The 284,854-nt window shown below is 46.4% G+C and overlaps 9 protein-coding genes and 1 long non-coding RNA gene across 32 annotated transcripts; 4 read left to right on the top strand and 6 right to left on the bottom strand.

Annotated features, from left to right (window-relative positions):
- Positions 1 to 8,361: 8,361 nt before the first annotated feature.
- LOC125148021 (neuropeptide Y receptor type 4-2) lies at positions 8,362 to 11,921 on the bottom strand. The gene has a single exon (XM_047825647.1). It carries the CDS (start codon positions 11,919 to 11,921, stop codon positions 10,794 to 10,796), a length of 1,128 nt encoding a protein of 375 aa, XP_047681603.1. The 3' UTR covers positions 8,362 to 10,793.
- Positions 11,922 to 49,217: 37,296 nt separating this feature from the next.
- Positions 49,218 to 65,063, bottom strand: GPRIN2 (G protein regulated inducer of neurite outgrowth 2). Of its 4 annotated transcripts, XR_007145518.1 has the most exons (3): positions 64,394 to 64,568; positions 56,086 to 58,812; positions 49,218 to 55,982 (listed from the first exon to the last, which is right to left on the bottom strand). XR_007145518.1 is itself a non-coding variant. In XM_047826418.1 (2 exons), the coding sequence occupies exon 2, from the start codon at positions 58,805 to 58,807 to the stop codon at positions 57,434 to 57,436; it is 1,374 nt and encodes a 457-aa protein (XP_047682374.1). In that variant the 5' UTR covers positions 58,808 to 58,812; positions 65,019 to 65,063; the 3' UTR covers positions 49,218 to 57,433. The 4 variants fall into 4 exon arrangements, 3 of the variants coding, with proteins under 3 accessions (XP_047682374.1, XP_047682373.1, XP_047682372.1); XM_047826418.1 differs by lacking the exon at positions 64,394 to 64,568 and adding an exon at positions 65,019 to 65,063 and having other exon boundaries at positions 49,218 to 58,812; XM_047826417.1 differs by having other exon boundaries at positions 49,218 to 58,812; positions 64,378 to 64,568.
- Positions 65,064 to 85,535: 20,472 nt separating this feature from the next.
- Positions 85,536 to 95,543, top strand: LOC125148216 (synaptotagmin-15-like). Of its 11 annotated transcripts, XR_007145453.1 has the most exons (10): positions 85,536 to 85,674; positions 86,588 to 86,783; positions 87,278 to 87,420; positions 88,621 to 88,907; positions 90,436 to 90,606; positions 91,238 to 91,358; positions 92,310 to 92,489; positions 92,884 to 93,228; positions 94,023 to 94,098; positions 94,240 to 94,422. XR_007145453.1 is itself a non-coding variant. In XM_047826049.1 (8 exons), exons 1-8 carry the CDS (start codon positions 85,668 to 85,670, stop codon positions 93,024 to 93,026), a joined length of 1,248 nt encoding a protein of 415 aa, XP_047682005.1. In that variant the 5' UTR covers positions 85,536 to 85,667; the 3' UTR covers positions 93,027 to 94,422. The 11 variants fall into 11 exon arrangements, 6 of the variants coding, with proteins under 6 accessions (XP_047682005.1, XP_047682010.1, XP_047682009.1 ...); XR_007145454.1 differs by lacking the exons at positions 94,023 to 94,098; positions 94,240 to 94,422 and adding an exon at positions 94,475 to 95,543; XR_007145455.1 differs by lacking the exon at positions 94,023 to 94,098.
- A 13,169-nt stretch (positions 95,544 to 108,712) lies between these two features.
- SHLD2 (shieldin complex subunit 2) lies at positions 108,713 to 191,658 on the bottom strand. 7 transcript variants are annotated; one of them, XM_047824392.1, is made up of 10 exons: positions 191,589 to 191,643; positions 177,362 to 177,497; positions 142,148 to 143,683; positions 137,981 to 138,088; positions 131,710 to 131,904; positions 131,413 to 131,547; positions 125,151 to 125,357; positions 119,006 to 119,234; positions 110,869 to 110,984; positions 108,713 to 109,058 (listed from the first exon to the last, which is right to left on the bottom strand). In XM_047824392.1, the coding sequence occupies exons 2-10, from the start codon at positions 177,396 to 177,398 to the stop codon at positions 108,859 to 108,861; spliced, it is 2,763 nt and encodes a 920-aa protein (XP_047680348.1). In that variant the 5' UTR covers positions 177,399 to 177,497; positions 191,589 to 191,643; the 3' UTR covers positions 108,713 to 108,858. The 7 variants fall into 7 exon arrangements, with proteins under 7 accessions (XP_047680348.1, XP_047680350.1, XP_047680349.1 ...); XM_047824394.1 differs by lacking the exon at positions 177,362 to 177,497 and adding an exon at positions 144,015 to 144,244 and having other exon boundaries at positions 191,589 to 191,617; XM_047824393.1 differs by lacking the exons at positions 177,362 to 177,497; positions 191,589 to 191,643 and adding exons at positions 144,015 to 144,244; positions 165,244 to 165,282.
- On the top strand, positions 109,299 to 110,465 carry LOC125147440 (uncharacterized). The gene is made up of 4 exons (XR_007145191.1): positions 109,299 to 109,374; positions 109,562 to 109,708; positions 110,034 to 110,300; positions 110,378 to 110,465. It is a non-coding gene; the product is annotated as an uncharacterized LOC125147440 (long non-coding RNA).
- Positions 191,659 to 191,701: 43 nt separating the features above from the next.
- Positions 191,702 to 229,793, top strand: GLUD1 (glutamate dehydrogenase 1). Of its 2 annotated transcripts, XM_047824402.1 has the most exons (14): positions 191,703 to 192,032; positions 192,096 to 192,461; positions 208,490 to 208,570; positions 209,082 to 209,137; positions 209,944 to 210,007; positions 214,724 to 214,818; positions 219,129 to 219,308; positions 220,040 to 220,177; positions 220,383 to 220,520; positions 220,952 to 221,032; positions 222,375 to 222,498; positions 223,283 to 223,374; positions 227,421 to 227,483; positions 228,371 to 229,793. In XM_047824402.1, the coding sequence occupies exons 1-14, from the start codon at positions 191,999 to 192,001 to the stop codon at positions 228,488 to 228,490; spliced, it is 1,632 nt and encodes a 543-aa protein (XP_047680358.1). In that variant the 5' UTR covers positions 191,703 to 191,998; the 3' UTR covers positions 228,491 to 229,793. The 2 variants fall into 2 exon arrangements, with proteins under 2 accessions (XP_047680357.1, XP_047680358.1); XM_047824401.1 differs by having other exon boundaries at positions 191,702 to 192,461.
- A 9,495-nt stretch (positions 229,794 to 239,288) lies between these two features.
- On the bottom strand, positions 239,289 to 244,310 carry FAM25A (family with sequence similarity 25 member A). Its single transcript, XM_047824404.1, has 3 exons — positions 242,134 to 244,310; positions 240,416 to 240,478; positions 239,289 to 239,478 (listed from the first exon to the last, which is right to left on the bottom strand). The coding sequence occupies exons 1-3, from the start codon at positions 242,204 to 242,206 to the stop codon at positions 239,345 to 239,347; spliced, it is 270 nt and encodes an 89-aa protein (XP_047680360.1). The 5' UTR covers positions 242,207 to 244,310; the 3' UTR covers positions 239,289 to 239,344.
- A 6,914-nt stretch (positions 244,311 to 251,224) lies between these two features.
- Positions 251,225 to 253,555, bottom strand: ADIRF (adipogenesis regulatory factor). Its single transcript, XM_047824405.1, has 3 exons — positions 253,399 to 253,555; positions 251,620 to 251,682; positions 251,225 to 251,417 (listed from the first exon to the last, which is right to left on the bottom strand). The coding sequence occupies exons 1-3, from the start codon at positions 253,457 to 253,459 to the stop codon at positions 251,314 to 251,316; spliced, it is 228 nt and encodes a 75-aa protein (XP_047680361.1). The 5' UTR covers positions 253,460 to 253,555; the 3' UTR covers positions 251,225 to 251,313.
- Positions 253,556 to 257,219: 3,664 nt separating this feature from the next.
- On the bottom strand, positions 257,220 to 262,039 carry SNCG (synuclein gamma). Its single transcript, XM_047824403.1, has 5 exons — positions 261,543 to 262,039; positions 260,691 to 260,732; positions 260,254 to 260,381; positions 257,759 to 257,830; positions 257,220 to 257,516 (listed from the first exon to the last, which is right to left on the bottom strand). The coding sequence occupies exons 1-5, from the start codon at positions 261,661 to 261,663 to the stop codon at positions 257,496 to 257,498; spliced, it is 384 nt and encodes a 127-aa protein (XP_047680359.1). The 5' UTR covers positions 261,664 to 262,039; the 3' UTR covers positions 257,220 to 257,495.
- Positions 262,040 to 262,193: 154 nt separating this feature from the next.
- Positions 262,194 to 279,774, top strand: MMRN2 (multimerin 2). 3 transcript variants are annotated; one of them, XM_047824400.1, is made up of 9 exons: positions 262,863 to 263,001; positions 265,200 to 265,494; positions 267,242 to 267,353; positions 272,068 to 272,196; positions 272,289 to 272,395; positions 272,495 to 272,575; positions 273,330 to 273,482; positions 273,648 to 275,384; positions 278,549 to 279,774. In XM_047824400.1, coding segments are annotated over exons 4-9 (2,466 nt in total). In that variant the 5' UTR covers positions 262,863 to 263,001; positions 265,200 to 265,494; positions 267,242 to 267,353; positions 272,068 to 272,194; the 3' UTR covers positions 278,935 to 279,774. The 3 variants fall into 3 exon arrangements, with proteins under 3 accessions (XP_047680354.1, XP_047680356.1, XP_047680355.1); XM_047824398.1 differs by lacking the exons at positions 265,200 to 265,494; positions 267,242 to 267,353 and adding an exon at positions 262,194 to 262,654 and having other exon boundaries at positions 262,759 to 263,001; XM_047824399.1 differs by lacking the exon at positions 267,242 to 267,353.
- The last annotated feature ends 5,080 nt before the right edge of the window (positions 279,775 to 284,854 follow it).

Here is a 284,854-nt window from a genome sequence, read left to right as displayed (position 1 = left end):
AAATTAACTAACCGAGCCATGGAATCGAGCTCTGGCCTGCAGATGCCAGGCCAAATAAATAAATAAATAAGGACAGTCCTCATGAAAATGAGACCACGAATTTAGTACGATTCGGGCAACTCCCACCATGTACTGGGAATTCTATTCATTGGTCCTGATGCTGGCCCTGGTGAGGGCTCCTGCTTCATTCCACGAAGATGTCAGAGGGCTACAGATGGAGAAATAATGGACTCTTCTAAAAGAGCACAGAATCTCGAAAATATTCTAGTCCAAACCCCTCATTTAACTCATATGGAAACTGAGACTCAGTGTTAGCAATTTCCAGAACTTTCTCAGTGAGTTGGTGACACAGAATCCACAATGAGAAGATGGCTATCATGATGTGAGAAGGCTTCTATGACATCCAGTCACCCCTTCTGGACAGTAAATCATACCCTGTGCGGTTCGGAACCAGACACAGAGCCCTCATATCTTCTAAGCGGGAGGGCAGGCGTGGGGGGTGTGATGTGGGAGGGGATCTGGGAAGTGGGGAGAAGGGCCGAAGAGGAGGTTGGGGATCACAGAAGTACACGCCCCCATCCTCAAGAGGCCCTACACAGCCGCATCCCCCTCCCCCGTGCCTGCGTTCATCAGGGACTCCGCGCTTGTGAGAGTGGCCTCCCTTTAGCAGGCTGAACCAAAAGGCTATGTAAATGGCCCCAGGGCCCAAACTCCTTATACAAACAAGGGAAAATTACCTGGCGGCCCACACACTGCCTGCCGAGCAGGGTTCAGTCGGGGGAAACCCACAGAGATAAGCTCAGGAACAAATGTGTTGACCCTTTCCAGGGCAGTGCATAGGGATCCAGCTGGCCAATGTCAGATTCCAAGAAAGGGACCCCAGACCTTGTGCTTTCATGATTAGGGAAGCACCAGCCCCTCTTCTGGTGGGATCAGGGCTTGGGATCTGATCGTAGCATGGTATGGCAGAACTCTGGTCATCTGCCCTGTTCTTCCAGCTCAGCATGCATGGTTGGGGAGCAGCGGCCCCACTTCGGCATGGGGGAGGGTGGGGTTCCAGCTTAGGACACAGCAGCGTTTCACCAAGTTTGGCCTTTTTCAGGGTGCAGCTGGAGCCAGCCTCCTTAGAGCTTTGTGTGAGGCCAGCCCCAAAGGAAAAGCTAAACCAGAAAGGAGCTGAGTACATTAGTTATCACTCCCGGCTCTTCTCTTCACTGCAGTCAAAGGCAGCTTTCCCAACCTTCAACCTAATCATGGTACCCCCAGCTAAGACACCTAAGTGTCCTCTCCTCACCAGCCTGATAGCGTCAAACCGCTCGGCCTGGGATGCAAGCTTTCAGCACCGGATCTCACCTCTCCATCCAACCTGGCCCCCAGGGCCCCCATCCCTAAATGCGATGGATCTGCTACCTCCTGCTGTTGCTCCCTCCAATGTTAGCCTTTTCCCACCTTGCCCACACTGTGAACTTAAAGGCACATCCTCCCAAATGCCCTCGAGGAGAATGACGGGCTCATCCCCTGTGCCCTGACTCTATGAATGCATTTATCATTGCACATGGTACTTGTTTTCCTACCTGCCTGTCTGAAAGTGTCTCAATCGTGCCATCTGCAGAGAAGATGCCAATGAAGAGGGATGAAATGCACCGGCTGCATATGCTTCTCCCCAGACTTCAGGCTCCAGGCCTCTCTGCTCTGCCCACAGCCCTAGACCCCAGATTTCATAGATGGTGAAACACCCACCGTCTTATATAAACTATGCTATATTTAACTGCTTTAAAGTTGTGTGCTGGGGGGGAGAGGTGGTGCAGGCCATTACCTCTGAATTTTTAAACGTACTGATAAGAGACCTCAATGTTCCTTCCGCCAGGGTGTGACTGACGTCTTGCCACCAACTGGCAGTACAGTCTGACAGTACCCAGGAACCTGGGGAAAAGACCAATGCTCACACCTGCCCAGGTAAGGTACAAGTCTCCCACATGTCCCAGCTCTGTGTGTTGAAGAAGCTAAAAGAAAAAGTAGGAAAAGGGGTCTCTATTTGGCAAATCTTTTGTAGCCCTGCCCTGCACCTTGAAGTCATAAAGGGGCTGCAAGCGACATTTACAAGGTGGCAACAGGCTGCTGGCTGTTGCAAAGCACACTATCTGGGGAAGGAGATAGGCTATCACAGGGTTTTCGCCCGTGAGTTGGGTTTCTTTGTTCTGAATGTGTGCCCTACTTTCAGTATGGTTTCCTTGGCAGTCAAGAGAAAGACTAATCAAATGCCTACACAGCTTTATGAATGAAAGGAAACATATTTTAAGGGAGCTTTGTGCTGACACACAATTGCACTGATAAATTTTTCAAAGTCTGACGGGAACCAATTTCAAATAAATGGTGACATTTAAACAACTAGAAACCTCAAGGGCCATGATTACATAGCCACATTCATAAGAACCCCCCTGCTCTGTGGGTCATTGGCAAGTTCACCCTGCTGATGCCTTCTCAGCTGCCCAGGGTAGGAAGCACTTGGTTGCTGCTCAGCAAAGAGAGCGTCCTAATATGCTCTGCAAACCCCTTCCAGTGTCTTCTCAGGACCCAGGAGCTCCAGTCTGGTCCATGTCTGTATTTGCAGCAGTCTTGTAAAAATGTATCAGAACCTTGAAGAGTTACTCTGGGAGGAAGCCTCACCACCAGACAAGGCCAAACCAAGAACTTTGTCACCAAAGGATATCTGTCCCAAGTCAGCATGACCCAGTTGAAGAGAGACAACAGCTGTGCTCATTCCTCGACCACCAGACCATCCCTCAACACGCTGTAGAAGTCAAAGATTTCTTCTATGAGAAACTTCCAGATCTTCTCAGCATTTTTTCAGGCATTATTGCATCCCTGCAAAGCACTAAGTAACAGCAACAATGCCCAACTACCAGCCAAGAAACTTGACCTTGAAGCTGTCCTTGATTCCCTAAAGGGAGGCCATAGAAAAACTTAACCTGGTAAGGACAACTTGCCTGATATCATCTCTGGGCTCAGCTCTGGGAAATAGCTCCTGCATCTGACTTACTCTGTCCTGTCCACCAGGGCCTCCTTGCTGGGCACTCCCTTACTCCATGTCCCAGGACCCCAACCAGATTCAGTTCCAGGTAATAGAATTCCTTTGGCCCATGCCCAGCTTCCAATCAGCCCCACTCCCCAATCTCATACCTATCTGCATGGCTTGGTCAGGCCTTGACCCAAGCTTTCCTTAGAGCTCCAGACTCTAGTATCTGACCATCCATCTGCCTGTCCAAGTGTGCCTCAAACAATATATCCAAAAATAAACTACCCACCTACCCCCCCCCCAAATTCTGCTAAATGCGCCAACTTACACCTACTTGCCCACGTGTGGAACCTGGGAATCTTCCTTCTCTCCGCCACACCCAAGTCATCCTGTCCATTCAACACCTAAATATCTTTCCACTCCATCTCTCATCTCTAAGCCCACTTCTGCTTGTGTGTTTTGCCTGCCTGGCATCACTTTCTTTAGGAGACTACTTCTAGCCCTTGCTATAGTAATCCTATCACATCCATGTGATTCGAGTGAGCCTGGCCCCACTACCCTGATCCAGCTGTAGTCAAGGGACCCAGGTCTGGCTAAAGAGAGTGTGCAGAAACTTGGCCATAGCCATCTGTTCAGGACTGAGCCATTGGAATCCTCCCCAGACTTCTGACTGGGCACGGGGGAAGCTATGCTCCTTCTCTCTGGGCTCATGAGTACCAAGGGTAGGAGCTATGGAGACTCTTATTGTCACATGTAGAGAGTGTGGGGCCATGAAGAGACCAGTAGAATTAAGGGATCAGAAAAAGCAGTGGAGACAAAGGGGCAAGGAAAGGAGAGCCCTGATATAATTGTTTGAACCCTGAATGCAGCCTAAAACCAAAGAACTTCCTTTGGTAGAACTACCCCATTACATGGGTCTATAAATCCCTATTTCAGCATAACCAGTTTGAGTTGGGGTCTGTCTCCAGCAACTGAACACGAGGCTGACACAACAGTTCATGTGGATGGATCTCTCTGCCTTCAATCTTACCCTCCTGTATTAGCCTGCTAGGTTGCCATAGCAATATATCACAAACTGGTGGCTGAAAAAACAGAAATGTATTGTCTCAATGTTCTGGAGGCTGGGAGTCCAAAATCAAGGTGTCAGTTGGTTCCTTTGAAGGTTGTGAGGAATAATGTGTCCATGCCTCTCTCCTGGCCTCTGATGGTTTGCTGGCAATCTCTGACCTCCCTTGGCTTGTAGAAGCATCACCCTGACGTCTGCCTTCATCCTCACGTGGTATTCTTCCTGTGTGTGTGTCTCTGTATCCAAATTTCCTCCTTTTATAAGGACACCAGTCATATTGGATTAGGGGTCCACCCTACTCCAGCATGGCTTCATCTTAACTAATGTCTGCAATACCCCCACTTCCAAATAAGGTCACATTCTGAGGTGCTGGGGTCTAAAACTTCAACACGTGAATTGGGGAGCGGGGGATACAACTCAACTGATAACACCAGCCATCCCACCTCTAGCTCTGCCCTGCATCAGAACCGCTTATGTGGTTCCTCTCATCTTCACCTGCTGCTTGGTCCAGTGGCCACTACATCATCCAGTTCTGCAAGGCTCTGACCGACTTCCTGCAGGTGTGACCTGATGCCACCTCACCTTATACCCTCGAAGCACATCTTCCCACCTCTCCCTGGAGCTGTTCTGTTCACATGGGAGTGTTTTCAGTGTCTACGAATGCACAGCTTCATGGGGCAAACCTCTGACAAGTGAAACAACAGGGATCAGTGGTTAAAATTCTTACTTTTCTCTTTCCAGACAGATTGTCCTGAGAGTTACACAATACATCGAGTGTTTAGTTGCCTTTGAAAAATAGCCAATTCAATAACACATCTTCAAATTGGCTTTCTCTCCTTTCCTGTCTCATTCCCTGTGTCCCTCACTTTGTTCCCTGGGATTACATTCTCAAATAAAGGAAAAGCCCATAAGCCTCTGCCTCAGCTTCTGCTTTAGCAGAACCCAGACCAATTCAGCCTCACTGATCTAACTATAACCTGACCATGCCATTCCTCTGCTTAAAGCCCTTCATGATCTCTCCATTACCCATAAAGTTCAAACTCTCTAGCTTAAAGCTGGAAGGCAGCTCAGAGGTCATATGGTCAACCTTCTTCCCTACTGTAACAGTCCAAGTCATGGACTTTGGAATCCATAAGATCAGGTTTCAAATCTGGCTCTTTTTGAAAACTTGGATGAAGTTTTTTACCCCTATACCCATTTCTTCATCTACCCAATCTCAGGGTTGAGCAGAAACAATGCCTGTAGAGTGTCTAGCACAGCTTTGGAACACTAAATGTACAGCAACCAGTGTCATTACAGGTGAAGAGTCAGAAACCAAGATGCAGAGGGGGGTCTATCAGAGTCACATAGTCAGCTAGCACATTTGGGACCAAAATCCTACAAAATCAAATGCCTGCATTCCACCATTAAGAGGTAGAATATGTAATATATAATATATATAATAATATATAACATATAATATATAATTTTATTGTAATATATAATTAATATATATATGTAATATATAATATGTGATCATATGTAATATATAATATCCCTGCCATCATGGGGTTTACATCCTAAAGGGAAAGTGAGGTATTCAACAATGAAGCAATAAATGTGTGTAAGCATATCACAGGGTGCTAAGTCCTGTGGCATAAAGTAGGAATACAGAGTGAGGAGGTTGTATTTTCTTAGCGTGGTGGAGGAAGTAATCTTCTGATAAAGGTTCACTTAAAGTGAAGGAAGCAAGGGAGTGAAAAATGTTGATATCAGAGGGCAGCAGCAAGAGTAGGAAGTACAAGGGACTGAGGTAGGAGCAATTTTAGAGTATTCAAGAGACAGCAAGGAGGTTAGCATTGCTGAAGGGGGTGGGAGAGGGGAGGAGCCATAACAAGTGAGGTCAGAGACAAGCAGATGGCCAGTTTAGGCAGGCCATGGACTGTGAATTTGGCTCTGAGCGTGAGAGAAAGCCAGGGAAGGGTTTTGACTTCGGCTTGAAAGCATCACTCTGCCTAAGCGAGAGCAGACAGAAGGCCACCACAGTCCCCCTGGTAGAGATGGTGATGGCTTGGACCAGGTGGCAGAGCCAGCAGAGGTGAGAAGTGGTCATTCTGAATACATTTTGAAGGCACAGCTTACAGAACTCACTGGTGGATTGGATGTGGGCTGTGAACGGAAGGTTGATCTCAGGACGGTGACCCAAGCAAATGAAATGAGAGAGTTGCCATTTAATGAAGGGTGGGAGGGAAACTGAGGGAGAAGAGGCAAGACAGCAAATCAGAAGTCTGCTTTTGAACATGCCAAGTTTGATCTAGTAAACACAAAGCAGTGGCTGGATATACAAATCCAAGAGCAGAGAGAAGTCCAGACTGGAGATTCACATTTGGGAGCATTAGACATGTAAACATTCACTGGTGTTGAAAGCCAGGAGACTGAGTGAGCCCACCTAAGGAATCAGAAGTGGGCCTCCATGTCTCCTTGGGGACACACCAATACTCTGAGGGCAGGAAGACAGAGTCCAGGAAGGAGCCTGAGAAGGAGTGCCCAGCGAGGCAAGGCAGAACCGTGAGTGAGGTGTCCTTAAAAAGCCACACACAGAAAGAGATTCAAGGAGAAGAGATTGATCAATTGCCAAATGCTGCTAATTGGTCACAAAAGACAAAACTGAGAATTGACCCTGGGATCTGGCAACATGGGGGTCACTAGTGACCCTGGCAAGAGCTATTTGGATGGACAGGTGAGTACAAAAGAGCATGGAAGGAGAAGAAGCAGAGACTTCAAGATTAGACAAGCCTTTGGAGGAGTTCTATGTAAAGGAGAGCCCAGAAAATGACGGATGCTGGAGTCACGTTCAGGAGGTGAGTGGGGACAGGATCTAGTGAACAATGGAGGTCTGCTCATTAATGGTAACCCCCCAACAGTGGCCGGGATACAGTAAAACAAGCACTAGTCACAGAGCACAGATCATTTCAGACTCTTTGGAAACCAGTTTAGCAGTACACATCATAAGCCTTGAAAAACGTCCATGCCCTTTGACCCACTAATTCCACTTCTGGAAATCCCCCCTAAGAAAATAATTCCAAATACAGAAAAGGTTCTCTGCATAGAAGTTCATCACAGAATTATAACCAATAGGTCTAGAAACATCTAAATATGCCACAACAGATAACGATTAAGGATGCAGGATGGACCTTGTCATTGGACTACAAACTCCATAAGAATAGGGAAAATGTCTATTCTTGCTGGTGTATCTCCAGCATCTACCATGTGTCTGACATATCTGTTGAATGAATGAATAAAACTTCTTAAACCCAACAGAATCCATGGAGGAAGGGAAGAGGGGAAAAATAGTTACAGAGAGGGAGGGAGGCAAACCATAAGAGACTCTTAAATACAGAGAACAAACTGAGGCTTATTGGGAGGAAAGGGGGAGGGGAAAATGGGTGATGGGCAGAGGAGGGCACTCGTTGGGATGAGCACTGGATGTTGTATGTAAGCCAGTTTGACAATAAATTATATTAAAAAAAACTTCTTACAATGTTAAGCAAAAAAGATTGTAAAAAATATCTTTATAGATAAATATGCATATACTTACAGTATGATCTCTACCATGTTTTTCAAAAAAACCTAACACTCTATATAAAAACTAAAGAAATGATTCCCCAAAATGAAAACATTGAGTATTTTGGGTGGTGGCATGTGATCTCCTTTTCATTTTGTTGCATATTTTGCATATTTTTGAGAATTTATATAATTCACTTTTTATAATGGGAAAAAACAAGCCAATGTCATTTCTGGAAAAAGGAAATGTTAGAGTGAGGGAGGATCTACATTCCCACCACCAGGGTTCAGTAATCCTTTGTGCCCTCTAAGGGTCCCCTGGTGGTATTCATGAGTATGAGTCTCCAATTCCAGCCCTGATGCTCCTCTGAAGAAGGGTCCCCCCACTACAATCAGGGACATGCCGATTAGCAGGGACAGAGAAAGGCCCTTCCAGGAGCTAAAGAGAGATATAGCTCGGAGGTACCAGCTTTCACTGGCACATTTTCTAAATCCTTAATCAGCTGTCAAAAATGATATATAGCAACATAAAGAATGGTTGACAATATAGCTTGAAGGGAAACAGAGCAGAATACAGAGGGGCACATTCACTGAGAATTTAACTACACAAACTGTTCATTTTGCAAATATTTATTTAAGGAATGAGCAAGTCTCACAAGAAATATGTCCACATGCAGTCAGAGAAGAGACAAACAACCACAGTGGAATAACCCACCTTTTCAGCCATACCATCTTAAAGCCTTATTTCCAGAACAAGGATTCCTAGAACTCTAGTCGAGATCCCAGAGTGGGTGCCCACAGGTGCTCAGCGAGCAGCTCCAGGCTCCAGGCACTCTGTTTCCTAGAGCAGAGCTTCTCCAACTTGAACATGTACACCATTAACTTAAAGGTTCTGATCAAATGCAGATTCTGATTCAATAGCTCTCAGGTGGGAATAGGGATTCCACATATCTAATGAGTTCTAAATGCTGCTAAGGCTGCTGGTCTTCTGAGCATACTTTGAGCAGCAAGGTCCCAGGGTACACTGGGGAACCAGACAACTCCAAGGGTCATTAGGAACTGGGAGCAGGAGACAGCCATCCAGGTAAGTTGTGTCAACCCAAGCAAGGTGAAGACAGCATAGAAGATGCTCAACAAAGCTTTCACCCACTACCCCAATTCCTAATGCCAAGCACCTCTGCCAGATGCCCAACCCAGTTCCCCTGTCCTCAGTCATGTGGGCACCCTAAAGCATCCTTGTCCCCAAGCATCTTGGCACCACTGATACGAGTGATGAGGTGTAAACCCCAGGCAATTGCATGGGCTCTGGAGGTGTCTGAGGCCCCCACATTCTTTGGGAAGCTTGCTCAATGACATCTTGCTGGGATGGGCCCCAAGGTCTGGGCTTTGCTGGCAGGTGGTTACCGGGAGCAGCCAGCAGCAGATGGCACCAGAGGACAAGCACAAGCTGCACCCAATACAGTGGCTCAAAATCTATTCCAAAAGCCAGGGTAAAAGTCAATAAAGAAACAGAATGAGAGATATGACCAAAACCTGGGAAGAAATAAACAGCTCCAGGAAGGGGGCTGGTGGCTCACAGATTACTTGTGTTGGGTGTCGGCTGCACAAGTTCTCGGTCAGGGGCCAGGTCAGAGAGACAGTCAGACGTGATTGTTCAATCTTCTGTTGCCTGGCCCTCTGCCACATATCCTGTGAACAGCGGTCCTAGCAGCCTCCCAGTGAGATACTTGAGGGCTCTGGGCACCTGAATACCCTGCCCCTGGAGGCCATGGTGGGTCTAGCCACTGCCCACTCTGCCAGAGGGTAGGTGAAACTGAGCAGGCAGAGCCAGACCTGGGTCTCCCATTGAAAGTGGCCCAGAGGCAAGCTTGACCTGTCTGGTCCACACAGAGATAAAGCCTTGGATCTGGCTCAGCAGCCAGAAGACTGGGGCAAGACCTCCATGGGTGAGATATTCACATCCATTGTAGCCATTTCTCCATTTTCCCTGGTGGGCTGGAGGAAGGAGGACTCCTACTCCTTTCAGCCAGTGTCCTGTTAAGCCAAATTCACGAACCCCCTGCCCCTGCCCCTACTGAAGGCCTGGGGAGGCTTTAGAACAACAATGCACATCACCTAGAGCAAGTCAGCTTAGTGGTCAGAGTGTGGAACAGAGGCCGGAGTCACAACCTTGAGTGCTGTCAGCCTTGGCAGTGGGTCAACATGGGGTAAGGTCACAGAGTCCCTGGCCTGCTGCCTTGTCTGGCAAGAGAGGTCCTAAAGGCCAGGAAAGGCAGGTAAGAGCATGGCTGCAGCAACCTGGCTCTTCCCATGCTGGACCGTGGCACAGGGCGCCCGTGCTCAGCTGGGCCCTCAGCAGGGGCATGTTTACACCATCAGCCTACCATGGCAAACCTTGCTGGAGCCCTCTCCCTGCACCAGGTCCTGTCCTAGGCATAGAGGACAAGCTCTATGGTGATGCAGATGTCCCCCTCAAGGTGTTTATCAAGGGGAGATACTTGCAGCCTCATTTCCACATGAGGTGCAGAGGCAGTGAAAGAGGAATATGGAGCAGGATATGAATCATGGGATTCCTGCTGCTCAGGACTGACTTTCCTCCTGCATTGGAGCATGAGGACCCAAGGTAAGCATGATCCATTCTCTGCACCTGGATGTGCTAACTTGCCTTCATAGACTTCTTTACCACTTACAAAGCCTGTCCACCAACATCACCTCTCCAAGAGGTGAGGGCCTGACCAAGGTCCAGAGCTTTGACCCCCGTGCTCCCTCCCTGACTCCACAGTGACCTCACAGTCTCACTGGAGGAGGTGAAACCCTTGGGCTCCCAGGCTGAGCATCTGTTTCTGAATTGCCAGAATGAACTCTGCCTGCAACGAGCAGACCATCTCTGGCTCTGGCACCTGCTCAGGCTACAAGACATACTGTGACCCGCAGAATCCATGCTCAGAATTCTCCCAGGAACAAATGGCTGAACCAACTGAATGTCAGTCTTCACAATGCAAATGGTTGCAAAAATGGGTTCTTTCCAGCCTCTCTGGACTCCAGAAAGCCCGTAAGGATGGTGTCCACCAGAATGCCAATAATGATGCCAGTAATGATGCAGTTGGCCCACTTGGCTAAGTAAAGGAACTTGACAATGACCATGGCAGGGAGAAGGCCTACACCTGGCTAAATGGGGTTGGACCTGCCACTGAGCCTCAGAGACCCTTTGGAGACTTCCGTGTGCACTGTGGATAGGGGCAGATGCTCATACTCTTCCACGGGGGCACTCTGCTGACATGTCAGCACCAAGGCCTTGATCTCCTTCTTGAAGTTGGTGTTGAGAAAGCCATAAATGAAAGGGTTGACACAGGTAGAGGCCATGGCAAGCAGATGGCACACCAAGAAGATAAAGTTGCCATAACAGATGGGGATGGCCTCATGGTACCAGTCCTCCAGACTGTTGAACACATGCAGCGGCAGCCAGAGCATGGCGAAGGCAACCACCATCGCCAAGAGGATGCCATTGATCCTCTTCATCTGCCAAGCCCGCGAGCTGTAGGTGCCCTTGCGGAACACCCGCTTCCTCTTCCGCAGGTGCCGGTAGATGCGGACGTAGCAGACCAGGATGAAGGCCAGGGGCATGCAGTACTGGAAGAGCAGCAGGGAGGTGGTGTAGATGATGCGGTGGTGGTACAGCGGCCAGGACTCTGTACAGACCACCTTATCTAACAGAAACTCCACAGCCTTGGAGTGGTTCTTGTGAAAGACATTCTCTAGGACACTGTTGACCAGGAAGGGCAGGGAGAGGAGGCAGGCGATGAGCCAGATGACCACAATCCCCAGATAGGCCTGGGAGATGCTGGGCTTCCAGCCTGTTGGGTTGATGATGAGCTGATGCCTCTCCAGGGCCACAAGGACAAGCGAAAGGATGGAGACTGTCACCGACATACACTGGATGAATGCTGACATCTTGCAAAGGGCCTCCCCAAAGACCCAGTAGTCCATAATAGTGTATATGGCTGTGAGTGGTTGGCAGATGAGGCACATGAGAAAGTCAGAGAAAGCCAGGTTGGCAATGAGCAGGTTGGTCACATTGGTCTTCTCTTTCTGCCTGATGGTCACACATATCAAGCAGAGGTTTCCCAGGACCCCCACAATAGTCTCGATGCTGTAAGAGACAACAATAAAGACCATCGGGTCCAGAGAATCCTGGCAGTGGTCAGAGAAGTTGTATGGAATGCTCCTTGACCTGCTCCTGTTTTGACCCTGTGGGGATCCTGGGAGCAGCAAGGCCAGGAAATGAGAGATGTTCATGGTGCAGGTGAAAAGATTACAGAAGATTCAGTGACAGTGCCTACAAAGCAAACAGACAAATAGTACTCAGTGATCATGCCTCCTGTGTGGACCCCAGGGAGAAGTGGGGGTCAGGTAGAGAGGGTCATGGCTTCTTCCATCCCAAGGCTGCTGGGACCTCGAGGACCTGAGACTCAGAGATGTAAGCAACTTGCCCACAGTCACACAGCTAATCAGTAACAGGGCTCAGATACGAACCCGGGTCTGATGCCAGAAGTTGTTATACAAATTCCTTCTGACCTCAGGCTTCCAAGTCTGCTTTAATGGTAGAGAAACTAGATTTTCATAAGCAGAGTTCAAAGACAGAACTGCTTAAGGAGTATGGGTAGAAATCCTCTTGTCACATCTTATCCAAATAGAAACGCAGTAAATGCCACTTGGCACTCAGGTCCTTCTACAGCACCCCACGCCCTTGAGAATAGAACTAAACCTCAGGGCTTGAAACACAGTACACCCTCCAGGTCTCAGCCCCTACCTGCCCTGTCAGCCCTGTTTCTCAGGTGACACATGACAGAGTTGATGACTGCTAGGTACAAAAATACTGGGTCATCGGCCCACTGGCTCTCCCCCTACGCCCATCATGCTACACATGGGTAGGGCCAAGGTTATGGTTGCCTACTGACCTGCCTATGCTTAAGTCACCCAAAACAGTTTGCAGTTTCCAAACTCAGCAGTCTGGTCCACATCTCTGTGGCCTGGCACAGCCCATCTCCTTTCCCCTGGTGTCTCCTCAACACAAGGGACCCTCTGCCAAGACCACATTGGGATTTCGACTCCAGAATCTCCAGGTGGTAATGCCAGTGACAGATATGCTGACAGAGAAAGCCACCAGATCATTCCACACACCACCGTGATACACCTTCTCCATGGGATCTCTGGCTGTCACTAAACTCTCAGGCAGTCCCCAGCCCTCAGAAAGCATCAGACCCATTCCAGGGGCATGTCAAAAGTGCAGACTCCAGAGCCCTTCACCAGGACAGGCAGTTAAGTGAGTCTAAGATAGTGCCCAGGGGTCCATATATTTCAACATACGGCCCATGTGATTCTTGTGCATTTCGTCCTTGAGTCCCATTCTGATAAATACTATTCAGAGAGGAAGACCCTATTTCAGATATTCTTTAAGTCCTACATAACGGTCATGTCCATTTGTGAACACATACATGTTCTTCATCATCAAGTGCTAATTTAAAGGCAGTTTTTATAGAGTATGGCCAAAATTAACCAGAGAGCAGTAAACTCTATTTGTCAGCTCTCACGAACATCACTCACCATGCATTTAATTTGGCTTATAAAGATGAGGTACATTTGGCCATTTATAAGACCAAGTCGTGAATTCAACTAACAGTTTACAGTCTGGTTATTTTGACTACTGAATCTCAGAGGCAGGAGTATTATTCTGACACCACAGTCTTCTGGCAGAACAGAACCTGACAAAATGAAACCTAGCAAGGCCAAATGCAAGGCCCAGTATTCAACTCCAAAAGCAGCCAAAGCTGCATAGAAATGTGGTGGATACACTGTGCTCAGAAGCAGCAAATGTGACGCAAACCCGAGGCTCTGGATAACCACCAGCCAGGGATGAGTCAACGGTGGGAGGCAATACCAGCGGCTCCAAACTGGCCAAAAGCAGCACGATCACAGCAGAGTTCATGGAAACTCCAGAAAACTGTCACTCAACTCATTCACTCAATAAACATGTGCCAAGCCCCATGCTAGAAACAAAGGCCAAGATGACATACAGCCACAGGAACTGACCACCAGGAATACAGGTGAACCTCAAGGCCATATTGCCATGGCCCAAACCAGTAGGAATGGGATGCCTGTGAGTGGGGAGATCAGAGAAGAAGCAGGAAGATGAGAGAGAAAGTTACATTGATCCACGGCCTCAAAGTTGAAGAAGAGTCAACCACCCAATGGGCAAGATAGAGGAGGGAATTCAAGGTGCAGGGAACAGCATGGGCAAAGATGGGGGGGTGGGGCACGGGCAGGAAAGAGCAGAGCCTCCTCAGAGAACAGCGAGCAGTTCAGAACAACTGGATCCCCGAGTTGGTGGAAGGCAATGGTAAGCAATGAGGCCGGAGAGGTGGGGCAGAGCAGGAATGCTGGGAGAGGCATGCAATCTGGCCAGCAAGGCCGAATCCGTTCCAGAAAGATCACTTGGATGTAGAGAATAGACTGAGTATGAGGGCCAGGGCAGGAGGAAAGGGAGGGCCGAAGAAGATGGCACTGGGGGTCTGCCAAGCTTGCAGACCCCTTCTTAGAGAACCAGTGAAGAGCTAACACAAGGGATGGTCACAGTGGTCCAGGACACCCCATACCAGCCCCTGCTGACTAGACCACATGGATGTCTGAACCCAAACCAGCCCTTTCCCAGCAGCTTGTGGGACCGGCGAAGGAGGAAAGTGCTGGCACTAGGAGAAGAGCAAGGCAAGAAAGTGTCATGGGGAGCCAGGGGGCCGGGAGACCCAGAAAGGAGCAAAATTGCCAGCAGGCCCTTGCATGTTTCTGCAGAGGCTGGGAGGGGCCCGCCGGGAGGACTCCATGAACCTCCACCCCAGAAGGGCCCCCTGCATGCAAGGACTGAGGATTTCCAGAAGCCACTCCAGGGGCAAGGTAGCAGTAATTCAAATCCAACAGCCGGGTCAGCAGGAAGGCCAGATTCCTTCTATAGAACCTGCTGAGAGGTGGGGACCCCCCGGAACAGAGGATCCCTCGGGACAGGTGCTCCTGAGCAGAATCAAGGAAGGAGACTGGACTTGGATGCCACCAGGGCCTGGTGCAAAGGGGTCAAGATCCAGCCACAGCTCCACCAACTGGGACTTCAGGGTTCAGGGTTAAGAATGGTCAGAGTGAAACCATTGGTTGCGGGCAGTGGGTCACCTGGCTGCTGGGAGCGGGATTCACCCAAAAGCAGGCCGTAGGCCTGTCTCTTGGGTTGTCTGAGTGCCCCTGGGGTCAAGAACAGTGTCCTTTGTTGCACAGATAGAGCCACCACAGGCATCTAGGAAAACAACAGAGAAACCTATCAGGAATCTAGGGGGGCCAGCAGGCCGCGGGTTTGTCCTGGGTTCAAATTCCTTGCCCTGCCACCTATCTGTAGAGTGGCCTTGGGAGAGTCGCTGAACCTTTCTGAGCCTCAGTTTCCACAGTTGTATGAGGCAGGGTGTGATACCTATAGGACAGCCTGGTTCCCCAAAGTCAGGGGGTGAAATAGGGAAGAGGGAGGTCTGAAAGGTAGGACCCTGGAGCTCCCCTTCCCTTAGACTCTTTCAGTTCAGTCCCCATCTTGTCCCTTGGACAAAGAACATAATTCGATGGACCAGGTCCTGGTCAGGAGCTCTCTCTGCCACCTCCTGGGAAGCTGAGCTGCCCATTTTACAACAAGACCAGCCTGGCATGAGCAGTGCTCATCGAACATTTCTTCCCACACATCCCACCAACCCCACCGGAGGGGACCCTGCTTCCTTCCACCAGAAGAACTGGCCACAGCGATCCTACCAACCCAGGCACAGGCCCCTGAGTGCACCTGGCTCCAGCTCTGACCCAAAGCCTCTTTAGAAAGTCCTGCGGGAGGGCACAGCGCTGGGACGAATCCCCTACTCCAATCCTCTGCCCAGTGCCCGGCCTCAAAAGGGCACGAGCCCTGCTTCAGCGCCCTCCTACTCTGAACCCTGCCCCACAGCCGAGTAGCCAACTCTATCCAGGGCTGGAAAGGGCCACACTCCCACCACGTGCATTTCAAAGCGGAAGACCACCCAGTCCACAGGCCAGTGACTAGCCTGAGAGACACTCACTACAGGCCTCATGCAGGTGAGTCAGTGCCTCACCTGCACTGACCTGTCTGTAGATGAGGGCCCCAGGATGCTGAGGGACAAGTTTGGTCCCTGGACATCCTGGGAGATGCCCAAACAGCCCGAGAGGCTGCACCTGGGGAGGGGCAGGATCTGAGCCTAGTGCAGCCAGGGGAGCAGGAAGAGGACTTGGAAGGGCAGGCAGGAGAGGGCGTGTGGGAGCCCAGTCTTGGAGGAGAGACCCCAAGGAGGGAGGGGGCTCGCCTCACTCTGGAGAGCACACGCTTTCCTGGAGACAGAGGGCAGAAGGACATCAGCTTTCACTGAGCTTCAGGTGACTGATACTCCACTGAGCATTGATCCACACCACAGCCCTGGGAGGAAGGCATTCCTAGACTGAACCATGTGAAATTGCCAGTATCCAACCATTGTTGACCTGCAAACATGGCAGACAAATATCCCTGACAAAGCCTGACGGAGCCCAGGGCCCCAGGGAGCGCCCAGGGGTGCTGGTAGGCAGTTCAGCCAAATAAGAAGGTACCCCAGGGACCTCCGTTGGTCACGCTGAGAGCTTTGGACTTTGGTTCTAGCATCCTGGCTCAGAACGCCCACCTCCCCAGCAGCTCCAAAGACCACCCAGCCTCTTCAGGCTCTTGTCCTCCCCAAGCTGACCTGGGTTTGGAATCTCTAATGCAATGACACTCTTAGAGTTGCCGCCTTACTGATACAATTTGGAGCCTCAGAGACCTCACTGTGGCAGAGCATGAGAGCAACAGCTCCCCATGGAGGAGACATGACTGGGCAGGTACCGGTCCCTTCCAAGTGACCAGATGTCCAATGCTGTCCCTTGCAGCCTCCAGCAGTGCAATGACCCCCTCAGGTGATCACATCCACTCCCCGGGGTTGCTGAGCAGCGAGCAGCGGCCACAGGGACCACTTCAGACCATTCTGGGAGACTGGGGCCCCCCACATGGGACCTCATACAAAGATTGTCCCTCACTTCCCATATGCACCACAAAGATGCCCAGTGAAGACCAGATCTTATGTCCTTCAGGTACTCCGCAGGGGATGGCCAGTCTGGGAGGAAGGAGGGGATTATTGTGCAATGGCAGTAAAATGATGCCTTCAGATGTATTTCCCAGGCAGCTGGCTAGTCAAGGGGGATGGGGGAACACCTGAACCCCTGAGGGAGGTCTCCCCTGCAGCCTGCGTCTCCCCCACTCAGAGAAAAATTAAGAACTAATATAAATCCTATCAATCTCCCAAGGAAGTGAGAATGGAAAGGACATCTATTTTGTTTCCTGAAATTTCAGCCAATAGCTCCTGGTCTCCGAATGCCCCAGGCGCCCAGACACTTGCCATGCACCCCTTACCCCTCTCCTCGCAGCCCACAAGATGAGGCAGAGAGCCACCAATGTTTCAGGGGAGGACCCGGAGGCTACAGGAGCCCAAGGCCACACGAGGAGCTGGGGCTGCCCCCCTGCCCACCCCGCCCTCCACCCGTGACCGTGGTAGCGTGTCTCTGAGCCCTGGGCTCCTTGAAGCACCACACCCCCCACCGACGCCCCCTTCCCAGGCTCCCAGATGCAGCAGCGCGCAGGGCTTCCCGGAGGACCCCTCGCACTGGGCCCCGCGCGCCCCCGCCCCTGCACCCGCGGGGCCCGTCTCGGGGCTGAGCCCGCCTACCCGCTCCGGCGGCCCTGGCGCTCTCTGCCTGCGGAGCGGAGCCTCTCTGCCGCTCTGCCGCTGGCCCGCTGGGCTCCCTCCTCCGCCACCCCGCGCTCCCGCGCCCGCCCAGTCTGCCGCCAGTGACCGCCCACGGGGACGCTCCCGCCGCCCTGAGACCCAGGCGCCCGCTGCGGGAGCCGCGCCTTGGGCCCCACCGCCCTCCCTGCACGCGGGTCTCCCCCACGCCCACCCCGGCTCCGCTCCGCACGGCACAGACTGGAACTGCGCTGCTCTCTCCCTGCCTGGGCCTCAGTTTCCTCATGTATGAAATGGGCCTAAGAAGACCTGCTTTTCATAAACTCGTTCACGAATATTAATTGCAGGCTTCCTATGAGCCTGACTCTCCTGGTGGGCACACAGAACTGAAGAAGACGGGGTGCCTGTCCTGGGTCATCCTGGAGCTCCCAGTCCTGAGAGGGAAGACAAACAAGGGACAAGTCAATGAGTTAGTGTGGAGTGACATGCTGTGGGGAAATAGGTCAGCTCAAGATGGGTGGCCCGGGCAGAGGGCACAGCAAGAGCAAAGGCCCTGAGGCTGCAGGCATTTGGCCCCTGGAGACCACAGGAGGCAGTGTGGCTGGAGAATGTTAGCAAGGAGGCTTCCAGAGAGGCACAGGTGATCAGTCGGGAGGGACTTCTAGGTCCTGAAAGAGCCTCCAAGGTTGTTGCAACGAGAATGAACAGAGAAAGTGCTTTTCTGTCAGAACCCAGGTGACACAAGACTTGGCCAAAATGGAACAGGATTTGTTATAAGGGTTGTTCCTGTTTTAAATACACTAACTTACACTTTTCTTTCCCAAGGAGGCCACATGGTAAAATTAAGTATGTGCTTGGAGAATCTCCTGAGAGTTAGCAGATCTGCTTCAAGATTTTGGACATGGACCACTCTCCTATAACATGACACACGCCTCCCAGCCACTCTTCCCAAGTAACCCCAGAGGTACTATTCATCTGTGGATATGGCCCTGGAGTTGTGGGCAGTGGCCCTTTCTGGAATGGCAGCTGCCACTTAAGGCACATGTGGACTCTGCAAACACTACCTTATTTGATCGTCACAATAGCTTCAAGAGGTGGGCATTTGTATCCCTGCTTTACTGATGAAGCCAAGTGAGACTCAAAGATTGAGCACCTCCCCCCCCCCCCCAGTCACTCAGCCAAGCAACAGACCCAGACCCACGCCTCTGCTCGCAAGGACCCTGCAATGACCCTTCTGCTATGATCCATTCCTGCAGCCCTCTGTGCTCTGCGGCAGAGGCAGATGACGCTTGTGCCCCCATCCCCCATCACTAAGTCACCAGTGTCTCCAAAGGAAGGCAGGTATGCATTTAATGGGACCTGATCATAATAGTGGCTTCCTGGAGTCTAAAGCAAAGAATATTGTCTATGCAGAAACTACCCAACTGGCAGGAAGCCCTAGAGACACCTGTTCTCTGTAGAGGCAAGAATTCAGATGCTGTCACCGCCTTCTCGTGGAGCAGCTGTGTAGGCCTTGCTGGTGAGCCCTTTCAGGCAGGCTGCCACACGGCCGCATTTGAGAACCACTGCCCCATGGGTCAGACAAGGGCCGAGGAGCTGAGACAGCAGGCCAGGCAGTGGCTCCTCTGAGAGGGGGAGGGAGTGCCTCAGAGCAGAATTCCTAGTTAGACGGACACTAAGGGAGCTGGCAGTCAGACCCTGCACCTCTGCTGGAGAAGGAAACAGCACCCTCTGGCGGCAGAGCTGGGCACCCAGCAGAGCGGGAGCATCTGAAGCTCCCCTCCGAGAAAGCGGAGGCCTCAAGCAAGAAGCTGGCCGCTGTACCTCCCCTCTCGTGGGAGCCTGGGGCCAGGACCCCAGACTGGGAGGTCTGGCCGGCCGGGCAGGCTACATTCTGCAGTTTCTGAGGAAGGGGATCGGTAAAGTTCTCCCTGTGCCACAAAAGTGGCTGGCTTTTGGTCTGACCTCCTAGACGTGGAGTCTTCTTAACAGCCTGGTGATGGACCTCACTTCCTGCTCCCTGAGGCATGTTCCACGTGAATCACCCTGGAGATGAGCGCAAGCACTAATCCATCAGGCGTGAATGGCCCTCAACAGCTTGCAGATTGACCCCTTGGTCCACTGCAAGCTCTCCTTGGTCTGATGAGAAAACTGAGGGTCAGGAAGGCGGGGGAAGGATCCCCACTACTTCCTTGCTGGCAATGCGCTGAGACTTGAAATCAGGTCCATTTCACTGTTACTGTCACCACCTTAAGATCCAGTGTGGCAGGTGGTCAAAAGCTGGGCGCAGGAGCCAACTCTCCAAGCCTCAAATTCTCTTCTGTAAAATGGAGCTAATAAAATCCACCTCTAGGGCTGTTGCTAGCGCAAATGCAAACGAGATGAGATGTGACCGGCTCCTAGCACAGGAAACATGCCCTAGAGATCTGTGGCTGCCGTTATTCCGCCCCGGGCTTCTGTGCGCTCGTCCACCTCCCTGAGCGCCGCCCTCACCCCTCTCCAACCCAGCAGTCTCCAGACCCACACTCCCACCAGAATTAATCCGACATGGTGCTGACAGGCCCCATGCACATCCATGGGCAGCTTTTCACGCCAGTCTGTTTCTCCTTAAACCCTTCTAGGGTGTCTCCCCCAGACTCCTTCTCCACTCACTCTTCATTTTTAGAGAATATCATGCATTTGACATATCCGGGCTTGTGTCGATGTTACTTCCACAGCCGGGACACACTGGGCTCACTTTTCACCTGGAAAACTCCCACTCGTTCTTGGAGACTGAGCCCATACGGCCAGGCCTCTGTGAAATGTTCCTGCCCCACCACGTGCTCATTCTTTTTTTTTTTTTTTAATTTTTTAAATGTCCTTTTTATTTATTTTGAAAGACAAAGAGAAAGCACGCAAGCAGGGGAAGGGCAGAGGGAGAGGGAGACAGAGAATCTGATAGTGCGGAGCCTGATGTGGGGCTCGAACTCGCGAACCGTGACATCATGACCCGAGCTGAAATCAAGATTCGGAGAGCCTTAACCGACTGAGCCACCCAGGCGTCCCCACCGCGTGCTCATTCTAATGGCAAGCTGACACAGAGAGCTCCTGGGCAGCTGTCCTGCTTTGCTCCTGGAAGAGCTATAGCAAAAGAAAGCCACATCAGCTATCCAGGAAAATCTGCTTGTTTTCTCATTCTTGTGACAGAAAACCAAAGAATCCCATACATTTAGGAAATCAATAGCACAGAGGAGACAGGTCAAGATAAATAAACAAAATAACTGACCCCAAATAAAACTGAAGTAACTAGGGGACCAGAAAAGAACTTTAAGAGATCAAACACTTTCATTAATCCTTAGAGAGATTAAAAAAGTTGCTGTAGGGGCGCCTGGGTGGCTCAGTCGGTTAAGCGTCTGACTTCGGCTCAGGTCATGATCCCACCGTTGGTGGGTTCGAGTCCCGCATCGGGCTCTGTGCTGACAGCTCAGAGCCTGGAGCCTGCTTTCCATTCTGTGTCTCTCTCTCTGTCCCTTCTCCACTCAAGCTCTCTGTCACTCTCTCAAAAGAAATAAATAAACATGGAAAAATTAAAAAAAAAAAGTTGCTGGAGTTGTAAAACAGGAGCAGATTGCCAGGAAACAAAAGCGATCTAAAAAGCAAGAAAGAACCGTTAGAAATGAACTATATGATGGCTGAAGTTAAAAAAAAAACAAAAACATTTGATTGGAAGAGATGGTTGGGACAAGGTAGGGAAATGTCCCATAATATGGAGCCAAAACCACAAAAAGATGGAAAACCTAAGAGCAAAAACAAGAGACGTAGATGATTAATGCAGACCATCTATTATCCAATTAATAAAATTTCCAGAAGGGAGAACCAAGAAAATGAAAGCACATCAGTGATAGACTCAGTGGGAAGCCGAATTCACTCCCAGATAGTCAAATGAAGAGACATTATTCGAAAAGCAACTTCTAGAGGTGTGGACAGGGGTAAGGGGAAATACAAGAAGTGGTGAGGCACTCAAAGGTTAGCAAAGGCAGTTACCACCCTCCAGCTAAAAGAATGAGGGGAAGAAAATCGTGTCATCAGAGCCAGGGGACTGTGGAAGAAAGGCCACCCAATGAGCTGCTGTAGTCTGGAAGCATGCCACTGTCACCAGAGACTCAGAATTGACACAAAAGGAAGTAGGGCAGAAGTATACCAACTTGTCTCGGTCCACTTCTGGTCTCCTGTGGGTTCCTGTCATTGATCAAAGCCACCTGGAATCCAGCCTCTCTGGACACAAAGAAGGCCAAAACAATGGTGGAGAATGGACCTGGGTGGAGTGTAAACAGAGAGTACCCAGCACAGGGAATTCTCAGTAATAAAAGAAACTTTCCCAGAGATGCAAATTGAAAAGATTTCCTGGGTGCTGCTCAAAAAAAAATTGGGAGGGGGGGCGGGGGGGGCCCCGGGTGGCTCAGTCTGTTGGGTGTCCGACTGCAGCTCAGGACATGATCTCACGGTCTGTGGGTTCCAGCCCCACGGGCACTGTGCTGACAGCTCAGAGCCTGGAGCCTGCTTCAGATTCTCTCTTTCTCTCTCTGCCCCTCCCCTGCTCACCCTCTGTCTCCCTCTCTCTCTCAAAAATAAATAAATAAGCAATAAAAAAAATTTTTTTTAGTAATTTTGAAGCACATGTGTTGTTCTTCTTCCATTCCCTTCCCTTCCAAACACCCATATCCATATCCAAAATTAGTTCCAAATGCCTGAGTGTGGTCCAAAAGCCATTAGGTAGGGCTGAGCAAGATGGTGTCCCATGAGGGAAGGTGAGGCCAGGGTTATAGAGACTGGTGGCCAAGAACAGGGAGTTGGAGCCCAAGCAGAGTGCGAAGATGCCCCCCACCCCCCCAACCAAGGGACATACCAGTGGGTGTTGGAACCTGGCAGGGGAGGAGTATATCTGCAGAGGGCAGGACAGCAGCCCCAACAGCCCAGCACTGTGGGAGCCAAGCCCATGGAGGGGCCTGGCATAGGGTGTCAGGACAGGACAAAGAGAGTGTCCACGTGGGGAGGCAGGGAACTGGCAGCCCAACACAGGGCATCAGAGCTCAAATACAAGGTGAGAGAAGAGGACAGCCGAGGTGGAGTGCCAGAGCCCAAGTAGAGTGAAGTGCTGGTGGGAGGGAGTTCTGCTACAGGAGCCTGGCTCCACATAGGGGGTCAACCAAGTAAAGGAAGTGTATCAAAGATAATGGAGCCGGGTTTCTCACCGATGGAGAAGGTAGTTACAAACACAGAAGGGGAAAAATAGAATGAGCCCTGTGGCTTGAAATTAGAATTGAAGGTAGCATATCATCTCACGGCTTTCAACATACAGGTGGTCCCCAACTTATAATGGTTCATCTTAAACGAATTTTCAACCTTACGGTGGTGTGGAAGCCACACACATTCAGTAGAAACAGTACTTCAGATTCTGAATTTTGATCTTTTCCCGGGCTAACAATATGTGGTACCGTACTCTCTTGTGATGCTGAGTGGTGGGCAGCTCCCGGTCCGTGACACAATCACAAAACTGAACAACTGATACCCATACAGCCATTCTGTTTTCACTTTCCGCACAGTATCCAATGAATTACATGATAGTCCCTTTATTATATCCCTTTATTATAAAATAGGCTTTGTGTCAGATGGTTTTGCCTAACTGTAGACAAATGTTAAGGGTTGTGAGCGTGTAAGCGTCGATGTTTGATTTAGGTGTTAGTTAAATGTATTTTCAATTTACGTTATTTTTTTAACATTTACTTATTTTTGAGAGAGAGAAAGAGTGCGAGTGGGGAAGGGACAGAGAGAGAAGGAGACCCAGAATCTGAAGCAGGCTCCAGGCTCTGAGCTGTCTGACAGCCCACTAACTGCAAAATCATGACCTGAGTCGAAGTCGGACACTTAACCATCTGAGCCACCCAGGTGCCCCAATTTATGTTATTTTTAAATTACAGTGGGTTTATCAGGACATAGAACCATTGTAAGTCAAGGAAGATCTGTATATATAAACATGAATGTAGTTGTGAGATACACACACACACACACACACACACACACACACACTCTCTCTCATCTCCTTGCTCTGTCCACTGACAGAGCCTTGGAGTGGTGACACCAATAACAATGAGCACTCCTAGCACCCATGCATGGCTTCCAATGTCATTCTCCATTAAAAGAATCCAAAGGACAGGGAACGTACAAGAGGAGCCCGAGAGATCCTTGGAGGCTAGAAAGTAACAGAGTGCTCTAAGAATGATGGGGCATGTTAAAAGGACCCAGAATCCAGCCGGAAGGGACCTTCACTGGCCAAATGTGGGACACTGTGAGGAGTAAAATAAATAACAATTGTGATAGATAATAGCCCATGGAATAAAATAAGAACCAGTGAGTCCACTCCAATATAAATAATTAAATGAATAAAGTGAAAGTTTGATGAATGACAGGATATTTGCACGGCTTCAGTGTCCCTCAGCATAAAATGATCATTAATTGCAAAGAGAAAATTAGTTGCTTTTCAGTGGAGAAGCCCAGAAGACACCACCCTAATCAAAGCGATCAAAACAACCACCTCACTAATGCTACAAATTGAAATCATGTGCCCACGATAGGACACAAAAAGAGCACATCATTGCCTATGATACTCCTGCCAACGGTGCATAAAAATGACCCCAATCCTGAGGAAACATCAGACTAGCACAAAGCCAGGGATGGGCTACCAGTAACTGGCCTCGTAGTCTGGAACATGTCTCGACCATGAAACTCAAGGAAAAACTGTTCCAGACTAAAGGAGGCCAGATTCAGGAGACCTAAATCTGAACACTTTGGGACCACTGATAGATAAAGCCTAGGGATGAGAGGGTAGTTATATGTCAATGCTAATCTCCTGAATCACAAGGGTTGTGTTTTGGTAAGTAGGAGAATGTCCTTCTCTGTAAGAAATATACAGGGGACGTCCAGTTGGTTAAGCATCCCACGTTAGCTCAGGTCATGATCTTAGTCTGTGAGTTCGAGCCCCGCGTCGGGCTCTGTGCTGACAGCTCAGAGCCTGGAGCCTGCTTCGGATTCTGCATCTCCCTCTCTCTCTCTGCCCCTCCCCAGCTCACACTCTGTTTCTTTCTCTCTCAAAAATAAAAAACATTTTAAAAAATTTTAAAGAAATATACAATTAAACCAATCTTTGTGGGAGACGCATCTTGTCACAGCTTACTTTCACATGGTTCAGAATTTTTTTTTAATGTTCTTTATCCTCACTTGTAACTTTTCTCTAGGTTTTAGATTGTTTAAATCAGAAAGTTTTAAAATAATAAAAGAATCTTGCACCTTCATGGAATAAGACAAAAATAAAAGTTGAAAGTAGTAACCTCTAGAAATAATGGGGGGGGGAGTGTTAACATCAGTTATCTAAGCAATAGGAATATAGCCCATTTGTTTGTTGCCGTCTCTCTTTTAAAGAAGAATAATTATAGGTATTGAAGAAAAGAATAAATCAAAGAAATGAAATAGCATTCCACAGCACAGAGGGTAAAGAAGCTTGGTAACAACCATCCCAGCCTCAGTTTCATCATCTGTAAAACGCAGCCAAGGCTGGTTTCCAGCTCATGACAAGCTGGCAAGGATGCAAAGGTTTAAGGGATGGGGATACATTCAAAGCCACTTGAAAGGGAGATATAAACGTGGGACCTCAAGGTCAGGCAGCCCCTAAGGCCTGGTTTTCCACAAAGTGCTTCAGGTAGCAGGCAGGGCTGCTAAAGAAAGCACATCTGCTGTGGGAGGTGGCTCCCTAGACCCTGCAGGATCACTCCTTCTTTGTTTGCCTTTGCTCCCTACTGAGGCCATAAAGAGGCTAGGCTGTAAAATAACCTATACTGGCCGCAGGAAAGAAAGATAAGGGATGTCAGCTGGCAGCCAACGCCTTCCCTGTGACCCACCCCAGGCAGCTGGCCTTTCCCTGGCTCTCTCCAGGTTAGGCTGGATGTCCGCTGCCTTTTCCCTGCCTCTCCTTAGCAATGCTTCGCTCCTTCTCTACTCCATCTCCAAGAAAGGCAATGCGAGACATGCCCACCAGCCAGAGAGAAAGGAGGAAAAGGGCACAGTTGCCCCCTGTCGCTAAAGCTCCATTTCCCCAATACAATCCATGATCTTGAAGATGACCAGCTCAGAACAGCATTTTTTCCTCCTTAGCAGAGATTAAGAAAAAGACAAGGGAAAGGGACATCATTCCCCTAGAGGCTTGTAGTCCTTGCCTTTTGCTACCCCAATGGACTTACTAGCCCACAGTGCATCGACTGCCCCTCTGTGGAAGACAGGGGAGAAATATCAAAGCAGTCCATCCTACACTGTTTACATCAGCCCCCCAATCCCCATCCCTGCCTTCTGGGACCTTCTGGGATTCATTCAAACAGTCCACAGTTATTTAACAAGTATTTTTAAGTAGTTCTACATGTGCTGTATGCTGGACATACAGTTAGCTCCCCAAGACATGTTACAAAAGGGATTTTGAGGGGCGCCTGGGTGGCTCAGTCGGTTGAGCGTCCGACTTCAGCTCAGGTCACGATCTCGCGGTCCGTGAGTTCGAGCCCCGCGTCGGGCTCTGGGCTAATGGCTCGGAGCCCGGAGCCTGCTTCCGATTCTGTGTTTCCCTCTCTCTCTGCCCCTCCCCCGTTCATGCTCTGTCTCTCTCTGTCTCAAAAATAAATAAACGTAAAAAAAAATTTTTTTTAAAAAGGGGGATTTTGATCCAGAAACTCCCAAAATGGATACAGATGGGATTTTTAGTATAATATCCACCAGATTATCATATGTCTTGAATGAAGAATCCACTCTCTTATCTGAAATTGTGCTCAGCTGTGCTGTCCTAACATGTTTACTTGATACAATGATGTATGGGTCAGCTATTGCTGAGTAACAAATAACCACAAAACTCTCAGTGGCATACAAACTACTACAGGTCACCTGGGGTTTAGCTGACCTAAGCTGGGCTTGATGGGGAAGCTCTGCTTTGAGCTGCAGGTCTGACAGGACTTGGATCCTCACTGAGGTTAAGTCTCCTCCATCTGTGTTCATTCTGGGCCTTCAAGAGATGGGCAAGTTCAAAAGCTTCACTCATGGAGACCACAGAAGGGCAAGGGGATAAGCCCAACTATGCAAGTTCATCTCCAGCCCTATTTGAGTCACATTTGCTAACATCCTTTGGCCAAAGCAAGCTGCATGGCTGAGCACAAAGTCAGGGGACAAGGAACTGTATTCCACCCACTCTAAAGCCAAAACAAGTCACAGAGCTGCCGCCAACATTAACAGAACCAGGAACTCTTCTCATGACATGTGGGGGGAAAGAGTAAAATATATGAACAATAATTTATATCCCATCCAAACGAGAAGAGAACCATAATGCCAAAGATAAAATTCTTAACTGGGTTATATGTATAGAAATTCTCAGAAGCACATTTTTAATTGAAACTTATTTGAGGGGCACCTGGGTGGCTCAGTCAGTTAAGCATCTGACTCTTGATTTCAGCTCAGGTCATGATCTCATGGTTTGTGAGTTCGAGCCCTACAAGGGGCTCTGTACCGACAGCGTGGAACCTGCTTTGGGATTCTTTCTCTCTCCCTCTCTGTCTGCCCCTCACCTGCTCACTCTTGCTCTCTCTCTCAAAATAAACAAATAAACTTTTTTTTTAAAAAAAAGAAACTTTCATTTGAGATAATTATAGAGTCACATGCAGTTCTAAGATACAACACAGAGATCCCTATGCCCTTTATTTCCATCCATCATGGTGAAACCACAGTGTAATACCACAACCAGAATATCGCCATTGAAGCAGTCAAGGTACAGAATATTTCCACCACCACAAAGATCCCTCTGTTGACCTTTGATAGCCACACCCACTTGTTTCCACCCTCTGCTCCCACCACCTCCTTAACCTCCGACAAGCACTATAGTTCTCCATGTCTATAATTGTGTCATTTCATGAATGCTATATAAATGGAATCATGCAACAGATAAGCTTTTAGGATTGGCTTTTTCATTCAGCATAATTCTCTGGAGATTCACCCAAGTTGTTGCACGTAGCCATAGTTTGTTTCTTTTTATTGCTGAGAAGTATTCCATAGTAAGGATGTACCATGTAACTAACCGTTGACTTGTTGAAGGACATGTGGGTTGGTACCGATAGTTTGGGTCTACTACAAATAAAGCCACTATAAACATTTGTGTTGCATTTTGGGGTGAAAATGTTTTTATTTCTGGGGTGAATGTACAGGAGTACAGTCCTGGTCCAAATAGTAGTTGCGAGTCTAGCTTGCTTGTTTGTTTGTTTGTTTATTTGTTAAGAAACTGCCAACCTGTTTTCCAGAGTGGCTGCACCATTGTATGTTCCCACCAGCAATGCATGAGTAATCCAGTTTTTCCACATCCTTGCCAACATCTAACATTGACACTACTTTAAAAATTTTTTTCTTTAATGTTTATTTATTTTTGAGAGTGAGAGACAAAATGTGAGAGGGAGAGGGGCAGAGAGAGAGGGGGAGACACAGAATCTGAAGCAGGCTCCAGGCTCTGAACTGTCAGCACAGAGCTCAACGTCGGGCTCGAACTCACGGACTGTGAGATCATGACCTGAGCCAAAGTTGGACGCTCAACTGACTGACCCACCCAGGAGCCCCAACACTACTTTTTTTTATTTTGCATTTGTTTTTAACTCAAGTTTATATTAAATATGTATAGCCAGGAGAACTAGCAGAAAAAACTATTGCAACTCCCAGCAATAACACCGTAGGAAAACAAAACGTTGAGTGCTAACCTGGAAGGAAGGAAAGAAAGTGAGTCAATTACGTCCGGAGTGATTAACATTAGGTACAATTTTTGAATAACCACTGTCTCCTCTGGTGGTCATGTGTTACAAAATTGACTAAAATGTTTCAAAAGCTTGAAGTGCATACCATTTGTAAGTTAAGAAATTACACTTTTGATGAGTAAAGACATGCTCAGTAGAAAAACAAGTAGATAACAAGGGACAACTTTATAACGAAGATAATTGTTATATCTTTATATTGAACATCAGGAAACGCAGCAGGGAGGATCCATGACTTGTGATAAAGTTAGAGCAGAATAAAATTTCATTTGACTTGAGACCTTGCCATCAATCAGATTTGTCAGCAAATTGATTCTATGCTTTAGTTCACCGAGTCATAAATATACTACATCCTTCCATTTTCATAGTAGCACAGAGAAGGCAACTTACAATATATTGAAGTGATCTGCTTCATAGTTTCCCTTTAATTAAATATGACTCCTCTCTTAAAAAGAGACTTGTGTTTCTGATCTCATATTTTTTCCTTTTTGAAAAAAGGGGGATTACTACTTCCTTTTTTTTTTTTTTTTTTAGTTTTACTTATTTATTTTGAGAGAGCAGGCAGAGAAACAGAGAGAGAGGAGAGAGACAATCCAAAGCAGGTTCTGTGCTGACAGCACAGATACAGCCCCGGTGGGGCTCAATCTCACAAACCCCGAGATCATAACCTAAGCCGAAATCAAGAGTCAGACGCTTAACCGACTGAGCCATCCTGGAGCCTCCTATTATAGCCATTTTTAACATGTTTTTATTTTCCTCATCACTTCCCCCCAATGTTGAGGTTATTTAGAATCTTTGTTCCAGATTATTATAATCATAAGCAATATAATCAATATGTTATACTGACAGTATCATCAATGATTTGGAATTATTGAGTTTTACTGGTAGCTTTATTCATATATTTCTTGTAATACATTATCTTTTTCTTGGGTTCATACCTCATTTTGCTGAAGTATATCTTGCAGCAATTCTTTCAAATAAATTCACAGATAATAAGATCAGTGGTAAACAGAACTTTCTCCCTTCAGATATCCTTACTTCACCCTTGCACTTGACTTACCAGACTGGCTGGGTATAGAGAGCCTTATAAATTCGAAGCAGTTTTCCCCAGAATTTCAAATATACTGCTCCAAAACTTTTGTATTCAGTTTTGCCAAGTGAGAAAATTGACGTTAGTTTAATCCTCATTTCTTAAGTTTATTTATTAATTCCTTCCCCTTCTTGGGATGTTCTCTCTATCCTTTGTGTTTTGAAATTTCACAACAAAGATTTAAGTCAGCATTTCTTTCTCTTTTTCTTTCCTTTCATCCTGCTTGACCCTTAATGGGTCCTTAAATTTAGTCTTGCCTTTCTTCACGTCTTGGATATTTTCTTTCATTTTCTACTTGATTATTTCTCCCTTCCCCCCTCCCCAGGGGGACCAGCAGCAAGGAGCAGACCCTTAGCCCAGAAGGGGCCCAGCCCCTCCTCTTGCGTCCATTGGACAGAATTTAGTCACGTGGCCACATCTACCCGCTGTGAGTACTGGGAAACCGTCCAACCTGAGCTCTGGAAAAGGGGAGGCTGGAATGCGGTAGACCTCCAATGGTCTCTCTGTGATGTTTGCCCTGGGTTCTGGAAATACTCCCTGTCTTGTTCTTCCAGCTAACTAACTCCCTCTTCAGTACTGTAGCTAGGAGTCCCTCCCTTTCATTTTTTAAATGTACTTTGACAATCATATTTTTCATTGCCCAAACCTCATTACTTACTTTCAAAATAAAATTGCTCGCTCTCATTTAATGGGTTAGATAAACCCATCCCTCTTAAAATTTTTTTTCTTTTAAATCTCCTGCTTGCTCATTTAACTCGATTTCCTTGGTGTCTCTATTCAATTGTCATTTTTTCCCCACAAATATTTGGAGGGTGTTGTTTGACAGCCCATCTTAGACTAGAAGCCTGCAGTGAGCATTATCAGCTCTGTTGCCTGAAGGGAATGAAGGCGTCCTCCAGGGCTGGGGGCTTATAGAGAGTGTTGTTGGACTGGATGTGCCAACAGTTAGCCTTCTGGGGGGGGTGCTCCCCACTCCTCCTGGGTGCTGCCCTCATGCTCCCACCCTAGTATCCACTGCCTGCGGGTTAGGGAGGGAGGTCAGAGCCAACAGTCCCAACTCTGGTTCCCAGGCAGCCTGGCTGCTGCTGCTCTAGGGCCCGCTGTTCCCTCCATGAGTGTCCTCCAGCTGGAAGCCGCCCGACAGCCGCTCCTGCCTCTCAGCTGTCCCCCACGACACACAGTGGGTGGTGATTTCTGCTACTCACCAAATCCCACGTTTCACAATTCAGGCAGCCCTCGTCCGTTCTGGGCCGTCAAAGGTAACATGACATAATTACATCTGGGGACATAGGTGACGAGTCCAGGATGCCCCCGATTCAATCTCATCCCCACCCCATCATAATGTTTAGACCAGCATTCCCACCGCCAGCCAGAGACCTTGGTAAATATTCGGTGCCATTTTGGTAAGAGGTCAGACAGAGGCAATGAAAACAGCTCCTTGGTATCAGCTTCACCAGGGTGCCAGTCAATGCACGACAATTGCCAGGAGCCCACCCACCCTCTGTGAGCCTAAAGCTCCAGTGGAAGAAATGTCTTATCGGGAGGAAAACGGTGACACTTTGCCTTTCTTCTGGAGATCACTGTCTCCACTCTTAAAGAGAGTATCTGAAAGGCTCCATTCATGTTAAACAATTTAGAAAAAACAATAGCTCAGAGAAGGTAACTCACTTGCTCAGAGTCATGTAGCTGCAATGAGACAGAACCCAGACTCAAACCTCAGCCTCTTCTGGTTCCTGAGGTAGTGCTCTCTCCACTCGCTCTGTCCTCTACGTTCAACATCCCATAACAAGACCACAGTGGACCACAGTGCTGGTCACACTCAGGCATCGTCCATCTGTGGTATCTCCTCCAGGGGTGCAGGCCGAGAACACATAACGACGGCCTCCATCTTGGGTCTGTAAGGTGCCAAGCGCTTCATACTGTATCTCTCACTTAATCTTCACATCATCCCGGGAGTTGATGTTATTACCCCCATTTTACAGGTGAGGAAACAGACTCAGTGAACAGAAGTGATGTGTCCAAGTGCGGTCAGTAAGCGACAGCCTGGAGCTATGGCACTCGGGACCCCCCCCCCCCCCGGTCGACAACGCCAATAGTGTGCAACCCCCTGCTGCCTGGACCTCTGCAAACAGCAGAAGCACCCTCCCCTCTCCAAGGTCACTGCTGTTGCTCTCTCTTCTCACCTGGCAGGGATAATGCTTTGGAAACAGCCAGCATCTCCGCATCTGGCTGTGAGGAGGAAGAGGAGAAGGATGCCGGGAGGGACCCTCAGGGTGATACAAAGAGGAAAGACGGGAGCCCTTCACTCCCACCTACAAGCGTTGATCTCCATGCCCCTGGGGTGCTCCCTTTTCCTTCTCCCTCCCGCCCTTGGCAAGGCACCCTGGCGCTCCTGTCCAGCACTGTGCCCGGCACTGAGGACTCAGAGGGGAGAGGGGGCTCCTAGACGACTCATCCTCTCAAGGCAGAGGCCTAGTAATGGACGGTTCACTCTAGAAGGTTTTAAGTGCCCCAGGAGAGGGGCACGAGGCCCTCTGGGAACAGGGCCAAGGCTGCTCACAGCCTGGAGAGGCGAGAGGCAGCCTCTGGGAGGAAGACACATTTGTGCAGGGCAGTTAACTCAAGTAGATGCAGGGGGACAACTGCTCAAAAGAGGGACAGCTAACGAGCAGTTAACGTATCTGTCAAATGAGCCTCCATGATGTTCAAACCTGCAGACAAAAGGGATTCCTCCTGTTCTGCAGCTCTGTCAGCACGGACAGGTAAGAACTTCCTTCTGTCCTACACAAACCCTGGGAATACACCACGTCTGCCACGTTCTGTCACCGCAGCGGAGGGCGGCCCGGCCCCCTGGCCCCTGGCTTCAGTCGCTCCTCCCTCCCACTCTTGCTGCCTCTTTCCTCTCCCAAGCCCCAGCCCGCCTCACCGCCTCACCGCACAAAGCCTTCTTTCCTGCATTCCTCTCATTTCCCCTATTAAGTAGCATTTTCTCTGCAAGTAAACTACACTACAGAGGAGCCAGGGGAAGACCAGTCTGACTCTCAGAATGTGTGTGTATAGAAACACTGAAATCCAGCCCCTCGCTCAGAAACCACAGCTTTGGGAGGGTCCCAAAGAGACTGCTCCAATCAATAGATGGTGATGTGCTTTAATCGCCACCTAGGACTTTCCACCCCACATGATTTCTCCGCTGTGGCCATGAGCTCCTTGTGGGTGAGGCCTGCTCTGAGTCATTTCCAGGTGGCCAGGCACACAATAAATGTTTGCTGAATGAGTAGTTCACAAATAGGTCAATTGATTATTTTATGAATAAATGTTTTGGAAATAGAAGCTGTCATCAGCTTCCTCATGTTCCACTTTTTTATTTATTTCTTTTAATGTTTATTTATTTTTGAGAGAGAGAGACAGATCAAGAGCAGAGGAGGGGCAGGGAGAGGGGGAGACACAGAATCCAAAGCAGGCTCCAGGCTCTGACCTGTCAGCACAGAGCCCGACGCGGGGCTTGAACTCACGAACAGGGAGATCATGACCTGAGCCGAAGTCGGACACTTAACCGACTGAGGCACCCAGGCGCCCTGTCACATGGAAATTCAAATGCAGGGACTTTACTGATAAGTGACAGGTAAAGTGGACATTCCGAGGCCAGTGGTCACTATAACCATGGCTCTTCTGTGGAGCTGAGTGGCCGGATTCTTGGCAAAGCTGGCTCTGGAGTGTAAGAGCCTAGGGGCTTCCCTGGACAGAGCCAGGCTCCCAAGGGCCAGCCCTGTGGACCCCAGTGCATTTACACCTCATGCTTTGCCTGCTTGCTCTGTGCCTTTGGACCTGTGCCCAGTGCCCCAGGCTTCCTTCCCTGTCCCACCCCACCCAACACAAAGCCTCTCGTTTTTGAACTAGGCCCCACATGTTCTACTTTTAAACGACCTGCCCTTTAGTGTATCTGGTATATGGGCTTGACTCTGCCTGATTCAGACTTTCGCTCACAGCTGTGGGAAGGGATGGGGGTGTTGAGTTCTACTTGGCCCAGCCCATCCAGACTGAAGACCTGCACGTCTGTATAGCTGTATTTGTCCATTATTCCAGTGCTTTATTTCTTTTCCCCTGGTTTTATTAAAATAATGGAAAACTCTGGGGGCACCTGGGTGGCTCAGTTGGTTGAGTATCTGACTCTTGATTTTGGCTCAGGTCATAATCCAAGGGTCATGGGATCGAGCCTCATGTCAACACGGAGCCTGCTTAGGATTCTCTCTCTCTCTCTCTCTCTCTCTCCCTCGGCCCCTCTACCCCACTCACAGTCTCTCTCTCTCTCTCTCTCTCTCTCTCTCTCTCTCTCTCTCAAATAAAAAGATTTTAATAAAATATTAAAAATAAATAAATAATAAAGTAAAATAGTGGAAAACTCTAAATTAAAGTGCTCAGGACTCAGGAAGGATGCATTCAACTGAGATGAGAGTATAGGTCTTCAGGCATGCCAGAGCAGAAGTCCACAGGCCACACATGAAGGAAAAGAGTAAAATTAAACTGTACGTATGAAATGCTAGCAATGCAGCCGGGAGTCCTGTATGCAGATGTGGAGGAAGAAGCAGGGACTGTACCATCGTTCATCTCGTCCTTACCGCCCTGAAAGGGTCCCCCTCACCCCCACACACATTGGTCTGTTCTAGGCCTCCATGCATTCCACTCCCTGCCCACTCCATGTTTGAAGATTGCTCATGCCTAGGGAACACATTACACGTGGCTGGCTGTGGAGTACTGTATACATTCTTCAGTTACTCGGTAAACTCTTTGTTTCTGAGGAGCAAAGGTCATTGGCAGCCCAACCTCTGTCTGGACAAGCAGAAGGGCAGAGGCCGGAAGAGCCCAGGAAAATGGCTGTAGCGCGGAGTCCTGGCTCTGCCCCCAGGAGCTCGGGGATCTCGGGTGATATGTTCCAATTCTCCAAACCTCGGTTTTTTCCAGCCTACAAAATGATTACACAAATAACATCCTCTGTGGCTATTATAGGGATTAGATGAGATAACAAATGTGAAGCACTTTGGAACCCATAAAGTGTTGTATCAATATTAGTTGATCCTGCTGCTATTAGGGCTATCTTTCTATTAATAAACCATCGCCAATAACATATTTATGGAGAATGAGCTTGCACCTCCATTGGGCCAGCCGTTCTCCAGGTATGGAAGCCAGAATGATCTCATGGGGAAGCTGGCCCTCAAACATCCCTGGGCGCTGAGCATGGTCTGAGCAGGCCTCTCCCAGAGGGCACACAGCTCTCTCACGCTGCCCCCAGGCACGATGACCCCAAGAGCGGCCCTCAGAATCGGCAGCAGGCCTGGCCAGCTCAACCAGAGAGGGTCATGAGCTTGCCCATGGCCATTTCCCAGACTCCACTCTAGTGATTCTCATGTCTTGCACCCTGGCCATGCACTAAAACATGTGCACCAGTTTCTCCCAGCACCGACTTACTCACCGGTTATTAAATTATTAATTGCCACATGTTTACTGAGCACCTTTTCGACACCATGCACCACACCACCTGAGTACCTGCTGCATGTAAAACCCAGACAGGGGCGCCTGGGTGGCTCAGTCAGTTAAGCGTCCGACTTCGGCTCAGGTCACCATCTTGTGGTTTGTGAGTTCGAGCCCTACATGGGGCTCTGTACTGACAGCTGGGAGCCTGGGGCCTGCTTCAGATTCTGTGTCCTCCTCTCTCTCTCCCCCTCCCCCACTCATGCTGTTTTTCTCCCTCTCTCTCTCTCTCTCTCTCTCAAAAATAAATAAAACATTAACAACAAAAAGTAAAAATAAAATCCAGACAGACATGGAACCAGATCACCTCTTGAACAATCATGACCTGTGCCCTGGTCTCTACAAATGAGGAGGAGAAGGTGACCTGAAGTTGGGAGGGTGGGGGGACTAACCTGGTCTTGGCGGGGTCTCTCTCTCAATTTCCTTATGTTTATCCTGTTCAGCATCCTGTGCATGCTTTTACTCTGAAGTCATGTCTTTCTTAAATTATAGAAGATTCTCAGTCATTCCCTCTTCTACTCCTCTGTCACTTCCGCCCTACCTGCCTCTTAAATTCTTTCCCATCTTTTCATCTCCTTGTACCTGTGAGTGGTTTTCACTAATTCTATCTTTGACTCTTTCATCTATTGATTTGATTAGCATGGCTTTTATACCCAGATTTCTAATCAGTTCTTTCCCAAAGCCAATCTGTTCTGGATTCATAGCTTTCTGGCTTCCTTTTATCAGTTCCTGTTATTTTTGTAAACACTCTCTCCTCTTTGAAGGTCTCAAAATGCTTTTTTTGTTGTTGTTGTTATTTTCCCCTATTTCCATTCCCCTGCAGTGAATTCATCTCCTCATTGTTGATTTTATTTCTCACTCTTCTTATGATTAGTTTTCCTGTGTGCTTTGGAATTTTAGTTGGCAATAGAAGTTCTGTTTTCTTTACTGTTCTCACTACATTCACCTCCCGTGCCCACACACATCTTCTCAGATCTTCTCATTGCTCCCATCTGGCCTTCCAGAGTATTCATCCCCAAACCAACTTTTGCAATGGCAAGTTGGAGCTTCCAAAATGCCAATATTGGAGGACAAGGCTGATCCAGTCATTGGCCCAGGGCCTGGCCCAAGAGCTGTCTTCCCAGCTCCTCCTCTGGACCACTTGCCCTCTTACGGATGCAGGCTTTTCAAGCCTTAACCCCAAGTAGCAGTTCTAGTTTGTTCCAGACTCCCTGCACAGGTGGCTCCCAGTTCCTGACATCCCCACCACAAACAAGCTGCCTTTAGTTCCTGGTCCTGCCCATGTCAGAGCCCAGAGCCAGTAAATCCATGGTCTCACTGCTCATGCTGTGGAACCCCAGAGGACAGAACTGTCCAAGGGAGTCAAAAGGGGCAGAGGAGAGAAGACAGGTTAGTGTAAAGGTCCCTACTCTGAGCCATGATCAAAGCAGTTGTGACCTGTGGAATGGACCTATTAGAAGCCTATCAAGTGGGGGCGCCTGGGTGGCGCAGTCGGTTAAGCGTCCGACTTCAGCCAGGTCACGATCTCGCGGTCCCGGAGTTCGAGCCACGCGTCAGGCTCTGGGCTGATGGCTCAGAGCCTGGAGCCTGCTTCCGATTCTGTGTCTCCCTCTCTCTCTGCCCCTCCCCCGTTCATGCTCTGTCTCTCTCTGTCCCAAAAATAAATAAACGTTGAAGAAGCCTATCAAGTGAAAAGACGTGAAAACCAGAAGCGCCTCTCCATCTTTGGATGGGGAAACAGCATGAGCTGTTTGACACTCCAGAGTTGGAAGTGGGAGGGTTCATACAGGCTCCTTAGCCAGTCATCTGCCCTGAGGCAGGAAGACAAGAAAAAAACTATACTTTGTGAAAGCACCAGAAACCGACTGGTGACACTATGAGGCCAAACCACAGAACTGCACCCAGGAGGCTGCCCTGCTGCCAACCTGAGACCTCCCATCATCACCTGCCACATCATCTTGGGCAGGTCCCTTGTCCCAGGTATGTCATGACATCTGGGCTAGTCACCCAGGTCATTAAAATCTTTAACATGCATGTGTCATTGACCAGTTGACATTTGGATGAACACTTTTTCTGTAATACATGTGGGCCATCCCCCATTTGGGACAGATCTAAAGGATACACAGGAGCTCTTTGGGTTTGGGATGGTGCATTTCAGGAAGACAGAACACCAGGATTTGGAGTACTGGACAAATGATGGGATCAGAGAGGAGCAGTGCAGGGTAATGGGGCTGACACCAAAAAAGCAGACAAGATTCAGAATTCTAAGATTTATCCTGCATTGTTGAGAAGATTTGGAGCCTTTTTAGCAGAGAAGTAACCAGACAATATTTACATCTTAGAAATAAAACTGCAAGGTGCGTGGGTGAGCTGTCAGAGGTGGGCGGTGAGAGGCAGGGCAGTTGCTACAGTCTAGATGAAAGTTGATGAGAACCCCCCATTCTGGGGAGTTGGGGAGAGAAGGAAGAAAAGGAGGGAAGGGGAAGGAGAAGTAGGAAGAAGAGGAGGAGGAAGAGAAGGGAGGAGAGGAGAGACTTAGTAGGAAGTGTCTGATCCTACACCAACCCAAGCAGGAGACATCGTGTCTGCTTTCCCTTCCTAACCACGCCCTATTTCTCCCCATCATCTGTCTCTTGGCTCCTAGCCCAGCCCTCATCAGGAAGTGGCCTGTCACATGCCTCCCCCCAGAATCTGAATCTGGGTCACAGAGTCAGGGCTGGAAGGGGTTGGCTTTCTTCCAGCCACTCCTTCTAGCATCTTCACCTGCTGACAAGACTGCTCATGAATGAGGCCATTCCCCACATTGCCTTCCATAGTGCCTTGGTTCAGACCCGGGGCCCAGTTGGCCCATCTCCCTGCTGAGTCTGTGAGCTAAATTCCTTCCTAAATTCATCAACATTTCCATGGCTTGAACTCAAAGTGGTCTAACAGACCCCATCCTTTATGTATATTATCCCCCTTAACTGTCACATCTTCACAAAGGGGGAACTGAAGCTGGAGAGAGGAAGTCGCTTGCCCAAGGACACCGCTGTCAGAGGGATGTCTGGGATTGTGAATTGCTGCATTACTCCTCCCTCTTCCTGATGCAGATGCTGAGGACAGCAAGGGTGGGGGGCGGTGGGGGGGGCTTCAAGTGATGATGTGTTACTCCTGCTGCAGCCTAAGGTCAGGTTCCCCTCCAGGTCCTGATGTTGATTCAAAACCTGGGACAACTAGAGAGGCCCTAGTCAGCGTCCTCTCCATCATGCCCTTCCAGTCCTGTGCCCCTCCCCTCCCCCAGCCCAGCCAGCAGTCACTGAGGCCACGTATCTCCATCCCTCCGCTTTGCTTGAGTCCCCTGTCTAGGCTGCCCTCCCCACGTATCTGCCTGGAGGACTCCTGGAGACACAACTTCTGTTTTCAGACTCCAGAGTGGGGAGGTAGATGCTACACGTGTGGCCTCCATCTGAATTGGGATCCTGGTTCAGCCTCCATCCAGGGAATGCGGTCATGGTCACGTGACTTCACCTCTCTGAACCTCAACTGTTTCATCTGTAAAAGGAGAACAGCAAAAGCTCTCCTAAAGTGGTTTTAAGCTGCTGCAAAGCGCTCTGCATTTGCTAAGAACTACTGGCATCTGCAAAGTCCTGAGTCAGGGTTAACAGCTTTGGTGAGCATTCATTGTTTGCGCACCCTCCCCCCATCCACCTGTGACTTCTTCGGAAATAGCAACCACGTTTGACTGACACTTGCGAGGCACACCCCAGATCTGCTCATTAAACAAATCAAGAAAGGCACGAATACATGATCAGAACTCTCTTTGCCAAACACATCACCAATGGAAGCACTGACAGCTATGCCCTTGGGAAAACTGATAGCAATATGGTGAGTTTCATCAGGCATAGGAACAAGTAGGCGTTGCTTCCTTCTGTGCTTTGGTGGGTGAAGAAAAAACCAAGGCAGAGCAGGACAGTGAGGACCGCTCCAGTCCACAGGCTCCCCGTCAGGAGCCCTTCCTTCTCTCCTGACTAGAACTTTGGGAGCGTGCACTCTGAGAAGGTTCCAGGCTTCTCCTCCTCCCCAGCTGCTCCAGAGTGACCAGGCTCTGGGCTGACCCTCCCCCAGCTCCCACCTGTGGAGTTGTAACTGGCTCCCAACCAAGGTTGACTCTGAGGCGGGAGCATTGCCCAGGCTGGACCCTGACAGTCTCTGCCCTTGACCAAACTCTAGTCAGTCTCCCCTAAGCCCTCAGGGCCTGGACCTTGGCATGTGTCCTTCTGGCCTGCATTGCCCAGTTTCAGCCAAGAGCCTTGCCAAGTCAGCTCAGTGAGAATCCCCAACCCTTGATATCTGATCACCCTCAATATCTGATCAAATTCTTGCTGCCCCATGTTGCTATCTGCTCACCCTGGCTTGCCTTCAGCAGAATCCTGTCAGGTAGGTTTAGTGGAACCCCCATCCTCACCCCTAAGGCTTCCCCTCCATAACTTTCCATCCACTGACCCCCACCCTGCTCCTTGGCAGTAAATTCACTTGTCCATGCTGTATTTGCAAGTGAGCTCACTTCTATTTACTAAGTTCTCTTATCCCCAATTGCAATAGTTCATGAATCAAATCTATCTTTTTAACTGCTGTCCAGCTCTGGTTTTCTCTAACAGCCCCCACAAGCCCTGCCCAGGAGGACCTTCTGACAAAAGCACAACTCCCTCCTGGTGTGGGACACCCAGCTTATGGCCAGGGCAACTACGTTCCACTGAGGACCCAGGTGAAGGCAGCCCTACCCTGCGTACCAGGCACCCTGGTTCTTGCAGAAGGGGCTGGCCTCTCCATCAGGACAACTGAGCCATGTTCCCTACTTATCCAGTCACAAGTGCCCAGAGCAACACCCTCTTAGTGGCCCGCCTCCCACTCTGGCCCCATCTCCCAGCATCCATCCCTCCCCCAGGTGCCCAACAGCCCACATGTGTCTCCTTTTCACCCACCAGCCCACACCACCAACATGCTGCACCCTCACTGGCCCCCAAGACTTTGCATTTTCTAGGCTGTTACTCTGAAACTCTCCTCAGCCTGTCCCTTCAGTCTGCAAGCCTCCGTCTCCTCCTAAAAGCTCCCTTTCATCAGCAGGATCGGGACCTGCTTTCTATGGGTCACAGCCTCCCTGGCATTGTCAGAGCAGACACACATTTCAGTGTTCATCAGGTGAGACTTGTCACCTTGTCTTCCTCTCTGGAAGTCACCCATGGATTCAAACACCAGCAGCCTCCCTTTACCCCTGAGTGCCACAACTGTAGCCAGAGCACCGTGGAAAAGCCATAAAATATGTTTACACAGAGATTCCCTCTCTGCAATCTCAATAATCCTGTACATCCCCAGCCGGTGGGAGGTTGCCACAGCCCACAGGAGTCTGGACCTTCCTCTTAATCTTGGGGCTGTGACCATCACACCTGCTTCACCTAGGCATCCCACCTGAACAGGCCACCTGGATATCTCACCTAGACATCCCACCTGGGCTTGGCAGTCTTTTATGGAAAATGTTAGCCATTGCTGTCATTTGCAGGTGTCATTTGCATTGCATTGAAATGAGACCCCCTCTCATGCCTTCCATTTCTCTCTTCCCTCATCTAAATGATTAACCTCACAAACCAAGTGCCAGCAGGCCCAACCCCAAGCTGGCAAGGTGCCCCCTTCTGTGTCCTCCCAAACCCTGTTCACACTACATATATCACTCCTGCGTGTGATCAGTCACGTGCACAGCTGCCCACAGCTGTGAGACCATGCCTGACTCACCCCCAACGTCTTCAGCACCATCCCAGGGCCCAGCCACCAGAGGCACCGACAAACAGCTTTAAATAAGTAAAAGAATAACTTGAATGAACTTTTGCATAGTGCATCCATGCTCCCGGGCCTGACAACATAAAAACTCAGGGCCTGTCCCTGTGGAAAAATATCCATCTCCAGAGCTGAAAGTTGTGGGAGTTTCCTGTTGCTGCTGTAATAAAACTGTCACAGACTTAATGGCTTAAAACAGCACAAGTCCATTATCTTACAGTTCTTGAGGTCAGAATCTAAGATGGGTCAGCAGGGCTGCACCTCCATGAGGGGTTTGGGGGCACCCCAAGTTTCCTTGCCTTTCTCGTATCCCCTGGCTCCTGGCCCCTGGACCCATCTTCAACCCAGCAGTGCAGCATCTTCAAATCTCTGTTTCTCCCCCCTCTGTTTCTATCCTGGCATCTTCTCGCTCTGACCCTGACTCTCCTGCCTCCCTCTTATAAAGACCCTGGTGATCACATTGGACCCATCGGGATCATCCAGGATAATCTCCCCATTGTAAGATCTTTCACTGAACCACATCTGCAAAGTCCCTTTGCCAGGCATGGGAGGGGACCCTTCACGGAGTCCGGGGATTAGGAGATGAACACCTTCAGGGAGCCATTACTCAGCCCACCAGAAGTTCTGAGTCAGGAAGCCCTAAAGATGGCAAAGGAAGGTTGGCATGCTATCTTCTTGTGCTAGGAATGTCTTTGCATGGGGTTCCCTGCACCAGACTCTCCCCTCTGCCCCTACTCACCCACACGCTCCTAGGAGGGAATGGGGGAAAAAGCCCCAAGGGACTTCTACTTGGCAGGTGTGTTCATACGTGTTGCCCTCAAAACCACTGTCTGAAGAACCTGCCAGGAGCTCCCCTGACACCCCACCTGGCCCAACCTCAGCTGGCTTGCCTGAAACCAGCCCCCATGCACCCCAATAGGCCACCCATCAGCACCTGGCCTCCTCAGTGAACATCATACCCAAGAGTAGAAGAGGTACCAAAATGCCAAGCAAGCATGGGTGCCCTCATTAAGGACCTGCCCCACCCAACCCCACATAGGATGCCTGCCTCAACACCACAGTCCTAGGTTGTGCTTTCCAGCAGTCAGCATGGACTCCATTTTGCCCCCCACCCCAGACCCCATCTTCTGGGTGTTCTGGGCCTGAGAGCATCCATCATGGCCTGAAAGCCCCACCCGCAAGGGGTGTTCTGGCCTGAACCTGCTTTCCTGGCTTCTGGGAGCCCAAAACCAAGCCTGGCCACACCCTAGGAATAGCAGAGTCTGGAGCCCACAGAGACAGCACTTTGCTGAAGCCCGATAACTTGGCTTTGAACCCAGCTCTAACTGGCATGTCACCTTGGGCAATTTGCTGAAGCTTTGAGAGGTTCAGTGTCCCTTTATCTAAAGTAGAAATAGTACGAGCTGCTGCTTTCTGGGCACTTATCATGTTTCAGGACAGCAGTCTCATTATTGCTAATCAGCCACACTGCCTTCTTCTTGAGCTCGGGTCCTGGGTTTTGGAGGATCCCTGAGCATAGGGAGCCCAGCCATGTAGGAAGAGCTGAAGAGAGAGACAAGAAGGGGGAAGGAAAGGAGGGATGGGGGCCACTGGGGTCTCTGACACAGAAACTTGATGGAGATTGGAGAGAAAGGATTTCACGTGGGCGGCAGAAGAGGGAGAAGAAATGGGCGAGTGGCAGGTGGTGAGGCAATTTCCATGGAGGGTGCGGCATAACCCACTCGGGCCCCTACAGCATCTTCAGCGAAGCCAAGATTTCTCACCAGTACTTTGGAGAGAGGAGCTCCTTCTGGAGACTGTGAGGAGGGGAAGAAGCTGATGCAGAGCCAGGCAGAAACTGCCCAGGGAGACATGGGGACCATGCTGCACTGGCTCCTTAATGTATCCTCAGCCCCTAGGAGGTACATGCATTCAGACCTATTTTACAGAATGGCAACTGAGGCTCACAGAGGCCCAGTGACTCATCCAGTTTTGCACAGCAGTTGCAGAAGTGGGGGAGGCAGGCAGGATCCAAGCCCAGGTCGATCGGGCTCCAAAGCCTATGTCCCCAGCCCTGCACGGTGCTGCCTGGCTGGACTGTTAGAAAAAATGTTTGTACAAACACATCTAGCAGGGCAGGTACAAAGCTTGGGACCCAGGGATCCCTGCACCCAGCTCTGCCATTGCCTTGGGCCCCCACCTACAGGTGTAAGGTCCCACCAGAATATATCCAGCCCTCAGGAGGCACCTCGGAGCCCCAAACCAGCAGACACAGGACACCGGGGCCAGGTTGGGGACAACGGATCCTACAGTAGCCAGGGGGCTGTTTCAGAGGGTCGCCACACACCTGGACCACATCCTGGGCTAGACCCTGGGGATGGAAGTGAATGCTTTGTGGGGAGAGACAGTCAGAAAGCAGACAGTGACAAGAGGGCAAGAACCCGACTGAACTACAGGAGGGTAGGAAGCCCTTCCACCCAAGGTCACAGAAGAAACTCCACGGCAGCCCCTCCACCATTCCCTGAGAGAGGCAGCGGGAGCCCCTCAGGCAACATACTGACACATGCTTGAGCCCCTCATTCCCCCCAGCCTTTGGGGAACTGGGGACTGGCCTCAAGAAGCCTTCATGTCAGCGGTGAGATGACCCGTCCCGGAGAGGAAGTCAGAGGCGCCAGCAGACTGAGAGAGAACCCTGGACTCTCAGTCTGGTAAGCCAGGGTTTACCAGTGCCAGGATCTCCAGGGAGATGGCTGAGCTCGACACGGCGTGGGCTCACAACCACTCGAATCACAGACCCTTGTGAACAGTCCCTGCCACCTCCATGTGCCAAGCATCAGGACCTACTCCTGCCTTCTGACCCCAGCACTCCCTCAGGCCTGGGCGTGGGACCCCAGATTTCAGCTGTGGGTGGGCTGGGCTCTTGCTGCCTGAGACCCCGCCTGGGCAGCCTCTTGGCTGCTGGCAGTGGTTCCACTGAAGCCCACAGGGGTCCCTTTGTCATGTCGACAGAAACACTACCCGCCAACCTCTATCTTACCAGCAGAATCCTCCCCACCCACAGTCAGCTTTAACTGGGCCCCAGGACTCCATCCGAGGCTGGAGTCACTGATCCACTTTCCTACCGAGACCCTAGCTCCCCGGGGGGCCAGCCCCTTCCTCGATGGTACCTGCCACCCCCATACCAAGGGCTGATCTTCCTGGCGGCCTGGTGTGGGCCCCAGCACCTCCACCTCAGGCTTGCTCCTTCTCCACCCCACTGCCAGAATGATCCTCCAAAGCCCAAACCTGACTGAGGTCCTCCTTTTCTTCATAGTCTTTGGTGACTCCCCATGTCCATGGAATGAAGCCCGGCATTCAAGACACCCCTGATCTGGCCCCTATCTACCTCCAAAGCTTCAGCCTCCAGAGATTCCTTATTCCACCTCCCGCACCCTGGCCCCACTAGACATCTCCCCGCTCCCTGGAATCCCCCGCATCGTCCGCACCTTTGCACATGCGATTCCTCAGCCTGGAATGTGTATTCTCCCCTCCTGACACACACCCCCAATCACCACCCATTCATTTTCTCTATGACCAACTCCCATTTATCTTTCAATGTCCTAGTCAAATGTCACCTCCTCTGAAACTTTCCCCAATAGCCTTAGAAATTTAGTGATTTTTTCCCCCGCTCTGGGTTCCCACAGTACCCTGCTGGATTTACTGCTGTTTCAATGCTTTAGAGTACTGTTTCATTTTGTTTTCATTTCATCTCCTTCCTTACAAGACCTAAGACCTTCCCTGTCATATTACCAAAATATAGAGCATACTTGCTGAATGGATAAGTGGAGAGCTGGGACAGATGGGACAGGATGGATGGTGGGGGGTGGGTGGGGGGATGGGAGGACAGTCAATGATGGATGGTGGGTGGAGATATAGATGAATGGATAGATGGATAATGGTAGTTAGATGGGGATGGGTTGTTAAGTGATGAAGGTGTATAAATGAATATCTGGATTGTGGTGAATGATGAAAAATGGATAGGTAGGAAGATGTATAGATGAATGATTAATGGATGAATTGCGAATAAATTAACATGTGGAGAGATAATGGATGGATGGATGGATGGATGGATGGATGGATTATTGATGGATGGGAAGGTGGTGAATGATGGGTAATGGATATGCAAGTGGATGGATGAGAATATCCATGGATAAACTGAGTGGTTGGGAGAGAAAACAGCAATAACAAAGAGGGAGGAGACAACAGAGAAACTTTTGCTGGAGCCAGAGAATCCATCTATCGTTGCCAAGATCCCCAGGCTAAACGGAATGAAACTCAGCACTAAGGCTTGGTGTTAGACCAAACCCCACCTCGCAGCCAATAGTTCAGAAACTGACTGTAAGCATGCCGAGTACTCCCCAACACCTGTGAACAAAGTCAGAGAAGCTGCGCAAGACCTGTAGGTTGGAATGGTTTGTTTTGTTTTGTTTGGGATTACAAATCAGCTGGTAAGTGAATCCCAGCAGACAAGATTACATTGCCCATAACCCGACTAGGTCTGAAAGTGGGAGGTAGGGTGGGGGTGGAAATGACAAAAAGGTCGGACCACAAATGCCCTGAGAAGAATGAGATTCCAAGTCCGGTGGCCCAGGGGGATAGATGGTCCCTGGCGGCACCCCGTGGGATGGGGAGTAGCAGGCCTTGCCCAGGAGCAGTTCTGCAGGCCAGAGATGGCCGTGCAGGATGGCATGCCATAGCCCATGGGCTCAGAGAAGCTGCAGAGGGACAGAGGTGGCACTGAGGCTCTGCGTGGGCCACTACTCCTTGCACTTGGGAACTGGGGGTGGGACCATACCCCACGTGGAGTCTGCAATGCGATGACACAAGGCTCCGGGGAAGGCCCTGGGCTGGGATGGAGAGTGGAGGCAGGACATAACTGGGAGAGATATAGACTATGGACAGAAGCCAACTGTCAGGAGAAGAAACTGGTTGTGGTGGGTGGTCACCCCGGTCCTCGGTCCCCTCACTGTCACCCACCACTTTCCTCCCTCTGTGCCCCCTGGCCTCTGGGTGTCTCTCTCTGACTTCCCATCAGGTACAAGCTGAACTGTGTCCCCCAAATTCATTTGCTGAAGTCCTAGCCCCCAGTACCTCAGAATGCACCCTTCTATGGAGACAGGATCTTTACAGAGAAAATCAGGTTAAAGTGAGGTCATTAGGGTGGCTTCTAATCCAATTTGACTGGTGTCCTTACAAACGGGAAATCTGGGCTCGGAGACAGACATGCACAGAGGGAAGACGATGTGAGGACACAGGAAAAAGCCACCTACGAGCCAAGGAGAGAGGCCTGGAATAGATCCTTCCCTCCTGGTCCCCGGAACGAACCAGCCCAGCTGACACTTTGATCTTTAACCTCTCACCTCCAAAACTGTGAGATAGTAAGCGTCTGTTGTTTAAATCACTCAGTGTGTGGGGCTCAGTTACAGGAGCCCTAGCAGGGGGTGCACCATCTCTCCGCGTCTGTCTCTTTGTTCTCTGTTCCTCGTTCTGTCTCTCCCTCATTGTCCTCCTTTAGGGTGGCTAACAATTTCAGGTTCCCAAGCCTATAGGGCTCTCCAGGCCATGGGTCTTGGAGGCGAAAACCAGGAAAACCGGGACAAATTAACCATCCTTTCTCCTCCTCACTGTCTCTGTTTCTCCCTCTTTTTCCCTTTCTCTCTCTTCCTTCTCTCCAGTTCTCTTTCTCTCCCTGTCTCTCTGTGAGATCTGCCTTGTTCTATTAATGCCTCTCATAAACATTTGTTCTACACACAGTATCCAGGCCTGTGTGTGGTGTCTGGGATTATCAGTCAGGTGGGTGCACCTGGAAGGCAGCAAGCTGGCCAGGGCAGACGTCTTTATGCCCCGGTGACCGTAGCGCTGCTCCAAGTGGGCAGGGCCCCCAGTATGCCTGGACGGCCAACCCAAATCCCTGCCCAGGACAGGCCTCCTTCACGCCGCAACTCGTAAAATGCTCTCCAATGCTGGTATTAGCAAACACTGTCCCCAGCTGAAGGTGACAAGATGTGCCTGGTATCTTAAGCTGCTGCCACTGTTTGCAAGGCATGAGCCTGACATACCAAAAAGTGTTTATTGAATGAATGGATGAATGGGTCCAAGAGCTCACTGGATTAATTAAGAATGTGGGAATCTGGGTACTTTTTTCTCAATTTAGCTGTAAACCTAAAATTGCTCTCAACAATAAAGTCAATTAGAAGGCAAACAAAAATACTTGTAATACACGTAAAAGGAACATGTTACTGATATACAAAGAGCTCTAATAAATCAATAAGGAAAAAAGAATCCAATGAAAATGGAAAACAGATATGAATAGGCAAATCATAAGCAGACTCAAATTGTCGGTAAATATATGACATAATAATAATAATAATAATAATAATAATAATACCAAACATTTACTTAGCCCTTGTTTTGAGCTAGGAACTCTGCTAGCAATTTATATGTATGACACCATTAAATCCCGAAAACCAACTAATAAGGCTAGTACCATTACTGTCCCCGTTTTACAGATGAGGAAACTGAGGTTCAGAGAGGTACAGCAATTTGCCCAACATCACACAGCTTGAGAACACCGGAGAGGAATTCTCACCCAAGCAGCCTGGCTAAACACAACCTCACTCACAGTAAAGGAAGTGCAAATCAAAATAACCATTAAGATATTAGTTTTCCATTTATCAAATTAGCCAAAATATTAAAGTGTGGTAACATTCAAATTTGGCACAGGTATGAGAAAATAAGGATTTCCACGTGTTATTTGTACAATCTTTTTGGAGGACAGTTTGCCAATATCCATAGACATTTTGTATATACAATCTGATAAAAACTTCATCCAAAGATATTCTCACATATGGACACAAAACTATATATACAAGGAAACTTACTTTTCCATGGTTGTTATAAACACAAAAAATATGAGAAATGACATAAAGACCAGCAGAGGAGAACTGGAACAATATCAGTAATAATTCTTGTATTCCATGCAATACAATACACCCAAGAGACGAAAGAGGTAGACTCTATTATATAGCAATATTACTAGTAAGATGTATTAATATTCTTTCATTTTCTAAATGTCTTATTTCTTTATTTTGAGAGAGAGACAGAGAGTGTGAACCAAGGAGGGACAGAGAGAGAAAGACGCAGAAGCCGAAGCAGGCTCCAGGCTCTGAGCCATCAGCACGGAGCCCGATGCAGGGCTCAAGCCCACGAACCGTGAGATCATGATCTGAGCCAAAGTTGGATGCTCAACCGACCGAGCCCAGGCACCTCGCAAGATGCACTAATTTTTAAAATGAGTGCAGAATAGTATCAGAGTTGATCTCATTTGTATAAAATATTTAGAAGTCTGAGCTTGTGACTACAGAGGAAATCTGGAAGATTCACTGAAATTACAGCGGGAACTACAAAGAGGGGCGAGAGGCAGATCTTCACTGTGCCCTTTACACTATTTGAAATTCTTATCATGAACATATACTGTTTCAAAGCAAAAAGCCAAGGTCTGCATTGTTTGAAATTCTTATCATAAATATGTATTTCTTTCATTTTTAAAGAGTCAAATGAAAAGCCAGGCCTAGAGTCACACAGACTGGAGTTTGAATTCCAGCACTGTCAGTTGCTGGCATAAAACAGAGCAAGTTACTGGTCTTCTCCAAACCTCGGTTGTCGTTGTGAAGTGAAGTAATCGTGAGCAGTGAAAAGATAATGTATGCAAAACATAGTCAGTGCTTCTGCCATTTGTTTAGTGTCAAACTGTGACAGCCTTCACTCATCTGTGAGCTATGAAAAGCTGACATTTTCAATCAGTTGACTATGTGCACCAATAACCTTTTGTGGCAGATTTTTGGTTTCTTCCTTCCCATCATAATGCGATATCTGGAGGTGCAGCAACCATTTTGTGACCATGAGGACAGCCCTCATTAATACTGTAAAGATGACAGAGCAGAATTAAGAGAAGAACCTGAATCCTTGATGTCTTCATTGAGCCACGGAGACTACTCTAAAAGTGACTCAGTCAACTCTGAAATGAAGTTAAGAATTAAGTGGGAAATTGTGGCGCCTGCGTGGGTCAGTCAGTTAAGCGTCCAATTCTTGATTTTGGCTCAGGTCATGATCTCATGTTTGTGGGTTCGAGCCCCAAATCAGGCTCTGTGCTGACAGTGTGGAGCCTGCTTGAGATTCTCTCTCTCTTTCTCTCTCTCTCTCACTGCCCCTCCCCTCCCTCCAAATAAATAAATAAACTTAAAAAAATTAAGTGGGAAATTAAACATCTTAATTGTTCAGATACCTTTGGTTCATAATTCAGTTACTTGCAGCCAAAAATGTCCTAAGGGAGATACCACCTTGGAGAGGTTGTGTGGGCATGGAATGAGATAGGAACACCTGCCTGGCACAGCCACTTCCCTTCTCTCCCTCCCACCCTCGTGCCACCAAAGAAGAGAAGCACCCCCCCCCCCTCAACTCCCTCTTTTAGTCCCAGGCACACCTCTCAGCCACACTTCACATGTCAGGTTCTCTCTCCAACCTCTCTCTTGGCTCGCATGACCTCTAACATGTTCAGCTGGCCTTGGGGACCACAGGGAGTCAGTGAAGACAAGGAATAACAGGAATAAAGGCTCTCAGAACAGCCCCCACCACAACAAACTTTAGACCCCAGTCCCTCTCTGACAGTTAACTCCAGCTCAGAAACCCCCTTCTCAGCCCGCTGCCTCCCATCCTCCCTCCGCCAACAAAGTCAGTGACTCATGAGGGAAGACACAATCCTGGCTGTCTACACCTGCTTTCCCCAAGGCTCAGGAAGAGGACCCCCTTGGGGTGGGACCACCCCGCGTTTAAAGGCTCCAGGTAAATTTTAAGACAAAGGCAAGTCAAAGAAGGGTTATAAAAACACACCCAAGTTCACGGTGGAATGACAAAGGGTCCCACATCCAGCCCCTTGGGGAGTATAACTCACAATTGGAATCCAAAGCTTTGTAAAATGAGGCTGTATTCCCCTCAGGGCTTCGGGTGCCTCCCCACCTCCGCCTGGACTCCACTCCCTTCACCTTCTTCATCGCTATCCTCCCGTCGGAAATCTTCAGCCCCCGTAGTCCTGGAGCATCTGGAGGAGGAGAAGAGCCCGGAGCAGGGCGCAGGCACGGGGTGAGATGGCTGGAGGTAGCTTGAGGCTGCTGGGGAGGGGACAAAGTCATTGGTTCCCAGCCTGTGCCCCCAGGTGTCTCTGAAGGAGCGGCTCTGAGGCCACTAGGGGGCGACCGAGCTCCTCCCGCAGGCGGCACCTCAGGCTTTCCTTCCCCGCACTGGAGTCCTGGGGAGGGGGGGAGGGGGGGGGAGGGGGGGAGGGGGGGAGGGTGGGGCTGGGTACCCAGGGGACCTAAAGCTCTAGGAGAGGAGGGTGCCAGGCAGGGACAAGGCACAAAATGTAAGGGGATGGCAAAAGGCTCGGTAATCAAGATAAATAATGTTTTAGTGAATACTTTAAAATCAGAATAAATGCAAAAAAATGACAAAATATCAAAAAGCCAAATAAAGGCAGGATCCCACTTTGCACCTTCAGCAAGACTCAGGCAATGTTCCTGGTGCCTCCAGTAGTGCCCAGTTGCGTGTCCAAGCTCTCCTGGGCCCAGAGCCCTGCTGGTTCCTGCCCGCTCCCTCCCCAGCCCAGGTGTGTGACCTGGTAGGAGTCTGAACCACACCCTGAGTTGCACCAGGGCAGAAGGGAGTTTAGGGGTTGGAAACTTCTCAGGAAACCCCTTCCCCTCTCCCTGAACTGCCTCAACTCTGAAGGGAAAGAAAATCAGACCGTATAGTCTTCCTCAAGGGACACAGGCTGGGCTTACAAAGGCCACAAAGCCTGAATACAAAATGGCACCCTTGGCCAACACCTCCCCGGACCTTGACTGCTAACAATGAGAAGTGGACAGAGGGAGGGAAAAGCAGAAGGTTACAGGTAAGGGGCCGAGTGGACATGGGTGAGGTACTCCAGTCCTCCCCGGCAGGGCTCCAGCACCCCAAATTTAGTTCCACGATAAGTCACAGAAAATACGAGACCCAACAGAGGCTACCTACTTGGGCTTGCTCAGGCTTTCTCAGTGGGCATTTTCTCAGGTGCCTACTTGGTGTCAAAGACAGAAGTCTCGTCCCCCTGTCCCCAGCCCTGGCTCCTAGACACAAACCAGTCCCACACAGGAGAGAGGCACAGAGATGGGACAGCACGCTGTGTCCCCAATGAGGCCCAGGACATGCCCCAATCTCCCAATCTAATTACAAGCCAAGCAAGAAGAGTCTGAAAGCACAAAAGAGGAGATGGCCTGCCTAAAACTAGCAGATGGAGACCACACATCCGGTGTGCCCCTCAGGTGACCTAACCAGCCAGGCGCCAATAAGGGCCACCAAAACTGAAGATTGATGGGATACCAAAGTTCCTCCACTTACCCAGCAGGACAACTGATTTCCCTTTTGGAGGCAAAAAGGATGGAAACTTGACAATTTGATCCCAGGTTAGTCCAAGGAGGCCTCCTTCTCTAGGGAGATGCTCAGAAGCTCTTTGGCACGCTTAGATGTTTTGGTTTTTACCGAGACAGAGAACAGACAGGTGGATAGGAAGAGCCCAGACTTGTGAAAAGCAGGAATGCTGAAAACCAGACCCAGCCATGGCTGGGGTAGAAGTGGCCACGAGAAGAGCAAGCAGCTGCTTGCAGCAGGAGGATTAGGGCAAGGCAGACCCTTGGCAGCAGGGGCAAGGACTGCGGGACAGTGCAGAGACACAAGGCTTCTGGAGGGCACAGAGGACCAGATACAGAAGAGGAGAAGGGAAAGACTGAGATTAAAGAGAAACAGGGGTTGGGGAGAAAAACACCAAGAGCAGAGCCTTCCCACTGGGCCCTGTCTGGACATCCGGGGAAGCACTGCACTCCCATGACCACATTCTTGGGTGCCCGGTGTCTCTTCTCAGGAGTGTTTCAGAAATGGAAAGCTCCAGGCCAGGACAGACTAGGTGAAGCGTACATGGCTAAGAGCCACATACCTTAAAATGGGACACACTCACCAGCCCTGAGCCCCTCAGACGTGGACTGCCATGTTCACTCAATTCCCACATTCCGTCCTATAAAGTGGGGCCATAAAACATGAATTCTAGGACACCCATTTGGGAGCACGTTTCAGGGTACAGACCTGCCTCCTTGCTGAGCTACCCCATGCTTGGAGAGGGAGAAATGACGAATGAGTCATGGAGGGTCACCACAGAAGGGAGCAAAGGCAATGTTTACCCAACTCTTGGAGCAAGAGTCAGACCCTACCTGTCCACCTCCAGTCCTAAAGGCCAATGCAACTCTGATTTGGTTTGGTTTTCTTTAACCAACATCGACTTTCCTGAGATATTTTTCATGGCTTATTGTCTTTACGTAACCACAGCAACAGAACTAGCCCCATGTCTATCCATTAGAGAGACCTCCACCCAGCTTCAGAAAGACTCTTATCAAAAAAGGGTGAGCAGCCCCACGGAAAGGCCCATTGAAGAAGGTGCTAGATAGAGGCCAGCTGTGATGAGTGTCATGCTCCTCACAGCCACCCCCCAGGAACCTCGAGGTGAGCCCTGATGTGCCCGGGGCGGGGTGGGGGGGGAGGATGAAAACGAGGTGTACCAGCACACAGTGGGGTGGCTTCCAATCTCCAAAAAGGTTACAAGGGAGATTCTGTGACTCTTAGCTTACTGCAGATCTCAAACTTCTAGAACAGCTTGTTAAACAGAAGTAAAATGTTAGAAAGGGAAGCAGCAATCACCAGAACCAGAACCGGCTATGTGGACAGCGAGGACTCCAGTCAAGCCCCTATCCCCCTTCCTTGTTTGGATGGGAGGGTCCCTGGGCCGGGACTTGGGTCAGAAGAGTGCTACTGATGTTGAAGACCCAGATTTGCACAAATTCACCTTAAACGGACTTGCCCATGATGACTGTTGATTCAAAGGGACCTGGGGACCAGTGCTGACCTATAAGATGACTCAGTGACAGGCCGTGGGCTCTGTGTGGCCCTGCTCTGCCTGACAAGTTGGTTGGAAACTGATAAAGGACTAGTCATAGCTTCAGATGACCAAACTAGGCCAGGCCAGAACAACAACCAAGAAGGAATTTAGCATCGGCAAACGTAAAGCTCTGCAGTTGAGTGACCAAGGTCATTCAGCATGAACACAAAGGAGACAACTGTTTCCGAGCTGCTCACGGAGAGAAGTTCTGGGCACTCTGCAGGCTGTGGACTCCATACACGTCTACTGGGTGAGAGGGCTGCTCAGGGCACGAGTGCAACCGTTGATGAGTGTGCCCCCCAGACCCCACAGATGCCCTTGGTTTCTGTGCACACCTCCCCTGGGATAAGGGGCCTACAACGCCATGCAGAGAGCTTCCCCAGGGCTCCTGGAGCCTCATAGCCTGCCTGCCACAGCCAGGATGCCTGGAACTACCCACACACATGCACAGACCCCTGGCCCCCATGGCAGGCATGCCCCAGGTCTCCCCTACGGGACCAAGGCCAGGACTTTACCTGAAATCACACCCTTCTTGACTTGCACTCCCCACTCCCTTTTCCTTAGTCAATCCAGAATCCTCATCCTAGCATGAGCTTCTGGGAGCCCAGCCCCAGACTAGCCTCCTCAGCATGGCTCCAGGAATCACAATTTCAGAAAGCCAAGGCCAGAGTACATGTGACCTAAGCAGGGTATGAAGCACAGGGTAAAGGACCTTGAAGGAGGCTCTAAATGAGGAATGGCCAAGATGGGATGTGGACCTTGATCAGAGCCAAGTTGGCCAGGCAAGAGCTAGCCCCTGACTGTAGCCATGGAGGTAGGCCAAAGGAACACTGGCACACATGGTGAATGCCAGCTCGGTGCCAAGCGCTTCACGTGGGTTATTCCATGTAATCCTCAGAGCAAGCCAAAGAAGGAGGCACAATTATCATATCATCGTGAGGAAGTCGAGGATCAGTGAGGTCAGTAACTTGCCCAACATGGCTACAGGTGAGATCCGGGATTCAAACTCAAATTTTAGACCACTAACCTGTAGTGCCCACCCTCCCCCACAATGCCCAAAGTGCCAGGATCTGCACTGGGAAGGCCCTTTGCACCTGTCAAATAAGAATCCAACACTTCTGGGGACAGAGACCCAATCCAGCTGACACAGGAGGTGATGTCACAGTGGGACAGGCCCATTCTCTGCTTTTCCAGCCCCACCCCGCATACACATCATGACCTCAGGCGGGTAGTAGCCTATACTCTGGGAGCAACGCCTTCTCCCTTAGGGTGGACTAGTGATTCCCTGTGAAGGTATCAGCAGCCTGGGGCTTGACAAAAGATGCCTGCTCTGTGACCTGGCCATGCCCAGAGGTGATAAGCTCCCAGAAGCCGGGCTTCAGCTGTTGGGGGCCCGGAAGGCTGCCAGAAAGGAGAGAACAGTGGACAGAAGGGAGGAGTCCCTGGAGAAGAAAGAGGGGGGCTGCTGCCTGGACACGGAAGCTCAGAATCTAGGGCGGATGTTCTGAAGGACAAAATCTGTCAGAAAAAAACAAGACCAGCCAGGACCATGGACCCTTCCCTAGCAAAGCTCTGACCTCCAATACTTTATTCCAAATTCAAAACAAAACAAATGTACAAATAATGAAATCCATCACCTGCCAGAGCAGGGCCTGAAGGGGACCCAGAAAGTCTGGTCAGAAATCTGGAATCTGAAGGGAGATCTGTAAACTAAGCTGGTGGCCATGTCTTGAGACCCTAAACCACTGCTGGTCAGGCCCAGCCAGGGAGGGGCCACAGCAACAGGATGGGGGCCAGGTGGACCCACTGGCCGAGGCTGTGCAGTCTGGCTAGTGGGGCCACGGCCAGGGCAGCAAGCTTAACCAGGAAGTTATGATGGGGTTCCCAGCCATGCACAGCCCAAGGCTGGACACAGGCCAGACTGGATTCCAGAACCACCTTGCAAACATTTATCTTGGTCACGATGAGTTGGGTGGAAGGACTGGCTAGGCCTTCCCACTTGGGGCCCAGCCCAGCCTGCCATCCTGGCCCACCAGGTACAGCCAGGAAGGGGTACTGATTGGCACACAGCAGCCAAACAGAGAATGAACTCAAGGGAATTTGCATGTGACAGAGAAAGTCTCTAAGAGTTTCAGCCAAATATCCTGGCATGTGGCCCTTCACCTGCCTCTCCTTGTCCCAGGTAGTGGCCTCACCTCCTTTTGTTCAAACTGGAAACCAGCCTCCTAAAACTCTTCCTCCTTTCTGAAGCCACTGCAGGCCCTGTGTGCACCTGTGTGTGCACATGTGTGTGCATGTATGTGCATGAAAGCCCAACCCCCAGCTCCCTTTCCATCTCCCCGACAGGCCCCTCCTTGGCTCACACACCTATATCCCCCTGGGCCCCAGCCTCCCACCTCTCCCACACTAATCTCTCCAATGGCAGCCAAAGGGATGTTTCCAAAATGAAATCTGGCCCCATCACCCTTTCCGCAGCTCCCCGAAGTCTGCTTCCTTAGTCACACAGGGATCCTCACCACGGGGACCCCTTGCCAGCCTCCCAACCCAACGTGCATTGCAGTGACTCACCACGGCGCAGGCAGGACAGGGGCCTCCATGCCTCTGACCAGGCTGTCCTGTCTGCCTGGTACGCCCCTTCCCACTGCCACCTGTCTACTCTCACTGTGTCAAGACCCCGCTCAGTTGTGGCCTTGTGTGCTGGTGCCCTCCCCACTCTGTTTCATTACCTGTCACCTCATGGCCCCACAGCTGGGGCTCCCAGAGCCCTGGTGCAGCACCAGGCACGTGGGCAGCCTGGTACGCACGTGTCATCACCCAGAGTGTGATGGGCCTGCCTCGCAGAACACCCAGAGGCACAGACACGCTGCACAGTAGCCAGAGCCTACGCGTGCGTGAAAACTTACTTGTGCACATTTTCACTGCTCACCACGCCAAACCCCTCTGCCCCAGCCCCACCCTCAGAAGCAGTTCTGATGTGCTGTCATTTTTTTTTTAAGCAGAGTGGGAAGGGTGCGTTTGGGGGTAAGAAAGCCCCACCTCAGGGCCATGGGAGGCATTCAGACCTCATGCATGCCTTCCTCACCTTGTTCCTTTGGCCCGTTAGAATGCCAGCCCTGCTTTCCAACTCAACCTGCTTTTGGAGGAGTCATTTCCACCACAGTGAGTACAGGGTCCTTGAGGTAGGGAAAGCTAAGCCAGCTGCCAGGTCCCAGGTTCCTAAGTGCAGGAGGCCCAGGAACAGGGTCAGGTCACGGGCAGGGCTGCACATGGGCCCTTACTCCACCCTCCCAAGCCAGGGGACCCTGAGCAGCACACTGACCTGGCTCCCTCTTCAGGGCAGGCTGGCGGATTGTCCCAGGAGCTTAGGATCTTCAGCGCTAAGCCCCAGGATGAGAACACAGGCCCGCTCCCAAACTCCACAGGTCTTGGGAGGTCCTTGGGCAATGAAGCCAGGCTGTGCCAAGCCTGTGCCCTGGGTTCCTCACCGCATGACCCCAGCCCCCCGTTCCTGTCCCACGTCAGCTCACATGGGCAGGGCTGGGAGGACAGGCTCACAGGCCTCCCAGCTCCCCACGGCCTCACAGCTCTGGCCATTTCCCACCAGGTGAAAAACCCCACCCCAGGATCCTTCCCTCCTCCTATCCATTTCTGCCTTCTCTCCTCCAAGAACCACACTGGCTAGGAATAAGTCCTTAAGCCAAAGGAATGAGGTGATAATGGTGTCGTTTCAGGCACTGCAACGTATTTGTGGACAAGTGGCCACCTTTTCTCCCCTTCCTGAGGCCAGCCCCTGACCCGATGACCAACAAGGAGGGCTGGCTCTTAGCAGCAGCCCCGGGCCCTTCTGGGATGCCCGGTGCCCTGGTACGGATGTAGACCCCGCCTCCCCAACCCTGTCAGCTCAGTGAGGGTGCAGACAGCCCATCTCATTCCCCAAGGATTCCACAGAACCTAGCACAGGATACAGACTCAATAAATCCTTCTGGTTCATGACTACACTGCACTGACCACCAGTGTGCTGTGGGAAAGCAGCCCAGGCTTCAGCCAGCCCTGGCTCTGAATCTCGGCCCATCACCTCCAGCAGTCCAACGGGCATGTCAGCCACGGCCTTGCCAAATGCCTGTGGTTTCACCCATAAATCGGGGCAAAGAGGCAAAGACTCAACAAGGGAAGGTGACAAGCACAGTGTGTGGCACATAGGAGGTCTTAAACAGTGTCGGTGGCCATCCCCGAAGACCCAGCCAGTCCCTGTGTCACATGGGGCCCCAACTTTCATGTCAGGAATTGGTTGTATCTGAGCCCTGCTTTAAACTACAGCCACCAAGAGTCCCAGGGGAAATCATGGCAGAGTTCTGAGGAGACACTAAACAGAACGTCGAGAATTTTTACAGAAAAATCAGGATCTCCCTTACACACAGTGCTGAAAGTCTGTCCCAAAGTTCAGAGCCTGGATGTGCAGGGATGTGGCTCTCAGGAATGAAGCCCTTAAAAACCAGCCCAGCTGCAAGGAGCAGGAAGTCCCCAGGCTGCAGTCCTGTGCCCTGCAGTCAGCCAACAGCAGAGACACATCCACGGCTGCCAGGAGGTCCAAGGAGCCCGGGGCTCCCACTGTCCCTGGCCTGGGGCTGAGTCCATGGGCCCAGGATAGCTCTGAGGGCCACAGCTCCTCACTCGGGAGCTGCACTGGAGCAGCCGCAGCAGCTGGGGCGCCTCAAGGACTGCATGACAGCACGCAGAGGCCCCCTCCGGCCCTCCGCAGACAGGCTGTCCTCGCTGGTGGGTGCCCGCTGCAGCTGCTCAAACTGCATCTCCAGATGCTTCTGGATGGCCACGCCAAGTACCTCAGGGTCCACTGCAGCTCCATACACCTCCCAGGTCATGCCCTCGGCATCCCATCGCACATCCCGCACAGGGGATGGTGTCTCCTCCAGGCCAGACCCCAGAGTTACCTCCGGGAATGTGTGCAGGGCCACGGGGGCATCCAAGGGTGGGCTGGTGGCCACAGCCTTGCAAACCGCCATGGGGGCTGCCTGTACACCAGCATCCTGGGCTGACAGAGAGGATGCCAACACAGGGGCCAAGTCACTGGCTGAGGTCATGGTCCATACATCCTTGGTCCTGGTACCAGGCTCCGTGACCAACCCGGTGGGACCCCAAGGGTGGGCACAGCAGTGGGAATGCCCAGGGAGCCCCCCAGGCAACCTGCACTGGAACCTCACCCCATGCTGAGCCTGAAGCCCAGACTCACTTACCGATGCCACTAGTTTGGGAAAGGCCAGGATCCCCGGGGCTGGCAGGGCATGACAGCAGCCACCGGTCCCCACCTCTCTCATATTGCAGAGGAGAGTTGCTGGGGACAAGGCATGGCAGGAGGTCGTGGCTGGCTGCCCGGTGGCTTTGGGCCCAGCCTGGGGGCTGCTGCTGTGGGTGGTTGTCCCTCCCAGGTCTAGTGGCGCCACCCACACCTGACTGTCTCCCAGTGTCCAGGCTGAGTTCGAAGTCCCTTCCTCTGGAGCCAGGTCCCTCTCTAGGCCTGCAGGGGCCCGGCCTCCCTGGCCAGAAGTACTACTGGGCTGCAGCTGAGCCCTGTGGACCGGTGAGCTGCCAAGGGCCGAGCAGCTGAGGCTGGCTTTATGGGCACCACTGTGGCCCCGGGTCTGGGTGCTGCGCACCAGGTCCGAGTGGCTCCTCTGCATGGCAGCGGCACCGGGGGCCCTCAGGCGACCCAGGTCACCACCACCCACGGTAGACACATTGCCCACAGTGCTGCTCCGCCAGTGGCCCACAGCACGGGGCCGGGGCCGGGGGCTGGAGGCCTGCGTCTGCTCCGTGCTCTCAGCGTGGTCCTCCTCTTCCTCCGGGACCTGCGGACTGGCGCTGGCCTCGCCTGGCTGGGCCTGCCATACAGTGCTGCTGGCGCTCTTGCGGAGCTCTGGTCTCTGCCCCTGGCCTTCCAACAGGCTGGAAGAGCTCCGGGACAGGGGCTGCGGGCAGGGACACCGGGGTGGCCGGGCACCCTGGTCAGGGCGGCTGGTGCTCATGATGCCTGCAGGAGAGAGAGGGAGGGAAGGGAGTTGAATGGACTCTGCTCTGGGCTCACATGGTACAAGGCACACAGCAGGGCACAGCTTCAGCACTAGCCTGGATGATGGCTCGGAGCCAGGAGCCAAACAGTGACAGGACACCAGACACTCCAAATCAAGATCATCACACATCATACACAATATGACACTGCAAATATCTAATAACCAGTACCAAGTGATTAGAACCAGCCCTAGGGTAGGGTCCTGTATTATGCGGAGGGAGGAGAATCCAGGGGAGAGGCCAAGGCTGCCAGGACACTGGGGGCGGGCGCTTTGGGACAATAACTCTTAGTCAACCAGCACAGGAGTATCGCAGTATTTTAATAACCAGTAAAGCTTGACTGGCAAATACTAGCTGGGTTCCTCCCAGAACTGTCCGTATCCATCTTGCTTTGGACTGGGGCCTCCCGGTACAGAGTTGTCGTTCAAAAGAGGTTTGTGAGATAAATGAACAATGAATAGAGGGCACACAGAGGACACGCCCTGGGTTCTCCCCTGGCCCCCTCCCCGCCCTCTCAGGCGGGGTGCCCTGGTTGGGCGATCATGTCTCTGGGACTCAGTCTTGGCAGCTGTGAAGGGGAAGGGGTTTTCTGACTCCCTTGTCTGGCTCCAGGGTAGGGAGAGACCCCACGCACCAGCCCTTTACACACAGAACACTTGGCAAATGCTCACTCATTCCACAGCCATCTTCAGAGCACACAATGCACGCCTGGCCCTGGAGTTAGGGGACATGGAACTAAGATCCTGTGCCTCCAAGAATGTGGTCTAATATCACCAATCGGAAACGCCCTCCATCAAATTTAAATGCCCTCTTGCCAAGTGTGCTTGCACCCACCTTGCCTCCCTCCTTCCCGGCCTTTCATGTCTCTTCCCAGCCACACAGACCCCTCTGGACCTGCTCACTGACTCTGGCCCTTCAACATCAGCACCTCCTCCCAGAGAAGTTCTCCCAGGCTGGGCCGGCTCCATCTCCGGTTGAGCACTGTCTCGCCTGGATGCAATAACCTGGCCACCCCACCAATCCGAAGCTGTCAAAGCAGGCCTGCGCCCTGTCCCCCTCTATCTGTCCAGCACCTAGCACTGCCCTGACACACAGCTGGCCCTCAGAGAATGTCTGCCACGTGCCTGGCCGAGAGAACAAGAGAATACAAGAGTAAACCCACAGAGGAAAGTGCTGAGCACCAAAAACGGGGTCTGAGAAAGGGCATTTCCAGGAGAGCTCACTTTGTGTGACGGATCAGGAAAGGCCTCCTGGAGGTCGGGCCTGGAGAGAGAGAAGGAGAGGTGCCAGGAGGGGAGGAACAGGATGAGCAGAAGGCAGGAGGCACATGAGGGGAGCAGGGGGCTGAAGGCCGGGCAGGGCCCAAGGGGGAGGAAGTGGGGTCAGGGCATGTGGGCCAGCCTGGCCCTGGCTGAAGCTGTGAATGAGGAATATCTCCCAGAGACTCCCTGCCAGGCAGGGCCAACTGCAGAAACAGGGTGGGGGAAGAAGCAACAGCCGCAGTTTGGGCAATCCCGGTCCTGCCCTCCCACCCCCGGGGCTGAGAAGAACCGCCAGGAAACAAGCCACCTTGACCAGAGGAGCAAGGCCACCTGAAAGGGAATTCGGAAAGGGCTCTCGGAAACTCTGATTTCTGTATAATGACAAACTTCTTCTGCCCCAGCACTCAGGAGACAGCTGCTGGCTATTCAAGCCAACAGTGAGGATGCTTCTGGAGCTGCAGTCCCCTGAGAGCTCGAGGCCTGCTGTGGAGTCCAGTTCAGCACAGCTTCTAGGCCGATGGAAAGATCTGCACTGTCCGATTAGATCAGCACTGGCCACATGTGGCTACTGAGCACCTGACAGACGGCAAGTGTGACTGAGAAACTGGCTTTCTAATTTTACTTAAATTGAAGCAATTTAAATGGAAATGGCCACATGTGCCTAATGACTACCATACTGGACCGTGCAGCTCTAGACACTAGACACAGCTCCTGCCTGGACAGGAGTGTCCCATCCCTGCTGCTCCTTGGGGCTGAAGCCAGACTGGTCCCTGGAACAGCCAAGAAAAGGATGAGTAGCCAAGAGAGGACTAGAACCCAGTCCCTATTCTCAAGGAGCTCTAAGATGGATGTATAAAGGGCAACAAAGCCATTAACCATCACAGTGATGATAATAACAGCTCCCAGTACCTACTCACCTTGTACCAGGCATGTGCCACATCCTTTGACACACTGTCTCATTTAAGTGTCAGAGCAGGCTCATGAGATACATCAACCCCATTCTACAGATGAAGAGGCCAAAGCTTAGAGAGGTTTACTGACTTGCCCATAGGCACAGTGAGTGCTAAGTCAGGAAGCAAACCCAGGAGTGCCTGAGGTTCTCTGTGCCCACTCTGAGCACTGTGCAGACCTGCACTGTGGCCATCTTTTTACTTGTCTGTTGCCCTGACTCAGCTGAAGCCCCAGCACCCAACACAGCATCTGGCACTTGCAGTGGCTTCCATGACATGCCAGTGGGACTGGCTGAGTCCCGACTCAGTCCATGACTGAATGAGTGGGAACAAAGCCTGGACCCCCACCCACCTGGAGTCAGGAGAGCAGGGGATATATCTGCTAGCTGGGAAAGCTGTGGTCACCAGCAGCTCCAGGCAGGCAACAAGCACCCAGCTACAGGTCCAAGAACACCAAGAAAGCCCTATCTGGACAGCCTACACAGCCGCTGGCTGAACCCCACCTACCCCAAACCCTCCTAGGGAGCAGGGCCATAAAGAGCCAGGCCAGGCCCTGCCCCCTGCCCTGAGGAAACAGGTGGGATGAGGCTGGGGGTGCCCTCAGACCCCCCCCCCCAGGGGCTAGTGAGAAGCCACCAGTGACAAGGGTCCCACTGTCCCTGCCTCACCAGATGGCTGTCCAGTGACCAGGACTAGCCATGACCCAGAGAGAGCAGTGATCACAGAGACCCCAGTCGGGTGGGTATCTGTGGCTTCCCCTCCTCACCTCACCTCCACAAGTGGCAGGTGACAAATCTGAGGCCCAGAGCAGCTCAGAAATTTCAGAGAGCCCACAGCTGAACCCCAACAGGATATTTCTCCTACCATCTGGCCTTCCCAGCTCTGAAGAAGGGAAGTACTCTGAGGAACGCCACTCAAGTCATCCCAGGGAAAGGAGGTTTCCCACACCCCCTATCACTAAGAACAGGGGCCTCCAGGGAGTGAGGGGAGCTGACCAAATGACCTTGGGAGTTGTGGGTAAGCAGGAGGGACAGGGGTCTGCTTCTAACGCTGACTCTTCCCCTTCCTGTGAAAGCACCTGCAGGTGCACACCTCCCTCCCTGAGCCTCAGTTCTCCAGTCTACAGAACGGAAGTAAGTCTCCACTGCAAGGTTGCTGTGAATCCTAATATGATGGAACAGCAATTGCTAATAATAACCTTCTCTTTCCTCCTCCCATCAGGAGTGGCCTGTGCTCAAGGTATCACAGAGACTAGTACTGGTGGACAGAAAGGCCTTTTTAGGAAGCCACTGAGACACCCAACAGGTTAGCCCAGTCTTGCTTCCCAACCCTTCCCGTCTTCGTCTCATCCTAGAACCCAGTCACCACCCGTGTCCCCAGGTCTCCATCACCATACGAAGCTTCCCAAGCCTTACTTTGGGAGGATACACATGCACATGCTTACACATGCATGCACGCAGACACACACATGTGGAAACACACAAGTGTGGAGTCTGCCTTCCAACTGGCTTGAGTGGCATGCCTACCTGCCTTACAAATCATCTAAAAGGCTCTGGGTTCACCCCAAAGAGACCCTAGGAAGATGTTTTAGCACCAGATAAATGACAGGTACGTGGAGGTAGCCAAGACCCCTGGTGTTCTTTGACACCTTATTGTTCTCTCTCCTGCCCCATTTGATGCCAAAGTTGCAATGTGGCCGTGCCTTGTGGCCAATACAGGACTCTCCTGGTGCCTCAGTTCTGCTGGTCAGTAAATGGAAGAACAGCCAGTTTCACATGCAGCAATCAACCAATGTTATTTTGAGTAAAACCTCCCAGTTCTGCAGAAACTTTCAAACTGGCCCAACCAAAGAAACTGTTAGGTTGACTTGGTCAGAGATTCTAGCTCCCACCATATCACCCAGGCCTTTTGGGGTGTGCCCAGGGGGACCACCAAAGCCACTGCAAACAGGCCTTGTCTCAGACCGCACTGTGGCATCCATATACATCTCTTGTTAAGCGACAGGCATTTGGATGATGACTTCTGCTTCCAGCAAAACCAAAACCGGAAAAGCAAATCCAGGTGGTCAGGAGGGGAAAGGGCTCCAATGTTAAAATATGGACTTTAACCCTCAGGGACCAGGTAGGGCACCACACAAAATCCTCATTGGATAGTGGGGGCATGGCAACCTCCAGCAGGTGGTCTGGTCCATCCCAGCGGCAAAAGGGGGCCTGACGGGACCACTCAAGGCCAAAGTTGGGCAATGCAGCAAGAAGCATTCCTGAGCTACCAAGTAGGACTGTTTGAAGGGGACAAAATCTGCTCACCACAGAGAAGACGAAGGGGCCTTAAGTACAAAATGCCCAGGTCACAAGTTGTGCCAGTAAAGGGTTCTGGGATAACTGTGAGGCAAAGGCCCAAAGGACCCCGCTCTGCTCACTAGAGAGAGGCCAAGGCCCCCACCATCCCCAGAGCTTTCTCCCCTGAGGAGGATTTGCCCACACTTCCCAAGTGGTGTCTGGGGTGGAGAAGGTAAACCTCCAGGCCCAGGTGCCCCAAAACAAAGGCAGCCCGGGGAAGCTAGTGTCTCCCTACCTGCATGCTCCCAGGCACCGGTGCACCCATGCACCAGCATGGGCCGGAGCCCCACCCGTGGCCACATCAGAGGCCGACGCACAGGCCCGTTTACTGTGGGAGCCGGCAGGAAACAGCATCTCCACGGCTGCACGCCAACCGTGCAGGCCGCCTCTGGCTGTGGGGCCAAAGGCCTGAACACACCACACCATACACTCTCTCCCAGGACAGGGTTCCCTTCCCCGCCCCTCCACACCAAGCCCACCCGACTCGGGGAGAAGGTCCTCAACACAATCCCCCAAACTCGGCTACAGATCTTCCCAGGAGCTAAGGCAATGACTGAGGGAAGATGAGGCTGTGGGGCAATGGGGTAGGGATGGAGGGCAGAAGGAAGGAGAGAGAAGGGAGGTCTGGGGCTGGGGGCAGCAGGGAAGGGTGGAGAGGGGTGGGGGTGGAAAAGGGAGGAGGAATGGGAGGGGACGGCGACAGCAGCGGGGGTGGAGGCAGAAGACGACGGGGTCCTAGGCAGAGGGCTGGAAATGGGAGGATGGGCAGATGAGACGTGGAAGAGGGGATGGGATAGGCAATGAGAGGAGCGATGAGAGGAGGGACGCGGCCATGGGGGGCGCTGAGCACTAGGCGGGGCCTGGGATGCGGAGGGTCTGAGCGCACAACAAGGTGAGGAGTGGGGTTCTGGGGCGCAGGAAAGGAAGGCGCCGCCCATCCCACCACCCTCCCCTACCCCCCACCGCAGGCACGCACACAGCCGGCCTCTCACCCACTCGCCCGCCCGGAGCCGCGCAGGCCGGCGGAAGCGCTGCTCCTGCGGCCGCCACAGGTGCCCGGCGCAGCGGCCCAAGATGGAGCCGGAGCCGGACCCGGCCCGGGCCGAAGACGCCACCCGCCGCCGCCCGCCTGGCCCGCGGAACCAGCTTCGGGGTGGCGCCCGGGGGCGGCTAGGGGACCCGGGAGGAGGGGCGGAGGGGGGGGCGGTGGCCCTGCTCACCTGGGCCCGCCCCCGCGCTTCAACGCCCGCGTAGGCGTCCCGGCCCCGCCCCCTGCCCGCGGCCACGCCCCCGGACACGATCCACCCCGCCCCCACGGCCCCTCCGCTCCCCGCACTGCCCCTAGCCCACTACGCCGAAGCCCCACCCCTCTGTCCACGAGCCCCTGGTCCTCCCTCCCGTGCTCAGGACATGTCCCCACAGTCCCGTCTCTGCGGCCCCGCCCCCACCACGATCCCTTGTTTTACCGGGCTGCCCAACAAACCCCCAAGATACCCATCTTCCCGACCTGCCCCCACCCCCCGAGTCTTACAGGCTTGGCTCCCCACAGCCCTCCAGCCCCCGACCGAGCCCCCAAGTACACTTCCTCATTGCCTCGCCCCCTCGATCTCTGTTTACCTTCACCACACCCCTCACCGAAGTCCACGGGTCCTCCGTCGACCCCCTTCCTCACGGCCCCGCCCCGTGTCCTTCGTCATCCTGGCCCCGCCCTTCACAAGTTTCCGGCCTCCGACCCCACCTTCGAAGCCCCATTGCTCCAGGGCCACCCACCCTCGGATACCAAGCCGGGTCCCCCATCGTCCCGCCGCTATGCACCCCGTTCTCCAAGACTGAACTCCACAGTCCCATCTTCCCAGATCCACATTCGCGGACTCCAAGACTGACCCCGGTCTTTTGAGCTCCGCCTGCACGGCTCCTCCACGCAGCCAGCCTTGTCCCCAGAGCCCACTGCCCAGCTCCCAGAAGCCCAGCCTGGTAGACTCCATTTCCAGAATTGCGTCCCTGGCCCCGTCCCCAAAGCCTGTATTTTCCCACCCTTTTCTCCCCGCCCGTGTCCCCATCCCCACCTTTGCCCCCCAACCCAACCTCACTCCAGGCATTCAGTCGCCAGCCCGGCCGCCATGGACCCCAACAGCTGGCATGTGCAATGACCATGAGTGAGAAGGTGAGTCAACCCCACCCAAGCCCACACCCCATCTTGCCGCTTCCTCTAGCTGGCAGTATGCCCTCCCACCGTCCCTCCCTCCCTCCCTCCCAGCCTCTCTGCCCCGCTCCAGAAAGCATCCAGGCCCTGGGAACACCTGGTTTTGCCTCCGTTCCCTCTATGTCCCCCAGTATCTGGACGAGCTTGGGGTTCACAGACTCACAACAGGTAGCCCCCCACACAGGCCTGACCATGACACCTTCCGCTCTTGAGTGGTTCCTGCCACCCACCCCCAGAGCCACACAGTAAGAAGAGTGTGACCTGTCTCAGGGCCCCAGTCTCTGAGAATTGGGTCCCAATGTTGTATCCAACTCCAGGAACCCCTGATTTGCTTGCCCAACCTCTTGCTGAGGGGGTCTGCATCCCTTTGGTCCATTGCCCCCAGAAGCCAATGCCTCTCTGCTCCCCCTCCAGTTTGGGAAGACCCCGGACCCCAGCCTCACCTTTCCAGCCTCTCCCAGCCCTGCTCTGAGGCCAGAGCATCAGGAGAGGGTCAGCAGAAAGCCCCTCAGCCTCTGGATTGAGGTGGAGAGTGGAAAGCCGAGGCAGGAAGGTGCACCATTCACTATCCTTCCCCCAGTCCCTAGCCTGGCACCTAGTCCAGAACAGGGGTCTGCAGCTCTATGCAACAGGTGTGGCTGGTACCTCACACCCAGCCACCCCCGGTACCTCACACCCCCATACCCCGGGTATATTCCCTGCATGCGGGACCCCTCCCAGCCTCAGTATCCCTGTCTGTAGTTCTGAACTGCCCCTCATCAGATTATCTCATGGACCAAAGGAGACAACGATACCACCCTGTCACACACAGCCTTTGGGCCCACAGGTCATACCCTCACACTTTTCCACCGGGCTTTTAACGCAAGCATCCTTGCCTCCCCAGGCTCCTCCTCTCTGACCTGGAATCCTGCTGCTTAGGGCCTGGCTGGAAGCCTTGGCCCTACCTCCTCTGCTCCTCTCACCACGGTCAGTTACAGCTTCCAGTCAGGGCTCACTCACTGGTGGAGTCGGTGACATTCTGCTCAGGAAGACTCAGACTGCCCTAAGCACCCCTTTCCAGTGGGGTCTTAGAGCATTGACCCAGAGTCTCGCACAGAGCTATGGAGGGGGCAGTAAGCACTGAGGGGTAACAGGAATGTCCAAGTGGAGGCCCCAGGCCCTGTCCTCCCACCACACACAGATGGGCAGAGGGATCTTGCCCAAAGGAGGCAAATGGGAGATTTGTTTGGTGAGGTCACCAACCCGCTCCTGCTCCCGCCTAGCAATTAGGGCACCTCCTTTCATATCTCAGGAATCTTACTCATATTCCCCATTTAGGGAAATAAGCTGAGCCCCAAGAAGGGATGAGCTGCCTGGGGTTACACTGAGAATTGGTGCCAGTCCCTGGGACTTCCTGCTCCCTGGTTATATGAGAGCCATCTGAGAACCTCAAGATGGATGTTTCAGGGAGGTGGCTCGGAATTGGGTGTCCATCTGCAGATGCAACCTGGCTGGACCTGCCACCAGGGTCTCTGAGAATCACCCTGGCCTTGGCATCTTGGCCAGCTGGTCCTCTTCTCCCAATTGTGGCTTGGCCAAGAAGCTTCTCTGGCTGTGGTGGCTGCCCAGGGAGAGTCAGCCATGAATTGCAATCCTAACCGCCCCCACATATTCACTTGCTCTGCGATCCCACACCCAGGCAAAACTGTTCACCTTTCTGGGCATCGGTTTCCTCATCTGCATAGTGACAGTAATTGTACCTCCTCCCAGGGTTGTGGGAGAGACAGGGTTTGTGAAAGTATTCTGCAGAATGCTCTTGCTGTCGTCAATATTTATCAAGCTCCTCCTGTGTCAGGTTCAGGAGATAAAAAGCCAGGACTGCATGGTGTGGGACAGGAGTGGGGTTTGTTGACTGCTTTAGTAGAGAGGGGAGGCTCTGGTTTAGGACCCCATGGGCCAAGTGCCATTTCCTGAGATTTGGAATCTGGCAGAAAAGAAGCAAGTATGGCGTACTCAGGAGTTCTGTGGGGGTATGAGCGACAACAGGTGGAGAGGCGAGTTGCACATGAGGAACTGGAGTCTCCCAGAAGGTCTGGGCATCATGGGCACAGGAGTCCCTGAAGTCACAGGAGTGGGTAAGGTCTTCAGGAAGAGTGTAGCAAGAGCACCTAGGACCCAGCTATGAGTAACCAGGTAGCAAAGAACTGGGAAGCAGCAGCCAGAAAGGAAAGAGGGAAACTGGGACACTGCTGTGACATGGGGCACTTAGAGCAAGCAGCTTCAGCAAGGTGCTGGAGGCAGAACCCAAGGAGTGCACTGAGGGAGGAGTCAGAGGGGAAAACTCTTTTCAGCAGAGCCATAAAAGGGAGAAGAAAAGAAAGGTATTACCTGGGAAGGGATATGGGGTCATGAGAGAGATTTGGGGGACTTGGTTATGGGTTTTTTTTTTCTGGTTTGCTTTTTAATACGCTGCATCATGGAATAGGATTCCTTGATTCCAAGCAACACGGAACAACTCAGGCTAAGTTGGACACAAAGGGAAGGTGTTGGGAGACTGCAGGGAGCTCAGAATGGAATCTAATGTGGAGAGCTAGCCTTGGTCCTTTAGGATGGGAGCCAAGTGACTCCAGACCTCAAGAACAGGAGCCACGCCACAGTCTTTCCCTGTCATCGCCACAGAAGGAAGGATTCTGGTTGTTTGTCCTTTGCCTCTCAGCTCAAGATTCAAAGTCTCAGGGAAGCAGGAGCTCTTTTGGGCGAGCCATGGCCATATGCCTTCTGTCCTTGGACGATAGAGGAATACCTGTCTGAGTGTATCTCTAGGAGTACCTACAGCCTACCAGGATATTTTCCCCCAGACAGTGCAATGGAGTCCAGGTCACCAGACAGACCCACTGCACGTTGTAACAAACTGAGCACGCTTGACAGTGGAGGGGGGCAGGGTGGTGATGGTAAAGGAGCCATAAAGAGGGAGCAGATGAAGAGGTGGAAAAAGTGGGAGCCGCTGCTGGTATAAGGTCTCTATGTAACCGGAAAGCAAGCAGAAATGACAGGGGTAGTACCTAGGTAGGTTACTAGGCTTGGTTTCCATCTTCTCTGTGAAAGAACAGGCAAGCTCTTGTTCTGAGACAGAAAGGGGAAGATGGAAAGATCGGAAGGGGTGAGAAGAGCAGAGGAGGTATGAAATAGTGATTGCAGAGGGGGGACGAGCCTCTGTGGGCCAAAGAAATGCAGTAGAAGATTGCCAGGCAGTATTGGGGCCCAAGCAAGATTTGTGACCAGCACTAATATCCCCCAGAAAGAATCATCAAAGAAAAACAAATTCTAATCAGGACTCACAGTTGTAAGGGTGAAAAAGGGAGTCGAAGACCACAGCGTTTTGGAAGCTGGTGGCCAGAAGGATACAGCTGAGCCGGGTGGCCCTTCTGCCATCAGTGGTGGAGACGTTGGCTTACCAAGAGTCAGCTGAGTTCGTATCCAAGTTACTTACTCCAACTGTACATGCTGTCATTATGCAATTACATAAATAATTAAATCTAATTCAATTAAATAGCACATGAATGGATGGACTATGCATAGAAGAAGAAAGTTCTGTTCCTATGAAAACTAGGTTAAACGCTTTGGAAAGTGAGTCACAAAAATTGCTGTCAGTCGAGTGTGGGAAGGGCAACTTGAAACAGAACAGGAGGAAAACCATAACAATCTAGAAAATTCTTGAATCGGATTGCTTCCCAGGTGTCTTGAAGTTGACTGACTTGCCTATGAACCAATCATTTATTAGACCTGAATGCTGGATAAGAGGGCTAATACTGTACAGTGTAGGCAAATAAGAGAAATATTTTAATACAGCTTCAGGCAATTGCTGAAGTTAAACACTCAAATGATGTGGGCAAGGCCCTCCATCACCTGCTCCTTCCCCCTGATTCCCTCTGGATTAGATTCATTCCTTTTTAAAAAATTTTTTTAAGTTTATTTATTTATTTAGAGAGAGAGAAAGACAGCACGAGCGAGGTAGGAGCAGAGAGAGAGAATCCCAAGCAGGCTCTGTACTGTCAGCACAGAGCCCAACGCAAGGTTCAAAACCACGAACTGCGAGATTTTGACCCGAGCTGAAATCCATCGGACACTCACCCAACTGAGCCACCCAGGCACCCCACTCTGGGTTAGATTCATTCCTACATAGACTCTCTCCTCTTGTGAAACAAGAAAGCCAGCAGCCCCAAATCTACGTCCTCACATCTCTGGATCCACAAACCGAATCTTCCTGACCCTGCCTGACAATCCCAGGCCAGAGGGAAAGAGCTCTTTGATTGGCCAGCCTGTGTCATGCACTCTTCCCAGGACAGTGGGGGCACTGTCCTACAACTGGCAGCCCCTCAAGGGTCACAGAGAGTGGTGGGCCGGCAAGATGCTGTTGCCAGACTACAGGGAAAGTGACACTGAGCTGTCCCAAAGCGCAGATGACCATGGGCAGCAGGGTCTCTGGGAGTCTCAGAAAAGGAGCCACTGGGAGCCCAAATGTGTCAGTGTGTCTTCAATGCCTAAGGAAGGGAGAGCGTTGACTAAATTCAACAGTGTCTGTTTTTCAAACAAGAAAATCCCTAGAGTATGAGAGACCCCTTAAGATCCGTGAGTGAAAAGACTGTGTCTTTTTGTGTGACAAAGGACACTGACTTCCCAGGACCTGTCATATAATAGATGCTGAAAGAAAGGGAGGGAGGGAAGAAGGGGGGGAGAGGAATGGACGGAGGGAGGAACTAGTTTACCAAGATATACCTATTACCTATTACCTATTAATTACCACCTCAGTTTCATCCACAAACATTTTACTGAGTCCCTAGTAAGTGCCAGTCCTACATGATGAGCTGGGAAGGCAGGCTGTATCAGAGGTGCCTTGACCTCAGAGACTGTGTGATGGGGCATTCAGGGACAGCCCTGATAGACACACAGACAATTAGATCAGAGTGGTAAAAGGAGACAGATGGGGCTGGGGCACACAGAGAAGAGGCCCTGTGGTAGACATCTGTTACTTTTTAGCTCCTCACAGTCCGCAACCCCACTTCATTTAAGGGATCACCCACTACAGAGACTGCCAGTTGTCCCCCAGTACTTATTCTCCCCTTCTGTAGGCATAGAACTGCTCTAGCCGGGAACATGCCCGCCCAGAGTGGACAGCACATTCGTCAGACACCGTGCAGCAAGGCATGCTGTGTGACTGACTGGGCTCTGTCCAGTGAGATGTTAGCAGAAGTGATGCATGAAGTTTCAGGGATGTGCCCCTCAGGAAGAATGTGCTTCATTCTTTCTCTCTCCCCTGGTTGGCATGAAGTCAATATTGCTAGGCAATATTAGGTCCCATGCAAGATTTGTGACCAGAAGTAATATCCCCCAGAAAGAACCATCAAGGAAAACCAAGTTTTAATTCTGACTTACAGTTGCAAGAGAGAAAAAAAGAGAGTCAAAGGCCACAGTATTCTGGATGCTGGTGGCAAGAGGATACAGTCTAGGTGGCCAGGACTTCTGTTCTCAGGAGTCAAGTCAACTGGGGTTAGGCCAGTTTGGACCATTCAGATGAGGGCAAGGCCCCAGAGACATCACTACAACAGGATAGAAGGGCCTAAATCTCAACACTATACAGTTGTCTATCAGCCCGGGACCATTTATGACCGAGCTTTGCATGAAAGAGAAATTAGCCTGCAGTCTATTTTAAGCTGCCGTTTGGAGTGAGGCTCTCCTACCAAAGGAAAGCCTATATACTAATTCAGACAGAATTTTGTGCCTGGAAGAGAGGTACACGAGGTAACAAAACTTCAAATGTGTTCACAACACATAGATGTTGTAGGCTGGAAAGCTGGAAACCCTTGCTGTAACATGCTGAAACAGCTGATAAACTGATTCCCCGCGTACCCTGGAAAGTCGTCTGTAGCTGTAAGAACACAGTGGAATATTTTACGGTACTTGTGTCTGCTGCCTGCATCTTGCCACTCTCAGCAAAGCCCTACGTGAGCCAGAAGAAGTTGACCAGAGCTAGCCAGCATGCTGGCAGAGATGGGAGGGAATGCAGGGGGGCTAGGAGGAGCTCTCTTTCTATGACCATAACTTAAGTCTCAAAGTTTTCTGCAGTTGGAAACTTCAACTGCTTCTATACCCCAAACTGAAGCAGGTATAGAAGATGTTTTTGAAGAAGTAGCATTAGCAGGAGACAAGACTATGGACACTAGTCTTTGTCAAGCACTTTGAGTTAAGAGTTCTCAGCCTGACAATGACAGCCAGCTCCACGGCAAAGACCAGACCAAGGATGTTGCCTTCCAATCTAAGCTGAACGTCTTTGCTGACGCAAGTTCAGAGGGAGGTGGTCAGGTGTCTGCTAAATGAAAGACCAGAGCTTTTAGGCTTAAATCTTAAATGTGTGCCCATGAGAACAGCGGGGAGCAAACAGGCAGAAAGCCAACTAAGATTTTGAGGGATGTATATTACCAAAGAAAGCATGAGCCTGGCCAGTACAAAGCCTTCATTGTTGACTCCATAAAACAACCAACCTCCACAGGGTAATGTATGGAACTGTTGAATTACTATATTGTACACCGAAATATAACACTGTATGTTAACTAAGTGGAATTAAAATAAAAACTATTAAAAAAAACACCCAGCCACCAACCTCTTGCCACCAAACCCATACCAGGAGGAAGTGGGCTGCATAACTGAATAGCCCCAAGAGGTGTACATCTTCAATGCCAGCTTTGGATTTGGCCACAGACGGCAGTAGACAAAGAGGGGACCACCAGGGCCCAGAGGGACAGTCATAGAGAAAGGGCTGTCATTCAAGGAATTTGCTCTACTCCCTGCCTAATTTCTGCCCAGCAGGCAACGAGTGGCTTCAGTGGGTTCCCATTTTTCCTTCATCTGGACGGGGGTTCCTACTGTGTTACCCTATTCTTACCTGTTGTATATTGGGTATGATGGGACAGTTTGTATATGAGTTTACAGGACACTGCACTATGATGAACCATACCCATACCTGGCACTGTATAGTCCATGCCCAGATGCTAGTCTAAGAGTTGTGTGCCTGCCCTGGATGCACTCGGGAGAGGGCATTCCAAACTTTGAAGAATGGGGGACACTGATATTTGGATGGCTAAAGGAATAGATTGCTATATAGACTGCTAACTGCCCCTAGTAGTCATGATCCCCTCATTTGTTTAAAGAATCCCTGCCTTTTACCTGGCAACAGGAAATCCAGGGGGAAAAGCTATATTTGGCCAAGTAACTGACCAGTAGACCTGAAGTGGGGAGAGGTGATGTCTTTAACCAGAAGTGGGGGAGGGGAGTGCCCTCCTCTTTTCTCTTTTCTGTTTTCACTGGCTGGGTGGTAGAGATCGTGTAATATCTCAAACCACACAAATACACCATACTTGTGAGTACTGAATAAACAAGATAGGAAGAAATCTGGGCTCCCAGGCTGCTTACCTGCAGACAGGTGAGAGAGAAAGAAACTTCTGTCTTGCTTAAGCCAACCTTATGTGCAGTGTCTCTTCCAGCAGCTCAACCTATATTCTAAAAATTACTCACCCTCTCCTTTACGCCCATGTGCTTTGGGTGCGTCTCAGAAGAGGAGCATATGACTAGGCCCAAGCCAATCACTGTATCACATTACTCTGGCTCCAGAGATCGTTCAGGATAAGCATGTGTCCCACTTAGAGCCAATGATGTGCCATAAAGAATTTCTCTGGGAGTCCGAAGAAACTCACTCTTTTCCCTAAGGAGATGTGGGGACTGAAGCCACCACCTGACAAGGTAAAGATGTGAAGAAAAGCAATGTCCCAGGTGTATCATCTGAGCTTTGAATGCACTTTAGGCTAAGACTGGTCTCATTCCCTGACTTCTCAACTAAGGAAGCCAATAATTATCCTTTTTATTTAAACTAGTTTGGGTTAAATCTCCATCCTTTTCTACCAAAAGTAGCCTCAGTGATAGTCTTCAGGCAAGCCTTGGAGTATTATGGAGGCAACATGGAAGGCAGCTACCTGAGTTCAGTCTTATAAGGGAAGTCAGAGACCACTTGAAGTTTGCTTGGGAAAACACGGATCTGTTATAAGAATACATCTGAACTTTAATTGGGAAGTCTTTAGGAACTAGCAAGACAGATCCAGAAATATCCATTGTTGCATTGCTTTCTTCCTGGAGCCTGGGAGCACCATCTTCCTCCTGACTTTCCTCTGCTCCGTGCTCTCTGCCAACTAGTGCCCTCTACTGATGCAGAATTTCTGTTGCTTGAATACCTTGAATCACCAAGGCCCCAGCTCCTCCTGGTGGCATCTCTTAATGCATCCTTCTCACTCATCCTGCTAGCTGCCTCACTCCTGCCATTTCCCCCAACTCCCAGTTCAAACAAGAGAAAGCTGATAGACATAGGTCATCTTTCATGCCAAAGGAACACACAAGTCCTGGCCAGCTGATGGATTCAGCACCTAGGTCAGGGGCCTCCTCCCACCCAAAGGTCACATGGTCTAAAACACATCCACCTATTGGTTGTCCTCCCTGCTAGGGCTATGGGCATGGCAGGTACCACTACTGATGTGTCTTGCATATCTACACAGAAATATTGTATTAGCCAGTACTCTTTTGACTTTGAGAAGCAGGAAGCCAACTCAAATTGGCTGAACCACCCAAAGAACATTGCTTGGGCTCTTGTAAGTCAAAAGTCCAAGGCAGTGAGTTTGGCTGGATCTAGGTGTAAGGGATGTCATCAGAACCTGGCACCTCACCATCTCTTTTAGCCAGACTTCCCATACATATTTGGCTCTCAACAGCTCCTGGATTATATTCTCACACCTATAAGTCTATGGAAAAGAATTTAAAGAGTTGAGAACGATGCCAAGTTATTGTATTGCTATTATTGTTGTTATCCCTCCTTACAGTTCCCCCAAAATTCTAGGTTTGAGTTACAGTAAACTAATGTGAGTAACCACCCAGCTCTTAACCCATCATTGTAGCCTAAGAAATGTGAGGCTCTCTGACTGACCAGTTCCAGATCAAGTTGAACTCTGGAGTTAAGAAGTCAGCCCACCCTATCACATAGTCTGAGATTAGGTTGAATCGAGCACGAACTCGTAAAGCTTCCATTAGAGAGTGATACATGTCACTTCTGCTCATATTTCATTGGCCAAAGTTAATCACACATCCATGTCTAAGCCCAAGGGGGACTTCGTACCACCTGCATGAAAAGAAGAAAGTCAGATACACACTGCACTAATGATAACCACTACCCAGTTTCTCTCTCTTCCTCCTTCCTAAAAGAGTCACAGTTTTGTCCAGGGTGACAGTGTCCCCAGCTAACTGTACCTTTCCAGACTCCCTTGTAACTAGAGATAGCCATGTGACCTCGTTCTGACCAATGAGATGTAAAAGGGAACCACTGGGAAAGAAAGATGCCATGATGCCTCTGAGATGCGGCGGCCATGCTGTGAACATAAGGACGGAAGCCACATGATAAGGAAGGTGAAGGAAGGGGATGGGGGAGCCTGGAATCTTGATGAAATCTCTGAGCAGCTGCCTTGTCCCGGGCTGCTAGTCTGTGGGCTGCTTGTTACATAAGAACAATAAACCCATATCTCTTTGATCCACTGATAGCAAGGTTGCATGGGATCTGCATTCCTTACTCTTTACCCTTTCTGTGTTTGAAATTTCTCAACATTTCAGTTTTGTTCAGTTAAAGACTGTGTGTTCAGTCTTGAACATTCAGATGGTTCACGGTGCAGTGGAAAGAACATGGGCTTTGGATCAGTCAGTGAAGGCTTCAATTCTAGGGCCAGCCAATTTCCAGTTATGTGTCCTTGAATGGATAACTAAGGACATATAACTAGGCTCTTTGAGCCTTACTTTCCTCATCTGTAAAACGGGAATAAAAATCCTGTGACAAAGGCATTTCCCTTACTTACCTCCCACTGTAAGACTGAAAAGATCAGATGCCCACTTTCTTGACCCCCTTGAAACCAGCTTGGCTATGTGTGGGTCTAGCCAATGATGTATAAGAGTCAACGTGCCGGGAGCTTTCTTATGAAAGGAGAGAAGTGAGTGAGGAAAGCAGCACTATTCCCACCCAATGTTCCTTTCCTTCTTTTCTGCCTTTGAACTTGGTGCTAGAGGACACCAAGTTTGGTACTGTGGTAACTATCTTGCAACTTTAAGGTGTACATGTTGAGATGGCAGAGCAGAAAGACACAAGGAGCCTGGGTCTTGGATGATAACCTTCAGCTGCCCAACCAAATCTGAAGCCATCTAACTACAAATTTCTCGTTAATACTACATTTCACCAGTCCTAAGACTCACATTCTCTTTTACATTTAACACCTCTGAAATCAAGTCACATCTTACAGCTGGTTTGATAGTAAGGTATTGCTTCATAGTTTCTTTTTTTAATGTTTATTTTTGAGAGAGAGAGAGAGAGAGAGAGAGAGAGAGAGAGAGAACAGGGGAGGGGCAGAGAGAGAGGGAGACACAGAATCCGAAGCAGGCTCCAGGCTCTGAGCTGTCAGCACAGAGCCCGATGCGGGACTCAAATCCACGAACCGTGAGATCATGATTTGAGCTGACGTCAGAAGCTTAACTAACTGAGCCACCCATGCGCCCCAAGAATTGCTTCATAGTTTGACATCATTTTTTTCTAATGCAAGGAAAGTGATACAATAGTGGTACATTTTACAATCAAAAGCATCTTAGAGTTAAGTATGATAATAAATCTCCTTATTGTTTAAGTCACATTAGGTCAGGTTTTATGTAAGCTGTAGCCAAAAGAATTCTTAACTGAGAAAAAAATGTCTACTATAGAGGGTGGTTGTGAAGAATGAATAAATAAAATAATCTAAGTAAAGTACTTGATGTAGATTATTTTAAAGGGATGGTATTTTTGTCAGGGGCTCAATATCTAGTTATATAAATTATTTTTTCTACCATGTCCAACTGTAAACACACACATACACACCTCTAAGAGAGGTATATATCCAAAAAATAAGTCCAAGGTAAGCACTGAGTTACAAATCTGGGTAACAGAGAACTCAAAGCAAGTGGCACTCTTGTATCATTTGAGACTTTTGATTATGAATGATAGATATCTACTCAAACCTGCTTAAGTACAAATGTGAATTTGTTGACTCACCTAGGGGAAAAGTCTGGTCATGCTCTGGCTTCAGACACAGCCTGATTCATCTGTTACTAAGACCCAATAATTCCCTGCTTCCCTGGGCACCAACTGCCCTTAGCTGATGCTGATTCTGTTCTTAGTTAGGCATTTTTTTTTTGGGTTAATAAAATTTTATTGACACAAACCACACCTATTCATTTACATATCGACTATGGTTGTCTTGCACTAGAATAATAAGAGTGGCAACTAAGATAACTTGTGGCTCTCAAAGCTTAAAATATACATTATCTGACTCCTTACATGTAAAAGCTTGCCAACCACTGTAATAAGTCATGGTATTCTGTTCGGTTGTGCTCAGATCTATGAAAGACTTGCCTGCCATATTGGTACAGAAATTTAAGACAGCATCCCTTAGTACCACAACTAATTTTCTGAGGCTATTATAATTTGCAGTGGTAACTGCTTTTATATTTATTTGTTAGTCCTATCTGCCTTGGCTCACAGAAAGTACGTAATAAATATTACATTGATCTCAAGAAAATCTTATTAGGCTTACTTCTATCTACAGAATTAAGTTCAAAATTATTTCTGTGTCATACAAAGCTTTCCATGATTTGGGCCCAGACTTGAGTATCACCTACAGCTACTTTCATTCATATGGAGTCAGGCTCTTTTCTCATGCAAGGTTCCCTGGTGCAAGGCCCATGCAAGGCCCTCTGGGAGGCCTCTGGCCCAGCATTGTCAGGAAAACTGCCCCTGGTCAGTCCCTGTGTCTGTGTCTCCCTGGACCCATTACTACAGCAGGAGAAGGAGCTTCAGAGGAATCAAGGCAGAGGGATGAGTCAACCACACCTGAGCCATTGGCACTGACAGGAGAAAGGTGCTCTCCCAGAACACACTGGGGTACCATTCTACCAGAAGGACAAAGGATGCTGTGCTACAACAACCCCAGATGTCCTCCCCAAGCCCTCTTCTCTCTCTCCCCTAAGCCCACTACCACCACCCAGGCCTCAGCACTTTATCACTCCCTCGACAATGAAAGCTGATCCAGAGAAGACCAAAGTCAGCCAGTAAGGAGAAGTGGCAAGCCCATCCACCCCAGGGCCCCAACTTCAAGAACTGTGGAAGAGGAGATAGAGTATAGCCCTCCAGAAGTGAGCCCTGCTAAGCTCATCACTCTGGTTTCACTCTAGTAAACAAAAAGAGTGTGTTTCAGTCAACTTTTGCCACTTACAGAATCTCTATGGCAATCATCCATGAGCGTTTGTATCTCCCGCCCATGTCTGTGGGGTTGGCTGGGGTCAGCTGGTGTAGGGTGGGCCCACTGATTCCAGGCTCCCACTTGGGTTTGGATCCGCCCCACAGATCTTTCCCTGGCCTGCAGCCAGCGGCTACCTGGGGCATGCTCTCCTTACCACAGTGCCAGAAGCTCAAGAGGACAAGGCATTTCCAGCCTTGCATCATCTCTGCTAACATTCTATCGGTCCAAGCTCGTCCCATGGCTAAGCTCAAAGTCAAGTGGTAGGGAAGTATGCTTCCCCACCATGTTGCAGGGATGGGGAAGTGCAACACTAGTAACCAGGAAGAGAGGGCCTGCGACCAACAATTTACTTTTTTTTAAGTTTATTTATTTTGAGAAAGAGAGATCGGGGGAGGGGCAGAGAGAGAGAGAGGGAGAGACAGAATCCCAAGCAGGCTCCAAGCTGTCAGCGCGGAGCCCCACATAGGGCTCAATCTCATGAACCGTGCGATCAGGACCTGAGCCAAAATCAGGAGTCGGACGCTTAACTGACTGAGCCACCCAGGGACCCTGGGACCAAAAATTTAATCTGCCACACAAGGTCTCCAAGGAACAGCCTTCCCCACAGGCTCAGCACTTTTAATTGATTTCTTTGTCATAGCGAAAGCTCAACTGCAAGCACTGAAGCCAAATAAAATGGCCTTGACCATGATCACATGATCTCTCTGCGAGAAGGGAGGAGGGGAGGGGGAGGATATAGGAGAGCCCTAAACTCCACACGGAGGTCACACCTGGAATGGAGCAACGTCCAACAGAGGTTACCCCTCCCCCACTCATTCTGTCCCTCAACAGTCTGGACCCAGTCCTCAGAAGGCCCAGCCCGGATAGTCATCATACCTGACAACTTGAGTTAGAGTTAAGTCTTCCTCCCTCCCACAGCAAAGGCCAGCTTCAGACAAGCCCCTGGTCTCTGACACAGCAGCATGGTCAGCACCTTCTCTCCTCCCGCACCTTGCCTACATGGACTCCTGAGGTCAGAGCACGTGGAGAGAGGAAAGGGAAGAAATATGGAAAGTTCTTTCTCGATGGTCCCATAAGATGGCTTTATGCTTTCTGGATCTCAAAAAGGCTTACTGCCATCATGGGCACTTTCAAAAGTCTCTTACAGACCATCCCCTGCCACTGCCACTCCCCACCCCGCCGTCCCCACCCCCAGCTCCAGCTGTAGTCCCTGATCCCAGTATATGAATCCGAAGCCACCTGCTCCCTCTTCAGCCCCTAGAAAGCTCACCTCCTCCTCCCCTCTGCTGTGGTCCCATCAGCTCCGGGCAGGCATTGGGGCAGGGTCTGAGACAATGGCACAGTGGCTCTTTCGATCACATGGCTCACCTCTAGTCATGGGAATGTGCCATACATGGGGAATGTACCTGGATCAGGCTGATGGCAATTCCCCAGGCCCACACTCCCACCATGAGTGGCTGATCTGACCCCTAAGGTCAACAAGTCTTTGACCCGCCCCCCCCCCCCCCCAATCAGAGGGAGGGCACCTGCCTCCCAATACAGCAGCAACACACCTGTCACTCTGCCTGCACCACCTCAAGCCAAAAGCCACAAATGCCTGTGTGCATCAGCCGCCGGTCAGGCTCTTTTCTTTCAGACAGACTCCCTGGCAAGACTCAAGGCCCTCGGGAAGAGCCTCTGGCCCAACACTGTAGGAACACTGATGTTGCCACTCATTGGCCCTGGTCAGTCCCTGTGCCTGTGTCTCCCTGAACCCATCACTGCAGTGGGAGAGGAAGCTTCAGAGGAATCCCAAATTTCTGGGGACGCAAACCAAGCTCTCAGAGTGGTCCTGTTCAGGTACACGTTCTCTGGGCTTGCAGGGGATATGTCTACCCAGCCCGTCCCCCGTACTGGGGGTCCCCTTCTCAGCTCCAACCTTTGCCAAAGTCCTGTCTCTCCCCTCCACTCGCTCAGCTTGTCTTTCCCCCAGTGGGACAGCTGGGTGGCTGGTTCTCAGCCACCTTCGAAAACCTGCATCTCTATCACCCCTCTTTGGAGTTGATAGCAAGCTTCTTCGTATCTTCACCAAAACATCAACTTAACACCTTGACACATCAAAATAAAAAAATTGTTTAAAGTATTTCCCAACAGCCCCCTGAAAGATGTCCTCACGTGTCTCATTGGCTAGAACACTGCCACGGGGCCACCCGTAGCTGCAACGATAGCTAATCGAGTCAGAACCCAGCAAAGGGGGCCGAGAGCACTGTGAATATGGCCCAGACCATTCAGATTCTTCCCCGGGCCCCACTGTGTTGCTGCCCTGACAGAGTGTGGGTTCTGGTGTTAGCAACAAAGCTGGAGGAGGTGGGGGTGGGCACCGGGGGCTGAGGAATAAATTCACTGCTGTTGGCCACAACAGCCCTGACTGATTAGACCCCGCCCCCGAGAGGCCAACAATCCTTGGGACAGCGGCAAGGCCAGAGGTGACAATTCAGAAATGACAAGCCTTGCCTCCATCCCTGCCTTCTGCATCGTCTGAGGGGTAATGCTGGTGGTCAGGAGACAGAGCAGCTGGTGTCAAGGCTGGCCAGTCACTTCCTAGCTCTGTGGCCTCAGGCAACTCATCACCCCCGAGTCTCACTTTCCACCTGACTGAGATGGGAATGAGCCTCACAGACCTTGCCCACCCATTCGTGGCCTGCCTCCGTTAACGATTAATTACGACTCTTAATTGCAAGTGGCAGAAATCACCTCATACGGGCTTAAGAAAAAAAAATTTTTTTTAATTTAATTTATTGAACCATCTGGGGAGAGATGGCCGCCAGGGTTCCAGGACCCGGGGTCAGACAGCATCATGAAACCTCCCACCCTACTCTGTGTTCCTGTGTTGGCTCTGGTCTCACACACCCTCCTCCACACAAGTGCTCCCAACCACCCCGGACTTAGCTCCTCCAGCTCCACGGGGCCTGCGAAGACGGAAGTGTCCACAAATGCCGATTCCACAAAAATTCCAGAGTGAAACATCTCATTGCACCAGGGAATGAAGCACACTGGGTGGCCTGGCCTGGGTCATGTGCAAGGCCCCGGAACAAGGGTGAGCCGGTGATGTGGGCAAAGGGAAGAGACCGTCTTCCCTCAGCTACCATGTGAGCAAAGAGGGGAGAGGGTATTTCTTGAGAAGAAAAGGCAGGCTGTTGTTGCCAGTAGAGAGAAAAGCTGCCAAGCAGGGGCAGCAAGGAGGGAGAACCGTGCAGGGCAGCAGAGAAAACTCCCAGGAGGCAGGAGTGAGCCAGGGGTTCTGGGCCCCATTCTAGGACTCCGAGTGGTTGTCCACAGGATGGGACATATTTGAAACAAGCATGGTGGAGTGGGGGACAAGGCGGGAGCTTATGACCCGATATGGAAAGTTATTTCCTCCAATCTCCTCAAAAATAGGAAAGTAAGGCCAATGTAGTGGAAACAGAGAAAATCTATGATGCTGGTGTGGGGAGAACACTTCCACACCTCACAGAGAGAGATCTGGGCTGACCAGGGTGGAATTTACATAACTGTGAGAAACACAGTCTTCCACATGCTTCTCGGAGTGGCCTTTATCCTGCTCTGGTCTCTCTCTCTGTTCCTAGGTGACAAGAGATGACACTTCCTCAGACGGGCCAATTCTTAAGGTTAATTGAAAGTGGCCTTTCTCTTGAATCATCCATTGCACTGAATTATTAATCACCTGCAGGCATTTGCAGGCCTTTAAACACTTGGACTTCCTGCAACCCTCCTTGGGAATGCTTTCACCAATTGAAATATGGCTTCCTTTTGGCCACGGCAAAGAGAAACCTTGTCTGCCACTGTTTCCAGATTTCCCAGCTCCCAGAGACCTAGGGAGGAGAAAGATCTGAAAACAGGAAGCAGGGCCACGGCTGCAGCTAGATCTGGAAGCCATTGTTATGTGAGCAGGCTCCAGGCCAGCAGGGCTCAGAGCCCCTGTGGGCCAGTGGAGAGAGGGGATACTGGCCATGGTGCCTGTGGCTTTTGGCCTAAGTTCACAGTCATCTCCACAGGAAGTAGTTTCCTGGGGCCTTGCTTGGGCCCCTCAGCTGGCCAGTGGGGGGAAAGGAATGAGGGGGTCCAGGAGCTGAGTCTAGCCTACCACTTACTGGGTAGTCCACGGAACCACTTTGATGTGGTTTCCTCATCTGAAGCAGTGGCCCCAGCTCTGCAGGGCTGACACAATGGAGGCCTCAACGGGTCATGTACGCTGAGCCTGCATTGTGATGCCCAAAACATAAGAAGCAGCAAAAAGGTGAGCTTCTCCCTGACACTTGCTCTCATCTTCCTGTGGAGGAACAAAGACTCAAAATTCGGAGGGCTGGGTGCACACATAAGGTGCTTGCAGGCCAAGCTAGCAACGTGAGTGCAGGACCCAGCAGCTGGTTTCCAGGGCAAGGGAAAGAGATCCTGGTGGGCCCTGAAGTGTGGGCCCAGGGTGTGTGCGATGCACGGATAACACTGGCAGAAACCAGAAGGCAGCTCATCCTGAGGGTGCAAGCCTTTCATCCACCATTCAGCAGTTTGGCCCTGGAGGCAGATATTGGGATGCTGAGCTGAATAAGGCATGGCTCCCTGCCTTCATGAGGTCCTGGTCTGCTGGGGAGAGTGGGATGGGGTAATCATCACAGGCTCTGAGCACTGCAGAGGGATGGCAGTGGGGAGGCATCCAGGTGGGTGAGACCAGGGAGGGGAGCCTGGAAGACATAAGCTGAGGAGAGGGTTTAGGGATGAGTCTGAAGAGCAGAGAGGAAGCTGGTGCAGTGCTCCAGGTCAGAGATGCCGGAGACCTAGAGAAGGTTTTGGTGTTGATGGAGACGGACTGAGGAAGAAGAGCTGGCAGGAGTGAGCCAAGGCTTGGAGGTAGGTGGTGAGGGAAGGAAACAGATAGGAAGCCAGGAGGCCTTGGAAAAGCACAGCATGGGGCTGGGGGGAGGATGGGCAGCTCCGGACCTGGCCAGAGTGGCCACAATGCATTCGCTTTTCCAGAAGTACCCACTCACACAGGTTGGGGCCAATCATGGAGGTGGTTGCGTGTGGATGGGTGCCATGCCCTGTCAGGGGTAACCAGGCCAGGCAAAGCAGCTAAGAAGAGGCTCGTGGCAACTGGAAAGTTACCACGCAAGGGGGTATGTGGGCTTTGCTAGCTGCCTGGTCCTAGCCTTCGGGCCCACTGAGAGCTTTAAGCAGCAGGGGAGAAAGAATGTAAACCATCCCTTCCCAGAGGGCTCCATGGACACTCTGGCTCCAATGATGTCCATGTCCTCATTCTTGAAAGCTGGGAATGGGTTATCTTCCATGGCAAAGGGGGCTTTGCAGAGGCAATTAAGGTAAAGATCTTGAGATGGGATAATTATCCTGGATTATCAGGGTGGACCCCACAAAATCACAAAGGTCCTTATAAGATGGAGGCAGGGGGGTGCCTGGGTGGCTCAGTCGGTTAAGCATCCAACTTCAGCTCAGGTCATGGTCTCGTGGTCCGTGGGTTCAAGCCCTGCGATGGGCTCTGGGCTGATGGCTCAGAGCCTGGAGCCTGCTTCAGATTCTGTGTCTCCCTCTCTCTCTGACCCTCCCCCATTCATGCTCTGTCTCTCTCTGTCTCAAAAATAAATACACGTTAAAAAAAAAAAAAGATGGAGGCAGGAAAGTTGATGTGAACATGACTTGGATTCAGAGAGGTTAGAAAATGCTGCTGCTGGCTTTGAAGATAAAGGAAGCAGCCACATATAGTCAGCCTCTAGAAGCTGGGAAAGGATGCGAAGTGGATTTGCCTCCAGCCTCCAGAAGGAATACAGCCCTGCAGACCCATTTCAGCCTTCTGACTTCAGACTGTAAGAGACTACATTTGTGTTTTTATTTTAGCCACTACATTTGTGGTCATCTGTTACAGCAGCAACAGGAAACTAACAGACATTCAACTCAGAGGTGAGGGCAAAGATGAGGAGGTTTTGAGGCAGACCCAGACTCCATTTCCTGAGATATCATCAGCCCAGCAGAAGCAAAGGTCAGAGTCCCAGGTCTCCAGACACTCCAGCCAAAATGGTATGCAGGAGGGGGCAGGCTGGTGGAGGAGAATGCCCTGCCTCCACCAGGTTCCAGCAGACTCCCAGCAGGCTTCCGGGGTGGAGTGGAGAGGCATGCCCTACTGGACACAGATGCAGGGACCCACCTTCTCACCAGACCCCGGAAAGAAAAGAGCCACTCTTCCCCCTGCCCCTGCGAGATGAGGGGGACCCAGGCTCACCTCACCATCCCGCCTCGCCTGGGGTCAAGCAGTGCTTGGGCAGGGTGGAACTGCACACTGACAGCCTGGTGGGCTGTCCCTCTTGTCTAGTCAGCCTCCTCCCTACCGGGATGGGCACAGATGCCAGGCTGGAGCAGGGCCCAGAGAAGGTCTTTGGTCAAAACCTTCAAGGCTGTAAAACAAGACCGACCCTCCCCCCCCCCCCCCACCTCACCAACACACACATATTCATCTCGGTCCCCATCTCCAGACGCCCCCTCAAGGTCTCAGATGCTCCCACCAGAGCACCCCACAGGGACACTCCATGGGACGCCAAGAGGGTGCGCGTCCTCCAATGGGACGCACGCCGGGTGGAAGCTGGCAGAGGACCGGAGCCTCCGGTCAAGGCTCTGGCTGCCTTCACTAGTCCCGACTGGCACTGCCCCCGCGGTCTGATAATAAGCATTTCAGTAAGAGGGGCTGCGGGTGTCCAGGGGATCCAGGCGACGCCACCCTGAGTCAGATAATCACCATAGCGGTGGCTGGCACGCGCTGTGCACCACCCACTCCCCCTCCCCCTCCCCCCCGCTCCGCGCACCGTGGGGCCAAGTCACCTCCGTTCTAAGCCGTGTCCATTACATACTTTAACCCCAGAGGGATTACTATTACTAACCCAATTGAGGACAGGGAGCCCAGAGCGCTGAAGGAAATTGTCCCCAGTGTCACAACTGGCTAGTGGGGAGCCGGGGTAGGAACCCAGGTGGTCCCGCTGCAGAACCCGGTCTGTCCAACGCCTCATTACTTTGTGTGCTGCCAGGGCGGACCCGTGAATTTCAGCCCCGCACCCCTCGCCCCCCGCGGTCAGGCAGGCGGCACGGGGGCCCGGGACCGCGCGCGGAGAGTCCAACCTGGAAGCCCGGCAGGCCTCGGGACAGGAGTGGGCGCAGGCCCGGGGTCGGGGGGGAGGGGGGAGGGATATGGGGGGAGCCGGGGAGGGGGCGGGGGGCGCAGCCACAGCCTGCAGAGGATCGCGGAAGATGGAGTGGCACTCCTAGACCCGCGTGTCGCGTGTCCAGGGGGCCGGGCGTGAAGGGCCAGGTGCCGAGCCCTCCCTCAGACGCGGCGGCCAAAGCGTTGGCGCTGCCCTCCCGGAGCGGGGCGCCCTCGCACCCCACCCCGCCCCAGCCGCGCAGCCCAGAGTCCTGCACTTCCTGGCGCTCACCGGCGGCTCCCCCTTCGCCGGCGACCCGGGCCTGGCCGGGGCGGAGCTGCGGCCTCCGGGGGCGGGCTCCCTTCCCCCGCCGACTGCCGCCAGGACCCGACGAGGGACCGCCCCCGCGCCCGCCGACGGCACCGCCGCGCTTTAAAAGCCTGTCCCGCGGCGCGTGGAGGCGCGGAGACCAGTGCGCCCCAGCCCCGGCAGCCCGCCGAGCAGTGTCATGGCGGGTAAGTGCCCCTTCCCCACCCGCGCCCCCAGGGCGGCGTCGGGGGCCCTCGGCCCCCAATTCCCCCCGCCCCCCCTGCCCCGCTGGGGCGCCGCCCGCACCTGCCTGTGGCTCCTAGCACGGGAAGAGGTGGAGAGGGAGGCCTGCTCCTAGAGGACCTTTGGGGGTCAGGAAGGTGGGGGGGAGTGTCTCCTCACCACTCCCCTCGTCCAGACCCCAGAGCCCCGGAAGCCCCGTGTCCTCACGTGACCCGAAGGAGGCCCCTTCTTTGTCAGAGGAAGGCAGCAGGCGCCTGGGAGCGAGCGTCCCAGAGAGGGCGCTGAAACGGGAGTGGATCCTGCCAGTTCCCCGCAATTGTACGGGTGCAGGCAGCAAAGGGTACTTGTGTCTCCGTTTCTCACGCCCACTGCCCTTTTCTTCATCCACACTCCCGTCGTCTCCAGCCGACTCCCCTAAGAGGGTTCATCTTGATAGAGGGTTGAACAAGGGATTGGGTTGTAGAGACAGTTACAGAATTCAAACGTGAGTTCGGCCTCTCAGCAGGTTCCAGGACCCCAAAGGATAGGGCTGGGAATGCAAACCAGGACATCACCCCTTCCTGGGCTTTCCTTATGTACATGATGCCCACACTCGGGTTTGCTCTCAAGCCTGAATAGGAGTCCAGGGAAGATAAAGGTTCTGGTAAGCGCAGATTTAATTTCTACTCAGAAGCACAAGAAAATGGTTCATTTCAACCTGAATCTCAAGTCCAGGGCCAGCTGCTTTCCAAAGGAACAGGAAGCCTGCTTCTGTGTCGCTCCTGGGGTCCAACTCAGGGCATGTGGTTGCTGCCCAAATCCTGCCCCCAGCAGGTCCGTGGTGTGAAGGGGATGGCTTTCTCCAGGCATCACAGTCCTAGTGGTCTTTGCCCCCAGAGCAGGTGGCCCTGGTAATCGGGGGCCTCGCTGGGGGGCTGCTACTGCTACTGCTATTGATCTGGGTGAGCTGCTGTCTGTGGAAGAGGCTTTGTGCCATGTTCACCTATGAGGAGTTGCCAGGGACCACAGCTGCGTCCAGCACACAAGGGGACAAGCTCTGCCCGCCATATGCCGCCAGGACCCGGACAAGCAGGTAAGGCAGGGTGTGGGGCCAAGCAAGCCCCTGGCCTTGCTTAGGGCCCTCCCTGTGGCATTGCCCTTGGAGTAGGGTGGGAAAGGAAAGGTCTGTTTATGGGGTGCCTCCTGTATGCTCATCATGCTGGGAGCGATCATGAAGAAACCCCAGAATTGTCACCACAAGCTATGAGGCAGGCATTATGAAGCTCGTTTTCCAGAATGAGCTTATTTCCTATAGGCTCAGAGGACATAGTAACGGGTCCAGGGAACACAACCAGTAAATGGCTGAGGCAGTGCTGGCCCCACTGGCTGCAGACAGGCAGAGGTATTGGCTGCGGGTGGGGGTGGGGGGCAGGCAGGGGCAGGTGTGGGCCCAGAATATGGTGCTCTTGCCTCCTCCTGGCTCCTGCTGGCTTTTCCTCCCCCAGCCTCTGACACTCAACCCCTATGGGCTGTGGGAGCCACACCTTCCACCTGCCACCAACATGTCATCTTCCCGCCTCGGGACAGGCCACCAGGTGTGCCATTCGTGGTGCCCCCTTCCTTCCAAGACCGAGACTGGGTACCCCTGAACAGTGGAGAGTGGGCTCAGGTCCCACGGGACCCCTACCCAGCCCCGGAGCTCCTGCCCCACACCTCCAGCAGCAACCTTGGTGAGTGCTCCCGCCAGAGCCTGCCTGGGGTCAGGGTCTGCTCTGGCCGGGGTGGAACCATTTGGTTTCATGGGCCTGACCCTGGAAAACAGCCTGGACCAGCAGCCCTCCAGTGATGCCCCCAATTACCAGGTCCACTTGTTCTGGGGGCAGAGACCACCAGGACCGTGGTACCTGGGGAAAGCCCACACCACTGGCCTCCTGGGGGCAGAATTTAGGCAGCAGCCTCACCCCCTGGGTTGGACCCCAGGAGTGAAACAGAAACAGGGGTGCTGCTGGCTGGGCTCTGCTGAGTCTCAGCAGTAAAGCCATTTCCCTTGGGATCCTAGTGCTCTGGGCAGAATCTTCTGGTTTCCCTTGGGAAGAGTGGCCCAGTGACCATTCTTTCCAGGTACTTGGGTTTATGAAATGCCTGCTGCCCCCTAGCCTGTACCAGATATGGCCTCATGTGCCATTGTGGAGTAAGACATCACCCTGCCTGTTTGGGGGGAGAGATCCTCACCCCATTTTGCACATTCATAAACAGAGGTTCGGAAGGCTAACAGTGCCTTGCCCAAGGTCACAGAGGCTGTAGGCAACAGAGGGATTGGAACCCTGGTATGCGGGTGCAGAACATTTGATGGGTTCTTTCCTAGACTGATTGGTTGGCTGATCCAGAGTTCAGAAAAGTGGGAGCTGGGTGCTCAGCTTTCTGCCCATACCTTTGCTCCGAACACCTTCCAAGATACCTTCCCAGAAACCACTCAGTTATCAGCGAGGCCCTTCTAATTTCAACAGGAATAGAAGAGGCAAAGTTTTATCACTGAGACATCCTCTGAACACCATGGACAGGGGCCAGGTCAGGTCCTGGGCACTATGAACCCCCTGCCCAACAAGCAGGCCCCGACCTAAGGGGCAGGGATTAAATGAACACTGTTCACTCTGCTGGGAGCCACAGAGGGAAGCAGGCCTGGATATGCCCTGCCTTAGTGCTGGCAGGCTGCCTGAGGAGCTGTACTAGAGAGAGAGGTTGTGTTCAGTCTAGAGAAGGGCAGGGGGTGGATGTGGTCTGGAGAGGACAGTGAACTGCCTACTGGAGGCTCAGCCAAGAAGAGACGAGCAGGGGGCAGGGGTGGTGAAGCCCAGAGCTCGCTGTCCCCCATGGCCCTGCCTTCCTCTGGCCTGGCAGACCACCCCGCCCCTGTGTCATTGGAAATACAGGCATGGTGGGGACCATCAACCCAGAGCTATACAAGTTCCTAGAGGACACGAGTGAGACGGACTTCCCTGAGGGTTGCCTGGGGCGGCTGTGGTTCTCCTTGGAATACCAGCAGGAAGCCGAGCGGCTGTTGGTGGGCTTGATCAAGGCGCGGAGGCTGCAAGGCCCCTCAGAGACCTGCAGCCCCCTGGTGAAGCTTCATCTGCTGCCCGACGAGCGGCGCTTCCTCCAGTCCAAGACCAAACGCAAGACCTCCAACCCGCAGTTTGATGAGCACTTCATCTTCCAGGTAAGGCCTCTGGTGCAGACAGGGTCTGGCCTCCTGGGAAGGAGCAGACGTCGTGCAGGTGAGCTCCAGCCTTCTGTGCTAGCCAGGGCCCTGCAGCCCCCCAAGACCCCTGATGCCACCAGCTCTGCTTTCCCCTGCCTGCCCTGTCCTGACCGCTGATGATGGGGGTAGGGCAGAGACTAGGGAGGTGAGGGGGTAGAGGGCTGGGCTCCTTCTGGCCAGGCTGCCTGGATGAGAGAACAAGAAAACATTCTTGGAGCACCTACTGAATGCCTCGCTCTGGCCCATGGGGCTCTGGAGAAGTGCTCCAAGGCTTTGGAGCACTGTGAGGTTTCTGGCAAGGTTATCTAAAGAAGGCAGAGGGCAAGCCCCCCATGCCCCTTCGGGTGGGGGCAGGAACTTGCCTATCCCATCAGAGACCGGTGCAGGACCCTAGAGCCATCCTGCAGCAGGTGGTGCGTTTGCTGGCTTGTGGGCGGGCTGGCTCAGGGTCTGGAGGTGCAGAGGCTGTCTGGGCACTGAGCCAAGCTCACAGGTACCTGGGAGCCTGAGCAGGTGACTGGGGGCCCCTTATGGGAAACCAGCCATCAAGAGCTGCCTTGAAGCCTTGGGCAAACATTTTCAAGAGCGGACAGCAGGCTGGCTGGCAAGGTAAGGACAGTCCGGGCAGCATCCAGAAGAGGGTGATTGCTGAGCCAGAGCCCTGATTCTTGCCTTCTTCTGGGCCGAGAGCTGTAGCTGAGAAGAGGGGTGGCATGGGGCCCATCTCCCAGCCTCCTGCTGGGGACCAAGACTGTGGGAACTCACAGGTGACCTCGGGGCATGCCTTCTCGGGGCATGAAGCCTTGTGACATGAAGGCATGTAGCCTTGCTGACCAGCCTGGCCACACGTCACGCTCACAAACTGATTTTTGTTTAACCATCACTCTCCTGCCCCGTCCCAACTTGATTCTGCCTCTTTGTGCTTTAATGGGGGAGGGGAAGGAGAAGAGGAAGAGAAGCAAATCAGTATTAATTGACCATCTGCCAAACATCAGACCCCATGATTGCGTGGGGAACTCAGAGAGTAAGAACCACTATCCCCATTACAGATGAGGACACAGCCTCAGGGAGAGGGGTGCCCAACTCAGATGGCAGAGACGGGCAGGTTCCCTGGGCTCCGGTGTGAGACCTCCTATACATTTATGTGCAGACAAATCACTTGGAGGTCCTGTTAAATGGTAGATTCCCTTCATGGGCCTGAGGTGGGGCCCAGGTCCTATATTTCTAGCAAAGTCCAGGCAAGTGGTAAATGCTGCTGGTCCTTGAAACATACCCTGCAAGGCAAGGCTGTGGCACACACTCCCACTTCCCAGGGGTACTGGGCTCGCTGCTGGAAAGGGCCCCCTGAGGATGCCTGGGTTTGGGGTATGCAGGTCCCTGGTTGAGTCACCTGTCACCAAAAGCTCCTGGGTCCAGAACAGCACGCCATCCTATCCCATCCCCTGTCTCCACACCTGACCCCAGCGCAGACCCTCATCTCCCCCAGGTGTCCAGCAAGAGCATCACTCAGAGGGTACTCAGGTTCTCCGTGTACCACGTGGACAGACAGAGGAAGCACCAGCTCGTGGGCCAGGTGTTCTTCCCCCTGAAAAACGAGACCCTGGCAGGTGACTGCCCGCGCCTCATCTGGAGAGACCTGGAGGCTGAGAGCCTGGAGGTAAAGGTCAAGGTCACCAGGCATATACCACTGTGTGTCAGACTACCGTGGGCAGGTGTGACCCAGCACCTGTCGGCCAGCGACAGCCCTCAGCCTACTGCCCACTGCCCCTACCGGTGTGACTCAGGGTTCTGGGCCTGGGCCGCAAGTGCATGGGACAAGGGGGCAGAGTGGAGCCTCTCCTGGGCAGGGAAGGGCTGCCTGAGGTTCTCTTGCCCTGGAGATCAGAGACTTGTAAAAAGTCCACACTTAAATTCCCACCCAGATCAGACAGCTGTGAAAGGTGACACCCCAAATGGTCCAACCGAGGAAAATATTTACCCTCTATCTTCCTGACCCCCGAGAGGATGGTGGCAGCTTGGAATAGGTTTTGGAATCCTCTAGACCTGGGTCTGTGTCCGAAGCTCTGCCCCTCACTACCGTGTGATCTTCAGCAAGTCCCTTCAGCTGGCCAGACCTCAGTTTCCCCATCCAAGCCCAAATGAGGGTGGGCTTAAAGGAGAAAAGTGCCACACAGTACCAGTGCCTGACTGCCGGGACCAAGGAGGAAGGCACTGCCGGGAAGGCACCGTGGCTCCTCCGGCACCTGCTAACTGACCCGGGTGCCTTCCTCTCGGTCTCGGCCTCCCAGCCTCCCTCTGAGTTTGGAGACCTGCAGTTCTGCCTCGGCTACAACGACTGCCTGCGCCGCCTGACTGTGGTCGTGCTGCGAGCCAAGGGCCTCCAGCTCCAGGAGGACACGAGTTTTGTCAGTAAGTTCTCCTCCCCCGGGCAGGTTCTGTCCTGTGAACTTGGGGCCGGGAGCTGGAGTCTGCCCCTTGCCCCTGGCCATGCAATTCCTGCCTGTGTCTGAGCCGCCACGGGAGTGCTCACCACCCTCTGTGGACAACTGTGATGTGGGAAACCACTTCCTTAGATTGAACCCACCTTAGATTGATCCCGCCTCTACCTCTGCCCTTCTGTGAAGGACTCCAGTTCCTCCAGGGCCAGACCCCGCGTCCCCTTGTCCCCATGGAGGGTTCCCCTGCACACAAGGCATGGCACCCGACTGGAAGAAGAGGCATCCCAGGCCGACAGGCAGCATGGGGTGCTGCTTCCTCTAGCCCCCCAGAACCCAGCAGCTGGAGGAGCGAAGGCCCTGCTCTGGCTCAGCATAATGTCCTGCCCTTATGTGTTCCCCCCGCCCCCCCCCCCCCAGCAAGGTGGTGGCTGTCTGCCATTTGTGTGTCTCCGCATCTGGGTCACCGTAAGCAAGTTGTCATTCAACCTTCCACTGTGGATCCAAAACCCATATGAGCCCCACTCCAAAAATTCAGCCCTCTGAAGCAGAAGGTGTTTAAGGGGCCCCAGGGAGCCTGAGCAGTCAGCAGGCAGAGAGGGCCCCCCTCCACCAAAGGGAGGGATGGGCGTGTGGTGCCAGGCCCTGGTAAACAAGGGCCAGCCGAGCCGTGGGCACATTCAGGAGGCACAGAGGAAGGAAGAGGAAGGGAGCCCAGCATTTCCTCTGGCGTGAGGCCATACGCTAATCAACCCTGGCTAATCAACCCTGTTTCCTCTCGTAACGCCCTCTGGCTATAGTGGCTGTGAGCAACGGGGGTCCTGGCGCCCAGGGTGGGCCGCGCCCTCCCAGCCAGACCTCCCACAGGCCAGAGGCTGGACCCCGCCCGCTCCTCCCGGCCCACAAGGTCTGCACTGCCCCGCAGGTGTGTGTGTCAAAGTGTCTCTGATGAACCACAACAAGTTTGTCAAGTGCAAGAAGACTTCGGCTGTCCTGGGCTCCGCCAACCCCGTGTACAGCGAGACTTTCAGCTTCAAGGCCGACCCCGCTGAGCTGGACACTGCCAGCCTCAGCCTGACCGTGCTGCAGGGCGCCGAAGGAGAGAGTAAGGCTGCCCCCACCCCCCACCCCGGCCGGGCTGTTGGGGACACGGGCAAAGGAGGAGCGTTCAGGCAGCGTGAAGGTGATGGAAGAGGGCTTCTTTCCGGAGGGACCCCTTTCTCCCTCAGCTCTTTGGCGTGAGGCTGGCTTAAGATGTCTCATGAGGAGGGTGAGAGGCAGAGTAGGTGACCCCCTAGGGCTGGCTCTCCACCTGGGCTCCCTTTTCCATCTCCGACTCCAGTTCTTTGGGGGCTGTCAGCTCCTGCTTAGAGAGGGAGGGGGCTTGCTCCACCCTTCCAAAGGAGGAGTAAGTGAGAGAGAGAGAAGGCACGGGGATGTTGCTGAAGTGATGTGGTTTCTGTGGTCCAGAGAGTGAAGACGTTTTCCCTCCCCTGCAGAGAGCCACGCGCTGGGCCGGGTGGTGGTGGGCCCCTACATGTATGCCCGGGGCAAGCAGCTGGAGCACTGGAACGAGATGCTCAGCAAGCCCAAGGAGCTGGTGAAGCGCTGGCATGCCCTCTGTCGCACCACTGAGCCCTGACCCGGCTCGCGCCCTCGGGTCTGCGGGGGAGCCTGCTCTCCTCTCCCCTGTGGCAGCTGCAGGCCTGGATGCTCCAGCCAGCATCTTGCTGGGCCAGGCCGGCCGGAGCCAGGGCACTGTGAGTGCCACCACGCAGGAGAGAAGGGACGAGGGAGCCCCAGCCAGCTTGGCAGCGTGGCTGGCTGCCACCCACCAGCCTCAGGTACCCTCACGACTCACTCCATCCTCCTCTCCCCGTGGGGCTGCCTGGGCTCCGAATCCCAGGCACCACAGTCCCGATTTGGACCGGAATCTCAGGCATTCAGAAGAAATACTCTATTCAGCGATAGCAGAGCTGTGTGTGCTCACTGGAAACTTAGGCTCCACCATCCCAGAAAGCTGATGGCATGTTGATGCTAAACCTATATGGGCTCTGATTTCCCTGCCTCCCGTTTAGCAGAGAACACAGACTGCGCCGGGGGAATAATGGGGTGCAGGGGGCACCCAAAGCACTGATTTCAGTTGGTCCACTATAAATAGCACAGTCTGAGAGTTGGGTTGGGCAGTTCAGTGTGGAACAGCCCCAGGATTCCTGGGCAGCACGGTGTGCCCACAGCTCAGGAGAGAAAGCTCTCAGGGATCAAGACTCGCTGGCTTTAGGACCTGGGAAATAACATTGGGAACAGCCCACCCAGGTACCAAGTGGTGGACGTGTTCTCGGCATCCTGTCCCTGTGCCAGGGAGGAGGCCTTCACCTGTGTTAGGTCCCTCCCAGAGCTGGGTCAGATCCTGGCCCACATCATGCCACATCTTGCCCATAATCCAAGCCTCACGCCCCTGGTCTTACAGGTGTTCTAGTGGCTTCTGTGGTCTCCCTGGTTGACAGCATTCAGCTCCTTGGGGCTCTCACTTTAGGCAGGAAATGGTGAAAGCATGCGGTGAAAAGCGTAGCCCGCAGGGCTGAGAGCTTTTCCCATAAACCTAAGTGATTTCATTATGGGGACTGTGTTGTGGCAGGTGTCTGTGTGAAGTTCATTAAAATGGAAGTCCCCACAAACCACAGTCATCCGATCCCCGTGAAGTTGTACTCAAGGTAATGAGCAGCCATCGCGTCTGTCTCTGTTAACAGGCAACCTGCATTTTCACCCAAATGCTGTTGAACTTGCGGGGTCAACACACCGTATTGTGAAAATGGAACAAACTTTAAACTCGTGTTGTCTCTTTTCTTATGCAGTGAAGCAACTTCAGCAAAAGAAAGTAGCCATCATTATTCTCCGTTTGTGCCTCTTTAACTTCGCTTCTGATCTGATCTCTGTCAATGCACAAAGACTCACTTTACCTGGCAGTGGTCCAAACAGAATATCTTGTTTACTTTTTCTCATTTATTGTACACAACAATAAATTCCAACAAAGCCCACACTCCTGTAATTTCTTTGTTTTTAGTTTTTTTGTTTTATTTTATTTTTGAGACAGTACAAGCGGGGGAGGCACAGAGAGAGGGGGACAAAGGATCCGAAGTGAGCTCTACACTGACTGCAGGACTGCAGCGAGCCGGATGTGGGGCTGGAACTCAGGAACTGCGAGATCATGGCCTGAGCCGAAGTTAGATGCTCAACTGACTGAGCCACCCAGGCGCCCCTCCAGTAATTTCTAATAACATCATAGCACACACGTGATAGGGGTTCTCTATATGTTTGAATAGCAGGCTACTAAACTGGGACTATTTCCATTTCACCTGGGGTCCTGAGACAAGAGGTGCCAGCCACCCTACTTTCAAGGCCTTTCCAGGGCCACTTGGAAAAGTTGTTAAGTATCCCCTTTGCAGGACAGAGTGAACTGGTGCAACTGACTCACAACTGAACATTCTCAATGGCAAGAGATTGGCAGGCTCTCTGGTCTGATGGGGAAGAAGAAGGGATTGCTGTATTGGGCTGGAATGTCTACAGACATGGTCAGGGCAAAAAACACACAAGTGCTTCCACTGGACGAGCGAGAGGTGACCTGAGTTGTCTCAATCCTGTCCTCCAGGTGATCCCTGCAGAATGAAGAAGGACTTTGCATTTCCACAAAGCATTGTAGAATCAGCTTGTCAGTTTGCACACCAAAGAAATGCTAGAGTTTGACTGATTTCCATGGAGTATACAGACCAGTTTGGGGCCATTTTTTATCCCTACAATACTGAATCTTCAATCCATTAACATGGTATATCCCTCCGTTTCTTTTGGTCTTTTGCAAGTTTTCTTAAAACCATTTTGTGGTTTTCGGGAAAGTATTTTTGCGCATCTTTCACTAGATTCTTAGATGTTTTATATTTATGTTTGCTGGTATGTAGAGATTCTATTAACTTTATTATGTGGACTGTTTCTATTGAGTGGTCTCACTAAAATAACTTAAATTGTAATACTTGGTAGATTCTTTGTATTTTCTTTGCATATAGCTATGACCTCTGCAAACGGCAAACGACAGTTGTGTTTCTTCCTTCACAATCGTTATGGCTTCTTTATCTCGTCAAACTGCAGTGATTGGGCAACTGGGCAAGAAAAAGAAACAAAACCAACCAGATTGTAAAGGAAGAAGTAAAACTATATTTGCAGATGACATGGTCTTGTCTATAGGGAATGCTAAGGAATTGTCAAAAACTGTTAGAGCTAATAAACGAGCTCGGCAAGGTTACAGGGTACAAGATGAAAACCCAAATTGCACTGGCTGGGACCTCCAGAGAGTGCTGGCTGCCAGCAGGGAGAGCATGCAGGTAGCCTTCTTAGTCTTAGGGGGGAAGCTTTCAATATTCACTACTACGTGGAATATTTGCTATTGGACCTTTAACCTACTCATGATTATGTATTCTCAATTTGTTAAGTTTTTTCTATGGGGCACCTGAGTGGCTCAGTCGGTTAAGCATCTGACTCTTGATCTTGGCTCAGGTCATGATCTCATGGTTCATGGGATTGAGCCCTTGTCAGGCTCTGTGCACTGAGCTTGGAGCCTGCTTAGGATTCCCTCTCTCCCTCTGCTCCTCCCCCATGATCTCTCTCTCAAAATAAATAAAAATGGTTTTAAGTTTTTTTTATCATAGCGTTGTTTTATCAAATACTTTCTCTGCGTCTTTTCAGTTAATCATATTTTTCTCCTTTTTTTAAATGTGATGAATTGTACTGATTTCTGAATGTCAAACCAGGGGCACCTCGGTGGCTCAGCTGGTTAAGCAACCAACTTCAGCTCAGGTCACAATCTCGTGGTCCATGAGTTTGAGCCCCAAGTCAGGCTCTGTAATGATAGCTCAGAGCCTGGAGCCTGCTTCCGATTCTGTGTCTCCCTCTCTTTCTCTCTCTCTGCCCCTCCCCTCCTTGCACTGTGTCTTTCTCTCTCTCAAAAATAAACATTAAAAAAAATTGAATTTCAAACCAAACTTACATTCTTGTAATAGAAGCCAGTGGTGTTTGTGTTCCTCTGTCTGTCTGTATGTCTGTGTGGACACACACACACACACACACACACACACACACACGGTAGTACTTGGACTTATTTCTTTAAAATCTAGATTTATTTGCTATTATGTTTTTAATTACTTTTTAATATCCTTACATACCAACATCATTTTTTAAATTATTTTTTTAGGACTTTACATTTTTAGAGCAGTTTTAGGTTCACAGCAAAATTGAGGGGAAAATACAGAGATTTTTTTCATACACATCCATAGCCTCCTCCCATTATCACCATCCCTCACTAGAGTGGTACCTTTGTTACAACTGATGAACCTATATTGATACATCATAATCACCTAAGAAACACAGTTCACATCACGGTTTACTCTTGATGATGCACATTCTATGGGTATGGACAATGTCTGGTGACATGTTATTACATTTTTAAGTGTTCTTGCAGTTATGTTCATAAGAGATTTTTCTGTAATTTTTTTTATTGCAATGTCCTCGCGCTTGAAACAAAACTGTATTCTGTGTGAGCAGGTGTCTTGTGTTATTCTTAGGTCAAGTTTATGAATCAGATTGGTCAAATCATCTATTTTTACTGATTTGGGGGGAGGAAGGTATATTTTCTATTCATTATGGAGAGAGGTTAAAGTCTCCCACTGTGATTGTGGATTTGTTTGTTTCTTCTTTTAGTTTTATCAATTTTTGTTTTGTATATTTTGAGGCTGTGTTATTAGGCTCATATTCATTTTCAGTTGTTTTTTCTGGTGGATTAGGCCATGTATTATTGTGAAACAGCTCTAACACTCCATTTTTCCCCATATTTTTCAAGTTTCTTATGTTCTCATAATTATCTCTTGAATATAATCAAGTCTATCAACCTCTGTCTTTTGTGTATTTAGCTCATTTACATGTAATTACTGCTATTTATTCCCATTTGTCCTGTTTTGTTTTCTCTCCTTTGTTGCCTTCTTTTGTATTAATTCATATTGTAACTGCATTTTTTTTAATCTTAAAGTTTATTTACATATTTTGATGGGGGGAGGGCCAGAGTGAGAGGGAGAGAGAGAGAGAGAGAGAGAGAGAGAGAGAGAGAATCCAAAGCAGGCTCCTCACTGTCAGCACAGAGCCCAATGAGGGGCTCAATCTCATGAACCATGAGATCATGACCTGAGCCAAAATCAAGAGTTGGACACTTAACCCACTGAGCCACCCAGGTGCTCCTGCATTAATTCATTTTTTAATCCTGCCACTTCCCATCTGTATGTCGCTACTTACACAGTTCATTATTCCTTTAGTGGTTCCCCTAGAGATTACAACTTATATCTATTGTATATTATAGTCTAAGACAAATCTTACCTTTTAATCACTTCCCAGACAATGTTCTGATCTTAGGAAACTCAATCTCTATTTCCCCCTGTTTTTTAATGGTATTGATATGATTCATTTTAATTCCACATATATTTTACACCTAGCAAGACATTACTATTATTACTATGTTCAGTCAATATTCATTTATATTGACCCACATAGTTGTTCTTCCTTTTGCTTTTTATTCTTTCCTACATTTCTGGGATTCTACCCGAGATCATTTTCCTCCTACTTAAAGATTTCTTTTTAGTATTTCTTTTTGTGCAGATCTGCTCACAGCAAATTTTCTTAGTTTTGAGTAGAAATGTCTATTTCAAATTCATTTTTAAAGGATTTTTTTGTGGAAGTAGAATTCTAGGCTGACATTGTCTTTCTGTCAGCAGTTTAAAAATGGTATGCATTGTCTTCTTGCTTCCATCGTTTCTGTTGACAAGTGAGTTATCAGTGCTATTGTTTCTCCTCTGAAACTAATGTATCTCCCTCTCCTCCCCACCCTTGGCTGTTTTTAATATTTTCTGTTGCTGGTTTTCAGCAGCTTGAGTCTGGTGTGCCTACAAGCAATTTTCTTTTTATTTACCCACCTTGGGAGTAATAAAGCTTCATCAGTTTTGGAAAATTCTCATCCCATATTTCTTCAAATATGATTTCTGCCCCATTCTTCCCCTCCTCTTCTTCTGAGACTCCAATTACACACATATTAGATCTTTCTGTCAGTTCCCACAGGACTCCTATGCACTCTGCTGTATTTTCCATTCTCTTTATGTCTCTGCTTCAGCTTAGAGTTTTTATACTGCCCTCCTACATTTCAATAAATTTTGTTCCACTAAGTCTAATTGTAGTTAACCTATATGCTGAGTACTTAATTTCGATTACTGCACTTTTTTAGTTCTAAATTTCCATTTGATACTTTGTAATAATTCCAGTTCTTTGATGAAAGTCTGTATTTTGTCAGTCACACCAATATCTGTGTCATTAGTGGGCCAGTTTTATTGTGTATGTTTTCTCCCTTTATTCCTGTTACTTGGTATGCCTGGCAATATACTGTCAAATACTGACCATTATGAGAAATTATAGTAGCCCCAGGAGACATTATTCCTCCAGAGAGGGTTTACTATATCCTCTGGCCACCAGAATGTGGAGAGGTCACCTTAATCCAGTCCTGTAATGAACTCACTGGAGTCTGGGTTACAGTTTTTGTAAGGCTCTATCACCACCTTTGGTTTTCCCACATTTCTAGAGGGTAGTCTTCCAAGGGTACTATTTGGATCACTAAAGGAGACTCTGTTGTGTTCAGTGGGCCCCTCTTCCTTGGTGGGTCCTGAACTCTAGTTTTTATCTCCTTAGTATCATGCTATTTTCAGGGAAGGAAGGAAGGAAGGAAGGAAGGAAGGAAGGAAGAAGGGAGGAAGGGAGGGAGGGAGGGAGGGAGGGAGGAAGTAAGGCAGGGGAAAGAAAAGAAAGAAAGAGAGAGAACAAAAAGAAAGAGAAGAAAAGAGAAAAGAAAAGAAAAGAGAAAAAAGAAAAGAAAAAAAGAACAACAGGAAAGGAAAGGGGAAGGGGAAGGGGAAAGGGAAGGGAAAGGAAAGAAAAAGGAAAGGACCTGACGTCTTTCATAGGCTTTCTGCATAAATTAATTCACAGTTTCATAATTCAGCAAATGCCTCAAAGTGGAAAACCGTTAAGTGTCAGAATTACTTTTCTACCTCCTTTCTATTCAACATCTTGGCCCCTTCTGTCCTAGCTGCATTGGCGACCCCAATCTCCAATTTCTTGTCTCTCCAGCTCCAGACACTCAGCTGCCTTTTCTGTCTCATAGCCACAGCTCTCTGGCCAAATGCTCAGCCTCTTAACAGGAATCAGCACGTTTCCTGAAGGAAAAAGTGGATCACAGAATGTCAGCTCACCTCCTTGTGTTTTCCTTCTTATGAGATCATGGCCTGTCAAATGCTTGTCAACTGAGCAGCTCCCCGGTAACTAAAAAGAGGTTTTCTGTATTTTATTCAGCTTTTCTAGGGGTTCTTGCCATGAACATCGTTCTGTCTCAAGCAGAAAAGTAATTTTTTTCCTCAGAATTCCCAGAAAATGAATGTTCTTCAAAGACTGATTTTATACAGGGAATTTCATTACACAATTCATGGGAAGGCTGGTGTAGCTAAAAGGAGAGAAGCTGCTTGTATCAGTTAGCTGTTTTTGCAGTAATGGTGCATAACAAACAATCACAACATCTCAATGGTTTGTACAGGGAACTTGATTACACAGTTCCTGGGATGGCTGGTGAAGCCAAAAGGAGAAACGCCACTCATGTCCTCTGTTTCTGCAGTAATGGCGCATAACAAACAATCATGACATCTCAGTGTCGCACTAGAATGAGCATTTACTTCTCATCCATCTATGGACAGCTGAGTGTGAGCCAATCTAGATTAGGCAACTCACTTTCAAACAATAGGTCTGCCTGGCTCCAGGTCCTCACCCAGGCCTGCTCTGTGTTTGTTCATTCTGAGCACAAGTCCAAGGGGCAGCAGCTACCCAGGAGAGGGTTCTTTTCCTGGAGAAGGCAGAAGGGCAAACACATCTCTACCTTCTGCTTGTGTTGTTACTTAATATCTTGTTGGCTGAGGCATGTTCAAAAGTTCAAAATCAAAGGGCAGGGAGGCAAACTATGCCTTTTTATGAGAGGAACTGTAAGCAACATAGCCTTGGACATAGCTGCCAAGAGGGGTCAAGAATTGGGGTGATAATTCAATGCACTTTGCTGATATGTTCTAGCAGTGGGGAACTCCAGGGGCCTGTGCTTGGCTGCACAGGTGCTCTCGGTGAAGGCAAGAACCTCAGATCCTCTATTTCGGCCGCTGTTGCCCACTCACTATCCTGTAGTGATGAGTGACGAGAATTTGCACAGCCATCTGCCAGTTACATTTTTTCTGATTTTTCACTGTAGCATTTTTTGCCCAAATTATTGCAGGAGCTTGGAGCATCTTGCTGGCCTAAGTTTCAGAGTCAAAGGAAGAAAAGGATGATTTTTACCCTCTTTCTGTTTTCTCTCTCTTTTTTTTTAACATTTATTTTTGAGACAGAGAGAGACAGAGCATGAACGGGGGAGGGTCAGAGACAGAGAGGGAGACACAGAATCTGAAGCAGGCTCCAGGCTCTGAGCTGTCAGCACAGAGCCTGACGCAGGGCTTGAACTCACGAACCGCAAGATCATGACCTGAGCCGAAGTCAGACGCTTAACTGACTGAGCCACCCAGGTGCCCGTTTCTTGTCTCACCCAATTATCTCACGTTTGGCAAATTCAACCTGGAACACTGTTCATAAGAGTGTCTGGGAAGTATAATTTCCAGACAATGTAATGAAGACCTTTAAAGGGGTTGGGGGTGGTACTGTGTGCCATCCCATACTCTGGGGCAAACCTGGGTCAAGGGGACCTTAGGTGAGGGATCCATAGGGCAAGGAGGCTCTTGAAGTCCCCACGTGAGTACTGCAGCTCATAACCGTACCAGTCACAGAGAACCTCTCTTGCCCCTTCAGTGGCCTCCTGGCCGTGCCCCTTCCCTGCCCCTGCTAGGACAGCCAGGAGCCTCTGTTAGTAGGTTGGGGAAGGTGTGAAAGCACAAGATGGAGAAAAGGAAAACAGTGCTACCTGCCCATTTCCTGTGGCAGCCTCCTGCAGGCAGGAGCCAGGGTGAGGGGAGGAGGGAAGGGGAAGCTCAAACTTTAAATGAAGTTGGGAATTCAGACTACATGAGATTGGACATTTTAAGCGCTGAACACAGCCTGTTTGGTTTTTTTTAAGTAGAAGTTACAGGAAAAATTTATTGTTATCTAAGAGTGATCAAAAAAGTCATGGGCCTCACCCCAGATTTTTGTCCAAAGGGCAGGGAGAAGCTACCTGCTGAGCAGGTTCGAATGGGTCACTGGGGAAAAAACAAAAAAAGGATGAAGTGGTTTGCAGATTACATCCCATAGTTTCAACATAATGGATATAAATAAATAAATAAATAAATAAATAAACTTTAAAAACAAGGATAAATGCAAGCATCCGGGAGGGGTTGCCATTTCTCAGGGCCCTATAGCCAGGAAGTGGTGAAGCTGATATTTCTATCAGATTCCAGTTGTCTGAAATGGTGTCACTGTTACACACTGCCAGAGAGACCCCAAAAAAGACCCAGGCAACACAAAGTGCCATCAAGTCCCACCGCCTGGGACGTGTTAAAGGACCTTTGTGTGCCTACTAGATAAGCCGTTTCTGTTTGTGCACCTTTAGCTGCTAGTGAGGCTGTGCATTTCTCCACCTTTCCTTTTTCTCCCTTTCCTCTTCCTCCCCTCCCCCCCCCCTTCTCTCCTCTCTCTCTTCCTCTCTTCTCTCTCCTTCCTTCCTCCTTTCTTCCCTCTCCCCCCTCCTTCCCTTCCATTTGTGTAAATTATGTGCTCATCTCCACTAATGTAAACTATAATCCTGCAAGTGACCAGATTTGATTCTTGTCTTCCCTTTGTTTCGATAACATGCTCTTACCAGTTTGCTGATTAACTAACCTGATGAGACAAATTTCCAGAAGGTGGAGAGAGGGCTGAAGCTCTGGTTTCGAGGTCAGGAGGGTCATGGGAACATGATTGACAGGCCAGACATGGATGGGTTCAATGTGGCCTAAGGACCGCGAGCTCGGGCCGTGTGGCAGGCGCAGAGCGCCATCCAGGGTCCTCACACCCTTATCGTGACTGATGTACAGCTACTAGAACTAGCAAGAAAAGCGCTTGCCTCCCGCAGTGTGCCTCTCGCGCCCTCTACTGTTCAGCGGCGTACTCACTGCAGAGCATGTATTAAGTAAGGATGGATGTGGAGTGGTTAGGAAATTGGTAACTGGTAAACCAGCCTCCCCCAGAATCTTCCCTTGTGCCCCCGCCCAAACACACCTCTCCCGCCCCACCAAAATAACCACTAACTTAGTTTTTGTGGAAATCACTTCTTTGCTTTTACTACCTGACCACGCAGCCTTAAATGCTACAGGTTTTTTTGTTTTGTTTTGTTTTGTTACAAAATTTATGTAAGGAATTGGAAAGGACGCATTCTTTTGTATTTGGCTTCTTTCGCTCCACATTATGTTTTGAAATCATTATGTATTTGGCGGGGGGGGCATAAAATCAGAAGTCGAGTTGCCGGATCATAGGGTTTGCGTATCTTCCAATTTGATAGATAAAGCCAGACTGTTCTCCAAAGTCAATTCACATTCTCACCAACAGTGTGAGTTTCCATCGCTCCCACATCCTTGCCAACACTTGGTATCCTTGGTATTGTCAGTCTTTTTATTTTAGTCATTCCTTTTAGTATGTAGAGGTACCTCATTGTGGATTTAATTTGTACTCTGCTGATGGCGAAGGAGGCTGGACATGTTTTATATGTTACTTTGTCATTTCGAGTCTCCTCCTTTATGAAGTGCTGACTCATGGATCTTACCTGCTTTTCTACTGGGTTGTTTGTGGTTTTCTTATTGATTTGTAGGAATTCATTTTGATTAGATGTATTGCAAATTTTTTCTCCCATTCTGGTTTTTTTTTTTAATTACTAATATATTTGTGGTTGATTTCCTCCCATTTTATGGCTTTCTTTTGATAAACAGAAGTTTTTAATTTTAATGTAGTGAAATTAAACAATTTTTTTTGAGAGAGAGAGAGAGAGAGAGAGCAGGGGAGGGGCAGACGGGGAGAGAGAGAGAGAGAGAGAGAGAGAGACAGAGAGACAGAGAATCTCAAGCAGGCCCCAAGTCCAGTGCAGAGCCTGATGCAGAGCTCGATTTCACAGTCATGACATCATGACCTGAGCCAAAACTGAGAGGCAGTTGCTTAACTGACTGAGCGACCCAGGCCCCCCTTGAAGCCATCTTTTATATTGATGGTTTTTGGTCCTCTTTTTAAGAAGTCTTTCTGTAGGAGTGCTGACAATTCTGACTCCACCTCGGCCCTCCATCCTGTCCACACAATGACCCCTCTCAGGCTACGTATTCAGCCCTTTGGAGGTTAAAGTATGCCCCGACCAGAATGTGGGAAGACTTGTTCTGGTCTTCCCTGAAGTTGTTTAGAAAACTAACAGAGATAACAGAGTTTCTAACCACCTCCTCCCACCCCACCCCGGCCCCTGCCTCATTCTAGCACAGATGGTGGTATGAGGTCTGTTAAGTGTTAGACCCTTTGTCCTCACCACAGTGCTCTCTGCACATCCTCTCACTCTAGAAAATTCGTGGACTAAGGTCTGGACCTTGGGGAGAATCGCTGTGCGGCTCTGATCATCACCCGCCCAATTCCCGCATCAGTAAGTTACCCTGAATAAAACTGTGTAAACTGTATGGAGCTGCCTGTTTCATTTTCTGGTCTCAAAGCGCCTTCTCAGTTTAGATGATACTTTACTGCCCCTCCTCCACCTTCTAACCCTTTTCCTACCTTGAGAACATGAAGATATTCTTCTATACTATTTTCAAGAAGCTTTTATTATTTTTCCTTTCCCATTTCGATATAGAATGTACCTGAAATAGATGTTTGCATAAGTTATAATTTGGGGTTCCATTTCTTTTTTTTTTTTTTCCATAAGGATACCAAATTATCCCAGCACCATTTATCACAAAGACTATCCTTTTCCCCACTAGTCTGCAGTAGCACCTAGGGAATAAATCAAGCATCCATGTTATGTTTGGGTGTGTTCCTGGGCTCCTCCTGCTACATTAATGAATCTTTACCTTTATATTAATACCATCATGTCTTAATTACTCATTTTCAGTGCAGAGCCTGACGCGGGGCTCTATCCCACAAAATGTGAGGTCATGACCTGAGCCAAAACCAAGAGTCAGATGCTTAACCGACTGAGCCACCCAGACGCCCCTATGGTACCGTTTCCTAAGGTGATTTTTCACTTAATACACTGTACACACCAAAACCCTGGGTCTTTTTCATTGTTTTGCTTACTTTATTTTTGTTTGTTTTAGCTTTAAATTTTTTTCCTGCCTATTCTTTTCTTAACAGCTTTATAGAGATATAATTCACAAACCATACAATTCACCCATGTAAAGTGTACAATTCAATGGTTTTTAGAATGTTTACATTCCTTTTTATTCTTCTCAACTAATTTATAAATCAATTTATCAACTTCTATATGCCATCCCTCAGGGACTTTGGTTAATACTGAATCAACTCTGCATATCAGATCTTTTCAAACAGCAGGAATATGGTATAATGTTTCATGGATTCTTATCTCCCTTTTATTTTCTTCATGGTTTTTAAATCATTTCCTTTGAATAAATAAACGTTTCTGGCTTTATCTGTAAGCATGATTATTTTTACTATATTTAGAACTATATATTATTGTTATGTAGTAGTATATTACTACATTTAAATTTTTTAAGTTCATGTTACATTTAATTAGTTTATGTTATATGTAATTAATATATTACCAATATATTTTTGGTTGGTTTCCTAAGGTTATTTTTCTGTGTATTCATTCCAGCCATTTAAAATAGTGACATTTTAATTTGTTCAAGACTTTCTGTTTTCCAAATATGACATGTGATTTTATGCACAGCACCATTTTCGTGGTGAACACATCTCATATTTACAGATGCAGGTTAAATATTTTCCCTCTGAAGCCTTCTTGGATCTACCATTGCAGCAACACGTCTGTATCTGCCTAGAACTCTCCTTCCATTAAGGAAAGGCTTCTTTCATCCTATGTGGTTCTAGCTCTTTCAAATCCAGTGTCCCACCCACCCCTGGTTACCGGGGGAGATTCAGAGTCCTTCCATGAAATTTGCTATGTGGATACTCACAAAAAGAAAGTCTCTCATTCTGTATTTTTTTTTAACATTTATTTATTTTTGAGAGACAGAGCGAGACATAGCATGAGTGGGGGAGGGGCAGAGGGGAGGTGGGAACACAGAATCCAAAGCAGGCTCCGGGCTCTGAGCTGTCAGCACAGAACCTGATATGGGACTCCAACTCGCAGATCAGGAGATCATGACGTGAGCAGAAGTCAGAAGCTTAACCGACTGAGACATCCAGGCACTCCTCTCATTATGTAAAGAAGAAAGTTTGGGGCTTCCTACAGCCATCTTTTCTCCATGTGGATAGGTAGGAAAGACAGAAGGGGTGCCTGGGTGGCTCAGTCAGTTAAGTGGCCAGCTCTTGATTTCGGCTCAGGTCATGATCTCAGTTTGTGAGTTTGACCCCACATCAGGCTCTGAGCTGACAGTGTGGAGCCTGTTTGGGATTCTCTCTCTGCCCTCCTCGTCTCCCTCTCTCTCTCAAAATACATAAATAAACTTCAAAGTAAAAAAAGATAGGAAGGAAGAGACAAAGAAGGGGAAGATGATAGGAGGGAAAGGACAGGAAAGGGAAAAGGAAATATGGGATGGGAGAGCAGGAGAGAACAGGGCAAGGAAAGAAACAATGGGAAAAACTGAAGGGAAGGAAAAGAAAGAATTAGTGGGTTGGGGTAACCAGATCACAAAATTTAAGCCAACGGATGCAACTGTGCTTGAAGCCAGTTATGTGAGCCAGTAAATCTTCCCCTTGTTTTTGCTCAAGCTAGTGTGAGTTGGGTTTTTATCATTTGCAACCAAGAGTCCAAATAAACCCATCCTTCTATGACTTCTTTTGCCTTTTCCACACTGATATACTTTTGTTTAAATATTTCTTTTTTTTAATTTTTTTTTAATTTTTATTTTTGAGAGAGAGACAGAGCATGAGCAGGGGAGGGGCAGAGAGAGAGGGAGACACAGAATCCAAACCAGGCTCCAGGCTCCGAGCTGTCAACACAGAGCCCGACACAGGGCTCGAACTCATGGACCACAAGATCATGACCTGAGCTGAAGTTGATCGCTTAACCGACAGAGCCACCCAGGCGCCCCTTGTTTAAATATTTCTTCACCAGCTTGCCTACAAACTCACTAAAAGCAGACCTTCTTATTTGTCTTTAAATTCCCAGTGCCGTGACCACAGTGAATTCTCAGTAAAAGTCTGCAGGGTGAATCACGTGTCCAATTTTGTTACACCTCTTGAAGATCAGAAACCCCACGCCTTAAAATACACCCCAAGATATAAAAGGAGATTTAGCACAGATGTCACTAGTGTGGAGAAAGGTGAGTGCTTCTCACAGCTGTTGGAGAAGCTGTCGGTTAATACCAAGTACGAATGGTTCTCGAAGACGGGAGAACTGTCCCTCTCAGCTGGACTGTCCGAAGATGAAAAATTAGATTTGCCTAAAATGTCTACAGTGGGGTTGCCAGATACAGATGCTAGACTGGCTGACATTCTTAGGCTACCCAAGTGAATGTTGTAAACATTTATGGAGTAGGTTAAATACAACTACTTGTACATCTCAGGTAAGGAATATACCTGGGAGCTGTGGCTCCCCTGATCCCAATTAAATAGATGATAATTTCCTCAGGACATAAGGAAGTCATTTTCAGCTTAAATAAGGGTTCATGGAAATATGTGTTAACCCATGAACTATGTACCCAACTCTGTGAAGGCAGATTAGTGTGACCTGCTGTTCTTGGTGTCACTTGAAATGGCTTAAAGACTTCTTCCCAACAAGGTGTGAAGAGCCATCTACTCCAGGGAGCTATGCTTTGGTTGATAAAAGGATTAGGCCGATTCTTGAGGACAAAGTGGGGAAGGGCAAGTTTAAGAGAATAGTGCTCTCGGTGGGCTTACACTGGGCGCATTTTATATCGGAACTCTGGATTTGCTTCTACTGTGGTTATCACTGAAAGAGCATGGCTTAGAAGACATCAGCTCTGGGCTTGAGACTCATCCCCCATCACATGAATTATCCGGGAGAGCCAACTGTTTTGTTGTTTGAATTCCACTATCTCCAGGTACACACGGGGACAACTCTTTTTGTACCCACCTTACTGGGTGATGGATAAAACCTTAGCAATCATTTCATTTAATCCCTTTACTTCCCCAGGAATTAACTCACCAAGTAAAGTACCTGTTCCTCCCCTACCCCCCTCCCCCTTTTTTTTTGGTCAAGGCTCCCTCCGAGGATTTGTTGAAAACTACTGACCTCCTCCACAGAAAGATGTGCTTCTGTATGTGTGCACTCTCTCACACACATTTCTGCATTTTATTTCTGGGAGGATCACAAAAGCCCTGAGGTTCATTTTTAGAAAAGCCAAATTAAAAAAAAAAAAAATCTAACAAACCCTGAATTAGAGAAAACAATTTCAATGAACCAAAAGAATTTTTAAAAGTACATGTACGGAAAAACAAACTGGTTCATTTAATTATGAATTTAGTTCATAATTCATTAGAGCAGTATTATCGCTCTACTAACCCTCAGCGTACTGCAAACGTCCGGGTCGAGCACCATCTCATCAGTGACGACCACTTGACACGAGCTCCTTCTACAACCGTGAGAGCACAAACGGGTGTTTGTTACTATGTCAGTTCAGTAAGGTGATCGGATCCTAGAGATGAACTAGCAACGTGGCTCTCTTCCGCCGTTTATAAAACGAGTTGAAGCAGGATCTTGTTGCCTTCATTTTCAAATACTTCTTAGACATGCTTGTCTTGAACTTGTCTAAACACAGGCTTAGGCAAACTAACCCATTATCATGTGTGGTTATAACCAAGGAAATCATTTCACATCGACAGTTTATTCAAGCAGGACTAAGGGAAAGCACGGAGAGTCTGTAAGCATGGCAGAAAAGCAACTCCCGAGGAAATGGCTTTCATCTGTGTCCTGTGGCCTTAGTATAGCTCTCGAATGGTGCAGGGACCCGTAGAGCGAACCTTTAATTCCCAGGACACTGCTGCATGTTGCCCTTACTACTAGAGCCTTCCTCTAGAAGCAGGAAAGGAAATGGCCAAAAACCAAACAGAAAACCTCGCAGAATTCTCTTTGAAAAAAACTCTCAATTTATATATTGAACACAATTCTCTTTATTAAAAAAAAAATTTTTTTTTTTCAAAACCCAAGGAAAAGCCCTTGCCAGACAGTCATTTCAAGACACAAATCATTCCAGCGGTCCTCCTTGAAGTACCTGCGATTTCCTCACGTGGCCTCAGAGAAGGGCACTGGGCGCGGGCTTTATGCCGTCCGGATAGACATCCAGGAGGGAGAACTCTTGCTGCAAGGGGAAGCTGTTTTCATCCAGCACAAAAAGGCTCTGCAGCTTCACCGCACAAGGCGCCCCTCCGCCTGCCAGCAGCGCGTGGAACAGGTCCGCGGCGACCATGCCGTACGTGACCTCTGACGAAGGGGCTGCGGAACGAGGAAACGCGCACAGCCTCAGCGTCCCTTCCGGGCGACGGAAACGCACAGGGCTAAGGGTTCACTGTTCCCCTTGGTTTCTCAAGCCCCAAACCCACTTTCCAGTTAGTTCTCTTTCTACCCCTTCTCCTTCTAGACACGGGCGCTGAGGATACTCTAGAATTGATGACCCACAGTTCACGGACAGGCTGTTCAGACTGACGGCAGTTCCTACTCGGCACAGCTAAGGGCTTCTTAAAACAACAGTGGAAAGAGCGGACATTAACATCTTCTTAAGTCAAGTCTGAGACAAAAAGAGTGTGTCCGGGTCAGAAAAGAACTCTTATTTATCCAGTCTACAGCCCTTATCATATGTATAAATTTATATAACAGAACCCTGAAGCAGCTATGCAATGAGCATCAAATCTTCATAACACAAAAATACTGAAATTATAGATATAGCTATGTCACTCTATGCTTGCACTTGTCCTATAGGCTTCCTTTTATTTTTTTAGGACACCAAATCCAGTTATTGAGCGGGGTGCCTCCATACTAGACTGACCAGGCACACATCAAGCTACACTCGCTCCCTGACCAACACCACCAGCCTTTCTTGGATCGGGTCTACAGACTCCTGGGCAGCCAATCACAAACTTTTGGAAGTGAGAGAATTCTCTTAACGATATTTTTCTTTCTTTCTTTCTTTCTTTCTTTCTTTCTTTCTTTCTTTCTTTTTTGTTTTTTGTTTGTTTGTTTGTTTTGTATTTTCACTTGGATAAGCTTAAAAGAAGTCAAGATTAGGGATCATTTGAATGGTCTGATGACCACTTTAGAACTGGTACCCACATGTTCCCTTAGGGTTACAATTTAATTAATGCCAGGAAGGACAACTTTGACTCTGTGGGCAAAACAGACATATATTTGATCTGAGGATGATGGGGCTTCTGTGAGAAACGAAGACTAACTGGTATTGTGCCTAAAATGAAGGGACAAGACTGAAAATACAACAAACAACCTTGAGAGAAGGCCTGAAAGAGCCAAAAGAATGCAAGTTAATAAAGACAGTGAATAAAAAAAGAACACAGAGCCTTCCAGTTAGGATGTGAAAAGCTGGAAAGAACATGGCTCCAACCTTAACAATTATTAGGAAAACTGAAGAAACTACAAAATCACAATTTATTGAGCCGCTAAGAAGGCAGAGGCAGTGAGACAGCCACACCCACTGAAGTGAGCGGGGACAGAACAGGAGTACAGGTGAGCCACAATTTTAATGACTTGCTAAAAGCCAAGTGTAGGCCAGTGCACAGGCGAGGGGAGTCTGTACCCTCAAGTGTGCTTCTCGTCCCTACCAGGTGCTCACAAGCCTGGACTGAGGGCAGGACAGAGAGAAAGCTTCCAACCTGGTGAGGCCAGGAGAAGGGGAGAAGTGGCCACAAGGAAAACACAAACCACCCCCCACCCAGGACCCCTCCACCCTCCTTTAAGGAACGAGAACCTTAAAGTGCTCCAGCAGGGACTGGCAAATCCTACTGCTCCAGTGCTGAAGATGGGAGAGGGGCGGGGAAGGTGAAAGAAAAATCCCCCCATTCCTGGGGGAGGAGCAGGAAACCGCCCAGGATCAAGACCATCAGGGGTGCCCTACTGCGGGGAGAGGGGCAGGTCTTATCTTCCAACTGACGTCCCCTTTGTTTCCTTTTTACGTGGATAGAAAAAAGACCTTAATTTACAGCATAGTGTTCTTTCTGCTCCAGTATACTGTGGACACCCCTGAAATGAATGGTCTCACCAACAGCAGCCCCTGGACGGCGTGTTGATACCTTACCAACAACTCTGCTGAGCCAGTCAGGAGAAATGTTGAGTAGCATCTTCTCAATCAGCTCTGATCCTACATGGACGCACACCTTATGTACTCCATCAGTGATGGTCATTAAAGCTGGCCTACAAAAGAGCAAATAACACACGACCCTCAACAAGGTTTTCAAATTAAAGAAATGCTTAAATACAAGGTCATTTCAAAGAGCACTGGGTTTTTATTCAGAGTCCATTTTAATTACTAAAATGACTCTAGGATGCTCTGAGACATCCTAGGAATAAGAGAAGGGCTTTTTTTTTTTAAGTTTCAAACAATAAATGGATAAATTTGATTTATTCCAGATTCATTTTAAGATTTCAGATACTAATATAAGAAAACATATTTTTACACCGTTGTGTAAATTATTTTTAGAAATAAAGATAATCACACATTTCAAAAATCACAATTTCAAGTCATTTTTCCCAACTGGGCTCTTTCCTGTCAGAACCAAACTATTAACCAAACTGTTCTGCATGTCACTAAACAGGGAACAAGATAAATCATTTCCAGTATGTCCTACAGCAGAATACTATGTGGGTGTTAAAAAGAATGAGGAAGGGTTATAAGTGCTATTAGGGAAGGAATGCCAGTCCTTAGATGGACTATAAGGAACCAACGACATGAATAAAACAAAGTGAATATTATTCTATCTATGCATTTTTTTATTTATTTGAGAGAGAGAACATGCAGGTAGGAGCAGGGGAGGAGTCGTGGTGGGGGGAGGGAGGGAGGGAGAGAGAGGGAGAGAGAGAGAGAGAGAGAGAGAGAGAGAGAGAGAGAGAGAGAAAATCCCAAGCAGGATCCACGCTCAGCCTGGAGCCCAATGGAGGACTTGATCTCATGACCCTGAGATCATGACCTGAGCTGAAATCAAGAGTTGGATGCTCAGCCAACTGAGCCACCCAGATGCCCTATCTATGTATTTTTATTTTTATTTTTTTAATTTTTTTTTAATGTTTATTTATTTTTGAGACAGAGAGAGACAGAGCATGAACAGGGGAGGGGCAGAGAGAGAGGGAGACACAGAATCTGAAATGGGCTCCAGCCTCTGAGCTGTCAGCACAGAGCCCGACGCGGGGCTCGAACTCACAGACCGTGAGATCATGACCTGAGCCAAAGTCGGACGCTTAACCGACTGAGCCACCCAGGCGCCCCTGTGTTTTTAAAGAAAGGACCCAAACCCATAAAATACCTAGGAATAAACCTAACCAAAGAGGTGAAAAATCTATACGCTGAAAACTATAGAAATCTTGTAAAATTGAAAAAGACAAAAAAAAATGGAAATACATTCCATGCTCATGGATTGGAAGAACAAATATTGTTAAAATGTCAATACTACCCAAAACAATCTACATATTCAATACAATCCCTATCAAAATAATATCAGCATTCTTCACAGAGCTAGAACAAACAATCCTAAAATGTGTATGGAACCAGAAAAGACCCTGAATAGCCAAAGCAATCCTGAAAAAGAAAACCAAAGCTGGAGGCATCACAATCCTGAACTTCAAGATGTATTACAAAGCTTCAAGATGTATTACCAAGACAGCATGGTACTGGCATAAAAACAGACACTTAGATCAATGGAACAGAATAGAGAACCCAGAAATGGACCCACAAACATATGGCCAACTAGTCTTTGACAAAGCAGGGAAGAATATCCAATGGAATACAGTCTCTTCAGCAAAAGGTGTTGGGAAAACTGGACGGCGACATGCAAAAAATGAACCTGGACCACTTTCTTACACCATACACAAAAATAAACTCAAAATGGATGAAAGATCTAAACCTAACACAGGAAGCCATCAAAATCCTAGAGTTTTGAGAAAGCAGGCAAAAACCTCTTTGACCTCAGGTGTAGTAACTTCTTACTAAACACGTCTCCGGAAGCGAGGGAAACAAAAGCAAAACTGAATTCTGGAACCTTGTCAAGATAAAAAGCTTCTGCACAGCAAAGGAAACAATCAGCAAAACTAAAAGGCAACCGACGGAATGGGAGAAGATATTTGCAAATGACATATCAGATAAAGGGCTAGTATCCAAAATCTATACAGAACTTATCAAACTCAACACCCCAAAACCAAATAATCCAGTGAAGAAATGGACAAAAGGCATGAATAGACACTTTTCCAAAGCAGACATCCAGATGGCTCACAGACCCGTGAAAAACTGCTCAATATCACTCATCATCACAGAAATGAAAATTAAAACCACCATGAGATACCACCTCACACCAGTCAGAATGGCTAAAATTAACAACTCGGTCAACAACAGACATTGGCAAGGATGCAGAGAAAGAGGATATCTTTTGCACTGCTGGTGGGAATGCAAGCTTGTGCAGTCACTCTGGAAAACACTATGGAGGTTCCTCAAAAAGTTACAATTAGAACTACCCTATGACTCAGCAATTGAACTACTAGGTATTTATCTAAGGGATACAGGGATGCTGTTTTGAAGGGGCACATGCACCCCAATGTTTATAGCAGCACTATCGACAATAGCCAAAGTATACAAAGAGCCCAAATTTCCATCGATGGACGAATGGATAAAGAAGATGTGGTATCTGTGTACAATGGAATATTATTCAGTGACCAAAAAGAATGAAATCTTGCCATTTGCAACAGCGTGGATGGAACTAGAGGGTATTGTGCTAAGCGAAATTAGTCAGAGAAAAGCAAATATTATATGACTTCACTTATATGTGGAATGTAAGTTACAAAACAGATGAACATAAGGGAAGGGAAGCAAAAATAATATAAAAACAAGGAGGGGGGGAAACATAAGAGACTTAAATACAGAGAACAAACTGAGGGTTGCTGGAGTGGTTGTGGGGAGGGGATGGGCTAAATGGGTAAGGGGCATTAAAGGGGAACACCTGTTGGGATGAGCACTGGGTGTTATACATAGGGGATGAATCACTGGAATCTACTCCTGAAATCATTATTGCACTATCTGCTAACTAACCTAGATAGAAATTAAAAAAAAAAAAGTGCTCATGTCCTTTAATAGAACGTTTCCTACAAGTATCCATAGGAAAATGGCAAAGGCCATGAGGACACAGAAAAAAAAAGCTTTGCAGGAAAGCAAAAGCAATAGCTCTTAAACCACCAACAATAAAAGTTCAACCTTATTTCTCACTTGTAATGAGAGAAATACACTTAAAGGGCCACTGAGGTTCCATTTGCAACTACTAGATGGTTGAAGAGCATGATTCTTGTTGGCAAGGTTGTGGGGCGATGGGTACTCTCATACATTGTGCAGGAAGTATGGAATTGATCCGGTGTCGATGGAAGGCACTCTACCAGTATCTGCCAGCCCAGAAATTATCCTGCAGCCATATAATCACTCATAGGAGGGGCATTTGTCTCAGGACGTGCACTGCAATACTGTTAGCAGTTGCGTTACATTTGGACACATCATTGTCTACCCACAAGGCACCAATTAAATATATGCCGATCTATTCAGGTATGGAATATGAGGCAGCCAACTAAAAGTGTGAGGAAGCTCCCTAACTGCTGACATGCACTGATTTCCAAAGTGAAAATGATGAGATGGGGAGAGAGTGCTGTGTGTCGCAGGGGAGTGAAATCTGGGCAGGGACGCGCACAGCCTGTGTCTGGACAGAGGCCCAGGACACAGTGGGTGGGGGGAGGGAGGGAGGGGATATTGTCACAGTAAGGCTTTTGTGTCTTTTAAACATTTCTATGTTGGTATTAGGAATGTCTTACAAATTAAATTTTACATATTAAAAACAATTTTTAAAAATTAAAAAAAAAGAAAGGGATATACATGTGCTGGTGTTAGCATAATAAATTACTAGACGAATATACAAAAAACTTTGACAAGCATGGAATCAGCACTGGTGGTGGACGGGGTGGGTGGGGAGGAACTTTCTGCTTTGTATCTTCCTCTACTGTTCGCATTTTTACCATGGCTATATTACCTTTTTTAAAAATAAACTGTGGGGCGCCTGGGTGGCGCAGTTGGTTAAGCGTCCGACTTCAGCCAGGTCACGATCTCGCGGTCCGTGAGTTCGAGCCCCGCGTCGGCTCTGGGCTGATGGCTCAGAGCCTGGAGCCTGTTTCCGATTCTGTGTCTCCCTCTCTCTCTGCCCCTCCCCCGTTCATGCTCTGTCTCTCTCTGTCCCAAAAATAAATAAACATTGAAAAAAAAAATTTTTTTTTAAATAAATTGTAGGGGCACCTGGGTGGCTCAGTCGGTTAAGCGTCCGACTTTAGCTCAGGTCACGATCTCGCGGTCCGTGAGTTCAAGCCCCGTGTTGGGCTCTGGGCTGATGGCTCAGAGCCTGGAGCCTGCTTCCGATTCTGTGTCTCCCTCTCTCTCTGCCCCTCCCCCGTTCATACTCTGTCTCTCTCTGTCTCAAAAATAAATAAACGTTAAAAATAAATTGTAAAAAATAAATTGAGAACAGGTTTTAGAAACAGACTCATTAATATAGAGGAATTTAACATAACAGCTAAACCACACTCCTGATTTTCCCCCTTTACCCGCGTGATGATTCTAGGTCTTTCCTCTTTTTCACTCTACTCTTTCCCCCATGCTGTCTTTCCTCCTTCATTCTTTATTTCAGCAAATACACACTCAATATCTACTATGTGCCAAGTACCATGCTAAGCACTGGGTGCTTGCTAGGAAACAAGACAAATCTGGTTCCCTCACATGAGGAGTGTAAGAGTTTAGAGGGGCGAAAAGACAGTAAGCATTTTGACTGTGATGCCAAGATGATTCAACAGGGAGAGAACAGTCTCTGCAACAAATCATGCCGGGACAACCGGATATCCACATGTGAAAAAATGAAGTTGGACCCCTTCCTTATAATCCTTACAACTCAAAATACACTATGGACCTATATGTAAGAGTCAAAACCATAAAATTCTTACAAGTATAGGAGTAAATCTCCATGATCTCAGCTTAAGAATGATAGCTTTCTTAGCTACGATACCATTTAAAAGCACAAGCAACAAAAAGAAAAACACATAATTAAAAAATGTTGGCAAGGATGTGCAGAACTTCATATACTCTTGGTGAGAATGTAAAACTGGGCAACACCTTTGGAAAACAGTTTGGAAGTTCCTCAAAAAGTTAAACATAGAGTTACCATACAACCCAACAATTCTAAAACGTACATTCACATGAAAATGTGTACACAAATGTTCACAGCAGTACTATTTATAGCAGCCAAAAGGTGGGGAGCAGTCCAAACGTTGAGTTGGGGGGGGGGTGCCTGCTAATGGAAATGGGGCTACTGGGGGCAGGGATGATGAAAATGTCATAAAATTGACCATGGTGACAGCTGCATAACTCCGTGAATATACTAAAACCATGGATTGTATATCTTGGATGGGTTCATTCGATGCTACGTGAGTTCTACCCAATAAAGACGATTTTTAGAAAAGACAGAACACAACTAGACAAGTACAAATTGCAATGTGCACATGCCTGGTGCTGTAGCAGAAAATCGAGGGATTAGGAAGGCCTCCTGATGAAGTACCATTTGAACAGAGACGTGAGGGAGCCAGGCTGGTGGAATCAGGCAGAGGGAAGAACACGCAAGAAAGCCCACGGAGAAGAAGAACGAGTGTCCAAGAACTGCCCGAAGGCTGGGGTGGCTGGAACACAGCAAGCAGGGGGATGCGTGGCAGCAGACAAGGTTGCAGGCACGACACGGGCACAACAGTGTAAGGGGAAACTCCTGGAAGGTGTTTAAGTGAGGCAGCGATCACCCAGTCAGCTGCATAGAGAATGGGCTGGAGTGGGCAAAGGCAGAAGGAGACCAACTGAGAGACGATGCTGCTCTGACAGTTTGAGCAAGACACAGCAGCGGCTTGGACCAGGCCCACGTGCTGCTGGACCAGGACGCACTGACTTCCCTTTCTGGTTTCACAATCACTGAGGTTTCAGCAAGGCCAGGTGAAAAGGATGCCACGTGCTCTGCAATGTGTGGGATCCCCTCTACAATTGGAAAGTGTCCTGCCTGAAATGTCAATAGTGCCCCTGAGTCTGAGGAACAGGACTAAGATGCCAGCAGTGGAGACGGAAAAAAGCAAGTGAATTTGTGATACAGTTTTGGATGAAAATTTGTAGGACTTGCCAGTAGATCAGACATGAGAGGTAAGGAAAAAGAAATGATTTAAAGGTTATGTGCAGGTTTCTAGGTTACGGGGGTAGACGGTGATGCCATTCACTGGGAAGTATAAAAATGGGAAGAATCCAGTTTGATACAGATGGGAAAAAATAAGAGAGTCAATCTCAGGCATTTTTAATGTGGGATACCTGACAAATATTCAAGTAGGGAATTCAGCATCTCAATACTTGAGCTTGGAGAAGAACACCAGGGTAAAGATGCAAATGAAAGTCACCAGCACATAGAAAATCCTTTGAAGGCAAGTATGAGACTCAAACCATGGTATCTAATGTTTCCACTGGAAAAGCAGCTCCAAGTTGCAAGTAACCAACATAAAATGTGATTGATCCACTCACAGTATGGGACTGTCCTGCCATAGGAATGTTCATTAAGTATTTCATAAAAGACTTTTAAGTACAAGAAGTATGCTTGTATCAATCGATATAACCTCCACAGCACTAAATATCAGGTGAACATACGTAGACACCTAATAACTGCCTAATTTATGGAGTCTTTGAAAAATAATCAGAGCTTTTTCTTCTTCAGTTTGCTGACTGAGTTATGTAAAGTCCTAAGTGATGACTTATGCGATGTTTTCTGAATCACGTATGTGATAATTTGAAAGAACCTGTCATTTAATATCTCAAAGTTTTCTTTTAATCTGGATCCTAAACCTAAGAACAATATAAAGACTTTTAAATAAATTTTTTAAAAAACCCAACTCTTACTTTGTCTATCAAAATTCGAGTAACAAAAAGAATTAGCACTACCTCTTCAACGCAGTATTGTTTAGGATTAGACCTTATGTACCTCATCCTAGATTATACCATAATCGGGCGATATTGATCTGTGAGGTCCTTCTCTTGAACAGTTATTCTTTAGACTGAATATTCAAAGTCTCTCTTCTCTTTAAGGGATATTTATTGGTTAATGTTTTTGTCCAATAAACAATATATTGATTAGGAACATTAAGAATGGCATAAAATAACACATATACTCTGTAAGGAGCCTTAACTGTTGCTAAGAAATCAATTTTAATTAATTATGTTTCTTATATACCATGCATCTTAATTTAATTTTCTTTCCCATACAAGCAACCTTCAGAGTAAGAGCAAAATGTACTTACTTATTTATAAGGTTTATAGATTAAGCTTCTGAAAATGTTCTTAATGTATACCATGATAACATGCTGAATACATGTGCATTTAGTTTTTAGATACTGCAGTAGTTAGAAATAGAAAAGAGCATAAGACACTGATGGCTATTCTGTAAAGCCATATAATTTACAAGATAAAAAGAAAAAGATTATCCATGACTCTGAACATTTATTATTTGAAAAATGTGTTTTCCACTGAGCTGGTTTGCAATTTTACCAAAGAACATTTGCAATCCTTAATTTCTAATATAAAGTTGGAAAAACTAAGGCACAGAAAAGTTAAATATCTTATTAGCTTGCATAACTCAGAGGTTAGATCATAGAATACTTTTAACTTTTAAATTCCAATTATATGTTAAGGTAGGGAAATCAGTTTCTCATGAGCCATTTAGATCTTGGTTAAAAATATAAACCAAGTAAAAATTTTCTTCAATATAGCTGCTTGAAGACAATAAAAATCTCCCAATTACTGCTTTTAAAAATCCCTGTTATGAGTACTGGATGATTTTTGCTTTCATAAATAACCATTTGTCATTCAAGGGAAAAAAATGTATTCTCTTGGATTTAGCTCTAGTTAGTTCTCATAGGGTGATGCGCGCTGAGGAGGGCACCTGTTGGGATGAGCACTGGGTGTTGTATGGAAACCAATTTGACGATAAATTTCATATATAAAAAAAAAGAAACTTAAAAAAAAACCCAAAAAACCAAAAAAAGAAAGTGAGAATTGATATATACGATTTGTTGGTCATTTCCGGTCCTCTAATAATAAATATCTTCCGTCCCACTGGCTTGCCTGGCTGCCTCACCTGTAGTACAGCTTCTTCATCGTAAAGGGCAAGCAGCTGTAGCACTGTTTATAGATCTTATTCCCATCAGTTTCCAGTTCCGATCCGCACTTTGCACAGCCAGTATATACGATGTCAGGAAGGGAAGAGAGGATGCTCCTCAGGGAGCTGTGGTCACTCAGAGTTATCTTCTGAGCTGCTGTAACAGGTATCACTAGCTCTAAAATCTGGGCTTTGATTAGAATCACTCCTACAAGAGACCAACAAAAAGACGTATTTATAAATGATAGGACCAAAATTATAACTGCAGTTTACAAACATGGTTAATGATATGGTTGATTCAGTTGCTTTTACAGTGAAGGATATCCCTGAGGACTCGCTTTTGGTCTTCTCTTTTGTTCACTCTTTCCCTGGACAATCTCACCCACTTGCAACTTCAGTGTTTACTCTGGGAAGTGAGGGGTGAGCTGCCGGTAACTAAAAGTAAAGATTTATTTGGAGAGTTTGGTTGCAGAGGTGAGTGTTTTCTTCCTCTCTGTTCTCTAGCATCATGCAAAATAAGGTCTATCCTTCTTTCGGGGAAATTCCTTCAAACACTTGAAACCAGCTAATATACCCTCTTTCCCTGTCTTGTCTTTCTTCTGATCATTGCTAAAAGCCAAGTGGCAGGTCAGCTATTCTTTCAGTCTCTGCTTTATCCAAAATAATACACCACTAGCTTATCCTCTGTTTAAACTTTGTTTTTGTTTTTCAATTTCCTGCCCATCACCATCCATTCTCTGGGCATAGGTTACACAGCACATGAGCACCAAGAGTCTGCATTTACGAAATGTGTGACTCGCCAGGACATTGAGCATGTTCCTTGACTGCTCACTGGCTCATGCATTCACCTGTTAGACAAATACTGAGTATCTAGTATCTATCAGGCATTCCCTTTTCCTAATTCACTTTTGCCTTATTATATACTAGTGAGGTCTGTGAGTTCATCTGAGTTCATCTTCTCCCCTCCTCTCCAGATTCAGTTTAAAGCCTTTATTTAAGCCTTTGGATTTGTTCTTCTTCATCCTTTTAGCAGGGAGTATACTCCAGGTCAGGAACTCATCCTTCTGGCTACCTATGCTCTTTTTGGGTTATCTTCTTTAAGACTCCCACTAATGGTGACTTTCCTATTCCTAAGTCCTTCTGTTTGCTTTAGTCTTTTGGCACCCAAAGACTTTTACAATCATGTCCTGTATCCCTACATGAATTGCAAGAATACGTAGTGGTCAGCATACTTAATAAACTACAGCAGACTCTACATCACACCTTTCCACAGACATGTTGAATCACTAAAACATTGATGAAAGAATTCAATAATTTTAGAAGAACACTAACATCACTCCTAACATTTTATAAATTTACACACCTCTATAAAAGAATTAAAAGTTCATTATTAATGTAGTTTCTGTTTCAAGGGGGTTTATAGCCTGCTGGGTACTGACATTCTGCTGATGGAAGGACCAGATGCTGAGTAAGCATCTTCATTTCTTTATAAGGAGCCAGGCACAGCCTCACCCCATCCAGCTTCTGTGAAGTTTTGTTAAGAGAACAGAGTTTCTTAGGAAATTGTCCCATGTTAAGCTCCCTTTCTCCCTCCTTTTATTTAACTGAAACATGTCAGGAAAAAACTGCTTGTACTTCTATATACTCTATCCATTTCTGTCTTAAAAACACATAAACAATGAGAGAAACAATGAATTTAGCCCTCATAAGTGAACACAAAGAGAAGGAAAAATGGCTAAAAGGACCACTCTGAACACAGCCTAACCAGGGACTGACTGTACAGCACAAAGTCTCTGCATGGTTTAACAACAGGGAGTCCATCTCCAGAGTTTGCAAGAACATGCCCAATCCTCAGCCTCAGCCCCCAAACCAAATCTTCAGAGCTGTGAGCACCTATTTTGTTAGTGTTTATGATAGTCATTTTTATTTTAAAATCTATTTCTATGTCTTCAATTCCAGCAGGGAGCTGCTCTGTGTAAGCAGTAGATAATAGAGCTGACCTCTCCATGACACCAAGTTAAATGTAGACCCTATTCTACCTGTGGCATACTTTCTTGCAGCAACCAGCTCCATAAGCCTATAGTGCTCTTGGAGGGCAGAGGAGGGGTGCATAAATATGAAGCAGTATAAAAATTTGCATATTCTATCATCTGTGTTCATCTTCTAGAAATGTTAATTTTTTAAGGTTTTACTTTTAAGTAATCTCTACACCCAACACGGTGCTCGAACTCATGACCCCAAGATCAAGGGTTGCATGCTCTACTGACTGAGGCAGCCAGGCGCCCCCAGGAATATTAATTTAAATTAACTGTTAGTATTGGGGTGCCTGGGTGGCTCAGTCAGTTACGCATCCGACTTCAGCTCAGGTCATGATCTCTTGGTTCATGAGTTTGAGCCCTGCATTGGGCTCTGTGCTGACAGCTCAGAGCCTGGGAGCTGCTTTGAACTCTGTGTCTCCCTCTCTCTCTGCCCCTCGGCTGCTCACACTGTGTCTCTCTCAAAAATAAACATTAAAAATTAAAAAAAAATTAACTGTTAGTATTAATAAATGTTGCAATGTAGAACTAGGTATATGGAGTTCTTCTCTAAGAATAAGTCTCTGTATTCCATTAAAAGTTGGGTTTTTTGAGAGGTGTTACTGTTTTTGTTTTCCACTTGCATTCTCCTTAGACTTAATAATGGTCATATCTTGGAGAACATATATGCATACATATGTGAATTAACACTACACAAGTCAGAAAATTTTAATCTGGCATTTGGCCAACGTAGAAAAAGGGACTGGATTTATGCTCCCATCTTATGATATAATAAAAAATAAATATCTAATCTTTGTCCCTAGTTCCTGGCACAGAGCTCTAAAAAATGCTTGGATCTCCAAGTGATAAGAGTGACTTCCGTATGCTAATAAGATGATGACGGGAGGCTGGGGGCCCATGGGCAGCTTCAGGTCTTGGTGGGGAAGGGGGCTGATGACCAGAAAGACCAAGGCATGGTTAGAGAGTTGGAACTTTCAGCTCCACCCCCCAAAACTCTGGGGAGTGGAAAGAGGTTGGAGACTGAATTAATCACAAACAGCCAGTGGTTTAATCAATCATGCCTACACAAGGAAACCTTGATAAAAACCTTTAAACAAAAGGGTTCAAGGAGCTTCTGGGTTAATGAACATGTTGAGGTACTGGGAGAACCTGAAAAGGGTGGAGGCTCTGTGCCCCTTCATCCATACCTTGCCCTGTGCATCTCTTCCATTTGGCTGTTCCTGAGTTGTATCCTTTATACCAAACCACTAAACGCAAATAAAGAGTGTTCCGGGGGCACCCGGGTGGCTCAGTTGATTAAGCGGCTGACTCTTGAGTTAGGCTCAGGTCATGATCTCACAGTTCAGTTTGTGAGATGGAGCCCTTGTGTCAGGCTCTGCATTGACAGCACCAGCGCAAAGCCTGCTTGGTCTTCTCTCTCTCCCTCTCTCTCTCTGCCCCTCCTCTGCTCACACGCGTCCTGTCTCTCTCTCAAAATAATAATGTTTTGTTTAATGGATACATTGGAGTTCATCAAGATTCAAAACTTAGGGCCTTCAAAAGACCTGGTTAAAAGAACAAGTGAGGGGCGCCTGGGTGGCGCAGTCGGTTAAGCGTCCGACTTCAGCCAGGTCACGATCTTGCGGTCCGTGAGTTCGAGCCCCGCGTCGGGCTCTGGGCTGATGGCTCAGAGCCTGGAGCCTGTTTCCAATTCTGTGTCTCCCTCTCTCTCTGCCCCTCCCCCGTTCATGCTCTGTCTCTCTCTGTCCCAAAAATAAATAAATGTTGAAAAAAAAATTAAAAAAAAAAAAAAGAACAAGTGAGAAGACAAGTGATAGACTAGGAGAACATCTTTGCAAAGCATATATCTAATAAATAATTTTTATTCAGAATATAAAGAACTCTCAAAATTCAATAATAAGAAAATAATCAGCCCTTGTTTTTTAAATGGGCACAAGATTTCAGTTGACACTTCATCAAAGAAGACATATGGATGGCAATGAAGTACATGAAAAGATGCTCAATATCATTAGCCAATAGGGAAATGCAAATTAAAACCACAACCACCTATCATTACCTAAATTAAAAAGAATGCTCATACCAAGTGTTGACGTGGATGTGGGAAAAACAGAACTCCCACATACTGCTTGGTGGAAATGTAAAATGCTACAACTACTTTGGAAAACAGTTTGATGGTTTCTTAAAAAATTAAACACACATCTACCATACAATACAGCTATTTATTCAACTCCTAGGTACCTACCCACCAAAAAAGAAAGGACTATGTCCATCTAACACTTTATACATGAATGTTTATAGAAGCTTTACTTATAATAGCCAAGAACTGGAAACAACCCAGATGTCCATCAGCAGATGAACAGACAAATCGCAGTGCATTCATACAACAGAATAAAAAGGAATGAATTAGTGATATGCACAAAAGCAGAGATACATCTCAAAAGAATTTGCTTAAAGATGCCAAACAAAACAGTGTACATAATATATGATTCCATGTATAAAAAATCATAGAAAAGTCAAACTAATCTCTGGTGATAGAAAGCAGATTGATTGCCTAGAAGGATCAGGGGGCAGGCATGCGTGGAAGGGAGAGATTACAAAGGGGCAGACTGGTGATGGTTTAACGACTGTGGTGATGGTTTCATGGGTTTCGTGTCAAAACTCACCAGTGTGAATGTGTATACTTCAAATAAGGGCAGTTTACTGTATGAAAATTATGCCCTAAAAACTCAGTTAAAAACCTTTTTAAATCTGACACTCTGAGCCGTATTTGAAAAGCACTCTGATAGATCCTCTGCTCTGCCTATGATACAACTTACACGTTTCTGTGGATGTACCAAAAGGGGGTATAGCGTGCCAGCAAAAAGTCCCAGAAATAAACTTAAAAATCTTAGCATGTGATCTCTTAGGAGCTTCAACCCATTTCATTTTGGAACAGATTCTTTTTTATTAGAATTGCAAAAATAATCTTATTTCACTTAAACCACACCTAGCATTTAATAAAATCTAAAACTATCTATAAGAATTCAGAAAATTACTCATGCAAACGGGAGAATAAAATTAAAACTTACTATCAAGATCCAAAGTTCCTGAGATATTCTTAAAAACTTAACCTACAAAAGCACCAAAAATGGTAATCTTATATAAATTCTGAGAAAAAAAATTTGACCAAATATTTTCTTCTTCATTAGAAAATTTAAATTATGTAACAATAAACCTACAGATACATTCCATTTTTTTCAACCCTCATTTCCCCTCCAAAAACAATTGCTACAATAACCACTAGAAAACATTCTATTAGTTTCCAAGATTGATGATCACTGACATTTACTGATTATTGGCATTTAGCAACCTTAAATATAGCCTTGAATGCCGTCTAATTTGTTATACTTTTAACTAGGAGTTAGCATACTTTTAGCATCATCTCTGTACTTAGGAAGCCAATGCAATTTATGAGAAGTATTTTCCACTTGTATCACTTTATCTAGTTATTTTCACTATTTGACTCTCTTTATTCTGAAGTGTATAACATATTGAACCTAAAGCACATTCCTTTTACTACTGCACTCTAATTACTTTAATGGTATTAACTTCATGGAAAGCGTGTACATGAATAAAATCCATTTCCAAGCCATTCTTTCATGTAGTGTTTCTGAGGATTAATTTTATACCCATATATGCACACACACATACAAATACGTGAGTTCAGAAAGTACATTATATTTTACTAAGCAGTAAGCAAATTGCGTGGATTCTATATCAATGCTAAATTTTAACAACCATGTACAGGTAGCAGCTTAGAAACTTGATAAAATGCTTATCTCAACAGTCACTCTGGTTAGGGTCATTTTTCTATTTCCGGTTTATTAAATGATGAACGGCTTGTATAAATATGCAAAAAATATTTTTAAGTAATTCTCTAATAATTACAACTTAACCTCAAAGGATTGGTAGACAGAAAGCTCAGAAGATGCAAATATCTGGTTCGGCTATTTATGATGATCTGTATTTCACTTTTATGTTCAATTGTACATTTTTCCCCACAAATGGCAGCTTAAACTAGCAGTGTCTTACATATATAGAGATCTTACCTGAACGCTTATCCTCTAAGTGTGTTGCCAAATCTGACATCTTCACAAAGGAGGGCATGCTTTTTTGGAATTTTGCTTTAAATTTAACCGCCCTTATATCATCATCAAACAGGCACTCACAGGATGACCAAAATGTTGTATGCAATTCTAAGCTTTCTAGGATGTAATTGCGCTGAACAAAAAGATATTTAAATTCCCAAATATAATCTTAAACAAACAAACAAACAAAAACAAAAAGTCACCAAAAAAGAAATAATCTAGGCTCAGAATCAAATTAAATAGATCAATCTGATTAAATCAGTTAAATGCAACATTTATCGCACTAAGGAATTTGGGTGTAAAGAGACAAAATGTGAACGCTGTTTTAAGGCAATAGGATAACGATGCTGGAGATAATTTTAATAAAAATGTTTTCTAAAGATTTCCTGGTCTCTTAAACAGTCATAATTTATCATAACCAACTGCTTTTCAGAGTAGCTATTTCCTGTTTTGGTATCTACAGGCAAAGATTTTTAAAAATAGTAAGGCATAGAAATGGACACATGTCTGCCATAAGTAATACCTCTCATTGATTTTCCAGCACCTTTGTTTTCTTATTTAGCTAATTTTTCCAGGACCAAAAAAAAGCATTGAGAGACAATTGCATGTATTTTTAGCTCCGTCAGTAATAATTTGAATCCTTAAAACCACAGTAGCACAGAGCTCCTTTTCAAATAATCACATTCTATATTAATAAATTCAACTTTATAATAAAACAAAAAGATTTCTTAGCACTAAGTTTTCTAATAATAACAGCTATTTTTATAAAACAGTATTTTTAGTTTCCTTCAGGCAATAAATCTAATTCACACCCCTCCCCAACACTGCCTCCTTAGTTTTTTTCCTTAGTTTTGTTTGGAAAAATGGACAGTCTTAAAAACGGTAAATCTGTACAGACAGAGCATCGTTAGGAAGAGCTAAATCATATATATTCCAAGTTATTGCTTAAAAACAATAGCTATTTTTAAAATGGTTTGCTTGTCTTATTATAAAATACATGCTTAGAAATGAGAGAAGCTAAATAAGCAAATAAATAACACCTGTAACCTCAACATCCCCAAATCAACACAGTTAACACTTTTGTGGACATCCAGTTGTTTTCAATGTGATTTTTACTTAATATGTTAAATATATTTTGTATGTCCTTAAGTATTATTCTATATTAATTTTTTTAATGTTTATTTACTTTTGAGAGAGAGAGAGACAGAGAGACAGAGAGAGAGCAAGCAGGGGAGGGACAGAGACAGAAGGAGACACAGAATCCAAAGCAGGCTCCAGGATCCGAGTTGTCAGCACAGAGCCCAATGCAGGGCTCGAACCCATGAACCACGAGATCATGACCTAAGCCGAAGTCGGATGACCAACTGACTGAGCCACCCAGGCGTCCCATTATTTTATATTATTTTAAAATACTACATAATATGTCAATACTTTGGCACAGATATTCCAAAATCTTAAAAATTATTATAGCAATTCCCTATTTAAAGCATGTTGGTTGTTTTTTCAATTCTTTACTATTATAACAATACTGTGATAAATATATTTTTAGCTACATCTCTATAGCCATGAGAAATTCCTAGAAGTATAATCATTAGGTGAAAGGTATTCCAAATTCTGAGATTTTCAAACACATTATCAGTTGTCCTCAAGAAAGGTTTTGCCAATTTACATTTCCAATAGTTTATGAGAGTAGCTGTTCCTCCACATATTCTCTATCAATTTCTCAGGAGAAAAATCACGGGCTGTCATTATCTTATTTGTGTGCCTTCAATTACTAGTAAGTAAATTTTTTTCATACATTCATTGGCCATTTTTATTTCTTCTTTGGGGGACTTTCTGTTCATATCTCTTGCCCATTTATCCTTACAGATATTTGTCTTTTGCTTATTGTATTATTTTCTGACAAAATGCAGTATTTTTTTCTGGTTTTTCACTTTCTTTTTAATTTGGTATATGGTGATTTTTATGTACGGTTCTTGTTGCTGCATTTTTTTAACCTTCTAATCTTTTTTTTTTTTAACGTTTATTTATTTTTGAGAGAGAGAGAGAGACAGAGCATGAGTATGGGAGGGGCAAAGAGAGGGAGACACAGAATCCAAGCAGACTCCAGGCTCTGAGCTGTCAGCACAGAGCCCGACGCGGGGCTCGAACTCACGGACCGCGAAATCATGACCTGAGCCGAAGTCAGCCGCTTAACCAACTGAGCCACCCAGGCGCCCCTAACCTTCTAATCTTTAGATACCAAATAAGTTTGCTTATATTTTCTTCTACTACTCACGGTTTCTTTTTTTAAAAGATATTTGAAACTTTAATGCATCTGGAATTTATTTTGGCACAAATATGAAGTATAAACTTAATTCTCCTTTTTCTCAAATTGTTAGCTCAATATTTCAAACATTATCTGCTCTTTTTCCAAAAGGAAAAAGTTTCCTTTATTTCTTAATTATAAATAAAATATATTTACTATAAAATATTTATACAATAAAAGAAAAGAGCAGTAATAGATAAGATTGGCCAATGTTTTAATATAGTAGATAATGGGTACTGTAGCTCATTATATTATTTTGTATATATTAAGTTTGAAGTTTTTACTAAAGGTTTAAAAAATAAATGTGGATTCACACATCCATATAATTCAAACTAGAGGCATAAAGAAAAAAAACACACATAGCATTTTAGTATCTCCAATTCTTTAGTATTTAGTATTTCCAATTCTTTTAATGTATACGCATACTTACATACCCGCTTTATTAAAATGGGATCCTATTGTACATGAAACTATATAATGTACTTATTTTTTTCCTTTTTCCATGTTTTTAGTTGCCATTATTGCACCAATACGGCATATGCTTTATATACATATATATTTCATTTTCAATTTTATCATGTACTGTTTAAACTAAATATTAACATCATTTCCATCTCTCCAGGCTAATGAACATACATATCTTTGGTAGTGAATACCTTTCTGTGTCCACCCAGACCACAAATGACCTTCTCAACTGCTCCTTCACCCTCTGAAATAAGCTAAGGCATTCCTATTGTACTTTCCCACCCTGTCCCTGAGGCCACAGTTGATTGAATAGAATTCAATCCGGGCAATCAGATTTTCTGTGCTAGGAATTTGGAAATGGCACTGGTCTAGGTTAAAAGGAAAAGTAAGAGCAGGAACTACAGAGTAACCATCTTCTGCTGCCTTCCCTATGGTTGAAAAGCAGAGGAAGTCTGCAAGGAGTGAATAAAGCAGACAGACAGAGAAGCTGCCTGGTACCCACAAAGCTTTCTAGCTCCCAGTCCCAAGAACCCCTGAACCCATCAGCGCTCTTGCTCTCTGCACCCTGAGACATTCATTCCTGTATACTTCAGATACATCCCCCTGAATTGCTGAAATTACCCAGAGAAGAGGTCCAGTTCTAACTACAAGCCCTCTGTGCCCAAGTTTAAATGTAATTTCTTAATACATTCCATGGATTGCAAAACCTCTGTGCACAGACATTTTCAAATGTGTGGGGTTTTTTTCCTTATCATTTGAAATGAAGTTACTTCCTCCTCAAACTTGAGTCTCTTACTTCTTAAAGACTGGGAATTTTGACTGGTTGCTTAATCTGTATTTTATTCTTAATTCATTTATTCATAAAGAAAACAGGGGCACGGGGGTGGCTCAGTCGGTTAAACGTCTGCCTTCAGCTCAGGTCATGATCTGGCGGTTTGTAGGTTCGGCCCCACATCTGGGCTCTGTGCTGACAGCTCAGAGCCTGGAGCCTGCTTTGGATTCTGTGTCTCCCTCTCTCTCTGCCCCTCCCCGCTCACACTTTGTCTCTCTCTCTCTCTCTCTCTCTCTCTCTCTCTCTCTCTCTCTCAAAAATAAATAAACATTAAAAAAAGAAGAAAACATCTATGAGGGCAGGCACAGTGCTGTGTAATGAGCATACAGTGGTGAACAAGCATGGCAGGATGCTTGTATTCATAGAAATTTTAATCTATGGAGAAAATCAGTTTTCAAGCAAGCAAATAAGGTGGATAATCCTGATTGTGTTCAGTGGCACAAATGGCCTTCAAAGAGTTGATCTGATAGAGAGTGGTTATGCATATGTGTGAGAGGTCCCTCTGAGAATATGAAATTGGGGCTGAGAAATGAAGGAGCCATCCACGCAGGGAGCTTCAGGGGAAAGCACTCTGGACAAAGGAAACATGTAAATTCAGGATCCAAGCCAGGAAAAAGATCAGCAAGTTCAAGTAACAGAGAGGAGTCATGTGCAGGTTGGACTAGTTAGTCTGAGGGAGACTGGTATTGAGACAATTTGTAATACATTTTTATATTGAATCATGAATTAAGGATGTGAATAGATTTCAAACTTCCATGCAGACCTAACTATGATTTTGCATGAAGTATAATCACAAATGTTGGGATCATTTGCATTACTCTGCCTATTTAGTAATATCACAAGAGTGATTTACTATAATTTGTTACATTTTTAAAGTATTAAATTTCTATTAAATACTTTCAGGTGAATATTGCATTAGAATGGCATTCACTTCTGAATAGCTTATTTTATGTACCCACTTATCCCTAAGAAGTCCACACTCATTAGGACCTAGACTGTGATCAACACTTGCTACATATGAGGCATCCCAAATTCCCATGCATATTTCAAAAGAATGTGAATTTGGGATTTCTTATTATTCTTCCCCCAAAACATCACCTCTGTGATCTCCAGTATTCAGTAACAACTACCTGACGGTCATTTCTGATTATATCACCTACATGTGAGTTTGTTATCCTCAGGAACAAGTAAAACCAGTGCCCAGTGTGGAGGTTAATATAGAGAATGCCTCAAGAAGTCCTAAATGAATACATAAAATGCTAACAATTTTTGAAGGGAGAATCACTTACTTAGGTGATCCTTCAAAATTGGTATTATCCTATTTTAAAAAGAATAATCTTGAGGTATTGAGGTGGATATCATAACTTAAAAGTGATGGTAATGAATAAAGTATGCTAAATGAATGAATGAACAAAGAACAACTGTATCTTAATTCCTGGACTCACAAATTTTCAATATTAACCTAAATACCATAGAATTATCTAGAGACAACTGGAATGTCTCTTCTATTAACCAAAGAACTACTACTTTTCAAAGAATATCCACATTAAGCACAGAGCAGTGTGCTTGGCTACAGCTCCATTATCAATGGAATAACACCTTTGACCTACATTTTGTCCCGCATGCACTAGACTCATGTTCCCAGCTCTGACATAATGGTCAATAATGATGGCTGGTCTACCACTGACACGTGTTTGTCGGATTTCTCAACTGAACAAATATTTGTTGCTGTTTGATCCTAACATGAAAGTCAAAAGTCAGACTTATCTCAAATCTTGGTTATGGGCTATTAATGATTAAAAGAGAGAATGTGACAGATCGTATCCTTAGATAATTATTTTGTAGGTAGAAGTTTGGGAAGAGGCATTAACTCTTTGGGGTAAAAAAAAAAAAGTCACACACCTAATCAATCTGTAGATTAATTTAGCAGGATAAAATGACTGGTAAGCCACTAATTAAACTATCTCTGACTGTTACAACTAAAGAATCTCACAATATCAAAATGAAGATACATCATTTTCTTGAAACATCAATTCCATTTAATTAAATACATCATAAATTATTATTAAGTCCTGCTTTAAAGAAAACAGAATCGTGGGTCATATTTTAAACACGAACATTCTATGGATGGCTAATAGTCCGCGCTTTTAGAACAACTGGTACAAAAGCCTGGAATGCGCTCATTTATTAAACAGTAACATTGAGACTTGAAAGGGTTAATGCAGCTCCCCTAACATCTGCCTTATAACCAGGGAGAAGTTTATTTATCAGGGTACTTTGGCTGAATAAAAACTGTAGAAGCTTCTCCAGAATTCAATTTTAAAGAACATTTCCTGAAGGAGATAAGACCTTCGCTAAAAAGGTAAAGTAGTATACCTGGGAATAAGTAGAAGCTTTTATTCTACCACCATTAATTATAGAGGACTTTTCAGATCACTAAACTGCTTACAGGAGGTATAAAATTATAACAGAAGAAATCTCAAGAATAGTCAATTATGACCACCTACTATTTCAAACACAGCCCTTCTTAATCTCTTAAGAAGTTCCTCATCTGAAGCTCATAAGCATTAATCATTTACCTAACTATAAATAAATTAAATGTTTTCTGGTGTATTTACCTTTTTTCCTTTGAAGTTGAGGGTACCAGGCTGCTCCAGGACCCCATAATACAAGCACATAATGTTGACCTTGGACCTGTTCCACTGTTAACATAACTTTCCTTTGCTTCTGTCCTCTATAACTGTATAATGCCTCTGGAAAAGAAATATTTTAGTTGGCATTACTCTCTCACAGGTGACACCATACTCTAATGTCTCATGATAAATACAACCGTGATACCCAAATGATATCCTAAGAAAGTCTTGTATCTTAATTATTTTATAACCTAAAATTGAGAAGGAGCCCCCAGTGTTTACCTGTCAGTATAGTGATATCAACAACCCTCAGCACCGCATGGACTAACATGTCCGGCTGCAGCTCCTCCAATTCTACAAATTCTATACTGCTCACTCTCTGAGGCTGCCTCTGAGGAAGATCTCGGAGATAGGAATGTTTTGAAGACACGTATGCCAGTAAGTCTTGAAGTACAGCATCACTGACTATCTTGGAATCTAAGAAAGAAAAACACACACATGCAGAAAAGATGGCAAAATTATATTTTCTTGAAAACACAGTATTTTCTTAGAAATGCATTTTATCTTGTAAAGTGTGATTAAGTGTAAAAACCACGCTTTCATTTCTACAAATATGTAACTTATTCTTAAATGTTTAGATGCAAAACATAAGCCTGATTATTTTTAACCAACGGAATTAGAATTATTTACTATCTCCAGAAATAACTTGCCCTGTTCCCTTCTCGGTTCCATTTTTCTACCAATTAACTAAGACCAGTATTTCTTTTTTTTTTTTTTTTTTTTTTTTTTTTTTTAACTCCTCCATTACCCTCTTATACCCAATCGGTCCCCTAATCCCTGCAGTCTGATTGGCTCACACCTTCCATGACCATCCCAACCACTGCTATTCTTCCTCAAGGCTCTTACATTTCTCACGTGAAATGCTCTTAAGGGTCACCTACCTGACCCTCCCTGAACATGTCTTCCTTTTCCCCACTTCTATGCCTCTGTCCTTACGATTGTCCCTGGCTACAATGCTGCCATCCTCTCAACCTATCCAAATACTACACAGAATACACTATGGAGAGGCTCTCAGTGACTTCTTCCCCTGAACTTAGAGGGTTTTTATCTCCAGCTCCCGTGTGGCATGTGAGCATGTGCTACACTGGCATATTCCCTTGATTATTAGAACAGTTATTTAGTTCTTTGGTCATTATGCCATTTACATGTTTTTCTCCTATGTTTAAATTATTTGTCTCAATTTTTCTCATTTTTTGAGATACATTTACATATAATAAAATGCACACATTGATAAGTTTGCTGATTAAAATTTAATTTCCTTGAAGGAAAGGGAGGTGTATTTGAATATATGGTGGATTGTTGATCAAAATACAATCTTAGCAAAAGGCACTTACGTACTTTTTTAGAAGGTTGGGTCTATTTGCCGATTTCAGTAGAAAAAAAAAAAACAAGTAATTCTTCTTTCCTTCTCCCTTTAACACCCTCCTCCTAATGTATTTCTTATGCCACACGAAAGCCTCATTATTCATTCACTCATCAGAAGACCATCCACTGTGTGCCAGGCATCATGCCAGGTTCTAGGGATACAAAGATATACCTTGTCTGTATACCTGCCATTATACCTGCACAGAAGAATTATCAACCTAGAGACAGTCAGTAACAAACACAGGGCTTAGAGTATAAGAGATACATGGAAGCATTCTAACAACACACAAAATCAACTGCCCAGGCAAGTGGAAAGAGGCTTTATTGAAGAAATATTTGAGCTGGGTTTTGGAAAAATGTCCTGGAGTTTTCTAGGTAATAATTGGAGAAGGGGGTATATCTCCAGGTAAAGAGAAAGGGGTCTGTATTCCTTTATGTATTATAGATGCCTCTGGCAGTCTGATGAAGTATAAATCCATTATCAGAATAATATTTTTATAATAGCCTTATTGAGATATAACTCACATGCATAAAATTATCTTTATCAGAATAGTATTTTTATAACAGCCTTGTTGAGATATAATTCACGTGCATAAAATTCACCTTTTTAAAGTGTATAATTCAGGGCACCTGGCTGACTCAGTCAGTAGAACATTCAACTCTAAACCTCAAGGTCGTGAGTTCAAACCCCATGTTGGGTGTGAAGTCTACTCAAAAATAAAATTTTAAAAAATGAAATGAAATGAAATGAAATGAAAAGAAAGAAAAGAAAAGAAAAGAAAAGAAAAGAAAAGAAAAGAAAAGAAAAGAAAAGAAAAGAAAAGAAAAAATAATGGGGCACCTGGGTGGCTCAGTCAGTTAAGCATCCTACTTCAGCTCAGCTCATGATTTCACGGTTCATGGGTTCAAGCCCCAAATCGGGCTCTGTGCTGACAGCTCAGAGAATGATTCTGTCTCCCTCTCTGCCCCTCCCCACTCATGCTCTGTCTCCATCTCAAAACTGAATAAACGTTAAAAAGAATTTTTTTTTAAGGGGCACCTGGGTGGCTCAGTCGGTTAAGCGTCTGACTTCGGCTCAGGTCATGATCTCGCAGTTTGTGAGTTCGAGCCCCTTGTCAGGCTCTGTGCTGACAGCTCAGAGCCTGGAGGCTGCTTCAGATTCTGTGTCTCCCTCTCTCTCTGCCCCTCCCCCGTTCATGCTCACTCTCTCTCTCAAAAATAAATAAATATTTTTTTAAAATTTTTTAATTTTTAAATAAAATATAATAATAAAAATAATTTAGTTATGCATAGTATTCCACTGTGGAAATGTAACACAATTTAATCAACCATTCTGCTATGTACAGGCATTCCAATTTTTCCCTCTTGCAATTACAAATACTGCCTCATGTTGTTATAATCGTATCTTTAGGACAGATTCCTACAAGTAGGCTTGCTGGGTTGAAAGCTGAGTACATACGTACTTTGTAATTTTGTATCACCAAATATCTCTCCAGAAACTGCAGCAATTCTCATTGCCTCCAGCAATGTGTCAGAGGGCCTGTTTTCCCACAGCCTCATCAACAGCATGTGTTACCATATTTTTAAATTTTTGCCAATCTGATAGTAAGAAATAAAATTTCTGTGTAGGTTTAATTTGAATGACTCAGGTCTTTTTCCCATTTTCCTATCAGGTCCTTTGTCACTCAATTTGTAAGAGTTCTCCCTATACTAGGAATATTAGCCTTTCGTCTAGGTGTATGTTGCAAATACTCTCTCCAAGTCTGCCGATTGTCCTTTGGCTTTGTTAATGGTGCTTCTGGGCATGCAAAATTTTATTTTTCCACAGTAAAATTTATCTGTCTTTTTTTTCTTTAACTGCTGCCGAATTCTGAGAAAAAATAAGAAAGTGTTCCCTACATCAAGATGATAGAGAAATTCATCCATGTTTCCTTCTAGTAACTGAATGGTTATTTTTTTTATGTTTAGATTTTTAATCCACTTGGAGTTTATTCTTCTATTTTGTGTGAGATACTGTTCTAATTTTGTCTTTTTTCGAAATGGCTACCCAGTTGCCTCACCACCATTTATTAAAAAGTTTACCTTTACCTCAGTGATCTCAGATAACGTCTTTGTCATATACTAAAGTATATGTATACAGGTCTAATTCTGATCTTCCTGTTCTATTCCACGGGTCCATTTGTCTATTTATGTACCAGTATCACACTGTTTTAATTATAGAGGCTTTACAGTTTAATGCCTGTCTCATAAGCATGGTCCCTTGTGCTTTTTCTTTTTGAATGTTTTCCTGAATATTCCTGCATGTTTGTTTTTCCATACGAAGGTTAGTATCAAGTTGTATATGCCATAGCATGGCTTCCCAATATTGTTATTGAGACGGCCCTATATTTATAAATTCACTTATGGAGACCGGATACCATTATAATGTTGAGTCACCTTATTCAGGAACAGGGAATGTTGTGCTTCCATTTCTTCTTGTCTTTCTTTCTTTCCGGAGTGTTTAAAATTTTTTCCTTATATAGGCTTTGAAAATGTCTTGTTACATGTATTCCGAAGTATCTTCTTTATTGCTTTCACCAATGACTTTTGCCCTACCATCATGTCCTCTGTTCAGTGTTTGTGTATGGAAGGCTAGTGACGGCTTCAACATTAATTTTAGTATCCTGTTGCACCACTGAATTCCTTTATCATTTGAATTGATTCTTTTGTTCCCTGGAGTGTTTCTGATATGTTATCAAAAGCATTTGCACGTATAGTTTTTACTCTTCTTCACCCATCCAGATACCTCTGCTTGTCTACTTGTATTGGTTGATAACTCCAGTATCATGATAACGAGCAACAAGCAGCAGAAATAGTGTACATCCTTACCTTGTTCCGGATTTTAGTGGAAATGCCTCTAGTGTTTCTCCATTAAATAAGATACTGGCATTAGGACTAAATACATCTGTTTTAGTGACACAGTATCAACTGTATTGTAACTGTTACCACTGGATTGATATTATATTTATTGATCCTGAAGGAGAAATTATCCCTCAACTCCATTTCCTGGAGAGCTTCTTATGATAAAGGGGTGCTCAATTTTGTCAATATTTATGGAGATAATCATACAATTTTTCTTTCCATTTATTAATATGGTATATGATAGTCATAGATCTTCTAATATTGAAACACATCTTTCCATTTCTGGAAAAAATCTCACTTGGTCATTATTTCTTTAAGGTAGTGTTAGATTTGGTTTACTAATATTTTGTTTAGACTTTGTATGCGTGTACAATACTAGTCTGTATTCTTATTTGTAATGTCTTTCTTTGGTTTAGGTGTCAGTGTCTTACTTTATAAAAGGAATTAGGAAGTTTCCTTCTTCAATATTCTAGAATTTTCAGAGCACTGGAACTATCTGGTCTCTTGGTAGAATTCTCCTATGAAACAATGTGAGCCTGGCAACATTTTTGTATAATTTTTAAACTAATTTTGAATAATTTTCTCTATTTCTTCTATAGAACTGGTCTAAGCTATATCTCAAATCCATCCATTTCTCATTATCTCTGCTGGCCACCCATTATCTCTCAACCTCGACTACTGCAGTTACTTCCTAACTCCCTAATTCAGCTCCATGAGCAGCCCTTCGCAGCCAGATCTATGGTATTCCCATCTCTGCCCTTTGTTAGTTTCCGTCATAGCATTCATGATCACCCTCATGCCGTAGGTTCTTCCTTATCGGCCCGCCACACAGGGACATTGGCGCCACGAAGGCTGGCACCAGGGGGACACTGTTCACCCCTGTACCCCCGGGGCACAGTGCCTCAAACAACGTCAACACTTCATACATATAAACCGGGTAGGTGAAGAACTCAACTTTAGTTATTTTCTGAGATCATGTCAGTGCTGATTGTCTGCTGACTAGTTTCCCTCGGAAACAGGGAAATCTTAACCCTTTCCAAACACCTTTGTTATTGTTCTAACTGTTGTTACTCTCTTCTACTTACCCTGCCTTCCTTTGAGAATACTTATTATTCACAGGTTGGAATATGCTGTACCTTCCATACATGCCACACAACTTTCTTGTTATTCTAATTAATCTCTTGTAAAATCAGTGTATTCTTATGTACTCATGGCTATCTTTCTATGACACTGTTTCAGTATTCCATCAGATACATTTTGCTTACTGTTTCTCCCATTAATATTTCTGTATTGTTATTATATATTACATGCAGGTTCAATACCTCATGGTTCAATATATTACATGCAGGTTCAATACCTCACATTTAATCTTCACAGCAACCCTATAAGCTACGTATGTATTTTAATTTCCATTTCACAGATGAGGAAACAAGGGTACCATGAGGTTAAGTAACTTGCCGTAAGACACAGACTGTGCAAGTGGTAGGGCCAGGATTCAAATCTTGCTCTGACTCCAGAGACTACAACTACCAGTTTATACTGTCTCCCTTACTTTGTTTTCTTTTCTTTTCTTTTCTTTTCTTTTCTTTTCTTTTCTTTTCTTTTCTTTTTTTTTATTTCTTGGAGAAAAAGATAGCTTCTGGGCTCTTCAGTGCTGATTTTAAAGAAGAGAAAATGGATGTCAGAGAAGGAAGGTAGTCTTTCCTTGCAGTGCTGGACTGAAGAACAAGGATTCAAACCACAACTGTCTGACTGGGAGGCCCAGGCTTTTCTCACGACCTCAAGGGTTCCTAACCAGAGGCTGGGGAACCCCACAGAGAACTTTAGCCTGGCAACAGAGAACTTTAGAGGTCCAGGGAACCATTTGGAGTTATGTGCAAAATTCTGTGTCTATCTACCTAAGTCTATTTTTCTGGAGAAAGGGCACGTAGCTTCTCTAAGAGAGCTAGGACTCCCTAAAAGGTTAAGAACTACCACTATGTGGACATTCTAAGAAAAGTAAGAAAATGGAAACTGAACCCCAATATTTCTTAAAACAAATATGATTTACAACGTACAACTTTATTTTTATAAATTCTATTTTCAGTCTTACTAAAGAAAATAAACCAATACTGTCCAGCTAACCTGTTAGAAAACATTTCGTAAAATTACTATTTTAACTTTTTTTTCTAATATGTATATATACTTTTGAATACTAAGAAATGATTACATTTAAAACGTGTCTTACATTCTTCAGACTGGACAGACGGGTAACTCCCAAGATTTAATAACTGACTGGTAAAAGTTGATTGTAGTACTGTCTCACCAACCCAATGATCTTCATGAACAGTAACATCTAGACAGGGGGAAACAAAAGTTCTGATCATGTCATAAATTCCTTCACACTGTGGTTAACTTGCCAATCATAGCAAAATATTATTAACATCTCTCACAGGCCAGGCAACTAAAGTTCAAGTGGGTTAAATCATCTGCCTAAAGCCACAAAATGATAAAATAGCAACAACAGAATTACTTCTGTATATTCGAACACTATCAATATGGAAGCTCACTGCTCCACAAAGAATGGTTTAATGGCTTTTGTTCATGTAAAAAAAAAATGTTATAGTGTCTATTTTGAGAAATTAAAAGGAAATCATTTAGGGGCAGGAAGCAAAGTAATGGTTCCAAAACAGTAGTGTCTAACAGAGTAAATAATATTAGTATGCATTTACCCCTTCTGCCACAAACACATATGAATATACGACATCCTTAAAGGACTTGGATTATTTTCCCCTCAATAGCATGGTAATCTTCATCTACAGATGTTAAAAGTGAAAGATTTTGGAGGTAAGGAACACTTTCCAATAGGAAAAAGAGAGCTCTATGATCTAAAATGGATACAGAAGAATCATAAAATGGAACTAAACATACCAACAGGTAGAAACAATTTCAAGTAGAGCAAAACTGTAAGTTAGAGACAGAGACATATCAATCTCTGGAAGAATATAAATAGTGCATAAAAGAATATAAACAGTGCATAAAATGCTAGAGGTATAAAGATATCCTAATAGTAGCCAATTTTTGAGATAATAAGGAAGAAAAACAAGGATGCACACATTCCAAGTAGTCACTTCCAAATTTACAGCCAGACACTTTCCCCAGCTTCAAACCCACTTACCCATTTATCCACAACTGCCTCACGGACATTCCTGACTGGATATTCTATTGGCTCTCCAAATTCAAAAATTGCTCAAACCTGCTTTTCTTCTCACATTACCCATCTCATTTGTTGGCACTGTGGAGCTAGCCAGGTAAATTAAAATGTGAAGTCATCCTGAACGTCTACCTCTCCCTCCCCACCTTCGTCTCCAAACCCCCACCTGCTGAACACTGCCCCGTGAGTCTCCCTGCCGTCCCTTGACAGTGCTATTTTATATCGTGCATTCCTTTCTCTCCTGGTAGGTCCCCTTCCCACCTCCAATCCATGTCCCCCAGGGCCAATGAGTAATTTTTCACGAACATTAATGTGATCCATTAACTAGTTTAAAAAACACTCAGCTCCCCTCTGCCTGGTCAGAAAAAGCTAGGACAGCATTTTAGACTCTTCATAATCTGACCATCAGGATGCCTGCTCTTCAGGAAGGAACAAATAATTTCAAGGACAGGCTTTGGAAAACTAGGTTGTAAAACCTATGTTGGGTTAGTGACTTGCTAATCACTGGTGACAGGGTGGAGTGGAATCGATGGCCCAGCCCTTGCCTCCTGGCTGTCCTGATTCCCTCTCACTTATATGCCCTAGAGCCTCTCCTATTTGTTCTTAAAAATCTGTGGTTTCCCACAGATAGGGCCCAAGGTCCTCTTTGAATTCTGGTCAGCAGTCTCCTGTAGACCATCCTTACTTACAGCATCTCTTCATTCTATTGCTGAAAGTCTAACAGCAAAAGGTCAACTGTTACTGAATGGAACGTGATCTAGAATACATCTGCTGTGGGAAAATTTTCAGTTTTGGGGTGTATATCAGTAGATAGTATGAGATATCCAACATAGAGATATAATAATATACAATTGGATGCTGTTAATTAAAATAGGATTTTACCTACAAATTTCCATGTAAATATAATTTTACTACCTAATTAGGAAAGTATAGGTTTCTCTGTTTTCCATGAAGTTTCCATCTGTCCGCACAAACAAAAGAAACTTATTCAGAAATTGATGAACTAGATTACTTTACTAAGGAAATAAGGTAAAAGAGGGGGAAAAAAAACCCTGATATTATTTTTAAAGGTGCTGATAGAAATCATCTAAATATCCTATAATGAGAAAATGGCTAAGTAAAGCGGTAAAGTCACTTAACAGGAGGTTACCTAGTTGCTAACAACCGTATGGACACTAGGGGAAAACACAGAGATGGCAGGTCTGAGTTTCCATCTGCCAGGAAAAGTCCTCCTATGGGGCCCACACAGTGACAGTAATTGCCTTGGTAAAATAACCAGTCCAGGGCTCAGCTCTCTCTTTATAGTCTGGGGAATCTGATTTTGTCAGCATCCCCAAAATAGATTTCAGCTCTGCAACATAAGCTCACATTAAACAGGTTCATGAGACAAACAAAAAAAACCATAACACAATTTTTTTTTTTTTTTAATTTTCACTGAGGCATTAATTGCCACAGAAACAACATTGGCAGCCAATTCTTACCTTGTAGGCAGTTTCACACCTGGGAAGCCAGATCATAAGCAAAGGGCAGCTCAGTGAGCACTGAATCAGAACAGAGGGAGCTGGATGAACCGCCTTGCCAACAAATAAGATGACATTGCCAGTGGGACGGGACCGTGCTGGGCCTACGGGTTATAGCCCACGTTTATCTCCTTATTAGAGGCTGCACCTGATGTACAGCCTGATGCACCTAATGTACAATAGCCAAGGCTCTCATTCCCCCAGCAAGCCATTAGGTGGGAACCACTAATGATTGCCTTCATGTTTTCTTTTTCCAAGCTTCTAAGGCTCACCACTCTTCTTCTCTACCACATTCTTTCTTTAGACACGTTATTGAGCTTAATCAGTTTCCTCCCAGTCTGGGACTCATCCTTAAAATGACTGGTATCTCCGGTCTAATACAATGTGTATTTATTTTCAATTAATGAAGAACCTGTAACACAATGTTAGATTTCTTATGTCAGAAAAAGAAGCAAGGTAAAAACTGTTCCTTGGAAGGTATTATGCTAAGTGAAATAAGTCAGTCAGAGAAAGACAGATATCATATATTTTCACTCATATGTGGAACTTGAGGAACTTAACAGAAGACTGGAGGGGAAGGGAAGAGGGGGAAAAAATAGCTACAAACAGAGAGGGAGGGAGGCAAACCCTAAGAGACTCTTAAATACAGAGGACAAACTGAGGGTTGATGGCGGGGGAGAGGGGGAGGGCACCTGTTGGGATGAGCACTGGATGTTGTATGTAAGCGATGAATCATGAGAATCTACCCCCAAAACCAAGAGCACACTGTACACACTGTATGTTAGCCAATTTGACAATAAGTTATATTAAAAAAAAAAAAAAAAAGAATGTTCTTAATGATTACAAGTATATAGTAAGAGTATGGGTTCCAGAGTCTAGGTGAAATTCCGGCTTTGCCACTTCCTAGATGTGTGAAACTGGGTAAGTGGCTTTACTTTTCTGGGTCTCAGTTTCCTCAAAGTAAAAAATGGGGATAATAATCCATACCTTTTTCATACAGTTGTTGTAATGAGTTGACATACATGCAAAGTTTAAAACACAAAATAAGTTCCCAATAAACATCAACCATCCTCTGCGTACGAATACACATTCTAAGGAGCACAGGGAGAACAACGGGACGGTAACTCTCCGAAACATTACCAGTGGTGACATGAGGCTGGTTTACTATCAAAAGGTCTTCCTTTCCACATTTCCAAATGTGATTAATACAATTTTAGTAATTAAAAACACAATAGAAAATCTGTCTCTGATCCCTCACTAAGAATGCGATGTGCACAGCATTATCAGGGAGTAAGGAGTAGAAACACTGTCCTTTCATAAGACTGCTAATATAAAGAAAAGGCTTAAAAATAAGACACACGTAGACAAAGCCATAAGAAAACAAAGAGCAAGCCTGATGATATGACCTGATTGCTAACAGAGCAAATGAAGGAGGGGTGCAACCAGGGAAGGCTTCGTAAAAGAGGAGTGGAAGGGAGGTTCAGAACAAAGCAGACTAGAGCACGGGCCCAGATACAGCAAAGCACAGGATACAGGGCAATGGTTAGGAGACCAAAGCAGATGCTGGAAGGGGCTGGACCACGTTGGCTCCCACAGAGGCAAACGGTAAAAAGGCGGGGTAAAAGTGGGAGTGCAGAAAAGCCTACAGCTTTAAGCTACCACTATCCCATGATGACCTTACCTGTGAGCAAAATTATATCTCCAAGAAACACTGTAAGTGCCCAAAATGCTGCAGTCCTCCACAGAACGACCTTCTTCTTAATTTCTGATTGGTCAGTTACCACAATCGTTGCTAAAGGCACTTGAGAGCCAGAATTTGGCCCAGATTTTATATTTATTTCTTTCACATGACATGGAGATAATACCATGACTAAACAATTATACTTCCGACCTTTAGAATCACAATTTTTTATTAATGATGTCTTTTTAATCCCCTTAAAACTAGACACATGCCTCTGGCCCACTGCTGCAGTAGGATCTCTTGCATCAGAAACCAACTTAATTTTCTTGGATGGTTGGAAGGCTTTAGACAGAGCTTTGGAATGGCCCAATTTATCTTCAGAGGTCCAATTTCTTTTAGTAGAACTTTTGTGGAAGGTATTTAGTTGGGAACACAGTATTCCTGAGCAATAGGACTCAATACATACATCACTGGGGGGCACTTTGTCTTCAAAATTGAAAAGTTCCTGAGATCCTATATTTTCTTCAAGACCTTTATCAGGCTTCACGTGAGTGTCACCACTTTTTGTTTCAGGACAAACAGGACTGAAGAGTTCAAGGGAATGTGCTTGGTTTTGTCCACTTTCATCTCCTGCAAAATCATTATTAGGCTGAATCAAATTATCTTCAGTTATCCTTATTTCCCCATGACTTGCCTTTGGTTCAATCTCCACACTTATGGGCCCTTTATTTCTAGAATTTTGTCCTTTATACCTCCTCTGAGATAAAAGAACAACCTGGCTGGCAGTCATTATACTAAGAAATTCAGTATCAGTAGATATTTTAAGGTCTGAGACCCTTCTAACAGGTTCAGACCTTGGCTTATCTTCCGTCTTCAAGGAAAAGAACCCTAGACACTGGTTTTGTCCCTCATAATGTCCGGTTGGCACACATTCTGTTTCAACAGCTCCCGGCCCTGTATGAATGTGTTCTGTACCACAGACCAAATCCAGTGCAGCGGCATGCTTATGATCTAACTGAAAGACATTTTTGTGAAAGTTTTGACCACATGTATTTGACTGATCTTTGTGCTGTTCATCTGTGATTTTCTTATTGTCACTGAAAAGCTTTGGATACTTTTCACCTTCAGTTAAATGCTGAACTCTGCCCTTAAGTTCACGTATTTGCACATCAGAACTAGTTATATCACTCACCCCTAAGAGGTGACTCTTCTGGGATTTTCCAGTCTCCGTGTCAGAAATAAAATGTGTAAAGTCTTCTTTCACATGAACAGGTTCATTCATCGCCTTTGTTAAAAAATGACCACGAGGGAGATCTGAAGGGCCAACAGCTTCTAGGACTTGATAGTCTTCAAGAGTTTCGTGCATGCCTTTTTCATCCCTCGGATGTAAAGAACGGTGATTGTATAAAAGTTGAATTTTTTTCCAGGGGTCATCATCGGATATTAAAGAAGTTCGCTCCTGTGACATTGTCATGTTCAGTGGACCACCTGGGGCACCCCAAAAAATGTGGACTTGAGATCTTCCACTCATAGTTTCTGAAAAAAATTTAAATGAGTATTTTGTCAGATTTTTTATATATTAACTTATTATATGTCATCAGAAACATAATTAATAAAGGTTGTTTATTTTGGTATTCCATTAAATTACGAAAGGCATAAATATACAAGAAATCATAAAGGGAAATCAAAATAGCCAGAAAATATCCTCACATGAAGACTCTTTAATACATTAAAAGGGATACTTAAAAAAAGACTACAAAAAAAATAAAGCTAAGTACACTGACATCAAATGGTGTTTAATTACATTTAAATAACAAGTTAGTAGAGAAGGAAAAATAAAGCATTGGTTTAATTGTACTACAATCACCTTTAAATTTCCTGTTTTCTTCACTCCATAGACTATCTCAGTAACTTTAGGGCCTCCTTCCTTCAACTGTGAACTTAGTTCCTGAGACCAAAATAGAAGGTTCAAACGGGAAGCGAGAGAAAATTAAAAAACTGAGGCTTGAGGCTCTCTTCAAGATGTAGAAGTGACTGTCATCTATGCTCACTCCAATCTGTTAGCATAATAATTACTTCTGTATTTTTAAATCTTCTCTGAAATACAAAGAATTAAGAGTAGTCATTTTGTAATACATGGATAAAAGAAACTCGTTATAATTTAAACTTTTTTCATTAACTGTGGCACCTGATATAAGTACATCTAAGAAAGCATCTTATTCATTAAGGTAAAAATGAAGAATTGTACCATGATTTACTTGATCATAACTGACTTTCAAAGGGAACCTATTAAAGAGATCCAGTCCTAGAGTTTGTTGAGAACTCTTTCACAGTGCTCCAGGGACAAAAAGACAGATAAGGCTCTTGGCCTAAGGGAACTGTCAGCCTGGTTTTAAAAAAACAAAATGGAGGGGTGCCTGGGTGGCCTAGTAGGTTGAGTGACTGAGGGTTCAACTCTTGATTTCAGCTCAGGTCATGATCCCAGGGTCGTGGGACTGGCCCGTGTCAGGCTCCACACTCAGTGTAGAGATTCTTGAGATTCTCTCTCTCCCTCTGCCCCTGTCCCCCACTCACACACTCTCTTTCTCTAAAATAAAAAAGTTAAAATAAAATTAAAAAACAAAAACAAAAAGGAGGGAAAAATAGTGAGTGTAAATTAACATTCTCAAAATAATGTAATGGATACTATAGACTATAAACAGGAAATGACCATCAGCCAGGGAAGAACGCAGCTACGGAAAGCAAGCACTGTGGCTAAGAGCACTTAAACAAAGGAAACAGCATCAGTAACAGGCAGAGTTATGAAAAACCATGGTATGACTAAGGACTTTTGATTAGAGTATAGGGTCCTTTGTAAAAAGATAAGTTTTCAAATCGTGAAAAGTCCATATAGAAGTATGGAAGTATATAGGAAGGAGGAACCATCAAGAAATGACAACTATAATCTCCTGTCACTCTTATCCTGGAAGATTCACTCATTGTCACCTTTTCCAAATCTAATAATTTATCCAATTATAATTCTTATGATTTCAATATCAGTGTGGATGATCCCTGGCCTCTCGACTCCTTGACCTCTTCTCCTCCATTGACTGTATTCTCCACCTTCCCCCAGTTATCCATTCGTATAGTCATGTACCCTCTCATTATCAATAACTGCACACCCTTCCCTAAACTCAATTTTAAACCTTCAACTCTCTGACTAGCTTCTCCCATCTTCCTACTCACTCCCTCTAAATGCACAACTCCAACAACTTTCTGAACGTGCGGGATCTACAACTGATCATACATACCACATTTTTACAGCTTCATTCTTCACTTCCCTCCTTAACCAGCTCAGCCGCTATGGCCCATTATTATAATCACTCCCTAGCACACATCGCTAATTCTACTGCTCTCCTCACTGAGATATTTGCCCAGCTGAACTCAAACACTGGTTGAATCACCACCTACTCTGCACCTATAGCCCATGGGCTAGAAGTAACTAGGAAAAAAAAATTACACCTTCATCTGAAAATTAGTCTCATTTTAAGTTCATTACCACTAACCTCCAAGTGGTACCTAGGAATCTATCTTTCCCTATCTGCTCACTCACTAAGGAGCTCTTTCATACCTCTTCATTCTCTAAGTCTCCAGAATCTCTTCCCCAGTCCTCGAGTACAGCTGGTGACCATGCTACCACCATCTCCATTTACAAGCTCTCAACAACATTCCTACCAACCCACCCCTGTCATATTATATACTATGCCCACCTTCCTGTTACTATGGATGGACCATCCATGCTTCGATGCAAGGCCATCTCTTCCTCACTTAGACATTAGATCTTATTCCCTTGTGTTTCCTCAGGTTCCAACAATTCTCCCCTTCGCTCCTACGTTATTTTTTTGCTCCGTACTGGAGCATCTCCATCCACATAGAAACATGCTACCATTTCTTCTCATGTTGTTATTCCTCACCTTCTTTGCTGCTCCAACTGTTGTACCATTCTGCTCCCTTCTTCAGCAAAATTCCTTGAGAGAATTGTCTATACTCCCTCTTCTCTTGTTCTCTCTTAAACCTACTCCTCTCAAGCTTTGGTCCAAACCACTCCACTAAAACACCACATTTCGAGGCCCCCAATAACCTCCACATTGCCATGATAAGTCAACTCTCTATCTTCAGCTCACTCAGCCCATCAGCAGCATTTGACATTGCTGACCATGCCTTCCTTCTTGAACACTCTACTAATTTGGCTTTAGGGATACTACATTCTCTTGGTTCCCACTCCACTTCATTCTATTTCAGCAGTTGCTCCTTCTTAGTCTCCTCTGCTAGCTCCTCCTCATTGCCAAACTTCTTGCTCAGGGGCCCGTCCTTGGATCCCTCTCTGTGCTCACTCTTGAAGTGACTTCATTCAGCCTCAGGCTCTGAATACCTTCTATACACGAATGACTATCACAAGTTTACCGCCATCACAACCTTTCCTCTGAACTCCTGACTCTTCAACCCACTTTCTACGTACTCCCCACCACCACAAAATGTCTAATAGTCAGCTGTGCAGAAAAGAGGTAACACAGTAAGGCCTGAGACTCCCGTCATTAAAGACGGCTTGCTTGCAAGGTGGGCCCAGGTTGGCATCTAGGAATTTAAATTCCAGGAGGGTTCCCACCATTCCTTGATAAGAATAGCTCAGCCTGCCTAAACTATCTATGTAAACAATGTTACAATGAGCTGGAAACATCAATGTGTGCGCTATGCAGATGGTAGCTACGTAACCAGCACTCCTTAGAGAAATGGCTGATTCCAGGTCTGCAGCAGGAAGAGTACAAAAGAAACCTGAAATATCTCATCACACCAGGCAGCAGTAAAACTAGCAAAGACTACTAGGATGGTGTCAAAATAACTCAGGAGCCAACTTAAAGAGGTTCCCACTGGCCAAAGTTGAGCAACCAATAAGAATAATTACCATAATAGGTTGAAACACACCAAATCACCAAATATGTTTAAGCCCATGAGTTCACAAAGATAACTAAAACAAGCTCACTTAGTGATCACCTTGAGAGGATATTGGTGACTAAGCAATTGTTTTAAAAGCTGGTGAGTGAAAAGAAACTTTATCCTTTCTTTACTAACAGTATTGTAAGATGACCAACTATTTAAAGAGAAGAAATCTCTCTTTACAGAGGTATCCTACTAATAAACCAACAAATAAAAAAGAAATGACAGAAACACACCACTTTGCCACTCCTGATGAAGTAGCAGATTTTCTAGGCAATAAGTATAAGTGACTGCTAACATCGTAAGGTAGATGTCATAAGGGAGAATGGAGGGAATCTGTAGACTGAGATCAATTATAATGTACAGACCTTATTCAGATTCTGACTTGAAGACACAAATGTAAAAATACCTGTATTACAAGACAGCTGGAGGAACTGAAACTCTAATGTTTAATAACATTAAGGGATTATTGTTAGTTTTTAGTGGAATAACAATACAGAGGCTATGTATGAAAGAGTTACGTGCTAGAGACGCAGGAGTATCTGCAGGCAAGACAGCGTGACATCTCAAATTCCTTTAGAACACTGGGAGGGAGAGGGAGGGTGGGTGTAGATGAAGCAAGATGGGCCGTGTGTGATCAGGATGACGAAACACACAGAGGCTCACTGCACTAGTCACTCTCCTTTTGTATGTTTCAAATATCCTGTAACACAAGTCTTCACTTCTGTGTTGGCTTTTTTTACTATTTTATTTTAGAGAGAGGGAGAGAGCACGCACATGGCGTGTGCACAAGCAAACACAAGGCAGAGAAAGGGGCAGAGGGAGAGAGAGAGAGGATCCCAAGCAGGCTCCATGCTCAGCACAGAGCCCAATGCACGGGGCTCTATCCAACGACCCTGAGATCATGACCTGAGCCAAAATCAAGAGTAGGCCACTCAACCCAGGTGGCCCTCTTTGTTGTTGCTCTTAAGAAATACTGTTTCATACCCACAGGACTGCAAAAAGGTTTATGCAGAGATACCTAAGATTGGGGAACTCTCACACTGCAGGTAGAACAGGAAATTAGCATTCTACCAAATAATTCCACTTCCAAGTTTCTGCCCTGGAGAACTCCGGTCATATATATGTATACAAGAAAACATGTATGAGAATGATCATGGGATACTTTATAAGCAAAAAAAATTTGGAACCTAAAAGCCCTTGGAGAGGAGAATGGATACATCGTGGAATATCCAGAGAAAGATTACTGTACTATATGGCAGTAAAAAGCAGTTACAGGTCAGCATGGATACATCTTACAAATATAATTTTAAATGAAGGAAACAATTAGAAAAATATGTAACTTTTGGTATCAATATATTGAATATTTTTTGTATTTTTTAAAATTTGAGTATAGTTGACACACAATGTTACATTAGTTTCAGATATGCAACTTAGTGATTTGACAAGTTTATACATTATGCTATGTTCACCACAAGTATAGCTACTCTCTGTATTGAATTAAAATATATTTATTTTTAAATATGCCTGAGTATAAAATATATTTATTTTTAAATATGCCTGAGTATATGCCTGAGGATTGTGGTTAACTTTGGGAGAGAGGAATGGGGATATAATAGGTAAAGAGTAAAGGGCTTGAACTGTTCTGAACATGTTTTTTTTTTGTTTTTTGTTTTTTAGTGTGGTGTGGTTAAAGAGGTGTTCCTTATATTGTTCAAAAATATTTTAATATTAAAAAATCCTAGAAAGAAAAACATTGAGAAGCAATATTAAGGATTATTTTTAAATTTTTTCTATATTTTAAAAGTTTTATTGTGATGAATAATGAATATGCATTATTTTCATAATAATTAAATCCTTTTTGCTTGGTAATTCAGGTTTTTCTTTTACAATCTTCAAACTGAATATGATGTTCCAATAGTTGTAGAACAAAGGACCCAAATCTAACATTGCAGAGTAAGACTTGAGCACAATGATGGCAGTTATTAATGTATTAGCAGCTAAACAAAGATACACTGCAATTTTCAAGGTTCACAATAATGAATTATTACCATAGAAACAAAATTATAGTGTTTAGGTGTCAAGTTTTGACAAATGAAAGAGAAGTAAGCATCACTAATTACCATAACTACATATCCCACCCTTGTCTAATCCACAGAAAGAATAACCTATGTAAGGAATAACTTAAATGTTGGACCAATCAACGATTTACTACTTATATATCATTATCCAGATTGGCCACTAGGGGGCCCCCAAATAGCAGAGCAAAAACCTTCAAGTTGTGAAGATGTGTTCAAACCAAGCAGAAGGAGAAATAAAACAGACTGACAAGCAGGTGAGAATACTTATTTTCAAATAAAATGTATAAAATTACTATGATAATGACCTCCCTTCTCTTAAATCTTTGGGTTTCTCTCCAATGGTTTCTTCCCTTTAATCTCAAATCTTTAAAAAACAAAGCAAAAAAGCAAACTTCTATTTTGTTTCTATGTTCTTATTTCCCATTTATTCTTCAACTCACTTAAATACAGCTCTTACTCCACGCATCTTGCTAGAACACTTTTTACTATGAAAACCAATGCCCTCTAATAGCTAAATCCAAAGGTCAGTATTTGATCCTTATCTTATTACTACTTGAAACTGTTTGTAAGTCCCTCTTTCCTGAAACATTCTTTTTTTTTTTTTCTGTGAGAGCATCAAATTGGAATTACTTTGTGCTTAAGAGACAGATAATTGTTGGTTTCTTCATTCAGTCATTCACATAACAAATACCTATTCAATACTATGTGCCAGACATTATGCTAAGTAGTGGGAACTCAGCGATAACAACAGGGAGTTTTAATAGTCTGATTAGAGAGATAAAATGACAATTCACAATAGTGACATTGAACTGCCATGGGATTAAATGCAGGGGTGTGCCTAGAAAGCAGAAGGTGGGGGCTACCAACCAAAATAGGACTGCCTATTATCTGCATTGGACTACAGTTAACGACAAAATTTTGAAACTAAATTTAAATAAATACAGAAAAAAAAAAGAAGTACAATACAGCCCCCAAGTCCCCTTGCCCCCACTCCAGCACAGGACCCAGGAAAGCAGCTTTAGTTGCCTTACCCAAGAGACACCAGCTACAGAACGTTTTTAATCTCCAGAACGTTTTTACAGACAGTTTAAGACACTCACTGCTTCTGTGTCCTTACTTAACCTTTTCTCCTAAATGTCCTGCAAACAGACTTCTATTTCTTATCTCTGTTAAGACAACAGTGAAGTCCAAATCGTCAAATAAGCACTCACAGTACAGGACTACTCCAATCATAAAACTCTCTTTCCTTCGTTTCTAGAATGCTATGCTTTCCTGTTTCTTCTACCTCTCTGGTTCTTCTTTCTTTTTCCTTGGACCATCTTCTTTTCACTCCACACAACTCTGCAGAATTTCATCCAATCTCCTTCATTTAACTACTAAATATCCAATTATGCTTTACCAATCTATATTTAACCAACCACTCTCCCTATTATCAGACACATTTCTAGTTTCACTATATTTGACACAATCACAGTAGATTAAAAAAAAAAAAAGCAACGTTCTATTTAGCTTTCTTGAAGGGAAAATCTGACTAAATGACCTTATATCTAGCCTGGATTACACAGTCCTTGGACTCAACTCTAGTATGGTTTATGGTTACAGGGCCATGAGGCCATAAGTCCCCAAGATTTAGAGCTCTATGTGCCCTCTAGACAGGGGAGGATGGGGAAGTGCACAGAGGTGACACAGGGCATCTTGAGAGTTCAGAAAAGATCTCCTGGGAAAAGAGATGTCTGAAATGAATCAGTTCTATAAAACACAAGTGTGGAACTTCCCACACACACACCAAAAAAAATGGACTAGAAAGTATGGTCCTGTTAATTTAAAAAACAGTAATTTTGGGGTGCCTGGGTGGCTCAGTCGGTTGGGCATCCGACTTCAGCTCAGGTCATGATCTCGAGGTCCATGAGTTCGAGCCCCGCGTTGGGCTCTGTGCTGACAGCTCAGAGCCTGGAGCCTGTTTCAGATTCTGTGTCTCCCTCTCTCTCTGACCCTCCCCCATTCATGCTCTGTCTCTCCCTGTCTCAAAAATAAATAAACGTTAAAAAAAAATAAAAAAAAAACAGTAATTTTTTACAAAGTCTTTATACCTAAGGCTGCTGCTATGAAATCCAGTAATTTATAGGAGTTGTGAGTATGTGAACAGGGGAATGGGATATGGGCATCCTAGGTGAGGGCAGGGGAAACAAAATATTTATCAAAGCAAAAATACACAGACTGGAGAGTTGTTATAGACAACCGATAAATTTCAATGATTCTAGGATATGTTTTGGGTGTACTCAGAGGGTTAAAGCTCATTAAGATACCAGATGAAACTTGCAAGTACATATCCATTACCGTAGTTAATAATTACACAATTTCTCAATCTGCAGAAGGCCACTTCAGTCAGAAAGACCAATACAACCATAATCCTTTATCTTTAGAGTGGTCAGAGTCTGATGAATGGGTCAAAGATTTATAAAGCAGGATGAACTGTATCAGCAAGTTTTGTCTTTGCAGAACACTTCAACTAAAAATGCTTATTACAAAATATATGTGGTTTAAAGAGAGTGCTTTCTCCATCTTATTACCAACCTATAAATTTCAGTTATAATGCCTTTCTACGTCTATTTTACCAAAACCACTAAGCATCATAGATATTCAATAGCACCAAATGACAAAATGAAGAGTCAAGACAGGATTGTAATGAGAAACATGGGTTTTAGAGTAGGGTATATGGGTTACAACCCTATTCTATGACTTTACTAAAAATGTAAACTTGAAATTGTAGAAGCTAGGTGATCGTTACACAGGGTTCATCTTGCTACTTTTATATATATTTGAAAACATCTATAACAAAAAGTTAAATTGCTTTATAGGTCACATGGGAATCAAGTTTCTTTACCTGTCAAATGAGAATAACATCAATCCCTGTCTTACAGTGTTATTGTGGGATGGACACAGTACTCACTCAGTAAATGTTAGTCTTAAAACCTGGACACTCTATACACACACACTTGGTAACACAAACAAAAACCAAGCCATTGTATTTCCTCCAAGGTTTTGTTTTTTTATGTATATTTTTATATAGTTGTAACTATAAAATTGAAATAAGTTCGTATTCTGTTTCCACGGTTTTATATGGCCACCGTTGTATGTCAATCTATAATGTTCCTAATCATTTTTAATGCTAGCTTAAAAATTCAGTGATGAATCTAATTTAGTTAACCATTAATCTCCAATTCATTAATTTGTTTCTAACTTGTCACTATTATAGTCATTGCTGCAATAAATGATTTGGGGCATTGACCATCACGTTTCAATTATTATCTTGTGGTAATCTCCCAGGTGCGGGATTATTGGGTCAAAGACATGTCCATTGTTACCGCTCTTAAAATGTATTATTGTGTCATTTGCAAAAGAACTGAACAGTTTATAAAGCCACACAGGACAGCTGAGGGTTCCAGCTTTACACAACTTTGTTAGCGGCTGAAAAAATAATTGTACTAGTAAGGGTATTGTGAGGTAGTTTACTGTTGTTTCATTTGCATTTCCCTAGATATATATAAATAGAAAAAAATAGTAAATTTTAAATTATATTTGGATGACTATCCTTAATTTATGAGGAGCTATGCAAGCATGTGTGCACTCAGGCACACAAAATAATAAGAAAATCAGATCAGAAGATGAGCAGATACATAGTACAGAAAAAATACGTGGTTAAAAACAAAGAAAACTTTTGTCCTCCTAATAACATGAACGAAAAATGTATAAATTAATGAGAAAACATTACTACCTATCAAACTAGCAGGGATTCATTTAAAGGATACAAAGGTACAGGGAAATGACTTCTACTGACGGGTTTAAACTAGTAAAGCCTTTCTGGAGGACAATACGGCAATATATGTTAAAAGTCTTAAAATTCTGCATCCCTTTGGCCCCACAATTGCACTCCTAGGAGTTTAACCCAAAGGGAAAAACATCAGATACACTCTCACGTATTTAGCTACAAGGATATTCATAGCAGCATTGTGTAAAATGTTAAAAAGGAGAAAGTGAGAGGGTGTCTGGGTGGCTCAGTAGGTTAAGCATCTGACTTCAGCTCAGGTCATGATCTCATGGTTCATGGGTTCGAGCCCCACGTTGAGCTCTGTGCTGACAGCTCAGAGCCTGGAGCCTGCTTTGGATTCTGTGTTTCCCTCTCTCTCTGTCCCCCACCCCCGTTTGCTCGCTCTCTCTCTTTCCCTCTCTCTCTCTCTCTCCCTCTCTCAAAAACAAACATTAAAAAAATTAAAAAAAAAATTAAAAGTGATGAAAATGTGCATCCATTGAGGTCTGTTAAATAAATTATGGCACAGCCATACAAAGGCAAACTCCACAGCCATACACAGCCATTAAAAATCACAAAGGGGGGTGCGCCTGGGTGGCTCAGCCGGTTAAGCATCTGACTTCAGCTCAGGTCATGATCTCATGGTTTGTGGATTCAAGACCTACACCGGGCTCTGTGCTGACAGCTCAGAGCCTAGAGCCTGCTTCAGATTCTGTGTCTTCCTCTCTCTCTGCCCCTCCCCTGCTCATGCTCTGTCTCTCTCTCTCTCAAAAATAAATAAACATTAAAAAAAAAAATCATGAAGAGGGAGTGCCCAGCTCTTCAGTGGAAAAGCATGCAACTCTTGATCTCAGGGTTGTGAGTTCAAGCCCCACATTGGGTATATATTACTTCACGGGCCCAGTACACTTCTGCTGCGCCACTCTGCTCAGCACAGGTATAGATTACTTTAAATAAATTGAGGAACCTGGGTGGCTCAGTCAGTTAAGTGGCCGACTTCGGCCCAGGTCATGATCTCATGGTTCATGATGAGTTCAAGTCCCGCATCGGGCTCTGTGCTGACAGCTCAGAGCTTGGAGCCTGCTTCAGATTCTGTGTCTCCCTCTCTCTCTGACCCTCTCCCTCTCTCTCTCCCTCTCAAAAATAAACATTAAAAAAAAAATTTTAATAAATAAAATTTTTAAAAATCATGAACACATGTAATATCATATTTTTCCTTAGTATACTGATATATAAAACAAGAAGACTATAGAAAATTGTATATGGAAGAATTTTATATTTTAAAAAAATTTTTTTATTAATGTTTATTTGTTTTTGAGAGAGACAACATGAGCAGGGGAGGGACAGAGAGGGAGACACAGAATCAGAAGCAGGCTTCAGGCTCTGAGCTCTCAGCACAGAGCCCGACGCAGGGCTTGAACTCACGAACTATGAGATTATGACCTTAGTCAAATTCGGACACTTAACCTACTGACCCACCAGACACCCCTATATTTTAAAATACAGTACTCAATGTACCACCATGTACCTTGAAGTTAAAAACCATCTCCCCTCCTATGTCAGAAAAATATGTGTTCTCCATAGTAACTGATACAAGTGGTAGTAAAAAAAAAAAAAAAAAAAATAGCTTTTCTACACTTTAATCTCATTTAATTAATCCAATTTGTTTGTTACCTTATGTCATTGTGCTAAGAAGTGACATGGAGTACTAATAACCCATGTATTACGTACATTCATGCTGAACTCTACTCCAAACAATCATCAATAGCTACTAAATGCTAGTACCAGAATTTCCCATTTAAGATGACAGAACAGTACCACACTTTAGGTGACTTATGAAAGGTTAAAAGATACAGTATTTGTCCTAAAAAAAAAAAAAAAAAAAAAAAAGCAGTTGAAGTTTAAAGCTATTACTCATTCTTTCTTTTTTTTAAAGCTATTACTCATTCTTGTAGCTAAACTAACAGCTACTAAAACAAACCTGTGAGCAGACAAGTGATTCCCTAAATATCCTTGCATAACCTTGACTTAATTTGCAACACTCTGGTCTTCAAGTGAGGCGTCTGTCATGGGCCCATAGCCACGAAAGGTCCACACAGTGCAGGGAGCGTCCTTAGTCCTACGGCAACACTGCAGGACTTTCTCCTTCCCGCTCCCTATTCCAGGCATTCACCCTTCTCCCGGTCAAGTCCAAGAATTTAAACAGGAAGCAAACCTTAATCTAGCTGCTTTTTTACCATAAGAATGTGGTGGCCAGACATTTGGCTTTGCCCAGAAGAGTCCTAGGTTAAGCATGCTATCCTGGTGTCCTGTTCAGCTTCCCTTTTCACTGGTTTAGAGATAAATTATACAGTCACCAAGTTAAGAACCACACAACTACATGAATAAATGCTCTAGCAGTGAAGAGTGTGCTTCCTGATACATTTTATCAGAAACATTTTAATAATAGGAACAATTTAAGGGAGAAAGGAAACATTCTGTTCAGTTTTCCTTTATGACTTCTTAAGTAATGAAATACTAATGGAAATTAGGTTGAATAGTATCTAAAACTTATAATATGCATTTGAGAATCTCACAACAAAGAATTAAATGAGGTAGAGAAAAGAATTAATATGTTTGGTAACTAAGGGGAAAAAGGGGCCTATGGCTGTCAAGTTCTGGGTAATGAAGCAGCAGACAATGGTACTAAAACTTCTGGATCCAGTCTTCCCACAAAACATCTCAGACAGCAAGACGTTAACTTGTCCAAGGCTCATGCTTTCTCAGGAATTCCAGTCGAATGAGAAATCCTAAATATACCCTAAAATATCACACTTCACATCCCCCTCCCCCACAGCAAAAGGACTAAACTCTGAGAAAGGAAATCACAATCTCATACACATAAGGTGGGTCCCAGGGGTCTGCCTGCCAACCCCTGTACTTGCTATCATCTCCACCCACTCCCTAAAAATATGAAAAACAAAACAAAATCAAGGGAAAAAACAAAACAAAACAAAAAACAACTTTGCAACTTAAGCCATGACCTTGCTTTATAAAACGTCACACTCAGCAAATGGCAACTTCATCCTTCCAGTTCCTCAAGCCAAAGAGCCTGGCATCCTCACTGATTGCTTTCTTTTTCTCATAACTTCCAATTGGTCATCGAATGCTTTTAGCCCTCCCTTTAAAATTCATTCAGAATTTGGCCACTTTGCTCCACCTTCGCCTGCCACTGCCCTGGTTCAAACCACCATGGTCTGGATAATTGGCAATAATAGTCTAATTGGTTTCCCTTTTTCCCCTCCGGCTCACTCTGATCACATGCCCCGGGTCACACAATCTGAAGGTAGTGGAGCAGGGACTGGAATGCAGGAAGTAGGAGCCTATGTTCCTAACCACTGTTCTCGATGTCCCTTTTCTGTCTTCACACATCTGTGCACCTAGAATCCAAGCTAGGACCTTGCCATTGAATCATGAAATATCCTCACAAAGCACTGACTTATCTAAAGAGGTGTGAAAAAAACAAAACTTCAGTATAAAGACGCTTCACTATCAAAGGATTCCACTGAGAAAGTTCACTGTAACTTAATAATGAAGTAAATAATAAATGGCTTTTAAGAAAACATCTTTTTTTTTATCCCTTCCTTCCTTCCTATCTGCCCCAATCCTCTCTCCCTGCCTCCCATCCCTTCCTCCCCCTACCCCTCACCTCTTCTATCTTCTCTCTCACTTTTTACTTTAACTACCTGGCAAGGAGATGATAAGCTTCCAAGAAATTAAATATTCAAAATTTTAAAACCTGTTGCTTAGCTGGTTGAAAAAAAGAGTTTCGGATGACAGAGCTACCTACCTGACCTAACCTTACACTTTCTCCCTTTTATCTTTAATATCCTTAAAGTATACCCCAGCACCCAAGCACACTTGCATTAATATTCTTCCCCCAGACTCTTGTTTATTATTTTTTAAAAGCTGAAGTATAGTTAAACATTCAATAATAGGCACAGAACTTACAGGTTCTGTTCAGTGACTATTGACAAGTGTCTACACCCATGTAACCATCACCTGAAACAAGATATGGCACATTTGCATGGACCTCAGGAAGTATTCTCCTGTCCTTTTTTTTTTCCCCAAGTAATCTCTGTACCCAACATGGGGCTCAAACTCATGACCTGAAGATCAATAGTCAGATGCTCTACTGACTAAGCCAGTCAGATGCCCCTTTCCTGTCCTTTTCTAAACAATTTCCCTCCCTCTCCAGTCTGTAATTATTTCCTGATCTCTATCAGTGTAGAATAGTTTTGTTTTTTCTTGGATTTCATATAAACCATATACTCTATGTTCATTAATGTCTAATTCCTTTCACTTCACACAATGGTTTTGAGATTCATCTGTGTTGCTGGGCCAATCTGTTGTTGGCTACTGTGAACACATCGCAATTTTTTTTCTCCATTTTGCTATAGACAGACATTTCAGTTGCTTTCAATTTTTTTAGCTATGGTGAATAAGGCTGCTATGAACAGTTTTGAATTCATAATTTCAAGGACATATTTTTCATTTCCCTTCATTAAATATCTAGGAGAACTGACAAATCATCAGATAGATATGTATTTAATTTCATCAGAAACTGCCAAACAGTTCTCCAAAGTAACTGTACCCTTTTGCACAACCACCAGCAATGTATGGTTCCAGTTATATCACATCATCCCCAGTGCTTAGTATACTTAGTCTTTCTTTTGTTAGTCATTCTAGACGGTGTGAAATGGTATCTCAGTGTGAGTTTACATTGCATTATTTCCCTGTTGACTAAGTGATGTTGACAGCCTTTGCAAATGTTTATTGGCCATTAGTATATCCTCCTTTGGGAAGTCTGTTCATGTCTTTTCCTCATTTTGTTACTGGACTATTCCTCTTTTGCTCATTTTGCTGTTGGGCTTTTGCAGTCCTTTATATGCCCCAAATACAAGTCCTTTGACACATAAAAGTGGTAGAAATTATTCTTCCATCACTGGACATTCTAATTGTTGGGTGTTGGCTGTATTCCTTTAAAGAGTGATGGATTTAGTTTGGGTACACGGTTGAGTTACTTGCAATTCATTTGACACTTTCCTAACTTGCTTCTGAGCTTTGTTAGGGTGAGTTTAGATAGGGCTGCAGTCTATGGCTAATTTAACCCCACTCCAAGATTTCCAGCCAGTGTCCATGTATGAAACAGTCCCTCCCTTCATGCCTACTAGAAACACACATTATTCCAATCTCTGTGTGAGCTCCTGGAAGTGTTTGGTGTACTGAGTTCCAGTGTGGCTTTCTCCAGCATTATGTGGTTTCATACTTTGCATATGCAGATGAGTATTCAACAAAAGATTCTAAAGGACCCTTCTATAGATCTCCAGAGATCTCCTAGTTCTATGAATTTCTGTGTAGTACTCTCTGCTCCAGTTTTTTTACCCCACAAATTCTAGTTGTCTTAACTTCTCTAATCTCTCCTGGGTTCCACTGGGGTTTCCTTACTCTGTGCTGCAATCTAGAAAGTGCCTACAAGCAGTATGCTGGGACACCTATAGTGCTCATGTCATTTATTTCAAGGCTTGCCATCCTGCACTGACTGTTTTCCAATGTCTAAAAATACTTGTTTCGTATATTTTAATCCTGTTTTCTAGTTTACAATAGGAGGGCAATTTTCAAAGCAGTTGATCCTGCACAGGAAGATGTACCATTTTTATAATAACTCTCTCTGTGTTATTTTTTAGTGGTTACTCTCCAGATTAAAATATGCACCTGCTGTAAGTTATTATGGTCTACCTACAAATAAAAGTGTACTAATTTAGTGTATGAAATTTATGACAGCATAATTCCATTTCCCTCTTGTGGCATCCTCATGGTATTATACTCTATTTCTATATAAGTTGTAAACCCCACATATGTTAATATTTTTGCTTTAAATAGCCAATAGTCTGTGTGCATATATTATACATAGCCAATAGCCTATGTGTATACATTATCCAAAAAGGTACCAAAAAGTTTTTCTATGTATTTGTGCCACTATTTACCATTTCTGCTGTTCTTTGTTCTTTTCTGTATACCCAAGGTTCCATCTGGTCTCTTTCATCTTTACCTTGTAGAACATTTTTTAGCACTTTTTGGCAGTTCAGATCTACTAGAGACAAATTCTTTCATCTTTGTTTTAAGTTTATTTATTTTGAGAGAGAGAGTACGCCATGGAGGCGCCATGCACGCCAGGGAGGTACAGAGAGAGAGAAAGAGAGGGGTTCCCAAGCAGGCTCCACACTGTCAGTGCAAAACCCAACACGGGGCTCAATTCCACAAACTATGAGATCATGACCTCAGCTGAAATCAAGAGTCAGATGCTTAACCGACTGAGTCACCCAGATGACCCAAATTCTGTCACTTTTTAATCTGTGTGAAAATATCTTTGTGTTACCTTGATTTCTATAGACTATTTCTGCTCAACATATAATTCTAGGTTGACAGGGGTTTTTTTTTTTTTTCCCCCTTCAGCACATTTATGGCTATCATCCCATTGTCTTTAAGCCTCCAGTTTTTTCTTTTTTTCTTTTTCTTTTTTTTATGTTTTTACTTATTTTTGAGAGAGAGAGAGAGAGAGAGAGAGAGAGAGTGAGCAGGGGAGGGGCAGTGAAACAGGGAGACACAGAATCCAAAGCAGGTTCCAGGCTCTGAACTGTCAGCACAGAGTCTCACACAGGGCATGAACCTACAGACTGCGAGATCATGACCTGAGCCAAAGTCAGATGCTCAACCAACTGAGCCACCCAGGTGCCCCGCCTCCAGTTTTTTTTGATGAATAGTTAGCCATAACCCATACTGTTATTCCCATGTATATACTGTATCTTTTATTCGGCTGCTTGTGCAATCTGCTCTTTAGTTTTCAGTAGTTTATGATGTGCGTAGGTCTGGAATTTTGTTGTTGTTGTGTTTGCTTTTGTTTTGTTTTGCATTTAGACTACTTAGGGCTTGCTGAACTTCTTGATTCTGTCAACTAAAGTATTTCATCAATTTTAGAAGTTCTTGACCATGGTCTCTTCAAATATGTCTTCTGCCACTTCTCTCTTCTTTCTAAGATTCCAGTTATACACACATTAGACTGACATTATCCCATAGGTGGAAGAGTTCTTTCCTCCCTCTCCCCAACTCTCTGTTCTCTTGTTTATCAATTTGGATATATTCCATCAACAAGTCTTCACATTCACTGATCCTTTCTTCTGATATGTTAAGAAGATATTAAGCCCATGTGACACATTCTTCACTTCTAATACTGTATTTTTCATATCTGGAATTTTGTTAAGTTTATTTTTTTAATTTATTTTGAGAGAGAGATGGAGAGCAAGCAGAGGACGAGCAGAGAGAGAGAGAAGGAGACACAGAATCCCAAGCAGACTCCTCACTGTCAACACAGAGCCTTATGTGGGGATTGAACCCATGAACCGTGAGATCATGAGCTGGACCAAAACCAAGAGTCGGATGCTTAACCAACTGAGCCACTCAGGTGCCCCTTTGTTTCTAGAATTTCTGTTTGGTTCCTTGGTAGAGTTTCCAAGACTCTGCTAAAAATCCCCATCTTTTCATGCATAATGTCCACCTTTACCATTAGATCCTTTAGCATTCTTTTTTTCATAGTTATCTTTAAATCCCTATCTGATAATTCCACCAGCTGGATTATCTTTGGGTCTCTTTCTACTGGCTATTTCCTCTCCTGATATTTGGCCACATTTTCTTGCCTTTTCTTGTGTCTTGTAATTTTTTATGATAAGACAGACATTCTGTATAAAAATACATTAATGATTGAGGTAAGTAATATTCTACTTCTAGAAAGAGACATTACCCTTCTGTCAGGCCACTAGAATGTCCTCATATGTAAGTAATCTGGGCCTGGGCTTGGATGCAGCATTAGATTGATACAGTCTACCACTGGCTTCAAATATTTAGAGGGTGGGAATCAGTACTTTCACTAGAGCAGGGCCTGGGATCCAAGCCCAGGCAGGATTTCAGAGATCTGCCTGTGCTTCACGGCTAAGCCATGGGCTTTCAAAACTGTGGGAGTGCTTTTATGTGTACACTGTGATTGAACAATTTAAGTAAACAGATGGCAGATGGTGTGAACCAGGTTTCTCACTACTGGAGTAAGAATTTACAGATAAACAAGGGGAGGAATTTAGAATGATCTATGTGGCAATGGATTTGAGTTGGATATGTCAATATGAACTCATTTGTATATATACAGATTAGTATACTTCCTGGCTCTGTCAGCTGAGAGGGCCTACAGGCACAACATCTCAGTAGCAACAAGCACATCTAACACCTAGATCTTGGTTTCTCCATTCTCCAATTAAAGCAACCAGGGCTCCTTGGAGAAAAGGCTGACTCTAGGACCGTGGCACGAAATATAGAAGATAAACCTGGAGCATCAGCAGTGCCAAAAAGTAAAAAAAGTGACCACACACACACACACACACACACACACACACACACACACACACTGATGGGGGTATGTCAAAGAGGCATAGGAGCCAATTGAACCAGCTCCCAATGGCCAGAAGTGGAACAATTTCACCAACAAAATACAGTAGTATTGGATTATAACCTCAAGTATAAAATAAATATCCATGAGTCCATACTGTTAAAAGAATGATTGAACAAATAAGTAAATGAGGGGAAAAGAGACAAATTTCCCGCACAGGAGAACTCCTAATTTATACAGATACTCCACCCTTAAGGACAGGAAGCGTAACTACCCACTTCTTAAGTGTGGGCTTTGCACAAGTGACTTCCTTCCACAGAGTACAGCATGGAAAGAGAGGGAAAAGGAGAAACTTGAAAAACACTACCTCCATCACATCCTCAAGCTCAACATCAACGCCACTAAGTCATGTACCCTTACTACGATGTGTAGTAAATGACAATTAATCTCTGTGGTCTTCCTCCCCAAAACCTAAAACCCCATCCTAATTATGAGAAAAATATGAGCCAAATACTAATAGAGGGACATTCTACAAAATGCCTCAACAATACTCCTCAAAACTGTCAAGGTCATCAAAATCAAGGTAAGTTGAGAAATTGCCACAGCCCAGAGGAATCTAAAGAAACATGAAAACTAAATGTAACGTGGAACCCTGGATGGGATCTTAGAACAGAAAGTGGACATTAGGTAAGGTCAAAGAACATATGAATAAAGTATGGATATTAGTTAAAAATAACATATCAATATTAGTTCATTACTTATAGTACATATACCATACTACTATAGGTGTTAATAACAGGGGAAATTCAGTGTGGGGCATAAGGGAACTTTCTGTACTACCTTTGTGATTTTTCCATAAAACTAAAACTATTCCAAAAAATAAAGTTCATTTTAATTTTTTTTAAGTTTATTTATTTATTTTGAGAGAGAGAGAGAGTCAGAGAGCACAAGTGGGGAAGGTGCAGAGAGAAGGAGAGGCAGAATCCCAAGCAGGTTCCACACCATCAGCACAGAGCCTGATGCAGGGCTCGAACCCACAAACCACGAGATCAGGACCTGAGCCGGGATCAAGAGTCAGATGCTTAACCGACTGAGCCACCCAGGCACCTCTGAAGTTCATTTTTAAAAAAGAAAAAGACTGGGAACTCACTCTCTGCTTTAAGCATGACTGCCAGATTTTCCCATCTGTTAGGGAATTTTCTTTACTTTCCAGTCCCACACCTTGCTTTCCGCAGCACACGTGATCTCTCTCAACCCTGTTCTTCCTCCCCAGCCTTCCTTTTGGAGGGCAGCTTCCAACGTTGTGTGAAAGCCTGGAATGAATTAGAGGAGTTTCTCTCACCTCTCCTGCCCCGTCCCCATTCCTTGGGGACTGGAAGCATCGAGTTTTCCATTAGAGTAGTTCCAGACTCTTGGGGGGAGGTCATCTCCAGCTGTTTCCCTGCTTTCAGCCCTCCTCCATAACTGAAAACCTGGGGTGCTTCTGGGGAGTTTCTCTCATCTCTCCAGGTCAACCCCCTGCTTGCTGAGGGTGGTTGCTGTGCACTAGGGGGGAGTTCTGTGGGCCTCGAGTAGGGTCTCTGTCAGCTCCACTTACTTGGTCCAGGGGTGTGGTTCATTACCCCTGAGCATTCAGGGAAGACCTGTAGGTGAGAGCTGGGGCCAGGTGCCGACTTGCCCTTTGGTATAAGAGCAGCCGGGGCTCCTCAGGATCCTAGCCCATCCACACTAGCCCATATACACCAGCCCGCACCAGCCCACCCTGCCAAAGTGTGGCTGGTTTCTCCTCTCCCCTCATCTGCTGCTGGAAGGTTCCTCCTCTGTGGGCTGTTCTATCCCAGAGCAGCGATGGGTTTCTTCTCTAGTGTGAAGCTTTCATTACTTTCTGGAGTTTGGTTCATTTAGGTTTCCTTGTATCTTCAATCTCTTCCAACTGAGCCAGCCAGGCACCTCCAAAATACAATGCTTTTTAAAAGAGACCTTGGGAGGGGCTCCTGGGTGGCTCGGTCGGTTAAGCATCCGACTTCGGCTCAGGTCATGATCTCACGGTCCGTGAGTTCGAGCCCCGCGTTGGGCTCTGTGCCGACAGCTCAGAACCTGGAGCCTGTTTCAGATTCTGTGTCTCCCTCTCTCTCTGCCCCTCCCCTGTTCATGCTCTGTCTCTCTCTGTCTCAAAAATAAATAAACATTAAAAAAAATTTTTTTTAATAAAATAAAAGAGACCTTGGGAATTAAACTTAGGGAAACTTATCAGAAAGAATAGAGAATAAAATAGATGATAATATAAATAAATAAATAAATAAATAAGGAAATTGGAAGTCCAGTCAAGATAATTTAATATCTGTATAGTAGAGGCTCTAGAGGAAAAAAAAAGTCAATTAAATAATTCAAGAAAATGTCCCCAAGTTAACTAATGTAAGTTTGCTAACTGAAAATACAGAATGCCGTCTATGACCATACCACCCTGAATGCACCCGATCCCGTCTGAAAACACAGAATGCACAGCATAATGGATTACAAAAGTACACTTATACTAAAGCATATCTTTTTGAAATGTCAAAGGAGTAGAAACAAAGAGAAAATCCTACAAGCTTCCCAAGATGGAAAAATAGGTTACAATGGGTGAGGAGTTAATGATTTCAAACTTTCAACAGCCACAGGATAAGCTAGAAGACAGTGGAATAAAATCATCAAAATTCTGAAAGAAAATGATTCCAGTCTGACAATAATACACAGCCAAACTATTAATCAAGGTTGAGAGAAAATTTAAGGCCCTTTCAGACATGCAATGTATCGAGTAATATGTTCCTATTCCCTTTCTTCAGTGAAATGTGGGAGTGAACCGGGAAAGAAGACAACTCAGGAGAAAAGATATAGAAGATCCAACACAAAAGAAAAGAGAACCCCTGGAATGATAGCTGGGCTCTCAGAAAACAGAAGCTACCCCACACCAGAGCACCTTGCCCTGGGAGGCATTTCTTCAAGATGACGACGCTAACAGAATAAATGATGTGAGAGAAAACAGAACTTTGGGCAACTGGTAGAAATTTTTGAGTTGAGTTAGTGGTGATAATGACCCAGAAATTCCTATACACAAGTTATCCCCTCAACTGAAAAGTCAGGTAATGTCAGTATGTCAACGATATTACTTAAAAACCCACAGGTAAATCCCAAACAGCTAAGAGTTGAGGATAGCTACCTCAGAGAAAGGGGAATGAAGGCGGGGACTGAGAATTCCTGTTTGAACAATCCCTGACAAACTATTTAACCTGCTGAACTGTATAAACTTGAAAAAATATATACATAGAAAAATATGGAAGATGGGGAAAGAGTATAGAAAATCCACCTTGACAACTAAATCTGACCTCTGGAAACAAAGAAGTCTGACAAAATTGTCCCATAAAGTAAAAAATGACAAGAATGAATGAGTTTGGGTGGGGTGGGGGAAGAGTAAGAAAGAAGTAACATTACTTCCATGCTACCAAAACTCTGGTCCAATGCTCAGCATCAACAACAGAAATCCGTAAGTTTCTGGGCTCCATGTCCCTAGCCAGTAAAGTGGGTGTAACAGTATCTCTCACAGGACCACTGGTAGGCTTAAATCAAGATAATGCACATGAAGTGCTTATAGTGATGTTAGATATAAATATTATTAACACAGTTAATAATTCACTCTTCTTTAAATAACCGAAATTCTTTTTTGATATCAAATCAGCCAATTCAACTATCACAATACTGAAGAGTTTACTTGAAGAGTTACCTTGTCTACTCAAACATCAAGGCTTCCAACCCTTTCACAGATGTCTCCTAAAAAAGAGGGAGGGAGATAAACTGACTATCCAAGAGAAAGAGAAATTGTTTTAAAAAATACTTATCACACTAAAGTATTGACTGTACCAGAAAAACTACCCAGGTCACCATGCTTTATCTTACAGGTTTTCGTTGATTATGATCAATCATTCACTCACTAAGCAAGTCAGCAATTAGAATTGAAAACTTTGTACCAACTGTACATTAATTCAGTAATCCTGAGGCAAGAATTTTTCTATTTCAAAATAAGCAAAGTCTCCAACTTATGCACAGATTGTCTTCTCCAAGTTCAATTATACACTGTTAAAAAGCTTGAGAAGCATTTTTCCAAAGAAACAAAATTATGAAATAAAGCTGAGACCCTGAGCAATCACCATAGTAAGTCCATAAGTACCTAAAAACCATAGAAAAAGAAATAAAACCACTTCTTTTGTGCTCCCACAGCTAGTAAAAAAAAACCAACAAATAGCTCTTATTTGAGATTAGACATTATATGCCACATCTGGTTTCATTCATCTTTGTATCCTTTTAAACATAAACCATATAAAGCAAAGTAGCCGCCTTCTCTCAGGAGCTTAAAATATTTACTTAATGAATGAATACCTAGAATTAAGAGTCCAGCTTGAACCATACTCTTTCCTATGGAGAAATGCATTACAATTTCCAACTGAAGGAACATCTTCCTTTATCCTGGCAACAAGCCCAGTTTGAACACCAAGAATAATACAGTGTCAGCAGATACTCCATCGACATAATAGTCATTCCTCCTTAGAAATCATATTTTGGTCAGAGATCACTCATATTATTGCTAAGTATATAAAAATCACTAAATTGGGTTTTCCAAATATAAAACTTGACCTTCAAAACTTCCCTGATTTCTTTCCCTTTTAATAGCAGCCATCAACATTTTATCTGGAAAGGTTTTTTTCCCTAGTTTTATTGGGATTTAATTGACATATAATATTGTATTAGTTTAAGGTATACAGCATAACAATTTATGTACATATAATGCAAAATGATCATGATAATTCTAGTTAACACCCATCACCATACAGTTACAATTTTGTTTCATCACAAATGTGATGAGAACATTTAAGATCTATTCTTCTCTTAGCAACTTCCAAACACGCAATATAGTATTTTTTTTTTTAAGAAAGAGAGCACATGTGAGCTGGGAAGGAACAGAGGGAGAGAGAATCTTAAGCAGGCTCCATGATGAGCACAGAGCCAGACACAGGCTTGCTAGATCTCACAACCCTGAGATCATGACCTGAGCTGAAATCAAGAGTTGGATGCTTAAGCGACTAAGCCACCCAAGGTGCCCCTTAATACGGTATTTTTAACTATAGTCACCATGTTGTACATTACATCCCCAGAACTAAGTTATGTTATAACTGGAAATTTGTACCTTTTGACCACCTTTACACATTTCCCCCATCCCCCACCTCTGGCAATCACAGATTGGTTCTGTGTCTGGGACTTTGGTTTTTTAAATTTTTTTTTTTCAACGTTTTTATTTATTTTTGGGACAGAGAGAGATAGAGCATGAATGGGGGAGGGGCAGAGAGAGAGGGAGACACAGAATCGGAAACAGGCTCCAGGCTCCGAGCCATCAGCCCAGAGCCTGACTCGGGGCTGGAACTCACGGACCACGAGATCGTGACCTGGCTGAAGTCGGACGCTTAACCGACTGCGCCACCCAGGCGCCCCTGGTTTTTTAGATTCCACATGTAAATGAGATCATACAGTATTTGTCTTTCACTTAGCATAATGCCTTCACGTTCCATTTTTTTTTTTTTTTGCAAACAGCAAGATTTCCTTATTTTTTATGACTGAATATTCCAATGTGTGTGTGTTTGTGTGTGGGTGTGTGTGTGTGCGTGTGTGTGTGTGACACACTTTCTTTATCCACTCAGCCACTGATGGACACTTAGGTTGTTTCCATGTTCTCAGTATTATAGATAATGCTGCAGTGAATAAGGGGGTACAGATGACTCTTTTAAGATAGTGATTTCATTTCTTTCAGATATATCCCCAGAAGCGGAATCACTGGATCAAATGGTCATCCTATTTTTAATTTTTTGAGGTAGATTTTTGATTTGCAGTTTCTGTACTACTTCAAGTTAGTACAGAAGCTTATCAACTGCAAACTTAATACCATGTTCCCGCAAAATACCAAAAAAAAAAACCCACCCCGTATTAAACAATATTCAAACAAAAAGATCTGATTAAAACCCAGTATTTCTGTAGCTCAAATGGAACTACCTACTCTCTGATATTTCAGAAGCAAAATAGATAAAGTTACCCAACACAATAACAAATTATTTTAGGCACCAAAATAATTGCAAAAATAACTGAAAATTATGTTAAAATTATAGAATTTAGTAAACATATCCAATATGCACAATGATACTGATTTTCATAGTTTAAAACCTGAGAGAAATTTACCTTAAAAAGAACTCCTTTAATTTTTCATTACTCTAAAAAAAACAATTCAATCTCTATAATATACCCAAACATGAATAAAGATTAATTTATGCTAGAGAGAGAGAGAGAGCTCACTTCAAGCTTTTTTGAATGACTGATCATCACGTTTCTTCTTCCAAACACAAAATTCATATAGATTGTCACCTTAAATGAGATAAAGCATGGAAACTGCTTAAGCTCCAATCTAGTATCATAAATTACTCCATCAATGTTATTTCTCTTGAGCACTCTTTCTGCTCTAAAATTCTAAACCCCCAATAAAACCAACTTACTTTATTTCTTTATAATGCTTTCATCATATGTAAATGTATGAAGGCTATCTAAATATTTGTTAGAACAAATGTAGGAGGCTGAAGACTACTTGATGATGACTACTGACAACAGAAGCAGAGACACAGGTCATGTCATCAGCTGAGGAGACAAAAGCATCCCTAGACCACCGACTACATGAACACAACTAAAGATTTTTAAGTGAGGTCTATATGTGATATTTTTGAAAAATATTTGTACATCCAAGAAAATTTAATCATAATTAATTAAATCTATGTTGACTTTCATTTCAAGAATGTTTTCTGTAAAAAGAGCAATGTGCAATGTCTCTGCATTGGTAACCTATGTAATAAAACATGAAACTAAGGAAAAGCAGAGCAGGAACCATTAATGTATCACTTTTAGAGATCTATCCTTATGTGAAAAAAGTAAACATCATTAATTGCAAGCATATTCCAAACTTTTAGGAGAATTAAGTGGATTAAGAAATAAAGATTAAGAGGGCATAAAGAATTTGACACTCTTTCTATGATTTCAATATATTTTATAGGCAAATTGACACATCCATCTAGCTTGTCAGAAGGGCTGTCATAATATTCTCAGGTTAACATTTTAATAAAAGTTTTTCTCATTTTTCCAAGTATCTTAGACAGCATTAAAAACTTCATAACATGATGTCACTGCTTTGGAAAAAGTCTGGTCGTTCCTCAAAAAGTTAAACATAGAGTTGCCATATGACCCAGGAATTCCATTCTAGCTATATACCAAGAAAAACTGAAAACTTACGTCCACACAAAAACTTTCACAAATGTTCATAGTAGCATCATGCACAATAGCCAAAAAGTGGAAGCAACTCAAACATCCAACTGGATGGATAAATAAAATGCGGTATATCCATCCATACAATGCAGTATTATTCCACTCTAAAAAGGAATGAAGAATTTGATATGTACCACAACAAAGACAAAACCTGAAAACCTGCAAAGTGAAAGAAACCAGACACACCAGGCGGTATATGGTACAACTCCATTTACATGAAATATTCAGAATAGGCAAATCCATAGATACGTAAGCGGATTATTGGCTGCCACGGGCTGGGAGAAAGGGGAAATGGGGAGCGACTGCTTCATGGGGGTGATGAACAAGGTCTGGAACTAGATGTGGGGTGGCTGCACAAGAATGTGAACATCTTAACACCACTGAAACTTTTCGTTATGTGAATTACATCTCAATTAATACAAGAAACTCTATGTCACAAAAAATAAGACATTGACATCCTATCAGAGAAACATGCATTATTTTGGCAGCCCTTTAAAAACCTTATGGCTGCAGGGGTGCCTGAGTGGCTCAGTCAGTTAAGCATCTGACTTTGCCTCAGGTCATGGTCTCACCATTTGCTCCAAATGGAGCCATTTGCTTTATATACATTATTACTTATTTCAACCTCATGATACTTTACAAGACAGGTTAACTAACTTATCTAAGTTCACAACAGTAAGTTGTAAAGCCAGAATTGAAACCAAGGTCTGTTGGGCATACAACTGTTTTTGCCAAAACATTTTGAGTGTTGACTACAAAAGAATATATTTTCAGTTTAATTGGCAAACATTCATATTCTCTCCTGAACACGGTTTCCAAGTGGTTAGGAAATGAGAAAGAAAAAAGCGATTGAAAAGAACATTATTAAAGAGTAAAGTGAGGTGTCTGGAAAAACATGCAATGCATTCTGTGCCCACTATATGCCACATGTGTGCTGGCATGACCATTGAACTGTTACAACAATCCTGGGACATAAATACCGGTATTTCATTTTTTACATAAGAGGAAGCTGAAGCTTAAGAAGTTCAAGAAGGTCCAAGTTTAAAGACATCGCAAGGCACAGAACTAGGATTAGAAATCAAATTCAGTTCATCAATACATATTTACTCGGTGCTTACTAGATTTCAGGGCTAGAAGAGGCACTTAGAATAGAATATTAGAGATCCCCCCACATACAGCTCAAACCAAACCCATTTTCTTTTCACTTAAGGAGTGAGTCATTGTGAAATTGAAAAATCCCTGTATATTTTTTCCTTTAATAGCTTTGTTTTAAATAATTATTCATGCTGGGGCACCTGGGTGGCTCAGTCAGTTGAGCGTCCAACTTCGGCTCAAGTCATGATCTCACAGTTTGTGGGTTCGAGCCCCACATCAGGCTCTGTGCTGACAGCTTTCTTGGAGCCTGGAGGAGCCTGCTTCGGATTCTGTGTCTCCTCTCTCTTCCCCTCCCCCATTCACGCTTTGTTTCACTCTGTTTCTCAAAAATACATGAATGTAAAAAAAATTTTTTAAATAATTATTCATGCTTTGGTTAGATGTATTAAGTACTGCCCCCTCAACTCCAAAGCTGACTGCCAGGAAAACTGAACAAACCTCTAGTAGCAAATGTAAAAATAGAAGCAATTCTGTCCTACATGCATGATTTTGAACGTACTGCTGGATGGAGAAGACCACTTTGGAAAATACACTTCATGTGTTCTGAAAGATGAATTAAACCCTTTAGCATTCTATGAAGCTTCTAAAGGTCTATCAGATGTTAAGTGACAACAGTGAAATTTCAAAAAGAACAGGATAAGTCAGCACCAGAGCTGGTTTAACATTAATAATAAGTGATCTAATAAATAGGCCTATGTTTGCCCAGTCAGGCTTTGCTTATTATGTCAGTTGGAAAGCCGGAAGGAAACTGGTTTTAACTCCCATACAACCTGTATCAGGACAACATCACTTTATCAGAAATGGAGCTGATGTCAGCATAACATCGAGACAGTTCAAATTTAAAACTGACCTTTCTTTTCTAATTGTTTTTGCAATTCAATCATAGTATAGAATTGAGGGCAAGCAACATTTACTGAGAGCTTTCTATGTACCAGACATGACATGAATCTTATTTAATTCTCACAGCCACCGTGCAAGATATTAACTTTGTCTTTTAGAGGAAGAAACAGAAGTTTTGAGAAGTGAAATAAGTTTTCTAAGGTCACACAGCTTTCAGAAAGGCAGAGCCAAAGCTCAAATTCAGATGTTAGTTATCATCATGTTCCAGAGCACTAAAAAGCTATCAGTTTCTTACCTTGTAAAGAAAATTTTATAAAAAAAAATAATAATAATAATAGCAGAGAAAGCAGAGTAACATAGTGATTTGGATTATAAACTGATTTAGTACCTCAAAAGTAGTATAGGGTGATGCTGACCTATTAAAAATTCCTGGGAAGGTCACTGTGAAAGAGAATATATATAAAGTACCTTAAAGTTAAAATAATAGTCTTTTAATAACATTTAAAATTAACAAATAAATATAATACTGAATACTATCAACAGAGAATTAAGTTAAAAAAGAAAAAAAGGAAAAGGAAAAGTTCTATTCTAAAACAATGGTGTTTAAGAGACTGGACCAGTGTAGGCTGGCTTAAGGTAGCACTTCCCAGTTAACTCCATGAAAAACCAATCCCTATAAAAATATGGAAAGATAATGAGATAATATAAAGATACGGAAAGAAATGCCAGACTTAACACTAAGCCAGTCTTCTTTCCAGTTACAAATAGTACAACATAGTGCTTAAAAGTCTTCTGGAGTCAGTCTATCTGGGTTTGAGTCCTGGCTCTTCTACATACTAAGCCATGACAGTGACTTTGGGCATGTTATTGCACCAATCTGGACCTCAGTTTTCTCCTCTGTAAACAAAAGGAGGTAATTGCAGAAGACAGACTTGTTGTAAAGATTAATATATATGGGATTGTTAGAACAGAGCCTCAAAATACTAAGTACTCAATAAATGTTAAATTGTAATATATCATTTCCCTGAGTCTTTACTAAGCTGCTGAAAATTGATGCTCATTATTAATCACCAAACGGGGAAGGGATATAGTATGCAGTTTCCTCTCAAAATTACATGATGGAACCCATTTTTTTGCAGCCCATCAAAAAGACTGGTTAATGTGGTTTTTTTTTTAATTTTTTTTAATGGTTATTTATTTTTGAGAGAGAGAGAGAAAGTGAGCATGAGTGGGGGAGGGGCAAGACACAGAATCTGAAGCAGGTTCCAGACTCCAAACTGTCAGCACAGAGCCTGATGCGGGGTCACATCCACAAACCAGGAGATCATGACCTGAGCCAAAGTGGGACGCTTAACTGACTGAGCCACCCAGACACCCTGGTTAATGTCTTTAAAACAAAAAACAAAAAACCATACTCTGAGAAATAATAGAGAATTCCATCACTTAAATAAAATGTTAAAAAAAAAAAAAAAAAAACAAGAACAAAAACAAGATTGGTGCTTCCCAGTTGGTGAACACATCAAGGTGCTGGAAGGGTGACGTGTCCAGAATGGGCGTGGAAGTGCCGTTTCCCCCATGCCCTGCCCTACCTGTCTCTTCCATTTGGCTGTCCTTAAAAATAAACTAGTAATACCTCCTTACAGATTCCAGCACATGGATTCAGTGCCCAGAACCTATACATGTAGTGAAATGAAATACCATTTTATTTTCCATTCCATAGCCTGCATTGGCTTCAATCCGTTAAATACTGCCCCCTAAACTCCAAAGTTAACTGCCAGGAAAACTGAATAAACCTTCAGTAGCAAATGTAAAAATATAAGCAATTCTGTTCTACATGTATGATTGTAAACATACTGCTGGATGGACTGATCATCAGATCATTCAATTATCCAAAATACTGTGTGTTATCTATTCAGTCATCATCCAGCCTGCAATCATCTGAATAAGAACAAAAAATGTTTCCCATCATCAAGATATGGCCATCTATGTAAGTCTCATATCCCCTGTATAGATTTAAAGTCAATATTCAGATGGTGTTCTTGCATTTGATGTTTACTGTGCCCATTTGTGAAATTTACAGTCATTGCTGGAAGTGCCAACCATGCCACCCTATCACTAAGAATTTTTCTAAGCAATATGTGTCAGGATCTTCAGAAATGCATACAGCCTTTGATCAAACAAATCCATTTCCAAGAATCTATACTATGCAAATAAATAAAGAATACACAATAAAATTTTATGCAAATACACATATTGTAACATGGTTTAATATTCTAAAAAATTAGAAATACAGTTGACTCTTGGGGTGCCTTGGGTGGCTCAGCTGGTTGAGTGTCCGACTCTTGATTTTGGCTCAGGTCACGATCCCAGGGTCATGGGATGGAGCCCCATGTCAGGCTCCATGCTGAGTGTGGAGCTTAAGATTCTCTCTCCCTCTGCCCCTCTCCCCCACTTGCATGCTCGTTCTCTCTCTAAAAAAAAAAAGAAAAGAAAAGAAATACAGCTGACCTTCAAACAAAGAAGAGGTTAGGGGCATCAACTCCCACACAGTCAAAATTCTGACCATAACTTTTAACACCCCAAAGACTTAACTGGTAGCTATTGTTGAGCTGAAGCCTTACCAATAACATAAACAGGTGATTAAAACCTACTGGTAGGTATAAAAGCAGGTGATAAAATACCTACTGGTATGTAGTATGTACTATATACTGTATCCTTAGAATCAGTAGGTTAGAGAAAAGAAAATGTTATTAAGAAAATCCTAAAAAAGATAAAATATATTTACAGTACTACATTGCATTTGTTGAAAAAAATCTGCATGGGCATGCCTGGGTGGCTCAGTTGGGTAAGTGTCGACTCCTGGTTTCGGCCCACGTCAGGATGAACCCCACATTGGGCTCTGTGCTGACAGCATGGAGTCTTCTTGGGATTCTCTCTCTCCCTCTCTCTCTACCCACCACCCCGTCCCACCCCCCACCCTACCCCTGCTAACATGTATATGAGCTTTCTCTCACTCTCAAAATAAATAGACAATTTTTTAATCTGCATATAAGTGGACCTGCGTAGCTCAAACTTGTTTTGTTCAAGGTCAACTATACTCAGAAAGTCTAATTTTAGGGGAAGGGTTAAATACAGAGTGGTATATTCGTCATATTGTGCAATCATTACAAATGATGTTATGAAGGTTATGAATAATGCTATGTGAAAAAGGAGATTACTAGTTTAAGTTTACAGTATAAGCATAATTATTTACCTAAAACAAACACACCAACAAAACACCAAATAATCAAAATTTAGAGAAAAACTCAATCTAAAAAGAAAGACACCAAAATACCAAGTGTGGTTGATTTGAGCCATGGGTAACCCTTCCTTCCTAACTTCCTACATTGTCCAAGTTTTCTTTACTGAGTATATCTTACTGTTAAAATATTTCTTGAAAACTCAAAAAAATAAAAGGTCCAATTGTTTTTTAAAGTTGAATTTTTCGGGGCGCCTGGGTGGCGCAGTCGGTTAAGCGTCCGACTTCAGCCAGGTCACGATCTCACGATCTCGCGGTCCGGGAGTTCAAGCCCCGCATCAGGATCTGTGCTGACAGCTCAGAGCCTGGAGCCTGTTTCCGATTCTGTGTCTCCCTCTCTCTCTGCCCCTCGCCCATTCATGCTCTGTCTCTCTCTGTCCCAAAAATAAATAAACGTTGGAAAAAAAAAAAATTTAAAGTTGAATTTTTCTCTCCAAAATTGTCATTAACTCCTACTTGCCACCACTTGCCTTTGAGCTAAAGTTCTAATATGACAAAAGAAACAATATGAGGCAAATCAGCCTAGTGGTTAAAAAGATTTTAAAAAATTTTGGCATGTGATTTCTTTTGAATATTATCTATTATTTTGTGAGAGGCAGAGACAGTTATACATCTAAAGAAATCATGTTTTCTCCTGGGAGAACTGTTCTTGGTTTGTATAGTGAAATCATACATACCAATTATTTCTTTTTTTAATTTATTTTCTTTCTTTTTTTAATTGAAGTATAATTAACATACAGTATTATACTAGCTTCAGATGTACAATACAATGATTCAACAATTCTATCTGTACATTACTCAGTGTTTATCAAGGTCAGTGCTCAAGAGCACACAAATATTCTTAGGGCTGCGCAAAAACACCATGCATCATGCTTCTAAGTATTCCTTGCCCCGAGGAAGTCTGAAAGCATATTTTAAATATGCCAAAAATTGGGCGCCTGGGTAGCTCAGTCAGTTAAGCACCCGACTTCGGCTCGGGTCATGATCTCGTGGTTTGTGAGTTCCAGCCCCACGTCGAGCTCTGTGCTGGCAGCTCAGAGCCTGGAGCCTGCTTCAGATTCTGTGTCTCCCTCTCTGACCCATCCCCTGCTTGTACTCTGTGTGTGTGTGTGTCTCTCTCTCTCAAATAGGAATAAACATTAAAAAAAATTTTTTTTTAATATGCCAAAGATCAACGTAAAACCTTTGGCTTCAAGAAAGGCATTTTGGGAGAGGTAAAATTTTGAGAGTATTATTTTGCAACTTTATAATTTGACACATTTTCTAATTTTAAAAATAGACATTTAATGTGTAGCATTTCAGGTTATACTTTTTAACTTAAATATGACTTAAATACTGCTGCAATAGTATTAAATTTTTAAGTCATGAAGAAGATCACTAATCATCCTTACTGCTAGTCCCTCCTTTTGGGACTCAGAATTTTTTACATACCCCATCAAGCTGGCATCAGGTTTTCCAAAGGACTGATGACCTATGATTTCTCACCCCAATTTGGACTCAGGATTATCTCTACCTACCCACCCCTTAGAGAGAAGTTTGTCCTGGTGAAAAGATCACGTGACCACCAATCGCTTCTGCCCTGCCATGCTCCTTACCAGGGCTAGGCCTTGCCAAAGAAGAAAACACCTCCATGCTAGGGTTCTTCATGACATGCTGAGCAAAGGCCACAGATTGCTAAACATTGCTAAGCAGACCTGAAAATAATGAAGTCATCCAGTTTTGTGCACAACCAGTATCTCAGTCTGTCAGCATAAATACATTTTCCCACAAAATCAATAAAAATTTTGAGACCAGCTAAGACTACCATGTTTTTCATCATTACCACAATCATCCAAACCTAAGCCCCTCCAACTTAATTCCTCTTTGTCGCTGCACTCTGATCTCATTTCTGGTGTGTACTCCCCCTCCTCGACTAGCGCACATGTCCAATAGCTATATTTCCTGATAACCCTTTAAATGTTCCACTGTAAACAAATACCCTAAACCTTGAACCAATTTGAATAACATTCCAGCAGTCTTTCTGTCTAAACTAAAATCTGAATGCAAGCTATTCTTTCTCCTGCTCAGCCAAGGTGAGGCATGGAGGTCATTCTTTATTCACCAGTGCAGTTCTTTACCCTCATATAAAAGTACCTCTGTAGAGGTTTATGTCCTGTTCCTGCCTTTCTCTCCTTGTTTCTGTCATCGACTGACCTCTTGGTCACTCTCCCACGTTCACTAAAGACTTTGGAACAAAGTTCATAATCTTCCCAACCCTTGTCCTAGAACCATTCTGAGCAACTTACTTCCTCTGTAGCTGGCTCCTGTTAACACCCTAGCTTTACAGTTCCCTTATCTGTTCAACCCCCGTAACCTTCACTTTCTCTCTACTTCAGAAATCTGCTCCATAACCAGCTCTTGCAGTCAGTCATAACCAGCAACTGCTCCTCTTATTTAATCTGAAATTTAACTTAATCTTAAATTCCAATATCCAGTCTCGACACTTCATATCCCAGCTGCTTTCTGGTTTCAAAAGTTACCCCCTATTCAGCTTAGCCTCAATGGCCCATTGCTTTAAACCCTATCACTGCTGAAATCTCTGGCCTCCCTTTCTGCCACACTGGCCCATTAGACAGGGACTTGTTCAACTTGTCTGCTCACTCAGGTTGCTGAGCCCTGACATGGGGGGAGAAGATCACTCATACAACTATATACACCAGAGCCATGAAATATGTGTCATTACAATTTGTCTAAGTAATCCATTCCATTAGCCCTCTCATTTCCACCAATGGCCTTCTGAAAATGCTCCCTTCTCCTCAAACTCTCCCCTACAATCACTATTTTCTTACTCGATAAACTCAGCTAATGACTTTAACCTCCCCACACTTTACTGAGAAAATTAATCAAGTGTAAGGAGGCCCCAAATCCCTCACCTACCACCCAAACACTTTTCTTCCTCAACACCATCTCTCCTTCCGCTACTCCTATGTCAGTAGAAACTATACTCCTACTCCTACTCCAGCCCTATATCGTCCCTCCATTCCCGCTAATCCTGAGGATAACATTCAGTCTCACATACTTCATTTTTCCTGTATCAACTTCTCCCTTTCTGCCAACTTCTGTGTAGTGCATAACCATGTTGAAGTCACTCTCATCTTGATACAGCATGCCCTCTACCTACTATCCTTCAAGTTTTTTTTAAAAGAATGTCTGCACTTACTGTCTCCACCTTCTCGCAACCTTTCACCCTTCATCATCAGCAATCTGGCATTTATCTCCACCACAGACGCTCCATCGATGCTCTTCTAAAGACCATCAATCAGCTCCTTGTTTGCTCAGTCCTTATGTCCGTTAACCTATTTGAGACATTTGACACTGCTGACCACTGTTCCTTAAGACTTCTCAGTTTTCATTTGACAACCGGAAACCTACTTTATGACCAGAACTGGGGATAAAATGAGGAACATGACAGAGTTAAGCCCTCAAGGAGCTTAGAGTCAAGTGGGGAAACTTCTATGATAACTCGTACTCTTCTTTCAACCTTGCAGATCACTCCTTCCTTTCTCTACTCGGTGCTCAGAGACTGACATTCCCTCAGGACTCCTTCCTTTGCTCTTCTCACTTCCATCCTGGGATTACCATGTTCACACTGCCTACTCACTGATGACGACCAAATATATATCTCTAGTTTAGAATTCTATCTTGAATTGTGGACTCACTCATTCTATGAAAAGATATTGGTACTTCAATATCTATATGGAGAGTACATAAGTTTTTAATTTTGATAAAGACAAATTTATCTACTTTTTGTGCTTCTGGTGTCATATTTAAGTGTTTTTTTAAGTTTCTTTATTTTAAGAAAGAGTGCACGTGCCTAAGCCAGGGAGGGGTGGAGAGAGAGGGAGAGAGAGATTCTCAAGCAGGCTCCACACTATCAGCACAGAGCCCGATGCTGGGCTCAGTTCCATGAACCATGAGATCACGACCTGAGCCGAAATCAGGAGTTGGATGCTTAACCCACTGAGCCACCCAGGCATCCCTGGTGTCATATTTAAGAAACTGTTGCCTAATATAAGATGAAGAATATTTACACTTACATTTTTTCTAAGAGTTTTATAGTTTTGGCTCTTACATTTAGGTCGTTAGTCCAATGAAACCACAATTCTTGAAAGTTAAGAATTTCACGTGCAAGATCTAAGGGTTTTTTTTAATTCTAAATTTAAAAAAAAGTTTTTTTATGTTTTATTTTATATTTGAGAGAGACAGAGACAGAGCGCACGCAAGGGAGGGACAGAGAGATGGAGACAGATTCTGAAGCAGGCTCCAGGCTCCAAGCTGTCAGCACCGAGCCCAACGTGGGGCTCAAACTCACAAGCAGTGAGATCATGACCTGAGCTGAAGTTGGATGCTTAACTAACTGAGCCACCCAGATGCCCCAGGTTTTTTTTAAGTTCTAAAACCCTGACTTTCAGCACCACAGACCAAAGCAAGAAAACTTTCCTGGTAGAGTTTATACTGTAAACTACAGCATAGAGGAAGTAGGAGGTGCTGGCGTAAATGCAATTCTCCCACAACAATTGAGAGGACATAGTTGAAGGAGGAGTACGGAGAGAAAGGGGAGCTAGAAAATAGTTAAAAGTTTGGAATTTTTCCTATCCCATCTGCGACTATGTCTTGGGGCGAGAAAGGGTGAGAAAATGTTTCTGGGTAAGGACTCAGAAGATAACTGTCTTTCCCTTTTGCAAGTTATGGTCCAGGGAACTGTATGTCTTTTAGCAAAAACCTCGCACCTGCCACTATATTAATGTGGTAGGTCAGTAACAGCCAAGGACATGCTCATACTATATTCCTGAAAAGCTGCCTCAAAGACCCAAGCACACCAGCATGCTGTAGAAACCATTAAGAAGTTTGTTTGGGGCCACTGGGCCCAAAAGAGCCCGGAATTAGAGTGGGTCCAGCACACACAGACCTGATGACCAGAGGTCAGTAGTAGCAGGGACATCAGCTTCAGACACAGCACAGCAGGCAGTGCCAATCAAGACTAAGCCAGCCAAGGTACAGCTCAGCAATGGCCAAAGTCAGAAAATGGCACAAAGATGAGATGCCCCCTCCTCAATGCCAGGAAAAATTATAAAGCTTCTCTACCAGTAGCCCCAACCCAGAAGAAAAAAAGAAGAGCTATGTGGAAAACTGAATCCTTGTAGAATGAAGCACAAAAAATAAAAAGCTGAAAACACAAAAAGAGTAGATAAGAAACACAGAAGATAAAGTGAAGGAGGACAGAATGAGGTAGAGACAGTATTTGAAGAAGTACCAGTTGAAAATGTTCTAGAACCTAAAGGGGCCCCTGGGTGGCTCGGTCAGTTAAGTGTCTGACTTCGGCTCAGGTCATGATCTCACGGTTCGGTTCTTGAGTTTGAGCCCTGCGTTGGGCTCTGTGCTGACAACTCAGAGCCTGGAGCCTGCTTCTGATTGTGTCTCCCTCTCTCTCTGCCCTTCCCCCACTTGTGCTCTGGCTCTCTCTCTCAAAAATAAACATTAAAAAAGAAAAAGAAAAAAGAAAAGAAAATGTTCTAGAACCTGAAAAGATTTGCATCTCCAGATTCAAAAATCGCAAAGACAAATATACAACAGAAGATATCAGTAAAGCCAATAAACTAGTCAAATGAAGAGACACGCTGTCTGGTAAGCTGCCTCCCTAATCTCTTGCCATTTCTTCTTCTGCCTCTCCCTCCCTCCCCAACAGACCTACACATACACACACTCTAGCCACAATGAACCAAGGTGCAGTTACCTAACGCATATCATTTTGATCAGGCTTTTTTGGTTTAAAAAGACATTTCGACCAGCTCTGTAAGTGGGGAGGATATTATTAAGAGACACATGGATTAGAAATAAAACTAAAATTGGAAAGCCATCCTTCTGACCAAGTCACATCACAGGTTTCTGGCCAGCATTTAGACTGGACATGGTTGGGTATCTGCCCAAAAGGCGGTCAGTCATCTGTAACCTGAGGAACAGGATGAAGGTCACAGGGTACCAAACGTGACCATCAGAAAGAGCTGAGCTAAGAACACAGATCACGAATAAGATCAATAGTACAGCTCCAGGTAATTCAGCAAAAAGCATGTTGGTCAATATGACAATTTGGCTAACATGACAATTAAAAAAAAAATCAATCTGTACCAATGCTAATTTCTTAATTTTGATAAATGTATTCTGGCTATATAAGATGTTATCATTAGGGGAAAATGGGTGAAGGGAACTCTGCAGTATCTTTGCACCTCTTCTATATATCTAAAATTATTTCTAAAGAAAACTTATTTCAGAACAAATTATTATTAGCATAATCACTTCAAAATAAAAATAAAATTTAAGAAGTGGAAAAAATGAATATATCTAGTCATTGTTTTTTCAACTGTTAGTATCTTAAAATATATCCTGGAGTGCTTGTGCCTAGATACCGATTTTTAAGCATTCTTCTTTCCTATTTCAGAATTTTCAGGTCTTAATCTACTCTTTAAAATTCAAATTCAGGGGTGCCTGGATGGCTCAGTTGGTTAAGCGTCTGACTTCGGCTCAGGTCACGATCTCTCACGATTTGTGAGTTTGAGCCCCGCATCAGGCTCTGTGCTGACAGCTCAGAGCCTGGAGCCTGTTTCAGATTCTGTGTTTCCCTCTCTCTCAGCCCTTCCCCCCATTCACCTTGTCTCTTTCTCAAAAATAAACATTAAAAATTTTTTAAGTATATATATCTAAAAATAGTAATAATAAATAAAATAAAATAAAATTCAAATTCAGAGTCAGGCTGGGGGATTGGTGGGGGGCCAGGGGTAAAAACAGAAGAAAAAATAAATAAAAAATCAAATTCAGTTTTTGCCAGTTATTACTATTTTAACTAATAACTATAGAGACAAATTAGGAAGATTTAAGTGTTTCATCATGAGAACCAATATGAGAAAAAGTGACTTGGATTAGAAATGACATGAGTCTGCAGAAATAGGTTAGGAATAAATGTAACTATCCCTTGTTGTCCCATCTGTTATGTTTCTGAGTTCAGACAGCAGATCTTGGATCAGCAAGGAATGCCTGTAGTTGAAAACGCATAGTCATTGCAGACTGATGGGGCAGTCTTCCTATTATTTTCATAGGCACACTTTTAAATTTTTCTCTAAGAAAATGTTAAAATAAATGACAACCATAAGAGGTAAGGAACTGGACTTTCTCAAGGTTCAGGTCTTTTAGTTTTTTGCTTTTTTTTTTTTCAATTTAATTTTTTTCTAGTTACTTTCAAGCCAAGTGTGATTATTTCTCTCATGTTTCCTTCACTTTTTTTGGTGTTTGTATTGCATAAGAAAAGAGGCATGGCAATATGAAATTACACAAGATAGTCAAAGTCTGTCATTCTTTAGAATACTTATTAAAATACACCAAACAATTGTTATTCAAAAATAATTCCATTTTATATCTGACCTAGAAAAAAACACATGAAGGTATGGATAAATACCTGCTTTCAAAAGAGCCTTTCAACACAACTTCCCTTGCTCTTGAAGTCCTGACACCTCTCCTGTCTCTGTATCAGCACTTTCGCACTGATACACTGCTACACGCTGATACTTCATTTTTTTTAGTTTTATTTATTTGCTTTGAGAGAGAGAGAGAGAGGGAGGAGCAGAGAGAGAAGGAGACAGAATCCCAAGCAGGCTTCATGCTGTCAGTGCAGAGCCCGATGACAGGCTTTGAATTCACAAACCGTGAGATCATGACCCGAGCTGAAGTCGGACGCTTTACCAACTGAGCCACTCAGGAGCACCAATACTTAATTTTTTTTTAAGTCTATTTATTTTTTTTGAAAGAGAAAGAGAGCACAGGAGGGATAGAGAGAGAGGGAGAGACAGAATCCCAAGCAGGCTCCGCACTGTCAGCGTAGAGCCCAACCTGGGTCTTGATCCCACAAACGGTGAAATCATGACTTGAGCCAAAATTGAGTCGAACGCTTAACAGACTGAGCTACCCAGTCACCCCAACACTTAATTTCTTTTTAAACAGCTGGCCAGAACTTCCACTGTGGGTGGCTGGTGATATCAATTTCTAGAATCTAGAAACCTTTGTGTTTCATTGGTTTTATGTGGCCCTCCAGGAATACAATGATAAAGATTCTGTCTCTGACAAGAAAATTGTGGAGGACAAATATATGTAAAGGGCATCTTTACATATCTGCCCCAAGTATCTTCAAAATAGTCTTATCCCAAACTGTGTTTTTGATAGTATGTCCTATAACATAGAGGCTCTAATGAAATGGTCACTTCCGCCCTTAGCACAACAAAAGAACTTCCAGTTTCAACATAAAGGCCAGATTAGCCCTCCTGTTGACTTAAGCCACTTGCCTGTGTGTTACACCATTGACAAAAATTGCTGGTGGCAGCTTAATCTGAAGAGCTCATGAAATCATCTGAGCATTTTATATTTCATTATATTTCCCATATTGTCCCCCAGAAGCTGAGGATGGGTTTCTGTTCTGTTCTCTTATCTGGCAACACAGTAAATATTGCCTTATAAGTGTCAATGGCAAAAAAAAAAAAAAAAAAAAAAAAATTGAGGCATAATCTTAAAACTATAATCATTATATAAAATCTCAAAGGGAACTAGACTCAGCAAATGTCTCAATGTAGAGAACATGAAACATAATGATAGTTTTCAAAGGGAACTAGAATCTGTAGATTTCTCAATGTAGAGACATGAAACCACAAGCATAATTCCCAGTATTATATTTAAGAATGTTTAACCCCTCTGAAACTGTGTTTAAATTCTAAGGAAATATATTATCACAGTAAGAACACAGAGCGGGCGAGCTATTTTCTGAAGCAAATACAGCAAACACTGCTGGTTGCCAACTTCACAATTATTCCTCCTGCTCTTTCTTCCTTGCTGGCAGTGCCTATCTGTACCTTAGAAGTTCAAAGTGTCAGAAAGCCCTACTTCTGGCTTCCTTCACAGCAAGGGCATGGCATATAACCCATTCCTAGCTACTGAGGCCCGCCTGAAAGAGCTGAAGCTGGCTGGCAGGCTTTTGGAAAAGATTTTCTTTTTCATGTTTATTTATTTTTGAGAGAGAGTGCATGAGCAGGAGAGGGGCAGAAAGAGAGAGAAGGACAGAGGATCCAAAGAGGGTTCTGTGCTGGCAGCAGAGAGCCGGATGCAGGACTTGAACTCATGAATCATGAGATTATGACCTGAGCCAGACGCTCAACTGACAGAGCCACCCAGGCACCCCTGGAAAAGATGGTTTTTTTTTAATGTTTGTTTTGAGAGAGAGAGAGAGAGAGAGAGAGAGAGAGAGCGTGTGTGTGTGTGTGTGTGTGTGTGTGTGTGTGGAGGAAGGAGCAGAGAGAGAGGGAGACACAGAATTGTAAGCAGGCTCCAGTATCTGAGATGTCAGCACAGAGCCTGATGCGGGACTCAAACCCACCAACCGTGGGATCATGACCTGAGCTGAAGTCAGATGCTCAACTGACTGAGCCACCCAGGTGCCCCAAGATTTTCTGTTACCAACAAAGAAATATGTATGGGAGGAAACTGCTGTTCCTACATAGCATAGTGCTATGCTCTACATAGCACTTAGTTGTTAACTTGATGTGACCCCTGGAACTGATATAGCAAACTTACAACCATGAAGAAAGAGACCACCAACTTGCTGAATGTAACACAGAAAAGCTCTTGGTTCCCTGATAGAATCACTGAGCCCTATACCAATAACCTACGGGAATAGCCTTGCCCCCAGGCTTCTTGTTAGATTATAGTTATCTCATTTAGTTTGCAGCTTCAGTCTAAGGCACTTTTATTTGGATAATGTCCCAACTAATACAGCTAGCAAATATCTTGTTCACTTCAAGGCCAGGAAGTTAGGCCACTGCTACTTAGCTGACCCCAACCATTACCAGTGTCTCTTCCTGGATCCATACTGCCTCATTCATGTTTTTCTTTTCTACCTTTCAATAAGAGCAGACTCAGTGCCATTACACTCATAGCTATGCTTCACAATAAAGTCTCTTTCTTCCGTACCTCTTCCATGATAGTCAATGAGAAGGTACTTTTTGCTTCTCTGACCTGCTTTTCAGTTATGTCTGCTTTTTTTTTTTTTAATTTTTTTTTTCAACGTTTATTTATTTTTGGGACAGAGAGAGACAGAGCATGAACGGGGGAGGGGCAGAGAGAGAGGGAGACACAGAATCGGAAACAGGCTCCAGGCTCTAAGCCATCAGCCCAGAGCCTGACGCAGGGCTCGAACTCACGGACCGCGAGATCGTGATCTGGCTGAAGTCGGACGCTTAACCGACTGCGCCACCCAGGCGCCCCTTGTTATGTCTGCTTTTAACAGCATCACAGACATGTCTCAATTTTTAGTAAAAATTTTTACACTTTTTTCCTTACTATTCTAACTCCAATCCCATAGTAAGATCACAAGTGATCTAAAATTTCCAAAATGGAAATGCAAAACCTAGAATAAAGATTTGCTTTTATAATGGGTCATCTACATAGATCAATAAATAGAGCTGAGGGGTGAGGCACCCTTTTAACATACAAGGGAAACAAAAGATCTCAATTTAAAAACAAAGAAAAGACAGAGACATAATGAATTACGTACAGGTGAGTTCAGAATCCCTTCTTAGTACAGTTAATTTTTAAGAGACCTATTTGTTTCTTGCATACTATGCTTAAAGAGATAAAGTTCCTACAATGAGTTTTTATGTTTATCCACAACATGGAAAGAGCCCTTAAGCAAGAGTTGATAAAAACCTTTGTTGAATATTATTCACCTTAACCAAAGTAGACAAGTAGATATAAGTGACATTTAATTTATTAGGAAAAAAGTTTTTTTAAGAGGAAAAAAGACTACAAACTCAGATCCTTTTCTTGGATTTTGTTTACTGTTTTTTGCTTACTAAAAAAACATGCTCACTAAAGGGGAAAAATGAAAATGACAAACTTTTCTGAAAATCAATTAGAAACACAAAAGCAAGTATCAGAAAAAATTTTCCTGAAAATTATAGCACAATGGCTTGAAAAACAATCCATGATGCACCCAAATTACCAATATTGGAAAAAAAAAAAACAGAATTAGAGAATACTAATTTTCAACCAAATTGATGCTTAAGCCAGACTGTTATCATGATCAAACTGCTTTCACCCAGAGTGTATGCTACCCTATATTCTCAAATCATTGTCTCATTTACCTTCAGGCCTTTGCATTTGGTGTTCCCATAACACAAGGTTCTCTTCTCTCCTCACACTCAACTGGCTGATTAATGAAGTACTAATAAGCACTTGTGTAAAACCTCTTGAAACATAGGGCGCCTGGCTGGATCAGTCACTAGAGTATGCAACCCTTGATTTCACGGTCATGAATTCAAGCCCCATGCTGGGCATAGAGCTTACTTTAAAATAAAATAAAAATAAAAATAAAAATAAAAATAAAAATAAAATAAAATAAAATAAAGTACAGTAAAGTAAAGTAAAGTAAAGTAAAATAAAATAAAATAAAATAGGAGTGCCTGGGTGGCTCAGTTGGTTAAGTGTCTGACTCCAGATTTCAGCTCAGGTCATGATCTCAGTTCATGAGCCCACATTGGGCTCTGCACTGACAGTGTGGAAACTGCTTGGGATTCTCTCTCTCCCTCTCTCTTTGCCCCTCCTACACATCCAGTGCACTCCCTACCCCTCAAAATAAATAAACATTTAAAAAATAAAATAAAATGTTGTCACAAAATAATCTTAAAAAAAAAAAACTATTAAAATTAGAAAGATAGTGACCTAATAAAAGAAACATCAAATTATTTAGTTCCTTGTTTAGAAGCTCTTATTTAAACTTTTTTTTTAAGTTGTATTTATTTATTTTGAGAGAGAGAGACAGAGAGAGCAAGCAGGGGAGAGGCAGAGAGAGAGGGAGAGAGAGAATCCCAAGCAGGCTACTCACCACCAGCACAGAGCCCAATGCACGGCTTGAACTCACGAACTGTGAGATCATGACCTGAGCCGAATCAAGAGTCAGACGTTTAACTGAGCTACCCAGGCACCCCTAGAAACTCTTGTTTAAAAAATCAAATATTTGACTTTTCTACTTATGTCAAATGAGAAGTGAACAACTTCACAGGAAAACAAAATTCTGATGGCTATTAAATTCTTCCTAAGTTCAAAATCACTGCTCATAATTAGGAAGATAAAGTCATCCTGAGAGAAAAAAGTCTGAAAACAGATGTTCTATGTAATAGGTTATTCATGGTTGCACTGCTGTGACTTCAAGGTATTAGAAGCAACTTACATGCCCATCAATGAGAGACTAGCAAAAATAACTATGGCATGTACATACAACGAAATACTGGGCAGTAAAAGAAAAATAAGCAGCAATTAGGCAGTGAAATAAAATACATCTATTGGAAAAGAAGTAAAACTATCGCCCTTCGCAGATGAGCTTGTAAGTAGAAAATCCTAAGAAATCCACTAAAGTAACTAATCATAAGTAATAAATGAGCTCAGTAAGGTGAAAGCATAAAAGATCAATATACAATAATCGGGGCACCTGGGTGGTTCAGTCAGTTATGTGTCCAACTCTTGGTTTCAGCTTAGGTCACAATCTCACAGTTGTTGAGATTGATCCCGGTGTTGGGCTCTGCACTGACAGTGCTGGAGATTCTCTCTGTTTCTCTCTCTCTCTCTCTCTCTCTCTCTCTCAAAATAAATAAATAAGCTTTAAAAATAAAAATATATAATAATCAATTATATTTCTATAACGTGAAGTGAACAACCTGAAAATGAAGAAAACAATTTGAGTTACAATAGCATCTAAAAGAATAAAAGGCTTAGTGATAAACTTAACAAAGGAAGTACAGAACTTCTACTCTGAAAAGACAAAACACTGCTGAGAGCAATTTTCAAAGACCTAAGCAAATGAAAAAACATCTCATGTTCATGAAGCCCAGATGGGATATTGTTAAAATGGTACAACTCCCAGGGCGCCTGGGTGGCTCGGTCGGTTAAGCGTCCGACTTCGGCTCAGGTCATGATCTCACGGTCCGTGAGTTTGAGCCCCACGTCAGGCTCTGTGCTGACAGCTCAGAGCCTGGAGCCTGCTTCAGATTCTGTGTCTCCCTCTCTCTCTGCCCCTCCCCCATTCATGCTCTGTCTCTCTCTGTCTCAAAAATAAATAAACATTAAAAAAAAAATTTTTTTAAATGGTACAACTCCCCAAACAGATCTACAGATTCAACACAATCTCAATCAAAATTCCAGCTGGAGTCTTGCAGAAACTGATCACTTGATCCTAAAATTCATATGAAAATTCAAGGCACCCAGAAGAATCAATCTTGAAAAAGAACAAAGTGAGAGGACTCACACTTCCCAATTTCAAAATTTACTACAAAGCTACAGTAATCAAGATAGTGTGGTACTAGTGTAAAAAAAAGACATATGGGCAAGTAAAAATGAACTGAAGAGTCCAGAAATAAATCCTCACATTTAGGTCAATTAATTTTTTTTTTAATTTTTTTTTCAACGTTTTTTATTTTTTATTTTTGGGACAGAGAGAGACAGAGCATGAACGGGGGAGGGGCAGAGAGAGAGGGAGACACAGAATCGGAAACAGGCTCCAGGCTCTGAGCCATCAGCCCAGAGCCCGACGCGGGGCTCGAACTCCCGGACCGCGAGATCGTGACCTGGCTGAAGTCGGACGTTTAACCGACTGCGCCACCCAGGCGCCCCAGGTCAATTAATTTTTGATAGAGTGTGTAGACAATTAAATGGGGGGAAGAAACAACCTTTTGAACAAATGGATATCCACCAACAGAAGAATGAAATTGGATTCCTTCCTCATTCCATGTACAAAAATCAACTCAAAGTCCATTTTGAGACCAAAATGTAAAAGAACTAAATGTAAAAAGACCTAATGTAAAAGCTAACACTATAAAACTCTTACAAGAAAACATAGGTGTAAATCTTCATGACCTCCAATTAGACAATGACTTCTTAGACATGACACCAAAAGCACAAGCAATAAAAGATAACATTTATAAATTGAACATCATCAAAGTTAAAAATGTTTGTGCTTCAAAGGACACCACCAAAGATGTGGAAAGGCAACAACAGAACAGTAGCAAACGCTCCGAATCAGGCATCTTATAAAGGATTTGTATCTAGAATATATAAAGAACTGTTACAACTCAACAATAAAAAAGACAAATAATCCAGTTAAAAAATATGAAAAGGAGGAAGGCCTGGTGGCTGTCGGTTAAGTAACCAGGTCTACTCAGGTCATGACATGAGTTCAAGCCCCGCCTCGGGCTCTGCACTGACAGCTGTGAGCCTGTTGGGGATTCTCTCTCCCTCTCTGCCTCTCCCTGGCTCTCTCAGGCATGAGTGCTCGGCCTCACTCTCCCTCTCTGTCTCTCTCAAAACAAATAAACTTAAAAAAAAAAAATAGGAAAAGGAAATGAACAGACATTTCTCCAAGAAGAGATATGCAAATGACCAATGAGCAGGTGAAAAGATGTTCAACATCATTACCCATCAAGGAATTGCAAATCAAAACCAAAATGAGCTACCACTTAACACCAGATAGTAACAAGTGTTGCGGAGGATGCAGAGAAATTGAAACCCTAATATACAGCTAGTAAGAAAGAAAATGGTGCAGCTGCTGTGGAAAACAGCTTGGCAGTTTCTCAAGGTTAAGAAAGCTTTTTTTCCCCCAAAGGTTAACAGCAATTCCACTTCTAGGTATATACCCAAGAGTTCAGAAAAGCTATGTCCAAACAAAAACTTGTACAAGAATGTTCATAAGAGCATGATTCACAATAGCTAAAATGTCCATGATGAATGGATTTAAAAATGTGATACAGTAACACAATACATACTATTTAGCCATAAATATGAAATACTGATACATGCTACAACATAGATGAATCTTTAAAACCTGTCCTAAGTGAAAGAAGCCAATCACAGAGGGCCACATATTGTATCATTCTGTTTAAATGAAATGTCAAGAAGAGACAAAGAGAGACACGGTAGAAAGTATGCATTTTTTCAAATCATTTTTTTAAAGATTATGTTGTTCATTTATTTATATGCTATATCTTTCTAAATCCTAAAACTCTTCTTCTGAAATATTTTTAAAAGCACTTTCAAACACAAAAGCATGCAATGATCAAAGAGAAATAACCTGCAATTTTAAAACAGCTAAGGAAAACTCATAAATGTCAAAGGCAGAACATGGATTTGTCTTTGTTGAAGGTTATCAAGTGACCAAAATTCCCTTCAAGTTAAATTCTGGCCTCCTTTTGAAATGGAAATTACTAATAATAAAACTTTCATTTACAAAATAACTGTATATTTTATAAAGGCAATCATCAATGTAATATATGGAATTGTTCAATCACTATATCGTACACCTAAAACAAATAAAATACTGTATGTTAACTATACTGGAATTTTAAATAAAATAAAATAAGAAAAAATCATCAATGTAAAGCTGAAACTTACTAGGCTTTATATCACAGTAGTTTAAATGCAACAAATACTTAAACTATTTCTTGGACAGTAGCAATAGAATAACTTTGGAGTCGAATACACAGGTTTGATTCCAAGACTGCTATTTACCTGCAAGGTGACCATCAACAATGTATTTGGCCTCTCTGAGCCTCAGTTCCCCCTTCTGTTAAATCGGGAATTACAATACCTACTTTAGTTTAAAGAGAAATACTCCCAACTACTTACTAAATGGGGGAAAGGAAAGTAGTGTTTGGAAAATATCACTCTTTTACCTATACCATTTGAATTTTCTGTATGATTTGAATTTTTTTTACAACTTATAATTTTAAAACACAATGGAAAATTTAAAAATAAAAGCATCCACTTTATAGGGTACTTATGGAACCATTTTGTAAGATATTTATACATAGGAGGCTCTCAAACACAATTTCCTCACTACTTCCATAGCCTTTCCAACTTTTGAATTCAGGTGAATACAACTTGGAAGAAGTTAAACATTTATTTTTCAGAAGGCTATGGCTATCAAGAAAGAGATAAACAGGGTAATAAAACTAAGCTTTCAAACCACTTTCCTCAAAACATACCAAAGAATTTAATCTGAAGAGAAAAAAATATCCACATATTTACTGATGTTAATCACCTTATTCTAAAATTTTAGGATTTGGGGTTTGGTTTTCATGGCAGTTTTTTGCAATGTAAAATGATAATACCATCAAGTGAAAAGGAAATCTGGTACCTTGATTTTTTTTTTTTTTTTTTTTTTTTTTTTTACCAACAAGACAAATTCAGGATTCAGTTCAGAGAGTATTTTTCACTGAAAAACAACATACAAATATAAATAATGATACATTTATCTAGCAAATAAGATAAAGTATCAGCTGCATCTTCTTTTAGAGCACACTGAGATAGATGAATATAATCTAACGATCTAGGTTGTCGCTTTATACTTTGTGATATATTGTAAGAATTAAGGACATTCTTTTCCATATTCTAATAGATGCATAAAGTGAATGTCAGGAAGTTGTTTTGCAGATCAAAAAGGTGCCATTTTAAACCACCAAAGTACACTGGAGCCACTAAAGTTGGTACTGTGGCCTTTGTTTGGTAGCTTTTCAGAAGACTGAGTCATAGGACTTACATGCGTCTTACCTACCCATAGGAGCCTATAACTTTAGCATTGCCCATCACATATGTGTAAGTACAAAATTAACCCTCATGTAGCTTAAAGTTTACAAATCCTATTCTGGACCACTTAACACATATATTACTGAGAACTTCCTGGAGTATTATTATTCCATTTCTATAGTGCCTTTTTGTTTTTAAAGCTATTTCAAGAACATACTTTTGAAAAGGGGAAACACGGTCAGATGTTACAAAGATACAATGATTCACATAACTTTTATCTTGACATTAATGAATGGCTGCCATGGAGCAAAATTAAAAACTTAGTTTTTTGACTAAGGCCAGTGGGTAAGGGATTCCCCAGCTCCCAGGCTTTTTCCTTTCCTGAAAGCCACCTCAAAAATCCTACTCCGGATGACATTAAGTCCTTCGCACTCCCCGCAGTCAGAGCCAAGCCCACAGCCCGGCTTTCAACCGCCGCTCCCGCGTCGCGGAGCCCAGCCCCGCAGGAACACCAGAGGGCAGGCCAGAGAGTGCAGGGCGGCCACCCGGCCCGAGGGAGTGCGGGCGGAAAGGAGGGACACCCGTGACTCACCAGGCCCAGCCGCCGCCAGACCGCACGCCTTCACACACCCCACCCCACCCCCCCCCCCCCCCCGCGGCGCGGCCCAGCCTGTCAGCGCCCCCCAGAGGCAGACAGGCCCCTTCCCGGGGCAGGCCCCCTCCCGGAACGTGCCCACTCCCCACGAAGGCCCGCTCCCCTGGACGCGGTGGGGGCGCGCACTGACCTGAGACACCGCCTCCCTGCAGATCCGGCAGCCGGTGGGTCCCTCGCCCCGCCCCCAGGCCGGCTCGAGCATGCGCACTGGGCCCGCCCGCGCGCCTGCGCGCCCCCGAGCGCCCCTGCAAGGCACGCGCCGCCGCCTGGGAGGCCGGGCGAGGCCGCAGCAGAGGCGGAGGCCCGGCTCCCTGGGCGGCGCGCACCTCCCGCCCCCCGCCCTGCCATTCACTAGCGACTTGGGCCCGCGGCCCCCAAAGTCCGTCCTCCCCGTTAGGCGGCGGGCGCCGGAGGGGAGGGGACAGCCCAGGGGGCAGGAAGCTGCAGCTTAAAAGGGCAGCCCGCGCCGGGCCCTTCCTCCCTCCCTTCGTCCCCGGGCCTCCGAGAGCGCCTCTGCTCCGCGGCCTCCGCCCCGCCGCCATGTACCGCTGCCTGGGCGAAGCGCTGCTGCTGTCCCGCGCCGGGCCCGCCGCCCTGGGCTCCGCGGCGGCCGACTCGGCCGCGCTGCTGGGCCGGGCCCGCGGGCAGCCCGCCGCCGCCGCCGCCGCCGCCGCAGCCCCGCAGCCGGGGCTCGCGCCGACCGCCCGGCGACACTACAGCGAGGCGGCGGCCGACCGCGAGGACGACCCCAACTTCTTCAAGATGGTGGAGGGCTTCTTCGACCGCGGCGCCAGCATCGTGGAGGACAAGCTGGTGGAGGACCTCAAGACCAGGGAGAGCGAGGAGCAGAAGCGGAACCGGGTGCGCGGCATCCTGCGGATCATCAAGCCCTGCAACCATGTGCTGAGCTTGTCCTTCCCCATCCGACGCGACGACGGCTCCTGGGAGGTCATCGAAGGCTACCGAGCCCAGCACAGCCAGCACCGCACGCCCTGCAAGGGAGGTGAGAGCCGGCCGAGCCCCTAGCTCCCTTCCCAGCCGCCCTGCCTGGCCGGGGATCTGGCCCCCTCCCACGCTCCCCCGCCCCCCGCAGCAGGCGTGTCAGTCTCGCGCGGGTGGTGGGTTTTCCTCCCGAAATCCGCCACGTAGTGGTCCTGTCTTCCTCCCCCGTGAGCCATCATCCCGGGTTCCTGCAAGTGTGAACACTGTATGCTGAATAGATGCTGCACCGCTCTCCTTTTGATCTTAGTGTAGGTGACACCCAGGGTGGATCCTGACGAAATGCACTTCTAGATATGGGAATGACCGGCCCATCAGATTGTGCTCTGCAAGTTTTTGTGAGCATCTATGACTCACCGAACGAAAACTATGAGATAGTTATTTCCAGCTCTTTTTTTCCCCACTCATTTTTACATCAGTGGCAAATGATACAGGAACTTACAAAGTGAATTGTCTTGTGGATTTGAAATCTAGACAGTTTTACTAGGCAAACGATTTTACTAATTACAGCATTGGCTTTTTAAGTTGTTTTTCTACCCTGACAGCCTCAGTTTTGCGCGCGCGCGCGCGCGCACACACACACACACACACACACACACACAAAGTAATACATGAGCAACGTAACATCTCCGACAAATAAACACCGGGCGCCCTGACAGTAAATCTTAAAGGGTGTAGAATGCAGGACAGCCCGCCAGCCAATGGAATGAAATAGCCCTGGGGGTGTGGACTGGTCCTGGCTAGCACCAGATTTGAGCTTGGGTAAAAGATAAAGTACTGAAGGAAAGGAGTTGAATCGGTTACGATTTGATAGTCACCAAGTTATCCCGTAGTTTAAATTTTCGAATATGTGTAGATTTGGCCTCTGCAGTCAGATTGCTTCCTTTGGGCCAATAAAAACTTTCAAACATTTCTCCTCAGTACATCTTTAAAGATGTATAAATGTAACCTTAAAAAAAAAAAAAAGGTAAAGCCACTTCTTTTCTATTAAAAAAAAATGATGTTTAATAAAGGCCCCAAGGAGGTGAAGTCTTGCTTGAGGTTGCTTGGCTAATAACCACAGAGAGGATGTTGGGCTGGACCCTTTGTCTCCATAAGCCTGTCACAGTGTTCTATTACACTAGCTGACTTGTAATGATAATTTTTAGAAATCTCTCTACTAGAAGAATTTGAACTCTGCTGGCATTCCCAGCCTGGGAACAAAGGTTGCCTGAACTGTTTAATGATTTACTTGTTAAATTTGCATTGGCCCCACCCTCTTCTAGGACATACCTTTAGAGCTTAATTATCCTCTAGCTCTGCTTCCTCTTCTCTAACTAATGTTTGAACCACTTTGACCTCTAATTTCCCTTTGCAGCTCCAAAATTACATAAAAGGTACACAGTCAGTCTCCTACATCACCTTCCTTCTTCCTACCACTCCCTTATTCTCTAAACCAAGAATACAAGTTTAGACTCCCAAGAAAAGCAAACAAGGATGATGGAGGAAGAGAGGTTAGCAAATGCTAAACTGCAATGTGTCTTTAAAATGGACGTCTAGTTTATATTACTATCCTGCTGGCAGTATTTTCCAGTCCCTTAAAAGATACACAAATAAACCATTATGTAAATTTCCGGCAGGATCTAATTTAGTTTCCCTGAAGTTCTTTACATTCCTGTTCTTTTTATGCCAAGCCCTCTCCTATCTTTATAAATCACAACTCCACAAACCCACTAAAGCAGCTAAAATTTACCATAGTTTGTCAGTCCTTATCCTCTTGTTTCCATGGCAGTTTCGTACCAAATTATTGAACCTAGCAACAAATCACATCAGCCCTCTTGAGACACTGTTATTGTAGCACTTGCTTGCACTGGAAGTGTAAGATACAGTTCTCTCTTCAGTTTATCCCATTTACCAGAAGGCATATACTAAAAGCACTATTAACTCCCAGCATATAAACATGGAGAAACCTATTTGCAACTAATGATTAATAACAGGCATTGAAAGATAACAGGACGTGTAAGAAAATTGGCCACTATAAAGTGATAAATATTATCTTAAGGAATTTGAAAGACATCATGGAGATGAGATTGGGAGGATTATATAGACCTGAAAGCCCTTAAAAATATTTTAGTGTGCTTAACATAATGAACAATGTGCTAAATAGGTGATCATCAAAATTTGAACATGCTTTCCTTTCATAACACTCCAGGATCTTTCTCCCCATTGCCACCTTCATCTCATTGCAGAGAATACATATTCTAAGAGCACTTTATTTTTGGTAGTTTTTGTCTCCAATTAAACATGAAAGCTTTATTTTGTTTTGCTTTGCTTGTAAGAAAGTTGTTGACCTCCTTGGTTGTATTGTGGTCTTAGAAATACAGAATACATTAGGTGATTGAAATTTTTAAGGATGCTTCGAATAATCCCTGTGACTTCAGTAAATCTTTCCCTTTTAAGCATACTTTAACACACTAGCTCTCACCTCCTCAACTGCCTTCCCTACCATAGTTCTTCTCAAAAACAAACAAACAAAAACCCAAAAAAGCCTTGTCTGCTCCTCTTCATACTTTTCATAACCCTCAGTTTTCTGCATCTAATCTTTCCTGGACCTTCTACCTGAGTTTTCAGAAATAAAATTTTCAAGGTTGAAAGTAACAATCTAATTATAATCTGTGTAAGGGAAACAGGTGGTTTTCAGACCTGGGGTGGCTGATGTGTACTTTCTTCCAAGTAAATATTTAATAATACATTTTAGGTTTTTTGCTTCTTTTCCTGCAAAGCATATTTAACTGAAATCATCAGATTGGTACCTGTTAAGGATTTGCAAAAGAGTATGCTCTAGGCTTTGAAGGGAAGTTTTAAGAGCAGTCTTAATATTTTCAGCAAAGATGAATAGTGTGGGAATTTCTGCTTTGAGAAGACTTTTTCAAAGTTTCTTACATGTTTGAAAACATTATCAGTGATTGTTCCTGTTATCTTTCTCAGAATAAATTCTGTATATTTTTGGCCATGCTTCTGCCCATGTACCTTTTTAGAAAGGAAGTTTATCATTTAAAAGTCAGTTTTGAGGGAGAAGTACAGATTGGTAACAGCAATTCATTGATATAGGAGCAATTTAACTTTCTCTCCCAACTTGTCCTCCCCCACCTCTTTTCGTCATATTAAAACTATTAAGCCAAAATTCTGTTACTGATTCTTCCTTCTATCATAGAACTTTCTAAAGTTATCATTATTGAAATGAAGTTGATTGACTGTAAATGGAATGCCCTGATATACTGACCCTGAATCTTTTGTTTAACTGTAAATATCAGTATCAAAAAAAAAAAAAGTATAAACTGTGTTAACCCATTGACTTGTTTTTTAAGAGCCAAAATGCAAAAAAAAAAAAGAAAAAAAAAAAAAGAAAACAGTGGGAGGTAGACAGGCTTTGTTCTTGTCTCTGGGGGACAGGATGCAGGGGTGGAGGGCAAGGGAGGCAACAGGATTGGAGTCTGTGTAGTATTAGTCCACTCGTCCTCTGGAATATAATTGTCTGATGATGATGGTACTTTGTGGCAACACTACAGAAAGTACTTTTACTGTTTTAAAAGGGCACATCCTCTGTCTTCACTGAAAAAAAAAAAAAAAGTTTCTGACTTATTTCTGCTGGGTCAAATTGACAACCATCAAAACTTGGGTAACTTTGTTTTTTTGTTTTTATTTTTTTACAATTTTTTTTAATGTACATTTATTTTTGAGAGCAAGAGACAGAGTGCGAACAGGGAAGGGGCAGAGAGAGAGAGAGACACAGAATCCGAAATAGGCTCCGAGCTGTCAGCACAGAGCCCAGTGTGGGGCTCAGACCTTCAAACCATGAGATCATGACCTGAGCCTAGGTTGGATGCTTAACCTACTGAGCCACCCAGGCACCCCAAAGCTTGGTTAACTTTGAATAGACTCACACTTTCTAACATTCTCAGAGTGTGACTGTGTGTCTGCATCTACTTCCACAATATAAAATGTAGCCTTTGTAGATAGATTAAATTTAGGATTTAATGCATTCTGAAAATTCAGTTAAAAGACAAGTAATTGTATGGGGTGCCTAGGTGGCTCAGTTGGCAAGGTGTCCGACTTCAGCTCAAGTGACTTTGGCTCAGGTCGTGCTTTCACGGCTCATGGGTTCAAGCCCCGTGTCAGGCTGTGTGCTGACAGTTCAGAGCCTGGAGCCTGCTTCAGATTCTGTGTCTCCCTCTCTCTCTCTGCCCCTACCCCTCTCGCATGCACGCGTTCTCTCTCTCACTCTCAAAAATGAATAAACATTTAAAAAAAAATTTTTTTTTAAGGTAATTGTAATGTGTTCTTCTCCCTAGCCCTCATCCCTAAGGTTTTTGTTGGTGGTGCCACTGCTGTTGTTTTTAATACTTTTTAATTAAATCCAGAACTGTTTTGCCATGATAAAGGCCTTTTAATGTCATGGAAGCCAAATAGCTCAAAGCCTCTAAACCCCTCCCCTCTCACAAATATACTAGAGAACGAAGAGATCGCCATTCAGTCTTGCTGTCATTTGGTGTGAATCCACGTAGCTGGTTTGCTTTGGCATTCAGAACCCCATACGCAGGAACACAGACGCTGCCCGCTGCCCACTCATTATGCAGAGTACACATTGCAGGAATTGGGGCATCAAAAATTGGAGGACAGGCACCAGTATGTTAAACCCCAATAAAACTTGCAGTGTTTAAATTTTAAGCATAAGAAATAAGAATTAAACATGAACTTTCTGGCTTATAGGGGAAAGAAATTGGCCTTACAACTATTGATGATAAGTTAGATTGCTTAGGAAAATTGTTTTTGTCCAGTGATGTTAAAGGTGCTGAGGATTCTGCCAGGAACCAATAAAGACTAAACTATCAGCTTGTGGATGCTAAAAAATTCTGGGATGTTGTGGGGTTCTTTCCTGTTTATTTTGCATAATAATTAGATTTTCGTAATACAAAAAAAAACTTTTTAACCTCTAATATCACTTAGTGAAGAGCATCAATTCATAAATGGCCCATGATGACTCCACCCAACAAACTCCTGTAAAAATACATGTATGTCTTTCAAATATTCATATAGTGATAACAGTTGTAAAATGACAAGTAAAACAGCTCTACCCCCAGTTCTTCCCCAGGAAATAACCGTCAACAACTTTAAATCCAAAGCCATTATCTAAAACTGACCTAGCTATTCTGAGGAACCAGTGTTTTTTCCCCTTTGCAGAAATTGATACAGATTGCAGTACTCACTATCAAGACTGAAGCATCAATGTAGGAAATACTACTGATAAAGGCAGGAAAGGTTTTGCAAAGGGCAAAAAGACAGCCTGGAAAAGGGCTGCTTCGAGACCTTCTAAGTTTCCTTTCACAAGGTAACAACACTTGGGAGATCCTGCCTCCACAAAGGTCAACTGGAAAGCAAGGGATAACCTAACATCTAACATTTATTGCATTCTCCGTGTATACTAGGCATTTTGCTAAGAGCTTTTCATGCATCATCGCTTTTATCCCTCATAACAACCTCATGAGATACACTGTTGGCCCTGATTTTCAAATGCAAATACCAAGGCTGAAAAGTGGAGGACTCCTGGTAAGGTTACACACCTAGTTACCTAGTGGAGTTGGGCCCTGTTAAGAGTCGCGTCCTCTGACTCCAGCACCCACTTTCTTAATAATTATTTTCTGGGGGCTTTCATGTAAGAAATTATACATTGTATCATAAGCAGTGATTGAGAACCATGCCATGTCATCCACACAATAATTCCCAACACTGGGGCTCATTTGAAATGTGTTAAAGGTTATTAGAAGGCCTGCCTTCTTCCTAGAAAAAACAAGTATATGCCAACAAGTGTGCATATAGAACTCACTCGTATATGATATCTTTATGGGCCCACTTATTCCAGTTACTTAGGCAATGGAAGAACATTTTAGAGTTTTCCACTGAAAGAGGTTTGAAGAGCTCTGGTGTTGAACAGTGGCTCATTTCTCTGCCAAAGTGTATGACATGTATCTTTAAGGGTTTTCAGTGGACTCATTTTAACATGGCTTGCTTCTGAGTGTCTCTTCCTTAAAAACGAAGAAGTTATAGTTTGTAATGAATTGCTATTTCTCCTGGTTATTTATTCTTGGAGAAAGTCTGTCAGACCTTTTAACTTTTCTGAATTGCTTCTTGGCTAGCTGAAAATGTGAAAGATGACACAAATGGAAATTATAAAGGTTGTCAGTAATATGACTCCTTTTGCCCACGTATCGTTATCATAAATATGTGAACACAGGCCTTCAAAACATTTTGTACATTTGAGCCTTAGCAGGATTTAGGACTCTTTTTTTTTTTTTTTTTTTTTTTTTAATCCCTTTTAGCAAGAGAGAAACAGCAAGGGAATAGTCAAGGGTGATAGTACCCCCATTGGGGGTTTACTGAATAAGCTATATGAGCTATATAGACTATATTCCAAATAAATCAGTTTTTCCATTATGTGTTCATTTTCTCTGCAGGCAAGAGCTTTAAACTTTATGCTTGATTAAGGAACATTCCTTAGCTCATGGGGATTTCTGATAGTTAACCTGTTCATTACAGGTCTTTTAATTGCCTACTCTGTGTCAGGTACCCTGCTCTTTGCTAAGGGAACTATTCACAAGAAAGTTTTAAAAAAGAAGAAGAAAACAAAGCTGATTTTTTTTTTTTCTTAAAATGTTTTTAATTGATTTCCTCAAAATAGAGCAGAATCCCAAATCCCTTCTGGTATCTATATCATTCTTCTTTTGCTTTTAGTTCAGTATTCTATTTCTACATTTTCCTTTCCCAGGAACAGTCAATAAATGACACAGTTGAAAACACTAAACAATGCATTGCTACAATAGTTCAAAGGAGATACCAGGGAGAGACAGTCTTGAGCTGCAGGTAGGGAAGGCTGGATAGGAGTTGGATGGGGGAAAAGGTCATTTAAAAAAAAATTTTTTTTTTTTTACATTTATTTACTTTTGAGAGACAGCAAGTGAGACAGAGCACAAGCGGGGGAGGGGCGGAGAGAGAAGGAGACACAGAATCTGAAGCAGGCTCCAAGCTCCTACCAAGTGTTCAGCCCAGAGCCCAACGCGGGGCTCAAACCCACAAACCTTGAGATCATGACCTGAGCTGAAGTCAGTCACTTAACTGACTGAGCCACCCAGGCGCCCTGAAAGGTCATTTTAGATAAAGAGAAATAAAGGCGGTGACTCGTTCAGCCCAGACAAGATGCAGGACTGTGTGTGATGGAGTCATAGGGACAGACTGTGTGTTTATAAATAGTGGAAAATCAGGTTTTATGACATAATATTTATTTGGTCTCTGCTCCCAATTCCTGACATAGAGCTCTTAAAATCTTTGTAATTTCCTGAGTGATGGGGGTGCTTGGAGCCTCCTTTGTCCTAACATTTGGTCTTGGACTCCAGTTCCTGATACAGAGCTCCTAAATCCCTTGGAATTTCCTGGGTGATAGGAGCATCTTTTGTTCTAATGAGGCACTTCTTGCTGGGTTCCTGGATAGCTTCAGGATGGCAGCTGGTGACTAGAAAGACCATGATTAGTAGCCTAGAACTTTCAGCCCCATCCCCCGCCCTCCATGGAAAGGAAAAGAGAAAAGAGTTGGACATTGAGTTAACACCCATCATGCCTCTGTGAGGAAGCCTTCATAAAAATCCGTAAACCACTAGGTTCTGAGAGTTTTCCTGATACCTCCATGTGTCAGGAGGATGGTGCACCTGTTACCTAGAGACAGGCTCCTGTGCTCAGGACCCTGATAATAAACCATTAAACATATGTAAAGTGTTTACTTGAGTTCTGTGAGCCATGATAGCAAATTATTAAACCTGAGGAGAGGGTGTGAGAGCATCCAGCCAAGTTGGACAAAAGTATGGGTACTGTGGGCACCCAATACTTGAGATTGAAATGAAGGCCAGTCTTGTGGAACTAAGCCCTTAATCTGTGGGGTCTGCGCTAACTCCAGGTAGTCAGTGTCAAAATTGAATTAAATTGTGTATGACAACCAGTTGGTGTCCACAGAGAATTAGAGAGCTGGTTGTTGGTATGGAAAACCTGCACATATGGTGTCAGAAGTATGCGAGCAGAAACAGCTTTTTCCCTTTATGCTTGTTGGGTGCATAATGGTAAATGTAAATCCAGGAGAGCTAGGCTGCAGAGGAGCTGAGGATGAGGTGATAAGTAATAGCAGAAGAAATGAAAAGCAAAGAGCAGCTAAAAACATTTTAAAGGAAGGACAGTATTCCCCAACAGGTAGGATGTATCAATGAAGGAGAGAAAAGTCAAAGATAACTCGTTTCTAGTCTGAGGCACTGTTAGGAAGAAAAGGTGATATTATTATTAGGAAAGAAGACTGGATTTTGAAAATAAAGGAGATTTGGTGTAAAATGATCCTTAGCACAACTTGGAAATACAGGCATATATATTTTCCCGATCTTACTCTTGCAAAATATAGTCGCTCTACCTGTAGTGCCCATCTATCCCTTATCTCCTTTCTCCCTTTAATTCTCTTCTTCCTCTTCAGAACCATCTCAAATATCACCTAGACTTGTAAATAATTTATATGAAACTGGATATCTGTAATTTCAATACTTTACCCTTTGAACCTTTTTATAACAGGTTATCGTTATGTTTTACTAAATGTTGTCCAGTTTTATATTCACCACTTTTACTAGCATCATTTCCAAGACCGGTTTGGTAGGAAGGTGTGGCTAAGTTTACTGCTATTCTCCCAATAAGTCGATGAAAAAAATGAACAAGATCCCCCTCTTAATGTGTAATCCTTCCTCCATCCATTGGGCAGTAAGTTCAATACTTAGGCACACAACAGATCTCTGTGTCCTATAAATAATATGTACTTAAATGCAGGCAAATTATTTGGAAGGATCTATATATACCCACTTCAATCACCAAGAATAGTCCCCCATAAGAGAAGACTGGGATTACATAGTGGTATGTAATGGGAGGTCAGGGGAGACTTCCAATTTTTTGTTTTTAAGTTTTGATGAACGCATACACATATGTGTTGTATAATTTTTTAATGTTAATGAAAAGAAGAAGTGAAATGTCCTTTTCATTTCTCCAACATCAGCTAAACATATGCTTCCCAGAACTTATTATGAAGTTTGTCTCTTTAAGTGTTTGATTCCTTGCCTTCCTACATAGACATGGACACTGTCAAAAGCAGTTAAAGGCTATGATATTCCTTTGTTCCTATGTGGCCTGCTTCTTGCACTGCCAACTGAATTTTTATCTGAGACTTCCCATGTTTTCCGAGGTCATTACATGCTGGAGGGTCCCAGTTCCCCACTGCCCCTTGCCCTCCTCTCCTCATTTGTAATTATGTTACTCTGTTACACGTTAAGAAATTATATTAGTATTAAGTGAGAAAAGATGTTCTCGTGAGTAAATGGCAAGAGTGCTAGGGCATGCATTTCAAGAGTTCTGAGGTCTTTATGCTTTTCTGTGAGTTCTGTGCTTGTGGTAGAACTCTTGGTTTTCTGAAAAGTGAGAGAATGCAGTTGGAAATTGAATTTGTGATAAATAAATCAAAGACCTCTTAAAAGATCCAGGCTCAAGTAATTTTTAAAACCATTTAAGTTGTCATGAATGTGTTTCGTTAATGATTCATCACAGAAAAAAACAATGGTGACTTAGTTGCTAGGAGCTTTTTTGTATGTTTTTGGTTTTGAGTCAGCTCGCAAAAGGAAAAAAATTCAAGCTGCTCAGTTGTGGTTTTCACTGAAATTTTTCAAAGTAAGGAACTGGTGTGGTTTCTTCATCACTATAGCAGCTTTAGCTAATTTTTGCTTTTGATTTTGATTTCTCCTAGAAAAACCTGGTGTAGTAAGGAATATCTTTGGTCATTAAGTCAAAAGGCAGAGAAATGCTTTGTGCTGTGTAGTGTGCAGATGTCTGCATTTTATTAGTGTTCTTTTGAAACATCTGGATACCAGTTAGCTCAAAATAACTATGTGGCAGAGTTAATTACTCTTCAGAATAAGAGGTCTGATTTCAGACTACCACCAACCCTTCCTCCAGCTCTACCAGGTTTGATAAATAATAAACGCTGTCATGGGTGGTGGTCAGTTTCCGCTGGCGAACTGGAAGTACAGGTTACTCTGTGGGCCAGTGAGAATGGGGTCTTGATTTGGGGGTCCTTGTTTCTAAGGACACCTGCCGTGTGGTCCATACCTGCGTAATCACCCCATTTCCTTTCTAGTTCTGCCAGCTGTGGACTCTGCTTTTCATTGAAAGCATCCACCTCTGTCATGATACCTACTAGCGCTGTCGCTCACAGACCCCATCCGTCTCTTCCCAAACACTAGCAATGCTAGCGGCAACATAGGCTAATGGGTAGTGCTACAGGACTTTAGAATAGAAAAAAACCTAGTTGACTCCTTTCCATTTCTGGAATAAAATTCTTGGCCCTTTTAGTTTCTGCCCTTGTGCCCCCATCCTATCCCTATCGGCCCTGCTCACTGTTAGCCTTCCCTGCCACCCCATAGAAAAGAAGTAAAGGCTTGCTGTTACGAAAAGTGAAAACATCAGACTGCAAATAAGATCCTTCTTGCCTCACTTTGTTTTAAAATATTTTAAGGTTTCTTGGTTTTCTTCTGTGCATGTGTGTTCTTACCTGTCATTTGGCTTTATTGAACGACTTTGTTTTCAAATTCTGTGTTCTTCAAATATGGTAGGTATTCAGAAATGCTACTTTTCCCCCCTCCTTTACAACTTTGCAGTAGTCTGAGGTCTGCCCTAACTCCAGGTAGTCAGTGTCACGTCAAGTATGTTGCATCATTTGTCCCTCACATACCCCAGTTGTGCTAATATCTCATAATCCATTGGATTTACAAATATAGTAGAGAGTGGCTTCTTTTTTGTGGTCATACTCTTAGTGTCCATCAGAATGTGGTTAAGAATTTTTAGGTGACCGCATATTTTTAGTAATTATCTTTGGTTTCCAGTCCCATGAGAAGCAAAGCAACTAGCCTTCCCTTAGGTGTAAGCTCCTGTACTGGAGGGAGTTTGTTTCATCTCAAGCATTGTTACAACACAGAGTATTTTACTTACGGCTATCCTTGAAGGGTTTTGGGGTTTTTTTGTTTTGTTTTGTTTTGTTTTGTTTTGTTTTGTTTTGTTTTTTCCAGACTAACAGTTAAGTAACCCTGTGCTGGTATGTCTGCCAGCTTCCAGAAGTAACAACATTTATGTATCACTGATTAATCAGAAAGTTGAAATGAAAACCTATTTTTTCTTTAGCCCAGGCAGTAACCGACCACCTGCATTCCTTTCTGGGTACCTCCCTTGCCCCCTCCTTCCTCTGCTCCAGAGCTTCCCCGCCCGGCTAACGCTTCTGCTCCTTTCCTTATTACCCCTCCGTTGCCTCAATTCACTAGAAGCCTTTCTTGGCTCATAGCCTGCAGAAAATGCTGATGTGAAAGGTAATTTATGTAACTACTTCTCTTCTGTATCTTGCAGTTGAGTTTTCTGATTGGGCGTGGCTCGGAAAGAAAATTTCACTTTACACACAAGAATGCCTGGGTTCCATCCAGTGGAAACATGTTTTTTTGTTATACATACACAGTTTCTGACTCATGGTTCTAGAACTGTTGCAGTAACATAGGCATTTTGTTTACACTGTCTTGTACTAGGAGGGGTCCAGTTTCTAATTAGCATCAATGTCTAGAATAACAGGATTATAATCAGATTTGTAAATGTTACTGTTTCAGGCTGTGTTTAGTTTCCCACCGAATGTATTAGTTTGAAACCCTGGATAAGGGAAAGTAACTTTTCCCTTCCCTTAAGAAAGCAAGAAAAATGATAGCTACACTTGTGAGCATGCTGTAGTATATAGAATTGTCCAGTCACTATGTGGAACACCTGAAACTAATGGAATATTTTTAAAGAAAGCAAGGGAAATTGGGGGCGCCTGGGTGGCTCAGTCGGTTAAGTGTCCGACTTCAGCTCAGGTCATGATCTCTTGGTGGTGGGTTCCAGCCCGCATCAGGCTCTGCGCTGACAGTTCAGAGCCTGGAGCCTGCTTCAGATTCCGTGTCTCCCTCTTTCTCTGCCCCTCCCTTGCTCACGTGTTCTCTCTCTCTCTCTCTCTCTCTCTCTCTCTCTCTCTCCCCCCTTTCTCTCTCTCTCTCTCAAAAATAAACATTTAAAATTTTTTTAAAAAGAAAGGGAAATTAAAATAACGTAATGACTACTTCCACAGATTCTAAAAGAGCAATGAAGAAAGTGCTTTGTGTATGATAGAAATACTAATTCTCAATAGCAGACTATTCTGCCCTCATGAATTTATCTTAAAGTAATGAAATCAAGGTTTATTAAGCTGTTTGTTTAAACTCCTATAAGTTTAGCCTTTTTAAGACATAGATTTCTTTGTTATCTGCCACTGCTTCGTAATACTTAAAATAGCAGTGATAATATAGCTGAGATTGAACTATTGACCATGTCAGCTGCTTCACATGCATTGTCCTGTGCGGTCTTGATGGAACCTGAGAACAGAGGCTGTGCCTCCCCAGGTAAGCAAGTGCAGTCACCACAGTAGTTGCCACTGAGCTGGGTCCACTTGGTCAGGAAGTACCGGGCCCAGATCACGGGCCTAGCGTGGCCTTCACTGAGGCATTTGCCACATTGCATAGTAGCATTTTCACTGATTTTAAAAACATATTTTAGTGTTTAATTTTTTTTTTTTAACGTTTATTTATTTTTGAGACAGAGAAAGACAGAGCATGAACGGGGGAGGGTCAGAGAGAGAGGGAGACACAGAATCCGAAGCAGTCAGCACAGCACCCGACGCGGGGCTCTAACTCACAGACCGCGAAATCATGACCTGAGCCGAAGTCGGACGCTTAACTGACTGAGCCACCCAGGCACCCCAAAACATATTTTAGTGTTTAAGCCAAATTTTTTTCTTATTTTTGAGAGAGAGAGAGAGAGGATCTTTAGCAGGCTTCACACTCAGCATGGAGCCCAACTCAGGGCTCAGCCTCACAACCGTGAGATCATGACCTGCACTGAAATCAAGAATCGGACCCTTAACTGACTGAGCCACCCCCCAATTTTGCCTTAAAGAAACAAATGTTGGGGCGCCTGCGTGGCTCAGTCGGTTAAGCGGCCGACTTCGGCTCAGGTCATGATCTTGCAGTCTGTGGGTTCGGGCCCCGCGTCAGTCTCTGTGCTGACAGCTCACAGCCTGGAGCCTGTTTCAGATTCTGTGTCTCCCTCTCTCTGACCCTCCCCTGCTCATGCTCTGTCTTTCCCTGTCTCAAAAATAAAATAAAAACGTTAAAAAAAAATTTAAAGAAACAAATGTTTAGTTGTAATATTACTTACAATTTTTTTTTTTCTGGAGTACTTTTTAGGACCTGGTGCTTTTGCCTCTTACTGCTTTATAGTCCTTTTGTAATACATGCAGTGTATTGTGAATTGTTTAGAACTTATAGGCCTGTCAGGATTTTTACAGACTACGGTTTTTCTGTCTTAATACCTTAAGTTTTAAGAGTCAAGAAATATTCATATATTTGCATGCCTAATACACGCATCCATTTTCTATGTTAGGGACCAGGAATTGAAGCATTGAACAAAATACAGTCTGTCCTCATGGTGATAACTTCTCATGTGGGGAAGCCAAGACAGTAAACAAATCTATAATATAAAGTCAATGGTAAAACATTAACGTAGAGGGGGCTAGAGAGTAGGAATGAGAAAGGTGCTGTTTTAAAGAAGGTGGTCAGGGAAGGCCTCTTGGAATGAAGAAAGTTTTAATAGAGGCCTGAGCAAAATAGGGAAGCAAGCTCTAAAGCAACAGGTAGCTGCTCTATCTTTAAAAAGACTATCCTTGGGGCGCCTGGGTGGCGCAGTCGGTTAAGCGTCCGACTTCAGCCAGGTCACGATCTCGCGGTCCCGCAGTTCGAGCCCCGCGTCAGGCTCTGGTCTGATGGCTCAGAGCCTGGAGCCTGTTTCTGATTCTGTGTCTCCCTCTCTCTCTGCCCCTCCCCCGTTCATGCTCTGTCTCTCTCTGTCCCAAAAATAAATAAACGTTGGAAAAAAAAAAAATTTTTTTTTTAAATAAATAAATAAATAAAAAATAAAAAGACTATCCCTTCTTGGGGCACCTGGGTGCCTCATTTGGTTGAGCATCTTCAGCTCGGGTTACAATTTCACAGTTCATGAGTTCAAGCCCCATGTTGGGCTTTGTGCTTACAGTGCACAGCCTGCTTCAGATTCTCTGCCTCCCTCTCTGCCCCTCCCCTGCTCTTTCTCTTTCTCAAAACTAAATAAGCATTAAAAAAATTGTCCTTCCTTATTCTAAAATTTCATTAACAAGTACATTTGTTCCAAGAGCTCCCTTTTCTAAATATAATCATTTTATTTTTCTAATAGGCTAAAGAAATATGTTCAGCTTTAGAATTTGCTCTTTATGATCTATGTACCACAGATAAAATTCTCTTAAGTCATATCATTGGCATTTAGCTTTGTGCAGTGGCAGTATCATGGCCAGTGAGGTTTATCCAAGGTGCAGTTATTGCTAATTGGAAAAGATATCATTTGTGTTTAGATAGATGTTTGCAGAAATATACAAGAAGCCATCTTTTAAAAATGACGGGGACGGGGGGCTTGCTTGGGTGGCTCAGTCAGTTAAGCATCTGACTTCGGCTCAGGTCATGATCTCGTGGTTTATGAGTTCCAGCCCCACATTGGGTTCTCTGCTGTTAGCACAGAGCCTATTTGAGATTGTCTGTCCTCTCCTCTCTCTCTCTCTCTCTCTCTCTCTCTCTCTCTCTGTCCCTCCCCCGCTCACGCATGCTGCTATCTCTCTCTCAAAAATAAACATTTAAAAAAATAAAAATGACTAGGGAAGTTTTCTCCAACCACCAGTTTATGAGATATTGTATATTGCTGTCTGAAAAACTTTTGTTCCCAAAATTCTTTAAGAGATGTCCCTGAGGCCCCCCATTACTGTAACTCAGTGGAAGTTGTACCCAGCGTCATTCAAGAATCCTTCATCGCTCACAAACACACATTGTGCCAGTGAGCGCCAGGTAGCATGCAGACATTAACCTCACCCTGGCCTTCTTCCTTTGGGTTGAGAAACAATGAACTGCAGAGGACAAAGGGTGGCCTAACCCTGAAAACCTTGGGAGGGTGAGTGACCAGGACCCACAAAACCAAAGTAGTGGACATACTTTCCACGTCCACTCTACCAAACACCTAACACTACCAAGTACAGGCGCATTGAGACACAGTTAGTTGTCTGTCGCTTGGCCTCCTGCCATCCTTGCAGAAAGGATAGAGGGAATTGCTCATCTCCAAGAAAAAGAAATGACTTGTCAGCTTCTCGTCTCTTGGTTGACAGGCTGACAGTGAATAAAGGGAGGAAGAGACTGGGACATCTGGGTGTACTCGTTTGAAGCCAGAACTTCTATTTAGACATCTAATATTAGGTTGAATCAATCTGTTGACTATCCATTTGCTCATATTTGTATGCTATCAGAAAGCAAAATTTTTGAGCTCCTTGCTACCAAATCACCTAAGTCAAAACATGAAAGAAAAATTTTAAAGCCTTCCCGGAGTTAATTGCCTTCCTAAAAGTGTAACATTCATTTGAAGGTGGTTTTTGTCTTGTGAAATCATAGTTACTGGTGTTTCCCACTGGGCTGTCAGTCCCCAGAGGACAGGACTGTGCCCCATTCACCTCTTAATCCCCAGGAGCCCTGCTCCATGGTCTCATCCTGAGCTTGTACCAGAACACAGAAACTGCACTCCAACACCAGTCTTTCGCTCATAACTGTCCAAATACTTAAATTCAGTGCTCATTCTGTAGCTCTTGCTAGGTGACTCCTTAGATTTCCCTGGACTTTGTATCATAAGCTTCTTTAAGTGTTCTTGGAAATAACCAAGGTATTGAAATGCAAAAAGTGGACAGTTCAATTTCTAGCACTTTTTTTTTTAACCTGCCAGAAGGGTGTTCTAAATGCATCCCCTTCTTTCTCACCCCCTCAGGTATCCGTTACAGCACTGATGTGAGTGTAGATGAAGTGAAAGCCCTGGCTTCTCTGATGACCTACAAGTGTGCTGTGGTTGGTAAGTGATCTCCTTTGTTGCCACCTAATGGCGCTTGGGGAAATATGTTTACATACAGGGTTACTGTTAGGATGTTATTCAAGGTGCACAGTTTAATGCCCACACCATTTTTCAATTAGCCTTAATTAAGAGTTAGTCTTTTTTTTTTTTAATGGAGGACTTGTTATAGGAATCAATTGGATTTTCTTGAAGTGTAGATCTTTTTTTTAAATCCCTTTCTGTACACTGTAAATAAGACCAAATCATAGTAGAAGGGAAATAAATGTTTTTTTCTTTTAGAATTAGGAAAGCACACTGATTACGCATCGTAACTTGCCTAGCCTTATCATTTCTGTTCCTCTAGAGTTTTAGTTAAAGTACAACATTTTAGAAGAGATTGATGTGGGTTTATTTCTTGAATTTTTTGAAACTAAAGCTTAAAGTGTCATATTTATACATTGCATAGTGCTTTCTGCATCTTTAATTTTTTTATCCTTTGTATGGAATAACAACTTGCAGCCTTCTCTTCCAGATGTGCCATTTGGGGGTGCCAAGGCTGGTGTTAAGATCAATCCCAAGAACTATACTGTAAGTAACAAAATGACATTTGTGCACATGATACACTGATGGGGGACTTGTAATTACTGGGCTTCTGTGTGTCCCCCATATCAGTGAGATTAATGGCCCCTATTGCTTTTTAAAGGAATGGAAAAACAAGTAAAGAATTAACACATTGAGTGTTGTGCCATATAAGGGTCACCTGGCTTAACATCAATGATCAATGTCCTTTTTTCATTTTCTCACTTGGTTAGAAGGTAGTTAATACCTTCATATTCTTAGGCATTTATATCCATGTTATGTATTCTATAACATAAATATAATATGCTCTATATAAATATAGTATATATTACTATGAGATTTTTGTGTTGGGTTATCAAGGTCCAGTGACAAATGTCTTAATTCAGTAAAAATCTTATTGTTTATCCTATCAGTTCCAAGTTAATTTAAGCCATTACTATACTTTACAGCACCAAAGTAACATCTGTTACAAACATAACATGTATGATTTCATTCTTTTTAAGATTAACCATTTAAATGAAAATATACCATAGGGATTGCTCATAGGGTCCTATATTAATACAAAGAGAACAGGAACTGGGATCTGAGCCCTAATTCTACTGTCTGTTGTTTATATGAGCTAATTTGTGATCTGTCATTTTCTCATCTTTAAAATGGAAATGCCTGCTTTATGAACTTTGAGGATTACACAAGAAGATAGGTGAAAATGTCCTATAAATAGAAAATATAATCCAACTATTACCTATCTCCACCAGTAGTTTTCTGTCAAAACATTTGTTTCATTGTTGTTTTGTTTTCATGTTTTTCCTTTATAGGATAATGAATTAGAAAAGATCACAAGGAGGTTTACGATGGAGCTGGCAAAGAAGGGCTTTATTGGTACGTATTACCATGCAGGTTTCCACAGAGTAGGAACATCTAAAAAGTACTGTTCTTAAGGTAAACTCCTGCTTTTACCTGTGTGTACATGGGTAGAACTGCCCTTTTACTCTGAAAAGCTGGGTTCTGTGACAAATATGGTGGACGTACATGGGCCTGTTTTTGATACATCTCTAATAGCAAAGTTCAGGTTCTCACTATGCAGTATGGACACCAGACGGATCGCTTCCACCTCGTCTCCTTGTACAATCTCTGTTGTGATGTCCAGAAAGATTCTAGGAACTGAATAATACCTGTATTATAAACATTTTTTTAATATGTAGAAATCACTTTCACAGTAGTGATCCTGTTCTGAAAGCAGTGGGAAATCTGATGCCTTTGGAATTGGAGGTTCAGCACAGTGGGCACAGGCTGGGAGGTGAGGGGCCTCACACTAATAGCTCACGCTGCCATCACCGGCTGGTTTGGAGGGTTCCTGGGGCTCCTAATGTTTGTTACTAGGCCCTTTCATCAAACACTAGATCTCTGAGGTGCTGATCTTCACTGGCTTGATGTTTCCGTATCATACTGTCATCTATCTCATGTGCTCTTTCGTACGAGATGTGAATTCTTTGCTGTGATGTGTAAATATTCATTTTAACTTTAATTTTCAAGGAAATTAAGTCTTTATATTTCTTTTGTTGATCTAGAGGGATTCTAATTTGTTTAAATAAGAAAAAATATTTAATAAAATGTTTGCCCTTGTAACATAAAGAAGACTGACTAAAATAAGAAAGAAAATCTACTCTTTCTCTGTTTTCCAGCCCCTGTGTTTTTATTCCCCAATATTCTCCCAACTATTGGTTGACAGGTTCCTATGAACTTAAGATATCTTTATTTTGAAATGCCCTCTTTTTAGGGGAAAAAAAAAAGGACATGAAATAAATAAACTAGCATAGAAATAAATAAAAGTTAACACTAGAACTTTACCAGATTCAATATGTCTTTCATCATTTAAAAGGCATGCAGGGGTGGGGGCGCCTGGGTGGCTCATTTGGTTGGACATCCAGCCGAGGCTCAGGTCTTGATCTCGCAGTTGGTGGGTTCGAGCCCCTGTGCTGAGAGCTCAGAGCCTCAAACCTGCTTTGGATTCTGTGTCTCCTTCTCTCTCTGCCCCTCCCCTGCTCTCTCTCTCTCTGTCTCTCAAAAATGAATAAACATTAAAAAAAAAAAATTGTAAGTAAACAAACAAAAGGCATGTGGATTCCTGGCATGCCTCCCCCTCAGCACTGCTGTGAGCTCATACAACCACCATACCGGCAAAGCAAGGCACTGGGTAGCTGGAGTTGACTGCCTCCTTTACGGAAATGCCCACTACTTCTGAGATTTGGGGAACTGCTGTCATGTTCAGCCTGTTGACAGCCTTCATGATTTTTATATCGTATTTCCTCTTAGCTTAAGTCGCAAACGTATTTAATGGTCTTGAGTGGTTTCAGACTTTATTCAGTTGTATTTATTGCCCTTATCTAGAGTATAACCAGCTAATTTTCTCTACATTTATACTGTCAGGTACCTTATAATTCCAAAGGTTAGAAGCAGTTTGACTCCTTGGTTTAAGTACTGAGGCCTCATTGCCTCACACTGCAGCTAACCCCATTGTGGCACGTAGAGGGAGGTGAAGGAGTTCTTTCTCTTCCCCCAGGACAGAACTGGTCCTGAGCAAACTTCTGGAACTGATGTTATTTCTCCATTCTTCTCCAACTTCTCTTTCCACACAGTTTGAGAGTATGAGTTAAAGCTGGCTCGGAGTCCTGGCCCTGTCACATTGTGTGCATTTAGGATTAGCTTTTGAGTTTCTGCAAAAACAGTCAGCTGGGGTTTTCATAGGGATGTTGCCGTCCTCACCATGGTGAGTGTTCCAGTCCAGGAATACTGACTGTCCACGGACTCGGGCGTCCTTTAAGGTCTTTCAGTAGTAGTTTGTAGTCTTCGATGCACAGATTTATACCACTTCTGACAAGTTCATTCATAAATTGTGTGTGTGTGTGTGCGCGCGCGTGTGCGTGTACGTGTATGCATGTGTGTGTTCTGAGGGATATTGGTCTGTAGAATTCTTTTCTTGCAATGTCTATGATATCAGGATAATACTGGCCTCATAGAATGAGTTAAGAAGTGTTCTCTCCTCTTGTGTCTTTTTTTTTTTTAAAGCTTGTGAAGGTTGGTGCTAATTCTGCTGTGTGAGTTTAGGTACCACCTTTGCAAACCGTGAAGTTCCCTTGCAATAACCTGATGTCTCCCTCCTTTTATTCCCCTAGTGTATCAGGCACCAGAATTGCCCTTTCAGCTCTTGCTCATGCTCTGTTAAAGCAACTGCACTCTCCAGCCAGTTTTTCACCTTCTTTATACTAGTATGGGATTGAGTGATGGCATTTTAGCTTTCCTGAGGGTAGTTACATGTTCTACAAGGTATGGACTTTCAGACCTGTTCTCTGTAAGATACTTGAGAATTTTTCTGCAACTCAGGAACTATTTGTGATCTGAATGTCAATTTTTGTGTGGAATAGAAAACTCACAAGCCTAATAATATTTTGTGACTTTGGCGTTGGGTAGAGAGAGCTGTCTCACCTTAGGCTGTCTAGATGAATTGAGGTTTTTGAGAAGCAATGTATCATGGTACATTTCTGATTTACAAACTATATTCCTCATACTTGCTCCTTGCCAATAGCCCTTCTCCAACTGGAATTGTTATTTGAGCCAACAAGGTTACTTGACCCTTGATATTGCTAAAATACTTTTGTAGATACCACCAGAAGGCTTCAGGAGCAATTTGTCGCTGATACCTTGGGAGAAAAGCAGTATGATTAAACACATCTTTACTGACATCCTCGACGTATGTCACTCTAAAGGAATGGACATCATGAGCAAATGGGGATGGTAGAGCCCTTTTGTCAGAGGATGAGGCTAGAATGTGGAATGAATCCTTCCAAGTAGGAGAGTTATATGGAAGGAGAGTAACTTTGGGGAAGTCAGACTTCATGAGGTTTAGAAGCTGCCTAAAGGAAAGGGTACTCAACTCAGGAGGGTGACAGATTGCCGGGAGGAGGGGCAGGACTGTAAAAAGCAAGGCTTGACCACTTCGCGGTTGTCTTATGCCATCTTGTGTCCATCGCATCACAACTTGTGCAGAGAAACACGTCACCTAGGATCTGGGCGTCTGAGATGTAGGAAAATACTAAAACGTACCTTGTTCTATTGGTTAAAAAATAAAAAATATAGAACTCAGGGACAGCCCTTAGAAAGAACTTTATTTGACAGACTTAATAGTTTAATCATTTGGGGCGCCTGGGTGGCTCAGTCGGTTAGGCGACCGACTTCAGCTCAGGTCACGATCTTGCGGTCCGTGAGTTCTAGTCCCGCGTCGGACTCTGTGCTGACAGCTCAGGGCCTGGAGCCTGCTTCGTATTCTGTGTCTCCCTCTCTCTGACCCTCCCCTGTTCATGCTCTGTCTCTCCCTGTCTCAAAAATAAATAAACGTTAAAAAAATTTTTTTAAATAGTTTAATCATTTTTAAAGTTGTGTTTTCCTTTTTATGAAGGTAATGAGTTTGTATGATACAATTGACACAATATAGAAAGTTATAAACAAGGCCGAAATGGAAACCTAGTGAACAAGTGTGAGCGTGTCCTTCCAAACTTCTGCACGCAGACAGTGTATACACGTGGAAGGATAGATGCTTAGATGTTACACAGATCTAACTAGAGAGGGAAAAAGAATTTTATTTAAATAGGAACATACTATATATGTGCTGTATGAAACCTGCTTTTTTTCCACGTGTGTTTCGGTGAATATTTTTTACATAGATACACCGTATTTTATTTAGTTGACTCACTAGATACTTAGGTTGTTTTGATTCTTACTATTTCAAGAGATGTATTTCTGTGTATCCCTACTTTGGCCGATTTGAGTAGGCATCATTTAACTCATTTTTATCTGAGATCTCAGTGTGGCCATCAGTATTAGTGCTGTCACTAGACTTTTTGTTGTTGTTGTTGCTGCTGCCTGTGGACTAAGTTCTTATTATCCTCAAACTTTTTAATTTTCTGCGATCTGAGGAATTGAAAGCTAAGGTTTAAAATTGCATACACTGAGTAAGCTTTGAACAACAGGCCAAAGCACAGGTGTGAAGGTATTAATGGGACTTAATTCAGTTGCTTCAACAATGTGTCTGTTTCTTCTTTTCCTACTTGGTGGGGAGGGCTTACCCATCCCTACCCCCGCCCCCAGAAGTGATGTGTTTCTGTGCTGTCTCAGACTCATACACTCCCTAACCGTAAGAGTCATCCTTCTGTAGGGCAAGATGGTACTGTTTACTCTAACTGCAGTTCAAGGAACTGGCGTCAGGAGGGGTACACTGATTTGCTTATGCTCACATGTTCAGAAGTTCAGTTGAGTGGCTCACATCTGTCACAGCAGAGCTAACCTCCAAACATAGAGCCAGGAAACGCCACCGTAAGAAATTACTATGTAACAGTGTGTGTGTATAATTGTGTAGTGAAACATTTAGCAAATATTTCAATTAGTGGCTAATTTCAACTAATGGCTTCAATTAGTTACACAGATGAAATCTAAAGTTTTCTAACAGTGGTAGCTTTGTTATTATAGAAAATCCCAAGGATCTATGTGTTTGAGAGGAGTTTATCTTAAAAGCTGGCACACTGCCCTTTCCTTGTGCCCCAGGTCCTGGCATCGATGTGCCTGCCCCAGACATGAGCACGGGCGAGCGGGAGATGTCCTGGATTGCTGATACCTATGCCAGCACCATCGGGCACTATGTAAGTACCCACCGAAGGTCCTGAGGGCCTCATTCGCCATCTATGAGAAATAGCAATTAAGCTCATTGTATGTGGAAGGTGAGAATTCTCTGGGTTTTTCTCCTCTCCTTTAATCATGTCTTGATTGGCATATTATTTTACTTCCCTCTCTCCAGTCATAAACCATAAATGTAGTGAATATGGCCTGAGCTTTCATTTACATGCCTCCCCATCCTGAAAGCTGGGATGGAACCTCAAAAACGGATCACCTGCTAGGCAGAGCAGGACATGCTGCAAGACACTAGAAGGGAAGTAAAGAAGCAGATGAGGTATGGAGATAGTGTAATACAGAGAAGGAGTTACATCTCTGAAAGAAGGCTTCCTGGATGAGGTGTCTGGGCTAGACCTTGAAAATGGGTAGAATTTGAACACGGAGGTTGCGGGGATAGGAGAAACAGTAGAGCTCAGACCGTTAGGAGATGAGGCATATTAGAAGGGTGATAGAAGAGCGAAGAAATACATGAACTAGGACAAAAATACTCAAGGCCAGTGAGAGGGGAGCCTCTGGTGCTGACCCTGTCTTGGGGGCTGAGGGGGCTGGTGGTGTTGGGCTGCCCTGGAGCCCGGGGGCCCTGGGGGCTAGGGAGAAGCGGTGGTGCATGGCAGAGATAGGCTCCGCAGGACTGCAGTGGATGTGTGTCATCAAGGAAAAGGAGACCCGGGAAGACTTGAATCTAGGGGACTGAGCAGAAGTAGTGCCACTAATGCAGAACACAAAAAGAAAAGTCAACTTTCCATTCTTGGAAAAGGGTTGGAACCTTGAAAAACATTTAAGGGGTAGGAATCGAAAGGGAGTTGAAAAGACATACATTAAAAATGCATACATGAAGTACCTCTGCCACGCAAGCAGCGTTTCCAGTACAGTTGGGATAAATGAGAGCAGGGGAAGTTCTCATGCTGCGAAAAGGTGTAAGGGGGCCTGGCCAAGCCTTTGCAGGTGACATCAGAAAAGGCCTCCGTGAAGGAGTAAGCTTCTATTCTGCACTCTGAACATTGAATAGGATCAGCTGGGGAATGGGTGGGGGTGCGAGTGTGGCAGGCAGAAGGAACCACTGAGCAAAGTTCTGGAATGCAGAAGAGGGGAACCTGAGACTGAGAGGAGACCGTGGTAGCCAGAGGGGAAAGTGAGAGAGTAGGGTGCAGGAGAGGCCAGTTAGAGGAAGGTCGGACTAGATCATCACCCCACGAGTGACAGCAGAGACTCTGGTTCTTTGTCCTGAAACCAGAAGGAAGCTGGGGACTGCTAACTATAAGCAGGTGTGAGGCATTTTGAGTGCCACTCTGTGTGCAGCAGAGAATTGGGACTGTTGGGGGCAGGACACCATACAGGAGCCCAGAAGAGAGGGGGTACTGGCCTGCCCTGGTGCTGGGGAGAACTGGACGGACTAAAGAGGGATTTAGAGGGAAAGCAGTCAGTCATAGAAGAATGAGAAGTGCTGAGAGTTCCATGTGGTGATGTTAAGGGAGGGGTTTCTGGGAAGAGACCAGTTCAGCAACTAGATCATTCATGGGACGGAGATTGGAGCCAGGCTGCAAGGGGGTGTTGAGAGAGGGAAGTAGGGCATGAAGAGTAGCCTTCCCTGAGAAGAATGGCACTGGACAGCAGAGAGAAGACTTGAAAGGTGGCTGTTGCCCAAAGAGAAAGGTTTTTGTTGTTTTGTTGGCAAGTTGACTGGCTATGGCCCCAGATTCCTCCATGTGAGAGACGATGGGAGAAAGGTGTGAACAGTAGAGGTAGCAGAATCTTCCAAGGGAACAAAGTCCTCATGAATTTTCCTTTTAAGGGCCTTAGTGGAAAGATGAGCCTTGGAGAAGAGAAATATTCCCTCCTGAGAAGAAGGAAGGGGGCTGCAGCATGCAGGGGAGGAATTCAGACCCCGGGCTGATGTCTGAATTTCTGAGGGAGTGCAGTCTGTGGGTGGGAGCACGGGTGGGCAGCCTGGATTCTCAGGCTCCCTCACACACCAGCTCTGTGACCCATGACAGGTGCCTAGAGCTCTCTGTGCCTCCGTCTCCTCGTGTGTAAGACGACAATGTAATAGCACCCAGTGGGGGTTAAGTGGCTAGTAATATAATGCACTTAGAACAGCACCCACTCCTTAGTAAAACACACAGTATTACATCAGGTGAATTGCATAAATCCCTGAAATGAAACAGGAGCAGTATGAGACTCTTGAAAGAATTTTTATTTCAACTGCCACTCCCTAAAATGATGCTTTTCCATGTCACCTTTTGATGTTAAATGAGTTCTGGATATGGTCTCTCATTCTTTTTAAGCGAGACGCTAGACTGAAGAGTGCAGAGTAGTGGGCCATGTATCAAACATTATTTGTGGCTCATTCCCAGTGGTTAACAACAAAAGGAAATTTTGTGAGGCTCTGCCAGCAAACCCCGGCAAAAGACTTCCTTCTTAAAGTGACACCAAAATCAGGGCCTAAAAGTAAGGAAGCTACAGTTTTTCTGATTTCCAGATGTAGACCTGAACATGCTGCAACTTGTGTGTAATCCTGCCCAGAGGCACAGGCCTGGGAGGGAGGGGTGTTGTCGGTGGGCTCCCGGGACAGTCAGGTGTGCTGGGGGGCTGGGGAGCTGGGCAGCTGGCACCGGGCCTGACCTCGACAGGACTGTGGCTCCAGCATTTGCATTTGTACTGTTTAAAAGCATTTGGCACTAGGTGTGCAATTCTGCGTTCACAAGTGTTAATTATTCATGAAGGCAAACTGTGGGAAAACTACTAATTTCTGTAAATCACTTTACTAACTACTTTCTCTTTTTTTAGCTTTTATTCTTTTTGCTGGCAGTTATGCAGCTAATATAATTCTAAGTTGTCTTGGTAAAAATAGTTAAACAATACAGATAAAATCCAGGTCACTTTTTAACTCACCCAGCTAGAACATCTATTGGACGGTAGGACTATGGTGTGAAGTAAGGCACTTCATCTTACTTTACATGGGTAACAGAGTGCCCCACGAGTTTATTAAGTAGCCATACCATCCATACTTTGTCCACGAATTTGAAACGCCTCCTTCATTTTGTGTTGGTTTCCTGTATGTGGTAGGACTGTCTAGTTTCTCCTGCCCCACTGATCAATCTGTGTCTCCTGCACTGTTCTGGCTGATACAGTTGACGGTATATTTGATATACCTCAGAAAGGACGCTCTCCTAAGCCCTTTCATTTTCCTAATTATGGTTGTTTCTGAACAAGAATACATGGTCAGTTCACAGACTACAGAAAGACGGTGGTGAAGACAGATCCTCTCCCACCCTGCTTTCCAGAGCACACTGCTGCCACCAGAGGCCCTCCCCTCACGGTGTAGGCAGGAGCGGCTCCGTCTCACCCACATATACCTTTCTGCTTCCCTAACCCCAACGATACCATACTAAGTGCACAAAAAAATGTGACTTCCTAGAAGTAGAATCTTTGGATTAATGGGAATTTTTATTTGGTAGGTATTCCTGCAAACCCCTTAGTTATTTTGTCTTTTTTTTTTTTTAATTTCTTGAATACTTTTGTTAATCCACTCTTATTTGAACTTGAATATTATCTTTTAAAGTTCTTTTTTTTTAGGGGCGCCTGGGTGGCTCAGTCGGTTAAGCATCCGACTTCGACTCAGGTCATGATCTCACAGTTGGTGAGTTCAAGCCCCACATCGGGCTCTGCACTGACAGCTCAGAGCCTGGAGCCTGCTTCAGATTCTGTGTCTCCCTCTGTCTCTCTGCCCCTCCCCTGCTTGTGCTCATTCTCTCTCTCTCTCTCTCTCTCTCTCTCTCTCTCTCTCTCTCAGAAATAAACATTTTTAAAAAATAAAGTTCTTTTTTTTTTTTAAGTGGCATTTTATTGAATTTCTAAATTAGTTGAGCAGAAGAGTATCTTAACCATATCGAGTGTTCCCATCTAACCGAGAACACCATAATATCTCTTCCTACTTAGGCTCCATTTTGGTGACGAGCTCAAGTTTTATAGTAGATTTTAAGACACATGTGAGATGTGTACTCCAACTTAATAGGGCTTAAATATTTTTGAGGGAATAATATTTTAAGCAGAACTATCTCTAGTTTCGTGATATTATTATTTGTACTTGATGATGTTAAATTCCTAAAAACCTTGTTTATCCCATTGGACAATATAGTCTATTTTATTATATATTTTCTAAGAATAGAAATCTGAAAAAGTAAGTTTTCTCCCTATTGGTGAATGTGTACCATGAGCACACACATAGTCTTAATGAGCATATTAGTTAGAAATGTGACATCTTGACTTTTTCTTGCAGGATATTAATGCCCATGCCTGTGTTACTGGTAAGCCCATCAGTCAGGGTGGAATCCATGGACGGATCTCTGCTACTGGCCGGGGAGTTTTCCATGGAATTGAAAACTTCATCAATGAAGCTTCTTACATGAGTATTTTAGGAATGACACCAGGGTTTGGAGACAAAACATTTGTTGTTCAGGTAAGAATGTTTGCTTTTTTGAAGAATAACTGATCTACATAAAGGAAGTTTTTCAGTGTTTTTAGATTTACAGTTTTTAAAATGTCATTCTTTTGAATCTTTTAAATTCTAGAGTGAATGTTTTCAGAGTAATACATGCCTTATTTTTTGAACCTGGGTATAATTCGTGTGACTAGTACCAATTTAAGTATCTTGCAGATACATATGAAACTATCACCAACTTCTTTGGGTCAAAATTTAAATTGAAATTTAAACTTTGAATTAAAAGTTGAATATTTCAACTTTGAGGAAGAATGGGCTTGCTATTTGGATATTTTACTGAGTGGAATCTAAATTAAGTTGAATGCTACTTTTTTATTTTTGTTTTTGAATCCTATTTTGAAATAGAATAGAATTCATATGCCTCCCAGTGAGTGACTTTATGTTGTTGCAACCATAGGACACCTGGTCATCAGGGCCTGAGGATTTGGGTGGCATGACTGACCACTGCCAGTTCTTTATAAGCCACAAGGCTGCACCAAACTAAACTTCTTTGGGACCCATTATCACAAATTAATGGGTTCCATGTTCTGAAACAGATTGCTAAAGAGAAGCCATTTAGTACATTGTTTCTTATGGCAAAGGATTCTGAGAATTCTTCCTAAACTTACAGAAGGGGTACTGGTCAGAATTGACTTTACCATGTGCACTAAGACTTCAGTTTCTATATCACGTGTTATTGTTCTTTACAGGGATTTGGAAATGTGGGCCTGCACTCTATGAGATATTTACATCGTTTCGGTGCTAAATGTATTGGTGTTGGTGAATCTGATGGGAGCATATGGAATCCAGATGGTATTGACCCAAAGGAACTGGAAGACTTCAAATTGGTATGTCAATCTAATATCTCAATAGTCTGACTACCCTGAATATTGTAAAGTTGAAATAAGTCTTATTAAAATCTATTTCCATTGTTTACTTTTTAAAATGTAACCCAAAGAGCTCTTAACAGATGAGTCTTCATGTCATAGGCTCTAAACATAAACATTTAAACAGTGATGTAGCCATTAATTCTGATTTTTCAATCAATTTCAGCAACATGGATCAATCCTGGGCTTCCCCAAGGCAAAACCCTATGAAGGGAGCATCTTGGAGGCTGACTGTGACATACTGATCCCTGCTGCCAGCGAGAAGCAGCTGACCAAGTCCAATGCACCCAGAGTCAAAGCCAAGGTGAGAGCATGATAGAACCTGAGCTCAGCCTTACCAATGTAGAATGCCCTGAGGGTCATAGAAAAGCTCTTAGTTGGCTTTCCTTTTTTTCACACCTTTATTGGGATATAATTCATATACCATACAGTTCACCCAAGTGTAAAATGTCATAGCTTTTCGTATATTCACAGTTATGCAGGCATCCATCACCATGAGTTTCCTCTTAAACCAAGCTTCCAAAAAGCAGTTAGGAAAATAGAAAGGTGAAAAATAATTGTATACGCTTTATAGAACAAAATAACTCTTAATAATTGCATTCAAACTGGAGTTCTGCCTCTTCCCGCCCCCACTCCCCTGCCCATCCCCCTGCCCATACACACACACACCTCTTGCACCTGCTGGAGGGGTTTGTGGTGATGTTGGTATTTCTATATGTCCTGACTCTCTTGCAGATCATTGCTGAGGGTGCCAATGGGCCGACAACTCCAGAGGCTGATAAGATCTTCCTGGAGAGGAACATTATGGTGATTCCAGTAAGTCATCTATCTGTGTTTGCCAGGTTTTAAATGTACTTGAAACCCTAACTGTCTTCTGTGAAGAATTGTGGGGAGAAGAAGATCGTCATTCATTTCCCAAGCTATAGTGAATTCTTCATCTGTATTTTGCTTTTAAGTAAATAAAGTAGAAGCATGCTTAGTGTAAAAGGCCTATCAATTTTCACTTTGACCTGAACTTTTTCTTCCAACTTCAGGCTCTTTCTTGAGTATGTATTTAGCCTTCTTAAGAATCTAATCATAGGGGCGCCTTGGTGGCTCAGTTAGTTAAGCATCCGCCTCTTGATTTCAGCTCAGGTCATGAGCCCATAGTAGTGGGATCAAGCCTTGTGTCAGGCTTGTGCTAACAGTACTGAGCCTGCTTGGGATTCTCTCTCTCTCTCTCTCTCTCTCTGTCTCTCTCACTGCCCCTCCCCCCCTCGCTCATGTGCGCACTCTCACTCTCAAAATAAATACATAAACTTTAAAAAAAGAATCCAATTATATAAATGTATATTGTGCTAGAAATACAAATTCTAACGTGAACAATGAGCTTTGGTGTAATTTCTAACCTTATGCATTTCAAATGTCCCTTGCTGCTTTACTCAGAAAGCGAATATGAGGAATATGTGTTTCGGTTTTCACTGGGTAAGCATGGGGTTATTTGCAAGTGGAAGTTAGTGTGGACTTATGATGCATTTAGGACTTTTGCTGAAAACACTTAAGAAATTCAGTTTAGCTGAAACAGACTGCCCTTAGGTAGTAGGAGAAGGAACGCTGATCTGGTGAGGCACCCTGTGGACAATCCAGTGCATCGCTGAGTGGGCAGTTTTGTCTAAAGACTTCTTTGGGAAAGAAGCTCTAACCATAGTTGATCAAATGCTTGTTAGTTTAATAAACAAAAAGTTAATTTTTTTCAAAATGGAAAAAAAAACAAGTGGATTGGGAAGGACGTTAGTTAAATTTAAATGTGAAATTCCTTTTTTTTTTTTATATTTATTTATTTTGGGGAGAGTGCAAGCGGGGGAGAGGCAGAGAGTGGGGGACAGAGGATCCGAAGTGGACTCTGCACTGACAGGCTGACAGTATCGAGCCGATGCAGGGCTTGAACTCACAAACCGTTGAGATCATGACCTGAGCCGAAGTCGGACACTCAATCAATTGAGTCACCCAGGTGCCCCTGAGTGTGAAATTCCTGATACAATCTAAGATATATTTGGGAAGTTTGAAGCTTAATCTGCTTTGATGTTAAAATGGATCTCTGATGTTCATTGGAAGCTTTCAGTAAAGCCATGATCTTCTCATTTCTTTGGTGTCTTCCCTGTCACATTTTTGTGTGTAGGATCTCTACTTGAACGCCGGAGGAGTGACAGTATCCTACTTTGAGTGGCTGAAGAATCTAAATCATGTCAGCTATGGCCGTTTGACCTTCAAATATGAAAGGGATTCTAACTACCACTTGCTCAGTGAGTTCTGATGACCTTGTTCAAGAACAATCTTTGGGACCAGCTAAAAGGCTAGAACTAGCTTACACTTGAAAAGGACTGTTCGCTTTTTGTAATCCTAGAGAATTTAATCTTAGAACAGAAAATCATATTCTTCTCTCTCATGAGTCTTAGGACCAAAAATTATATTCAGGTGTTTACCCCGTGATATAATGTCTCTATAACATCATCTATAAGTTAATAAATATAAAGAGTATCCTTTTAAGCCAGGAACTCCTAGTGAGACTCATCCATTCCAGTCTCTGGTTGCTCCTAGTAAAGGCCTTTCTAGCGTCAAGAATTTTTGGAGTCTTCTGATGCAAGTGTGGTTTTTCCTTGACGAGAGTAGCTCCAGAGTTAATGGTCCAGTCTCATCAAGCTGGAATAAGACCAAGACCTCCAACCGAGCTTTACTCAGCCCTCTCTGAGAATCTGGGTGAAGTGTTCCATCGATTTCCGTTTCTTTTTCCCTCAGCATTTTCTTTTTAACAGAGCCAAGGAAAAACCGTGGTAATGGGTGTTATAGCAACAGAGCAGTGACCTAAATTCACATTTATGTAGGAATTTGGCAAAGTGCTTTATTCCCTTTTAACAGAGTTTTAAATGATTAACCCTTTTATGTCATTAGTGTTGAAGGTTTCTAAACTCTGTATTCGTTTTTGGGTTGTGGATATAGTTTGAGACTACTTTTGGTTGTACTTCAGTTTTGTTTTGTTTTTTTTTTCCTACTAGCAATGTCTTAACTTCATCTCTTGGTTTTTTATAGTGTCTGTTCAAGAAAGTTTGGAAAGAAAATTTGGAAAGCATGGTGGAACTATTCCTGTTGTGCCCACGGCAGAGTTCCAAGACAGGATATCGGTGAGTGTGCTGTGACAGGATGACACTTTCCACACCCAGCCAGCTCTTACTTTAGACCCAGGCCAGTTGATTGGGGTTATGGGTGGTCAGCAATATGACAGTGATGATAGGCTCTGTGTGTGCTTTGTACGCTCCTCTCTCGCTACATTCCAAATGTGGAGTAAGAAATTTAGTTTAAAATAAATGTATTTAATGGTTCTTCCAATCTTGATCCTTGTGCAATACAGATGACTCAACAGGTGGTTCTAACCTAATTGTGCAGAATTACTATGTATCTCTTCAGCTCCAGAGAAATAGAATAGAGAAGTAAACATTAGGGGCGCCTGTCTGGCTCAGTCAGAAGAACATGGGACTCTTGATCTCTGAGCCCCACGTTAGGTGTAGAGATTACTTAAAAATAAATAATTAAATGAACTTCTAAAAAAAAAAAAAGAAAATGTTTAAAATAAAAACAAAGTAAACATTAAATTGAACTATATGAAGAATTGAAATTGCTATGTGGGCATGAATAAGAGTGAAAGAAAGCAGGTGTGTGTGAATTAGCTGTTGACGGGACTGAGTGGTAGTGCTCACATGCCATGAAGGGAACTTCCCCAGTAAATGCCAGAGACTTGAAAAGCAGAGTCAGGGGCGCCTGGGTGGCTCAGTCGGTGAAGCGTCTTACTTCGGATCAGGTCATGATCTCACGGTTTATGAGTTCGAGGCCCATGTCAGGCTCTGTGCTGACAGCCTGGAACCTGCTTCGGATTCTGTGTCTCCCTCCTCCCCCTCCTCCTCCTCCTTCTTCTTTCTCTCCCTCTCTCTCTCTCTCTCTCTAAAATAAAAGTAAAACATTAAAAAAAGAGAAAAGTCATAGGAAATAGGCCTAGAAAGGAAAGTGTTCAATCTCGTTAAAGAAATACAAATTAAAATAAGGTTTCTTTAATGTATTAAACTAGCAAAAACAATGGATCTTATACTCACCATGTCTGTGGCGAAACAGTTGTACCTTTATTTTGATGACAAGGCAGATTGGTGCAGCTCTTTAGAAATTTGAAGAACTATTACAGTTTTCCTGCCCGTTGACACTATCCTAACATCCCCCCTGCAAATTTATCCTAAGGAAATAATTCTAAAGGAGAGAAATGGCTCCATGCAAGATGATGTCGTTGGAATGGTGTTTGCAGTCAGGTTTTTTAATTAGGTTTAATAGTCTACATGTACATGGCAGGGAAATGGCTAAGTTGTAATATATCTTCTGAAATATTCAGTCATGGAAAGTAATGTAAGATTATATTACAACATGGGGAGCAGGGGAAGTTAAGGTTTTGTTTTGCAAAAGAAAAGATGCTTTTGCCACTCAGGGTATTAACCATTCCCCTAAATGAACCTTCATCTTTCCCGGACCATGTCTCTGTTAGCTGTGGTCCCTCTGTCTGCGGTGCCCTGACCCGCTCCCTGCTCAGGTAGCCTGCCCCTGAGGATCCCTCTGGGAGCCGGAATCGCACACATCCTTCCACCACACGTATCCAGGCAGCCCTTGCTATGGCCACCACCCCTAGATGGGCTTCTTGCTCCTCCCTGTGGTCGCCTGTGTCCCAGCCCAGGCCTGGCATGCAGCTGTCGCTCAGGCCGAAACCTGAGGAGGAGTGCAGAGGAGGACAGCCAGTTAGTTAGGGAGGCAGCCCGATGGCTTGCTGTTTGTGCTGTCTGAAAATAACCTTTGCCAGGACACTGGCCTTTCAGTGCTTCAAATTCCGGACCTTAATCCTGTGTCTCACCTCTTACTGAATGACTTGTCGCAGGAGTTTTGTAGTAAGTTTAAAAAACAGGGTTTTTTTCCCAGCTCCTTCCCTCTAGTTCCTCCTCCACGGCCATGCTCTGGCCCTTCCAGGCCCCACATTATTGACCGTCTTTTCACTGTCCCCCGTCACCCCGGGATGTCCTCCGTTCTCTGAATTCCACACTCCGTCATTAGTCACTCCGGCTTGTTTTGCTCAGCATACCCCTTGCTGACACCCGGACCCTCATGAAACCCAACCGTGCTCCCTCCACACCTGCAGCCCTGTCACCGTAATCCTGACCACGAAACTTAGGTGCACAGCCGGTGCTGTCCGGCAGTCATCCTACTTTTTCCTGGTCTTTCACTTTCTCATTCTTCTGATTGGCTGTATCACACGTTCTCCTCTTCTCTGTCCCCTGCACTCCAGCACCTGACCTGGGATCTGCCCACAGAGAAAATAGCAGTCAGAGAACTTCCCAGCACCCAACTCCGGGCGCCTGTGCCCTGTCTCCTGTCACAGAGCGACTCCGTGTGCCTGCATCTAAGCCCATTCTCAGCTGCCCGGGTGCACTGCTCGAGTGCGCATCCTCCCCCTCCTCCATCATCAGTCACTCCTATCAGCGTGCTGAATGCGGTCTTAAAACAAAATGCATCTCAATCCCAGCTCTCTTCCAAACTTTGTTCTTGCCATGTGCATTTCCCTTTCCCTCACAGCAGACACCCTGAAGAGTTGCGTCCATTGCGTCTCCAGTTCTCCTAGGCTCAAACCTGCCCTGGTGCCCGCCACTCCGCCACAACTCGTCTTGTGCAAACACCAGCATCACTAGATCCAGTGACCGCTTTTCTGCCCTCATCTTACTTCTCCTGTCAGCACCTGCTGTCACGAGTGATCGTCCCCCCTGAAGCTAGTCTCCTGGCTTCCAGAACCCCACATCCTCACTGATTTTCTTCCTGCCTTTCCCTCACATTGCCTTCTGTGATTCTCACCACCTCTCCACACTCTTAACATGGGAAGGGCCCTGGCCCTGAATCACTGCTCTGTCTGAATTCAGAATCTTTGTGATCTCACCCAGACTTCCGGTTTTCGGTCCATGTGTAGGCTGCCTCCCCCGACTAGAATATAAACTCCACGAGAGCAGAGAATTTTCATTATTTGTTTTCTGCTTTGTGCCCTGTGCCTAGAAGAGTGCCTGGCACGTAGTAACCACTCCATAAATGTTTGATGAGTAAATGAATGAGGGAGAGAAAGGCAGTACTGTACCTGTAGAACAAGTTTTTTCTTCCTAACTTAGTAGGACAGATCAAGGTTTGACCCAGCTGTTTGTTAACAGATACAAATGTATATAGAAATACACCTCCTGGCACACAGAGTGCCAACTACGTGAAGATCAGAGTAGACACATTTGGGTGGTGATCCACTTTCAAGTTTTCATCTCGCATAGCAGGATATATGTTTGATAGCTAGGTAGGACATACTAGAATGGGGCAGTAGTTAATTGTCCTAAAATTGTATTGTAATTTGTTTGTTTGTTTGTTTATTTATTTAGAGAGAAAGAGTAAGTGCACATGTGCACCTGTGCACAAGCAGAGGAGGAACAGAGAGAGAATCCCAAGCAGGCCCCACTCTGTCAGCACAGAGCCCAATGCGGGGCTCAATCTCAGGAACTATGAGATGTGTGACCTGAGCCAAAATCAAAAGTCAGACGCTTGACCAACTGAGCTACCCAGGCTCCCCGTCCTAAAATTTTAGAAAGCGTTCCAAAAAACAAATTAGATACTTAGAGGAATCCATTGATACAAATTGACTTACAGAAATAATTGGCATTGGAACGAGATGAGCACTCCTGAGTACACAGCCGGGTTTCTGCCACAGAGCACCTGTTGGAGGGGGCCGCACTCCTTTCTGTGCCTTGTGCGGTGTCCCTGTTAGCTGGGAAGCAGAGATGAACACTTGTTGCTGTGGGCATCTGTGAATCGGGTGGGTGACCAGTGCTGGCCTCACTACTTGCCCTCCTGTTTCTTGTGCATGCTTTTCTGTGTACGTTCATTTTACCATGATCTTATTTCAGGAGTATCTGTTCACCGTCAAATGCAATGAAAACTAAACTGGGGTTAAAGCACAACTATTTAGCTATCGAGATACTGTATGGAAATTAAATGTATCTTTGCCAAAAGACAAAACAATTCTGTCTGGCGGTATATTGACTTGAGAATCCCTTGTGCTCTTACAATTGAAGCGTGTCTTTGTGTGGTTTTGTTAAACTTCTGGTCTTTTCCCTAACAGGGGGCATCCGAGAAAGATATCGTGCACTCTGGCTTAGCTTACACTATGGAGCGTTCTGCCAGGGTACGTGTGCAATGCTGTTTGCCTTTCTGCTGGTGACCTGCAGCACAGCTCAACCGTGTCACCTCAGCTGCCAGATTGTGTGTGCTGTGGTCGAAGACAGCAGTCTGTTTACACGTTCTTCATTCGTGTGTAGCAAAATGCATGCTTGTTCAGTCTTAAATGACGGGCAGTGTTTTCAGGGTGTTCAGTATGTCTGCCGGGCTTTGGGAAATAAATGGTAATACCAGGTTAGGCGGGCATGGTGTTCGGCAGTTAGCTTTAGCTAGACATCACACAGTCAGCCAAACTGGATTGCAGTTGAGTACACCACTCTATTATCGCTACAGGAAACTACCTCACTGGAGAATTTGGTATAAACAAAAGGTTTTTTGACCCCTTGCTCCTTATTTCAAGACCTTAAACGCACTTTGATGCGTTTCCCTCATTTCTTCTTGAGTTCAAACTCTGTCCACCCACCCTTAAGTTGAAATAGCATAAGCAGCCATTGATGATGGTGCTCGTTGTTAATTTGTTATAACAATTTGTTGTCAATACAACTGATGTACCATAAATTCACCCTTTTAAAGTATACGGTCCACAACCTTAAGCATATTCACAAAGCTCCAGCACATTTTCAGCACCCCATTCTGAGTTTTATAAAATTATCACCAAGTCTAACAAGGAGCTTACTCCAGATAACAGGGCGTCTAAAGGCCGGAGACAGCTCACCTCTAAAGAGCAGCTCCTTACTGCTGCCTAGTCAGTGGCGTACTTTGGTTGCAGAGAACAGGTCCTTCCTGACGGGTTTTGTGCCTGAGTCCTGCGCTGCCGTGGTGGCCGAGGCTCCTCGCACCGGGCCCGCGTGTGCCCCGCATGCACACTTCACCGTGTTTTCTCCTGCCTTTCAGCAAATCATGCGCACGGCTATGAAGTATAACCTGGGGTTAGACCTGAGAACGGCTGCCTATGTCAACGCCATTGAGAAAGTCTTCAAAGTATACAATGAAGCCGGTGTGACCTTCACCTAGATGGAGTGTGGCTGACCTCTTCACTGCCCTCTTCCCTCTTCATCTGCAGGCCCTTCACAAGTTTACATGTAACCACAGGAATCTGTCTCTCTCTCTCTCTCTCTCTCTCTCTCTCTCTCTCGACTTAATAGATAATGGACATCATTCTCAACAAGTCAGTCCAAATCAGGCCCTTTGAGAAAAAAGAAATTAAGGTTAGGGGATCATGTACAAGCTGATGAATATGAACATAGAAATTACCTAAGCCAGAGAGCAATTTGGGTATTTTGCCTTTAAATGAAAAGTCCCTTCCATCCGGCTATACCGCCTTGCTCCGCGGCTGCTTCCCAGTACAGCCAGAGCTGTGGCCAGGAAAGCACCTGTCATCCAAGAGCAGTCAGTTGCTTATTACTTCAGCTCTGGACAAGTCTGAGACGTGCTGTAACTTTGACACATCTAAGTAGCAGGTGTGTGGCATTTTCAGAAGGTGGCATGGTCCTCAAGTGAGTTACTGGTATTTTTACATCAGCAAAATAACTCAATTTTACAGATTGCAACAAAAATAAAAGCTATTTCTCTTTATGCATTTTATTCTTTTAGAATAAAATAAGTATGTGCTGCTGTAATAAAATTGCCTTTAATCACTTAATAAGCCTAACCTTGACTCAAGCAGTGAATGCCTATAAACATAATAAATGAAAAAGCTAGTATTTTTATAACATAAAACAGTATCATTTATAGCTTATCAATCATGTATTGTCCAGCAAAAATAAAAGGCCCGATGGAGAATTAAGTTATCTTCGTAACTGCAAATGATGGAGGCTATTTTTGTTAAGACTGTCAGAATTCACTAACCACAATTACGACATATAGTCCAAAGAGTGCAGTAACCTCCTTATCATGTTAATTAATTGTTCTCTGTTGAAGATCTACTGTGTTGTCTAATTGAACAATAATTCAAGTTGAGCGTCCCAGAAAAAATACCACTTGGGCTCCCACTTTGGAGTCTTGCTGGCGACTCTGAGCCGTGCCAATGGCCCCGACTCGCCCTGACTTTGTGTCCTCTGTTAGAGGCCTGTATTCTGCACACAGCTTCATTACCAGTGGGCTGAAAACAACCTTGGGTTGAGTGTTTTGTTTGGGGGTTATTTCGCCAAGGCCTTTTGAACAGTAGTGTCCCAGTGAAGTACTAGATATTATTTATGTAAGAATGAGCTTTTTTTTTTTTAAACGATAATATCCTTTCAGAAATTTCTAACTACTTTGTAACTGCATGACTTAACCTGGTGATAAAAGCAGTTATTAAAAGTCTACCTTTTCCAAAGCTTATGTTTCTCTTCTGTGTTTTTATATTTGATAGTATCTCTTTTAGTAAATAATAAAACTACAGTTGGGTTTCTAAGGACTTTTGCAACAACCACCTATATAACACTTCTTTCCACTACATTATGAGCTGCCCAGATTTTATTAGTGAATTCTTTTGTGTTTCATTCTGTTAAATAGTATCAATGGCTATTCTTGGAAGAGGTTTTAGTGCTCAAAGCTGATATACTGAAGTAATTCTTAGTGTCTCTTTTTAATGAAGGACATTTTCATCGATTGGGGTTTTTGTTTTTAATAATTTAGCCACAGAATGTAACAACTTAAGACAGAATACTAACCGTGGTCAGCAGAACTGGATCCTAGACCCGACTCTGCCAGTAACTTAGCTGCCAAATTTGAAACTTACAGCTGGACTCTGTTTTGTCCTGATTCTGTCCAGAACATCTCTGCGGTTCTGAGTCGGGCAGTGGATGAACAAGCCCCCTGGGCACCGTGGACACAGTGAGCCCTTCCCCAGCTGGTCTGTCTACTTGCACTCTGGGTGGAGCTCTCACATGTGGGGTTGCAGAGCGATAGGCAAACAAGTCCCAGCATATTTGGAACCGGGCGGGGCAGTCAAATCAGGTCATGTGCAAGAGGGATGACAAGTAAGTCTTCGCTGTGGCCTGTGGCTAACATTAGGACTGATTTATAAGTGGTTTTTTAAAGATTAGATACACATCGATGTGTTACCGAGATTCGTGTGGGAAAACCGGTATTGTGCTTGCTGGCTATATAAAGACAACACGGTGCTGGTGTCAGCCTTGGTTTCTGGGGATTTGAGTTTGAAAATTCTGGTCAATTAGTCTTTCAGCTTCACTGAAATTTTCTAGTTTATTTACGTTTATAATTCTTTCAAAAACTTAACATATAATACTCTAAAGTTAAATTGCTTCTGAAAGAGCCATCGACAGCCTGTGTTACACTTGAAGAATGCTGCCTCACGAACCTCTGCCCCAGAATGTGTTTAATTACCCTGATAGGGAAATGAGACACAAAAGCTTGGCTTTTGGGTGTTGTTATTGTTGTTGTTGTTGTTTTAAGCAGTGCTTCTGGCAGCTCAATTACTAGAATTGGTGATTTACTTTAAAAAAAAAAAAAAGAAAAAACCTTAGCATCTTAACTCACAGGCTTTAGGTAAATTCATCAATCCCTAAACATCTCTGGTAGACCTTCTTAGCCGTGCCACACATTAAAACAGTCAAAACATGGCACGTGAAGAAAACTACATCTGTGAAGCTGGCACAGAGACCCCTGCAAAAGAATTTTCTTTAATTTTTTTTCTTTGTAATAGGGGCGTTCTGATTTGGTTTTTTTTTTTTTTCCACAAATAACTTTTATTGGCTTCTTTGTTTTTTAATCAAAGCTTCCACAGTGGTTTAGACAGTTTCTTAACCTCAACACTATTGACGTTCGGGGCCAGGTAGTTCTTTGTTTTGGGGGCTGCCCTGTGCTTTGTAGGGTGCTTGGCAGCACCCCTGGCCTCTGCCCATTAGATGCCAATAGCATCTCTCAGATGGGACAATCAAAAATGTATTCACATTGCCAAATGTCCCCTGAGGGGTGCCTGGTGACAATTACCGGTATAGAGAGCCAAGCAGTTCTACAAGTCTTACCGTGAACAACAGCTTATCCCTCCCATCTGTACACCCCACCTCACCATTCTCTATGCCCCACAGGCAACCACTTTCAGCAACTTTAAATGTTTCGTTTTCATTGCATTTAAATCCTTTGCTCATTTTTTAATTGGGTTATTTTTTTTTAATGTTTATTTATCTTAGAGACAGAGTGTGATTGGGGGAGGAGCAGGGAGAGAGAGGGAGACAATCTGAAGCAGGCTGCAGGCTCTGAAATGTAAGCACAGAGCCCAATGCGGGGCTCAAACCCACGAACTGTGACATCATGACCTGAGCCAAGTCAGACACTTAACTGAGCCACCCAAGCGCCCTAATTATATTTTTATAATATAATTTATTATATAATATATATGATATCATTTTTATATAATTATATTTTTGTTGTTGGTTTGTAAGAGTTCTTTATATTTTCTGGATATGTGACCCTTATCAGATACATGATTTGTATTTTATTCTGTTGGTGTGTCTTTTCAATTTTTTGATGGTACCCTTTAACACAAAAGTTTTTGTGTTTTTTTGGCGGTGGGGAGGAATTTAGAGAGCGGAGAGCAAACTGGGGAGAGGAGCAGAGAGAGAAACTCAAGCAGGCTCCACACTCATCATGGAGCCTGATGTGGGGCTTGATCCCAAGATCCTAGGATCACAACCTGAGCTGAAATCCAGAGTCAGATGCTCAACTAACCAAGCAACCCAGGTGTCGCTGTTTTTTTTTTTTTTTTTTGACAGAGTCCCATTTTATTTTTTCTTTGGTTGCTATGCTTTAGATGTTACAGCTAAGACACCATTGCCCAATCCGAGGTTACACAGGTCTGATGAATAATAACAAATGTTTGAAGAATTAACACAAATCCTTTTCAAACTCTTCCAAAGAAATAGAAGATGAAGAAACACTTCCTAACACCTCCTAGGACGCCAGCATTATTCTGATACCAAAGCCGGACAAAGACATCACAGGAAAAAGAAAACCACACCAGTATCCCTTATGAATGCGGACACAAAAATACTCAGCAAAATACTAACAAACTGAATCCAACAGTTCGTTACAGGTGTGTTACACATCATGACCAGGTAGGACTTCTCAGGAATGCAAGGGTGGTGCAACATAAGAAGATCCATCACCGTCACATGACGCTCCATTAAAAGAATAAAGGGAAAGAAAAAACACCTAGTCATCTCAATAGATGTGGGAAAAGCGTTTGACAGGATTCAAGACCTCGTAAGAAAACAACCAGCTAGGAACAGAAGGAACTTCTAAACATGACACAGGCATTTGCAAAAACCCACAGGGGGCGCCTGGGTGGCGCAGTCCGTTAAGCGTCCGACTTCAGCCAGGTCACTATCTCGTGGTCCGTGAGTTCGAGCCCCGCGTCGGGCTCTGGGCTGATGGCTCAGAGCCTGGAGCCTGTTTCCGACTCTGTGTGTCTCTCTCTCTCTGCCCCTCCCCCATTCATGCTCTGTCTCTCTCTGTCCCAAAAATAAATAAACGTTGAAAACCCACAGCTCCCATCATACTGGTGAAAACCAAAGTGGTATCTACATGCAGTGGAATATGAATGAAGCCAGATGCAGAAGGTCACATGCTATATAAGTCCAGTTATGTGCCATATCCAGAATAGAGAAATCCGTAGATACGGAAAGCAGATTTGTGATTGCCAGGGCCTGGGGGGACAGACGGGGATGGTCAGGAGTGATTAATGGGTAGAGGGTGTTTTTCTGAGGTGATAACAAAGTTTTAAAACTAGGAGTGACGGGGCACCTGGGTGGCAGAGTCGGTTAACCTTCAACTCTTGATTTCAGCTCAGGTCACCATCTTGTGATTGTGGGATTGAGCCCCACGTCGGGCTCAGCACAGCACAGAGCCTGCTTGGGGTTCTCTCTCTCCCTCTCTGCCCCTCCTCCACTTGTGCTTGCTCACTCTGGCACTCTCTGTCTCTCTCAAATAAACTTAAGGGGCGCCTGGGTGGCTCACTCGGTTAAGCATCCGACTTCGGCTCAGGTCGTGATCTCACTGTCTGTGATCTCGAGCCCCACGTCAGGCTCTGTGCTGATAGCTCAGAGCCTGGATCCTACTTCAGATTCTATATCTCCCTCTCTCTCTGCCCCTCCTCTGCTCTCTCTGTCTATCAAAAATAAACATTAAAAAAAAATTTTTTTAAGTAAATAAACTTAAAAAAAAGACCTTAAGAGTGATAGTTGTATAACATTGTGAATGTGCTAAATGCCACTGGACTATACTCTAAAACATTTAATTGTGCATTATATAAAATTCACTTAAATTAAAAATTAGTGAAGGACTACCAAAAAAAAAAAAAAAAAAAAACCCACTCAGCATTGAACCTTAGGAAGCATCCAGGGAGTCTAGTTGCAAGTTGGCCAAAGTTTCTGAGGACACATGTTCACAGCAAGTATCCTGTGGGGGGGAGCGGCAGTGGGTCCTGCTCTAAGCACACCCTCCCCTGGGAAGCCTGGAGTACCAAGTGTGAGCACAGACCGCTGTGCTCAGGGAGTTGCAGGAACCCGGGGCTGTGTGGACCTTTTGAAGCTGGGGGACAGGTCGAGGCCTGGGTCTGCCAGGTCTCCCCTGATGACAGCAGGGTCAGCAGCATGGAGTGGTGGTCCTATGGGTTAAGGGGACTGTGCCAATGTGAGGTGAAAAGGCTGTGGTTGCTGGATATGAGAACTCCTGGTTGACGTCTCTCAGAGCTTCGAATAGGTTACCCTATTACCTCTGACCCCTGGTTTTTGATGAGAAGTCACCTGTTAATCTCATTGAACCTCCCTTTTCTGTGATGACTTCTTTTTCTGTTTCAAGAGTCTCTCTTTGTCTCTGGATTTGAACAGTTTGATTAGGATATGCCTAGGTGATATCTATTTGAGTCTTCCTCCTTGGAAGTCTAGGTCAGTTAAATTTTCATCAAATTTGTTTTCAACCATTATCTCTTGAAATACTCTTCCTGCCTTTCCTCTCCCTCTGGTACTCCCATTGTGCATAAGGGAGCATTCTTGACAGTGAGTCTCTTCATTTTTTTTGGTTCATTTGTTTTGCTTTCTGTTCTTCGGGTTGGATAATCTCAAGGTATCTTCAAGTTTGCGGAATCTATCATATGTCTGCTCACATCTGATATTGGGCCCTCGAATGAATGTTTTCTTTCAGTTGTGCTTTCAACTCTAGAATCTCTATTCCGTTATTTTCGATAATTTCTATCCCTTTGTTTGTATTCTCTATCTGGTGTTGATCTTACACTTTAATTCTGTAAATGTGGTTTCCTTTAGCTCTTTGAACATGTTTAGAATAATTGATTTAAAGTCTTTGGTAATGGGGCACCTGGGTGGCTCGGTTGGTTAAGCATCTGACTCTTGATTTCGGCTCAGGTCATGATAGCACGGTTTGTGGGTTCAAACCCCACACTGGGCTCTGCGATGACTGCACAGAGCCTACATGGGATTCTCTCTCTCTCCCTGTCTCTCTGCCCCTCCTCAGGTCTCACTCTCTCAAAATAAGTAAATCAACTTGTTTTAAAAATTATATAAATAAATAAACTTTAAAAAATAAAGTCTTTGGTAAGTCCAATATTGGGGCTTACTCAGGCACAGTTTCCATTTTCCCCCCCTTAAGTGGGTCATAATGTCTTTCCTTGCGAATCTTTTTTTATTTTTTCCAGAAAACTAGACGTATTAAATAATACACTGTGGCCACTCTGAAGTTGGATTCCAGGCCCTTCCCCCTAGATTGCTTGTTGCTTTTTGTTGTTGACTGTTTGTGTAGTAAACTTTTCTGAATTAATTCTATAGTCTGTTTTTGTTTTTGTTTTTGTTTTTTGCCATTGAAGTTTCCACTCAGCTTAGTGGTCAGCTAATGATCAGACAGATTTCTTTAAGTACCTAGAACCAACAGGTCTGCCTTCTTTGCCAGGGAACTCGTGCAGGTTGGGCCTCACCTCCAACACTCAGCTCGGCGGTTTATAAATCTCTGCCTTGGTTTCACTACCTGCTTGCACAGAGCCTCAAGATTGTTTAGAGGTGAGAGCTTTGAGCCTTCTCCAGTCTTTACTGAGCATGCACACAGCCCTACACATGTGCATGGACTTCTAGACTCCCAGGAACATGTTGGAATTTTCAAAGTCCCTATGGATATCTCTTTCCTCAGGTTTTCCTTTTAAGCTTTTTGCTTAGCCTATTTTCCCAAACTGTTAGCACCCACCAACTTAAAAAATTGACTCTGTTTTATGACAAAGCCCGAGGGAAAAGACTGCTTACATTAAGTGAGCTCCTAGTCTGGACAAATAGAGGCAGCCTTGCAATTGGGTCTTCCTAGGAACCACCAGTCAAGTGAAATAATCACAGTTCTCTGTCAATGAGGCTTTGAAGGAACTCCAACTCTGTTCAGTGCTTTCCAGTAACTGCCAGGCTGTTGGTTTTCAAGGCTACCATGGAGCTGGAAAAGGTGGGGGCGGGGCATGGGTGGCACAGAATAGGGTAAGCTAAAAACATCACAAAGCTTGCCATTCTTAACAAGATTTTGTTTATTGAATTTGTTCTACATAAATGATCCCTGGATGGCTGTAAGCCTTTGGTTAAGAATTCTGAAAAAGTTGATGGGAATGCAAGCTGGTGCAGCCACTCTGGAAAACAGTATGAAAGTTCCTCAAAAAAATAAAAATAGAACTACCCTATGGTCCAGCAGTTGCACTACTAGGTATTTATCCACAGGATACAGGTGTGCTGTTTCGAAGGGGCACATGCACCCCCATGTTTATAGCAGCACTATCCACAATAGCCAAAGTATGGAAAGAGCCCAAATGTCCATCAATGGATGAATTCATAAAGAAGATGTGATGTATATGTACAATGGAGTATTACTCGGAAATCAAAAAGAATGAAATCTTGCCATTTGCAACTACGTGGATGGAACTGGAGGGTATTATGCTAAGTGAAATTAGAGAAAGACAAAAATCATATGACTTCACTTATATGAGGACTTTAATAGACAAAACAGATGAACATAAGGGAAGGGAAACAAAAATAAAAACAGGGAGGGGGACAAAACAGAAGAGACTCATAAATATGGAGAACAAACAGAGGTTACTGGAGGGGGGATGGGCTAAATGGGTAAGAGGCACTAAGGAATCTACTTCTGAAATCATTGTTGCCCTATATGCAAACTAATATGGGTGTAAATTTTTAAAAAATAAAAGTATTCTGAAAAATATTCTGACTATATTTTTGCTAGTTTTCTCATTATTTTTATGGAGGAGGGAATTTTTGGAGGTCCCTGCTCCACCAGTTTCTCAGACGTCACTGTTGCTTTTTTTTTTTTAATTTTTTTTTAACGTTTATTTTTGAGACAGAGAGAGACAGAGCATGAAAGGGGGAGGGGCAGAGAGAGAGGGAGACACAGAATCAGAAGGAGGCTCCAGGCTCCAAGCCATCAGCCCAGAGCCCGACGTGGGGCTCAAACTCACGGACCATGAGATCGTGACCTGAGCTGAAGTCGGACGCCCAACCGACTGAGCCACCCAGGCGCCCCCACTGTTGCTTTTTATAGCACATTTAGAGTTTGTCTGAGGCTGATGTCATACCCTCATTGCACAACACACACAGTAAAGAGAAAGTGAAGGATGGAAGGACTTATTCTAGAACAGCACGCTGCAAGGTGATGTTAAGGGAACATAGGGAGCGCTTCTCCAACTCTGTAGTGAAGGACAAATTTGTTTATTAATCTAATTCATCATTGTATGTTGTCCTACTTCATGTGACTAGTTCACATACAACTTGCCTTGCAAGTTCAACAACCAGAGCCGGTCTCTACCCTGTTCAACAAGAATTGTCTGCTGATCACACTCCTGGAGGTCCAGGCAATGTCAAATTGTTAGGAAAGTTTCTGAATGCTCTGTTTTTTCACTTATCTTGTCACCACGTGGGAATAACAAGGTTTGCAAACCAGTAAACTCTGAGTAGCACTTAACCTGCAAACGATCTTGAATAAGCTAGTACGAGGCCTCCTCGACAACATTTAAAAGTCTATCTGTGTTGGTTTTTCTCTTAAATTCAAGCATCACGGAACTATGTAATGCAGAAAATGCAGATTCCTCATATTCCCAAGGACACAGAGGTAAGCACTGTTAATATGTTTGCTATATATAAACTACCAGTTTTTTTCCCCCATTCTTACACAAGTATGTGTTTGCTTTACAAAAACGAACTCTTTCTACATATGTATTTTACAACTTATAACTTATTTGGACATGTTCCTATATGGTACATGCACATTTTCCTCATTCTTGACAGTTATAGGGTATTCCATTTCATATATACATGCAATAATTGTTAACCAGGCCCTATTGGTGGCCATCCAGGCCCAGGTACCATTTTCAAGCTAAGGCATTACAGTCCCCTAGAAGTAAGAGGTGTCAACTCTATATTATGCATTGCACCTAATAAGCAGAGCAAAACTTGCCATCCAAGTGATTTTTAAAATTTTTTTAATGTTTATTTTTGAGAGAGAGAGAGAGAGAGACAGAGGACAGCGTATGAGTGGGGGAGGGGCAGAGAGAGAGGCAGACACAGAATCCGAAGCAGGCTCCAGGCTCTGAGCTGTCAGCACAGAGGCTGACGCGGGTCTCGAACTCACAGACCGAGAGATCATGGCCTGAGCCGAAGTCAGATGTTTAACCAGCGGAGCCACCCAGATGTCCCAGCCATTTAAGTGATTTCCGACTGGCATGTTAGGGTGTTTCCAGCTCTTACTATTACATACAGGCTGCAAAGAAGCTGTGTGTTCACCGTCTAGGCATCGGTATACACCTGTGCACACCTGAAGACTAAGGTCTGGTAAGAGGAACTGCTGTCCAAAGACTGTCCCAGCTGACACTGCCACCCACAGTGCTTCCACTGATTTGAGCTTGGGTTTAGACTGGGGGAATTAAAAAGTCTTCAGGAACCAAACCAAGATATAGAATCCAGATCTAACTGAACAGTGGCAGGACATTGGATATTCCTGGGCTGTTCAGAGACTTGTAAAGCCAATTCTCAAAAGAAAGCCAGAAATGTGGCGAGCCGGTGATATCCTCCTTAAAACACCTTTTCTCCTCATTTCTGCTAAGAACGAGTAACTTCTGGCAAGAGAAATCAGCAATGCCTTTTCTTTACAAATCATTTCCTTTCTTAAATCCCAACTGTGAAGCTAAATGCTGCTTACACACACGTTTAACCTTTAGGGTGCTGACCACTCATGGTGGGAAGAAGGCCAGGTCAGCATTCTTGGTCGCTGCCACTATTCAGGCCTGACCAGTCTCCGGGGAAAGATCCAAACAGCGGCTTCAGCAGCCAATAAGCGGAGGACTCAGTTACTACTTGACCTGATTCTGTGACTGTCCGGCAGAAACACATCTCCATAGTCTCTTTCAGAACGTGAAGCATCTCAAAATGTCTGAGCCTGCCCGGCTAAACTCGCAATCAGGTTAGTCTATTGTCTTCCCTGAATCCTCTAAGGATTTCTTTGGGAAAACCCAAAGCACATGTGAGCTGAATTCTGTTCCTCCCTTGGGATGACCTGAAGGTGAGGACACGCGCTGAGGTGTCTGAAAGCTATATATAGTGTCTGGGGAAATGATCCCTGAAGAAGTATAGCACAGACCCTAACAATTCTTCAAGAGCTCCTTGCTGATGTGAGAAATCTCAGTGTGAGAGCAGCACAGCTGATCAATTGTGGGGACCTACTGCCCCCCAGAAGGTGCACATGCCGACCCCCTGCCCCTGCAGACACTCGGGACATAGGCAGCATTGCCATCCAAACAGGAATAAACCCAGGGCTCAGTGCACACATTTCACAGCTTTTTATTGAGATTCAGGAAGAGTCCGCTGGAGGCGGGTGCGCTCACTGTCCCAGCTTGCCCAGGCCTTCTGCTGCATGGGTGACAGCGCTTGTGACTGTGTTGGTCACCGTCTCAGTGACTTCCTTCACCGCTTTGTCCCCTGCCTCATGGGCCTTCTTTAAGGCTTCGCCAATGGCTGTCAGGAAGAAAGAGGAACAACGTCCGGTGAGCAAAGTAAACATTTCCAGCTAGCAGGGCCCGCGTCAGCTGGAGTGGCCTGCGGGGATGCGGTGGTCTTACTGGACGGAGGCCTGGCCTTGCTGGATTCTGCCCCGATGGGACAGAGGGCAGCGAGGCTCCCGGAGGAATGCATTCAAACGTGGTTTCGGTTCCCTCCACAACTCGCGTTTCCCCAATTCTGAGTGAGGCGGCACCTGCTCCTCCCAAGGGCGCGCTGCCTACTCAGACCTCTTTTGTCTGTCAACTGCCTGCTTGTGTCTTCTGTCGTTTTCATATTGGTCCATCGTTTCTATTTACAAATGTTTTTCCTCCCTTTGTGGTTTTTCTCCTGGCTTGGCTTATCGCATTTTTTTTTTATTATGGAAAATTTGCAAGTTTTATATTGCCAGGTCTATCTAATATTTCCTATGTGGCTGTCGGGTTTTCCGTCACAGTTAAAAAGATCCTCTCCTCTCCCATATTATCCCCAATCCACCACCTTCTCTTCTAACAGTTTAACGATTTCATGTATCTAATACGTGAGCCCTGGATCCATCTGGAACCTATCATGTTGTAAGGAATGAGGCACTTTTAGTTACACTACAGCACACACACATAAACATTTATGCAAATATACATGTAAACACACAATCTCCTGTCTGAAATGTTTTGTCAGAGCGTGCTGCCACATAGTCTTTTGTGACCCCGTCTCCTTAACATCCCACGGAAAGGACTGTCTGGATGGATCTTGTTTTATTAGCAAAGTACAGTCTGTGGCCACAGATGAGCATAGATAATTGCATACCAACTGAAAGGATGCAACATCAAGGTCAGGGTTTGACCGGGTTAGGCAAAGAACGGGTTGCTCCCAGCATCTAGCTTCCCTCCTCCCCTGGCCCCAGCCTCAATGATACCTTTCTCTCCGGCCTCCTTGGCGTGTTCCACCACCTCCTTCACCACCTCCTCAACGGCATGAACTAAAAAGATGAGAAGCCCAGAGTGAGTGCAGTGCAAGCCAGCTTCTCCTCAAGGTGGAGCCCAAGACATCTGGGTGTCCTGGATGCCGCCCCCCGCCCCCCCACCTCCCGGTGAGACCAGGCAGCTCACAAGCAGGACCCTCAGCTGCCTTAATTCAGAGACTCCAGCGGGCCTGGCTGCCAGAAGACAAACCTAGGCAGTCAGACGAGAGCACAGGGCCCTCCGTGCCCCCTTGGCCTGGCAAGGCCTGGAATGCAGATGAGCAGGCCCTCGTGCCAACGGGGCCCCTGAGGCCAAGGCGGGGCTCGTCTCCCAGGTCACCGCACCTCTCAGGTGAGCTGCTGTCCCACCACAGCTCCACTGGGGATGCCAGATCACGAAGTCTCCTCCAGCCAAACCCGAGCCCCCAGAGCAATTCCTCCAACAGGAGGAACTCTCCCACCACCTCAGAGTTGTCTAAAGTTCGTGTGGCAGTTGCTAGAACTGGAAGATTTTGGAGTCAGAAGAACAGCTTCTGATTTTACCTCCACTCTGCACACTTGGTTCCCTTATCTGTGGAGTGGGGATGATGCCGAACTCGGGGCCAGCGAGATATGCAAGAGAGAGGTCAACCCCAGCTGCAGAGCTAACATACGAAATACAGACATGTTTGCAGCCATGCAGAACCCTAACAGCCAACGCGGACACCAGTTGTTTTTCACAAAACGGCAGGACTAGCCTCCCGCACAGAGTTGCTGGGGCATACACACCAAAAGGGTTTTGGGGCACCTGGCTGGCTCAGTCAGAAGAGCATGTGACTCTTGATCTTGGAGTCATGAGTTTGAGCCCCATGCTGGGTGTAGAGATTACTTAAAAATAAAGTCTTCAGGGGTGACTGGGCAGGCTCAGTCGTTTAAGCATCTGACTCTTGATTTCGTCACAGGTTCACGAGTTCGGGCTCCATGTTGGGTTCTGTGCTGACAGTGCAGAGCCTGCTTGGGATTCCCTGTCTCCTTCTCTCTCTGCCCCTCCCCTGCACTCTCTCTTTCTCTCAAAATAAATAAACATTTAAAATATATAAAATAAAATCTTTATTTAAGAAAAGGGTTTCTGGGGACTTTGAAGAAATTGAAAACATCCTTTGTATAAACCCAGGGGGCTGACTTTGAACGGAATCAGACTTGGTGGTTTCTTAGTAAAGAAATCTTTGAGGCATTAAAGTGATGCTAAAAATAAAAACCCATTTTCTTGTTTCTGTATAGGACATTCAAAATAGGCTGCTTTGATATGGAAGGACTCCCGGGTTTCCAGATGGGAGGATTCTAGCCACTGGAGGCTCACCCAGCACCTGGGCTCCCTTTTTGCTCCCAGGGACCTCCTCTGAGCTGTGTCCCTCCTGCCTCACAGACCCCAGAAATGGGTCCAACCGAGGGAGGCCTGTTTGGGGGCAATAGACCCCTCGTGACTCCACCCAAGCTGTCCTCTTCGCTTCCACACCCCTCACTTCCTTTCTGTCCTTGTGGGATTGATGGGTTCCTCAAGGGGCCAAGGCCTGCCCCCAATCTGCTGAGATCAGCTTCCAACAGGCCCCATCGAGTCTGTCCCCACCTCCCCTCCCCCCCCCCCCCCAGCCTAGGGAGAAGGGCCAGGTGGAAAGGAGCCTCTGGGTCCTTACCAGCTTCCTCAGTGGCCTTCTCAGTGCGGTGGGCCAGGCCCTCAGCAGCAAGTTTCCCCAGACCTCCCAGCATTGTGCGGTGACAGGTGGCAAACCAAGCAGGATGCTGCGGTCTGGATCAGCGTGCTTTTATAGATGCCTCTGATGCCTGCCTGGGCTCTGGGGCAGGAGCCCCCGCCCCAGCCAGGTAGGAGATCAGGTGGTGAGTCAGCGCAGGCGGCGGCAGGAAGATGAGGCTGGGTGGGGCTGCCCCAGTGCCGTGACTGCAGCCCTGCCCCTCTGGCAGTATGAGACCCTGACACCCGGTACTTGGGGACCCTCTGAGGGGCAGGGACAGGAGCAGGGCTGAGCCTGGAAAGGAGGCCTGACTGCCCTGGGAGATGACAGGCACTTGGGGACAGCAGCCTTTCCAGTCCCCTGGGCTTCAAGCTCCCCACAGCCTGGGCACTGCTGTGTATCCAGACAAGGCCTAGGACTTCCAGCCTGCTATCCAGGATCCTCAGGGTGCCCTAGTCAGGGGCTTGGGGGTCTGTGGGCCTGGGGACCTGGACAGTCCCTCAGGCCAGGGGCACAAGTGGAATGGGCACCACTGACCTCCCCATTCCCAAGGACTTCAGCTCTGCAGTGTCTCTGCAGCTTTCATTGGAAATTTGAGGGGCGGGGGAAGGGGGCTTCATGGTGGTACCTTGCCTATGGCTGAGGAGGACATAGCGTTAACCAGAAACCCAGTCATCCTGGCTTGCAGTCAGCTGCTTCTCACTCACAGGAGCACCTGAACCCCTGCGCAGCCCCATTCAGGGGCAGGCAGCACAGGAGAGAGCCCAGCATCCCTGCACCTCGGGGTCTGGCTTCTCGGAGAGGTCCTGTGAGGCTAGCAGTGTCCCCCAGGAGGTCCTACAGGAATAGATGGAGGACCCCAGCACCAGTAGGGGAGGTACATTTGGCCCTGGCCAGGATTCCCAGAAAGCCACTCTACAGGCCCCTGATGCATCACATGTTTAAGGGGCCAGGCTGCCTCCCTAGTTACTCAGGTTGAAGAGTGATGCCTCAAGCCACGTGTCACATGCCGCTTCCCTTACTCACCAGCCCAAACTTGAGCCTCAGTTTCCTCATCTATAAAATGGGGACAGCCACGCCTTCCTGGCGATGTCACTGATAGAGGGATCATGTGTGCAAGTTCTTGGTAAACTTCTGTTCCCTCCCTTTTGTCACTGATTGTGCTAGAGAGGGGCTGTTCGGGAGTGAGCCCTGACCGACCAGTAGCAAGGGCAGAGGGCCGGGGACTATGACCCCAGTGGCCAGGAGTCATGGAAGAAGTCCTCCCAAGTCCTTGTTCATGCCATCCAGGCCAGGGGCAGGAGTCTGAGGCTGCCTGCCCCCATGCCTGTTCTCTCAGCCTGTACAGATGCCCAGGAGGGTGCGGTGAACCCTAATTAGTGTTTACCCGACTCCAGGCCCTCACCGCCTGGGTCCTACGGGGCTGAGGCCCTCCCACATTCCTGATTGGTATTAGGAAGCCCCAAGCTGTGGCCGGCCCCCATGGCGGGGGGCGGGGGGGCAGGCAGTGGGTGCTGTGGCAGCAGAAACTCTGGGTCACAGGGCCACACACACCATTCTCCACTGGCAGGAGTGGTCGGGTATTAAACCGTCTTTGAGAGAAAGAACACAATAATACTACTCTTGCAACTATTACAGATGGCTATGTGTGACCCTGTGGACTCAGAAGAGGCTGTGAAGTGAGGGGCTCTGGAGCTTAAGCAGGTCCAGAAGACTGTTCTCCCCTCAGCACAGGTGAATTCCAGAGTCTTCTGCTCAGGGCAGTGCTGCCAAGAGTGGGGGACTTTGGGGACACAGTTGGGGGGAGTTGGGCTGAGAGACCCACAGGGATCTCCCTGGACCCAGCAAAGCTCTTTCCCTGTTTCCTCTGAGGTGGTGTGTGTCCCCCAGCCCCACAGGGGCTTGTTCCCCTGAGAGGATGGTGGTGTCATCCAGTGTTTCCGGGACAGATTCCAGACCTCACAGACCCCTCCACACCAGTTCCCATCCTGGGATACTGTTCTCCCTCTCCTCCGGAGCTCACTAGCCCCTCAATAGGTCCTTGCTAGGACTCAGTCCTTCCGCAGGACTCCGATCCCAGGGCTAGTCCAGAGCCCCACCCAGTACAGCCTCTGGATATGCTTTTCTTCCACTGTTGGCTACTGTTGCCCTTACCACATCACCCTCCCTGCCCGTGAGCCCCTGCCCCTCCTCCCCTGCTGCACTGCCCTGGGAGGAGAACCTTGGCTCCAGTGACAACATATTGTGGCCCCAGATCTCTGGGCAAGACTGGGTCCAGACAAAGATCCCAAATGCCCAGCAAGGGGAAAGCAAGGGGCCTCGCCAAGCTGCCTAGGACCAGATGAGGGGACCCCTGACCTTGGTGCTGTGGCCCAGGGCCATCCCCTTTGGCCTTCCAGCTCATACTGTGACCAGCTTCCTGTTCTCTCAGCCCCGCCTGTGGATCACTGAGGGTGGTCTTCTTTCCAGGCAAAGAAACCCAAGACAGCCCAAGACCCTCCTAACCAGGGATGGATCCAGATGTGAGGGGCTGGGCTCCAGTGACTCCCGCAGGGAACATTACTGCCTGGATGAGTTGAAGATGACTCAGGTGGGAACCATCCCATCTTAGAAGAGGCCTGGCTCACCCTGCACCCCAGCAGAGCAGCCCTTGAACACAGGCACCTGTCCTGAGACAGAAGATCAAGTCCAGCCCCTGGGGCAGGACCATCAGGCCTTCAGAGGAGCCAACTAATCCTCCAAGTGGAATTTGTGCAACAACCCAGTTTGGCAAAGGATCAACTGGCTGCATCATCAAGTCACGGTGAGCCAATTTCTCATATGACAATTTGCCAACTTGGTAATTACCAGTTCTGAAAAATAAAAATAAAAAACTGTTTATTTTAAGTGTTCAAATACTCAGGGCTGTCTTAGGTCTAAAGTGATAACTTCTTGTGTGATCTGAACTATGGTTACCTATCCTCCTTCCGCTTTCTCTTCCTTCTGCTTCAGGGATTTGAGCTCACAGTATATACTGAGCCCACATACCCTGCACACACCGACCCCTCCCAGCCACAGGGAACCAAATCCTGACTCCTGGAGATGTTTTGTGGCCCCTCGGCATGTCAACATCACACATCCATGGATGTCAGTCAGGATTCTGTTGGAAATCAGAGGACACATCAAAGGGGTACCTAAGGAAGGGACTGTTCACAAAGCTGTGGGGAGACTTAAGAGAACCAATAAAGGATGGCAAGGTGCCTGGGGACCAGTCATGGTGACAGTTGTCACCACCCTGGGCCTGGAGGGGTAAGGGTAAGGAGCAAGGCTATACAGATGCCAAGGAGAGCTGTGGCTTTACAAGAAGGTCATTCGACAAGAGCAGCAGCAGAGGAACACAGCCACTGCCAAACCACGTCAAGCAAGGAGGGTACATGGGGAACAAATACCTCTCCTCTCCCTCTGTGACCTAGCCATGTGTCGCCCATTGGCTGAACCCAACTGGGACTGAGGGCAAGGGAGCCCTGGTGATGCAGTTCAGGAGGACAGGTTCCTGGGGCGAGGGCAGGGAGGAGCAGGCAGACAGTGGATATGGATTCTCTGTAAACAGAATACCAGCTCAGCCTGCCAGACTGCCATGTCTGGAGGCAACAGGGCAGCAGCTTAATTCTAAATAGTCCCATTTCTCCTTCTTGAAACCATATGAAGGAGGAGGGGAGGGAAGGAGGAGAAGGAGGAGGAGGAGGAGGAGGAGGAAGAGGAAGGCAGCCCATCATCAACACACACACACATCAAATTTCTCTTCAGAGAATCTGGGAAACCATGCAAATCCAGGAGCAGGTGAGACCAGCAGAACCAATGTGGGAAGGCAGGCAAGTGCAGAAGAGTGGGAGAGACCCGGGGAGGGGGGGTGGTCTCAGGTGTTGAATGAGAACTCTTCGGGACAGAATTAAGAACCTGAGCAGGTGAAGGAGGAAGGAGAAGATGCCCAAGGAACTCCAGAGGTGTCAGACATAAGACCACCACCTTCCAAGAGTGAAGAAAGCCTTTGAGGAAACAAGGGCTAAACAAACCCTTGTTTGTAAAATGCTGGAGGCTGCAACTGGGAAAAGAGAAGGCTGCCCGTAGAATCTTCTAAAAGTCAGTTTGGTTCTAAGAGGCAGAGGGGTGGAGGGGTCACGGCTATACAGGTGAGTCCAACACTTACATGAAAAAGGGGAAGGCTCCTAAGCAGAGGAGTCTGGGTGAATCCCCTGCCCCTACCCCTAACCCAGACTCCCACTGCCATCTGGGAAATGCCACTTCAGATCTGAACTTCAGATTCCTGACAGCCTCCAGCATCAGGAATACAAGGGTTTTACGATTAATAGGGTAGTTTCTCTCTTCCAACTCAGTGTTAATTGAGTTACGAAAGTAATATAGTTTTCCTGTCTTCCTCACCCAGACTCCCCTGACGGGGGTGTTCACATCTCACACAACCACAATACAATGATCAGAAGCCGGGAATTAACATTAGCATATTCAGCTACATTAAAATCTAAATTTAGTCAATTTTAACTAAATTAATTAAAATTATTTCAATAATAAAAAAAAGTTTTTATTTTAACTTTTTAACATTTTTAAAATAGAAAATGCCAGGGCGCCTGAGTGGCTCAGTCGGTTGAGCGTCCAACTTCAGCTCAGGTCATGATCTCGTGGTTCATGTGTTCGAGTCCCGCATCAGGCTCTGTGCTGACAGCTCGGACCCTGGAGCCTGCTTCAGATTCTGTGCCTCCCTTTCTCTCTGTCCCAACCCCCTCACGCTCTCTCTATCTCTCTCTCTTTCTCAAAAATAAAATAAACAGTAAAAAAATTTTTAAAAAATTTTTTTAACGTTTATTTATTTTTGAGACAGAAAGAGACAAAGCATGAACGGGGGAGGGTCAGAGAGAGGGAGACACAGAATCTGAAACAGGCTCCAGGCTCTGAGCTGTCAGCACAGAGCCTGACGCGGGGATTGAACTCACGGACCGCGAGATCATGACCTGAGGCAAAGTCGGCCGCTTAACCGACTGAGCCACCCAGGCGCCCCCAAAAATTTTAAATATTAAATGCCACACACAAAAATACAACACAATGAATCTTCATGGATACACTGCAATAACCCAAGAGGCCTGCAATAACCCAAGAGGCCTAGCTATAACAATTATGAGCTCAGACCCCAAGTCTTCCTAGTCCATCTGTCAATATTTTATTCTTGAGGAACCTTCTATTTTTTTTAATGTTTATTTATTTTTGAGAGAGAGAGAGAGAATGAGTGGGGGAGAAGCAGAGAGAGAGGGAGACACAGAATCTGAAGCAGGCTCCAGGATCTGAGCTGTCAGCACAGAGCCCGACACAGGACTCAAACTCATGAGCCGTATGAGCCGTGAGATCATGACCTGAATCGAAGTCAGGCGCTTAACCAACTGAGCCACCCAGGCGCCATGAGGAACCTTCTAGCAGACTAATTCCAACCAAGTAACAGATAGCAAAACATGTTTTGGCAACAGGAATAGCAGAGAGCTTATAATATTTTCAGTTGCAGATCTAAGAGAAAACAAAGGTGTGGCTCAGCGTAGAGGAATGGAATGTAAATGCTTTCAAAAAGTAGAAACTAGAGGGGCACCTGGGTGGCTCAGTTGGTTGAGCACCCGACTTCGGCTCAGGTCATGATCTTGCTGTCCATGAGTTCGAGCCCCACATCAGGCTCTGTGCTGACAAGCTCAGAGCCTGGAGCCTGCTTCACATTCTGTGTCTCCCTCTCTCTCTGCGTCTCTTCTGCTCATGCTCTGTCTCTCTCTCTCTGCCAATAATAAATAAACACTAAAAAAAAAAAAAATTACAAAAAGTAGAAACTAGAATGAGACAAATAACAACCAAAAAAGAGAGAGAATAAGAAAAAGAGAGAAGGGGGTTGAAAGCAGAAAATAGAAAACTCTGCTCCTTGTCTCTCATAAAATTTGCAATTCGACAGGAATCAGAGCTGAGAAGTCAAGTGGAACCAAAATGGAACCTGCCCTTGTCTCTCTTTTTAGTGACCTTGCGTCTAGCTAGTTGAGGAAGTAGAACCTGGAGAATCAGGAATTGTTTGGAGGAACTGCTAATGGAAGAATTGCTCTTTGGATCCTTGACCAGGACCCAAAGGTAGAGTGGCCACGGTCTGGGCTCAACTAGCTTCATGACCCTCATGGAGACAGGGCTGGGCTCCTATAGGCTCCCATGGGCTCCCCTGGTGTTGCACCCACTGTGTCCCAAACATGTAGCAAAACCAAGTTCAAACTGGCCTTCCCCCCATTCCCACAGTTTGCAATGTTGGGAAGAACAGGGCACACAGAAACAGGCATTTGCATGCTGCATGGGGCATCAGGAGTGTGGAAGGGGCTGCACCAATGAAACGGCACCCAGGGTTCATCTGACAATATGCAAACTCATTGTTCTCTGGTAGGAGAACCAAAGGAGGTCAGGCGTGTGTTCATTTAGCAGATGTTGCCAGAGCACCATTCTAGGCACTGGCGTGCACTCATCAGTAGAAGGGACTTGGTTGCAGCCCCATGGACAACCATCAGAGAAGCATACTGGAAGGGTCTCGTTAGAATAACTGTGGAAAAGGAGGACAAGGTGTGAGACTGTATCAGCGGTTGCTGGACCCATCCTGAGTGTGTGTGCGTGTTGGAGGATGGACAAGGGAACTGAGATCTGAAGAATGAAAAAGTAGGAGCTCTAGACAAGAATGGTTAATGGAGGAGGACAGAGAGTGGTCTAGGCAGTAAAAACAGCACATGCAAAGACCCTGTGGTGAGCAGCAACATGATGTCAAGGGAAATGGAAAAGGGCCAACGTGGCTGAGGCAGAGAGGGCCAGGGTGTTGAGAGAGGAGGCTGGGGAGGCGGGTGAGGCCGGCCAGTGCAGGATGCTGGCTGGCATCCAGGTAACATGGGGATGACAAGCTTTTGTTTGTAAGAGAAAACCTGATTCACAGTGGCTCAAACAATGAGGGAAACTGCATCCTCTTGCTAGCATGGCAGGCTGAAAGACTGGTTAGTTTAGGGAATGAATAAAGTTGTGTTTTCCTTAGGCTTGTTTCTCCTATGGTTACATGTGGCTGGCACAGTTCTAAGCATCATTTCCAGCCACAAAAATATCCGGTGGAAGAGGGGGGACTGTTTCTTCCCTTGTCTGTCTTTTTTTGAGGATGGAGAATATTTCCTAGAAGCTCCCAGGCCCTCAGATGTGACCTCCCTTCTCCTTGGCCAGAGCTGGGCCCCACACCCATCCCTAAGGCAATCTCCTGGGGAGTGCAGGATGAAAAGGGATTGCTGGACCCACGGGGATTTCTCTCTGAGTCACCAGAGGAAGGACTCACACCAGAAAATATGTGTGGGCTCTGCCACCCCAGCCCATCAGGTCTCCCCCAAGCTGTGCACCCCCCTCCCCAGGTGGTCTCTCCTGACCCTGGCATTCACTCCTGGAGGCAGGGGCCCCTGGAGATGCTGGAAGGGCCCTCACACTACCCAGGTGTCTCTTTGAGGACCTTCTCTTTGGACCAGAAGGAGCAGCCGTGGCCCATTTTGCAGATCAAGCGAGGCCTTCTTTCTGGTACAGTCAGTAATAAGGAAACAAGAATGGAAGCTGGTTTGGCCCACGGGTGAGGATGGGAGACGCTGACGGGGAGCGGGAGAAGATCTGTGGCCGGCCTGGGAGGGTTCTCAGGTTGGAGAAGAGAAAGGTCGCTGGAGCAGAGCTGCACCCACAGGGACACCTGGACCTGGGCGGGGCGCCACACGACGACAGTGCTCCTGCTGGCGGCCGTGCAAGGCCTCCCATGAAGCCGGCCTCGTGTCCACGCGTGAGGGGAGACTACTCTTTTCTCTCTTATCTGCCCAGAATTGGGACGTGTAATTAGTATCTTTGAATGGAAACGGCTTGGCTACGTACGTGCTCGTCCAGAGAGAATAAGATCCTCACGGGTGGAGGGAATAACGTGAGCAAAGGCTCGGAGGTGGGTAAGGGGAATGCGGGGTGGCAGGGGGTCCGGATGGAGGGGGCCGCCAGCGCCAGGCGCCAGGGCTGGGCCTTATCCTGTGGCAACTGTGAGTCACCCTGCAGCGGGGCTTACCGGGGCTGGTGTCGCGTGCGTGGACACGTGCTGGGGGGGGGGGGGGGGAGAGGGACTAAGTTTGCGGGAAGTCTAGTCCCTCTAGGGGCCCTGTGGCACGAAAGGGCCGGCCTCCATCCTGGAACAGAAAGTCCTGGTACGTCGGAGCGGGAAGGGGTGCTCGCGGGAGGGGTCGCGCGCGCACGTACACCGCCCTGTAGCCCACTGCAAGCCCACGTGCACCGCCCCTCGCGCCGCTGTTCCTCCCCCAGGGGGCGTGTCGTGGGCGGGGCTACTCTCGGCTGCAGCTCCGAACCAGCTCCAGTCCAGCCGAGGGGTGCGGCGGCTCCCGGCGTGTCCTAGCCTTCTCGGTCCTGCCCGGTGACTCACCGCCGGGTGGGGCCGGCACACAAACACCCCGCGGGCGGGGACCGGGGTGCGTCGAGGGCTTTAAGTGCTGCTCCTGCGACTCTGCGTCGTCCCCAGAGGTCCCGCCACCTGAGGTCCTCACAGGATCCCAGCGAGGGAGCCCCGGTGCTCGCAGCCTCCAGGCACAGCTAGCGGGGAGAAGTTTCCGAAGCCCAGCCCTTGGAGCCCCTATTCCCCTGCCCTGAGCTGAGCCCCTCAAGCATCTAGGGACCGAGTATCCCCTCCTAGGAGGCGCGGGGTTCCTGGAGCTGAGGGAGCGATTTGGGAACGGGGACCAGGTGGCTCCTGAACAGAGCTGGAGGCACACATACCTCATTGAACTTCGTATAAGGGAGCGTCTGGATTTGCGGTTGAGACCATGGGAAAAGAATTCTTGGACAATTCGTCTGGGTTTCCGAATTTGGAATGCCAGAACTCTGGATGTCGGGGCTGGGTTTCTGCACACTGTGCAGGGCGGGGGCGAGAGAGGGCTGGGCCCGGCTTGTGGGGAGGAACGAAGTGGACAGGAGGTAGGAACATGTGCTTTAATAAGGCAGCAGGCCAAGGGCCCGCCAAAGCCCAGGGGCTGGAGGGCAGTCACCCATGTCTCCCTTCTGTCGTTATATGAGGCCTAATTTTTTCCCAAAACCTGAGAAAGTCTCAGAGGCCTGGTTAGCAGTCTTGTCGATGGTTTCCTGGGTGGCCTTGGCTACCTGGTCCATGGCTGGGGAAGGAAAGGAGAAAGCAGGTGAGGGCCAGGCCCTGGGAACCAGAGTCCTCTAGGGTTAGCCTGGCCTGGGTCTCCATCCCCAGGAAGCAATGTGGGCAGAGGGGCTTCAGAGTGGAGGGTATGTCTGGCTGAGGGCTGAATAGGGTGGGGAGTGTTCTGGGGCTGCCCACCCTCCTGCCCACCAGCCCCACCAGACCTTTCTGCCCTGCTTCTGTGGCTTGGTCCACCACTTGCTGGGCCGATGATCCTGCCGCAGTCACTGGAACAGAAAGATGTGGCCCTTAGCCCCTATTGAGACACTGCCAACCACAGGGGCCCCACCATTGCCACCTCTATCTGTTCTCTAGAGTAGTGTGTCCTACAGGCCCAAGGGATGAATGCCATCAAAGTCAAGTCCTCTGACTAAAAAGTCCTGTGCCAGTGAGGCATAGGGGCCCCTTCCATGCCTCTGGGGTATTCTTGTTTATTTATAACTCTAGGCTCCTCCCCTCTGGCCTGCTTCTCTCTTCATCTCCAGGATTGCAGAGAAAACATCCCAACAGAGGCTGGAGCTGGCATCTGGGTTGTGGCTGCTCCTGGGCACGGCCCGGGAAGAACCCTGTCCCTCTTTCACAATTTCTCCCCCCAGAAGCCTGGCCCAGATGCCTGAATTCCCACCTCTAGTGCACCGGGGGCCCCACCCTTGCAAGGCCCTTTCACCACTGCTTCTCTCCCATGCCTCTCCCCAGAAGGCACACAAACAATGATGCTGGTGCCTCTGTGGGCATGCAACTTAAGGCATTAGGAAATGAAGTCCAGAAAGGAGGTGACACTTCCAAAGTCAGGCCATCTCCCCTGGACCAGAGTTTGTGCCTGTGGTGAACAGGGCTTCCAGGGGCTCAAGTGGGTCCCACCTGCTAGGGGAGCAGACAAGTGGCTCCAGCCTCCAGAGACCTGACTCATCCTTACAGCTGAACTGGAAAGAAGCTGCTTTTACTCAGACCCTGGGTCAGGGAGGTGTAGGGGGGTCAGGCAGGCCCCGGGTCTGCGGCTCACAGAGGCTCCGGTGGGTCCTTATATGACAGAACCAGTCGGGGCCACAGAGAAGGAGCTTTTGCACCCAATTTACAGATGGGGAAAGTGTGGCCCAGAAGGAAGGGTCTTGTAGACAGGCTTCCTGGTAGCATTTTAGTTTCAGAGGAGCAACTGTGGGCATTCCCTGGGGCACTGATGAAGGAGGGGATTAGTTTGGGTGTTGTCTGTTCGTTGGGATATGTGCAGCACAAATTGGGAGCTGGAGGCCCAGGGGAGGCCGAGCTGGGCTGGAAAAGCCACAGCTGGTGGGCCTTAGGGCAGGGGTCTCCACACATTTCCTAACCCCAGTCCACCCTATGCCACCCCAGCTGTGTAATCTCAGGTCCCAGGAGGAAAGAGCTGGAGGTGGAGAAACAAGGCTGGGGACCTACCTTCTGAGGTGAGGGGTGAGAAGGCCCTCTGGGTGAGGACTTAGAAGGAAATGATTTTTTTCGGTAGGACGGGGGAGGTAGGGGAACTCAAAGCCGGGTGGTGGCAGGAGGAGCCCCTTCTGCCCTCCCATCCGGTCCAGTGTGCCTCTGAGACCCCAAAGAGCAGAGATGGATCTCTCGGTGCACGGGGTGCGAAGTGCGCTCTCTCCGTGGACCTTCACCCTCCCCTAAGGACCGAGGTGGGGCTCCTCACGATCGGGGTGTGGCCGCTCCCCTCCCGCGCAGTCTCTTTATATTGGCTTCTGGCAATGCCCACATCGGCCCCCGAACTCCTGGGCCACCAATGTTTCCCCACCTCCCTCAAGGCATCATCCCTTGGGCTGGGCGGGGTGGGCGTCCTGCCAGATCCCTGCATCTCAAGGGAGGGCCCTCAGGACCCGGAGCGGCCCACCGACTTTCAGGATGCGTAACCCAGGACTTCTGCCTCCGTGAGTCCCTGCAAGTGCCCCGGGTCGCATCACTGTCCTCACCTGCTTCCTGGGCCGCCCCCTGCACTTGTTGCTTCAGGTCCTGCAAGCTCTTGCTGGCCATGACTGCCGGGGGTCTGCAAGGTCGTCAAGGATAGCTGCAGCGAAGTTGGATCCTGTTCACCTTGGCTGCGACCGAAGCTCCAGCTCTGGTTTTTAAGGCGCCCCAGGGCTGTCCCGCCCCGCGCGGGGCGGGGAAGAGGGGGCACGGGGCGTTTCCCAGCAGACCGCCCCGGGGACTGACTGGGCCCTGCTCCAGCCTCCACAGACAGAGAACACATCCTGGCCTCAGGCCGGCCGTGGTGGGAAGGCTGCGCGGGGTCTGAAGAGGGGCACGGGGCAGCAGGGGGTGGGGGTTGGATCAGGGGTCCACAGAGGGGCAGGAGTGGAAGGGGGTGCACACACCAACAGCCTCCACATCGGCCCGACCCCTTGTCCCTAACCCTGAGGATCCAGTGGGCACTGGGTGAGCGCCAGGTCAGAATCTCAAGGCTGGAATTGACATTAATAATAGCAGCTGCCTTTTATTGAGCATTTACCTTGTGCCAGGCTCTGCCCTCAGGCTTTTCAGCCTCTTGTATAATCTTTGTAACAACTTGGTGAAATGAGTTCATGAACTCACCTGGCAGGGACTCGAATCCACGTGGGTGGGCTGTAAACCCTAGGGCCCTGACAACAGGCAACCCAGCTGTCCCCACACACTCAGCCTGGACACTGTAGAATGGCCGTCTGTCCTGCCGCCACTGGGACCAGGCAGGCTCAGAACAGAGAGGGTCGAGTAACTCCCTCTCACAGAGAGCCAGTCACTGGCAAGCACTCCTGGGGGAGGAAATAGCCCAAAGTGGAGGGGGAACAACGGAAGGAGCTGCAGGGTGCGCCCAGACCAGGGCGCAATCTAAGGTCACCAAAGCCCAATGAGTTAGGCAGGAGGTGAGGCTCAGGGAGGGCAGGGACGTACCCCGGTCCACACAGCGAAGAAGCGGATGGCCAAGCCTCAGACCGCTCAGTTAGCCTTTCCCTGGATGGAGCGCACGCAGAACGGACGTGGTGGCCACGTGGGGGCGCTGGGAGAGGGGTTAGAGACCTGGGCGTCAGCAGGGGAGCCAGAGATCCCGAGGACAGCAAAATGACCCAAGAGCCATGACCCCCTGGAGCTCAAGTGTGCACATAGGGCCTCCACTCCACCCTGCATTCTCCCACTCTGGAGCCCTCCTGCGCAGCCTGGAGGCCTCCACCGCACACCCTTTCTGCCGTGGGTGCTGCATCTTAACCCTCCCTTTAATGCCTGCCCTCTGATTCTTCCTCTCCGGGCCTGTCTCTGCGTCTCTGTGGAAGCTTCTCCTATTCTGGAGCTCTGGGGAGGCCTCCCCTATCCAGGTCCACTCCGCTAGGGCATGCCCTGCCTCTAACAGTTGGTGGCAGGGAGAGGGTGGGGGGAGGCGGCAAGGAGAGGCCCGGAATAAACCTGGGAGCGGCAGCTGCAGTGTGGGATGTCTGGAGGCACGCGTGCACACACAATGAGAATGGATTAATGGATTTAAGGGCAACCCTGGTCAAGTAGAAGGGGTAGGCACTGAGATCAGAAGGGGGGAGGGGACACCATGCCCTGAGGAATCCAGATCCAGCCCTGCCACTCCCCCCGCTCTTCCTGGCCTCTGGCAGGGCCAAGCCCAGAGCCCAAAGGCACTGCAGGAGCCAGACTGCTGCCTGGGGGACTCCCCGGAGACCAGCCTAGCCCCTGCCCTCCTGAATTCCCACCAGTAGCACCAGTCTCTTGGGCCAGAAGGGTCTTTTCACTGCAGCAGTGAAAATAGCAGTGGCTATTAAAGTTATTCAATGCCGGTGCTGGTCCCAGGGGGCAAGAACAAGACAGGGAGGCATAGTCTGGCCCAAGCAGGTGACAATAGAGACAGCTGGTGGTTCTAAAGCAGCAGGCACTGCAGTCATACCTCTTGGGTTCAAATACCCCTTAGGGCAAGCCCATCTCTCTGAGCCTCAGTGTCCCCATCCTTGATGGGGAGGGGGAAGACTATAACAGAATCTCCTCAAATGCTATTGTGATCATTTAAATGGACTGAAGGATATCCAACACTCAGCCCAGCACCCCACAGTTCACCTGGGGCTTCTCAGGTGAGGAGAGGGGCAGGGAGAGATCAGTTGTTCCTCTAGCAAAGTCACGTGCAGCTGCAAGAGCAGAAAGCTCGTAACATGGGTTTAAAGGCTAAGAGCACTGCAGGTGCCGTGGGGCAGGGAACAGGCTTCCTGGACAGGGTGAACCTAGATGTTTGGCATATGACCCCAGGAACAGGCCCTGAATATGTGTCTAGGGTGGGGGTCAAGCAGCAGGGACCCTCCCAGGTTCCTTCAGCTTAGGCAGAGGACACTGGGAGCCTGGTGATGCACTGTCCCCAGGGGCTGGGTCTAGGTGTCCCCTTCCCCCTGATACCTTATCGGGCCGGCTCCTCTCTTTCCCTTACAGTCCAAAGAGCTCTCAGGCACACCCAGGCCCCAGACGGACTCCTCCTGGGCATGCACAGGCCTGCTTGTGTGCCTGCATCTGGGTCTGGAAGCAGGGAAACCCCTGACTGCCCTGAACCTCCTCCAGACCCTTCACTCCTCCCATGGTAGGTTTGGGGGTCTGGGGGACCCGCAGCCTCCTGCTCCTCTCAGCCTCCACAGCAGTGAGTGCCCATGGCCAGCAGAGTGGGATACACTCCTGCTCGGCTGGGCTCAGCTGGGTTCCCAGCCCCCAGGGCTGCCTGGCACCCCTGCTCCCCACCCCTGAGGCAGTATAAGAAAGTGCTGTGGTCTCGGGAGTGTCTGCATCAGGGTGTGGACTGAAGCTCTGGCTCTGGTGCCCAGGGCTGGAGGCATGGGGCAAGTCACTTAGATGCTCCGAGCCCAAACCGTCTGGGCATCAAAGGGGATGCAATACCCCCACTGCCTATGAGCGAGCCCCCAGGGCATGATGCCTATAGCCCTTCGTGTAGGACACCTACCAGCCGGATCCCCAGGTGGTTTTGAAACATCTGCCATAAGTACCTGAGTCCACCTGGTCAGGGTGGCCGGAGCAGAGCATGGGACTTAACTGGGTGGCTCTGGAGCCAGGCCACCTTGCCTTCTGCCCGGTCTCTGCACCTCCTAGGCTCTGTGCCCCTGAGCAAGGTATTTAACCTCTCTGTTCCTCAGTTCATTCTCAGGGACACTGGGGTCACCTGAGACACCACCGGTTTGTTCTGAGGATTAAATTAGGTAAAGTGCTCGAGGCTGGGAGGAGCTCACTTTTACTACTTTCGAGGCGGAGGCTCACTCTCCTGCATCTCAGCTGTCCTTTTTTCTAATGATACTTGACAGGACTTCGTGCCGAAGGACAGGAAAGCCCAGCTCCAAGCGGTGGGAGCTTGAGGCTGGGTGGGGCCAGGCAGGAGGAGCCGTGGGGTCACAACCTTCTGTGCTGAGAAGGATTCAGACAGGTCTTGCTATGGGTTTGCACTTTAGATCTTTGAAAGTTACCATCTGTTCCAGGAGGGGTGTTAGGTTGTCTGGGGGAGCCAAAAGCAGGGCAGCTTCCTCCATTATAAAAGGCAACTGGTGCAGGGGCCCTGAAGGCAGTGCCTGTGTCAGAAGGTTCCCGAAACGCCCAGGGCATGCCTGGAGGGTACCTGGCTCCAGACCTGCTTCCCAGACCTACCAGCAGGCTGGCCTGGCTCCTGTTCCTCGGGGCAGGGTGGTGGGGGGAGGGTGTTGGGGGGGCGGTTGAGGGGGGGTGGGGGGTAGGAGATTTCTTCATGAATGAGGCAGCACAGAAAGGAAGCATGGGCATGTTATGGTCAGGAATGAGGACTTGAGTTTTATTTGGAATCATTAAAAACAAAAATTCACAGCAGCATCTGTGGGGTCAGAAGGACCAGGGGGCAAAGCGACTGATTGAGGGAGGTGAGGGAGGTGAAGGCAGTGTAGGAGGACAGGCCCTGTGGGTGGTCAGGTGTGGGAACATGGGCAACCCAGGTCACGCTCCAGGGCTGGGCAGTCCTCATGCCCGGTGGGGATGGGGTCCAAGGCAGAGGGCTCTTCCTCCTCCATGGCTGACTTGCATCCCTCTAGTCTCCTCCACTCTTGGCCTGGGAGAGAGAGTGACCTTCACACACAGCTCCAGGCTCCCACCCTCAGTGGCCACCCTGAGTGGGGTGGGGCTGGGAGTCATCTCTGCCCCTCCGCCCTGAGGAGCCTTTCATGAAGGTACCTCACGTTCAGGCTGAGGGGGCTGCAGAAGGTCACAAGGCTTCCCTGAGGGCTCGGGGGACCCTGGGAGGGAAGCAGGATTGCCCGGGTACCCTCTGTTCTCTGGGAGCCCAGCACCTACCTCCTCAGCCACTTCCTCTTCTGCTTTGGCTGCCTTGTCCTCCTGCGAGGGAGCTGGTTGCTCCAGGTCCTCCTGTGAGGGAGAAAAGGGGATGTGGGACAGTTTGGAGGGCGCAGAGGCCCCAGCTTCTCTGCACCCACGGCTCATCCACCTGGCCTCAAAGAGGAGCAGAGGCCCTTATCACCTTGCTGTATGCGGTGTGTCATCACCAGACTAACCAGAGGAGCGACAGAGCCTCACGTGAGGACCCACAGCAGGGGCTCTGATGATGCCGAGGCTTTATGGGGGCACCATGTATCTTGGAGCCCAGCCTCACACACCCCTGAACTAATGTGGAGTCTCTGGGCAGTCTGTGGTTGGGCCTTCTTATGGAGGAGGATGGTGGGGTGGGGTGGAGTGAGGTGGGGGTGGGCCATGGCCCTAAAGCCCTAGGCCTGACCCCACCCTCAGTGTCCCTGCATCATATGATCACACACTCTTGTCCTACTGAGCCCCCAAATAGCCCTAGGAAGAGGGGTGTTTTTACTGTTCATACTGAGGCCAGGGAGGCCACGTATCCAGCTAAAAGCCTCACAGCTCAAAGCAATGGGGCTGGTAGAGATCAGGTTCGGCTTGCTCCAGGTCCATCCCTATCCCTAGTAGCAGTTTTCTCTCTCCCTGCCTCCTGGATGGGCTCCGGGCTCAAGCTGGTCCGGTTGGAGCCAGCAGGCATTATACAATCCTCCCCACTTCCTGTGTCCTACCACCTTACCCCCGCTCAGACACTTGCCTAAGGTGACCTGCCCAGGAGGTAGTCGAGTGACAGCTGTGGGCAGGGCCAGACTGGGTGATCAGCCTGGATCCCGGTCTTAGCACCAACCTCTGGAGGATTCTGCCGTCTCCATGCTACTTCTGGGACATCCTTGGTGGATTGGGGCTTAAATGGGCACTGAACTCTGTCAGTCACAGTAGGGGCAGCTTTCCAGGCAAAGGGTAGGTGGCCACAGGCCAAGCCCTACCACCCAAGGCAGATGCATGAGGCCAGCGGAATGAAAGGGCTGTCAGACAGGCAGTGCTGCATCCTTCTATGGTTCACTGGAGGAAGAGTTGTGACTGGTTTCTGGGTGTCACCAGGAAATGTCTCCCTTGGGGCAGCTACCCCCACTCCAGGCCCTGGGGTAGCTCCATGGGTTTACCAGCCCTCCTTCAAGGCCAGAGAGGAGTGCCCAGGCTCCCTCTCAGAGGCCCAGTGGCAGCCTGACCCCACCCCAGTGCCTCCTTTGCTCTCCCGAGCACCTATGGGTCCTGCCTGGAGGCACAGATGATGATGGTATAGTCTCCTGCCTCTGTTGGGTGCTCACCATGACTCAGGTGTAACAGTTTCATGGGGGCCATTTCCCTGCACGATCACACAATGTCATAATGAAACGGGGATGGTCACCGCCTCCCTTGTTACAGGAGAGGTAATGGAGGTGCCAAGGGGTTAAGTAGCTTCCCAAGGTCATATAGCTGGCAAGGGGCAGAGCTGGGAATGAGCAGACAGGTTGCCAGCTCTAAAGAGGTGGAGAACCTGTGCTGGCCCCCAAAGTGGACGCCTAGGCGCTGCCTCCTGGCAGGGGGGCCCCCTCCCCTTCCTCCCATCTGCTCCCTGAAGCAGGGGTCCTCATTGCTGGGTGCCTCAGAGAGGCCCATGCCTGGCCCCCATATAAACCGGGCCCCCACCACGGCCTCACACTCATGCAGAATCTCTCCCAGCACAGGCCCTGCAGCCAGGCTGCCCTGGGAACCCCAGGCTTGCGGGACTAGCCCCTGGGACCTTGGTCACATAACAAAACCTCTCTGGGCCTCATTTCCACACCCGGTCTCTGCAGATTCTGTGCCGATTGAATGAGTTAATACGTGTAAAATGCTTCAAGCAGAGCCTGCTCTGTGGTGGGTGCGGGAATAGCTCACCTAGCGGGCCTCCACCTCCTGGGGGCGTCCAACTGCGCCTGCGCCCTCTGCACCTGGCAGCCCACGGGGGCACACGCCCTCGCCCGTGCACAAAAGTGGAAGGCGGGGTCAGGACCCTCGCTGCTTTGTCACGAGGGGGCGCTGCTTCCCTGCTCCTCCCACCAGGCCCTGGAGGGAGGCTGGACAGCAGGCCGGTGGGCGGTGACTTTGGTAGCTCCAGCCTGGTGTCTTCTGCCCCGGAGGCCGCCTGTCACTGCGTGAGGCCCACAGCACCCTGCTTTCACTAGTGAAATGTGGTGCCTCCCAAATGCGGAGCCTCAAGAGGACGTGGTTTTGAGCCTCACTTTCCAGGTGGGCCCCAAACTGCCCCCCTCACAAGAGGAATTATGAGGGTTCTAGGTGTTAATGGGTGTGAGAAACACCAAGTACAGACCATGGGCCCCCTCAATCTCTGCTTCCCTATATGTCATGAGGCAATACTGCTTTCTCCTCAGCTAGCCTCTCTGGGGCCCAGGAGAAAGGATGAGACTGGCCCGAGAGCCAGGGCCACCACTGGATCTCACCTTTCGAATCACTCCGGAGGTGATGGCGATGTTCTCTGCCTCCTCCACCGTCTTGATGGCCACTGTGTTGACGCTGGTGACCACGGCCTCACTCACAGCATTGGCCTGCTCCTTGGTCTTCTCAGCCACTGCAAGAGGACTCTGGCTGGCCGTGGTCCTGACCCCTCCTTGACTTGGCTTGCCCAAGTCAGGCTGAGCAACCCCTTTCTCAGGGCGCTCAAAACTCTGCCTCTACTGGAGGCCCTGGACTGCGCCTTTTTCTGACTCCGGGGGAGCCCTGATGCAGGAGGGGCACCCTGGGTCTATCTAACCTCATGTGCATGTACAGCTTAAGCTTCTAGTTGGAGGGTAGGAGGACCCTGGACTTGAGCCTTCAGTACCAGGTTTCAGTCCCTGGAGGTCCCAACCCCCATATCCCCTGGTCCTGGGCCCCTTACCTGAGGTCACACTCTGCACAACATTCTCCTTGGTCTTGGCTCCTGGGGAGGAAATGGAGGCGTCAGCCTACTCCTCCTGGTGTTGGGAGCGAGGTGGTCAGGGCAAACACACAGAACAGCTGAACAAGCTGTGGGGTTAGCAGGGGGGTGAGGTGGTGTCTGGGGGCTGGCAGTCCCTTCAAAGGCTGCTTCCTGCTGTGTCTGGAGGAAGGGGATGGATGGGAAGTGGATAGGACAGGACAGGGGGATGAGAGGGATCAGGCCTGAGGTAGGGTCCAGGCCCACCTGGGTGTGGTCTGGGCCTCAGAAGCAGCAGCAGGACGGAGCTGAGTCACCAGCTTCCGAGGGGCTGAAGGGGGTGGGGTTGCACAGGACACTGGGGCTCAGGCTCCTCTCCCCTGCTTACCCTTCCCTCTGAACAGGGTGGGGACCTGGGGCTCTGCTGCTGAGCACCTTCCTGCTCTAGGCTCAAGCTGGCTTCCTATCTGAGCACAAGGGCCTGGAGGGGATGCTGGCGTGGGGGACACTGGTCTGCATCTGTGCACTCGTGTGTGTGTGTGTGTGTGTGCAAACAAGTGTGTCTGAAGGCCAAGTGCCCCTCTTGCTGTTCTGCTTCAGAGACCCTGGAGCCCTGAGGAGGTCAGAGCAGACACTGTGGGGTGCGGGGGATGGTATGCAGGGGGATGGGGTGCTCCAGGGCGTGGAGACCCTGACCTAATGGCCAGGACCTCATCCCCACCCAAAATGCCCCCCTGGGGCTGGGGGAGAAGGTTGGCCCAGGGTAACCGGGCACCCCCGCCTCTGGGCTCCCGGCCGCTGCACCCTGCCACGCCCTGCTTCACCCAGACTCACCCACATACATGACCCCCTCCTTGGTCTTCTCAGCTGCTTCCGTCACCCCTTGCTTGGTCTTCTCCACAGCGCCCACCACACCCTCCTTGGCGATGGAGAAGCCCTTCTTGAAGACGTCCATGGTGGTGGGCAGTGCCAGCAGCCTGACTCTTCCAGTGAGCTATGGCTAGAGCTGGCAAGAACGCTGCTGCAGCCGCTGTCCCCGCTGCTGCCGCTGCCTCTTATTGACGCCCATGAAATATTGATGATGCGGCGGCGGCTGGCTGGTGGGAGCTCAGCCAGCAGGCCAGGGAGGGCGGGGGAGGAGGCCCGCCCTCACCTTCTCCGGGGGTTGGGCAGTGGGGTCCAGCTCCCCTGGGCCCCTGCTGCCCAGCCCTTCCCTCCTGCCCCCTGCCCTCCAGGAAGTGGCACAGGGGGCTGGACACATCCTAATCCATCACTGTCCCTCATTCATTCGCTGCCCTGCCCACCCACAGCCTGGCTGAGTGCTCTCAGGCCTGGGGCTGTTGCGTCTGTATACATCTGGGACAGAGGTGGTCAGGCAGGGGAGGCACCTTTGCTACCAGCTTCTCAGGTAGGGCAGGGGGGCAGGGCCATGTAGGCCAGGGGTTAAACAACAGTGGCCAACTTCCCAGACCGGCCCGGCCTGCCTGGCTACTCACTAGCACCGTGGATGCCCCCACGTCCCAGGGCTCCATCAAGGGCATCAAGGGCAGTGGGGGAGATGGGGCAGAGGAGCACACAAAGGGCCTCCCAGTGTCCTGGCCTCTGGCTAACATTGTGTGACCCTAGGACAGCTTTCTCTCTCTGAATCTCCGCCCACCTGCTGGCTCCCACCCACAGCCCAGTGGTGAAAGGCGCTGAGTAGGCACGAAGTGCCCCTCGCTTCCTGGACACCAGCATGGATGGGCAGCAGGTTCCCTGAGACTGAGCCGACCGCTTCCTGCAGACCCACCTCGAGGCTTGTGTTCTTCTCCTGACTCCCATGGGGACGTGTTGGTGGGGCCACCCCCCTGTGTGTTCCACACCTCCAGTGTCCCTGACCTGAGTCCTCTTAGAGAGGCACAGGAACCGGTCTGAGTTGTTGGCTGCCTCTGCAGGGGATGGTGGAGGTAGCTGGGGGGGGGTGAGGGGGGTGCCGGACGAGGCTCACTGGGTGGGCCGGCCCAGGCCACTTCCTCTCTTTGTTGTCCCTGTGCTTTCTTTTCCTTCTGAGGCTTAACTTGAAGACGACGTCAACATCACCAGCAGTGTGTGGAGTCACTTGCTGCGGCTGAGCCTGTCCCACGGCCAAGATGATCCTGACGCTGCTGCTCGGTCTCGGGGGGCCCCTAGGCTGGGGGCTGCTGGGGGCCTGCGCCAAGGCTTCAGGTAGCAGGCTCTCTGATCCACATAGCCCAAGGCCGCCTGCGGTCTGGAGGGCAGAGGCTGAGGATATCGGCGGGGACCCCATCAGACGGTAAGGAGGACCTCGACCTTGGGGGGGAGGTCATGGTACAGGATCTGAGTCCCAGCTCAGCCAGAACAGAGTCTCTTGGAACCTCAGTTACCCATCTGTGAAATGACCTAATATTATGTACCTGCTGGGGCCGGCTGTGAGGCTGAATGAGATGCCTGGTGTCAGACTCCCTTCAGGAGGCCACCACCCCTCCAAGCCCAGACTGGGCACCCCAGGGCCCAGCCTAAGGACCACAGGAAGTTCCTCACCTGGCCCATGACAGGGAGCAACCTGGAGGTCGGGCAAGAGCATTTCTTGCCATCAACCACTTAGCAAGGGGTGATGAGGGGCAGTAGTTCCAGAAGTTTCCAGCTGGCCTGGCAGTGTCTCCCCTTCTTTGAAGTAAGTCAACTGACATTTGAGCCTCCGTGAGGCTGGCCTGGCATAAGTCATGGAAGAGAGACACTCCTGGGGACTGGATTTTTATCTGAGTGCCCAGGGGAACTGGTGTGGGTCTTCAGCCTACCCCTGAGAGACAAGCAGTGAGCAGACAGGGTACTCTGCCCTATTTCCAGACAAAGAGGAAGCCACGGCATCCAGTGAGTTCTGCTTCAGTGCCCCTCTGGAAATGAGTGGAATGGTCTTGTGACTGAACCAGGACACCATTTCCCAGTCTTTTATTTGTCCAGACTCAGGTGCCCCTGCTGATAAGGTGCTGGACCTGTGGGTTCCTCCTCGGGGTGTTCCACAGTCAGAACAGCAGGTGCCCTCATGGGGTCCCCCTTGGGGCTAGGCACTTTGCCGGGTGTTAGCTTGGTTAATCCTGCCAACAGCCGGGGTTACAGGGGAGGAACCCATGGCTCAGAGAGACTAAACACCTGACCCACGATCATACAGCTAAGGGGATCTAGAACCAGGATCTAGGCCTGACTTCAGAGCTCATGATCTGGTTCCCGAGCACTCAGAGGCAGCCCCACCCCCTAGACGCACTTTATATGCCTACCACACCCCCGACCACAGACACACACACACCAGACTTGGTGAGGGTGTTTATATGGGTTTGGAAGGTGAAAGGGGTCAGTTTACACCCACCCAGAGCCTTCCACCTGGCTCCCTGAGATTCACTATCACATTAGCTTATGGAATGAATCTGCCTGGGACAGTTGTCCTATAAGCTCTGACACTTCAAGGTGAATGTGTTTGTTGGACACTTTCCTGAAAATGGATTTGGCCATGGAAAGGAAAGAGTAATAAGCAAGTGCACACCGACTCTCAGGGAGGGAGGGGCTGGCCAAGTGGGGAGGAGGGGGCCCATCTCTGCCCCACCACCAGGTCGGCTCAGGGCTGGGTGGAGCAGGTGATTCTTGGTGGGGGGCTCCAGCCACCGAACTCTGATTTCAGGTGTAAGAACCAAGCCTCCCTACCCCAAAGCTCCTTTCTTCGGTGACCTGCTTCCTTTTGATAAAAGGGAGGCTCAAGGTCCCAGGTGGATCAAAAAGAAGTAGGAGACACCCCTCTTTCTCCCTACCCCGTTGGCTGTGGGGAGAGGCTTGTGGGCTGCGCTCATCCACTCCCTGGGTGGTCCCCGTGTGTGCACAGCATGTGCAGATGTACGTAGAAGGGATCCCCAGCCCAGGAACACCCGGGTCCCAGGGGAACCCGGGGGTCCCAGCAGGCCTGCTAGGTCTCCTTCCCACAACCCAGAAGCGGCGGTCCCCACAGGCCCAGCCCAGGTTGTCAAGGTCTCCAGAGGGGCTGGTGTGAAAGGAAGGAAATCCTGCTCAGCTTCCTCGGGCTGATTGCTTCCCGTGCTCTGTAAAGGGACAGGCGGAAATGCTGCTCCAGTCTCCCTCCTGCAGCAGGGGAAGGGGAGGCGGGGCCCCTGCACCATCATCGACAAGACTGCTGGGCCTTGCCCCCCCCCCCCCCCCCCACCTCTTTCTGGAGCTCCAGGGCTATGGCAGGCCTTGGATATGGACCCAGATTAGACCCTTTGCAAAGAGAAGTTTGAACAGAACAGTTGGGTGCCGGATGCCTGGTCCCAGGGTGGAGGCAGGACGTGGTTGAATGTTCCCCCTGTCCCTGGGTGCCCCAGTCACCCGTGTATTTGGACTCCGTGGGGAGAAGGCTCTTTGGATGCCCCCTGGCTTTGGTGGGAGTGGGACGGAGCGGCAGTTAGGAGGTAGGCTTCTCAGAGCCTGCACTTGCTCCCCCTGCAGGACTGAGCCTGCGTTGAGGACCAGGCTGAGCCCTGGGCAAGGTGCCCCGTCTCTACATGTCATGAGAGCTCTGCTGTCTCCACTTTCCGTGCTGTGAGGCTCAGAGGGATGGGGATGCCACCCTGGACCACACAGCTAAGTGACCGATCAGAGCAGGGGCCTGCAACCACCAGGCTGCAAACTCCAGGTGTCTTCTGTCCTGTCTCCCCCGGGATGGTGGTAATGTAGGGAGGCTGCTCCCAGCAGCCCAGCTCGCCCTGGCCACCAGCATCAGCTCCTCTTGACCCATGTACAAGTAGGTAGCATTTGTGATTTTTTTGCAACTGAGAGCTTGTAGCCCAGAGGAGTCAAGCATACGGCTGGAGGTCAGGCCACCAGCCACTGCCATGGCTGTATCTCCTGCACCTGTTCCTATTGTCAGAAGCACAAGGCTCTGGGCACACTCAGGGAACTCCCACTCTGGACATTGAGTGGGCTTCAGGCTCCTCTGCCAAAGCCCCTTTCAGAGACAAAGCCCTGCAAAATTCTCCGCTGGAGTGGTCATATTCACGGCTGCCTTCAGGGTCTCAGAAAGCAAGGATACCGAGAACACACCCTCCTTCCCCAGAAAGCCTTAAGGACTTAAGGGGCAGTCAGAGGTGAGGTTTACTGGCATTTAAGTGTCCCAGTGGACAATAGCAGCAGCACATCCATAATTCAGAAGGCCCCAGCTAACAGCCCTTTCCCAGCTAGAGGCTCCTCAGCCTCCCACGAAGCCCCTCCCTTTGCCCCCAGGGAGGGGCCGGAAGTGGGAATCTCCACATTTCCAGGACTGGGGGAAGGGCCTTGCTCAAAGTCAACCTGAGTCCGGGAAGGGGGAGGGGAGGAGGGCCCAGGCTTCTCATCTCCCATTAAAAGCTCCAAAGGGGTCAGCAGACGCCCTCCTGACTGGGGCAAGGGGTCAGGTGGGGGCCGTGTCAGAGGCCCAGGGTAGCCCAAACCCAGCTGGCCCCAGGAGACGAGGGTGCAAAGAGCGCCCAGGCCTGAGACCAGGAGGCAGCGAGAACAATGGGTGCCTCAGCGAGTCGGGCTGGGGGCTCAGGCGCAGAGGGCCAGCGTGAAGCTGCCAGGAGCTGGAGGAAACCAAAGCAAAGGTCAGGAATGTTCCCAGGGCTTCTGGGCCAGGGCCTGCACTGTGCCAAGGGGGTTGGGCTGCCAAGGGAGGGGGAGTGTGGGCAGGGAGAATAGCTGGAGCCTGAGGTTTGGGCAGGTCAGGAGAGAAAGTTCCTGGGCAGGAAGGGTGGGCGGCACCGCTTCCGGTTCCAGGAGCTCCAGATGGAAAGTCCCAGTCACTCCCTGGCAGGCTGGACCAAACCCAGTGCGCCTGGGCACAGGCCTTCTGGACCCTCAGCAGCAGTTTGGAGCAACGAATGGAACTGTGTTTTGAGTGGGTGTTTCTCAACCTTGGCACGCCTGGCATTTGGGACTGGCTAATTCTTGGTTGTGGGGGTGCCGGGCTGTGCTGCCCACATTGCGGGGTGTTTAGCGGCATCCTTGGTCTCCACACACTGGATGCCAGGCACTCCTCCCCCCTCCCGGTGGTGACGACTGTAAAGGTCTCCAGAGGTTGACAAATACACCTAGCGGCAAAAGTCACTTCACCCCCTGCTGAGAACCACTGGTTTAGAGAAACAATTTTCCCCAGGCCTGAGCCCAAGTTGCAGAATTTCCAGGGAGCCCAGGGTGGGGGTGGGGTGGGGACTGGAGTTTCTGGTCCTGGAACAGTCCGTGAAGGTGGCCATCTCACCCGTGGTCCCTGAACTCTGGACCCAGCAACTTCGCGGTCTCTCTCTCTCTCTCTCCGTGTTCAGTGAACATTCTTTGCTTAAAATCAGGGCCAGGTCCACAGGCATGTGACTTGAGCAGTCACATAGGGTGCACCCACAGAAGGGCCTCACTCTTGGTTTAATCTTTATTGTTGTCCCGTATTTTTATTTTGCACTGGATGCTACAGATTTTGCAGTTAGCTTTGTGTGAAATATCTACTATCTGTTCCTTTGCAGAAAAACTGCATGACCCTCTGGGTTAGAGTCAAACCTTCTACGAAGTTTGTTGACATGACCAGAAGCCCCTGCCCTCACTGGTCCCCACAGGCAATAATTTTCAACTATTTAGGTGATTCCTTTGGCATCCGTCTCTGTGTCTCTAACTAACATGTTTATATTGCTGCTTCTTTGGGAAGCTCTCATTCCCACTCCATACCCTAACCCCAACATGCATGCATAGCAAGCATGCAAGAGCACACCCATGTGCATATGCACGTGCGTGCACACACACACACACACACACACACACACCCTATCCATCATCCTCCCACATTGTCATTTTGAGTGATTACATTCATGTGACTATGTATGCTATTCAGAGTGGAGACACTTCATACTTTTGGTCTTCCCTGGAGCAAACAATGGTTTCCATTTTTTTTGCTTCTTTTGCTTAGTTTCCTGCGTCTCTGTCACTGCTCGATCCCAAACTCTTGGCCAGTTTGTCCACACCTGCTCTCCCCTTTCATCCGTGTCAGGTGTTTGACTACCTGTGTGTTCTTGGTGATTGCTGGTCTCAGAGCTCTAGCTCTGGACGCTGGCCCTGCACCCACTGCCCATCGTTGACCTGGGCTCGCCTGCACCATCTTCCTGGGGACTCCCTTCCCCTCAATTCTCTGATGGAATTCCTGTCTCCCGATGCCCTGCTTTCCTCTTTCTTGGTACCCTGGCTTGTGTCGGTGGGGCACTTCTGGCACAGTGGTACCCTGTCCTGGGCTGTGACTTAGAATGCCACAGAGAGCTTTAAAATGTTGATGCCCAGGCCACAATCCCAGAGAATCTTGCTTCATTGACTTGGAGTGGAGCCCAGAGGCTCTTCTTTTGAAAGTGCCACACAACGGTTTTGATGTGAAGATTTGATGGCAAGATTGCAAACCACTGTTCTGGTAGCTCCCTGATGTGGGGTCCTGGGGTAGGCAATGTTTTGAAAACTGGTGTGTTGAAAATGTTTTTATTCTTGCTCTCTTTGCTTTGACTGATAGTTAGGTTGGGTATAGGATTCTAAATTGGAAATATTTTTCCTTCCGTATTTTGAAGGCAGTTCTCCACTGTGTTCTAGTTTCCAGTATTGCTGTTGAGAGGCTCAAGGCCATTCTAATTGCTGGTGTGTGTGTGTGTGTGTGTGTGTGTGTGTTGATTTCTCTCGCTAGAAAGTATAAAATTACCTTCATTCCCAGAGTTCTAAAATTTCATGATGATGTGAGTTTATTTTCATCACATTGTGGGTAATTAGTGGGCCCTTTGCATCTGAAAATTCAAGTCCTTCACTTCTGTAATATTTGATTTTTTTAATAAACGATTTCCTCCTTCTGTTCTCTTTCTGGAACTCCTGTTATTCAGATATTGGATTTCTGGTGTAGACCCTGGGTCTGGAGTTCTCTCTTGTCCAGCAAGAGAGCGGACACAGGTTTAAAATGCAAGAGAGGCTAATGTCTGGGAGGAGACAAAAGCCCCGAGTAAGGGTCCTTGCTCTGTTTTTATTAGGATCAGAAGGCTTACAAGCGTGATGGATGTGCACAAAGAGACAATGAAACCGTGAACATTAATTCACAGGCATGAGGGAAAGGGGGTTTTGAAGATATGTGTTGTCAGGGGTTTGGGTCAATACAAAACAAAGTCCTGGTGCCAGGCAGATGGTTGTTTACAGCAGGCATGATGCACCATGTCTGTTTATCTTAGCTAGCTTAGGGGACAAGACAGACAGAGCTTGCTACCTCAGGGTCAACAAAGCACCTTTCTTTTGCTAATTAGCTCCACTCTGGGCAAATTTGCCCTGCTGCCCCGCCTGCTGCAGTCTATAGTCCTGTTTACTGTTTACCTATTTTGGTCCTTCCTTCCTGTGAAAGCAGCTTTCTGCTATTGTACTAAGTTGGGGAGCGTTTCCTCCCTGAATACCTAATCTTGTTTACTATTCTTGGATGCTTTCATCCTGAGGTTTCCTATTTCTATACCTTTGTTCTATACTGGGGGCGCTTTGCCATGTTTACCTAATCTTGTTTACCTCACCTTGGATGCTTTCATCCTGTGGCTTTCTATTTCTTTATGCCTTGTTAACCCGTTGGTGCAAGCTCTGGGAATTCCTAATCTTATTCCCCACAGATTTCCAACACTGGTCTTCAGTTTTCCTGAGCTTTCCTCTCCTGTTTTCTTTTGCCCTTTGCTCTTCTTTTGGGGAAATTTTTTGAACTTTACCCTCTAACATTTTTATTAATTTTCTTTTGCATTTCTACTGTTATATTTTAAAATTTCCACTGTTGTATTTTTCATTCTCTGTATGTGCTTCCATTAAACATTTTTAATGTTTGTTTTTGAGAGAGACAGAGTGTAAGTGGGGGAGGGGCAGAGAGAGAGGGAGCCACAGAAGCTGAAGCAGGCTCTAGGCTCCGAGCTGTCAGCACAGAGCCTGATGTGGGGCTTAAACCCACGAACCAGGGGCGCCTGGGTGGCACAGTCGGTTAAGCGTCCAACTTCAGCCAGGTCACGATCTCGTGGTCCGTGAGTTCGAGCCCCGCATCAGGCTCTGGGCTGATGGCTCGGAGCCTGGAGCCTGTTTCCGATTCTGTGTCTCCCTCTCTCTCTGCCCCTCCCCCGTTCATGCTCTGTCTCTCTCTGTCCCAAAAATAAATAAACGTTGAAAAAAAAAAAAAAAAACCCACGAACCACAAGCTGAAGTCACGACCTGAGCTGAAGTCAGACACTGAGCCAACTGAGCCACCCTGTATAGCACCCCTATATGTTCATCCTATTTTTTAATAGCTTCCTGTTCTTGTTTCTTGGATGCAGTAACTTCTCTTATAGATCTGGAGCTGTAATACAAATTTGGGGGACTTCTCTGCACAGTGTTGGTTTTCTCCAAGTTGATTTTTTTTTCCAATTGTTTGTTTTTGATCTCCCTCTTTTGTACTAGAGGTTTTTCTCAGGAGTCATCTTGGACATCTGCCCACTTGAGAGCAGACAGACTAAGAAGCCCACTGGAAGCTGGATGTGTGGATGGGTCTTTCTAACCTCTTTTGTCATAATGTGCTCTGCTGGGCTATTTCACTGGGGGAGCCCCTGATGCCATTGTTTTTAGGTCGTTCCTCTTGAGTGGGGTCATTTTCCCGATGGGCTTTTTCAGTTTGCTACCAAGAGGGTAAAGGCTGGCTGCCAGGCTTTTGGGAGCCAAGCAGGAAGTCAGGCTGGGGGTCTCAGCCCTCAAGACAGATATGGTCACTCAATTCCCCTCAATCCTACCGCCTGCCCTCCTCAGCAGAATCCCGGTATGGTGGTGCCTGGTGGTCCCAGGACAGAGACCAGGTCCAGAGAATAAAATCCTAACCTGATGGCCACTCCATCTCCAAGGCCCTCAAACACTGCCTCCTAATATCTGACGAGTGTGGCCATTTCTCTCCACATCCACCACCATCACCCATGGAACCTGCCAGAATCTCCCACCTAGATCCCTGACACAGCCACCTATACCTCGCCTCTCCCTGGCCTTTCTGTACCCAGGAACCAAGGTGGCCCTTTCATGTGTGACGTCTCTGCTCAAACCCCTCCACAACTTTCTGCCCCTTCAGGACACAGTCCAGCTCCTCCGTAGGAGCTCAAGGCCTCCACGTTCTGGCTTCTCCTTACCTCAGCAGCCCCTTCCCTGCCCCAACCCTCTGCATCTCAGTGGGCCACACATCTCTGGCACAGTTCCTGGTGCCAAGTTAATCACCTCCTTCTGAAAGTCTCCCCGGGTCCTGGCACCTTCCACACCATCTGAGATGGCCTGCTCTCCCTGGGGACCCCGGAAGGAAGGTCTGTTACTCCATATTGGCACTGAATCCTGTTCAGCTTGAGCCCGGCACCCAATACCCAAGGGGTGCTGAGCTGAACTGAGCCCTGGAGGTCATTGCCGCTTGCAGCACTGGAAAGCTCCGTTCTGGGAGCTGATTGCTGGGGGAAGGACCCTCTGATCTATTCTACTGACCCCATCAAGCCTGCCACCGGGTCAGTGAACTGGGGCTGTGTCAGCCATGAGCACCCCCTGCTCCTGGGACTTGCAACAACACGCACTCGTAAAGAATGTAGATGGAGAGGCTACCTCTCAGGCATTCAGGGTGCTGAATGTGACCCCCAAACTACCCTGTAGGCTCTTTCCCAGAGAAGGGGCTGCTCCACTCAGCTGCCTTCTCCCACAGTTGTTTGAAAGTCCATTTCCATAATGGCCATAATGGGGAATGGACAGGGAGCAGGTGTCCTCCCTGAAGCCTGGTCTGTGGTGAAGACAGATGTGAGTGTAACAGGGCAGGGCGGCAGTGATCGCCGAGCACTTGTCAGGATCCCGGCACTTGGTTCCCATCCGCCCACTTGAAGGAGGGTCTTATGATCTCTATCTGATAAATGGGAGAGTGGAAACTCCCTAAGTGCCTCACTCAAAGTCAGAGTGCGAAGGACTTGAACCCAGGACTCTCCAGCCCCAGCGGCATGATGCTGCTTCCCTGGCACCAACAGAGACAGCGAGAGGCCTTCCTGGCTCTGTGTGATTTTGGGGGTGCTTGTCAGCCTCTCTGTGCTGGCCCCTGGAAGCCAGTGGAGCAGGTGCCCTTGCAGGCAGGGTTTGTGGAGCCTTTGTCCAGGGGCCGAGGGATAAATAATGCAGAGTGCTCCCTTCTCAGGATAATGGATTCTAGAATCCCAGGCATTGGGTGGGGCAGGGAGGCAGGAGTGGGGCACTGGCACCGCTGTTGGCATCTAGGAAGGGTCATGTGGGACCCGGGTGTGGCTCAGCAGCCCTCTCCTCTGGCTTGTTTTTCCAGTAACTGGTGCCCTTACCAGAAGTCTAGGCTGGTCACCTTTGTAGCTGCTTGCAAAACAGAGAAATTCCTTGTCCACTCGCAGCAGCCATGTCCACAGGAGACTCCGGACTGCCAGAAAGTCAAAGTCATGTGAGTGGGGGCAGGATGGGGCAAGGGGGGCCACCCACCCAAGTCCTACACTGGCTCACTCTGGAGTCACCGAGCTGACCATCTTTCCCCAGGTACCGCATGATACACAAGCCGGTGTACAAGGTCAAGCAGAAGGTTCTGGCTTCCGTGGCCTGGAAGTGCTGCCCAGGCTTTTCAGGCCCTGACTGCCGACACTACGGTAGGGCTCGCTGTGGCTCCCTCCCCTTCAACCTCTGACCCAGAGGTCAGGCAGCTCCTCTGACCTGTGGTGTCAACATCTGTTGCCTCCTCTCGGCAGATCCCACGGCAATCCTTGAGCCCGAAGATCCAGGGGATGGCCTCCAGGAGTCTTGGGATGGGCCAGTCGGCTTTGAACCAGGTATGCTGCTTTCCTAGAAGGTACAGGAGGGGCAGGCAGGCAGGCAGGCAGGCAGAAAGAAAGAACCCACATGCCCAGGCCATTTCAGGAAAACTCTGTGCCCAGAATCAGCAGGGGTCCCTCTGTGGCCCTGTATCACCCTACCCCCCCACACCAAGGAGGGCAGAGCCACAGGGCCCTCGGTCACTGCCTGTTGGCTAAGCACACACACCCTTTCCCTTGACTGCATTTTCTGGGAAGGATAGCTTCATCCGGCACCTACCTTGCCCCTTGAATGGGACAAGATCCCATGGCCTGGAAGAAACTTTCCCCCATGTCTCCTAACCAGGGCCAGAAAGTCGTGCTAGCCTTGGTGTATAGTCAGCACAGAACCACCAAGAGGCACCAGTTGTGAGGCCTTTCAAGGCTGGACCACGGCCGACGTGGCAAATAAATTTCATCGTGCGGTGAACTCCTACCTTTAGACAAGGGCTGCCTAGGATGATTGTTGAGAGGCCATGTCCACACAGCTGAGGACAAAAGTGTGCCATGATTGATTAGGCGTGTCTGCTGTGGGTGCCCAGTGAGGGTGAGGGCTCAAGCGCCAAGCATTTCCCCCTCTGGAGCTAAAGGCTTCTGAGCTCCCGCTCACAGGACGTCAGCACACAGCTCCCTGATATTTCTATCTGAACCTGGAAATTTCTTTCTCCGTACCTCACGATCTGCCCAGATCTGGGGAGTGAGACCTTGACACTTATCCCTTGTGTGTCTTCAGGCCACCTGGCTGCAGAGATCAGCGACACCATGGTACCACAGGAGGATCTCCAGAACGATATTCACCAGGTGGCAGACAGCCTCCCAGGCCTGTGGAAGGCGCTGGAAAGCAACGTCACAGCTGCGACCATGGAGGCAAATCAGACAGAGCCTGGTGAGTGGCAGGCTCCAGGGGTGGAGGAACAGCCTGTTCACATCTGAGGGGAGAGAGGAAGGCGGGGCAGGAAGGCCCAGATCTCAGAGGAGCCCCCTCTGGTCCCTGCCTGGGGTCCCTGTCTGTTCCTTGCAGGGCTTGTGTACAAACGTGTCTCTGTTGCAGTGTTTCCTGGCAGATCCCTGGAGCAGGTGCTACTGCCCCACATGGACGCCTTCCTGCGAGTGCATTTCAGCCCCATTTGGAGCAGCTTCAACCAAAGCCTGCACAGCCTCTCCCAGGCCGTAAGAAACCTCTCTCTTGACGTGGAGGCCAACCAGCAGGCCATCCGGGGGGTCCAGGAGAGCACCGTGGCCAGAGCTGACTTCCAGGAGCTTGGTGCCAAATTTGAGACCAAGGTGCAGGACAACGCCCAGAGAGTGGGACAGCTGCGGCAGGACGTGGAGGAGCGCATGCACGCCCAGCACCTCTCCCTGCAGCAGTCCGTCTCCGAGGTACACGCAGATGTGGACGCCAAGTTGAAGAGGTTCCTTAAGGCCCAGGGGCCCGTGGGGGCCAACGGCAGCCTGGTCCCCGCGGCGGCGGGGGCAGCGGCAAGGCCGGAGCCCGAGAGCCTGCAGGCCAGGCTGGGCCAGCTGCAGAGGAACCTCTCAGCGCTGCACGCGGCCGCCGGCCGCAGGGAAGAGGAGTTGCGGGGCATCCTGGCGGACATGCAGGCCACCCTGGCGCAGCACGTGGAGGAGATCAAGGAGCTGTACTCGGAATCCGATGAGACCTTCGATCAGATCAGCCAGGTGGAGCACAAGCTGTTGGAGCTGCAGGTGAACCACACGGCGCTGCGTGAGCTGCGGGTGATCCTGATGGAGAAGTCGCTGATCATGGAGGAGAACAAGGAGGAGATGGAGCGGCAGCTCCTGGAGCTCAACCTCACCATCCAGCACCTGCACGGCACCAACGCCGACCTCATCAAGTACGTCAAGGACTGCGACTGCCAGAAGCTCTACTTGGACCTGAACGCCACACGGGCCCTGGAGGAGGCGCAGGTGGGCCCGGACGAGCGGCGCCGGCTCGAGGGCTCGTCCCTGCAGGCCCTGAGCGACGCCGTGGCCGCCCTGTCGCGGGCGGTGGACGAGCGGCGGGCGGAGGGCGAGCGGGCGCGGGTCGACGGGGCGCGGCTGCGGAGCCAGCTGCGGGCGCTGGACGGCGAGGCGAGCGCGCTGCGGGAGGCGCACGGGGAGATGCGGCGCGAACTCGGCCAGCTGCACGGCTACTTCAAGGCCCTGCTGGACGACGCGCTGCGGCACGAGGCCGTGCTGGCCGCCCTTTTCGGAGAGGAGGTGATGGAGGAGATGTCCGAGCAGGCGCCCGGCCCGCTGCCGCTGCGCTACGAGCAGATCCGCGTCGGCCTGCAGGACGCCGCCAGCGGGCTGCAGGAGCAGGCGCTCGCCTGGGACGCGCTGGCCGCCCGCGTGGCGGCCCTGGAGGCGGCGGCAGAGGCGGCGGGAGGCCGCGATGCGTCGCCGGGGGAGGCCGGCGGGCGGGTCCCCGCCGGGCTGGCGCAGGAGCTGGAGCGCCTGGACGCCGACCTCCAGAGGGTGGGCCGTTGCTGCGAGGCCTCCGGGGTCTCCTCCCTCAACAGCTCCCTGGAGGGCCTGCAGGAGGCGCTGTCCGCCACCCAGCGCGACTTGGAGCAGCACCAGCGCCTCTTCCACAGCCTCTTCGGAAACTTCCAAGGGCTTTTGGCAGTCAACGTCAGCCTGGACCTGGGGAAGCTGCAGGCCATGCTGAGCAAGAAAGGGAAGAAGCGGCAGAAAGGTCTGGAAGCTTCCCGGAGGAGAGACAGGAAGGAAGCAGAGCCCAGGGCGGATGCACATATCAAAGGGCCTGTGCTTTGGGAAGCAGGTGAGTTCCTGAGGGAAGGGGGGCGTGCGGCTGGGTAAATTGGGGAGGACAGGGCTGGCTGCTGGCAGCTCTTTTGCCTCGGAGAAAGACCAGATGAAAGAGAACAAGGTGAGCATCCTTCAGGGGTACTCAGGGCCCGCTTTGCCCAGATCCCCCTTTCATTGACGGCCAGGGGCCTCTTAAGCTACCGGAAGTGTAAGCAGGTAGAAGTCACCAGAACCAACCATCAATGAGCAGGCAGAGGCCCTCCATGTAAACGTTTGGGGCCCGTATATACACCACGGAGCTGTCTGCCGCTCAGCCACTAGAGCGAGGAGGGGGATGCCTCCCTTCCCTGCAGGCCACAGCCTCAAATCTCTCCGTCCCAGCTCTTCCCCTCCACCCTGCTTCACCCCCTGTGTCTTTAATCAGCTCCCCTGTATACAAATATGTGACTAGGGACTGGTGTCACCGGCCATGGGCAGCACTCGGCAAGAGGAGAATACAGGGGAAGGCCTTGGGCCCTGAAAGGAGCTTGTCCTGCTAACATAGTAGACCCATGTTGCTGCTCTGCGCCAGGCCTTCCGTGGGCTTTGGCACGCGGAGTCATCATAACAGCTCAACAGTCCGTCATCACTGCCATCTTACCTGAAACTGAGGCTCAGTCAGGGCAAGTGTCCTGCTAGTTCGTACAGCTAGTAAGTGGCACAGGGAGTCCTGAACCCTGTCCAGCTGTCTCTAGGATGCTGGTTCTTCTCCTGTGAAAGGCCCTTGACGACGGGTCCCTGCAGGGCCCTGGGACCCTGGGCCTGGGAAGCTGGCTCTGAGGCTGATGTGATGTGCAGCCAGCCATACTGGCCCCTCCCTGAATGTGGCCTGGGGAGGGAGACCACTAGACTCCGTGCCTCAAGTGACTCCCCCCTGCCAGAGAGGCTGGCCCTGGGGCTATGGCCACATCCTCATCCAGACACAGGACTGAGTACAGGGCTGCCATCTGGGCTGTCTGTATGCTGGTGTAGCCTGGCATGTGGGAGGTCTGAGGATCCCATCCCAAGCTCTTCCTGCTCCTGTCATTCTCCATCACGGCCCTGGAGGCCTTCGTGTGCCTGGGGGCAGTGGACCGCCTCTAGCACCACTTCCTTGTCTCAGTTCCTCCCTCTGTAAAATGGGAGAATCACTTTGTGCCCTGCAGGGAAGCCCACTGTCAGTTTTCCAGCTAGCAAATCAGTGAAGCACAGCCCTTCAGCCTCCTGCGGGGCAGAACTCTGCGGTAAGGCTGAACTCTGGGCGGCAGGCCGGCTGCAACATGTGGAGAGAGTGCCGAGTACCGGCAGAGGGCGCGCCGGGCGGGCATTCCTTCGGCTGGCCGAGCGCCCCACCTCCTGGACGCTGGGTGAACTGCAGAGCCAGCAGCAGGCCTGTGATCTTCCACAAATGGGAAAGCTATTCCAAACTTCCTAATTCTCAGAAAATCTTCCAGAACTAAAGAAGAGCAGAAATTTGACATTCACAAAACTATTGCTGGACCGGGAGCCAAAGAGCTGGGGCTGTAGGTGGGATCAAGTTACTAACCACTATGCCGCTTGCCCCTCCTTTAGGCTTTGGTTTTATCCCCTAAGAAATGGGGAGGTTTGGTCTCCTCTGAGAGACAGAGAGAGAGAGATACAGAGAGATAGAGAGTTGAGGGAGCACGTGAGGAACATCACCTCATTGATGCCAAGGCCAGTGTCATGGCCAGAACCCCAGTGGGACTCACCCTTCCCGTCTCCTGGCCCTGTCCTCCCCTGCCTGAGAGTCTTGGCCAGGCAGCCAGGTTGGCTCCTTCCTCACTGTACGCTCACCCCCCTACGCAGAGTGGCTCCTTCTGGCTCCAAGCCTGCATGTGGCCCTGGCAGGCCTCACGCCTATGTTCTCTTCGTCTCTCTTGTCCTCCTATGGCTGGCTAAAATGCTTCTTTCTTTTTTTTTTTCTTAAAAAAATTTTTTTACACTTATTTATTTTCGATAGAGAGAGACAGAGCACAGGTGGGGGAGGGACAGAGAGAGAAGGAGACACAGCATCCGAAGCAGGCTCCAGGCTGTGCGCTGTCAGCACAGAGCCCGACGCGGGCTCGCACTCACAAACCACGAGATCATGACCTGAGCCGAAGTCGGACACTCAACCGACTGAGCCACCCAGGCGCCCTCAAAATGCTTCTTGCAATGGGAAGAGCACCAGAGATCAGGAGATCCAAAGACAGCTGCCAGTGTGGTAATTTATGATCTGTGTCACCTGGAGCAAGTGCTCCCTCTCTGGGCCCGTGTCCCCATCTGTAATCCCGGAGCTCTGTGCAACGGTTGGAAAACGTTAAGATGACCAGCTCGAAGAGTTTTCTTGCCCAGCCCTACCTGCTGTCCTGTCTCTAAGGTCTTGTGCCAAACATCCAGGAGGAAGGACCCTTCAGGGTTCTTTCATCCTCTCACCAGCGTTAGCATGATTACCTTGAGGATAGGGGTTATTTTCTTTTGGAGAGATCTCAAGATCCCCAGTAGGTGGCAGTAGTCTGGGAGTCGGAGACCCGGGTCCTGTCCCAGCTTGCCATTGGCAAGCCACGTAGCTTTGGACAACCGGGTAAGCACTCAAGACTCAAAGTTTCCTCAAAGAAGGGTACTTACCTCTCAGGATGCTAGAAGGAAAAGGGAGCAAAGGAGGAAGTGCTTTTTATTTATTTTTTTTAATGTTTTTTTTTTTTTCAACGTTTATTTATTTTTGGGACAGAGAGAGACAGAGCATGAACAGGGGAGGGGCAGAGAGAGAGGGAGACACAGAATCGGAAACAGGCTCCAGGCTCTGAGCCATCAGCCCAGAGCCTGACGCGGGGCTCGAACTCACGGACCGCGAGATCGTGACCTGGCTGAAGTCGAACGCTTAACCGACTGCGCCACCCAGGCGCCCCAGGAAGTGCTTTTTAAAAACGTACACCAGGAGAGACAGCAGACTTGTATTTTCCTTTCTCTCAGTGACATGGTGAGTGCTGGCCCATTGGCTCCCACTCTCTGAGGTTGCTATTGGGAACCCGTAGGGTATCTAGAAATAGTGGCTTATTCCTACTGTTAACAAGGTGAGAAAGGCAGGTCTCAGGGTTTAATTTGCCGTCTAAGGGAGTGAGGGATTGAGTCACTGAGCGCTTTCGTCCTGCATTCCAGGCTCCCCTGTGGCCTTCTATGCCAGCTTTTCAGAAGGGACGACTGCCCTGCAGACAGTGAAGTTCAACACTACCTATGTCAACATTGGCAGCAGCTACTTCCCCGAACACGGCTACTTCCGAGCCCCCGAGCGCGGGGTCTACCTGTTTGCAGTGAGCATTGAATTTGGCCCCGGGCCAGGTACAGGGCAGCTGGTGTTTGGAGGTCACCATCAGACCCCTGTCGGTTCCACTGAGGAGCGGAAGGGCGGAAGCACGGCAACAACCTTTGCCATGGCCGAGCTGCAAAAAGGCGAGAGAGTGTGGTTTGAGTTAACCCAGGGATCCGTAGTAAAGAGACACCCGCCAGGCACGACATTCGGGGGATTCCTTATGTTCAAGACCTGAACACTGGACACGGCCCCGACCAGACGTTGCGGACTCGCCCAGCTCTCCTTGGCCTGGAGCCCTGGCCAGGGGTGGTCTGGAGACCATCCAGCCGGTCCAGTTCTTCCTGGAAAACTTCTGCAAAGACAATGTGGTGTGTGTGGCCTCCCTCTAGATGCGCTGGGTTTCGCTATTTCTTACTGACGAGAAGCACCGGAATACTCCTCTCTGGGCAGAACCCGGCCTGGGACGGGTGAACGTTAGCTTGGCGCGCCTTCTGAGGCGGCATGGCTTGGACTCCGGCTCTCTGCCACACCCTGTGTTTTACGGCATCTTTGGTGTGCTGCTCCTCCTGGGGTTGGAAACTTGAAACCTTTCTCCCACTTCTTCTCCCTGACCTTATGCCAGAAAAGCGTTCTTTCCCGGAAGGAACGTTCCACACAGAGGTGACATTTTGGACAATGTTGGAAACCGGTCTCTACCCACTACAGGGCAGTAGGAGAAAACCAACCTGTTTGGCCTTTACTAGCAACAGGGACAGAGGCCTCATTGAGTGACCAAAGGAACAAAATTATTATCTTCTCTTTGGTTTTAGTCCTTCTTTGAACTTATCTGTAGCCTTAATTTCACTTCTTTTTCTCCTTGCCGCCAGAAGATAAAGGCCAAGCATGCCAAACATGAACTAAAATGTGTACAGCCTTTACCTTTTTTTTTTTTCCCCCACTTCCTCCACTAGCTAATGAGCGCCCTCATTCTTATTAGCATCTCTCACCGGGAAGGAGGCTGAGGGAGGAAGTGAAGGAAGATGGTCAAAATCTTCCTCAATAATGATCAGCTCTGGAATAAAGCAATGCCTTTCAAGTCTCTGCCTGGTTTACTTGTGGAGAGCAGAAAGATTTGGTAAAGTAGAAATGGAGGAAATGAAACTCTTTGGGATAAACGTGACTCTCATCATTCCAGGCCGTGTTTGACTTGACTTCAGTTAAGTTCCACATAAAACACGCAAGAGTCCTCCACGGTAGGCAGTGATGTGAATCTTGGGAGGAGACAGCACAGCCCAGAGTTGCCCCTATTCCCGCAATATCGATATATGGTTTTAAAAACATTACAGAGCCTGGAGCAAACTGGCTTGAGAAAGCTGTCATTGAACTGTCAGGAAATGTTTGTAGGTGTTCAATATTTGGGGTTTTTTAATTAAAAAAAATTTTTTTTTTAATTTTAGAGAGAGAGTGCACGCAAGCAGGGGAGAGGGCCAGAGGGAGGGGGGAGAGAGAGAAAGAGAATCCTAAGCAGGCTCCGTGCTTAGCACACAGCCTGACGCCAGGGTTTGATGCCACAACCCTGGGATCACGACCTGAGCCAAAATCAGGAGTCAGACACTTAACCGACTGAGCCACCCAGGAGCCCCTCAAAACTTGTTGAACACACTCTTCCCCATAAGCAAATTGGATTGGACTGGGTAGTGAACAAGGACGGGAGTTGGTTGTCAGGGTTAACGGGGTTCTCAGCCCTTCTCCTTGTTTCCTAAGGGTCATTAATTCAAACAGTTGTCCCTCAGAATTTATTTACCACTAAGCTCTGTGTGCTCAGTGTGCTCAAACATTAACGTTCAAAGAAGTGTGCCAGGCCGTTCTGCCACTGACAGCTTGACCCTGGAGTAAACCACCACCTCTCTTGAACTTTTCCCATTGGTAGTATGAGGTGGCTAGGCTAATAGCTTTCATTAAGTATCTTGGTGTTTTATTATCTCGACCACAGGGCTGACTCTGGCCTTCCTGCCCTTCGCTCTGGCCAGGGCCTCTTGCCTAATGTGGCTCTCAGTTGCCAAGACTAATCCCAACCCAAGGCATGATGCATTTGGGCCATTCCCGACCAAAGATTGGGAAGCCAGTACCAGGCCCCCCTTGCCGCTAGAAAGACCTCACTGTGTCTTCTTTCTGCTCAATCTGGCTACTATTGGTCAAGCCGTACTAAGTGGAAATGTTAGGGTAGCGTGGTCTTACCATTTAAGATGTTCATTTGGAATGTATTACAGCTAAACAGAGTGAACTCATCCATAACGGACATACGTCCTCTAACCCTCACATGGCATGGATGAATCGCTCCAGAAGTTTCTGGGATGTGAACTGGAGAAAACAATGGTTCTTTTATTTATTTATTTTTAAATTTTATTTTGATTTTGAGAGAGAGGAGAAAGTGGGGGAAGGGAAGAGGGAGAGAATCTTAAGCAGGCTCCACGCTCAGTGCAGAGCCCAACGCTCAACCAACTGAGCCACCCAGGCACCCCAACAGTGGTTCTTTTAAATAGGATGCTTTCCAATCAACAAAACCAATTTCACAAAACCTTATTATGTTTACTTCTATAATGAAGACACCAGATTAGCAAGAATTCTAGAGTTCATTTGACAGATTTCTGATCTCCACTATGGCATCTAATATCTCTGGGTACAGACTCTTTTTCCATTGCCCACCAGCCGTAGTGTTCCCCAGGGGTTAAAACATACTTCACTGTGGCATCCAGAACGAGGCAATGGTGGTATCCTACCTCCCCAAATTTGATGGGGAGAAAAAAACCATAAATATATTCAAAAACAGTATTGAAAAACAAGAAAGGGTACCATAAGCAGATCAGAAAATTTTCCTAGTTCCTGAAAAATGGGAAGTAGAAGGGATCAAGTATAAAATGAAATAGGAGTAGGAAATCATAACCCAAAACCTTTGAGACTCCTGGAGATGGGAGTGATTTCGAGGGAACCCCAAACTGAAACTCAGCCCCTAAGACAGTTGAGGGGATGAGCAGAAGCGATACAGCTGAGGGGCAGCAGGCCCGGGGTCCCAGCCGTCCCCTGCCTGTGCGAAGCGGCTGGCAGCAGTGGCCTCTGCCCCGACCTAGGCAGTGCGGGGTGATCCTGGGCCTCCAACTGCAGGCTGGCTACTGCCCGTGGAGGCAGGAAGCTCCCAGAAGACATGGATAACCTTTTTTTTTTTTTAATTTTTTTTAACGTTTATTTATTTTTGAGACAGAGAGAGACAGAGCATGAACGGGGGAGGGGCAGAGAGAGAGGGAGACACAGAATCGGAAGCAGGCTCCAGGCTCTGAGCCATCAGCCCAGAGCCCGACGTGGGGCTGGAACTCGCGGACCGCGAGATCGTGACCTGAGCTGAAGTTGGACGCTTAACCGACTGAGCCACCCAGGCGCCCCAAGACATGGATAACCTTACCCGCAGCAGTCCAGACGCATGTTCCCAGACCACAACATACTGTCAAAGTAACGCCTGACCTTTACTTTTATTTCAGAAACTTTTTTATTTTAGAAACACTGTGGAGAGGATATATGGTCTGTAAAAGATGTTCCTTTAAAAAAATTTTTTAATGTTTATTTTTGAGAGAGAGAGAGAGGGAGAGAGTGGGGGAGGGGCAGAGAGACAGGGAGACAGAATCTGAAGCAGGCTCCAGGCTCCAAGCTGTCAGCACAGAGCCTGACATGGGGCTCAAAGCCACCAACTGTGAGATCATGACCTGAGCCAAAGTCGGGGGCTGATCTGACTGTTCTTTTTTTTTTTTTTCTTAATGTTTGTTTCTGAGAGAGAGTGCGATCACAAGTGGGGGAGAGACAGAGAGACCGGGACAGAAGATTCAAAGCGGGTGCTTTGCCAACAGCAGAGAGCCTGATGTGGGGCTCGAATTCACAAACCATGAGATCACGACCTGAGCTGAAGTTGGCATTTAATTGAGCCACCCAGGAGCCCCTGTAAAAGATGCTTCTTAAAGCTCTCCTTTCCTCTGCCACTCTGCAGCAACGCTGGCATCCTAGGTTTCTCTTGAAAATACCAAACATCATCAGCTCTGGTCTGAGCAGCGTTTCTCCATCCTCCATCAAGAAAGCTCCCCGAAACCTGGCCTAACAGTGACAAAACTTGCTGAGGGGCGGTGGGGGTGGGGGGCGAGCTAAATGTGGAGTGGGAAAAGCCTGAATCCTCTTGAGTAGGCGAAAAGAAAGTATCACTTATTTTTTTTAAATTTTATTTTGAGGGGAGGAGGGACAGAGAGAGAGAGAGAGAGCATGAGTGGGGGAAGGGCAGAGAGAGAGAGAGAGAGAGAGAGAGGGAGAGAGAGAATCCCAAGCAGGCTCCTCGCTGTCAGTGTAGAGCCCGATGCGGGGCTGAAACCCACAAACTGTGAGATCATGACCTGAGCTGAAATTGAGAGTCAGACACTCAACCGACTGAGCCACCCAGGTGCCCCAGAAAGGATCATTTCTCAATTTTTGCTCTAACAAACAGCTATTACCCCATCACTTCCTGATAAAAACAGGAGGCTGAGGAACACTGAACTGACATGAGCAGGGGTTCAGTAACGCAAAGATTAGCAACTACACCAAAGTGCTAAATATTTGTGGAAAACTAACATCATGAACAAGAGAATACAAAACTGAAAAAGTGAAGATTTTGGAATATTCAAGTCTCTAAAACAATACAGGAAACTGGAAATCTTATTTGCCACTCAGATTCTGGTTTCTAAATACCATCCTCTCTAAAAGGAATCAGAGTGCCTGGGAGCATGGCTGACCCCATGGCTGGGGCAGGTACAGTACCAGATGACCCTGGAACATCTTTTCAGCCCCCCCAAAGGGTAAGAAGTGCTCAAAAAAAGATGGGCATGTGGAAAAAGCCTCAAGAGCCAACTTGAATTTCCAGGGGTCAAGTCTGAATCAACTTGAGCATCAAAACAAATAATGACCTCATAGACTATAACCCATTGTATAAAATAAGAATCCATGAGTTCCTACTGATAATAAAAAATAAACAGGAAGGGAAGCTAGACCTCTTCCTTACAGAATGCCAATTAATAAATGTAAATGTAATAATGCAAGCAAAAGTCACTATTTTGTAACCACTGATTCACACTGGAATTACCAATGGCTGGGACAGTCTCAAATTATCTCCATAGCATAGTAATTACAAGGGAAAACAACCAACTGTGCAGTGAAGACAGTAGGCATCGCCTCGAGTAAGGGATCAACAATGACATTATCGATAATGGCCTTTCCAATGGGACACAAATATGTCCACAAACCCTCTGGCCTTTTTACTCTAGAAAATGTATCACAGAAGACAGAAACTGGAGAACTGTTTCAGATTGAAGAGTAAGGAGACATGACAACTAAATGCAATGTGACAGATTCTGGGCCCAGAAAGTGTGCTCTCGAGGACTTTATTAGAATAAACTGGCAAAGGTCTGCAGGTTATAGTATTGCTGATAATTATAGTGTCAATGTCAACTTTCTTGATTTTGAAAACTGTACCTAATGGTTATGTAATAGAATATCCCTGAAATATTGAAAGAAACATGAGCTCTGTAATTTAATCCAAATAGTTCAGAAAAGGTGTATGTGTGTATGTATGCACGCACGTGTGCACAAACATTCCAAGACAAGCCTTTATGCCTGTATACACACACACACACACACAGACTGATAAGGCAATTGTGGCAAAACGTAGTAGTAGTTTATGAATCTGGGTGAAGGGTAAATGGCATTCTTTATACTATTTTTACAACTTTTCTGGAATTTTGAAGTTATTTCAAAAAAAAAGCTAAAATCAAATTTGGTGGAGGGGCACCTGAGTGGCTCAGTGGGTAAAACATCTGACTCCTGATTTCTGCTCGGGTCACGATCTCACAGTTCATTAGATCAAGCCTCGTGTTGGGCTCTGCACCGACAGAGTGGAGCCTGCTTGGGATCTCCCTCCTTCTCTCTCTCAAAATAAACAGACATTTAAAAAAAAAAACTTTGGTTTAATAAAACTTAGTAGATAGGCTGAAAAGAAGAAGGTAGGAGGGAACAAAGGAGAGACAGACTAAGAAATATGGAAGAAACATCCAGGACACCTAATATTTGCCTAATAGGAGTTCTAGAAAGAAAAGTAAAAGAAGAAAAGG

This window comes from Prionailurus viverrinus, chromosome D2 (genome assembly GCF_022837055.1).
Source record: "Prionailurus viverrinus isolate Anna chromosome D2, UM_Priviv_1.0, whole genome shotgun sequence".
Taxonomy (NCBI): Eukaryota; Metazoa; Chordata; class Mammalia; order Carnivora; family Felidae; genus Prionailurus; species Prionailurus viverrinus.
The sequence above is the reverse complement of the archived record's forward strand: the minus strand, read 5'-3'. Positions and strand labels throughout refer to the sequence as shown.

What these genes read in the sequence shown, in the direction of transcription:
- LOC125148021 (XM_047825647.1), bottom strand. Translation starts at nt 11,921, where the DNA reads ATGAACATCTCTCATTTCCTGGCCTTGCTGCTCCCAGGATCCCCACAG.
- GPRIN2 (XM_047826418.1), bottom strand. Translation starts at nt 58,807, where the DNA reads ATGAGCACCAGCCGCCCTGACCAGGGTGCCCGGCCACCCCGGTGTCCC.
- LOC125148216 (XM_047826049.1), top strand. An exon ending in GCCAGGACCCGGACAAGCAG is followed by an intron (nt 86,784 to 87,277) that starts GTAAGGCAGGGT and finishes GCCTCGGGACAG; the next exon opens with GCCACCAGGTGTGCCATTCG. An exon ending in ATGAGCACTTCATCTTCCAG is followed by an intron (nt 88,908 to 90,435) that starts GTAAGGCCTCTG and finishes CATCTCCCCCAG; the next exon opens with GTGTCCAGCAAGAGCATCAC.
- SHLD2 (XM_047824392.1), bottom strand. Translation starts at nt 177,398, where the DNA reads ATGATGAAGGGTGAAAGGTTGCGAGAAGGTGGAGACA. An exon ending in GTTGCGAGAAGGTGGAGACA is followed by an intron (nt 143,684 to 177,361) that starts GTAAGTGCAGAC and finishes AATTTTTTTCAG; the next exon opens with AAACTATGAGTGGAAGATCT. An exon ending in TGATATCACTATACTGACAG is followed by an intron (nt 131,548 to 131,709) that starts GTAAACACTGGG and finishes TTTCTTTTCCAG; the next exon opens with AGGCATTATACAGTTATAGA.
- GLUD1 (XM_047824401.1), top strand. Translation starts at nt 191,999, where the DNA reads ATGTACCGCTGCCTGGGCGAAGCGCTGCTGCTGTCCCGCGCCGGGCCC. An exon ending in CCGCACGCCCTGCAAGGGAG is followed by an intron (nt 192,462 to 208,489) that starts GTGAGAGCCGGC and finishes TCACCCCCTCAG; the next exon opens with GTATCCGTTACAGCACTGAT. An exon ending in GGAACATTATGGTGATTCCA is followed by an intron (nt 221,033 to 222,374) that starts GTAAGTCATCTA and finishes TTTTGTGTGTAG; the next exon opens with GATCTCTACTTGAACGCCGG.
- FAM25A (XM_047824404.1), bottom strand. Translation starts at nt 242,206, where the DNA reads ATGCTGGGAGGTCTGGGGAAACTTGCTGCTGAGGGCCTGGCCCACCGC. An exon ending in GAAGGCCACTGAGGAAGCTG is followed by an intron (nt 240,479 to 242,133) that starts GTAAGGACCCAG and finishes TCATCTTTTTAG; the next exon opens with TTCATGCCGTTGAGGAGGTG. An exon ending in CAAGGAGGCCGGAGAGAAAG is followed by an intron (nt 239,479 to 240,415) that starts GTATCATTGAGG and finishes TCTTCCTGACAG; the next exon opens with CCATTGGCGAAGCCTTAAAG.
- ADIRF (XM_047824405.1), bottom strand. Translation starts at nt 253,459, where the DNA reads ATGGCCAGCAAGAGCTTGCAGGACCTGAAGCAACAAGTGCAGGGGGCG. An exon ending in GGGGGCGGCCCAGGAAGCAG is followed by an intron (nt 251,683 to 253,398) that starts GTGAGGACAGTG and finishes TTTCTGTTCCAG; the next exon opens with TGACTGCGGCAGGATCATCG. An exon ending in CACAGAAGCAGGGCAGAAAG is followed by an intron (nt 251,418 to 251,619) that starts GTCTGGTGGGGC and finishes TTCCTTCCCCAG; the next exon opens with CCATGGACCAGGTAGCCAAG.
- SNCG (XM_047824403.1), bottom strand. Translation starts at nt 261,663, where the DNA reads ATGGACGTCTTCAAGAAGGGCTTCTCCATCGCCAAGGAGGGTGTGGTG. An exon ending in CCTCCGGAGTGATTCGAAAG is followed by an intron (nt 257,831 to 260,253) that starts GTGAGATCCAGT and finishes TCTCCCTCACAG; the next exon opens with GAGGACCTGGAGCAACCAGC. An exon ending in AAGAGGAAGTGGCTGAGGAG is followed by an intron (nt 257,517 to 257,758) that starts GTAGGTGCTGGG and finishes TCTCTCTCCCAG; the next exon opens with GCCAAGAGTGGAGGAGACTA.
- MMRN2 (XM_047824398.1), top strand. Translation starts at nt 262,838, where the DNA reads ATGATCCTGACGCTGCTGCTCGGTCTCGGGGGGCCCCTAGGCTGGGGG. An exon ending in TGCCAGAAAGTCAAAGTCAT is followed by an intron (nt 272,197 to 272,288) that starts GTGAGTGGGGGC and finishes ATCTTTCCCCAG; the next exon opens with GTACCGCATGATACACAAGC. An exon ending in CCCTGACTGCCGACACTACG is followed by an intron (nt 272,396 to 272,494) that starts GTAGGGCTCGCT and finishes TCCTCTCGGCAG; the next exon opens with ATCCCACGGCAATCCTTGAG.